At 47.6% G+C, this 285857-nt stretch overlaps 5 protein-coding genes and 2 long non-coding RNA genes across 26 annotated transcripts; 4 read left to right on the top strand and 3 right to left on the bottom strand.

The window, feature by feature from the left end:
• Positions 1-1233: 1233 nt before the first annotated feature.
• On the bottom strand, positions 1234-7087 carry PLAGL2 (PLAG1 like zinc finger 2). Of its 4 annotated transcripts, none has more exons than XM_053394695.1 (4): positions 7045-7087; positions 4197-4297; positions 3416-3781; positions 1234-2781 (listed from the first exon to the last, which is right to left on the bottom strand). In XM_053394695.1, exons 3-4 carry the CDS (start codon positions 3664-3666, stop codon positions 1578-1580), a joined length of 1455 nt encoding a protein of 484 aa, XP_053250670.1. In that variant the 5' UTR covers positions 3667-3781; positions 4197-4297; positions 7045-7087; the 3' UTR covers positions 1234-1577. The 4 variants fall into 4 exon arrangements, with proteins under 4 accessions (XP_053250670.1, XP_053250668.1, XP_053250669.1 ...); XM_053394693.1 differs by lacking the exon at positions 7045-7087 and adding an exon at positions 6447-6543; XM_053394694.1 differs by lacking the exon at positions 7045-7087 and adding an exon at positions 6453-6530.
• Positions 6695-20398, top strand: POFUT1 (protein O-fucosyltransferase 1). 3 transcript variants are annotated; one of them, XM_053394698.1, is made up of 7 exons: positions 6695-7062; positions 9715-9832; positions 10650-10832; positions 11632-11744; positions 14648-14840; positions 15953-16195; positions 16711-20398. In XM_053394698.1, the coding sequence occupies exons 1-7, from the start codon at positions 6707-6709 to the stop codon at positions 16897-16899; spliced, it is 1395 nt and encodes a 464-aa protein (XP_053250673.1). In that variant the 5' UTR covers positions 6695-6706; the 3' UTR covers positions 16900-20398. The 3 variants fall into 3 exon arrangements, with proteins under 3 accessions (XP_053250673.1, XP_053250674.1, XP_053250675.1); XM_053394699.1 differs by having other exon boundaries at positions 6817-7062; positions 9711-9832; XM_053394700.1 differs by lacking the exon at positions 6695-7062 and adding an exon at positions 9175-9341 and having other exon boundaries at positions 9711-9832.
• Positions 20399-32485: 12087 nt separating this feature from the next.
• Positions 32486-61000, top strand: KIF3B (kinesin family member 3B). Its single transcript, XM_053394704.1, has 9 exons — positions 32486-32610; positions 41753-43231; positions 45198-45299; positions 47059-47181; positions 48826-48944; positions 49099-49212; positions 53250-53355; positions 56480-56658; positions 57456-61000. Exons 2-9 carry the CDS (start codon positions 41822-41824, stop codon positions 57544-57546), a joined length of 2244 nt encoding a protein of 747 aa, XP_053250679.1. The 5' UTR covers positions 32486-32610; positions 41753-41821; the 3' UTR covers positions 57547-61000.
• Positions 61001-61616: 616 nt separating this feature from the next.
• LOC128416671 (uncharacterized) lies at positions 61617-66872 on the bottom strand. Of its 4 annotated transcripts, XR_008331266.1 has the most exons (6): positions 66212-66872; positions 64951-65114; positions 64181-64327; positions 62800-63374; positions 62537-62707; positions 61617-61844 (listed from the first exon to the last, which is right to left on the bottom strand). It is a non-coding gene; the product is annotated as an uncharacterized LOC128416671 (long non-coding RNA). The 4 variants fall into 4 exon arrangements; XR_008331264.1 differs by lacking the exon at positions 64951-65114 and having other exon boundaries at positions 66212-66866; XR_008331267.1 differs by lacking the exons at positions 64951-65114; positions 66212-66872 and adding an exon at positions 66039-66147.
• Positions 66873-67292: 420 nt separating this feature from the next.
• ASXL1 (ASXL transcriptional regulator 1) lies at positions 67293-100882 on the top strand. Of its 3 annotated transcripts, none has more exons than XM_053394702.1 (12): positions 67293-67421; positions 80406-80488; positions 83525-83633; positions 84097-84217; positions 88049-88146; positions 89155-89248; positions 91117-91254; positions 92276-92439; positions 92527-92623; positions 94384-94489; positions 95060-95648; positions 96444-100882. In XM_053394702.1, exons 1-12 carry the CDS (start codon positions 67362-67364, stop codon positions 99240-99242), a joined length of 4458 nt encoding a protein of 1485 aa, XP_053250677.1. In that variant the 5' UTR covers positions 67293-67361; the 3' UTR covers positions 99243-100882. The 3 variants fall into 3 exon arrangements, with proteins under 3 accessions (XP_053250677.1, XP_053250676.1, XP_053250678.1); XM_053394701.1 differs by having other exon boundaries at positions 67294-67421; positions 91108-91254; XM_053394703.1 differs by lacking the exons at positions 67293-67421; positions 80406-80488 and adding an exon at positions 82131-82219 and having other exon boundaries at positions 91108-91254.
• Positions 100883-105996: 5114 nt separating this feature from the next.
• Positions 105997-236463, bottom strand: NOL4L (nucleolar protein 4 like). 9 transcript variants are annotated; one of them, XM_053394706.1, is made up of 12 exons: positions 235558-236463; positions 194025-194150; positions 190164-190319; positions 177611-177722; positions 173062-173171; positions 139132-139273; positions 115670-115941; positions 113436-113621; positions 112907-113098; positions 109289-109411; positions 108669-108870; positions 105997-107277 (listed from the first exon to the last, which is right to left on the bottom strand). In XM_053394706.1, exons 1-12 carry the CDS (start codon positions 235924-235926, stop codon positions 107069-107071), a joined length of 2199 nt encoding a protein of 732 aa, XP_053250681.1. In that variant the 5' UTR covers positions 235927-236463; the 3' UTR covers positions 105997-107068. The 9 variants fall into 9 exon arrangements, with proteins under 9 accessions (XP_053250681.1, XP_053250680.1, XP_053250685.1 ...); XM_053394705.1 differs by having other exon boundaries at positions 177602-177722; XM_053394710.1 differs by lacking the exon at positions 235558-236463 and adding an exon at positions 198488-198610 and having other exon boundaries at positions 177602-177722.
• Positions 160199-163159, top strand: LOC128416674 (uncharacterized). 2 transcript variants are annotated; one of them, XR_008331268.1, is made up of 2 exons: positions 160199-160478; positions 162026-163159. It is a non-coding gene; the product is annotated as an uncharacterized LOC128416674 (long non-coding RNA). The 2 variants fall into 2 exon arrangements; XR_008331269.1 differs by lacking the exon at positions 160199-160478 and adding an exon at positions 161055-161276.
• Positions 236464-285857: the final 49394 nt, after the last annotated feature.

Consider the following 285857-nt stretch of genomic DNA (forward strand, 5'->3'; position numbering starts at 1 on the left):
AAGCACGCAAGGACCCTGAACTGTCGCAGAAGAAGCAGACGGCAACCCGGACAGCCACTGCACTCTTTGCATGTCCCCACCCTTTGGTTTACTGTATGGGTGCAAGATTGCAGAAAACACTACAAAGCTGCCCTCATTTTTACTGGGTAACACATTCCTGGAACACAGGGGAAACGCTAGGAACTGGCTGTGCAAGAGAGGGGGCGGGGACAGAAAAGCCCAGGGGGTCTTACAAAGAAATGCAAGGTCCCAAGGAGACAAAAGAGCACAGGAAGTTGTGGGAAGCAGACCCATAGCGCAGGAACAAGGGTACGAAGGCATATTGAGAACACAACACAGCTGGGTCAAAGTTGCCACCCACAAATGCTACCAAACTTCCTTCAAGAGGCAAGTGGCACAAGTCTTGCTGAGCCACTGGGAGAGCAAGACTGTGGCCCTATTCCTTTGGGCAAAGGAACGGCTTGGGCAAGCTCACTCCAATGCCTATGAGGCTGAAATATTAAGCTCTGTGGCTATTGCAAAGCACAGACCAATGGCTTCCCTCCAACAAGCATTGGGGTGAGGTAGAAGGAAGCTTCTTCTCAGGACTTGTTGCTGCTGGGCTGAAGCGTTGGCTTCTCTCAGCAAGCTCCTTTGTGCTTCAAAGCCAAGGACCAAGTGTCAATTGCAAGGCATTGTGGCAGACCTCAGTGCTGAACTTAGGTAAGCCACAGAAGTGGGGAGAAGCCCTCAAGCAACGAGCTTCCATTAACAGGTGAGGCCGTGGTCCACTCCCCTCCATCCCTGCGTATGCTTTGGGAAAGAGTGCTCACAAACACAGAAAAACAAGCCGGGCTGTTTGGGCTGCAGGACCCTTCTGACCCACGCTGAGATTTAAGGGAACATGACCTACAGGGCAGTCAGCTAAATTGGCAAAAGCAATCCATAGTCAGTTTTGCTTTCCCCACAGGGGAAGAAATGGAAGTAGTGAAGTGAAATCAGGGAGACCCGATTCCATTGTGTAAACAGTGTGCGAGCTGCGCCAGAAACAAGGACGGTGTTCCTGGCACTTCCTGATTTGCAATGGTGGGGGGTGAGGGGTGGGTGGGAAGACTTTTTACGGGTGCGTAAACACGATTCGGTTGGAATGAGTCTTAATGACGCGGCTCTGAAGAAAGGAAGTGTTGACTCTGCACGCACTCAGCACTGTGTGGGCGCAACCAGAAGAGGTGCTGTGGGAAGGGCAGCGGGCTGAGGCGCTGAAATGCAGAAGAAATGTTGTGCCCTAACGTGAGGCAGACCCCCGATTCAATCACCTCCTAAAGTGGAATGAGGACGGAAGCCCCAAGGAAGGTCAGTGTGATGCCTGATTTACCAAACAAACAAGGTTGGGGAAATACCTGAATTTCTATTTGCAGCAGCCTACACACTGTCTGGGACTGAGGCGCGCATCAAAGTCCGCGTGGCAGTTCCAGTCCACGCAGGCACTCCTCCCCTCAAGCCTTCCCAGACTACGGTAGGAAGGAGAACAAATCCGGGCACCTTTGCCGTACCCAATCCACACGCCGAAGGGAAGTCCCGTTCTTTCCCCGGCTGCCTCACTGGAACGCTTGGTGAAAACGTGGCAAGGTGGTTGCACCCAAGCCAGGAGAGAACATGGAGGGCAGCGAGTGAAGTGCTCCGAAGCCAAGGGAGGTCGCAGCTCCTGGCGCCTCTTGGGGTGGCAAAGTGCTGAGGAGTGACTGGGTCTCTCCCTGTGAATAGCCCATGACCAGACCCGCCGAGGACACGGGAGGGTTGCATGACGGGAGGTTCAAGGGGAGGAAGCCCAGGAGATGGGAGAAGTCCATGTTAGCAGCACAGAGAGCCTCAGAAAGCAGAGCGGGGCTCTTGGAGAGCAGAGTCTCCTCCAGGGTGATAGGCTGAGGAGAGGACGAGGATGGCTCACCAGGCACCAGGGACAGGCCTCCAGGGAGCTCTGCCAAACAGCTGTCCACCTCTGTTTTGGGGAGCTTGTCAGGCAAGTATGAGGTAGATCCAAGCTGGTACTTTGGGGGAGGTTGTGGTGGGGAGGACGACTCCAGGGGGTAGCTCATTCCCATTGGCAGAGGGTTGGGGACTAAAGAATGGGGCATTCCTGAGCTGGGCATGGTGGGGACATGTGCCCCATACATGCCCATTGGCAGCATCCCAGGGAAGCTCTTACTGTTCATCACATCCCGGGATGCCATGCACAAGACGGGGCTCAGTTCCTCTTTCACTGCAACGGCTGAGCTGCAGCTGAGCAGGCCTAGCATGTCCACTGGCTCCGTCTTGATCTTCAGCAGTTCTTGGGAGTGGCTCTTCTTCATGTGTCTGGTCAGGTGGTCTTTGCGGCCAAATCTCTGGGCGCAGTACTGGCACAGGAAGTCCTTCCGGCCCGTGTGTACGACCAGGTGCCTCCTCACATCTTTGCGAGTGTAGAAGCGGCGGTCGCAGTGGTCGCACGGGTGCTTCTTCTCCTTCACGCTGCCCGAGGGCCTCCGGGAGTGGGCCTTGAGGTGCTCCAGCAGGACTTGGGTGCTCTCAAACATCTGCAAGCACACTTTGCAGCTGAGATCGCCACTGGCGGCAGCATGCATGGCCAGGTGGCGCCGGTAGCCGAGCTTGGTGTTGTAGTTCTTGCCACACTCTGGGCAGTGGAGAGCTTCTTTGTTGGGGTCATGTGTCTGCAGGTGGTTGCGAAGGTGGTCCTTGCGGTGGAACATCTTCTCACAGTACATGCATTGGTGGGGCTTCTGGGCAGAATGGGTGGCCAAGTGCCTTGTGGGGGAAAGAAGCACAGGTTATAAGCAGCTTACTTGTGTCCCTGCCCCCGCCAACAGCACAATCACCACAAAAGCTGGGCAGGTTAGCTTGGGCAAGGAGATTCTCCTCTGCCCGGTTTTAAGAGTTATAGGAGTGAAGGAGAGCAAAGAATTTGACATTTGCCACACCCATCCGCACATCTTACACCATTCAGATCATAAATGGGACCTGGGGGGAGAATGCTATGGAGGCTTGTGTGGCGAGGTTTGTTGCCTTTCACCAGCAGCCCCAAACTTTTCATCTATGGCCACATAGTGTAAGTTATCCTTCCCACGCTTGGGAAACACTGCTCTAAAACAAACCCGTTCCATGGCCAAGCTTGAACCCGAGGCTGCTCCGTCTTAGCCCAACCCTCAAACCCAGGGGTGTCCAAACTTTTTTCAGAAAGGGCTAGATTTGATGAAGTGAACATGCATGAGGGCTGACCAAAGTTTTTGACCTTTTAGGGTTGAAGTTGTTGAGCTTCTTTTTGCAGTTTGCCCAAGGTGATAAACTGCAGCAGGGGCCAGATTAAACTGACCGGCGAGCCAAATTAGGCCCCCGGGCCGGACTTTGAACATGCCTGCTCTAACCCATCCCTCCTACATACCTGTAGAGCTTGTACTTGGAAGCAAAGGCCTTGCCACAGTGCACTTGAGGGCAGCCGTACGGTCTCTGCTCTGGGTTTGCTCTCAGCTTATCCACACTGGGGAAGGAGGCTCCTGACGGTTCGTGCTGGCATTTCCCTTGGCTCTCGCTTTCTCGGCCCTTGGGGCGGGGGACTAGTTTCCAGCCCGTCTCCTCCTCCTCCTGCTTTGCATCTTGAATCCAGTTGGGGACGCTGGTGAAGAATGCGGTCATGGCAGGCCTAGCAGAGGAGGGCCAAATGAAGCAGAAGTCCTGCCCTTGGGCATCTCACTGGTATAGTCACACCCACTGACAATTTTCAAAAGTTTCAGCAAGAAGAGGTTGCTACCTGGAATGATGAATTGCGTGATTAAGGGAAGTGAATGGACAGGTACACAGAGATGGTGGGACAAGACTCCAAATTTTAAATCTACTTTTAGGCACCAGCCCTATTCTGAGTACAGGAAAAGATTTAGATTCCTAGATGTCAACATCAACCTTTAAAGAGCACTTGTGACTTGTTTTCAGTTTCAATGTTTAAAGAAGAGATTATTACCACAATCTTAAATTCTAATGCGAGTGTATAATTATTGCAGCAACAGTGGAAATCTGTCTGCATTAAAAAAAAAAGGCTCAGGACACAGTCCAGTTCATCTTGAGGTTTCATTACTGACACAGTGTGTCTTGGATTCAGTGTATGACACTCCTTTTACTTTTGCAAATGCCTGATAAAGGAGATGGCATTTACCTTACCCAACACTTACCCACTGAACTAGTACACTGCTTTAATCAGGTGAGCTGCATGATGTAAGGGCAGGGGTGGGAACCTTTTCCAGTCTCAGGGACGCCTTGCCTTCTGGGCAACCTTCAGGAGGCAAAAGTGGAGAGAGAAACTCATGTAACTTTTACCTTTGTACATTGGGCTAGTTGCTGCACCCCCCCTCTCACACTTCTTTATATGATCTACCCAGGCCAGCAAGAGGCATAGCTAGCCAGGCAAAGCAGTGAGTGGGGGGGGGAGCAGGACCAGTAAATTCCCACTCTGCTATAAGGCCTGGAATACTCCCACTTGGCCGATGGAAATTACGCCGTTACAACCCAAATTCCAGAAGTGTTGGGGGTGACCTTTCAAAACCTGAGAATAAAGTATCTTGCCTGTTCTACCCCATTCCTTTGTTGATCTTCTAAATACAGGTGCCACTTTTTCAATTGCTATTAGGAAAATGTCTTTTGGGATGAGACGAGTGATCTGGGAGCACCAGCCCCATAGCAATGGAAGCCAAGGAGGTGGGGGGAAATACCTGATAACTGCTCAGCTGGTAAGACCACATGAACACTTTCTACAGCAGCTCTGAGATTTCTGAAGTATGTTAAGAACAAAAAAGTCACAGCACCTTAATGTCCTCATCTTGGCCTACTAGATACATAATTATTGGTTACATTTTACATCTGGGAAACTGAAGCATGCCCTTGTTTCTGTTTTGTCATTTACATTGTTAAATTTCAAATGCCTTTTGGGAAAGACTGGGCTACCGTACACTGTAAAGCACCACAACAGTGATGGTCCTATGTAAACACCACATCATTTTCAGAAGATGGCTGGGTCAGAGTTCTTCATTGTACACGCCCTGATACCTCTCAGCTGCTTTCTCATACTAAAATTACACCCCTCAACCAGCTTCAAAAGGAGGGCCACTGAAATGAAACAGCTTAGAGGCCCCAACCTCCTGACTATAGCCTCATCCCTGCCATTTCACTTAATTCATAAAGCTTACTGTTGATCCTTGTTCAAGTGACGTTCCCTACTCGCGTCACCTGCCGGAGGGATGCCAAGATTTATTTTTAATGTGATTGTTGTACTTGCACATCTGCCTGGGAATTTGGCAAGCCAACAGGGCAGGCTGCCATTCTGCTGGGGCCAAGTGTTTCCATCCAAGTAGGTCAAATCAGGACAAGGCCATGTGACCTTCTCAGGGAAGGTGGGCACAAAGCCAGAGCTCCAGCACTTTTCTCCTCTCATGCCCTTCCCTCTCCAGGCAGAAAAGAAACTGCCCATCAGCACTCTGGACAGTGAGCATGCAGAACCAACGGAAAGCCTTTTGCACATAGCCAAGGGCTCAAGACAGACCTGAGCGGCTAAAATGCTGTTTATGTGGCTGAGGCACATCGCTTCTACTGCATCCAAGACTCAGGGAACCCTCTACGAACAAACAGGTGCAGAAAGTGCTTAACCTAGTTTTATGGAAGAAGTGAGGATTGAAGGGGGAGAACAGGGCAAGCAGAGTTCACAGCCCTAAAATCCTATACACTCCTCTACTACAGGAAACTCCAAGTTTTTCACGTTTATTTTAAGGGGAGAGAAACGGAGTTCTCTATCTATTTTCTCTCTTGGGAACGGAATATGGGAGTCAGCCCCATTCCAAGCCATGATTACTGTCTCAATCAGGCCCAAAAGGGTCTGTTCTGATTGGCAGCAGCAGCAGCTTAGAGGCAGAAAAGGTCTTTCCCAACACCTCCCACCGGATCATTTTCACGCCAGAGGTTGATCCTGGAGCCTCCTGCATGCCAAGTACCCGCAGCGACACCACTGACCCTTCCCTCCAAAAGGCACAGAGGCTGGTGTCTTCCTAGCTACGACCCCCCCACACACACTCTGCCCTTCTTCAGCCCCAGGGCTCCTTCCACCAGTCCCGTCCCTGCTTCCACCTGCAACGAGGCAGAGCTGCACCTGCTCTTCCTGCCCGCCCCTTTCCCACCTTAGGTCTGGAAGCTCCTCGGGGCAGGGGACTGACCTTTGTTGTTGTTGTGGCTCTGTAAACGCGCGCACGGCGATACTGGAATATTATGGCCTATCTGAGGAGAGGGAGGGTGTCCCTAACATTGGAGGGGGGGGTTCTTATGCTGGCGCCCCGAACTCCATTAAACCCCCTCCCACGCATGCGTACTTTCGAGAAACCGTCCCCACCCCCGCCACTAATACACAACCCCTCAAGGCCGCTCGCTCGCTCGCTCACCCCCACCCCGCGAGTCGCTCCCCTCCGCTGGCTCGTCCCGGCTGGAGGAAAAGGCGAGGAAGACGTCGACGAAGGCGGGCCAAGCTCTTGTTGTGGTAACTGAGCGGGCGGCGGAGGCCCCATGACCGGAGGCTGCGGGGAAGAGGAACCGCTCCGTGGGGAGAAGGAGGCGGCGGCGGCTGAGGGGACTGAGGCGGCGGCGGCGGTTCGTTCGCCTTTATTTTCCTCTCGCGGGCTCGCTCGCGCCCCTCAAGGCCTCCATGGCGCCACATCCGGCCCAGACCGGAAGCCGCCTCGGCCCGGCCGCTCTGCCCTCACGAGCGCCGCCGCCGCCGCGGGGCGTGCCGGGAAAAGGGGCCGGTCGCCATGGAGACGGGCGCGGCCTAGCCCGGCCTAGCGAGGCAGCTTCTCTCCCGCTAAACTCTACGAGCCGAAGCCGCTTCTTCCAAGCCGGAGGAAGAGGCGGAGGGAGGCATGGCTGTTCCCGGAAAGGAGGCTGTTGGCTTCGCGGGCCTGCAGGTGCTGCTCGTCCTGTTCCACCTGGGCAGCGGAGGCGAAGGCGGCGGCGGCGGCGCCTGGGACCCGTCGGGATACTTACTCTACTGCCCCTGCATGGGTGAGGCGGCGGGGGGCGCTTCCTTTCCTCCCCTCCCAGGGCGCCACTCGGGTATCACCGTCCCCTCTCCGTCCCCCCTTTTCTCCTTCCTCTCGCAGGCCGGGGCTCTGTAGGCCCCCGGGGGCTTCGAGGAGCCTGAGGGGGCCTTCCCGGTGCCGTTGGACTACAACTCCCGTCATCCCTCACCGCGGACCGCGCTGGCTGCTGGGAGTGGAAGTCCAGCCGTACCTGCTTTTTTCAGAACTTACTCAAAATCAAGCAGATGTTTAAAGTGGAGATGGAGTATTAACCACACTTGCTGTCACTGAGAATCTACGTTAAGGTTCACTTGGGGTTTTGTTTGTTTGTTTTGCTGCATTCAGGGATGTAAAGGGGCAGCTGATGGATAATCATTTTGACAAATTCTGGAGGGTGTTAACTAGAGTTGAACTGAGAACAAAGCACAGCGATAGGGGCACATCTTGGACATATCTCGTGTGGAGAGCGGGAAACCGGTTTTATAACAATAATAATTTATTATTTATACCAGCATCTGGCTGGGTTTCCCCAGCCACTCTGGGCGGCTTTGAACAGAATATTAAAATACAATAGTCTATTAAACATTAAAAGCTTCCCTAAACAGGGCTGCCTTTAGATGTCTTTTAAAGATAAGACAGCTGCTTATTTCCTTCACATCTGAAGGGAGGGCATTCCACAGGGCGGGCGCCACCACCGAGAAGGCCCTCTGCCTGGTTCCCTGTAACTTGGCTTCTCGCAGTGAGGGAACCGCCAGAAGGCCCTCGGCGCTGGACCTCAGTGTCCAGGCAGAACAATGGAGGTGGAGATGCTCCTTCAGGTATACTGGGCCTTTGAGGCCATTTAGGGCTTTAAAGGTCAGCACCAACACCACGAATTGTGCTTGGAAGTGTACTGGGAGCCAGTATAGGTCTTTCAAGACCGGTAATATGTGGTCTCGGCGGCTGCTCCCAGTCACCAGTCTAGCTGCCTCATTCTTGATTAGTTGTAGCTTCCGGGTCACCTTCAAAGGTAGTTCCACGTAGAGCGCATTGCAGTAGTCCAAGCCGGAGATAACTAGAACATGCACCACTCTGGCGAGACAGTCTGCAGGCAGGGAGGGTCTGTATTAAAACTGTATTTAATGGAATTAATTTGGCAATGATTTGTAATACTGTAATTCAGAAAATCAATAAAAATAATTGACAGTGAAGTCCAGTCATACCTGGAGGCAGCAGATTCACATCTTTTTTCTCCTCTGTTCCTTTTACCTTTGTGTAAACAACAACAACAACAACAAAAACTAATAACCAACCTGTTGTTTCTCCTGCTGTGCTTTTTTGTAACTTGGGATGCTGCCTTGCCCTTAAGGTGGGTCGCGGTCCATCTAGCTCAGTGTTGCTTGCGCTGAATGTCAGCGGCTTCCTTGGGTTGCAAACCAAGAGTTCTTCCCAGGCCTCCATGGCCTTTTAAATTGTATGTGTGGAAGGCTGTTGTTGTTTTGTTTATTATATTATGTATTTTTGTGTTTTTAATACTGTAAACTGCCCTGTGGTCCTTGGATGAAGGGTGGTATCTAAAATTAATTCATATTAATGATAATATTGGGGATCAAACCTGGGACCTTGTGCATGCAAAATAGGTGCTGTGCAGTCGAGTTATGGCCTTTTACTAGACACTTTCCCCCTGTCTGTCAGATGATGGGTCAGAGGGACAAGTTCAGTCCTGCTGGGTGCTGCTGCACTAGTGTGTTTTCCACAGGGCAAAGCAGACCTGTGCTGCCAGCAGGCTTGAACCTTCTGCTCATCATTTGGTGAGCAGAAAGTTCCATCCTGCTGGTCGCTGCTTCACCAACATGTTCCTGGTGGGACTGCTGCCCTGTAGGTTATTGTTAGGTTACTGCATGCTACTATTGCATTATAGCTTAGGGAGTGACCTGCTTCTGGTTCGTGATCAACCTGCGGTGTATTGGACTCCTATGTAACGGTTCCCCATCTCTGCAGTGGAGTGCACCAATTAGAAGATAAATGTTAAAAGGCAAGAAAATAATACAATTGACTTAAAGTGTGTGTGAGAGAGAGATTGATTTAAAGACTGCTAAACTATTATAAGCTCCCAGGGCAAGCTTTCAATTAAGGAAACAGCAACTGTGATTTTTATTTCAGCTATGTAAATAGCCACTTGATTATTCGATATGGGTATAATTTGCCTCCAGGTTATCAGACGTCTCATTTCCACCTTCCTTGATACCACTTTCTGAGAGCTTCCCAAATAAATCCACAGAGGTCAGAAGTCTTGCTACCCAAGTATACTTTCTTCTGTTAGTCCTTTGTGCAATAAATTTCTTAAACTTTTGTAAGAGTTTCCTTTCTTGTTATTAGGAAGTAATTATTGGTTGCCATTGATTACTAGGGCTTTTTTATGGGGGGAGAGGACTTCTGCAAGCTTCTGTGGGTTGGGAATAGTTCCAGAGTCCTAACATTTATGCGACTTGCCTTATGCTTAAGCTTTGTGAACAATTCAACATAATGAAGGAAGATCTGCAGCATTTTGAGTTTGGCAGCCATGTAGTTCTTCAGTATGAAGTTTCCCTAGGCTTGTTGCTCTGCCCCAGCCTGGTGACTAAGAAACAGGTCTTTATGTTCTATTTCAAGGGAGATTTGGGAACCAAGCAGACCATTTTCTGGGCTCTTTGGCGTTTGCTAAAATGGTGAATCGGACCTTAGCTGTGCCCCCCTGGATTGAGTACCGGTATCACAGGCCTCCCTACACAAATGTAAGTAGTCCTGAGAACTTCTGAGGTATATTTGGGTTCTGTGCTTTTGGAATGCTAAGTACCATATTTTTCGCCCTATAGGACGCACTTTCCCCCCTCCAAAAATGAAGGGGAAATCTGGGTGCGTCCTATGGGGCGAATGCAGGATTTCGCTGAAGCTTGGAGAGCGAGAGGGGTCAGTGCGCACTGACCCCTCTCGCTCTCCAGGCTTCAGGAAGCTATCAGCAAGCCTGGGGAGCCCATGGGAGTTCCCGCAGGGCTCCCTAGGCTGCGGATAGCAGCCTGCTGCCCGGAGCGCGGGGCGCGCTGAAGCCGCGGCTGGGGGGGATATATTTTTTTTCTTTATTTCCCCCCAAAAAACTAGGTGCGCCCTATGGGCCGGTGCGTCCCATAGGGCGAAAAATACGGTATTTTCCCAAGGCCACACATAAGCAGGCTCAGTGAATAGGTCCTTGGAACAGATGAGTTAATTCTGCTGGTGTTGGGTGCTACCTACATTTTGTATACCTTGTACAAGCAAAAAAAAAAAAGTTTTCAACCATTAAGCTCTGGTCCCCCTCTAGTCTTTAATTAGCCAACTGCGGGTCTTGAAAGCTCTCCTGGCCTCTGCTTCAAGCTGGAGTTTCATGGATAGTGAAGGAGTCAATAGTACATCAAACCTGCAAATCTGACAGACCAGGGTAGACTAGGCTTTGGAAATACTTCAGCCCTTTACGTTATGCTGCTCGCTTTTCCTTCAGACGGTTGTGGATTCACTATTGCTGGAACAGTTATGTGTGTGGACAGGCTCCTAAACTCTGTTCTCTTTGCATTGCAGCAGCACGTTCCCTACAAAGAATACTTCAAGCTGGCGCCTCTCCTGGAGTACCACCGGGTCATCACTTTGGAGGAATTTATGGAAAAGTTGGCACCCATCCACTGGCCTCCTGGCAAGCGAGTGGCATACTGCTTTGAAGCAGCAGCTCAGAGGAGTGCTGACAAAAGGACTTGCCCCATGAAGGTAAGAGTCTTTCTCATCCCTGAGGTGCCTGGGCTGTAGTAAAAGCTCTGCTGCTGCCGTTCTTCTAAATCAAGAAAAAAGCACACCAAGAACTCAGGCCAGTATAAGTTTCAATAGTGGAAGTGGTCCCTACTCGCGAATCAATAGTCAATTGTAACAAAAACTAATCCATTCAAAAGTATGTATTCTGACAAGGATTACAAACTCAAACAGAGATTACAAATTCAAACTCATAAGGATATGTATAACACAATAATTTGTTACAGTATTAGAGATAAGAGTTCATGTTAGTCCATAGTCAGATTTGACGTGAAGATCTTAGTTTCAATCATTGAGCAGAAATCAATTATGGATCAGAAATTATGGATAAGAAACCAGGACAGGGCCCTGTTTCGATGTATCACCTTCATCAGCTGGAAGTATCAAACATTGCATGAAAATACATTTAAATTCTAAATTATCATAAATTATGAAACAGTATTATGCAACAGCTAGCTAGGGACCATGGGAGTTGTAGGCCAAAAACATCTGGAGGGCTGAGTTTGAGGAAGTTTGTTCTAGATAATGTTCTGTGGATCATTTCAGTGTGTTTGTATTTAACTTCATTTCATCCTCTCTATACTTGGAAAGCTTCGGGTAAACTCACACACAGGTTTCAGTGGGGGCGGGACTATGGAATATGGGCTGTGTCAGCTATGGAGCTTGCGGCTCCCGTAGCAACTGCAAAGCTGCCTGTTCCTCTGGCCTGCCTCACCTTTTGTCTGCCGCAGTGAACAAGCAGCTGCCTTTGCTTTTGCAGGATGGAAACCCCTTTGGCCCCTTTTGGGATCAGTTTGCTGTGGATTTCGATAGGTCGGAGCTGTTTGGAGGCCTCTCCTTCAGTGCCTCTTACAAGGACCACTGGATTCGAAGGTAGCAAGTGTCGCTTGGGGGTGCCATTGGGCGAAGGGCATGGTTAGGCACTGGGCACATTCCTCCATTGCTGCTCTGGCTTGTAAAGGGTTCTTGGAAATCATCATCATCATCTTTTATTTGTATCCCGCCCTCCCCAGCTGAAACCGCGCTCAGGGCGGCTAACGTCAGACATATAACTGTTGGGATGCTGCTAAGGAATCAGGGGCAATTGGCAAGCCCCCAGCTGGCTCCAGCCCACCGGCCAACGTGCCAGTCAAACTCCAGTCCTTGGTGCAGCATGAATCTGCAACCCAGAGCTTCAGAAGCTGGGCACGCAACTCAGCAGAGTAAACGCACAACAGAAGTGGCAGGGAGAGGCTGTGTAAAGCATATTTACAGGCAGTTTATTCAGCGTACACCAGGACAAAAGGAAAAACATGTCTTCTCCCTTTCATGTCCAAGCAAGCAGCATAAGCATAAGCAGCACAACGGAAGTTCCCAGCAAGCTGTGCTGGATTGTAAACAGACATGTGACATACAACAATTCCACACGTCTGTTCAGGTGGAACGGAATATCTTAACAATAACATTGGTATAAAATCAAACAATAATTAAATTACCTCCTAAAAAACAAGTCAGTATCAAATTAAAATCTAATTAGATGGCTTTCCGCAGGATTAGGGTTGGGAACATAGCTGTCTACTTTCAGATTTGAAAATAAGGGATCAGCAGCCTCGAAAATAAGGGATCAGCAGCCTCACCTGTCCTGGCGACAGTCTACGGGATATCTAACAATCCGGGATAGCAGCAGAAAGCAGCGGAAAATTGCGCTGGAATAAGAGAATTTCTCGCAAAAAAAAAGGGAAGGTTGACAGCTATGCTTGGGAACAGTAAATGCTCATCAGGCCCAACTGCTTACGCTGTTCTTATATGGGCCTGTGAGAATGCTGGGAGGCCTCTTTCATACTAGTTCTTATACAAAAAGAGAAGGGGATTCAGGCTGAGCCCTGACCAAAGGCATGGCAGAACAACTCTGTCTTGCAGGCCCTGCAAAAAGATGCCAAATCCCGCAGGGCCCTGATCTCTTGTGGCAGAGTGTTCCACCAGGCCGGGGCCAAGGCCAGCCTAATCTGCCTGAGGCCCGGAATCTCCAAGATGTTGTTATTTGCAGACCGTAAAGAAAGATGGACAAGTATCCTGCCTTTCCACACGGGTGGCAACCAAGGTGATTTAACAACAAGAAAACACAAAAACAGACAAAATATAATATCAGACAAAAACTGAGCAAATAAAAATGCCTTGATAATAACATTACATTTTCCATTGAGGATGGGATAAGAAGCAGTGGCATATAGCAAAATAGGGGTCTTTCTGGTTCCTATTTTTGGGAGATGACCATCTGGGTCCATTAGACTTTCCTCTAAATCATTTAGGAAAAAGCTAAACAATGTGGGGGCAAAAATACAGCCCTGTCTCACTCCCCTTGCCATCTCAATACAATCTGAAAGTTGGCCCTGCAACCCACAGCTAACCTGCAATTTGCTATCACTGCACAGAGCTTTAATGAAGAAGAGTCGCATAACGGTCTTTGGGTGGTATGTGTTTTGTAAGAAGAATCCTTGATCTTGGGCAGTAGAACTAGGAAAGACACCTCCAGCTCTGAGACCGTAAGACACTGCTGCCAGTTGGCATGCGTAGGGCAAAGGTCTGTGACAGTATTAGGCAGGTGCATGCATGCATAACTAAAGTCTGCTTGCTTAGTCTGTTGATTTTTCAGAGATTGCTGCCGTAGTTTAAAATACAGGGAGGTGCACTTTTCAACTTCTTTCCCCTAAGGAGGCCCGCCTAAGCTCCAGTATGCAAATATTTGGGAGGTGATGCAAGTGTCTGGGGAATTAGGAAGTTCTTATGAGCTGAAGAGCATGACAACAGAAATGCAAAATACAGATTACCGTATTTTTCGCCCTATAGGACACACTTTTTCCCCTCCAAAAATGAAGGGGAAATCTGGGTGCGTCCTATGGGGCGAATGCAGGCTTTTGCTGAAGCTTGGAGAGCGAGAGGGGTCGGTGCGCACCAACCCCTCTCGCTCTCCAGGCTTCAGGAAGACATCCGCAGCCATCCGCAGCCTGCTTCCCGGAGCGTCGGGCGCCCTGAAAGCAGAGCGCCCGGCGCTTCGGGAACACCTCCACAGCCTAGGCAGCCCTGCGGGAGTTCCCCGCAAGGCTCCCCATGCTGCGGATAGCAGCCTGCCGCCCGGCGGGTGGGGCGCCCTGAAGCAGAGCGCCCCTCGCGCCGGGCATACATCCGCAGCGTGGGGAGCCCTGCAGGAGTTCCCCGCAGGGCTCCCCACACTGCGGATAGCAGCCTGCCGCCCGGCGGGTGGGGCACCCTGAAGCAGAGCACCCCTTGCGCCGGACAGACATCCGCAGCGTGGGGAGCCCTGCAGGAGTTCCCCGCAGGGCTCCCCACGCTACGGATAGCGGGCGGGGCGCCCTGAAGCAGGGCGCCCCTCGCGCCGGGCAGACATTGGCCAGCCCCACAAGCTCAGGGGACAGCAGGGAGGCACAGCGCCGCCATCCCGCTGTTCCTCGACCTGGTTCGGTTTCCCCGACCTGCTTTTGGGGGGGGAAATAAAGGGGGAATTTTTTTCCTTTATTTCCCCCCCAAAAAAACTAGGTGCGTCCTATGGGACGGAGCGTCCTATGGGACGAAAAATACGGTAATTTTATTTGGGTTAGCATATTCTTCATAAATCTTGTTAGTAATTCATCTCTTTGCTGTAGGTGTGTTTAAAAAAATTTAACTAGAAAAAAGCATTTGCATTAAAAGTTCTCAACAGTAAAAACTGAGCAGCACTGGTGCGAGCAAACATGGCAAGTTGTAGCTCCTGTTGATCTTTCCACTGTGTCTTTTACTAGGTTTCCCTCCTCTGAACATCCTGTTGTGGCTCTTCCGGGGGCCCCAGCCCAGTTTCCAGTTCTGGAAGAGTACCGGTCCCTGCATCAGTACATGGTATGGTCTGATGAGATGGTGAAGAAAGGCGAGTCCTATATTAATTCGTTCCTGGTCAGACCCTACGTGGGAATCCATTTGCGTGTCGGTTCAGACTGGGTATGGTTCTTACATATACTTCCATGGGGACTGTAATGTGGGCAGGGCTGTAATAGAGTCTGACTGGCAGCTTCTAGCTCCATATGAATAAAAAAGGGAGAGGGTGGGGCTGTTAAGAGCATATGCTGGTTCAGAACAAAATCCTACGTAGCTCAGCATCCTGTTGCCTACCTAGGGCCATCCTGCCTCTGGGAAGCTCATAAGCAGGAGTTGAGATCAGGTACCCTCTCTCTGTTTTCTTCCCCAGCAGCTGGTGATATTCAGAGGCATGCTTTCTCTGATCCTGAAGGGGTGTACACATTGTGACTTGCAGTTACTGACAGCTTCTTGGATACTTGAACTAGACTGTTTGGGGATGGGAATATAACTGAAACTAACAACAATAATAATAATACATTTTATTTATACCCCACCCTCCCTGGCCAGAGCCGGGCTCAGGGTGGCTAACACCATTAAAAGCACAGTAAAAACATAATAGGGGGGAAAGAGAGAGAGAGAGAGAAAATATTTAAAATACATGTTAAAATGCAACTTAAAATGCAGCCTCATTTTAAAATAGCCGATAAATCAAGACCATAAGGGGAGGGAAACATAAGGGTCAGACCGAGTCCAAACCAAAGCTCAGGCGGAAAAGCTCTGTCTTGCAGGCCCTGCAGAAAGATGTCAAGTCCCGCAGGGCCCTAGTCTCTTGTGACAGAGTGTTCCACAACGTTGGGGGCAGTATTGAAAAGGCCCTGGCCCTAGTTGAGACCAATCTAACCACCTTGCGAACTGGGACCTCCAAAATGTTGTCATTTGTGGACCTTAAGGTCCTCCGCGGGGCATACCAGGAGAGGCGGTCCCGTAGGTACGTGGGTCCTAGGCCGCATAGGGCTTTAAAGGTCAAGAGCTGATCCTGTACTCCACCAGGAGCCAGTGCAGCTGGTAAAGCACTGGATGAATGTGATCCCGTGGCAAGGAGCCTCCATTAGCAATGTGGTTTTTTTGCCTGCTTTGGCTAGCTGTATGGAATTCTCCATTGCTATAAAGTCCTCCTACCTTTGTATGATGCTCTGTTTCTCACCACTTCTACCTGTGTGTGATGTTCTGTTTTTCTCCTCCCCCTGCCTTAGAAAAATGCATGCAATATGTTGAAAGATGGCACTGCTGGGTCTCATTTAATGGCGTCGCCACAGTGTGTGGGCTATGATCGGAACACCGCTGCACCCCTTACCATGGATATGTGTCTGCCAGGCCTGAAAGAGATAAAACGAGCGCTAAGACTCTGGGTGAAGAAGACAGATGCAAAAGCTGTGTACATCGCCAGCGACTCTGAACCTTATACGAAGGAAATACAGCAGCTTTTCAAACAAAAGGTAATGTCCTGCTGGAGCAATGAGTAGTTACTGGTGGTGCAAACTTCACTGCTTTTCTCTCTCTGGGTGTATGCACTGGAAATATTCATATCTTGCCTTTCTTCTCAGACGGAGGAATCAGGGGGGCTTACAGCAGGGATGGGCAGAAGAAAGTTTGGGCTCTACTGGGTCTTTGAGTGATTTGGCAACACAGTTCTTTTGCTCAGAATATACGATGTGGTTGCATTAGATATAGGGTAGCTGAACACTAATTCGGAAATCATTCAGGTGACTTTCCACATGGCAAACCAGAGGTGAGACATCATGGTGGTTCTTGAACCAAGGACTGTAAGACAGAATGGCCCCGTCTGAAAGATACTCTGGGAACCTGAAGGCGCTATAGAAAGGTGGAGCTTGATGAAACAAGTTCAGGTGGAGGGATAGAGTGAGTAGATAGACAGCTTGTGGCAAACCCCACGTCTGCTTGTGTCTGTTCACTTTCAATCACTGGGCTCTGCTTGTTTTCCCCTTTTCAGATAAAAGTGGTGTACCTGCAGCCTGAAGTGCCCCAGGTAGATTTGTACATTCTCAGCAAGTCTGACCATTTCATTGGAAACTGTGTTTCTTCCTTTACTGCCTTTGTGAAAAGAGAACGCGATGTGCATGGGAGACCCTCGTCCTTTTTTGGCATGGACTATCCACCCACGTCGCGGGACGAATTGTAGCCCCTAGAGGAAGAGATGCCTTTCGACCCACTATTTGCATACAGTTCTCATAAATACAAGGTCTCCCTCAAAGCAAGCACTGGATATATCTGGATTCTACAGGTTCATCCTCATGGCAATCCTTGAATATTACTAGAACGTGACCTGAAAGGAGAAGTGGATGACTTCCAGGAAACATTCCCTCCTCCCACAGTTGTGGTTCAAATAAGCAAACCCACTCCCGTTCCTCTCTTCCCCTTTCTGTGCTGTCTTGCTACCTCTTCTGGAATTAATGACTGGTCTGGTGCTTCCTTAATGCACAGTATTCTCAAGACAGCTTGTTCACTGACAAGAAGTGTTCTGACATTAAGAACTGGGAACCAGCAGATACGTTCTCAGTTGTGCAACCGACTGACATTTGCCTTGTGTGCTTTTGTTTTCTGAGCTGCCAAATGGATTCAATTCTCATTCCTCCTTGCTGGGAGTGGGGAGACTATAAGCAAATGATTTTGCTATCAGCTGTGACACGTTATGGGACTTTCACAGGAGTTTTAGTCCTAATAACTCTGGTGCCCTGTGGACCAGTTCTGTTTGAGGCAATTCCCAGGTAGCATAGAGATACTTTTTTTTTTTAATCCTATTAAACAAGAGCCTTTTATAGCAGTTTTGTATTTTACAAACTGGGCAGTCTAAGCACTGTACACAGTATAAAATAGAAGTTAAGAAATAATCTCCTTTTTGAAACACCATAATAATTCGTAAATCAAATATTATGCACCTTTTATTGGGCCCATTTGCAACTTCGCTGAGAGCTCAGTGCATCAGTTGCATTTTAATGGCTTGTGGTGGGTCAGCAATCATGTCTTTCTGAGCTCTCTATTCTGGAAACCCAGCCTGGCTGCCGTCTTGAAACTATTTTGTTGCATTGAGCAAGGGGTTGGACTAGGAGACCTCCAAGATTCCTTCCAACTCTTGTACACTCATTCTTTGAGCATCCTTTTTATGTTTAGAAGCTGTGACCTTTTAAAAGTCTCTGAAAGGAATAACCACTTGGTCCACTTTGAATTTCAGATGTTTACTTTTGAGTCTCTTGAAAAGAGGAGCCAACAGATAATGGATCTTGATTTTTTTGTTTTAAAGTGTTTATGCACTTTTCTCTGCATAATTGCTCTGAAATCATGATTCAGCTTTCTCACTGTACATCTGAACTATGCTCACTAATTTACCTATTGAGTTTTCCCACAGAAAAATCCTCAGGCAGGAGATCTGCAAACTGTCAGGTTAACCTAGTTCATGTTATGTTTCCTCATCATATCAGTAGTAACTTTCTGTGGTGACAGTGCAGCATCTTGCCCTCTGATAATTATCTGCTCCTGTGCATTCTGAACATCAGTTGACAAATTGTCCTGGCTGCTGACTGCAAGCCTGAACTATCCTTCCATCTGCACTCTATATTAAGACTGAATATGTTGTGCTGGGGGAAATAACTTTCTGGAGCTTTCTATTTGCTTTATTGGGCTTAAATTGCACAGACAGCATTTTTAGCCTCTGTATCTTCCTTTTAGGTGTTGATGAAACAATCTTGCAATAGCAGGATTGAATTGCAAATGACCTTTTCCTAGGTTTGGTTGCTTGTGGTAGCAGCATTGCCTCCAGTCTCTTTTCTGTCTTCCTCTGCCATCTTCTGAAAAGACTCTGGTTCATAAATGCTAACAGTTTCAGCTGACCAGTAAACACTTTTATAAGCAGCAACTTTGCAAGTTTATTAATTTAATCACTACCTTGCATCACTTACTTTATTGATAGCGAATTATCACTGGCAAGCTACAAATCTGAAAACCAGCATTGTATTTGCTGGAAAGGTCTTTGCTCATCTTTATGAAGTACTGAAGAAGTTTGTTTAAAAGTTCCGTCTTAAAAGGTATAGAGAAGCACTAGGCTTGGAAGAGAAATGCAGTTCCTGTGTTTTGGTAGATTCTGCAGTGAAACCATGTGTTCCAAAGCTACCTGTAATATGGATGATAATGATGGTGATGATCAAATGAAAAAAAGACTCTCAATAGATTGTCCAGAAATATTTATGAAGAACAACAAAAAAACCCAAAGAAGGCTGAGGCTGTGACAGCACATGGAGATGATCTCTGACTTCATCTGTTAGGTGGGATCCTCCCTTCTGCTTGAGCTTCTGAAAGAATACAGTATTTTGATTCCAAAGATCAGTAAGTGCCACAATATTTCCGTCTGGAGCAGCAAGAACAAACAGTTACTCTTCTGCAATTCGTCAATAAGTATAAGAATATAGCAATTTCCTTGATGGATCAGGCAAAGGTCCACCTTAAACCAACCTTTTCTTCCCAACAGCAGCCATCCAGAAGACAATGGAAGGGCCTGAAGGCAGCAGTTCTCCTCACCAGCTCATCTCCATCTTGTATATCAAGTTATATTTCCATATGCAAGTTCTGATTAGCTGTTATGGCTAATGGCCGTTTGTAGATTTCACCTCCAAGAATCTGAAAAAAAGCTGTTTTACTGCCTGATAAACCCATGGATAGCTCCACATATTATCAAAGGAAGTTCCAGAGATTCAATTATGTCCTGTGGCAAAACTTACCTTTTTTGTCTGCCCGGCAGTAGGTGGTTAGGTCTGTTTTGTTAGACGAACCTGGGTTTCCAGTATTATGAGAGGTAAGGGGAATCTCCCTTTTTGCTCTCCACACTATTCATAGTTTTGTAAACTCTTTATCATGTATGCGAAGTTACTCTGCAGTTCATATATTTATATATAAAGACCATTGTCTCTTAGCCAGCCCTGAAGCATCAACATTCGTATCTGGAGGCTTCCTAATGGGCATGAGAATCCTCTGTGCTATACCTTCAATATATCTTGCCTCTTTGTGGGAGGAAATGCCAATCTCTGGTTTTAAATGCAGCTAATGAAATATTTTTAAGGTGGCAATCCTGTACACCAGGCTTCCTCAACCTCGGCCCTCCAGATGTCTTGAGACTACAATTCCCATCATCCTTGACCACTGGTCCTGATAGCTAGAAACATCTGGAGGACCGAGGTTGAGGAAGCCTGGTGTACACCATTATCTGGAAGTAAGTCCCAGTGAATTCAGTGTAGATACTCATAGGGCTGTGCTATTAATGATGTTGACCATATGGAATTTGCAGGGGTGCAGCTACACCGTGCCATGAGGAGGCAATTCATCCATGGGGTGCAGCCTCACCAGCATTTGTGTACAGTGGTACCTCGGGTTACAGACTCCGCTAACCCGGAAGTAGTACCTCAGGTTAAGAACAGTTTCAGGTTAAGAACGGATCTCCAGAACGAATTAAGTTCGTAACCAGAGGTACCACTGTAAACTCCATTTATGTGGCTGGCTCAGAATGGAGGACATCTGGGGTATTTGTGTGCTATGCACAATATCAGAAGCCATGTTTTACTTTTTAAAAAAATTAACTGATGTACAGAGGATAACTTTGTGATTTTCATTTTCATAATAAAACATTAATCTTTCTCTTGAGTGTTTTTATGACTTGAAACATTCCTTCTAGCTTTGGCTATGGTTAACATCCACCTGGTGAAACCACGTGCTGATGTTTTCTCCTTTTAGAAAAAAGGAAGTTGTTGGCCCAGATGGCTGCCTTTCACTCTTCAATTTAGGGATCTCCAAACATAGAATCTCCCTGCCATGGAGCTGATTAGGCTTATGCCATCGGCAGAAGGACCCAGCTTAGAAGTGAGGTCATGGGCTCTCTCTTTCCACACAAGCTGTGCACACTTCCAAGCATCTGTTTTTAAAAGCAACAGATTCTTATGCAGAGTGGATTAACCAAGAACTTCTTTGCACAGTTGAAGATTTTATCTGACTGCCCAAGAACTGTTTTTCTTCCATTGCATTTAGTAGTAATAATAATAATAATAATTGCCTCGAACAATTTGATTTTTTCCAGACAGATAATCAAATTCTAAATGGAATGAAGTTCTTTTGATTTCTGTTACTTGCAAGTCAGCAGTTTAGGGCAACAGCTTGGGCAGTGTTGACTTAAGATTGGCACATGGGGCAATTCACCTGTTAAATAGTGTCAGTTGACCACCTACTATTTGAGTGTAGTTCTTAGAACGTCATCCTGTAAAGGGCAGCACACCACCTTACTTCATTCAAGTGTAAAGTTGTTACCTTTTTTTTTTTTTTTTTTCAAAATCCTTTATTAGGCATATCACACCTCACATTAACAAACAAACATCATATACAGACTGTATAAAATACGGGCTCAGCGAACACAATTTATCCCAGTCCTATTCTTGACTCCAAAAAATAAATCAATGTACATAAATAATATAATACAACACAGCAACATCACCTACCATTAAAACCACTAAGTCTCTTTATCATGGCCCATTCTTTCTTCATGGACAGCACTTAAAAATTCAGCCGCTATTAAAGTAATTTGATCATCGCTGTCCGCCAGCAGGTCCTGAACAGTTGGTTGTGTAAAAAACTGTCCATTAAATTTTAGGGCCTCAAATAATTGTCTTCTGGCATAGCTGCCAAAATCACAGGAAAAGAATATATGCTCTAGAGTATCGGGTTCCTGTTTTCTGCATTTACAGAGACGCTCTGATTCTGGGATAGCTAAGTATCTTCCTCTCACTACCGCCGAGGGAAACATGTTAAATCTGGCCAACATAAACAGCCTACACGATTCATGTTTCTTCAGATTTGTCATGTATCCCTTTTGGAAATCTCTACACAAAGGGAGATTTAGGTGGATAGGAGAGCAGGTGCTGCGCTTTGCAACCTCAAGCATGGCGAGAACACTTTTTTCTGTGAGGGTCTTCCTGATAATTTCCCATATATCTTTGGGATCAGAGATTTCAAAATCAGTTAAAGTGAGCCCTATCGAATCCAGTTTTCTCCTACAAATCACTGATAGATTGTAGATTGCCCTATCACTTAAAAGATCGTAAAGTATAGTATTAGGGGATAGGGCTCTATAATGGAGGAAGATCCAATATTTCAAGGTCCTCAGCCATGCCCTTACTGATAAAGGCAGTATTCCCAGCTCACAACATATTGTTTCATATTTTACAGAGTTTGCAAGTCCTAATAATGACCTCAAAAGGGATGCGTGAAATTTATCCAACCTCTTGAGGTCACCTGAAATCCACACTGGTGTGCCGTATAGAAGTTGGGCACAGAGTTTCATGTCAATCACTTGCAATACAGCTGGAATAAATCTGTTTCCTACTGGAGAAAAAAAATAGGATTTAATATGGTGGGCTGTCACTTTGGCCTTAGCTATTGCAGCACATATATGTGTATTCCAATTCATATTATTTTTGAATGTGATTCCCAGATAATTGAAGTGCTTGACTTCCTGTATTAGATGTCCATTAATTATACAGCCTTTTGGGTTCCCTCTCTTTCTGAATTGCATAATCTTTGTCTTATCATAATTAATTTTGAGATTATTGAGAGAGCAGTAGTTTGAGAAACTCTTAAATAATTTTTTTAAACCCAAAACAGAGAGTGAAATAATTACAGCATCATCTGCATAAAGTAATAAAAAGAGTGGGCTATTGTTTAAATAAGGAGTATGAGTGGTTGCGTTTTGAAGAAATAATGGTAGGTCAGATAGAAATAAATTAAATAGGGTAGGGGCCAAGATACAGCCTTGCCTAACTCCTCGATTATTCAGAATAGGACCTGCAAGTCTACCATCTTTTGATACTTTAACATATATTTGATTATTAGAATGTAAACTTTGAATCAGTGTAAGTAGATATGGGTCGATACCAAGGTGTTCTAGTTTAGTCCATAGTTTATTGCGGTCGACCGAATCAAAGGCACTTTTTAAATCCACAAATGCCACAAAGAGTTTTCGTTTATTTCTCATGACATATTTATCCACAAGATGACTTAACACTAGACACTGGTCAAGAGTTGACGAGCCTGCCTTAAAACCAGCCTGCTCTTTACCAGGTAGACCTTTTGTCAGCATCCATTCTTCCAATTTAATAAGCAGAGATTTGGCATAGATTTTACTTATGCATGGTAACAAACTTATAGGCCTGTAGTTCTCTTGGCAATTCCTATCACCTTTTTTAAAGATTGGTACCACTATTGAGTTGTTCCACGACTTAGGTACAAGAGCTGAGTGATAGATAGAATTAAAAAGCGGTACAAGTTTATTGGCCCACCATTCTACATCTAATCTCAACAGGTCTATTGGAATGCCATCCATACCAGGTGATTTCCCTTGCTTAAACGAAAAGATTATCCTTTTCATCTCCTCAACAGTAATTTGAAATTGTGTGGTTTTTGCCGGAGAAAATTTAAAATTTTCCTTTTTACAAACTTGGTGATCATAAAAAACGGCAGTAAAATGTGAAATCCAAGCCTCATCGCTTATATTAGGGAAATCAATGATATCTTTTATTGAGAGAAGTGACCAAAAAGTTTTGGTATCTTTAATTTCTAATGCAGTAACAATTTTAGACCATTTGGCTAGTGCGAACTCAGATTTTTTTTCCAGGAGCATGTTCTTAAAAGCTTTTTTCATTTCAAAATAAGTCTTCCAGAGACCTTGAGAGTTGGTAATATAGGCTTCTTTTAGACAAGTTCTAAGTTCTTTCTTATAGTTAATGCAATCTTTATCAAACCAGTTATACTTATTTGAAGGTTTGTTGCTGAACTGAAGGTCTAAAAAAGAAGAAAATAAATCCTGGATAGTCTTATAATAACAATCATTATCCTCTAGGGGCATCAAATTTTGGTTAGCCACAGGTTCAAGAATAACTGGGTTATTTTCAAATACTGCTAATAGATCCTCCCTATTTTTATCACTTATATAAACTCTTTTGGCATAGATAGTCTTATCAATACTAATAAGAGGACTAATATCATTATTTCTAGGATTCATGTACATCTCTAAAACTATTGGGAAGTGGTCACTTTCTGAGCGAGGTACAACTGTAAAAGAGGCAACTTCATTTAACATTTCAACGGAAACTAGAGAATAGTCGATTACGCTCCTACCCCTTTTGGAGCTGAAGGTAAAATTTCCTGGAATATCCGGCCACATTGAGCCATTCAAAAATGAGAGGTTAAATTCTAAAACCAATTGTAAGAGTTTTCCTCCCGCTTTATTAATAATGATGTCCTTTGAATTCCTCCTTATTCTCAATGGAAGAGGGGCGTCTTCAGCTAGATTTGAGACATAGTGTTTATAGAGAGCTGTATTATCTGATCCAATTCGAGCATTGGTGTCTCCCATTACAATCAGGGGGATATTTGGGGATTTACTACGTATTGAATACAACTCTTCAGAGACTATATTCCAACCATAATCTGGTCTAATTTCTAACTCTGAGGGAGGAAAATATATATTTAAAAGAAGAATTTCCCTGTAAACAATGGAAAATGATAATAGTTGTGCATACTGTCCAATATTTCTGATATAATTAATTTTAAGGTTAGAGGACTGTTTGATACCACAGATCAAACCAGCTTTAGGGCGACCTTTTGTTGACATTTTAGTAGCAGGTAAATTATAAGTAATAAAATTAGGAATATTTAAAGGTTTAAGAGACCAGGTTTCCTGCAGAAGTATTATATCATAAGACTCAAGAAAATTTATAAAATCAGAATCAGCTAATTTACATGAGAGTCCAGCTACATTCCAGGACATAATAGAAAGAGTTTGGAGAGATCTTTGATTTAAGGGTGCTAGTGAGGTATGCGTGGTGCATTCCGGATGTCACACCAAGTTCCTCTGATTCTTACTATTAGCCCTTTCATCGGGTTCAGATAGTTCAGATGCTAATTCGATGATGTTTAAAGATGTATTCAGTATGCTCACATTTGAGGAGGGTGGAATGCTAAGATTGCAACCTGGCGCACCCATGCTGGGGACTTTATTTGGGGAGCCCAATTCAGTCTCATTTAATTCTCTCATTTTATCCCATGCTAATGTGGTGACCAGGTTTGCCTCTGAGATGGGTTGCATGCGAGCTGGGTTATAGGAGGGGCGTTTCGATTCCAAGATCTGAGAGGATGGATTCATCTCCGCAACAACCAATTGGCGTGGGGTGACGGAGGGTTTCCCGACCCATAAATCCAGCTCGTGACGATAGAAGCATGAAGCCTGATCGGGGACATAATCAGATATGTTTTGGTTGTGTGGTCCCAGTTGGTCCTTCGTCAGCTTTGTCAGACAAGAATGAAGGTTATTCAGTCTATCGAGTATTTTGTTCTGAGTTTCTTGGGGGACAGCGCAGTAGGAGTTAATTAAGTTATTTTCAAAACTATCGAACCCGTTACCTTGGCTCGCCTCATATAAAGTCCCAGGAGAGTCTGGTCTTAGAAGATCATTAGTAAGTGACTCTGGATGGTGATTAGGCGAGTCCTCATTGGCTTTTATATCAATTAAAGTGTGGTATTCAGCCTTTTGATGAGGTGCTGCAGTCGAGGATTCAGGACTGGGGAATAGTGGGATAGGAGAGGCCTCATTTTTAAAGTATCTTGATATTTTTACACCACTTGTCTTTAGGTGTTCTCTGTGTTTATATATCAGTTTTGCCAATCTCCGATCATGGAATGTAACCACCGCCCTTGCAAGCAAGCCATCAAAATATAGATATTCCACTTTGTCCAACTCCGAGGGATTACTCAAAGTACCTGGCATGTATGCCTTAAGGAAGTTCAGTAAATGGACTTTGCGATCCTCTTGTGATATAAATCCTGGAGGCTTAGGATAGCTTGAAAAAACAAGCTTGTTTTGAAGCAACACCAGCTTCCAGTTCTTATTTGTTGGAATGCTCTCCTTATTGGATTTGGAGTTGTCTATGGTTAAAACGTAGGACCATGGGTCTTGGGGCAATAAATCTTGCTTAGGGCTTGGTGGTGGAGCATGCGCTGAAGGTTTTAGACAATCCAGAGCTTTATCAGCACAGACGTTTGGGGGCAAATCTTGTTTAACTGACTTCTTGGCTAAAGACTTCACCAGGTTCCCTCTAGTCCCAGAGGCTGTTGTACTCTCAAGTAGGTTAAAAAGCTTTTTAAAAACCATTTTTTTATAATGCACTGACTTAAAATTTTTTATGTTTTTACTTTTTTTAACATTCTTTACAACTATGGGTCTTCTTTTACAAGCATTAGCTCTGCAGGCTTTCTTACCCTTCCTTAATGAGCCACTCCTACAGAGGGTGGAGGCGAGGCCATGGTTACTTTCTGAATCTGCAGTCATTCCGACGGGTTTTCTCCAGAAAGTTTTACAGGAGTCAGCCATGATCGTAAGAATTTTTGTGCAAATGTCCAGGTAGGACTTTATGGATTCAATGTCCTCGGTAAGGAGCACCAGCCATTTGATGATTGAGAGACCCTCTTCATTTGTCTCATGGGAATGAGGATAAGAGTCTTTCGAAGGTTCATTGTTTCCCGAGGCCAATTCCGAAATTTGTTTTAACATTAGTTCCTCCATTTTTTGATCTAACGATGGTTCGGGGGGAACTTGGGATTTGGCTTTCAGTTTCGGGGATGCCTCATCGGCTGTATCGAGGATATTTTGTGTTGCTTCCAATATATTCAGGCTTTTATCACTGCTTTTAGTACACTCCTTTCTTTGCATAACCAGTCCTTCACTATGGCTGTAAGAGAGATTGGTAGGAGAGAGTAGAATTTCTCTTCCCTTCTTGTTCTTGTTCTCACTCATTTCAGTCGTTTCCTCATTTGTTCCACATTTTGCTTTGTTCATGCAGAAGCGAGTGATTTTTGTTTGCGCATTCTTTAGAGTGGTTCTTTTAAAGGTGGGTCTTACAGCCTTCAGAGAAAAGCCTGAGGTTTTGCAACCACTTCTGGTCACCACCATTGTTTCTTTAAAGTTGTAAATTATTTCTTTATTGTTGTAATAAACACGCTACAATGCTCAGCTGCATTAAAAGTTCACAGCAGGTTTCCTTCAGCTATTAGCCTTCCTTATCACTTAAAACAATGATAAAACACTCAGTGTATCTTCTTAAAAAGTTACTTTTTAAAAAAAGTTAGTAGGGGGAAAGAAACAATGGCCGCTAGGGCAACTCACTTTCCTTTTTCCGCTCTGCATATAGCTTTGCGTCTGTGCTGATTTCGGCTGTCAGCTGAACTCCACGAAATTTTTCTCTCCGGGTTCTCCTTGTTGCTCCGAGACTTCACTTTATGCTCCAGATTTCTTTAACTTGAGAGCAAGGTGCTTTCTCTGCGAGCTTGGGGCATCGCTATTCGGAGGTAGAAAGTGGCTTCCCTCGACCCACTGCTCCGCCCCGCCGTTCTCCAGTCAAACAATAAAACAATAAAACAATAAACTAAAAACAAAGCGAGGAGGTAATAAAACAGCTAGTAAAACGTTAAAACTAAGAGTTTAAAACCAAGAAGTGGTTAAAAACTACTTAAAAACTACTTAAAAGCTTAGTTAAAAGCAGAGGAGTCTGACTAGCCTGCTGTCTCCGTCGCCATCTTCTAAAGTTGTTACCTGTGGCAGAAAGGCAGCCTGACCCCTTGGCCAGGAAGTGGTGAGTGTAAACCTTGCAGAGAACCAAAGCTTCCCTCCTTGAACACCTCATATGTAGGCATTTCTGTACAGGAACGCAATACTCTGAAGAGATGGAGTCTCTGTTGGGCTTTCTTAACCACCTGGGTTGTATTTATTTTCCAAGTAAGGTCTTCACAGGGACGCGGGTGGCGCTGTGGGTTAAACCACAGAGCCTAGGACTTGCCGATCAGAAGGTCGGCGGTTCGAATCCCCGCGACGGAGTGAACTCCCGTTGCTCGGTCCCTGCTCCTGCCAACTTAGCAGTTTGAAAGCATGTCAAAATGCAAGTAGATAAATAGGTACTGCTCTGGTGGGAAGGTAAATGGCATTTCTGTGCGCTGCTCTAGTTCACCAGAAGCGGCTTAGTCCTGCTGGCCACATGACCCGGAAGCTGTATGCCGGCTCCCTCGGCCAATAAAACGAGATGAGCGCTCCAACCCCAGAGTCGGCCACGACTGGACCTAATGGTCAGGGAAGACCTTTAAGGTCTTCACTGAGATAAACTCCTAGGAATTTAAAGGAAGAGACTCTCCACACAGCCCTCCCCGATGTACAGCGGGCTAGTTCTCCCCTCTTCCTCCGAAAGTCCAACACCATCTCCTTTGTCTTGCTGATATTAAGGTGCAAGTTGTTCCCTAGGCACCATGTAGATATTTTTGGGACCTCCCCTTTGAGCCCTCTACCCACCTGTGATTCCCAGCAGCTAAGCATTCAGAGGCATACTGCACAGAGGCGAAGTTCAAATAGTGTTGTTTCCAAGCCCCAGGCAAGGTGTAAAGTTCTGTGCAGCTCCTGTCTTGAGTTGAGGCCAGCGGCATATGGGGAGAGGTGTGCACCCCTCTTTTAAATGCTGCTCTTTGTTTATACTGTATGGTTTTCTATCCCTTTTTTTAACCATGCTGCAAAGTGAAGGGAAGTATATAAATTGACAACGTTGTGACAGCTTAACCAAAAAGCATCTCTGCTTCTCTTCCTTTTTCAGTTGTCTCCCCTTCCCTAATGGGGCTTCACACACTCTCTTTAATGAATGGGGGACAGAGAAATTGTGCACAGCAAGATAGCAAAGTAATGGATAAATTGCATCCAGCAAGCATAAGGCTTTGGGCAACAGGCCAAGATCTGGAACACTGAAGGCTTTATAGCCTCAGATGCAATTTCCCTGGTCTCTTCCAGAAAGTCCCATAAAACACATTAATCACAATTAATTTTTTTTTATCAATACACTCCTCCAGTGGGCACTTGTGCTTCCATTCACTTGATGTTTTCTCTGCCAGAACTCCCATAAATTATGCTCCTTCCCCCACTTCCATTCTACCAGAATTGCTTCACTGGGCGCCAGTGCCAAATTTGAATTCCTAGAAGTCCTTTTGGCCTTAGGACTGAGATCAGATGGCATTTCTAGCTGTAAAACAAATAACAAAGATCATCTGCTGTGCAGAGAAGATGAATTAGGATCGTAAGGCTTTTAAGATAGTTTTAAGAACAAAAATTATATAGTAGATTTATTTAGGAAGGGGCTTTGATGAGCCTAAACAAAAATTACTTGCATTGGACTTTAATACGGATTGAATTCTGATGGACACAACACATGTAATTTTTCTCTGTGTAGACACAAAGCTAGTAGGGTGTGCTGAGGCGCAGAGGGACCCCATTTTCACCAGCTCACTTCAGATAGTCATTCAAATCACGTAACCTCTCACACTTCTTCAATCCCATGTGAACCAATGGTTTGGAGGTAGCACTAACCATAGTTTCCTGATGTGGAACAGCATGGGAAGCAGACAATCACAATTTAAAAATGGAGTAGGGCATCTGGTAACAAAAGGGGGGGAAAGCAACACCTTCCTGATCCTCCAAACCATGGCTGGATGATTGTACAAATGGATATTACTGGTTTGGACTGGTTTGGTTAACATAATGTACAAACCATCAATAGGTTAACCTGAAGAGACTCAACTTACCGGTATATTTTCAAGAAAAACATTTAAATGCAGTTTACCACACATCAAAACATCAAATCAAACAATCCAGAGCAAAACATTACTGAAAAGTCAAATATAAACTATACGTTCAAAGCAACATAATTAGTATGAAACTAAAATATTAAAAGATTTCAAAAGAAAACATTACAAAAGTGTTGAACTACAGAATAAACATTGAGCGCAGCGAAGTTAACCAAAAAATCCAAACCATTATTTCAATAGAAAACATTACTAAAGGAAGTCAGATATAAAATGATCATTTAAAACATTTAAAACAGCATAATTAACAGGAGAAGTTGGGCTGCTCTTTTCCCATCCATACATCACTACTGGGAAAACCATAGCTTTAACTATATGGACTTTTGTTGGCAAGGTGATGTCTCTGCTTTTTAAGATGCTGTCTAGGCTTGTCATTGCTTTTCTCCCAATAAGCAGGAGTCTTTTAATTTCATGAGTGCTGTAGGAGGGTATATTAATTGCAATTTATCCTTCCAGGCCCTCCCCCCCCCATGTGTGACTGTTAAACAGAGTTTTAAATTCCCATCCTTGGCAGCAAAATTGAAAGCATAGGAATTATGGGAGGCTGCAAAGCCTCTGAGCAAGTCCAACAAACAAAGGAAGCTGACTTCCTTCCCTCTTTGGAAAAAATCAGGCAACAGCTTGTAAAGTAAGTTTAAAAATAAGATTTACTTACTTTATAATCCAGCATTGGTTCACAGTAAAGGCAGCACTAAAAACTATGCACTTTTTAGGCATGCATATTTGTGGTACGACAAGGTTAAAGCGCATAAAGCATTTAAAAACCATATTGTCAGGAAAGCATTGCTCAATGTCTGGATAAGATATAAAGAATTACTTGAAAATAAAACCCCAAGGTGGTTGTCACCGATGGAAGCAAAGGCTCAGAAAAAGCCCAATATGGAGGCCAAGTGGCCGAAATATTGGGAAATTTTGGGGCAAGAAGGAGACAAATTGAAATTGCAGAGTTTTGAGAAATTAAAAGATAAAGTGCGAGACTGGCTTCACTATTATCAATTAAGAGAGGCTTATAATTTGGACAAAAAAATTGGCTTCCAGGTGGAAAAATCAAAGTTGGAAACAGAACTGCTAGATCCCAAAACAAAGATACTTTCAAGAACGTATAACTTGCTGTTAAAATGGAACACTCAGGACGAGACGGTTAAATCTGCTATGATTAAATGGGCACAAGATGTTGGACATAACATTATGTTTGCTGACTGGGAACAGTTGTGGACCACAGGTATGAAATTTACGGCATGCAATGCCCTAAGAGAGAATATTATGAAAATGATTTATAGGTGGTACATGACACCAGTCAAGCTTGCAAAAATCTATCATTTGCCCGATAATAAATGTTGGAAATGTAAAGAAACCGAAGGTACATTTTTTCACCTTTGGTGGACGTGCCCAAGGATAAAGGCTTTCTGGGAGATGATTTATAATGAAATGAAAAAGGTATTTAAATATACCTTCTTGAAGAAACCAGAGGCCTTTCTCCTGGGCATGGTCGGCCAATTGGTGCCAAAGAAGGATAGAACTTTCTTTATGTATGCAACAGCAGCAAGAATACTTATTGCAAAGTATTGGAAGACACAAGATTTACCCACCCTGGAAGAGTGGCAGATGAAGGTGATGGACTATATGGAATTGGCGGAAATGACGAGCAGAATCCGAGACCAGGGAAAAGAGCTGGTGGAAGAAGATTGGAAGAAATTTAAAGACTATTTGCAGAAATATTGTAAAATTAATGAATGTTAAAATGATGTTGGATTGAAAATAAGTGGTATTGGTAACAAGGCTAATAAGAATATGCAAATATGGATTGATAATGGATGAAAATAAATAGTTATAATAGGTTAAGATATAGAGTTAGGATAAATGAAAGAGGGTAAGGATTTGCTGAATTGATTATGTAAATAGGAATACAAAAAAGGGGAGGTGTGAGGAGGTCAAGGAAACAAGCAAATGAGCTTAAAGATATCGAAAAATGGATTTATTTTTTTAATTTTTTCTTAGTCATTTGTTTTTTGTATTCTGTATTCCTTTTTTTTTCTTTCTATGTATTTTTTGGTAATTCTTGTATTTTTCTCTGTATTTTTTTTTCTCTCCTTTTTATTCTCTTTTTATTCTGTATTCCTTTTATTCTGTAAACTTAGGTTTTTTGTAAAATGGTAATAAATATCTTATAAAAAATAAAATAAATACTATGCACTTTTAAAAAAAAATTACACTATAACCAGTCTTAGCACCAGCCAGGGACTAGAGCAAACAGAGCACCAATAAACACTGTTAACGAAGCAGCAACTAAAAGATGCGCTAAACATCCCAATTACAAGGAGAGAGAGGCTATTGGTTTGTTTTTGCTTTATTATGCATTTTTTATATTGCACTTTTATGTAGCGGACAGCCCTGAGATCTATGGATTCATATCAATGTCATATATACATAAGTTTATTTATATAAAAACTCGTATATCAATGATAAAGTAAAAGAAATACAGCAAAAGCCGTATGATTGGCAGCATTAACAAAACCTAAAAAAAGGAAGATCAAGCTGAGCTCATAGAAACGCTGGATCTCCCGCTTTCTCCAGTGGATTAAAACACACCTAAGCCATACAGCTGAAAACGCCGGCAGCATTAAGATAAATTCAGTGGTGTAAATTAGTTTTGATGGCTGTAATAATGGAATACTGAATTGTATGGTTTTTGTAAAATATGCAGGGATTTAGGATATGTAAAATGAACCATGGAAAGAGAAGAAGGGAAGTCATTGATATCTTCAGGCTGTAAAAACTTGTAAATTGTAAAAACAGAAAATTTAATAAAAATTATATTTTAAAAAAACACCCCCCCCCCGTAAGCCGCGCCTGGCGCACGTGGCTGGGGCGCCTCGAGGGCCAGAGGGGCGTGTCGCGTTGCCAGGGGCGTGTCCCGTTGCCGGGGCCGAGGGCGCGGAGGAGGCGGGGCCCGTTGCTAGGGCCGGGGCGTCGCCAAGGAAGTGATGGCTTCGGGGCGGGCGGCCGCGTTGCCAAGGAAGTGAGCGGCGGCCGCGGCGGGGCCGGACTCCCCCTGCCGTATCCGGTGCTGCCGCCGCCGCCGCCGTCCCTGCCGCAGCGGCGGGAGGAGGAGGGGGTCTCCATGGTGACGGCGCAGGTGAGTGAGGGGCCTCGCCCTCGCCTTCTCCTCCCCACCCACCCACCGTGCGCGCGCCCGGGGCGGCGAGGGGGTGCGCGCGCGCGGCGGGAGGAGGAACCGCATCTGTGGGGCGGGGGCCTCGGGCGGCCACACGCCTCTCCCTCTCTCTCCCCCCTTCCTTACGCTCAGGGGCACACGCGTGTCTGGGTGTGGAAACGTGGGAATGCGTGCACGCGCAACGGGGTGCTCCCTCTCCCTCCTCTCCCCATATCCTTCTGCACCTCAAGGCGCACGCGTGTCTTGGTGATGTAACGTGGGAATGCGTGCACGCGCACCGGGGTGCTCCCTCTCCCTCCTCTCCCCATATCCTTCTGCACCTCAAGGCGCACGCGTGTCTGGGTGAGGTAACGTGGGAATGCGTGCACGCGCACCGGGGTGCTCCCTCCCCTCCTCTCGCCGCCTCCTTCTGAGCTCTCGAGGCACACGCGTGTCTGGGCGTGGAACCGTGGGAATGCGTGCACGCGCACCCGGATGCTCCTTCCCTCTCCTCTCTAACCCCCCCCGCGCCTCCTTCTGCACTCTCAAGGCACACGCGTGTCTGGGCGTGGGTGTGGATGGTGGATGCGTGCACGCGCATGGATGCTCCCCTCACCTCTTCCTCTCTCCGGAGGGTGGGGGTCGGCGTCTGCCCCATACACACAAGGCCATGCCCTGCTGCGACCCCTCCAGGTGAACTGACCCCGCAGGAGGAGGCAGGGAGGGCCACCAGCTGGGATGGAGACAGATCTATGGAGGAGGAGGGGGCTATGGGGGGCTCCTAGCCAGGAGGGCCGGGCTCTTGCCCTCCAGAGTCCGAGGCAGCGATGCTTCTGAACCCCACTTTCTGGGAAACCACAGCAGGAAGGGAGAGGGATCTTGCATTCGAGTCCTGCTCCTGGGTTTTCTCTCGGAGCATCTGGTGGGCCACTGTGAGGAGATGACATGGGCCGTGGGCCTGATCCAGCAGCCGGCTCTTCTTATGTTCTTCCGCATGTTATTAAATGCCTGTCCGTCCCCTGCAGTTCTTTGAATTTGGGTGTCTTCAAACACAAGAGGCAGCCACCAGCAGGGATGGCTTTTGCAAGAGGATTAGACAAGACACGGCTGTCCGTGGTCGCTAGCCATGATGGCTGTGGTCTGCCTCCGCCGCCGGAGGCGTTATGCCTCTCAGCACCATAGCATTCTAGAACTGTAGCGTTGGAAGGGACCCCACGGGTCATCTAGTCCAACCCCCTGCAATGCAGGAATGTCAACTAGATCATACGTGACAGGTGGCCATGGAGCCTCTGCAGAAGCCCCCTTGTGCTTCCCATAGCCATATGAGAGCAAGATGCTGGACCAGGGCTCCTCTTATGGACCAGAACTCACCCCTGGCTGTGGCTGAGCTTCCTTTCTGGTGGGAACACCTGCCCTTCTTGCCATGCTTTAGGTGTCTTATATGAGGATGCTCCTACCTGTGTTCAGGAGACAGCTTGCACATCAAGGCTGCTCATCAAAACATTTAGGGAGATGGAAGGAGTGTAACTCAGCAGTGGGGCATATCTTTCACATGCCAAAGTTTAATTACTTAGCATTTATATGTGCATTTTTAAAAATAAAAAAGTCTACAAATTAAATGATAGGAAAGACCCTGGAGAGTTTCTGCCAGTATTAGAAACTCAGATTTATAAGCTAATTGCCAAATAGCACCTTGAATCTACAGAATGTCTAGGTGCCATTTCCCCCCCAGTGATATTTTTTTATCGTTATTAATATTTTTCATTTCTATACCGCTTTATATTTTAAAGAAAAAAATTTGAAGCGGTTTACAACACATTAAAACATAAAATTAAGCAATCTAGAATAAAACAAATTCAAGCTTCAAGGAAAATATTTCAGATCCTTCTCTGAGTGACATTTTGCTTTCCCCGTATTTATTTACCTACTTAATTTATATAGCGGCCCCACAGCAGAAGTGCTGTAGGAAGCCAGTGTGGTGAAGTGGTTCGAGTGTCAGACTAGGACCTGGGAGATCAGGGTTCAAATCCCCGCTCAGTCCTGAAGCTCACCGCGTAATCTTGGAGTCAGTCACAGCCTCTTAACCTACCTTACAGGGTTGTTGCAGGGATTAACTGAGAGGGGGGTGAACCATGTACTCCACTCCTTGGAGAAAAAGGTGAGATATAAATGCAATAAATGAGTTATTCTGCTTGCCTGCTTAAGAAATCTAGAGAGGCCAGCCAGATGGAGATGTCAGTCGCCAGCCTGGCATCCAGGGATCTCCACGTGGTTGCAGTTGCACCCCTGCCAGTAGCAAAATGTGCCCGGCGCCTTGCTGATTTCTAACACTGCTTCCTAGACTCTGCTTTCTGGGTACCAGTTGTGCTGTCTCCATCCTGTGGTTGTTGAATCTCCTTGGCTTGTAGGCTTGCACACATAACCATGCACCTAAGTGTGTAATGCACACAACTTGGAAGCAAGTTCTGTTGCATTCAGTAGGGCTTCTGAGTAAGCACACGTAGGATCAGGCTTCATATAGACAATGAAGACCAGGCACCACCAAAGTAGCCGGACTAGAGGGAGCCATACTATTGCCAGCTAAGACGATCAGGAGGAAAGAACTAGATAAAATAGTGGTCAACTGCAAAGGATATTCAGATATTTAATTTGGCACATTTTACTAGAGAATCTTACGCCATTCTATTTTATGCAACATGATATTGCTGGTGCAATATGAAGGCATCATTATGTTCATTGCTCGACTGTGCAAGGGACAGTTGGCTGTGGTGGTCTTGCTTATGTAGCAGTTCGTTGCTGCAAAAAATGATTTCATCAAAGCAAGAAGGGTGCTTGTTTCCTCTCCTTAGACAGGAGAAGGAACCCAATTCTGCAAATGAATAGTTTATTCCGTCTTTGTTCTCAGGACGGTGTGTTTTAACAGAGCCTGTGGTGTGTTTCTCTAAACTGCCATAGATCTGATTTTGACAGTTGCTCTGTTGCTTGGCTGTATTGGTTGTCACTGAATGCCTAGCAGTGTGGGGTCATATAAGGGCGATTGTCATGCAATTTTCAGTCAATAAGAAACACAGAATAGACTGAATTGATATATTTTATTGGACCATCTTTTAATGAAGGAACATGCGAGATTTTGTGGACCGATAAAATTGTTTACATATGCAATCAACCTTGTCTTGTAAAAAAATACTTTAGATTTAGCTATTTTTGTGTTCCAACTGATGGAGAGCATTGTGCAATTATGCACCTACCCAGCAGATGTTGTCCCTGATCAAAGGCCTTGCTTGACTCTCTTGTATTTCATGGGGTTGAAATAAGAGCGTCAATTAGTATATATGGGGTTTTTTTTTGTACATGACTGTGATGTCTATATGAGAGGGAGACGTCTGGGAAAGGCAGGATGAGGATAGATTTTGAGGTGGCTGATTTTCTCTCACCCTATTAAAGCTGAAAGATAGCAAAGCTTGGCTTTTTCGAGAGAAGCCAAACAGCCATTGATTGGTCTGCTTTTCTGAAGGGTGTTCAATTTCAATTTTCAACTCCTTAAAAATAAAATCACAAAAAGAAATATATCTTACCTGAGACATGTCTGTGTTTCCAGTTTCTCTGAGCCCATAGATCAGGGAACATAAACACTATTTTTTTAATAAAAAAAAATACTATTCTTACTAATACACTAAAAGTACTATTTTTTAGCTGGAGGTTAAGTTTGTGGTGTGTACTCAGTAGAATTAGTTCAGCTGAGAAAAATATCTCATCATAATGCTCCACAGTTCACACCTGGAGAATTCTGTCTGATTTGAGACACCTCTTTACCACAAAGAGGAAAAATTGCTGAAAGAGAGGAAAATCACAAATTGCCCATTTATTAGATGGAATAATGGAAGGAGCCAGATGATGCTAAGAAAGAACATAATTGCAGATACTTGACAGGTTCAAGTAGCAAAAATGGAAAATAATTGTTCTTAGAATCTCTTTAAATCTCAGCCTCCACCTTCCAGGTCTAGTGTGGAATCTTGTATTTACACTACTAAAATAAAATTAAAGGCAACCCTGGAATATATCCAGTATGTAGCAATCTTGTCCTAGCTTGTTGGTTCTCAGGGCGCAGGCTATTTGAATTAACTAGTCTCCTTAATTTCCGATTTCTTCTAAAATTCTCTGATGATTGAACTGCCACACCAATTTAATTTCAAATAGTACCAGGGCTTAATTTTCAGGCATGACTTCATCCTACGCTCCAAGAAAACAGGCTTTGAATTGCTTCCCGTATTCTGTACAATTGGAAATGCAATCTGAAGCGCTGGGTGAGTGTAGTGGATTAGAGTCAATTTGGGATCTGGCCAGATTGCTTTTGGATTTCAGAAGAGTGAGAGGGCTCTTTCCGGAGAGCGCCGCGTCCTAAAGGCTTGTCTAAAATAGGATGTTGGGCCGGGCATTCAGCAGGGATGGAGTGCGTCGCCTCATGAAATGTTTGGTTACAAATAATTGATGTATTTGGGTGCAAGCAATTAAGGCACAGTGGCGCATGGCAGAACCTGCTTGACGGACATTTGCTGTCACATGTGGTGTATTCTGCTTTTGGCAAAATAAACAAGGGCACACTGCTGGGAACCAATGCCTTTCCTCCTATCATGTTCCCAGAACGTCTCCTCGACCCCCAAATTCTTCAGCTGCCATCCGTGCTGGTTTCAAAGAACCTCATTCCATGCTCCAGGATGAATACCACCCCTTTGTCCTCACAATGTCAAAACCAGGCTTGAAATCCCAATTTAGTGGAAGGTAAGGAGCTGCCTTAAAACTCAGACAAACCTCTCCCCCATCTAGTTCAATAGCCTTTGCTGTGGCTGGCAGCGCCTCCCCAGGGCTTAACAGTGAGGTCTCTCAGCCCTCCTGCCAAAGGTCCTTTCACGGGAGCTCCTTGTGGCAAAAACAGAAGCATTCAGCATGCAAATCATGCGCTCTGCCACCGAGCCGCAGCCTCTCCCCTTGACTTCACCCACTTTGTATAAATTGTTAATTGAAAGGGGGAAGAAAATCCACCCTCATTATCTCTCCTTAGCCAGCCATACAGTTAATAAGACGAGGCAATTCATCTGCGCTGAGTATACTTCAGTACGTGCCTTAAACCGAAACAGGGCCCAGCGGATCTTCAACTTCAGCTCTCATCCTAACTTTCTGGTGCTTGTGTGTTCCTTCGGCGTGCAAATAGAGAACCTGCGTCACCAATTTTCAGAAAGTAGCACCTTCTGCGTGATTTGGACTACGTCACATCAGTTGTGCTGCTTGGGGCTGATGGGAGTTGTAGTCTAAAACATCTGCAGAGCACAAATTGTTGTTGTTTTTTGGGGGGGAGGTTGTAATATGGGTTATGGAAGATGCACCAGGTCTCAGTGGCATCCTAATCTCTGACACGGCGCAGTTGCAGCGTTCTGAATCTTGTATCTTGCACCAAGTTGAATGGGCTGCTTTACATCCGACAGCTCTAAAATAAAAAATGTTCAGGTCATGTCAATACAGAATTAGGTCTGCATTCAGGCCATGGCATGTTGTGCTTGAAGGCTGGACGGGCAGGAATCGCTTTCCTGTTGAAGCTGCAGGCAGCCTGACCGAACTTGTTTATTTGATGCTCTTAGATTGTGGCTGCTTGTCAGGCTCTGTCCCTGGCAGGGCTGCTTGAACGTTTATTTCCTCTGGCTTCCTGGCTCTTCCATTGGTTTGGTTATAGCAGGGGTGGGGGTCTCCAGGCCTCTGCATTCGTCCCACAAGGCCCTTTTGGCAAAGCCATGACCAGCTGCCCTGCATGTGAAGCCATATATGACGTTTGTTGTGTGGCAGGTAAGATCCTAGGGGATTGCAGGCACTGCCTGCTAGCTGATTGGTACAAAGCACATTGAAAGGGGCTTTTGAAGACCTGACAACCGGTCAGATCTTCAGAAGCCCCTTTCAAAATGCTATTTTCTGCAGCACTTTAAAAGAGGCTTCGGAAGACCCCTGTGGGCAAAAAAGGTCACCTGTCATCATTGTGACATTAGGTGATTGACAGCTGGGCTGCTCCACTGACCTGTCCTACTTGGCCTGCTAGGGGTGGAAGAGCTAAGGCTCTGGCCCTCTCGCCAGAGCCAGTTCTCAGCCTTGGTTTGCAGTGACTTTCCAAGCACAGAGATGGAAGCAAAATCAGATTAGTCAAAATTACTCTGTTACTGCAGCCATACAGGCAGTATTTGATTTCCAGGAAAGGATGCCGGGTCTGTCTGGAAACCTCTCATAGTCTGCTGTATGGCAGTTCTCTGTCATTGCTCAGTTGTGGGGGAAAAGTGTTCAATACCTGCTCCAATCTTAATGAGATGCTCCAGGGTTAAGCTTTGCATTGAAAAAAGTGCCACATGTAGTCAGACCGAGGCAGAATAGAACTGTACTATGACTTCCCTTGATCAGAATACTGTCCTTCTGTTGATGCAGCCTAGAATAAAGGTAAAGGGACCCCTGACCATTAGGTCCAGTCGTGGCCAACTCTGGGGTTGCGGCGCTCATCTCGCTTTATTGGCCGAGGGAGCCGGCATACAGCTTCCGGGTCATGTGGCCAGCATGACTAAGCCGCTTTTGGCAAACCAGAGCAGCGCATGGAAACGCCGCTTACCTTCCCGCCGGAGCGGTACCTATTTATCTGCTTGCACTTTGACGTGCTTTTGAACTGCTAGGTTGGCAGGAGCAGGGACCGAGCAACGGGAGCTCACCCCGTCGCGGGGATTCGAACTGCCGACCTTCTGATCAGCAAGTCCTAGGCTCTGTGGTTTAACCCACAGCGCCACCCGTGTCACTGCAGCCTAGAATAGCATTAGCCTTTTTTGCTGCTGCATCACACTGTGGACTCATGTTCAGCTTGTGGGCCCACTAAGATCCCTAGATCCTAGACCCCAAGGAAGTGGAAGAGGGAAGTACGAGGATGTTGTGCCGTGCATTTTCTAGCAATCATACATTGCGGGGGCAAGAGGGTGAGAAGGAGGCAAGAAGTCGCTGCTTTCAGTGCCAGCCATGCATTTTCTGGAACATTATCATTCTGGCCGGAACGTGTGGTTTCCTAGCAATGATGAGCCCCTTTGAGTTTTATTACGTTTTTAATTAAGGCTAATGAAGGTGACTTGGAAGCATTTTAAGTAGGAAGAAAGCAAAAGCTTTAGGGCAGTTTTCTAGGATCTAAAATTCCTGGATAGCGTTTGCAATTGCTGCATCGGGGAAATCTTAGAATCGTAGAGTCCAAGCAGGAATCTCAGCTAAACCATCCATGTTTGATGGCTATCCAACCTCTGCTTAAAAACCTCCAAGGAAGGAGAGTCCAGGTGTACAGAGTTATAAAGTGTAGGACTGTAGTTCAGCAGCAGAAGATCCTGGGTTCAGTCCTTGGTATCTCCAGGGAAGACTGGGAGAGGACCATGTCTGGAAGCCTGGAGAACTGTGGCTATTCAGTGTACACAATATTAAACTGGGTGGTCCACCGGCCCGACTCATCAGTGTACGGCCACTTCCTGTGTTCTGCTTTCTTATCAGGAATAGCTTCTCCTTGGGCCAATCCCTGGCAAGAAATCCCAGTTTTGAATAATGGTGTTGTTGGTTTTTTAATCGAGCAGATCATTACCATATAACTCAGCTTGCACTATTACAGCACTTTGAGTTGCTTGGTGAGGTCAGCAGCTGCCGAGGTGGAAAGGAGAGGCGTGCGTTCTAGAACATGTTTGGAGGGCAACAGGGTTGTGACAAAATCTGGGCCCGCGAGGGAAGGAAAGAGGAGCAAAAGGAGTCCTGCAGCATGTGGACAATGTCCCTGAACGTACAGGAGACTCTTAACTTGGAAGCCAGCTGAACATAATAATAATAATAATAATAATAATAATAATAATAATAATAATAATACATTTATTTATTCCCCGCCCTTCCCATTTCAAAAACTGGGCTCAGGGCAGCTAACAACAAATTTTAAACACTTTAAAACACTTAATTGTAAAAGCAGCATAAAATACAGTATAAAAACATGAATGACAATAAAATTCAAAAATCAATTAGATAATCCCCAGGCTAGCTGGCTGAATTGGTCCTACTTGGGCCAGCGAGGAGGCCAGGGGAGAATTAGCTGTGGGGTCTCAGAGCGGATGATCTTCATAAAAGGGGAGGGGAAGGGAAAAGAAGGGAAATGAAAGAGCTAGCACCGCCCTTTTACACATTTCCCTTGAAAGAATGAAAGTTCAGAATTTCAGAACGGCTAGACCTCTCTGAACCTCCTAGTCAGCTATTCAGACTTAAGATTTCGAATGAAGCTGTAGGAGCCACTCCAGATAATCCTCCGAGGCTCTTCCTCATGTGCCCCCTCCGCAAGAGGTCTGGAGGGTGGCAACATGAGACCAGGCCTTTTCTGCAGTGGCTCCCCTTTTGTGGAATGCTCTCCCCAGGAGGACTTGCCTGGCTTCTCCATTACTTATCTTTAGATGCCAGGTGAAAATGTTGCTCTATAACCAGGCTTTGGGCTGATAAACATTCTGTGGCCTTTTAAATGTGTTTGTGGGAAGATTTGTTTGTTGTTTGTTTTATTACATATCATGTGTTTTGATTTTGTATTTTTATGTTGTGAACTGCCCTGTGATCTATGGATGAAGGGTGGTCTACAAATTTAATATATTATTATTATTATTATTATTATTATTATTATTACTGTTATTTCTGTTATTATAGTTATTATTATCATCATCCAAAGTGATATTTCTCATTTTTAACGAAACTTGAGTTAAAAGCCATTTGCTTCAGTCACTAATACTGATCAAATGGGAATTGGAAGCACATATTTCCTGTCATTTAGAAAGGGGGAAAACATTTTACATTGTTATTTCTTCTTGTTGTTCTGCCTCACAGTAACTCCGAGAGGGATGCTTTTTTGCTTTTTTTTTATCTTACAGTTGGGAAATTGAGATTTTGAGATGGTGGCTTGGCCTTTCCGCTCTGGGAATTGATGTTTGGGCTTGGGTTTCAACTTTCATCTCTAGTGCTAAAAGCCAGGTCAAGGGTGGGGGGGCTGGTTTGTACTCACTGCTTTTGTGCCTTACCTCTGTGCTCAATTCTCGCCTTTGATTCTTTCCAGGTTTGGAAAAAACCCTGGCCTTCCTGGTCCTGCCGTCTGCTGAGTTTGCCCTAGCGCCAACCTGTTGTCATGTCGAAGTTAAAGTGCTCAGAGTCGGTCAGAGTGGTGGTGCGATGCCGGCCGATGAACAGCAAAGAGAAAGTAGCCTCCTACGAGCAAGTGGTCCAGGTGGACGTCAAGTTGGGGCAGGTGTCAGTGAAGAACCCCAAGGGGACTTCTCACGAGCTTCCAAAGACTTTCACCTTTGATGCTGTTTACGACTGGAATTCCAAGCAGTTTGAACTCTACGATGAGACCTTCCGGCCCCTGGTGGACTCGGTGCTGCAGGGCTTCAACGGGACCATCTTTGCCTACGGGCAAACCGGCACGGGGAAAACGTACACGATGGAAGGTGTGCGTGGCGACCCCGAGAAAAGGGGCGTCATCCCCAATTCCTTCGACCACATCTTCACGCACATCTCCCGGTCTCAGAACCAGCAGTACCTGGTGAGGGCTTCTTACCTGGAGATCTACCAGGAGGAAATCCGGGACTTGTTGTCAAAGGATCAGTCCAAGAGGCTGGAGCTGAAGGAGCGGCCAGACACGGGAGTCTACGTCAAGGACTTGTCGTCCTTCGTCACAAAGAGCGTCAAGGAAATAGAGCACGTCATGAACGTGGGGAACCAGAACCGCTCCGTCGGGGCCACCAACATGAACGAGCACAGCTCCCGTTCGCACGCCATCTTTGTGATCACTATTGAGTGCAGCGAAGTGGGGCTCGATGGGGAGAACCACATACGCGTCGGGAAGCTCAACCTCGTGGACCTTGCTGGCAGCGAGCGCCAGTCTAAGACCGGAGCCCAGGGGGAGAGGTTGAAAGAAGCGACAAAGATCAACCTCTCTCTCTCTGCCTTGGGCAACGTCATATCTGCCCTGGTGGACGGCAAAAGCACTCACATTCCCTATCGGGATTCCAAGCTCACGAGGCTGCTGCAGGATTCGTTAGGGGGCAATGCCAAGACCGTGATGGTGGCCAACATCGGCCCCGCCTCGTACAACGTCGACGAGACCCTGACGACGCTGCGGTACGCCAACCGGGCCAAGAACATCAAGAACAAGCCGAGAGTGAACGAAGACCCCAAGGATGCGCTGCTGCGGGAATTCCAGGAGGAGATCGCGAGGCTCAAGGCGCAGCTAGAAAAGCGGTCCGTTGTCAAGAGGAAGAAGAAAGACAGGAGAAGAGATGGAAGCTTCAGCGCCGGCGGGGAGGACGAGGACGAGGAGGAAGATGGCGAAGAAGGGGAGGAGGAAGGAGGGGGTAACAAAGGTGACTACTGGAAGGAGCAGCAGGAGAAGCTGGAGATCGAGAAGAGGGCTATCCTAGAGGACCACAGTTTGGTGGCCGAGGACAAGATGAGGCTGCTGAAGGAGAAGGAGAAGAAGATGGAAGACCTCAAGCGAGAGAAGGAGGCAGCTGAAAGGCTGGGCGCCAAAATCAAGGTAGGAGGCTCTTTGCCGAGTTCTGTGGATTCAGAAAAGTGGCCTGGGAGGAACCTCTCTGGGGGAGGTTCAGTGTTGAAGACTAAAAACAGAAGCATAGGGATTGGGAATTGTTCCTGAAACGCTTCTCTGATGTTCAGAGCGGTTCTGAATTCAAAGGTTTTCCTTTCCAAACTATTCACAGCTAGAGAACTGCAGCCAGCAGTTGGAGAGGTGTAGGTGATTTAAGACCTGGTTTGGACAATCACATTCTGGCTTCAGAGGCAAGGACGGATGCATGAGATCTGTGCACTCACAGACTGCCTCTTTGTGCAAGCAGGGAAGCAAGCCAAGACCTTGCAGCTAGCCATAGTTTTCTGTTGTGTGCTAAGCGGGGAGCGATGGACAGTGGCTTCCAGGCATTGGCAGGCCAGCTTTATTTTATTTATTTCATAAAATTTATAAAACACTGTAAAAAAACAAACAAACAACCTTGCAGTTGTTTGATTTATCCTATCTTATCCTGGCCAGTTCAGAAGCTATTGCCCATAGCTTCCTAGTCCAGTTCACATGTAATAGAAAGCTATAGTTTATTGTGACTTCCTGGCTTGTTTCCTTTCATGAAGGGAAGAGTGAAGGGGTGGCATGCATGTGAAGAGCTTGTGCACATTTAATCAAGTGTAGCCCACAGCTGCCAATGAACCATCTTCATCCTTCCTCTGTCAGCTGCTCGTAGAGTCCAGGATGGCCACCTCACCTTAATGACCCAAAGGTGAAACAGCTTCCCATCTTGGTAAGTTTTCACAAGATCTGAAGGCTGGTCAAAAATCAGTGTTTTCTTTTAACTGTGATTAGTAAAAGAAATGCTTGATGGGGAAAAATAGGAGTGGGACTTGAGCAGGTATTCTCAAGCCAACCCAATTCATTTCCTTTCATTATTTATTTGCATTTTTACTAATCTTAATGAACACGTAACAACCAACTGAGACCTGAAAACAATGATAATGTAAAGCAAAGCAAGCCAATGACCAAATTTTCCACTGAGATGTGAGGAAGGTGTGGAAAGAATAAGAAAAACAGAGGCAGGGACATTGGTCACAAGCAGTTGCCATGTGATTCAAACGAAGACCCAGACACACAGCAGGTTTTTATACACCGAGACCTATGCAGATGCCATGAATAATGCCATGCAAAGTCATATTTGGCAGGTTCAGATGGGAACGATTATTCGTATATGTCATGAAATCCCACCAAACAGCTAGAAAGCCACCTTGAGCCCCTGTCAGGGGAAAAGGCGGGATATAAATAAATATGATGATGATGATATAATCGAGTCTGATCCTTCTTAATTTCTCAATGATCTGTTGGTGTGAAAGGACCGTAATAAGTCACTCAGAGAGGAGAACCCCAAATTTATGAGTGTACTAGAAAAAGCCATCTTGTCTTCTGATTTGCATAAGGCAGGCATGGCCAATTTGGCCCGCCAGCTGTTTTGGGACTACAACTCCCATCATCCCTAGCTAACAGGACCAGTGGTCAGGGATGATGGGAATTGTAGTCCCAAAACAGCTGGAGGGCCAAGTTTGGCTATGCCTGGCATAGGGGATGTCCTCCATCTTCACCCAAAGTGTAGAGTCATTATAATGGACTGAGGGTATCGGCTGCCTTGGATGACAAGGCATGCAAGCATGGGAAATGTATGGGGAAAGCACATCTTAAGATTCTAGGCTCACTCCCTGGTATCTCCAGGGTTGGGGCAGTTCTCCTCTGCTGGAGTCCTTTGAGAGATGCTGTGAGGCAGAACAGCTGCTTCTGGGCAACACGAACCAAAAGCCAAACTTAGTTCTAAGGAGGCACGGTTTATGAGACAACTGTGTGAGATCTCCACCCATTTTATTTTATTTTAAAGAAAGCAGTAATTGTGAGGCTCTGCAAGATGCTGATTTTGGTTATTGGAACCCTCCACCCCTCCCATTCTGCTTTTCAGGCAATGGAAAGCAAGCTCCTTGTTGGAGGGAAAAATATTGTGGATCACACAAACGAGCAGCAAAAAATCCTGGAGCAGAAGCGGCAGGAGATTGCTGAGCAGGTGAGAGGGAGAGGGAGAAGTGCATGCGTTGAGATGGGTTGCAGGGGTCCCAGAGTGTGCAGAACGGGGGGGGGGGCTGTGGCTGGACTACAACTCCCATCATTCCTTTCCACTGGCCCTTCTTGCTGGGGCTGATGAAAGTTGGAGGACTGAACATTCTCCACTGCCCTGCCTTGTGGCCCTGGGAAACTCACAGCACGTTTTTCCATTCCACCGTCGATCAAGGATGTCTATAACATTTGGGCAGAACCCACTGGGAACATTTCCTGGGCAAGCATCTTTGGAATCCAACCAGCAGCAATGTGAATTTAATAAGAGCCTTGCTGGATCTCTTATTTATTTATTAGATTTATATACCAGTTTGGATCAGAATAGTAGTTGGTCTAATCCCGCATCTTGTTGACCACAGTGGAAAACTTTGTGCATCTAGAAAGTGCATTTGGAGTTGTAGGCAAATTCCCCCCTCTTCAACTGTTGCTCTGCAACAATAGGTATTCATCTGGATATGGAAGTTCTCAGCTAATGCTGTTGTTTTGAAAGTCCTTTCAGTTTCAGTGATGAGTGTACCAGGGATGTTCTCAGCGGCTTTTGGTCTTGCTGCTTCCTTTTTTAATACGTGAGGTTCATGAACTTAATTGCTTGAAAACTTTGAGAACAGCTGAAAGCTAGTGAAATGCAAACACTGTAAGATCTTCAAGAAGCTGCATGAGAAAAGCTATTTTACTGAACTTTGCTTATGTTCTTCGTTGACTCTTTCCCTTTTCCATCCTTTAAAACCCCTCTGGCCAATTAACGCTTTGCAGAAAGGAAGCCCATCTTTTGAAATCCAAGACTTTTGCTCTTTCCTTTAAGGTGTGAGAACTTAGAACAGGGGTCAGCAACCTTTTTCAGCCGCGGGCCGGTCCACCATCCCTCAGACCATGTGGTGGGCCGGACTATATTTTGGAAAATAATATGAACGAATTCCTATGCCCCACAAATAACCCAGAGATGCATTTTAAATAAAAGCACACATTCTACTCATGTAAAAACACCAGGCAGGCCCCACAAATAACCCAGAGATGCATTTTAAATAAAAGGACACATTCTACTCATGTAAAAACACGCTGATTCCTGGACCGTCCGTGGGCCAGATTTAGAAGGAGATTGGGCCACATCCAGCCCCTGGGCCTTAGGTTGCCTAGCTCTGACTTAGAATGTAGGGGTGGGATTTGACTCAATTGATGCACAAGCAAAACAAAGTCTTCCTATGCAACAGGACGCCCCTCTCTCTGCCCCACATGTCCCCTGAATCTGCTCTGGTGTTTGGTGGAAAACCCAAAACAGGTTTAGGGGGAGGAGAGAAGGGAAATCCTGTTATGCAAGTGGACCTCATTCTGCTCACAGATCCACCTCTTACTGCCACATTGAATTCCACTCTGTGGCTGCAGTCCAGTGCACAGGTAGTTGGAAATGAGCCCATTGAATCTAGTGGTGCATAGTAAACATGGTTTGGGGTCAGTCTGCAAGTCTGTTCCAAGGTCATCAGTAAGCCTTTCAGCAATTTCAGACGAAGTTCAGGCTTCTTGAGCCTCACAATATTTCCCCTTAAAATTATTTGGAACAAAGTGAACTTTCAGAATAAAATCCTTCAGAAATACACAGCATTGATTGGTAATGCCTTGTGTAAATTCTCTCACCCCCTGCAAATGATTGGCATGTACCCTGACAGTGCTGAACTCTAGGCCCCCCAAAAAGTCATCTTTGTTGTCTCCCGCAGAAACGACGAGAGCGAGAAATCCAACAGCAGATGGAGAGTCGGGACGAGGAGACCTTGGAGCTGAAGGAGACCTACAGCTCCCTGCAGCAGGAAGTGGATATCAAGACTAAAAAACTGAAAAAGGTGAGTGGCCTTCCTGGAGGTGGGCTGGCAGGTATGTATGTACAGGTACTGTATGTGAGCTCTGGAAATTAGCATGGATGTGGCCAGGTCCAGAATTGGGCTTCCTGTCTTCAAGGCACTAAGATGTGACAGTTTTCTCTGCGCTTTTAGGGCAGGCAATAGTTAATTGTCTCAAAGGAGTCGGAGTGGATCAAACCCCCTGAATTTCCCCCCACCCAAACCGGGCACAGCTTGCCTCTCCCCATGAAAAATAAGGCCCAGCGGTTCCCTTTGACCTTGGGGGAGATGCAAAGCTTTTTGACAGATACATGTTAAAATTCAGAGTTTTTGGCTGGAAAATTCTCCACTTTCATGACCTGGAAAGCTGTTGTAATTTTACAGGTTCTAACTAGTTCTGTGAGCCATAACTATTATAGGTAATTGGTTGTGATGCTATGTAGTCATATACTCTTTCATTTTTTTAATTCTGCAATAGAATTAATATTTTGCTAGGTTGGTTTCAGACAGGGCTGGGGAACCTCAGGCCTGAAATCCAACTGTGGCCCCCCAGACTTCGTTACCAAGCCCTTGGGACTGTCCCTAGACCACACCCTTCGCTGACCCTGCTTGGATCCTTGAGTGTTTTAGCCAAGCTGAAATGTGTCCTCTGATATTACCTGCTGCTTGTCTGAATGGAGGGCAAGAGGGGTGTTTGAAACTAGCCTACTGTACAAAGGTGACATTTGCATTTGTTGCTCCACCTACTTTACCTCTGGCCCCGCCCTCCACTGGTACGTGGCCCTCGCAAGCTTGCCCTGAAGGGAAGACGGCCCCTTGGGCTGAAAAGTCTTCCCCACCCCCAGTTTCAGAGATTTGTTTCTCACCAATATTTCTGCATGCCTAATTCCTAAGGAAAAACCCTTATCTCCTGGTCTGCCCCGCAGAGGACCTTAAGGTCCATGAATAATCATAGTTTAGAGGTCCCGGGCCCTAAGGAAGCCAAACTATCCTCCACCAGGGCCAGGGCCTTCTCAGTGATGGCTCCAACCTGGTGGAATACTCTGTCGCATGAGACCAGGGCCCTGCAGGATTTAACCTCCTTCCGTCGGGCCTGTAAGACAGAGCTATTCCGCCTGGCCTTTAATTTGAATTCAGCCTCATCTTTTATTTCCCTTCCCTTCTCTTCCCTCCCCCTCCCCTTTTATGAAGATCACCTGCTCTGAGATCTCACAGCTAATTCTCCCCTGGCCTCCTTGCTGGCCCAAGTAGGATCAATTCAGCCAGCTATTCATGTTTTTATACTGTATTTTATGCTGCTTTTATAATTGTTTTAAAGTGTTTTAAATTTGTTGTTAGCTACCCTGAGCCTGGTTTTTGAACCAGGAAGGGCAGGGTATAAATAAAATCTATTATTATTATTATTATTATTATTATTATTATTATTATTATTAATCTAAAGAAGGCAGCTGGACTGAGCAGCCTCTGCCCTTTATTTTTAACCAAAACCTGAGCTTACGGTATACCATTGTGGGCACAATCCACCAAGAGGTTTCCCTGCACAAACCCTTTTGAAGTGACCGGGAGCTGTGCAAGAACTTGCTCGTGAGGCAGAGGTAGTAGGCTTGGCGGTTTGTGCTGTAGCCCATGACTCTGGCTCTCTTTCAGCTCTTTTCCAAGCTTCAAGCCGTGAAGGCTGAAATCCACGACCTTCAAGAGGAGCACATCAAAGAACGCCAGGAGCTGGAGCAAACCCAGAATGAGCTCACACGGGAGCTGAAGCTCAAGTAGGTTTTTCAGCCAGCTGTGCATTGCTCTCGGGGGCTTGGGAATGGCCTGCAGAGCAAGCTGTCTGCTGGCCAGGAATGAAAAGTGAATATTTCACTTTTACTGAGGCTGCTTGGAGCGTGCTTGCAACATTCCCTTTGTTGATCTCCGCAGGCACCTGATTATCGAGAACTTTATTCCCTTGGAAGAGAAAAACAAGATCATGAACAGGTCGTTCTTCGATGAGGAGGAGGACCAGTGGAAACTGCACCCCATCACCCGCTTGGAGTGAGTTGGCCGCCCCCTTGAGCTGGGCTGTAGGGTTTGGGGAAAGGGGGACACACTCTCCATTGTCTCTTTAGATTTTCAGTTCATCCGGCAGTCCCCCAAGTTAGCTCCATTTTTCTCTGTTGGTGGCTCACCCAAGGGCAGCGGACTTCCTGCTCACCTCCTTCTTTTCCAGCCCCAACAATCACAACGCCACCATTTTGCAGCTCAGGTTGATTGAGGCAGGGCTCTGGCTGGCAGCAGCTCTGGTTCTGATCCTGCAAGGTGGTCGCTGCAGCCTTGGATGTTATATGAGAGATGCTGTGATGTAAATACCGCTACTTGAACGCTGCAGATGCAACATGGAGTTGTGTCCCCAGCTGCCTAAAAGCGGGAATTTAGCTCAGAGCTTGCCAATGTATTTTTCTATTTAGACAAATATTTGTGTACTGCTGCGTCAAAGCAGTTTACAAAAATCAAAAAATAAAATAAAAAACATAAAAAGTTAAAAAGCAGACATAAATTAGCCATTGTGGAAGCTCATGTTTTTGCCTACATAAGGCAACAGAACAGAAATGTTTGCAGCGGGCATTTAAAAGTTAGCACAGAAGGTGTCTGCTGAATCTCTAGTGGCAGTGAGTTCCAAAGGACTTGTAGGATGACCACTCTTGAATCTCAGTGACTGAGCAGGGAAAGAAGGGCTCAGGTGATCCCTGAGGCACCCTGGACCTAAGTTGAAAATGAATACAAGGACCTTGATCCTCAGCAGCTAGTTCTGAGAGGCATTTTGCCTCTGAAAGTCTCTTTTACCCTTCATGGATTTCTGTATCGCCAGAATCCTCTGCAAGTGCAACTTGCAAAGGGTCAGGAGAAGGAAACCATTGGACTGCCGAGTGCTGCCTCTTAAGGTGACAAAATACCGTGTGCTGGACCTAGTACAGTAACGGCATTGCATTGCACATTCATGTTCGTCCTCCCAGCTGGGATGTTAATCCACATGCTGCAAGATAAAATCAAGGCAGGGCCCAAGGTATGACAGCTGAGGACAGATGGAAAGGAGCAGGCTGAGAAGTGTGGCTTGTGGGGAGTGAAGAATGAAGTCGCATCTGGCGGCATATCTCACCCTGGAGATTTCCAGATTTCTACACAAAGCTCTTCCGGCATGGTGTTTATAATGAACAAAGAATATATTAATCGAGAGATCTCTTGCTGGGCCCGTTGCTTTCAAGTCTAAAGTGTCTCCAGAATCAGCGTCGGGAAACTGCTGACACAGCTTTGCTATATAAAGCCTCCGTTAGCAAATTTAGATCTGCTGACCGACAAGGAAAGCAAAATCTTCCCTCCCGTCTTTTGCACAGGGTACACCTCATAGGAAAAGCAAGCAGGGTAGATGGCTAGGGGACAGCTCTGCCGTTGCCAGGTTGAGGGAGACACGCGGCAATACCGGTTTGTGTGTTAATGTCCGGCTGGAGGACATGCCCGTGCTTGCACAAACATAGCTGCCAGCGAAAACATAGGCACACTTGGATTCCTGTTCTTTTTTCATGGGGAGAAGCATTCATATAATAAGGGCAGAATGTTGTTATTGTTTAGTCGTTTAGTTGTGTCCGCCTCTTCGTGACCCCCTGGACCAGAGCACGCCAGGCACTCCTATCTTCCACTGCCTCCTGCAGTTTGGTCAAACTCATGCTGGTAGCTTCGAGAACACTGCCCCACCATCTCGTCCTCTGTCCTCCCCTTCTCCTTGTGCCCTCCATCTTTCCCAACATCAGGGTCTTTTCCAGGGAGTCTTTTCTTCTCATGAGGTGGCCAAAGTCTTGGAGCCTCAGCTTCAGGATCTGTCCTTCCAGGGAGCACTCAGGGCTGATTTCCTTCAGAATGGATAAGTTTGATCCTGCAGTCCATGGGACTCTCAAGAGTCTCCTCCAGCATCATAATTCAAAAGCATCAATTCTTCGGCAATCAGCCTTCTTTATGGTCCAGCTCTCACTTCCATACATCTGGACCATAAAGAATAGTTATATTTTAAACAGACTACAGTGGTGCCCCATAAGACAAATGCCTCGCAAGACGAAAAACTCGCTAGACGAAAGGGTTTTTCGTTTTTTGAGGTGCTTCGCAAGACGAATTTCCCTATGGGCTTGCTTCGCAAGACGAAAACGTATTGCGAGTTCTTGCGAGTTTGTTTCCTTTTTCTTAAAGCCGCTAAGCCGTTAATAGCCGCTAAGCCGCTAATAGCCGCTAAGCCGCTAATAGCCGTGCTTCGCAAGACGAAAAACCACAAGACGAAGAGACTCGCGGAACGGATTAATTTCGTCTTGCGAGGCACCACTGTAGTTGTATTTGTGGTGGAGGATTATTTGCAGTAGCTAAACAGCATTGAGGAACATAGGACATGTATATCGAGCTGGACCATTGGTCCATCTGTCTCTGTACTGTCTGCACTGGCTGGCAGCAACCTTGCAGGGGCATTCCCAAACCCACCTGGAGATGTTGCCAGGGACTGAACCTGGAACCTTCTGCATGCCAACCAGGTAATAATAATAATAATAATAATAATAATAATAATAATAATTTATTTATACCCCGCCCATCTGGCTCGGTTTCCCCAGCCACTCTGGGCAGCTTCCAACAAAACACTAAAATACAATAACCTATGAAACACTGCCTGGCGTGCTCTGGTCCATGGGGTCACGAAGAGTCGGACAGGACTAAACGACTAAACAACAACAAATGAAACATTAAAAGCTTCCCTAAACAGGGCTGCCTTCAGATGTTTTCTAAAAGTTTGGTAGTTATTTTTCTCTTTGACATCTGGTGGGAGGGCGTTCCACAGGGCGGGTGCCACTACCAAGAAGGCCCTCTGCCTGGTTCCCTGTAACTTGGCTTCTCACAGGGAGGGAACCACCAGAAGGCCCTCGGCGCTGGACCTCAGTGTCCGGGCTGAACAATGGAGGTGGAGACGCTCCTTCAGATATACTGGACCGAGGCCGTTTAGGGCTTTAAAGGTCAGCACCAACACTTTGAATTGTGCTCGGAAACGTACTGGGAGATAACAACAACAACAACAAGAACAATAATAATACATACCTTGGTTGTCAAACAGTATCTGTTCCGGAAGTCCGACTTCCAAAAACATTCGACAACCAAGGCGCAGCTTCCCATTGGCTGCAGGAGCTTCCTGCACTCAATCGGAAGCCGCGTTGGACGTTCGGGTTCCAAAGAACGTTCACAAACTGGAACACTCACTTCCGAGATTGTAGCGTTTGGGAGCCAAAACGTTTGGGATCCAAGGTATGCCTGTAATAATTTTTATTTATATCCCACCCATCTGGCTGGGTTTCCCCAGCCACTCTGGGTGACTTACAGAATTTATAAAAACAAAATAAAACATCAAATGTTAAAAACCAGGTGCTCTACAGCTGAGCAGATTAGGCCCTTCCCATAATAATCCTTGTGGGAAAAGTTGTTCTGATATTTAAAGTGTGCATTTGAATGAAAGAGAGGCAAGCCCTCCTGACGGAAGCACTTGCATTGTCGTTTTTTCAAACGACTACAGCTCAGGCGTGGTCTCAGAGAGAACTCTGGCTATGGAAGTTTTCAAACCAGTGGCAGCATCCACACATTTGTTCATTCCTACTTCTGAAGTTCCCAGTTAAATTGTGGGATAGGCGCTCCTCTTCTCCCCAGAACATCCCCGTTTCCCTTGTTCTCATGGTAGCTCTTAGCGACCAAGACCAGTCTGAAAGTTTTCTGATGGTGCTGGCCTTGGGCTTGTCAAGCAGCTGCCGTCATGTAGCCTGGCAGCCAGGAGTGGCACAGTAGCAGCTAGGACTCTCCCTCCTTGGAGGTTGGGTGGCCATCTGCCATGGATGCTTTAGCTGAGATTCCTGCATTGCAGGGGGTTGGACTGGATGACCCTCGGGTCCCTTCCAAGATTTTCCTGATGCAGCAATTGCAGGCTGGTTGGAGAGACTCAGTGGGTCCGAAGTTGGGCCGCTTGTGGAGGGGAGGGGGCTGGCTCCTGCAGTGGGCTTGATGTCCTTTTCCCTCGCCAGGAATCAACAGATGATGAAGAGGCCGGTGTCAGCTGTGGGATACAAGAGGCCGCTGAGCCAGCATGCTAAGATGTCCATGATGGTTCGCCCAGAAGCCCGGTACAGGGTAAGCTCACGCTCAGATCTGCATAAAATTATGAATGGTGTGGAGGGTTCCGCGTGGAAGAAGCTCGCCATCTCCCCAAATACAGAAGACCTGAGATCGGACCCCGCTAATTGCAGGCCAATTAGTCTCCTAAGCGTTATCAGTAAACTATATGCTGCCACACACTTATGTGATAAACTTGAGGATTGGATGGAGCGAGAACATGTCCTTACAGAAGGCCAAACTGCTTTCAGGGCAAACTGGTCAACTTTAGACCAAGGCCTATGTGATGGGATGGTGAGCTGCTTGTGCGTAAAATCCTAGTCCCTCAGAGTTTGGCTAAGTCCACAAACCTCTGCCTGTGACGGAGCTCCTTAAGCATGGCTCCATCAGTCGCTCGTTGAATCGGACAGTGGGCGTTTACGGAACTTCTTCCAGCATAAAAGCTCCTTAACGGAAACGCGTCTTCTGGACTCTCGGCGTGACAGTTTCCGGCGAGGAGTAGGTGTCCCTATGGGAGGTCCTGAAACCTCCCCACTGTTCTCGCTGGAAGTGTCTCTGAGCCCTCCCTCCGACTCACTTTCCCTTTGAACTCCACCTCTCCCCCTGCTGGTTCCCTCCTCAGCCGAATAGTCTCTCTCACCCTCTGTGAGCCCTTTCACCTCCTGCTCCTCCGATGGCAGTTCCCTGACAGCCTAGTACTCCAACATCTTGTGGAAAAATATACCTCAAGAAAAGGAGGATCCCTCTATGCAGCTTTCATAGATTTTAAATCTGCCTTTGATTTAGTATCACGAGATAGGCTTTGGGAAAAACTAAGCGCCTCAAACATAGACAGACGTCTACTGTGTCTTATCTACAGTTTATACGAAAACACGTGGGTCCGGTTTAGGTGTGACCGAGAGGGCCATTTATCCAAGGAAATCCAAACCTCCCATGGTGTTAAACAAGGCTGCGTCCTTGCGCCTACTTTATTCAACTTCTACATTAACTCCTTAGCAGGAAACATGGAGAAAGAAAACGCCCACCCCCTTAAATTGGCTGGTACATTTAATAATTTTTTAAACTGGCGCTATATCTGAATTGTCTCTGTTGTGCCCGATTGCAATTCGGTGTATTCCTGTTGTGTTTTGTGATTTTCCTGATGTTGTGGGTGACCCGGAGCTGGTCTGTGACTGTAATAATAAAATTCAAATTCAAAGACCTGAGGTGCTGAAAGGTTTGGGCAGGAGGTTTACACCATGCAAAAAGAAGCACTTCGAAGTATAAGTCACCTTTCGCTCTCTACGCTGCGCAGTGTTGCAATGGCCGGGGGCTGGGAGGGTGGCTGCTTGTGCCACACAGGTGCGTAGCTTTGTCTTCGGGAAGAACGCCATGTCTGCACCCATAACCAGAGGTGCATCTCAGCATGGTTGAAGGCTTCGCTGAGGCACCGATTGCTACTTTTCATCAAAAAAAGTCCACGTTAGTCATGCTGTTTGTTTGGGTTCCTGATGCAGCATGACAATTCACAACAGGCCTCTGTGTCAGGGGTGGGGAAGCCATTATTTCCCTTCCACAGGAAACATTTCTGTCTGTAAATTTTTAACGTATGCAGTATTTGGTTGTCCTCCAGTAGGAGAGCCAGGCTCTCTTTAAAAATTATTATTTATCTTATTTATCACAAAGTATAAGGACAGGTGCCAAATAAAATAAAACTAAATTAGAAGGGGATATCTCAGACTAAACATACAGGAACACATTTCTGCTCCAAAACTCCAAAAACAAATATAAAAAAATAATACCAGAAGATTCCAAGTAACACAAATAGGTTTAAATTATCGTGTACCTTATTACTCCAGTACATTGTGAAAAGACTCCATTTCTCAATACTGTTGTCGACTCTCTCTGGTTCTCACCATATATGCAAGCTTAACCATGCATACTTTGTCCCAGATGTTAGTTAGCCATTCTCTCGTGGATGGCGTTCTCATTTCCCCCACAGTTTTGACAAATATTAATTCTGGCAGCAGTTAAGTGATGTTACATTAATTCCCTGTCCTCTGTTAGTACAGTTTACATAACATATCTAAATAGTAAAATTGGAGGAGCCCATGCGTAAAGTATACAGGCCCGCGGGTGGTGCTGTGGGTTAAACCACAGAGCCTAGGACTTGCCGATCAGAAGGTTGGCGGTTCAAATGCCTGCAATGGGGTAAGCTCCCGTTGCTCGGTCCCTGCTCCTGCCAACCTAGCAGTTTGAAAGCATGTCAAAGTGCAAGTAGATAAATAGGTACCGCTCCGGCGGGAAGGTAAACGGCATTTCCGTGCACTGCTCTGGTTCACCAGAAGCGGCTTAGTCATGCTGGCCACGTGACCCGGAAGCTGTATGCTGGCTCCCTCGGCCAATAAAGCGAAATGAGCGCTGCAACCCCAGAGTCGGCTACGACTGGACCTAATGGTCAGGGGGTCCCTTTACCTTATGGGTAAAGTATAGCCCAAGCTATCGACCAGTGGATCGACACAGCCCCCTGCTAACTGTCTCCGTGTTGTGATGCTGTGGAAGAAATCCCCACCTCAAGTTAACAAAGAGACACTCAGACCCAGCTTCCTGCAATGCTCTGCATAGCAAAACATGTTTCCTAAAGCAAAGCCCTCTGCTTGGCTGAGGACTTAAAACAAAAGGGACCTGGCCTCTTGTTCTCTGCAAGATGCCCAGCATACTGATGGCCTCCTATAAATAAGTAATACAGCCTTACTGAGCAGGAAGAGTATGGGTCGGGGCCAGGGGGACCAGGAAGCCAGAAAAAGGAGGCAAGCTGTCAAATTATCGCTGAAATGAAGGCGCCTATTGGAAAATGCAGGATGCCAAACACGTTTCAGTGTGTCGTCTTTATCAGGAGCAAAGAGATTTCTATTCCACTTACAGTGAGGGGTCATTTTGAAGTCAAAATGCTGTGGACAGCTTGAGCTTTCTAATAAATATCTCCGCAATCTTTTAGAAGTATAATCCACTTGAGTTCCTGTGACTGTCCTTTCGTTACCTACAATTGGGGGAACCTTCACCCGATTTCTGCTGCAAAACAGAGCACCTTTGAGCAATAAAGTTGTCTGCCGGCTTGTGGGCCTAGGTGCCTGTCTGAACTCTCCTGGTTCTGATCCCTCAGGCAGAAAACATTGTATTGCTGGAACTGGATATGCCTAGCCGGACCACCCGGGACTATGAGGGCCCAGCCATTGCCCCCAAAGTACAAGCAGCTCTTGAGGCCGCTTTGCAAGAAGAAGATGAGATACAAGTGGACGCTTCCACATTTGAGAGTACATCCAACAAGAAGTCAAAATCCAGGTGAGTTCTGGTCGTTAGAAGGAGAGCAGGTACACACACACACACAATTCCGGAAGCCCATATCCTGGGTAGTCAAGTTCAGGCTGAATTTGTTAGCACCGAACCACTTAAATTGAGGGGATGGTTTCTGCACAGTAAGCAGTATTTGGCAGAGGTGAAGTGTTATCTAAAATGTTTGAGAAAATGGGAGAGGCTTGGTATGCCGCCGCCCCCTTTTCTAAAAGCATCCATAGAAGGAAAGCTATTTGCAACAACTGCTTGACTGTCAGCTGGAAACCTGGTTGTTTTCTTAAAACAGTGGTTCCCAAAGTGGGCAGTGGGATTACTTGGGAGACGCTAAGAGGCAAGGGGTGGAAGGGGTTGGGGTGGTGTAAATGACAATCAGACTCTGAAAAGTTGGTATGACAATATCATCACTTTCGTTGAATTAATGGAACTAAATGGTTTTAATTTGATTTTGAATAAATGTGCAGCAAATGGTTACTATTTTGAACTTTATTGTGCTGCTATCATCCTTGGTGGGTTGTGAAAACCTCTGTTCTGAATGCTGCTTTTTTGTAGGGTGGGGGGCACAGGGGGCGAGTTTATGTAACTAAGGGGGAGGTGGCCCAATTTTGGGGAGGAGCCACTGTCTTAAACAGAACAGCCTGGCCATCCCAAAGCAACATAGTTGGTAAGGCAGATTGTCCCACGAGAAGCCAATAATTCATCATTCAGCTATATGAAATGACTTTCCCTTTGTTTATGCCTGACAAGTTTTGTTCGTCACACATTCTTCGGGTTCTTCTGTTTTCCAGGCCTAAAACAGGAAGGAAATCGGGTGGCTCTTCATCCAGTCCATCTGGGTCTCAGCTCTACCCTCAGTCTCGTGGGCTGGTCCCCAAGTAAAACCAGTTCCCTGCTAAGGTGTGGCTGTGCAGCAGCTTTGCCTTCCGAGAGCTGAGGCAAGCAAAGGACCTTCGGAGGGGACTCTGTGGCCAGGCTCCAAAGTGATTCCCTTCGAGACGAAGCGATGGCCCCCTCTGCAGCTGAACTATTGTTGTTTTTTGTCCAGCCAGGCGTGTTCCAGGTGGGCTTCCGTCCTCCACGATGGAATTCCATGTCCCTCTGGCATTTGGTCTCCAAGGGGAAAGAGACTTTAGTTAGGAAATCAGAAATGCATGAGAATACATTAGTGTTAGATGCAACAAGAAGCCTGGGGGTTGTCACCTTGCCATCTCCTGCTCCTCTTCCTCTTACAGTCTTCTTGCTGCACTTGGTTTGCCTTCCCTTGGGATGGAGCTCAAAGCCATCTCAGCAGAACCATCACTCTGGGACTTGATGATGCTTAATAATCTAGTGAGGCTGAGAAGCGACCACCCGTGGCAGAAGATCCGTTTCCTTTCTTTCCATCGAAAGACTGGCACCATTGGAAGGGTTTTTGTTTTTTGGGGGGGCGGGAAGGGGTACAGGTGGACGTACCTCCAACCCACGGAGGAGCCGAGAGCGAAATGCACCCCACAGCTACTTAGACGTGTTTCCTTTTTGAAATGCAAGCCGAAGGAGAGCTTTGAAAACCTGCTCTCTCTCTCTCTCCTCTGGAACAGAAGCAATAGAAACTTAACAAATCCTTTGCCTGTTTACAAGGATTGGCAAGAGTTGTCCTAGGCGGAGCTCCTAGAGACTTAAGCCATGACCGGCAAGGTCCACTCTGTGCAACAGTCAGCGCTGTGCGCCAGGTGCCAGCTCCACATTTAACACTCTTCCTCTGCTCACCATCCGATTTCTCCCAGTGCGCTCCACCAGGCACCTCTGCTTTGAGGGAATGCTGCAGCAGTTCCTTCATTGTCTTCCACTGTCCGCATGGCCTTTGTGACTTCTCGAGGCTGGTTGTGCTTTCCGCCGCAGAGGGGTGGAAGCTGAAGCAGTTCCTGGCCACTGCAGAATGTTCCTTTTGTGAGCAGAGGGTGGTTTCAGACCAGAGTCGCTGCTTCTCACCTTGTCCAAAGTGGTAGGATCTTTCAAAGTGTTCTGAGCCCCAAATCTTCTGTCGAATGGGAAAGGGGTTTAAGGTTTGAGTTCAAGGGGAAGGCACCGTTGCCCGTTCCAGTGGCAAGGCTTGTGCTAGAACAGTCCTGCTTCTTCAGAGTCTCTTTCTTTCTCCTCGCCCCAGTTCCAAAGCTGCCCTGTGCAGTGTTTGGGGCGCACGTTGCTGCTGAATTGGGCCAGGTCAAAAAGCTGAAGAAGGTGCCCCCTCCGGGTATCGTTTTACGGTTCAGTTTGTACGTTTAAGATTGATGTATATTGAGAATTCAGTTGTTAATATTTTATTTTGGGGTTGCTGTTGACTGTTGTACTGTGAATATTCCCCACCCCACCAGTTTCCTCTCTGAATGTTTTAACGGCCCTCCTCTCCCTAGACCCTGCTGTGGGTGCGAGTGTGCATGTAGGTATGTATGAGAACTTGCTTGGTTAGAGGAATACTCTCAAATGCGTATGGCCTTTGCCTTGTTGCCCTTATGTCAAACATTCTCTGAGCAGTCCTTTCCAGCTGCACTGACTCTATGGTTTCTCACCCACGCAAGCAAGGACAACCCACACAGGCCATCCTACCAGCCCAGAGCTGTTCCAACAAGCCCCATTGCTTTGGATTCTGGGCAGTGAGTTTCTGGAATGGGGCTGGTTTTTCTGTTTTCAATGTATGACTTCCATGGAGTGGAGCTGTATGGCCCCTGGCTGTTGCATTGGCCAGAGGGAACCTGCATCGCCTCCCTTTCACGGCGAGCTTGGCTGCTCTTGACAAAAAACCTCTTTTCTTGGCTCCTGCGGTATCAAAGTGCTCCCACCCCCATCCGGTTCAGCTCTCTAGTTTTGATCCCCACTGCTTTGTTATTTAAGAAAAGGATTGTACGGCTTAGATACTGAGGTGTGCTGGTTGTGAATCCAAAGAATTGTTCAGGCAAAGGTACAGAGTCTGTGGGCTCTGCCATTGTATTGGGCTTCTGCTGGGAAACGTCCAGGGGGGAGAACCAGAGGGGGAATATCCTAGGGGATGCTTTGCGTGTAAGAATCAGGTAGGCAGGCCAGTGCCTCAAAGATTTCTCCAGGCTAGCTTGGAGAAAGCCCTGGGTTAAGGATACAAGAGAGAGGAATGAGAAGCAGGAGCAGATAGAAGCAGGAGCAGATAGTGCTTTGTTTATAATGTGATTCATAACTCCTCTCCCCTCTTTCCTGACAAGGGGATCTTCTCTTAAAACTGACAGAATTATCCTGATACAGCTGATCTGCCTGTCTGAGGTCCAGCGTGAAAGAGAAACCCATTAAGGCCTAGGAAATGACGAGTGCAACCATGGGAGCTAGCTTGCAATGTCTTTGTCTTTCCTTTGATCTGCATAATTGGATTAGCTTTTTCTCTCCCAAACATAATTCAGCAAAAGTAGCTCTTGAGGTCCACGACCCAAACCTTGAGGTCCACGACCATTGAAGCAGTTTCTTTAAAAGCTTTATGTGAAAATCTTGGGACACTGCTCAGAATTGTGCCAACCTTTCAGCTGGTAGGTGCACCCTATGTGTCGCGGCCATAGCCAACGTGGTGCCCTTGAGGTTTGGACTACAACTCCCACCAGGCCCCAGCCAGCACAGCTGGGAGCTGGAGCTCAGGACTTCTGAGGGGCACCAGGTTGGCAAAGACTTTTCTAGGGTGAGTCTGTTGTTATCTGTAGACCTGGTCACAAGATGTTCAGAAAATCACTTTAAATAAATCTCTCTGCAAATTCGTTTCTGCTGTTTGTGGCATTAGGCAGTGTAACTGAGGTTGAAAAGTAAACCACAAATCTCACGAGTGCTGTTCTCGCACAGCCGACACACTAGGAAAGCTAATGCAAGAGCCATCCATGATCCTATGACTGTGTAACACTGGTCACTGGGTGGGTGCCCACTGGGTGGGTGCTCAGCACCTTTGTACTGTATGTTGGTGGCTCAGCCCTGAAAGGATGGGGTGTTTGTTGATTTAAATCTGTCTTTATTTGACCCCGCAGATCCAATCCACTGGGTAGGACTCCAGTGTGGCTGAAATGAATGAGAGCAGCACAGCGCTGCAAAGCCATTTATTTCAGTGGGTCTCACACAGGGACTGTACCCAGTGGAATGAACGTGAACTGGTGCAACTGTCTTCTGAGAAACTTCCCAGACCTTTGGAAATAGCTCGTACATAGTTCCTTTTCTGTCCATAGATCTTACAGCTTGTATCTGTTATCATCTCTCTTGTCTAGGAATGTAAAAGTGCTCCTAAAGATGTGTAATAAATAAATAAAAATTGGATTTATTGTATGTAAAATAATAATAAAGCCTCTTCCTTCCCCTCCTCATTGTAATGTTACATTTTTTCATATGCTGTTTCACATTCACAGGTTTTCATCCTTTTGGAAAGGTGTTCATACATTGATGGGAAACTTGAGTCTTAGAATTTTATTAGGTTTCTAAACTCATCCCATATTTTAAGCCCTTGATCCCAGTAGAGTTCCTGCTGTTCCCTTTTGCCACCAGACATTTTAACCAGTATGATTATATAATCATGTATATGAATCTTTCCCCACCCACCTATACCTCCTCATTTCCCACCTGTTATTGAGGCCATCATTTCAGAAGGAGCAGGACCTGGTCATTTTCAACCTCACCCTGTCCTTCCTCCAAGCTTGCTGTTTGAGGTAGGTAGGCACAAGGAAAGAGGCAGTGCTCTGCCATTTAATCCCAGTTCCTGAACACGTGTGTGTGTGTGTGTTAGGTGGTCAAAGTGTCAGAAACATTACCTGGTTCCCACAACCTCTTTCGCTGGGCATAATTAAGCAGAGGCTACCTGCCAGTGGTGCCACACCTCTCTGAAGCATTCTGAAATGCAGGTATTAATACTACGCAGCTTGAAGCAATAGGATGAATAAAAGCAGGCTCCTCTCGGAATAAAAATTATCCAGACCAAAAAGTATGGTTCCAGAAAAAGGAACTTTACTAACAGAACTTTCTTCAAAACAGACTTACAACAATAACGAAACATTCAAACAGTTGCATAAAAGCATGTGCTTCTCAAACATGTTGCTTTTCTTTCCCAGTTTTTAACACTCCTTGGGAGTTGTGGTAGTCGTAACGTCCTCTATGTTGTGCGAGGGTGACAGGAGTTCTCCTACTCACCATGGCATTGCTGCTTCCTGGCTCTGGGGTAGGTCAGAGGAAGAGAAGAGGAAAGAGTGAGTGACCTTGCAAGATTACCTTTTCTCCAAACTGAATAGACCCAGAGATTACAACCTTTCTCCATAGGGGAGGTGTTCCATCCCATGGATCATTTCAGTTGCTCTTTCCTGAATCTTTTCCCAACCTGGCAACATCCTTTTTGAGGTGAGGCCACCAGAACTGTGCATGGTATTATTCTAAATGCAATTGCACCATAGATAGGAAAAATTCTCCAAAAACCTCACCTTCAACTCTTTTTTAAAGGAGAGGGTGGGAGGTGCTTCAGAGAGCAATTTACTAACCCATTTCCTGCAGTGCCTTAAATTTCTCTCCACCCAAAACCAAATTGTTGTCATTTTTGCTTGGTAATAGCACAAATTCTATGGCCTACTCACATCTGGGTCTGCGGTGGTCGAACTTGCCTCTGCAATGTGTGTGTGTGGGGGGGTGACACAGTTGCCCTTGACTACTAGCCCCTACTCAGCCCCCCGCCATGCTGGAATCTCAGCTAAAGCTTCTATGACAGACAGCCACCCAATAGGACAAGAATTAGTCTGTCTCATGAGGCTGCTGCACTTAAGTTTTTCTATACAACAAGAACTGAACAGGAACTTCATGAACTTAAGAATAAGTTGCCTACACATCAGCAAAAGACCAGGGCACTTTGCATAGATACCTGATCATCAGCAAACGTAACAAAGGCAAAGCCTCCGAAGGGTTATTTAACAAAGACATCAGTGACTTCTCCAAACCGGCAAATAAGCTCACAGGTATCATTTGCATTCATGTCTTTGGTGCAACCCCAAACACACGGCTTCCTCGGATTTGAAAATTCCTCTGAAGTTGGCTGGTGCCAATGCAGAACAAAAGATTATCATTATTTATTGAATTTTTTATATTTTAATTTTTTTTAAAGCAATTTAAAAGAAGAAGCAGTACCTTCTTGCTGGGCAGCAGCAGTCCTTATGAAGCCTGTCAGGCCCCGCCCTGGGCCAGGTGGAGAGAGGCAGGAGCAGGGCCCTCAGACTCTCAGCAGCGTGGTCCTTGCTGGGAAGCAGCAGCAGCAGTCCTTAGATTTTAATTAATGCAAATGTTTTTGTCTAGCTGTTTTAATAACCAACATACTGCATGCAGAGTTGTGTACACACATATCTGCTCTCTTGCACAGAAGCCCTTCTGCTATGAACACTTCACACATTTCCGTGTGCCTGCGCAGTAAAGCCACCGGGAACAGAACTTATGTCAAGCTTAGAAGACACCCCTTTTTTGAGAAACGGAGAGAAAAAGAACAACCATCTCTGGATTCATCTGTGCTTCTGAGCAAACACCGTGAGAGATTAACATGACACTTCAGCTTAAATCGCAAGGAAACTTCCTTGAGGTTCTATTTCAGAAGCTGGGATCGAATGTGGCGCTCCAAGCCTCTCTACCATGACTTTCATCTGTGCTTCGTAGTCGGCAAATGTCACCAGTCCGATCCGCTTCGACTGGCTGGATCTGCAATCAGTCATCACCTAGGGTCAGGAGCAGAGATGAGATGGCTGTAACAACAATGGCATTGCACTACCAATTACGTACCAATTCTACCCAGCTATTTCATGGGTTGAATTTCAAAATGAAGTAGTGCGAAAAATAATGTTTGATGATTTTCAGCGGAAGGTTTCATCCTGCTTTCATCATCTTCCCTTGCTAACAGCTGCAGCCTAGAGACCAGGTTCCTCTGTCCCTCAACAGCCACTCTGTATGGCTGCAGCAGAGGGAGAATGGAGAGAGGGCCACTCCATGAATTCTGCCGAGAAACCAGCTCAGCCATGTAACTTTCGGGGTTCTCTCTCTCTCGACTCAGATTTAGACAAACAACCCCAGCTACCAGCATGAAAAGGTCAGAACTCTTCCTTTTTTTACCACAATGACTTCAGCTGACCAAACTCAATACCGAAATGGACTAAGACCACACACAAACTGAGCTGAATTCTGAAACAGATGCGGTTGCTCAGTCCCAGTCCCTTGCTTCAGTGGCCCTCAAGGAAAGACTTGTTTCCATTATGAGTTAAGTGAACCACAGCCACTTAGTCCCAGCGCCAAGGAAGACAAAAGTCCGAGGGCAGCAAATGGTTTCTCAACAATCCTGTTCCCAAAAAGAAATTTCTGTTCCTGATACAAGGCTCGGATACCATTTTTTATGGTTATTTATTTTTGGGTAACTTCAACAGTTCTTGGAGAGGGTGAAGCAATATCTCTAAGAAAGCACAACAAACAGCAGTTACATTTTGATGTTTTGGCCAGTCATGGCTCATGGAAGGGTAGTTACGCCAGATACCTGGACTCTTGAGAACTGCTCCAAATCTGCTGAAGAACTCCTCCAGTTCATGCTCGGACGTTTCCCATGCGAGCCCATAAACCACCAGGTCAGCGGTACCAAGACGTTCTTGTTTCACATCCATTTCCTCTATTTTCCAATTCTTGCCTAAAGATAGATGTGTCCGTCAAACACAGCACTTTTAAAAATAGCTAAACAAATATTCCCATTAGTTGCATTGAAAAATTTGAGTGAAGCAGATCATTCTAGAGCTACATGAAGCTCAATCCTAGGTTACTCATTGGGTTTAAGTTTTTCACTCTGAAGTACCACTGTGTTCAAATGGGGCCAATTCCTTATTATTTAGGATTGCAGCCTTGAGGTGTATTTGCTTTTTTTGTTTGTTTGTTTGTTTACCAATTGCTCCCACTTGCATTTTGGGGGAAGTTTTATTTGAATCCTTTTCATCTTTAGAACTGATGTTAGGCGTGTCCCATATATTTAAAAGATGAAAAGAAACCATGTAATTTAGTTGATCGATGAGGGGGTCTGAAAATAAAAGATGCCAAATTGCCTAACCGTTTTAGCAGCTTATAGGGCTTTGGAAATCTAGGACAAACTAAAAGAAAATCGATTATCCGTATATAGGTTTTCATAGTCAAAGAACCCATAATATTTTTTTTTGTTTAAGAGCAATACAGCACATAAAAGCAAGGACTGAGCCATTTCACAGCACACGGGGAAACTAAAGCTTCCCCAGCAGTACACAGCACAGAGAATACTTGCATCACCTTTGGGACGATCACAGAATCAGAGTTGGAAGGGACCTCTGAGGGTCATCTAGTCCAACCCCTGCAATGAAGGAACCTCAAGCAGCCGTGATGGATGGCCATGCAGCCCTCTCCCATAGGAGAGCATAAAGCAGCCAGTTAAATCATCTTCCTTCCATTTACCCCTATTAGGACACAAAAGCAATAGCCTCATGTCTGGGAAAGGGAAGGCAAGGCAGAAAAGTGGTACGCTTTGGCTTTAAGGGCACAGCAATCTGCTCTTTTACTCTTGAGCAAGAATTTCATGTCTGAGAGGCAGCTAGGCAGCATCTTACCCACCTTAACATGCGCAACACATGCACAGAAGTGGGGCAGGGCAAGATTCCCCCCCTCCACTACTCTGAAGTAAATAACCCAGTTGGTGTTTTTTGCAGCGTCTGAGGAGCTTGGTGCTTTGCAGGCTGTTGGGCAATTGGCTGTGGCTGCAGGGGGAGGGGGAGAGAGCTGAGGCAGAGATGGTTTTGCAGAGATTGTAACTGTTTTGCACGGTGACATCTCTGCAAAACCGATCCTTGCCTCGGCTCTCCAGTGGAAAACCATTACAATCTCTGCAAACATTTCATTTTTCCTCCCAATTTTTTTTATCAATTTTCCAAATTTATAACAAACATAAAAGAAAAACATCACAATATAAAAAAGACAAACGAACAAACATATATCCTAACTGTTAAAATTCCAATTTAATTATCATTACTGGATGACTTCCTCGAGTCCCCTAGCTGAGTTTCCATATAACTCATTGTAGCAGTTTTCCAATATCCCTGCAAACTTTTCAAACGATTTCTCGGTACACCCCCAGTCACACCCGTGCCCAACATACACGCATGCACGCTTCCACATGATAAGCTTTGCAGGCTTCACAGACTTCATTTAACAAGCTGATTTACATACAGTGCAAATGCTTCTAAGAACCTGGGGGTGCAGAAAGGCCGCCCCTGGACCGGGAGGCTCCATAAGGACTTAGGAAAAGCTTGGCTACTGGATGAGGCCAAGTGAGGCCCCTTCCTCCTATCCTCGCAGTAAGGAGCCCCCCCCAGAGATGCCCTTACCCGCAAGCAGGATTCGAACGCAGGACCAGCCGCCCTCTCCCTCCTGGTTCCCAGCAAGGGGGAGTCCGACGCGTTGGCTGCCTGCGGTGCTACTTATCTCTCTCCCCCCCCATTTCTTTGTTTATTGCATTTATTACCCCACCTCCCCCCCCAATGATCTCCAGGTGGCGCACCTGGTTCTCTCCCTCCTCCACGTGTCATCCCAGCAACCACCTTGCGAGGTAGGTTAGGTCGAGAGGCAGTGAAGGGCCCACGGCCACCCAGCGAGTCCCACGGCCGAGTGGGGATTCGAACCCAGGTCCTTAGCCCGACACTCTAACCATTATACCACGCTGCCGCCGCCCCTCCGTGACATGTGGGCCGGCCCTCAGAACGGGGTCAGGGCTCTCCCGTCTCTTCCCTCTCTTCCCTCCCGCCTCTCAACGCGGGAGCTGGGAGCGTTAACGGGTTTGCGCGTTCACACGAGGGCTGAACGCGCGAGTACCCGGATGTCTCGGCTTCTTCCCGGCCTCCCCCTCCCCGCTTGGCGCCGCCGCCCATCATGCACCGCGGCAGCCTCCCCGCAGCGTCGCCAGCGCCGGAGCGGAAGCCCCCTCCTCTTCTGGGCGGGAGAGGGCGCCTTCTCCCCGCCGCGGCGCCTTCTGGGATTTGTAGTCCCGACGCCCTTGCCGCGCGTGCCCGCCTCCTCTCCCCGCTCCGCTGGCCAAGACTACATCTCCCGTCGGCCCGCGCGGCTTGTTTTCCTTCAAACCCCCCGAGCGAGCCCTCTCCCTCCCTCGCCTCCTGACAGGGCTCCTGACAGGATTGTCCCTCGCCGGCCACTGTTCGGGCCTCCGTCACCGCCTCGCCTCTCTTGCCGTCCACTTCCTCCTCCTCCTCGTTTCCCCCCTCCCTTTTCCCGCCCACCCTTTCGAAGACCTTTGACCCCCAGCCCCCTCCTCCTCCTCCGTTGTTATGTCGGGCCTCGGCGGCGGCGGCGGCAACACCACCCTCAGCACCCCTTAAGAGCGCGCGCGCGCCGGGCCCCCCTCCCTCTCGCCTGCCTGCCCGCCCGCCCTTTTTCTCCCCCTCAGCCGCCTCGCGCGCGCGCAGCCCAGCGCCCCGCCCCTCCCCCCCGCCGCCAAAACCGCGCCCGAGTAACGGTCGGCCGCGCGCGCTCCCGCCTGCCTGCCCTGCCTCCTCCCGCTCGCTCCCTCCTGCTCGCTCCCGCTCTCTGCCCCCCCCCCGCGGCCGCTCTTGTCCTCCGCCGCCCCCCCCCTCCGACCTCCTCGCGCGCGCGCGCCTGCCGGGAGCGCCCCTCGCTTGTTTTCCCCTCGGAGGAAGATGAAGGAGATGAAGCAGAGGAGGAAGAAGGAGCGCACGTGGGCCGAGGCCGCCCGCCTGGTGAGAAAGTGGGGGGGGGGCAGGAAGGAAGGAAGGAAGAATAAGCCCCTCGCGTGGGGTTTTTATTTCTTTTTGTGTGTGCATTGGGGGGGGGTGTTATGGGGCGGAGGGCTCTTCCTTGCCGCTCCCTTTGTGTGGGGCGGGGTGGGAGGAGCTGCTTCCCCATCGGAGAACTACTCGCCTTTCCCAGGTGGGAGAGCTAAGTGGGCACAACTCCCACTTCCTCTCCCGGGTGACCCCCGTAGGGTGTCAAAGAAGCACCCCCACGAGGATGGGCGTAAGAACAAGGGTAAGGCCATGCAGGAGGGTCAAAACTTGAAATTCCCCCCAGTTTGGTCTTAGGCCCTGCACAGGATAAACAAAGTGGAGGTGCGAAACGTGTGAAGCCCTCCAGGTGATGCTGGACTACAACTCCCATCACCCCCTGACCGTATTGGCAGTGGGAGTTCAACAGAGGGCCGCAAGTTTCCCCATTCCCCTGATACAGAATCTCAGTCGTAAGGATGCCAGAAGAGCCCGGCTGCTGGATCAGGCCAAAGATTTGTCTAGTCCACCATCCTGTTCTCACAGTGGCCAGCCAGACCCCTTGGCAGTAAGTCTGCAAGGAGAACCAGAATGCACCTGTGCTCTCCTGGATGTAATTCTTAACAGCTGGTATTGAGAGGCATCTGACAGCGGAAGAATAACATAACGGTCCTGCATAGTAACTATAGATATCCTTGTGTTCCTTGAATTTTTCTAATCCACCATTAAAGCCACCCAGGCTGCTTTGGTAAGAAGTGTCATAGTTCTGTGAAAAAGAACTTTCTTTTCTCTTGACCTTTCAGCTTCATTGGATTGCCACATGTACTAGTGTTATGAGAGAGGGGTAAAACCTTTTTATAAACTTCTGAAATGCCCCAACTTGACTTTTCTCCAAACTAAAAAGTCCCAAATGATGTAACCTTTTCTCATAGGAAAGCTGCTGCAGACCCCAGTCATTTTTACTGCTTCCTTCTGAAGTGAAATTACTATACACAATATTCCAAATGTGCTCACATGTCCAAGGTGCTAACATCACATTTATGTTTGTGTGTAGGTTCTGTGAAGGCTGTGCTAGTAATACACAAGTTCATCTACAAACAAATGACAGTTGCTTCAGTCTCCCTAGAATAGGGAGAAACAATACAGCGGTACCTTGGTTTTCAAACATCTCTGTTGACAAACATTTCAGTTTTTGAATGCTGTAAACATGGAAGTGAATGCTTTGGTTTTTGAACACGCCTCGGAAGTCGAACATGCCACGCGGCTTCCGTATTGAGTTTTTTGTTTTTGAACACTTCAGAACTCAAACCGTCTTCTGGAACAGATTACGTTCAAAAACCAAGTACCACTGTAATAATATTTAGAGGGGTAGCCATGTTACAACACAATCATAGCCATGTCTACTCAGAATTAAGCCCCATTGAATTCAGTAGGACTTACTCTAATGTAAGTGGGGTTAGGATTGAAATCATTATGATACAGCCGCCTTGTGGGTAACTGATGAAATGGGTCACAAGACTGAGTGATTTTACAATAATATTCTTCACATTTGTATAATGCTTTCAAATGTTCAAAATGATTCATATGCCTATAATGTAAGTTAGTGTTTTCCCCAGATGGACAGGTTTAAGGCTGAGATAGACATGTGTGTCTGAGGCCAACTTTTAAGTTCATTGCACACTTGAGATTCAAACCCAAGGACTTGCATATTTGTAGCTCAACCTCATACCTACTGCAGCACACCAGCTTTGCAATAAGGATCGTATAATGGGAAGAGAGGAGCCCGTCAGGAAATAATGAAGCATTGGACTGGAATTCCATTTTGAGTATTTAGAAATTTTTCAATGCAACAGGGATTTATACTTCATTCATTCTCCATAGAGCACTCCCTCAGGATGCAAGAAATTTGAGAGCTTGTCCTATAATTTATACTTATGTCATGGGGCTTGGAATGAGTTACACAGAAATTGACTGTAGCATAGTATATGGTTGCACAGTTCTTTCCACATTAGAGGCAGTATACAATGTGGTAGAATAAACTTTTTTTGGAAAGATTGCTTCTGGTTCAGGGTATGAAAATGAATTTCCAAGCTCAGAGTTAGTCACCTCTGTTTTCCTGATACATTGGTACCTCACAAGACGAAAACGCACAAGACGAAAGGGTTTTTCGTTTTTTGTGTTGCTTTGCAAGACGATTTTCCCTATGGGCTTGCTTCGCAAGACGAAAACGACTTGCGAGTTTGCTTCCTTTTTCTTAAAGCCGTTAATACCCAGCGAATCCGCGCTCCGCGAGACGAAAAAATCGCTAGATGACACAACTCGCGGAACGAATTAATTTCGTCTTGCGAGGCACCACTGTATATACTTGTCTATGTGTGAGTAAAGAGTCACCTCTGTTTAAGTTCATTCATGTTGGCATAAGCATGTCAGATACAGTGGTACCTCAGGTTACATACGCTTCAGGTTACAGACTCCGCTAACCCAGAAATAGTACCTCGGGTTAAGAACTTTGCTTCAGGATGAGAACAGAAATCATGCAGCGGCAGCAGCGGGAGGCCCCATTAGCTAAAATGGTGCTTCAGGTTAATAACAGTTTCAGGTTAAGAACGGACCTCTGGAATGAATTAAGTATGTATGTAACCAGAGGTACCACTGTATATCTGTGTTGCCTGACTATGATAGGGACTTTTAGTACCATGATAACACTGTTACTGTATTGTATATTGACTTGCCGGGCAGAGCAAACTCAAAGAATGCCAGGTGTCTTTCTAGATGGAGGTTATTTCTCACTTCATTAGACATACCTCTCTACCTGTGACATACATGTGATGGAAAGAGAAGCTAAAATGCTACTCCCATGTTTATCTAGGACTCTAGAGCAGGGGTCAGCAAGGTTTACCGGCCATGGGCCGGATCACTCCCATGGAGATAGTCCGTGGGCCGGATTGGCGCAGCGTGATACCAGAAATTGCATCTGTGCATGTCCGTGGCATCGGAAATCACTTCTGCGCATGCACAGATGCCAAAAATAACGCCTGTGCAAAAGCGATTTTCGGCGTCTGGACATGCGCAGATGTGATTTCCGGTATCTGCACTTGCGCAGATGTGATTTCCAGTGCTGCTCGGAGAGTTGCTACGCTGGTTTAGCGCAGCACGCAGGGGACTCGCCGAGCAGGCGGCTCATGGGTCAGTAAAACGGTCTTCATGGGCTGCACGTTGTCAACCCCTGCTCTAGAGGCAGGGGCACTATCTCCTCCCCACAATATGTGTAAAGAGAAAAGTTTCTCCTATGTAGTAGTAATTGGTACACACATTGCAGAGTTGAGGCAGGACTTGGGAATCTCTTACAGCTGTTTAATACATTTTTAAAAAGAAAACTCAATAAAGCCTGGGAAACTTTGTCTGCCCACTGGTTTTCATCTTCAGAATGACATGGGGACATCTGTTTCCACATTTTAAGCCTTGCAGCAAAGGGAGAAGAATTTTGCCTGCTGTTGTCATTTCCACATAAGATTCCACAGTGACAAGTTGCTACAACCTCTGAGGCAGGAAGGGATCCCATGGAAATTGTTTCTTCTGCTCTGGAGAAGAGGGGCTCTGAGAGGGGGCAATGACAATAAAGATATTATTATGACAATAAAGATATTATTATTATTATTATTATTATTATGTTCTCACATTCGTAGTTTCCCATTGGCTGAAACAAGGAGGTGAAAGTATGGGCCACTATAGAGCATTGGTTCATTTCTGCCTAGTGCTATGTCTGGTAGAAGCTGGGAATCATATTCTCATGTCCAGTTGGGAAGGACTGTTTCTTAAAGCAGGATTGTGTTTCCCCCTTTTATGAGAATAGGTGATTTACCATTTATTCTCACTCTCCTTCCATAAGAACTGTATTGAAATAGACTGCCTGGCTCATACATTATGGTTGGTTGAGGTAATTTTCACTGTCCTTTTTACAAAGGAGAAACCTTCTTTAAAGATAGAGGAAGCCTCCTGTCCTCTTTTGCGCAGGGATAGATTTTTAACAAGGGTTTTAAAGGCCCACAGAATGAGTTATTCTCCAGAAGAAAGTACTTTTTAATTCCATTTTCTTGTTAGCTGTGAGGGGTGTTCATGCAGGTGTGAGGGAGATACAAAGGTTTTCATTAATGGTTGAGAGAGTGAGAAGTGTAGGCTCTTAGAGGCGAATGCATGTGTGTTCCCATTTATGGTAGGAAGTAGGCGTTCTTCCTGAGAAAGCTGCCAGCAGTTAGTAGATGCTGATTAAATTTCTCAATATTACTAAAATATATCGCCTCTAGGTATGGGCAGAATTTCTGGCTTGCTTTGTTAGAGGCTTAAGGAAACAATTTTGTGGTGTCATTAGAAGTAGATAAACTAGCAACCTTTCACCTCTGGAGCGGAGCCATGTTTTTGATCGCTTCAGTATTATACTTACTTACCTAGGACTGACTTTTGACTAGGCATGTGTAGTACAGTCCGTAAGACTGCAGTGGTATAGACCTGGACTTAACCCCAATGGCACACGATGGGAGTTCTTCCAACTAAAAATGCATTGGATTTTGCTCCAAGAATCTGAAGCTTCTCTGCTTTAGTGTTTTCCAGCACTTCCTGGGATCAAACTGATTTGCATTCTGAGGAATGTTACAGGAATTTACTGTGTGGTTACAGTTGCAAAAAAACGCTTCTCCCTGCATGTGAATTGTGAAATCTTAAATGGAGGCATGTCCTTTCTTCTTTTTGGTTTGCACTTTAAAAATAACAAAGCCCATCCATTCTCCACTCCCAGTAATAAAAAAGGAGGTGTGGAGGAGGGGATATGCAGAATTGAAGCATAATTGTATCTATTTAGGGGACAAATTCCTCAGGTGGGCGTGTAAAACCTTCTATCAAAACTCTGATAACACTTCCCTCCTCCACTCCAAACTAGAGATGAGCACTGACACTGCATACATCAGGGGTCGGCAAGGTTTACCTCACCTGGGCCGGTTCACTCCAGCAGAGATCCCTCCGTGGGCCTGGATCACACGCGAGTGTGAGTGCGTCTGCCCGCGATTTCCATCATCATCATCTGCGCAGATGTGTTTTTCGGCATCAGTGCATGCACAGACGCGATTTCCGGCACCGTGGAAGCAAGTCCTGTGCCGCGCTGCACCAGTTTAGTTCAGCGCGCGGGGACTCGCTGAGCGGGTGGCTTGGTTTGGGGGGCAGCTCGTTGGCCAGTTAAATGACCCCCATGGGCCTTAGGTTGCCGACCCCTGTCATACACCATGCTCAGTTATTTGCAGGCTGGATCATGCAGTTATCTGCTTTTACTGTGCTGTTTTCAGAGACTGGGTTCAGGAAGTAATGCTTCCCTTCTACTTAAAAAAAAATTACGTTGAGTAGGGCAAGTTGTATGTGGCTGTAGTCTGGATGATCTGTCTTCTATATTATTGACTGAGGATGAAACTTTTCAATTTTAGTTGGTGGTTTCCTTTCTTGGACAGTATTCATCCCCTGCTCGACTGTCTAGTACAGAAGTGTGTACAGTCGTACCTTGGTTTTCAAACAGCTTAGTTCTCGAACGTTTTGGCTCCTGAATGCCACAAACCCGGAAGTGACTGTTCCGGTTTGCAAACGTATTTTTGGAAGCTGAACATCTGACGGGGCTTCCACAGCTTCTGATTGGCTGCAGGAGCTTCCTGTAACCAATCAGAAGCCATGCTTTGGTTTCGGAACATTTTGGAAGTCGAATGGACTTCTGGAACGGATTCCATTCGACTTCCAAGGTAGTACTGTACTTGTTTAGCTGTGTTCAAGTTTAGTACAGTGGTACCTCAGGTTACAGACGCTTCAGGTTACAGACTCCGCTAACCCAGAAAGAGTACCTCGGGTTAAGAACTTTGCTTCAGGATGAGAACAGAAATTGCGCGGCTGCAGCAGCAGCGGGAGGCCCCATTAGCTAAAGTGGTACCTCAGGTTAATAACAGTTTCATGTTAAGAATGGATCTCCAGAACGAATTAAGCTCTTAATCCGAGGTTCCACTGTATTTAGTGCAAGAGCATTCATACAGTGATACTTATTCTGTCCACAGGGGCCACAAAAATGCCAGTGGCAGCCATGCACTTAATTCTGGAAACTGCTACCTGATGCTTCCATGGATGCCCAGTATAAAGTGAGATCTTGTCTCCTTTTGTATCAAGCACAAGAGATTGTGGTCCCCTTCCAACATCTTATGGCATGTGGAAGAACTTGAGGGGTGGGACAGAGTGCTTTTGCCCCTTACTTCATGCCAGTTTTTGCAGGAAAAGCAGTGGGAGTATTACTGACCTTCCCCCATGCTTGTGAGTACCTCTTGCTTTAGTCCTTGCATTAGGCAATTCCAGGCATTAGCTGGAGACTCTCATGATGCTTTGGACAAATGAGCTGCATCTCACAGAGCGCTTGGAGGGAGGGGGGAGACACACAGTGATGATGGCAACCAAAATTTTTGTCCAGCTCTGAAACTCTGCTAAAGTTTTTAGACTTACGCTTTTCTTATAAGAATATATATGCCTGCCACTGAAGATCTTCAGTGAGTTCTTTTTACTACTACCAACCATGATAACCATCTTGATGTAGTGGAGAGTCCATAGAATTTGCACTGGGGAGGCCTGGGTTCAACTTTCCACTGGGCGCCCAACTCTTATTCTAGAACAGCTACTGTTTCTTAGTTCTGTACTTCACTTCCTAAAATAGTTTAGCATCCACAGCATATAGCTGGTAATTGTTCAGCTTGATGAAGATGTTAACCCAGTGTGTGGTAACTGCAGAAAGGGCAAATTCTATGCTAGGGATCGTTAGAAAAAGAGTTGAAAATTACAGTGGTACCTTGGGTTACAGACACTTCAGGTTACAGACTCCACTAACCCAGAAATAGTACGTCGGGTTAAGAACTTTGCTTCAGGATGAGAACAGAAATCGTGCAGCAGCGGGAGGCCCCATTATCTAAAGTGGTGCTTCAGGTTAAGAACAGTTTCAGGTTAAGAATGGATCTCCGGAACGAATTAAGTTCTTAACCTGAGGTACCACTGTATATCACGATAGCTGAAATAACGAAGGAGCTACGCAGAGGCGAACGCAGCATGTCCTGGCAACTGCTACTACTTAAGGGTCTAAAACTGATAAATGATACTTTGATCAGTTACCTCATGGTGATTGTCAGCAGTAGGCAAGTCAAAATGCATCCAAATGAGACTTTTGCTTTTGGGCTTGGCTACCAAGTGATGGTATATGCCCCCCCCCCCATATACATAAAAATTCTTAGAAGTAAATGAAAATTGCTTGTTGCTGTTGTTTAGTTGTTTAGTCGTGTCCGATTCTTCGTGACCCCCTGGACCAGAGCACGCCAGGCACTCCTGTCTTCCGCTGCCTCCCGCAGTTTGGTCAAACTCATGCTGGTGGTTGTATTTGACTGAGTTATTGATAGGACTAGGAAATTCAGAAACTCTGTCAGGCTTCTAGAGTTCGAGCGGGTAGAGTTCCTTACTGTTTGTCATTCTCTTCAGGTGCAGAGTGATACTGAGCATCAAGGCAGCTTTGCTTAGACGCTTCCATCTGTATTTTATACACTGATTCTCATCTTTGTGGGTCAAACACTTTGCTTGGACACCTGGCATATGTTGCTGCTTAACCACTATCTAATGCCAGCAGCATGCAAATAAAGCTACCAGGTGACACCAAGAGGACAGGGGCAAGGTTGCCGGGAATATAGTCACCCGTCTTGACCTTGAAAATGCTGAGATTGAATGGATGATAAGTCCCTATGTGCACCTCAGCCCCATTGCTCATCTTGCCCATGCCTTGTAGTCATAGAATCATAGAATCATAGAGTTGGAAGAGACCACAAGGGCCATCGAGTCCAACCCCCTGCCAAGCAGGAAACACCATCAGAGCACTCCTGACATATGGTTGTCAAGCCTCTGCTTAAAGACCTCCAAAGAAGGAGACTCCAACACACTCCTTGGCAGCAAATTCCACTGTCAAACAGCTCTTACTGTCAGGAAGTTCTTCCTAATGTTTAGGTGGAATCTTCTTTCCTGCAGTTTGGATCCATTGCTCCGTGTCCGCTTCTCTGGAGCAGCAGAAAACAACCTTTCTCCCTCCTCTATGTGACATCCTTTTATATATTTGAACATGGCTACCATATCACCCCTTAACCTCCTCTTCTCCAGGCTAAACATGCCCAGCTCCCTTAGCCGTTCCTCATAAGGCATCGTTTCCAGGCCTTTGACCATTTTGGTTGCCCTCCTCTGGACACGTTCCAGTTTGTCAGTGTCCTTCTTGAACTGTGGCGCCCAGAACTGGACACAGTACTCCAGGTGAGGTCTGACCAGAGCAGAATACAGTGGCACTATTACTTCCCTTGATCTAGATGCTATATTCCTATTGATGCAGCCCAGAATTGCATTGGCTTTTTTAGCTGCCGCGTCACACTGTTGGCTCATGTCAAGTTTGTGGTCAACCAAGACTCCTAGATCCTTTTCACATGTACTGCTCTCAAGCCAGGTGTCACCCATCTTGTATTTGTGCCTCTCATTTTTTTTGCCCAAGTGCAATACTTTACATTTCTCCCTGTTAAAATTCATCTTGTTTGTTTTGGCCCAGTTCTCCAATCTGTCAAGGTCGTTTTGAAGTGTGATCCTGTCCTCTGGGGTGTTAGCCACCCCTCCCAGTTTGGTGTCATCTGCAAATTTGATCAGGATGCCCTTGAGTCCATCATCCAAGTCGTTGATAAAGATGTTGAATAAGACCGGGCCCAAGACAGAACCCTGTGGCATGACTTATTTTTCAGAAATCCATGCTGACTATTGGTGATCACAGTCCTCTTAATGTCACAGCAGCAATCTTCTTGTGAGAAGACTTTGCTTTCCCTTGCTCTGCGAGTGAACTTGCTTATCAGACCAGTATTGCTTTTGCCCCCTTTTGTCTGGAGTCTTCTTAATATGTATGGAGCATCATTACCTTTCTATTTCTGGTTTGTTGCTGGCTCAACCTCAGGTTAGATTATCTGCTTAAAGGCTTTCTGCCCCACACCTGGTTTGTGGGTTGCTTTCAAGCCGACTGCAAACCCATTCAAAACAGATCTTTGTATAAGACCTATGTTTTGTACATACCTCCTCGTAGTTCTTCGTTTCCCCTGGGTGCCTTATACATTCTGTCCACGCAGCTTCTGAGAAAAGTATTTTAAATACACACAGTTGGAATGATACTCAACACATGCCAAAGTCAAACTGCTAATCTTGGTAGCAAACTATCTGGAGGAGCTGCAGCCCAGGATCCCCTGGTGTTTGGGTCATCATAAACTGAAAATATTTTCAGGCAGTACTTCCGGCTCTGCCCTGTTTTTGAGTTATTTCCCTTGCACAGCGATCAAAGAACTGCTTCAGAATGTTCTTTGTGAAGATAACATGTGGTCTGAAAAGCCAACAGGGGGGCTAGTTTCATATTTATATGCCATTTGTTTATGGGATAAGGGGTGCACGTTTTGTTTTGTTTTTATGCATTTTGTGTTCTCATTTTGTATTTTTATGTTGTGAACTGCCCTGCGATTTTCGGATGAAGGGCAGTGTACGCATTCAATAAATAATAATAAAAAAATCTGATATCAAGAGAAGAAATCTCATAGAAATCTCAGACTCTTGTGATTTGTTAAGCAACTGCTTTCTTCCTTTGTAGTGTTTTACCCTTTCAGATGTGATGTGTGCTATAGTAAACTTTAGAGATCAATCTACCAAGCCCTTTTGCTGAGCATTCATTTTCATTGAGGCATCCACAAGAGAGTTGTGGCTGGTTTCCTGTGATTTTTATGACTTCCAGTAGACTTATTCACATACTCATAGGTATTGTGTGCACTACTTGTAATACTGGTGAAGGTAGCTAGCAGTCATTTCAATTTCTAGCGAAATTGTGCCCCTTAGGAACATCTTTCTATAGCTTGGTGGTTTTGTTCATGCTTTGTTTTTGCCCTGTAGCATGACATGCTTTATATTTAATTTGAATTCTCAAGTTCTACTTAATCTCACATGTAACTGTTAGAGAACGGGTTCATGTGATCCATTGATGTGCAGCTGCAAGCTACATTTCTTTCTGGGTTAATGTTCTATGTGTGATTTGTGTCAAAGGTGTCCAAGTGTCTTACCATGTCAGAGCTTAACCCTTCCACCAGGATCTTACTTCCTTTTTTCACTGATGAAGGCTGCCTCTTTCTTAAAAGTGTCCTGGAGTCACTCTTTATCCTTTAAGGAGGCTGGATCACTTAAGTCTGTGTTAGTAGTTGTCTTTGTTCAGAATTAGAATGGCTTTCCTCAGTGCCTTGTGGCTTAGCACCTTCTTTTAGATCACTTGTTTAGATTCCCTGGGAGCTTCTATTAACTTTAGGTGTGTGTTTCACAGTTTCCATTTCCTGGTCTCCTGCCAAATAACTTTATAATTCGCAGCTCTTGGAGTATCACATACTGAGAAATGCAGGGCTGAGGGCTATGGATATAATTTGCTTTTACCTTTCCTAGGACATGTTGGCAGATTCTCGGTTGCGTGACAGCAGGATGTGTGGTTCAGGTTGATCTTTCTCTTTGTGGAGGTGGAGATTCACTGGTGGTTACTGACCTGCATTCCTTTCCAACAGAGATGCCCCATTGATGCTGTTTCACCTCTTCAAATGGCCTGCAGCTGCTACTCCCTTGGCACAGCTTTGCAGGAACTCCATTCTTTATGTTCTCACATGCACACAACAATTAGTGTTACCAACTTGTCCTTTTAGTGAGACTGTAAGTGAAAATTGTGGGCCTAAAACTCTTTATTTCAGCACTCTCTATTTTTGAGAGTACCAATAGGCCGAAATAAGAGCTTTAGGTTACACAATGGAATTTATTTCAATAACATGTGAAGTAGCCTATGGAACATCCATGAGGTCACCTCTTTTTCCATTACCATGTTTGTATAATTTGACATGATGCTTTTATCAGGAAGAAGAGTGTGTTTGATCAAAAGTAGGGGGTCCTCTTCTCAGCACAGGTTTGTTTCAGCGTCTTTGAAAGGAGATGCTGAGAAATTCCAAATGTGTCTCAAGAAAAGCTTGAGAAGTCGACTTCTAACTTGAACTGAAGAGCTTATATCTTTTAAGCCAGAGCTGGAGGCTTCTTATCATGGCTGCTGTCAAAATATTATCCCGTGTACTTTTGAAAATCTTGCCTTCACAGTATCTTGTAGCTATGATATGCCTTCTTACACTGTATACATTTTTTGAAAAAGGGCACTGAAATAAAAGTGCAACCTTTCATGGTCATGGTCCAGTCTGTGGTTGCCTGTTGGTGAGTCAATTGTTTCACCAGGAGACATTGACAGTTTCATAGTCTGAGAGGTATACTACTAGCAACTCTGTGATTTTTAGGGCCAGAGTTGATTATCTGTCCAGGAGGGCAAATAGTATCTTGAAGGAAAGCAATTTATATTGGGAAAAGAAGCGGGGGGGGGGGTTATAAACAACCCCCTCCAAACACCTTGGCCCTGCTTAAGTTGAAGAACTCCCTCCCCAAAGAGTGCGGGACCTTCAGTATATGGCTTCCAGCAAATGCTGAAGACACGCCTCTTTACTCTGGTTTTGACACTTGAGGTTTATATTTTAAGGATGCACCTTATTTCTGTAATTGCAAGTTGCTTTAAACTGTTTTTAATAATGTGTAACCTGCCCTGGGACACGGGTGGCGCTGTGGGTAAAAGCCTCAGCGCCTAGGGCTTGCCGATCGAAAGGTCGGCGGTTCGAATCCCCGTGGCGGGGTGCGCTCCCATTGCTCGGTCCCAGCGCCTGCCAACCTAGCAGTTCGAAAGCACCTTCGGGTGCAAGTAGATAAATAGGGACCGCTTACTAGTGGGAAGGTAAACGGCGTTTCCGTGTGCTGCGCTGGCTCACCAGATGCAGCTTGTCACACTCGCCACGTGACCCGGAAGTGTCTGCGGACAGCGCTGGTCCCCGGCCTCTTGAGTGAGGTGGGCGCACAACCCCAGAGTCTGGCAGGACTGGCCCATACGGGCAGAGGTACCTTTACCTTTAACCTGCCCTGGGACCTTAAGGTGAACATTGCGTAATGAATTATATATATATTTAATAAGAATAGCTTCCACTGCCTACTGAATACTTTTTTATTCTGGCAGGCATTTAATTGATGTTTTGTTTTATAGTTTGTTTTATAATTTAAAAAAAAATCTATTTTTGTACTGTAAAGACTATTGTAGTTAAGCAGTGTGTAAATTGCTTAAATAAATACCATATTTTTCTGTGTACAAGACGAGGAATTTACATTTAAAAATTATGTTAAAAATTGGGGGTTGTCTTATACACTGATAGTGCAGTATGGGGATGGGCAATTGGTTTCTGCCACGAGCAGCAGATTGCCACCTGCGCTTGGGTGTGTGTCTGATGGTCGTGGCAATGGCTGTTGTTGATTTGCTGCCACTGCAGCAATTGGGCGGGCTATTGGTGGGTGCTGTTGGTGACTGGGCAGATGATTGGTGGCTTCGGCGACACGTGATATTGTCTGTGTTTGTCTTTTGGGGATTTTCGTCAATCCCTCTAAAAAAAAAACCTCAACAACTCTGGGCAATCCTTTCCCCATTTTCTTAATTTGTAGTCCCAAAAAATAGGGGGCGTCTTATACATGGAAAAATATGGTACACCAGTGACTGCTTTTAAAATAGGTCCACAGGTGCAATCCTGTCTCATCGAGCTTGGCCCTTCGGCACTGGATGAAATCTTGCCAAGCGACTCATTTCATTTTGAGTCGGCATGGGCTTGCATTGGGACTGTTATGGCCTGAAAAATCCATGTTCAATAGCTTTGTAGAAAGGCTAGGCCAGATTCTCTAACCCTTTATCTTCAGTTTGAATGCCTTAGGCTTGGGGTTTACATGCTAAGCTTGAACTGTTTATCTTTTCAGGTGCTGGAAAACTACTCTGATGGACCCATGACCCCAAAACAGATTTTGCAGGTCATAGAAACAGAAGGCCTAAAGGAAATGAGGTTGGTAGTGTTCTTCGTGTTTAAGTTAAAAGTATGGTGTAGGATGAAGTTGACTTCTTTATTTCCTCTAGTGCACCTCTTCCTTGCCTTTAAAAACCTGCATTTGGTCTGAAAATGTTCCATGTCATACTTTAGGTTCAATAGGTGGATTTCCTGGATCTGTTCAAGAATTATTTTATTATTATTTTTTCAATTTATACACCGCCCTATACCCAGAAGTCTCAGGGCGGTTCACAAACAAGACCACATATAAACTCAAACCAAAAACAATAACCCAATAGCCCTGCATAATCCAGGCATGTCCAAAGTCTGTTTTGGGAGCCTAATCCGACCCCTAAAAAAACCTCTACAACTTCAGTCCTAAAAAGAAGGCCAACAACTTTGATCGGCCTGGCCCTCTTTGAAAAAAGTTTGGACACCACTGGAATCCCACTCATTGCTGTTTTTCACCATGTGAGTCTTTTTCCAAGGGATTGTGGAACAGCCTCATTACTCTGCTGCTGGAAGAGCTGCACTGGTTGCTGGTTTGATACCAGACCAGGTTCAAGGTACTTGTGTTAATTCACAAAGCCCTAAATAACTTGGGCCTGAAGTATGTTACAGACCGTCTGATTTCTTACGTTCCACCTTGATCACTGAGATCCTCTGATGGGACACTTCTGATGGCTCCCCACATGGCCCCTGGGGTTTGGCTGGCCGTCACTAGAGACCAGGCCCCACCTTGTGGAACTCTCTGCCATTAGAGGTTCGTTAGGAACCACCTCTTCATTCAGACACCTCTTCATTCAGACATCATTTGAAAACTAGATCGTTTGGACAGGCTTTTGTAACATGAGTTTTCTTTGTTAATCAGTATTTATTGATTTTCATCAATAAATGTTGTACTATGCCTTGAAATAGTTCTGTAAAAATATGGATTCTAAATATGTAAATAAATTAATTAATCTCCCCTCCCTCCTGAGTATAAAGTGTGTTACCAAGGCAAGAGCAAACAAGCTTGTTATTATTATTATTACTATTATTAATCATCATCATTATCATTATCATTATCATTATTATTATCATTTATATACTTCCCTTCATCAAAAGATCTCATGGTGGTTCAGGTAGAGATCTGAGCCCCTACATTTATCCATGTGCATTTTATTGTTGAGTTAAAGCTACTTATATACTACAGACAGAGGGAGAAATTCAACACACTGCTATTACAGTTGTTCAGTCAGCACAAGCTTTTCATCTTGTGGGAGGGCAGGGTGGAGAGTCCCATTTCAGTAGCAGAACTTGTTTCACTGGCTTCTGCTAGTGCATCTGATTTATTGAATCTGGCCCGTAGTATGTTTGGTACACTCTGACGCTGTGTTTTGGTCTGAGATTCAGTTATAAGACATTTCAGAAAATGTACAATCTTTCATTTTGCAACACCTTTAACTGAGACAGGAGCCTAAATGCAGGAATGAAAGTGTAGACTTAATTAGATATACCTATAGTCTCCAGCTGCATTTAATAAGGTATAGAGTTATTTGCAGATGGGATAAATAATTTTATTTGCCCTTCAGAAGTAAAGTGCCCCAAGCTGACTATACCCTGTCACTGTTTTTTTGTCTGAAATAGCTTATCTCCCACCTGGAGTTTGAATATTTTGTGTTAATTTCATTCTGTTTTCTTTTGATACGTCATTTCCTCTCCACATGTCACCGGCATTCCTATGGAATCACTGCATGTCTACAGAAGGTAAATTACTTTCTAAATAAGGATGGGGCTTCTGCAAAAAATTGTCCTCAGGAATTTAAAATGTTTCCTCCTGGATTTCATTTCATTTCAATTTATTTGCCACCCTGGTACAGATCACAACTAACTTTGCTGCTAATTCATTAGAAATGATAACAAGTTGTGCTTTTTTATCAGCTTAAATAATCTTACTGGCTCTTTATTTTGTAGGTGTGACATCTTTTCAAATTAGCTGCATCTGACAGAGCACTTTAAGGGAGTGGGGCACAGTGATGATGGTGTAACATCTTTTTTTAAAAAAAAAAATTTTTCACCTAAAGAGCTCTGCTTTCTATGTTTTGTATTTTCTGTGAATGCTTATCTGTAAAAGGGGCCCCAAAGAAGAACATTTCATCCATTGTTACCATGTTCACGAAGCCAAGGCAGTTTTGTGTTGGGATCCAGCATCGCTAAACATCATTATGTCTTATCATTCTTTCCCAACATTTGATATTCCTAAAGAGGCAAACACATATTTGCACCTCCTTCTTGCCTTTGGCATTCTGAAATAAAAGATCATGTTATAACACAGTATGGTTTAATTTAGTTTAGGTAAGTTTAGTTCAGTTATTTATTTATACGCCACCTTTTCCCCTGATGGTACTCAAGGCAGTTTAGATTCTTCTTGTCTCCACATGCAACTGTGTTTGCAGTGATGCGAAAGCATGTGGAATAGAAGGTGTGCCTTGGGCTTTTCAGTTAGGAGCCCAGCATGTAGGCATAGCCAGTGGCTGCTTCAAGGAGAAGCCTAAACCACGCAGTTGCAAAGTTTGGATGCTTCTCCCACTGGAAACTGAAGGATCTCTCTTGTTTCCAACAGCAGCCAGGGAAATATGCTGGGGAGGAGTGAGTCGGAAAAATATTTCTGCCCTTCACCATCTCCTGTTTAAAACAAGATTTTAGAATGCTTATTGTAAAATTGTTCTTGACTGGACAATATAAAATTATTTGGCCAGAATTTAACTTGAGATTGCATTGCACACCTTTATGTTTCACAAAATAAAAAACAGTAACTCTGTGCAAGTACTGATGTGTTTGGTTTGGTAGTGATTATTCTGATCAGGGAGTTTGATGAAAACAATATGTTCTTTATGCCGTGCAGACAGGCTGAAAGTGTCTTTTCAACACTGGGGTGTCTTGCCTTGCTGTGCTGGGTTGGGGTGGCTGAAGTAGCAGAGTTCCCATAATAACTTTCCTGTTAATTATAAACCAATGTGTGTCTGAGCTGCCATATCCAATGATGCATTTTTCCCTCCTTCCTTCCTTCAGTGGCACATCCCCGCTGGCCTGCCTGAATGCCATGCTCCACTCCAATTCAAGGAGCTGTGAGGGGCTTTTCTACAAACTCCCTGGGCGCATCAGCCTTTTCACCCTCAAGGTAAGACCAGATTGCTCTTCCTCCACACCAGAGATTTGGCAAAGGTTTATCTAGCTGGCAAAGATTGAATGAACACCTGACACATGATAGAATATGATATCTAGACTTTCTTGCAAGCTGGGCTCACAGTCAAAGCTAACCTGCTATTCAGCTTACATATTCTAATCTGCTTACATATTCTAACCTGCTATTCAGTTTGCATAGCACTCATAAGATTTTTAAACATTTGAGCATTAGTGCCATAAGACCTACTAACCTGACACACAGCATATTGTTTTTTTTCTAAAGCCAGTGCTTAAAGCAGCACTTTTAATCAAGGTGGATGGATCGAGATTAGTGTGTTTGCTAACCCATCAACCAGGTATTGGACATCAGGGTTCCCTTGGGTTCAGTATTATCCCAGTGATTTTTCCACTTTGATTCGTAAGGGGAAATTCACCAGAGCTTTGATTGGTCTTTCTAGAAAGATGCTGTGCAGTGGTCCCGGAACCTGTCTGCCCCCGAAGGAGAAGAGCTGGATGATGCTGCTGATGCCGAAAGCAGTGGCTCCAACGAAGCCAGCACTGTCAGCGGCGATAATGACAGTAAGCGCCTGCCTGGCCGAGTTTTTATTTAGTTAACAGAATCTGTATAACCCTCTCAACAGCTTACAAAAAAATTACTGATAAAAATCAGAAGCTAAAAACATTTACCCCAAAATGTCAAAATATAAACAATCATCACAAGTTGAAATATAAACTAAAATGATGTGTGCTTCAGATTGAATTGTAGAGTAGGAAGGGACCCTGAGAGTTACCTAGTCTGAGTGAGCTTGCCTAAGTGAAGAGGTTTGGGGCAGGTGCCAAAAACATTATCATTAATGATTTATTTATTAAATAATATTCATATACTGCTGCATCATAAAAGTATATCACAGCAGTTTACAACAATATAAAATCATAAAACCAGACAATAACATCATGAAAGGTTAAAAGCAAAAAGAAATAAAAAACAAACATATCAACACACCATTGTTGGGGGGTGTAAAGAGTAAGGTTACCATAACTTCCGTCATAGACCTTCAATATGTTGATGACATATTGGAAAATGTTGATCACTTTTCCTACCTGGCCAGTTATTTTTCCACAAGGGCCAACATGGATTCTGAAATCCAGCATTGCCTGAGTTCTGTGAATGTGGCTTTCTCCCAATTGAAGTGCAGGGTGTTTGAGGACCGAGACATTCACAGGGAAACCAAAAAGCTTGTTTACAAAGCTATTGTACTACCAACCTTACTGAACATTGTGAAACATGGACTGCTTATAAACACCATCTCCAACTCCCCAAAAGTTTCTATCAACGGTGTTTCCCCAAAATTTTACATATTACTTGGGAAGACAGGCGAACTAATGTCAGTGTACTGGAAGAAGCAAAGATTACCAGTGTCAAAGCAACGATTCTTCAATGTCAGCTTCGTTGGACTGGTCATGTTCAGATGCCTGATTATCGTCTTCCAAAGCAACTATTCTGAACTTAAAAATGGAAACCATAATGCTGGTGGTCAACAAAAGAGGTTAAAAGTCTCTCTCAAGGCAAATCTTTAAAAATGTAGTGTAAACACTGACAATTTGGAAACACTGGCCTGCGAGTGCCCCAATTGGAGAACAGCCTTTACCAAAGGTGTCATGGACTTTGAAGACTCTCAAACTCAGGACGAAAGGGAGAAACATGCTAAGAGGAAGGCACCTTCGGCAAACCCTCACCGTGATCAACTCCTGCCTGGAAACCTATGTCCCCACTGGAAGGATGTGTGGATCCAGAATTGGCCTCCAGAGTCACTTACGGACTCGCTGTTAAGACTGTATTCATGGAAGACAATCTTGCCTAGCTACGCGGGATCGCCAGAGAAGATGACTCTTAATTGGCTGCCTAGGCCTGGCAGAAGAGAAAAGTTTTCAGCAAGCGTTTAAAAGTTGGCAACAGAAGGCAACAACGGGGCCACCAGGTGGCACGTTGGAAGATGGCCGACAATAACATCTCTCTGACCCATCGAGGTGATTAAGGGGCTGCTATGGGAAGTATGCAGCCTTCCCCCGACCCCAGGATAATGGGGACGCCCTGTCTTGCCAGCGGTGTTCACAATGCACCCCCTGATCCGAGAGATGGGGGTGCCGAACACTTGGCACAAGCCCTCGGTGAAGTCAGCTCTTCCTGACGCCGATTCCAATTAGCACGTGCTGGTTGCTTCAGCTCGGATTTATATTTGGAAGATTTATGATTGGAAATAAGGCTGAAGCACATACATCAAGTAAAGCTCGACGATAAGGCTGCTGATTAATGGATCTCTGTGACCGGGAGTGACGGATGGATAAGTAAATCTTCTGATGAATTAACACTAGGAGACTGTATATTTGGAACGAAGGGGGGGGTGGAGGAAAAGACCCTTTTTTCCTTTTTGTATAATGTGATAAAATAACCCCTCACCCCAGAAATAAATAAGATCATCGCGTTTTTATTATCATAAGCAGGACTTTAAGAACTGTGTGGGAATGGATTACAACAGGAGAGAAGAATGGTAACGGTGAGAAAGAGGAAATTTCTATGACGCAGTTAAAAAATGGCGTCTCACCAAGACAGGCTTGCCGGAGAAAGAAGGACAGGGGGAGGAGAATCAGGACTGTTTGAAAGAGAAGGAGTACTGGAATGTAAGTTGGACCTGACAGAGCCCCCTGATCTATCTGATTTATTTGGCAAGCCGGAGAAAAAACAAAGGACAGACCGAAATTTAATTTTGTTTATGGAAGAACTGAACAGAGGCTGTCCCTGGCTTTTGAAGAGTACAAAACCCACACAGAAACGTCAGTTTTCAGTCTGCTTGTGAGAATCATCAGAGATCGCAAAGAAAGGAATATATGATGATAACAACAAGATGAAGAAGAAAGTAATAAAGGACTATTCGGATTGAACTGGATTGAACTGTCTAATTAAAGCAGTAAAATAAGTGATGCCTGGAGTTATCCGGAACTTTGGACTCGTGCCGAGCTTGATGTATGGGTACCCTCAAAAAAAAATTAAAATTTGGCTGTATAATTTGGAACTAATGTGATTTGAACAATGTGATGTGATTGGCCTGTTAATAAAAATTATTTTCAAAAAAACAAACAAACCAGAAGGCAACAACAGAATATAAGCAAAGTGTTCCACAGGACTGGGCCGATGACACTAAAGGCTGTTTTTCCACTGTTGTCAAATAAACCTCACCAACTCAGGGAGCTTGCCTGGTTTCAGTAGGCAGGAAGTTCCAGACTGTAGTTGCTGCCATGTTTGAAATATAATTCCTTTCAAGTGGAGACTGAGTGGCACTTGTAAAAAGTCAGTTCTACAGATCAAGGTGGTTGAGTGGGCATATGTGAGGTAAGGTGAACCTTCAAGTAAACGAGTCCCAAGTTGTTATGGGTTTTATATACCAATAGTAACATCTTGAATTGTTCCACATACAGATTGGCAGCCAGTGCAGATCTTTTAAGCAGAGGTGTAATTGTCATTAATTCTACTTATATTGATCCAGAGCAGAACTCCAGTGTATAGTTAGCAGAGTAAAAACTTAAACACGTTGCAGAATTCACAAAAAAATAGATCAGAGGCAATTAGTATTTAATTCAGCAGAGCTTTACTGCTACTGACGGCAAATGAGCACAATGGTCACAAATAGAATACATTCAGGACTGGCCCTGTCCATAAAGAAATCCAGTTGCAGCAGACTTAACTTAAGTTTACAATAACTTATAAGAAGACTAAAACCTTAACACTATATACAGAACACCACACCAGAAGGAAAAAGAGGTAGAAAAGAGTGAAACCCAGGCTCCTCCTGGCCTTATTATTATAGTCAGAGGTAACAAAACCAGTTTAAGTCAGCTTTACTCAGCTTCTCTGAAGGAAAAACCCAAACATCATGAACCTTCTGCTTGCTTCTTTCACACAGAGAAGCTTCCAGAACCCACTTGGATTAATTAGAATAGGAAAGATCTCTACACATCAGATCAATACTTTCTGTACCAAAAAATGCAAACTGACAGTAATATGCTGACATGGGTTTCACTCCTGTGAGCAATCACACTGCAGCATTCTGCACAAGTTGCACAAGGGGAGCCCCACCTTGCTGTAATCCAGGCCTGGATTCACTAATACCTGGATTACCATGGTCAAGCTGTCTCCGTCCAGGAATGTCCAGTGTTGCTGTACCAGCTTCATCTGGCGAAAGGCACTCCTTGCCACCGAGATTACCTGAGTCTCCAGTGATGAAGCTGGATCCAGAACTGCTTACCTGCTTCTTCAGAGGAAGTGCAGCCCTGTCGAGGGCAGACAATTGGCCGGCCCTGAGCTGCTTGTTTCTTCCACCAGTGTTGATGGGATGATTTTTTTTTCCTTTTCAGTATCTCTAGATGAAACCTCCTCAAGCGCCTCTTGTTCCACTGAGCCTCAGAGCAAGAATGTGCCTGCTGTTCGGGAGAGCCATAGAGCAGCCTCACAGGTAGAATGGGGGCATTTGACTGGGGGCTTGTGGGCAGTGGGGCAAAGCAGACTGCATCAGGAAGGATAGCAATGCATATAAACCTTTTAAGTAAAAGAAGAAGTAAAAACAAAAGAAGGGCTCAACAGAGCTCTGGTGGAGTAGAAGAAGAAACCTGCAGCTGCACAGGTTGACCCGCCGTGGCAGTTCTTCAGCAAAAGTCTCTCCTTCAGTGGCTGCTATCCCCGATGGCTGAGTTCTGCCTCCACAATTGGAGGCAGAGTGCTTCTGAGCACCAGTTGTTGGGATTCACAAGGAGGGAGAGTGCCCTTGCAAGATTGGGCAGGCAGACTAGAATTGCTGCATAGAAGGGCCACAAAAATCACCTACTCCAGGTAGGTACCTGTTCAGATTTTTGCTGAAGGAATCCAATTATGTAGATTTGGCAATTCGTCCAAGTATATCCCTCCCCTCCCACCGCTGACTGACTTGGCCGTAATATTTCAAAAAGGAGTGCCACTTGCCTCTTTAGGAATGAAACACAATAGGAAGTTCACAGTTTGTGTACGGTCTGCACTGTGACTTCTTCTTCAGAATGTTCATCTGTCTGCTTATGTGCTCGAGGACTAACCAATTAACCATGTAGGTGTGTCTTGGATTGAAGCAGAGTCACTGTGATTGGGGAATTCAACTTTGAGTTAGTTTACCCCGGTACACTACCTTAGGGCTTTAATATAAACCTGCCTTTCTAAATACATAAATTTGCCATTTGCCTTGTCCTCAGTGAATATTGCAGATATTTGTGCTATGAATATGCCTTAGAATCTTAAGAGTTGAAGGGAGACATTGCTGGCCACATGGACTGATCGTTTCCCGGCTCAGTGCAGGAACTCTGGAGCTAGAGAAGCCCCAAGAGGTGGGGACCTCCAGTAAGGAAAGGAGAGGTGTCATTGCCAAGCCTGTTGCTTTAGCCTAAATTGATGCTTCCTCACCAGCACTGTGTTTCTTTTGGTCTTTTCTGGAATACAGGCAAGCAAACAGAAGAAAAAGACAGGAGTGATGCTTCCCCGTGTAGTTTTGACTCCTCTGAAAGTAAATGGTGCTCATATGGAAACTTCTTCAGGTGAGCCAACTCCCCACCCCCTTTGACTTTGCACATCTACATGAGCCCTCCAGTAAGGTAAAGGTAAAGGTGCCCCTGCCCGTACGGGCCAGTCTTGACAGACTCTGGGGTTGTGCGCCCATCTCACTCAAGAGGCCGGGGGCCAGCGCTGTCCGGAGACACTTCCGGGTCACGTGGCCAGCGTGACAAAGCTGCATCTGGCGAGCCAGAGCCGCACACGGAAACGCCGTTTACCTTCCCGCCAGTAAGCGGTCCCTATTTATCTACTTGCACTTGGAGGTGCTTTCGAACTGCTAGGTTGGCAGGCGCTGGGACCGAGCAGCGGGAGCGCACCCCGCCACGGGGATTCGAACTGCCGACCTTTCGATCGGCAAGCCCTAGGCGCTGAGGCTTTTACCCACAGCACCACCCGTGTCCCGTACTGCCCTCCAGTACCAAACCCCTATCTGGCACCTCTCACAAGAGCTTCCGAGTGCCATGCACAACAGAGATTCTTTGGCACTTTTTAGGTCTGCTAAGGGCTCTTTGCAGGTGGCGCTGTGGGTAAAACCTCAGTGCCTAGGACTTGCTGATCGCATTGTCGGCGGTTCGAATCCCCACGGCGGGGTGAGCTCCCGTTGTTCGGTCCCAGCTCCTGCCCACCTAGCAGTTCGAAAGCACCCTTAAGTGCAAGTAGATAAATAGGTACCGCTTTCTAGCGGGAAGGTAAACGGCGTTTCTGTGTGCTGCGCTGGTGCTGGCTCGGCAGAGCAGCTTCGTCACGCTGGCCACGTGACCCAGAAGTGTCTTCTGACGGTGCCGGCTCACGGCCTCTTGAGCGAGATGAGCACACAACCCTAGAGTCGGACACGACTGGCCCATACGGTCAGGGGTACCTTTACCTTTAGGGCTCTTTGCTACACATTGTACCTTGTTCCGAATACAGCTCACTGGGAAATTGGTTTAAAGTGTCTCCTAGGCTTTGAGTTCCATCCCTGACTTCATTTAACACTATTATTTTAACAGAAGAGAAGAAAGCAATACCTGCAGCAGCCACCACCCGGCCTCTGCAGTTGTAGATACTTGTAGGGGCTCAGCATGGGTGGCCTTTGTTCAGATCCTTGTTCGTGGAACATTCTTGGGTTGTTGTTTTTTAGTAGATCATTTTTATTAAATTTGCAAGAATATCGAAATACAAAAAATCCACAAAAATGAGATGGCAAAAAAGTTGTTAGCAGATTAAAATCTTGTACCTTCATCCGCCTCATAGCATTGTTGCAAGGATAAATTAGAGACATTTCTACTCTAAAATAATTATATTTTTTATTTATTAAATTTATATACTACCCTTCATCCAAGGATCACTGGAGTGATTTGCAGTGTAAAAACCATCAATATTACCATCATCAAACCATCCTAATCATTTACGTGGTGCTTATATCTAGACACTATATAAAAAGAAAAGAATGAGCAGCTCTCTCAGCAGGCTTAGAGGCTGAAGACAGACAGGAAGGGAAGTAATTGTTGCCAAGCATAATGACAGGAGCAAAGGGGGCTTTGAAACCAGAGGGGACTGGGTGGGGCTGCTCCTTTCCTGTTCAGCTGCCTAGCCCTTTCTGTGCTTATTCTCACTTCCTGCCTCCACCGCCCCAAAAAACCAAGATAATGGGAGCTGGAATAAATTGTGCAAACTGAGTACTGTAATGTCAAGATTTGGATTTCTGTAGCGTGGCATTTGCTCACCTGACCATACCCTTATCTATCTGAGCCACAGCTACATACCTTGGTGGAGGTTGTGTTTAATAATAATAAGGTCCAGTGAGGAATGTGGGGAGTGTTTAACGTTGTCTCGTGGGGTGCTCCTTGCTCACTGGTTTCAGGGTTCACAGGGAGACAAGTTGGTGGCGAGAGCAGCAGCAGCAGCAGCGGTTCCTCTGCCCTGAGTGGCAACACTGCTATACGCAGCAGGACAGAAATCAGCAGGGACCCTCCACAGCTGATCCGAGGATTCCGGAAACCCACAAGTGGTAGGTGCAGTCTGTTGTCTGTATCTAGATTTCTTGCTTCAAACAGAAGGAGTCCGGGGCTTTTATAGGCAAGTCCAGGCATTCAGGTCTGCCTTGGAAGGCCTGATTTTTGTACCATCACCTTAGACCAGCACCTTTATTTCTACAGGCTTTTAATGTGTAGTTTTGCTGGTACATTCAACTGATTTTTGGAATTTGCTGTCTTTAGATGGCAATGTGCTGAATTTATATTTTTGTGATTGATGATAAAGGTGGCTTTTGGTGTTCATTGCATTGCCCTGTGGGCAGAACAATATAGAGCACTGCATAATTTTAACCTTCCTCTATACTCCTGTGAGTAAACAAACTCCATACAAATCCTCAAGGAGCAGGAACGAAGAGAATCAGTTACTGTACTTGTGCAGGACTATATTTAAAGTTTCTGATAGAATCTTAAATGTTCTGACTGGGGATAAAATGATAGGCTGTTCACTTTTCTTTGTCCAGACAATTAAAATCATTCGTAAAGCATGCTTGTTTTGTGTCTCTTCTACCACCACCGCATGAGCTGATGGTGTTTTCCTGTGGTGGTTTTTTAAATGGCTGGGGGTGGATACTCCTGTTGGCTCCTGAAGTCTAGGGCTGGGGAGGTGTTCACTGCCCGAAGCAAGCAGCCCAGGGCCAGTTCTCTCTCCTTTGGGGGCCTGTCACTTTGCTTGGGGGGGGGTAGTTGCTACACTCATTCATCCACACATCTGTCCAGACATGCTCCAGCTGTTTTCCTCCTGGAGCAGAAAGCCTCAGTGGTTTCGAAGTGGCTCCATTGTGCTTGGCATTCAGGTGATGCCAAGGTCTTTTGAAAGACCTAATTGTTCAAGCTGCCTGTATCGGCCTCTGCTGCTTTCTGTGTTGATTTGTGGAAACCTGCCTGGAAGCGCCTTCTGTGTTTTGGAGGGCTACAGCTACCGGGTTGCGGGCAGGGCCTCTTGCGTGTAGACTGTGTAAATATTCCTGGTTTTATGAGACTCTTTGGAAACTGCAGGACAAATGAAGAGGAACCGAGGCGATGATATAGACTTTGAGACGCCTGGCTCCATTCTCGTCAACACAAACCTGCGAGCGCTGATAAATTCCAGGACCTTCAATGTTTTGCCCCTGCACTTCCAGCAGCAGCTGCTTCTCCTTCTCCCTGAAGTGGACAGGCAGGTACGGATCCCCACCAGCCACGTCTTGCCCCTCTGTTCTGCGACACTTGTGCACGCTTCTCATCTGCTGTGGCTTGTTTCCTTTTAGGCCGGGACGGATGGGCTGATGCGGCTTAGTGGGAGCGCTCTGAATAACGAGTTCTTCACCCACGCTGCCCAGAGCTGGAGAGAGAGACTGGCTGATGGTAGGTGCCTGGGGTGGAGTGGCTACTTTGGTAGAGGCGACTTAAGTACAGAATACACTTAAAGTCGAACTCCCCGGATCCTGCTTTGTGGTGGTGCAAGTCACTCTGCCCCTCTGGCCGCCTCTTTTGATTTATGAGGTGGCAGGAGCACAGGCTCCAAACAACCTTAACAGAAACATTGGCGGCTTTTTCCCAGTGTCAGCATCCATCTTCTTCGCTGACCTCCCACCTTGCAGACAGATTCAGTAAAATCTAATTCTGTCTGCTTTAGCAAGAAAGCCTGTTGGAGTGCAAGGCCTCAGGTTCCTCCTGCTCTGCTCAGTTGTGGAAGCTGACTTGGAAAAAAAAATCTGTAGGAAGCGTCTGGTGGATTATGAGGCATCGGTGGTGATACCTCTGTATTTTCAGGGCAGATCATCAATTTGGCTCTTAAGTATTTTGAATGATGTGCATGGCTCAGAAGTACAGGAGTACCTCAGTTTTTGAATGTCTCGGAAGTCAAACGTTTCAGTTTTCGAACACTGAAAACCCGGAAGTATCCATTTTCGAACACGCCTCGGAAGCCAAACGGCTTCTGCTGAAGTTCTCCCCCAATTTTCTCTATTGAATTTGCTGACCGCCCTTTGCGCCTCGGATTTTCAAATGTTTCGGAAGTCGGAATGGTCTTCTGGAAATTACGTTCAGAAACCGGGGTACCGCTGTACTTTAACTTCCTAGGCCAGAAAGCCAGTCTAAAATCAGAGACTCGTGTAATTGTTTTTATGAATTTATTTTTAGCCAACTTGATCACTGTATACTTTTAGTGAAAAGGCAGGGTATATACGATCCTTTCAGCTGTGAGTCTGTATTAAAAGATTAAAGATCCTCATCTTGCTGAATCCCTGGAGGGAGAAATCACTAAAGAGGAAGGCAGCCAAAATACTTTTAGGTTTCCTTTCATCTCCCTTTCAAAGATAACAGCTTTTGGCACCAACTTGGATTCTAAGAAACCTGTGAGTGTCTGCCATGGAGCCACTTTGTTGCAAACGATTCTGGGCTTTGTTCTAACCTAGGGCACCTTCTTTGGCATTGACATTGTCCTCATGCAAACTAAGTAGGTGCTTCGGATCTTGCCCAGGCTGCCCTCTAGCTATACATTGCTGGAGACAATTAGTTGTGTGGTGAGCAAGCTGCGTTTGGGGGGAACCTTGTTCACCATACTTGTTTCCTCATTGAGGAACCCCTGAAACGCTGGGGAAAACTCCAAGGTTCCCCAGATCATGGCTCCCCTATTGCTCTGAAGCATTCAGTTGCATCCAACCGGGCTTATTCCCCTTGCTCTCCTTTTCTCATGCGCCCTCTGGAGCAGATCTTGAAGGTGCATGAGGGACTGCAGGGGAGAGGAAAGGGGAGATCTCTTGCGAAAGCAGAATGGCAGCATTGTGCTTCCACCTTTAAGACAGTTAGTAGAACTCTGTCAGTTAAAGAAAAAGTTGTTCATATGTAATTAACGTAAGATTTCAAAGAACATGTAAAGCGTTCAGCAAAGTTTCCCCACGTTGATCGGTTTTTTAAAATGATTTTGCCCCAATTAATGCTGTCCCTTTGGCACCAAGGCAGTGTCCCTCTGAGATCATTACAGCTCACCTGACAAGAGCACAGAAGTATAGTCTCTTCTGCCCTGGACTTAACCCTGCCATGCACTTTCCTGATGCGACTTTTGTTGAGTTGGGATACTAGCACCTGCTGCTTCCAGCTTCTCATTGTTGGCTTTTTTGCAGGGGAGTTCACTCATGAAATGCAGGTTCGCATAAGACAAGAAATGGAGAAGGAAAAGAAAACAGAGCAGTGGAAGGAGAGGTTTTTTGAGGACTACTATGGGCAAAAGTAAGTGGGTGTTTTTATTGAATACCTTTAAAAAGCAAAACCACAAGCTAACTTCACCTGTTTCTGTGCCATCACTTGTGGTGGTGGTGGGGGGGTGTAGTGTTGCAAGGGGACCTGCAGAGGTTTGACTCTCTCAGTTCACCATCTCTACCTGTGGGAGGCCACAGTTCACCATCTCTACCTCCAACCTTTAATTTTTAAAATGAATTTTTACAGGTGATATCCAGCCAAGTCATACTTGGAATAGACTAATCTAATTTAATTGACCGAAGTTACTAATGCTGGCTATCACCCTAGGTCTTTTAATTTGCAAGGGCAATTAAAGTTCCGGCAAATGTATATGAAGGCAATGGGTTGACCTAGCAAGAATTTGCACTTTTTAAAAATGCTGTAGAAATTTAACGCAGAATTGCTTTATAATGTACAACAACCTAAGTTTATCCTGAGGTGCCCCAGTTGATCTTGGCTACTGGCTCAGGCAAGGTGTCGAAGTTCCAGTAGAATCAGCAGTAATACCATTAACTAATTTGGGGTTCCTTTCACTTCCTGCCTTGTGTCCCTGACCTACAGGCTGGGCTTGACTATTGAGGTGCCTCAGCAAGAAAAAGCAGCTCCAGTCAACAGAGAGACCAGGGCTGCCTCAGCCGCCCAAGAGGAACCTCCAAGGGTGCAGCGTGGCCCTGTCACCCGGCAGCGAGACGGACACTTGAAGAAGCGTGCCCTCCGGTGCAGAACCCGGGAGAGCCTGAGCAAACGCTGCGAGGCAGAGCACGTGGAGGCGGCAGCCAAAGAGGCACCGTCCCCGGAGCCGAAGTCCCCCAGTCAGAGGGACGCCAAGCCGGAAGTGGACTTGTGCGAAAAGAGCCGGGTGTCTCCGAAACCGGAGATTTCACCTGAGGCCACCAGGATCCAGAGCAAGGTAGAAGATGTGATGCCGGCGGCCGCCGCGTTGGGCAGAATTCCCAGCCTGCCCCAGGAGCCCCAAGACCAGGAGTCCAAGGAGCAGAAGAGGAAGTGCTTTGAGCAGGCTGCCTCTGCCTCCTTCCCCGAGAAGAAGCCCCGGCTTGAAGATCGTCAGTCCTTTCGTAACACAATTGAAAGTGTTCACCCAGAAAAGCCACAGCCCACCAAAGAGGAACCCAAAGTCCCACCCATCCGGGTAGGTAACAGCCTCATACCAGGTCGTACAGGCCTTTGGGGACCAGGGCTAGAGCGGCCTGGAGCAGCCTGTGTTCGATACGTCTCCCTCCTTTTCTCTCTCCCTCTGGGCATGGGTGGGGAAGGCAGGCAAGCAAGCAGGTGGATGATCTTGGAAACGCCTTCCCTCCCTCAGAAAGAAAGCTTATTCTCTCTTCTGTTTGCTCGTCTGTAAATGGAGGGGTTCCTCTTGTAGTTACTTCCAAGAAAGCCTTTTGCTTGGTTCAGTATAGCTTAAATGCACCCACGCCATTAACAGCTGTGGGCACTGTCCCCCCTCTTAACTTGGTCCTGCTTGGACAACTTTGGAGAGCCTCTCCCATACCCTCCGCCCCAGTCCCATTTGGGTCAGTTCCTAGAGCTTCACTCTTAGCAGAGCTTCAGCTTGCACCTTCTGGGTGAGAAAAGGTCTGAGTTGGAAGGTTTTTCCTGGGCATACAGATTTTTTATAGAAGTGTTTTATTTGCTGCCTGCCCAGAGCTCAAGGTTCCTGCAAAAACAATGAAAAGCATGAAAAGACAGTACAACAAAAACCCAACTAGCTTATCAGATACTCCTCCTTCCTAGGGCTCTGGTAATGAATGCCTTTACCTGACTGCATTCCCAGAAATCTTTTCAGAATAACAGTTGAAATGATGTGCTTGCAAGTTTTCTGGAGCCCCATTGAGGGTTACTGTGCAGTAATTCTAAAGCACACATAGCCAAGCACCAGCGCATTGTGTAAAACTGTTGTTGTTCTTGTCTGCTTGCTTTACAGATTCAACTTTCCCGCATCAAACCCCCCTGGGTGGTTAAAGGTCAGCCAGCCTACCAGATATGTCCTAGGATTATCCCCAATACAGAACCCTCCAGCCAGGGCAGAAACGGGGACTCAGCCTCTGCTGACTTTAAGGCCTGTGCTGTGCAAGGCAGGATCCAGCGAGAGGCTGCTTCTCCTGCCACCGCCATTGGAGGTGGGGGTGGGCCGGGAGGAGGTCGAAGGAACACGGATGAAGGCGGTGGTGGTGGTGGCGGCGGCGGCAGCAGCGGCTGCAGGATCCGGCAGCCCGGTCACCGCCCCAAATACTGGCGATCGAAGAGAACTCGTGGGAAGTGCAGGTCAGATTTACAGCGAGCACAGCTACTGTCGTTTTCACACCTAGAAGAGGAGACCGGCTTTGAGCTGGCCAAAGCGGACTCTTGCGTGCAAAAGGCCTCTTCCCCGCAGGCTGAGGGAGATTTTGCGTTTGGGCAGGCCTCCAGCCTGACTTCACTTCGGTCTGAAGGTGCTACCCAGCTTGCAGAAGCTTCCGGGGGCAGCTGCTCGGGAGGCGCTGTGGCCGAGCCGTCCCTTGGTCACCTAGCCACGGAGACGCCAGTGGGCAGCTCTGGGCAGCTCCCAAGTGATATAAGTAGTGAAGCGTCTCCAGGCGCTGCTTCCCAAGAGGGACGTGGTAGGAAGGAGGGAAGTGAATTTTCTCCAAGCAGCAAACAAAGCCGTTCTCCAGTGGCTCTCTTCAAAGGTGCAAGTAGAACGGAAGGGCATGAGTATGGCCACTGTTCCCCTCCGAATTGTGCCTCTATTCTGAAAGAAACCACCTCTGGTACTTCTAGCCGTACCATTGGTCTGGAGAGCAAACTAGAAAAGGGGCCAGAAATGACATCTGGCCCAAACGTAGAGGAGCATATCCCCAATCCAGAGACCTCCAGCATTGTCGGGACAGAGGAACTCTCCTCACAGTTCCACATGTCCCCAAGCCAGCTGGCCCCACAGCGGCACGAAAGAGAAACGCCAGGCGGGCTACACAACACCAGCAAGGATGAAGTTTCTCTGTCAAAGCCATTGCTGCTGTCTGAAGGCCTTCCCCCGTGGGAGGTGTTGCTGAGGACAGGAGTGGAGACAGACGGACAGCAGGCGAAGGCCAAGCCAAGCACCAGCCCCTCCAGTGACGAGGAAACCAGGAGCATTCTGAGCGAGACAACGGAGACGGCATCCGACTTGGAAGCTGAGCTGACGGATGAGAGTGCAGAGTTGGGGCAGGACTACAGCAAAGCTACCGAGAAAGGAGCTGATCCTGACAGGGGCCACCAGGAGGAATGTAACAGGATCAAATTAGAAAGTTTGGTTAGAACTGACACTTCCTTGTGCAGGGAGGGCTTGCTGTTAGAAGCAGGGGCCACCAACACCTGTCAACCGCAGGCATCTCGTCTGCAGGAAACTTGTGAATCTTCCCTCCATGTTGATGCAGAAGGCCAGGAAAGACCTCTGGTGGCGGAGACCCCCAAGCCTCTGTCTATAGAAGCAAGCAACCCTCTGGTGGTTCAGTTGCTCAAGGGAAGACTGCCTCTCAAAGCAGTTCTTCCAGGGGCCCATAGCAGCCCTAACATAGTAGCTGCAGCCTCCTCTCTGAACAAAGTTTGTTCTTTCCCAATGGAGAGCAAGTGCAAGAGTTCCCTTTCCCAAAAGCCCTCTAGGGGTGAGGGGTTGGACACAAGTGGTGAAGTTGGCAATGGATACTGTGCACCAAGGTTTCTGAGGGACTTCCCCAAGAGGCAGTGCACTTCTGGCCCAACACCTTTGCCTGTGGAGAGGGTAGAGAAGGAACCAGAGAAAAGCTCAGACTCTCCAGATCGAGCAGTGGGTACTTCCCAGAAACCTGATAAGCTGGGCCTGGGAGGAGCAACGTTTTCTTCCTGCACTTACAACAATCGAAAAGATCCCTCTGCTGCTGTCCCTGCAGAATCTCTTGCCCCTGGGAGCCCAGAAGAGAAGCTGAAAGCAACCGGCACAACCTCTCTGGGTCCGGATCAAGCGAGAGGAGGAGCTCTTGGGAAGAAGGTCTTTGGCTCTGGCTTCCCCTGCAGTGCAGCTGCCAGAGCCCAGCACCCCAGAGTCCTGGAACCCTCTCCCATCCTGGGCATGCTTTCACACAGTAAGCTACTGCCACCCCCCAAGAGTGCCGCGCCTGGACATGGCGTGCAAGTCACAAGGGAAGACTGGCCTCCGAAGCAGCGTGCGCACGTTGGAGGCGGCGGCGGCAGAGGAGTGGAGAACAAGAAGGTCCTGCCGTGCTCTGGCCCAGCCAAGAGGAACGTGGAGAAGAGGAAGGAGGCCCCTCCAAGCCCTGTGGAGCTGATGGAGCACCTGCAAAGCAGTCCTCTTGTTGGGAACTTGCCCTTTTTCAAGTGGCCAAGGGAACTGGGGAAGGGACTTGCCCAACCACTGGAGCCTTCCTCCATCCCTTCCCAGCTCAACATCAAGCAAGCGTTTTACGGGAAGCTTTCAAAGCTGCAGCTGAATTCCGCCGGCTTTAATTACGCCTCCAGCGTGCCAGGCTTCCCCAGGAGCCTTGCAGGAAGCATGATGCAGCTAAGCCACAAAGCGAACTTTGCCGCGTCCCGTGGCATGTCCCTCTCTGCACAGATGTTTGCCGATAGCGGCAGCATGGAAGAGATTTCACTCAAGTGTTCATGCAGCCTTAAAGCCATGATCATGTGCAAAGGCTGTGGGGCGTTTTGTCATGACGACTGCATTGGCCCCTCCAAGCTTTGTGTGTTGTGCCTTGTGGTAAGATGATGAATTACGGCCCTGGAAAAGGGATTTTGGGGGGGTGGGGAGCTGTATATTTCATGTGTCTGTTTTGATAACGAGGATTCTGGAACCTGTACACAAAATATTCTGGTCATAATAGAGGCAATGTTAGCACTGTATATTTGATTTTCCTGCTAGGATTGGACCATCCCATTTCTGAGGGGTTCCCTGCCCCCACCCACAAGAATTGCTGAACATTCTGCTTGCTTAATGCCTTCCTTGGCACTAGTGATTTGTGTTCCTTGAGCCCTTTGAGGAGGGAGGGTTTGCTCCATGGGAACTGGAGCCAGCACCATCCTTTTTTCTTTCTTTTTTAGCGACTGGGTTAAGCAGACCCCTCTTGGCAGGGGGAGCAGAATTCAGTCTTCCATTCTCCCTTCCTGCAATCTCCTTGGCTTGGGTTGGGGGAGAGAGGTGGTTGTTTTTCTAGATCCTTCCACTTAGAGAGAGCAGGAAATAAATGGTTGTGGGCTTCAGGGCTGGACTGCAGGACGAGGGTCACCACCGAGATGGCGAGTGTGGCGTCATCTTCCGTATTGGAGGGGCCTGGCTATGCGCAGCTGTGTCAGGGCAGAGGCTTTGGCTGTCATTGTCTTCTGTCGCAGGCAGCCTCTGCGCCAGAGGAATTGTAACCACCAAGGGGCAGTGGGGCTGGGTGTGACCTTTTTATTTTCTAAGCAGAAATTTTCAAACTTTTTGTTCTTGGGTGTAAAAAGTGAAATGTTTGGCTCCTATATGTACCCTCTATGCATCTGTTGGATCATGTATTTATATGTTGTACACAGTACTGGGCAATTCTGTAAATTGATGTTATGTACATAAAAGGGTTTTTTAAAATTCATTTATTTTTCAGGCTGCAGCAGTATTGCATTAAAGTGGTGTCAGTTACTAATTGCTGTCCATAATCGGAGCTGCTGTGTTCTGTCCTGCCTCAAGCCTGCAAGGGCCTCTCCTGCTCTTTGAGCGAGAGGTGCAGCGTTTGTTTCAGGTCTCGCTCAGCTGCTCTGGCTCCGAAGTTGTGCTTCTCACTGCCCCTCTTGCAACTCTAGAGGGAGCTGGAGGCAAGCGCTCAGGTGGCACGTTTAGCCGGTGGGAGCAGGCAAGCCAGCGCGCCTTGGGGTGCCCTGCGTTGGCTGCAGTGGGCTTCCCTCTTGAGGGGCGAGGGAGGAAGCAAAGACTCCATTTTCATTAGAGCAAATGGATAGCGAAGGTCAGTCATCTTCCTCTTCTCCTTTAGCTCCTACCTACCTCTTCCTTGACCGGACTCCTCATTTTCATTAATTGTAGCCCTCCCCGCTCAAAAGCTATAGAAGTGTAAAACCTGGACCTCGTTTTCCAGAAAGGTTTACTCTTAAATCAATGTAGCAGCTTTTTAGTTGGAAACACGGAGATGAGAGAGGTTAAAAGAATTGCGGTATTAAAGGCAACTAAGCTGATGGTCTAAAACCTGCTTACCAAAGATGGGGGGGGCAGAGTTGGGGCCCCTCACTCTGCACCCCCTCGGGGCCACTGTAGTGTACAGACTGATGCTGGTCTGGTGGGGAGGGGGAGTCCTCTCTGATGACCCCTGGTGTTGTATGTCCCTTGTGGTATTGGAAAAAAAATAAACATTTTGAAAAAGCAAACTTGTGGTTTTAATCTTCCTTCTGATATTTCACCAGTTCCGTGCAGGGGAATTAGCAAGGAGGGATGTTCTTGAGTCTTGCTTCTCATGCAATGCACTAACACAGCTCCCTGCTGGAAAGTATCCCACACTGAAGTTGCCCTGGGTGGGGCTGCACTCCCCTAGGAGATTTGCAGATGGGAGGCGTGCTCCTGTATTCAATGCTGTCGTGAGGTTTGGGTGGTCTTGGTGGCTAGGATTGCCCTTTTCAGCTCTGGCTAGTTCACTGACTCCAACCGCTGCTGAAGGGAGATGACTTGGCCACCATACTCCATGCTCTGGTAACTGCCATATTGGATTGTTGCAGTGCACTGAATGTGGGGCTGCCCTTGAAGACTCCTCGGAAACTTTGGTTGGTGCAAAAATGCAGTGGCTACCTTACTGGCTAGGGGTCTATTTAACGTGTGTTAAAGGATGCGGGTGGCGCTGTGGTCTAAACCACTGAGCCTAGGTAGGGCTTGCCGATCGGAAGGTTGGCGGTTCAAATCCCAGCAATGACGGGGTGAGCTCCCGTTGCTTCGTCCCTGCTCCTGCCAACCTAGCAGTTCGAAAGCATGTCAAAGTGCAAGTAGATAAATAGGTACCACTCCAGTGGGAAGGTCAACGGCGTTTCCATGCGCTGCTCTGGTTTTACCAGAAGCGGCTTAGTCATGCTGGCCACACGACCCGGAAAAACTGCAGACAAACATCGGCTCACTTGGCCAGTAAAGCGAGATGAGCACCGCAACCCCAGAGTCATTCGTGATTGGACTTAAAAGGACCCTTAACAGTTACCTTTAACCTGTGTGTTAAAACAGCTGCACTGGTTGCCAGTTTAGTTTTGGGCCCAATTCAAGGTGCCCACATTGGTGTTTAAAGCCCTCAATGACTCCGGCGCCAAATACACAAAAGACCACCTCAGGTGCTGAGATTGGTAGATGAGGCCTCCTAGTGGTAGTTCCTTTGTCCTTAAGAGGCCTGGAAGGTGGTGGACAGAGAGATGGCCTCTGTGGTGGCCTTTAACCTATGGAACTCCCTCCCCGCACCCAGAGGTGCACCTAGCAACTTTCTTATAAAGCTGACATCAAATGCTGACTACAGGTGCCTGTTTATCCTGGCCTTTGGCATGAGGTGCATATATTTATTTTTTCCTTAAGTTATTTTAAGCTGGTGTCAGCGCTGCCCAAGGTCCCAGCTCACACAAGACCAACGCTGCTTCTTGCTCAAGTTAAAAAGTCTTTATTGAAGTTCAGTCTCATTTCCAGACGCGCAGCGCGCAACGCTACATCTATCCATCAGACCGTAGAAGTCCCATCTGAATCTCCTCCCCCCTGACACCAGTTTAAGATTCTAGCCTTACTCCACCTCTTCCTCTGTTCCTTCTTTCTCTGGGTCCTTCTGCTAGTCGGAGTCTCAGCCCTCCGAGATTCTTCTGACGCTGATTCTCCCGACTCCTCCCCCCCCCTCTTTCGGGCTTTAGGACCTGGCTCCCAATCCGGGTTTTCTGCTGTCCCGCGCTCCTCCACATTTGAACTTGGCGCGCGCGCGCAGCCTCCCACTTTCCTTCTGACCGTTACACTTGTGTCACTGCTCCCCCTTTCGGGGAGGCTAGCTGGACCTGGCCTTCCCTCCGTCTCCCCACTCCCCGATGGAGAAGCTGGTCCTGACTCATGTGACTCTTCCCCCCCACTGTGCTCTGGTGGGGGAACTGGTCCTGATCCTCCGCTGCTCCCTTGGGAGTCCCCTCTGGTCCCTTGTTTATGGAGCGTCCCCCCTGGGACCCCCCTCGCCCTTACCATAGGCGCCCCCTTCTGGGAATCTTCTGATTCGCTGGAGAAGCTCATGGAATCTCTCGGTCCACTGTCATATTCCCCTACGCTCCCCTCTGATTCCTCTCCTCCGCTCTCTATTCGCTCTCTCCCCTGCTCTTCTGCTCCTGAGCCTCTGACATCCAGTTTTAATGTAACTCATCCTGGGACCTTAGGGTGAAGGGAGGACGCTTAATTAATTAAGTAAAATAATAACAGATTGGACCAGAACACTGCTCTGCGTAGGCCTACAGATGGGAGAAGTCTACAGCTGCTTGGGAGCCATACTGGAAACTAGAAGATGCGTTCTGTTTGTTATACAGTGTTTATTAAGTAGATTCAGTCTTATAATATGATATACAGACTCAAAAAAATTCCACATACTTATGAAATCAGTGCATTTAGCAAGTAATACCATGGATGGAAAGAACCGCTCGATTTAAACAGTTCGTTGGTCTTTTTAAGTGAATGGGACAAGGAGGTTGGCCTGTGCTACTCATTTCACAAACAGAACAGAATTAAGTTGCATTACATAGAACAAACACACGTTCTAAGAATTAAAATATTAAGCCACATTTACTGGAAAAAGATCCACTGTATATAACACAAAAAGTATTTCCATAGCACATAGAGGAGGAAGTGCCCATCTGCTTAGAAGAGCCACATGAAGTTGCATAGGTGTCTGTCAGGGAAGGTCTTTTTTTTTTTTTAAGAATTCAAGAGATTTAAGCCATAAAGTGTCACCTTCTCAAGCTGGTTTTAAGTGCCATTTCCTTCCTCTAGGGAAGTAGGGGTGCCGCTTGGGCTTTGTCAATAGCTGCTGGAGGTCTCGTTCCTGGGTCACACGTGCCCCACAGCCCCCGTTTCGTGTGCCTTGGTGCTCAGGGAGCAGAAGACAGAATTAAGTAGTGCCATCCTGTGGACTGACTAGCGAGGGAGATTCTAGCTATTAGCTTTCACCTTAGTCCTACCGCATTAAAGATCCCGATAGCTGAACTGGTCGCTGGAGAACACGGAATGGCTTGTGTACAAACCCTTTGGGTTGCAGCAGCACATCCCAGGAGTGGGGCGGGCATGCGCGCTTCTGCACAGAGATGGGCAGGGTGCCGATGAGAGAGTCTGTGGCTCTGCTAAGCAGATGAACAAGGGTGAGGGGGTGTCTCACCAAGAGCAGGTCTTGCAGAACACGGGATGTGCTGGGAGTTCTGTACATGTAAACAGTACACTTTCACTGAGTCCAAAGTCAGGAGCAAAAAGTACAAAGGTTCACATTGGTCTTAGGTAGATACAGGCGAAGAACTGAGCTGTACAGCTCTGAAACAACAACCAAACCGAACTTTCTCTAAAGCACCACTAAATTATATAAAAATCAGACCATGGACAGATTGTAGTTGGTGAAATCACTAGGCTACCTTGTAAAAAGTTTTACAAAAAATTACAAATCAAAATCTTATTTAACCCTCTGAGTTCAAAGCAGCATTTCTCGTAAATGAACTGGTACTAAACGTTACAGCTGTCTATGAGAGAGGGGAGGGCCTTCCAGTGTTGGGAGAATGTTTGGGGGGGGGGTTTCTACTTGGAGTCCTGCGAATGCCTTTCCCTGGCCCAAAATGCTGCTATGGGGAAGGGACTCGTGGGTGGAGATTTCTCCTCGGTTTTTGTAAAAAGACCTGCCGGCCCATGCAGTTCTGTGGGCTCTCGTCCTGTTTTTAAGAACAGGTGGGCTGGGCCTTCTGCAGGAATCGGGGTCCCTACTCAATAGGGATCATCGGCTGAAGACCACAGAGATGTCCTAAGACAATTAGAGCTATAAACACACACAAAAAAGATGGCTTCCGTGGCCCGAATGTGACCACAGATGCTATACTTACCTGAACTCCACCCAACCCTGATGTTGGTTGTGAGCCCCGGTTGGCTTTCCCGTTGATCTCTTTCCATGAGCCTTATCAGATCAGTCTCAAAACATTCTGACCAGTGGTTTAAAAAACGAAAGCAGCAACATACGCACACGAAGCCAAGTTCCAAAGTGATCTAGTGAAGAGGACTCTAAAAAGTTACACCCGGGGTGGGGTGGGGTTGGGGAGACCTTTACCTAAGCAGCCTGTTCTCTTGGGTAAACAGCCCCCCCCCCGCGCCTCATGGCTATGGCTCCTGGTGGCGCCTCCAGCAATGCGAAGGCCGCACATGACAAAACCAAACACCAGGATTTTATTACGGACAGCGATTGTCTCTGCCACACTTTCAACGCTCAGGGTTGCACAGAAGCGGTGTGGTAAGGGCTGATTCTTTCCTGGGCCTTTCACAATAATAAATATTTACAGAAAATCAAAGTTGAGAGGGAGAAGCAGCAGGTCACGCACACCTGGGTGTTCTCTGCTGAAGAGGAAATCAAGAGAGAAGTGGGGCTGGAAGGAGGGCCTTCCCTGGAACCCCTGGGGTGTCACTCGGCAGACTCAAAATAGAGAAACTCTGGGGATGTGAACTAGGATCAGGAATTCTCATGTGCAACAAAGCCACGCTCACGGAGAAACAATGCAACTGAGCCACGAACAGCCGCCATTGCCAAGGGTCTGCAGTAGTTTGTTCCTGAGAACTTCTTGGGTACAAAATGTGGCTTAAAACTTAAGTCTGATCCCAAGCAAATACACGGGGAAGAAAGTTCCTCTCAAACAAGCAAAAGTCGTTTCCGTACAAACTGGGCGTAGGAATGGAGTGTTGTATTTCTTTCACCTCATGAAACAAGGCAAATAAAAACTGAACAAAAGAAGCTCACTTCCGATAGGAAAATGGCCCAGTATTCCTGGCCTATGGGCCCTAAAGGGGAGAGCTTCCAGTAAGGAACTTAGGAGTGCTGCTGCTGCAAATTTCTCCTAAACTTTGCAAGGGCTGGTACTCTGTAGGTACTTTCCCTAGCAAGCTGTGGCATCATGGGGAAGCTTGGGGGCAGTCAAAGTTACCCAGCTGGGAGCAGAGGGGAGGTGTAGCAAATTCACCCCACCTCCGAGGCCTTGGGCTTTCTGGTGTCTTCTGCTGGCTCTGAGCAGTTCCCACAGCCTGGCTCTGCTGCCTCAGCTCCTCCATTCCTGATTTTAGCAGCAGTGAAAAAATATTGCACTGAGCAAAAAAGCAAGTGCATTTCGTGGGTGGAGAGGCATGGGCGGGGGCTGTGGGAAGGAGAACTGGAGGGGAGAAAGTAGTGGCTCAAGCCCAGTTCCATGCATCAGAAACTGGGCTTCTTGCAAGAGTCCTTTGCCTAGTTGGCTGCAAAAAAGCCTTCATATAAAAAACAAAACCCCTCCAGGAATGACGTGAACAGGAAGCTGCATTTCGTCCCTTCCCTTTCCCCTTCATGTAGCTAATGCAACCTTGCCTTGAGCAAGCCCCTCTCCAAAAAACAAAGTTAGGAAGGGCAGCGAGGAAGAGGCCTGGTCTGCTGGCTCAAATGCCCCTGAGGGTTGACGACTGGACTCTCCCCGAGTCTGGAAAAAACCCACAACGCAGAGTGAGGTAGAGTGTGGAGGAAGAAGGCTGGGCAGCTGCTTCTCTTCTGGGCCCCAGGGGCTTTTCCTTTAAAGTGACCAGAGCAAGTCCTGCTAACTGGAAGTGGCTGGGGGACAGGGCTGGCCTCTGAGCCCCGCGGCTTCTGCCATAGGGCTGCCTGGTGGAAAAGGGGGAGGAGAAGCAGAGGGTCTGCAGCTGGCTGGGCGGCTGGTCTCCTCATCCTCACCCTCCAGCCCCCCGGGAACACGGGACGGAATGTGTGACTGTGCAGGATTAAACCTCCTCCTCATCTGACAGACACAAAAGTGGCAAATCTGTACAAACTCAAAAATTCATTTTCAAAAAAGAAAGAAAAATAAATTAGGGGGTGGGGGGGAGAGAGGGAGAAGGGGAGGAGAAATCCTGGCGAGGAAGGGCCCGTTTCTCAATAAATATGGAATTTCTAAGACATGGAAGAGGCAGGATGGGGGGGGCAGGTGCTGGAAAGGGGGCTCTACAAAAGTAAATTCTGACTGTGCCTGTAGCTCCATCCCCCCCCCAGCTCTCCCCACCCCAACGTCTTCCTCCCCCCCCAAATAGTCCTACGTCTCTCCAGGCTGCAGGCCGGCTCCTTTGGGTCGGTGTTGGAGTGCACTGGCGCAGGCAGGTTCAAAAGGCAGGTCCTCAGGCCCTGGGCTCCTGCTCCAAGAAGAAACAGATCTTTTTGGATCCCACCTTATAAAAAATAGTCAGAACCTGTGCCAGCTTGGAGGTGGTTGGTAGGCAGAGCAATGGCCAGTCCTGAGCAGATTATCAAAGGGAGCCCCTCTGCAAGCAAAGGACAGTGTCTTCTGGCACAGGAGCCAAAGGGAGGCCAGCAGTCAGTTCTGCTGTAAAATGAGGTTTTCCAGTTCATCTGCAGAGCGGAGGAGGAAGGCTGCGGACTCCCGGTAGCCGGCGATCAGCTGCCGCACCGCACTGATCTCCGTGGGGCTGAGCTGGGCGGCTGGCACCCCCCTGTTCGTGCTGTTGGTGGTGGCAGGGGTGGGGGTACTGGGCGCCCCACTTTTCATGCTGAGGTCGGTGGGGCCTGCGGGCAAAGAGCAGGAGAGGGGTGGTCAGGAAGCACAAAGGATGCTGCTAGCAGGCGGGTCACAGGGGAGCCTGTCCTCCTCCCCAAAAGCCCTGCCCCAGAAGAGAGATTTCCCGTCATAGGGATGCGTGCTGCTCATCAGCCTCTGGGAAGAACACAACCCGTGCGATTTGGGTGGCTGTTTTGGCTTTAGTGTGACTGTCGTAAGCCACTATGAGCCAAGGGGCAAAGCGGGGCACACGTTTAAAGAAACGGAGGAGTACCCGCAATACATCAGTGTTAGCAAGCGATGGCTGTTTGGGCTCTGAGACCACATTGCTCCCCAAACACTGTCTGCGGCTGCCTCCAGAAGGATAGCAAGGCAGGGCAGCCCAGGGAGGTGTAGACAGCCAAGGAGGGAGCTTTGGGCAAGCTTGACAGGCCAACCATTTGCCCTAAGCAGGGCGCCGGAGATACCAGGTTTGAGATGGGACAAGGAGCCCTGAACAGAGAGAAAGCAAGCAAGCTGGGAAAGTGCCAAGCAGAAGAAGGCCTGAGGCCCCAGGGCTCTCCAGCAGAGGAAGGGCCAATGCCCCCCGAGGAGAGTGCACTCAAGGACCCGCAATCTTCAGGGAGCAAAACGCATCTCCCTCAAGGGGATTAGGCTTCAGTGGCTGGAGCCCAGGGTGGGATCTTGCTTGAGAGTTAAGAGGCATTAGGAAGGGATGAGAAGCGTTAATCCCAGAGAGGCATCTTTTGCGGCTCCAGAAATCACATCCTTCCAGCGAGGGCAAGCGGTGAGTGAGAGGAGGCCAGAGGCCACTGAGGCACACCTCACGACAGGCACTCAGAGGATCCTCCCCCCGTTCCCAAAAACCAACCGGGCAAGATGGTGGGAGGTTCACACTTCCACGTTTTGTCAAAGGAGCCCCAGAGTCTCCCATTCCTGAGGCCAAAGGCACAACGAATGACAGGTGCACAGGGCGAGGGGCTGCTGTGTTTGCTCATGAGACTCTGGCCTGGACTCACCCTTTGAGGGCAACACCTGAGGGCACAGCAGGGCATTCTCCAGCCTGAGGGCTGCATGCCCTTGTAGGGGACCTTCCACAAGCCACATGCCAGTAGTGAGTGCACACAGACACAAGGGGGGGGGCAGAGTCACCCCACACTTCCTCTTTTTCTCACATGCACATGAAACATTCATTGACTTCATTCTCTTCCTGGCCCCTTTCTCTCTTTTCCCTTCTCGCACCCCTCCCCTCCTCAACTGCCTCGTTTCCCCACAGCAATTAGGCTTTTTAAAAGCTCCCTGTGGCACCAGTGAAAGCTTTCTAAAAGCATAATTCGTGGCGGGGGGGGGTGTTGAGCCAGAGCTTCTCCCCCCAACCCCACCACCACCCTCTGCTTACCATTACTGTGATTCCCTGTCTGGAGTGAGGAGGCAGGTTGCAGGCTGCCTCCAAGGCTTCCGTAGCTCCGGTAACTGTAGTTCAGGCTCCCGTTGATATAGACGGGATCTTGGGAGAAAGAAGAGGCTGGCAGTGTGTAGGACGAATGAGTGATGGCGGCCGAGTCCCGGGAGTGCTGCTTGTCCAGGGCAACCGGCTCATCCTACAGGGGAGGAATCATAGAGTTGCAGAACTCGAAGGGACCACAAGAGTCATCTAGCCCAGCCTCCTGCAATGAAGGAGGTTCTTTCCCAACATGGGTCTTTAAGCAAGGGGTGCACCAGTCGGGGGGAGGAGCGTGCCTCGCCTCAGGCCCCTCCAGCCAGGCAGGGGCTGAGGGAGACGAGGAGCCCTTTGAGCCAAATACCCAGAGGCCTGTTCTTTCCTCTCCCCCCCCCTCACTGCACATAGCGCCACACCCATTGCCTGCTCTCAAAGCCACAAGGGCAACATGCAGTCTGCACAGCTTGTGAACAGGTGGCGATGGGGCGAGCACAGGCACAGCAGCGGAGGCACAGCACCCCCAGGGCACAGAACCCTGCGTCCAGCGCCAAACCAGAGGTCAGCTCCAGGGCCCGTACCTGTGACGTTTGGTAGATCTCCAGCCGCATTCTTTTGGCTGCTTTCCGCGTCTCACTCTCGCAAGCTGCTGCCAGGATGTTCTCGGCCATGGCTGAGGTCAGGTGGGGCGGGGTGGGCCTGGTCTGGGGACACATAGAGCCGGGAATGTCAGCCGTCGGATAAGAGGGTCAGTGGGTGGGCAGGCAGACCAGACAGTCAAAGGAGAAGAACCACCAGCTCAGGGGGAAATGAATGGTTCTGTATTTACATGCTTATATCCCTCCTTTTGGCCTCCAAGGATGCTTAGAACACATCAGTTAAGAACAACCAGTTAAAAACCAACCAATTAAAAACCAAGAAGTAAAATCTAAGGGTGCTCGTTCAAAATGCCAAGCCACGTAACAGGGAAGAAAAACCGAAGCAACTCCAAAGCAGGGCACAACAAAACAAAAGGAATGCTAACAATGTGCTGAAAAGCCCATCAGGCATTGCAAGGGAGGGAGTTCCACAATCTGGGTGCCATGATAAAAAAAGAAGTCCTGTCCTGGAACCCCTCCAAACTCCTGATGACATGCTTGGTCCCAAACCATTTAGGGCTCCCCCCACTTTAAAACAAAAACAAAACCTTTTCTGGCTTTAAGGATACTTTACGTTGTACCCACAAGCAAACCAGAAGCCAACAAAGATCAACAAACACCAGATAAAACAACATGTGCAGTATCCACAGCCACAGCCTTGCCTGCTGTATTTTCAGAAACTGACATTTCTAAGTTTTCAAAGGCAGTGTAAAATGTGCCGTAGCAACCTAACCTTGTTGTGATGTGACCTGGGCACATGAAACAGTGGCAACATCTATGATTTCCAGGAAAAGGTGCTGTGCCAAAGCATTCCTAGCCACAGCTGCTACCGTGTGGCTATCCAGGACCAAAGGCAGATCAATCAAATGTTTACCAACCATTAACAAAGTAGAACATATGAAGAAGTACAAAAATCAAAGCCTCCGTAGAATCAATGAATTATTCCCAGGTGACAAGTTGGAAACAAACCATTGTAGAGGGTCAAGGATACATTAGAATGTTCACATATATATTGTCACCTGTTTGGTTAAACATTTATTAGATCCATCAAGGAAAACGCTCAAAAGATCCCCCGAGGATCTTCCAGGAAGCCGCTTCATAAAAGAGATAAATTATGCTTTCTCTAACCCCTTGATAAAATATACAGCAAAGGTATGTAGGAGAGACTGTTTCAAATTCTAAGTTTGAAAGGACAGCACCTAACATGGTAGGAAACTATGGCAAATCTGCCATCTAGGATCTTAGAGGATAAAATGTTAAAACATGCCAACAAAACCTCTCTTCTGAACTTAGGCAATGCTAGAAAACTTAGATATGAAATACAGTTTGCTAGAAGCAGGAGTGTAGCAAAGCGGGTGCGGTAGGTGCAGCCCACGCCGTGTCTCCTCGCTGAGGGGGGTGACAAAATGGTGGGTGGCACTCACTGTGGGGCGTGCAGCACGCCCAAGCCACGCATCTCTCCTGGGAGTGACGCAGTGGCTGGAGCCCCCTCAGGCTCTGCGCTGCCCCAAACAGTCTGCCCATTCTCTCCCCCTCAGCTGTAGGGAAGCAGGCAGACTCCTCACCCCTGTGGGTGGCTGGTCCCGCCCCCAGGCGCAGGGCACGTGTGCCGCCCCAGGCACCCAATCGGCTTGCTCTGCCACTGGTTAGAGGCAGACCAAGTCACAGCTGATGACTGTCATGTAAGTGACCCAGAAACCAGGTCAAGAGAACTCTCAGTGAATCTGATCCTAACAGCAACTTTGTCTTGACTAGATGGTCTCAGCTTCCTACAAACATCCAATCCATTACTGGACTCAAGCACCAATTCAAGATCTCCAAGCATTCCCAAAATAAGATGCAAAACAGAAGACTGTTGCCAGCATTTGATTGAGACCACACTCTAATTCTCCAGACAAGCTCTCCCAGAAGTTTCACATAGTGGTGGAAATTATCAACTGCTATGGGACCCCATGACCAAAGCCCACAGGACCTAACAGCAGTCTCCCTGCACACACACCCCCGCCCCATCCCACCCAGGTGACTCAGCAAGGTCAGTGGGAAGGGTCAGAGAATGGACGATGCACAGGGGAGAGAGAGAGTTGGACAGGCATCCCTAAGTGGCCAAGTCTTCCTTATCATGGCAAAAGCATGGAGATGCCATCCCACAGGGCAATTACCGTATTTTCCCCTCTATAACACGCAGATTTTTTTCTCCTAAAAAGGAAGGGGAAATGTCTGTGCGTGTTATTGAGCGAATGTGTGGTCCCTGGAGCCAAATGGCACGAGTGGAGGCAAAAAAAATCAGGCAAAAATCAAATCGCACGTCTCGGAGAAGGGAAACCTGAAAAGAGGAAGCGGCTGCTTTCTTGCATTCTGCCTCAGGGTCTTACTGCCCACCCTCCTCTGTTTCCTTGCTGTGTTTGCTCAAACGGAACAAAGAGCAGGGAAAGCCCCTCCCCTCCAGGCAAGCACAGGGGAAAGCAGAGTGTCGTCTCTGTGCTCCGGTGCTGCTGAAAACATGCAGGAGGGAGGGAGAGAGAGAGAGAGAGAGAGAGAGAGAGAGAGAGAGAGAGAGAGAGAGCTGGCTGGCTTGGGTGGGTAGGTGAGGGAAAACTTTTGCCTTCCTTTCCTCCCTCCCGTTATACCCCTCTTCTGCATTCTTAGCCAGCTGCTTCTTTGCACACCCCTCTCGTGCTCCTTGTCCCTTCTGTGTTTTTCCTTCCCTCCCCACTTAAAATGTGGTTAAAAAGCATGGATCCACATGGATCCTCAGGATCTTTGCATTGGGTCACCCCAAATTCACCATCAGAGCACATAGCATGTCCATGGCTATAGCCTGCCCCCCAAAAATCACACACCCACTGTTGCCTGGGGCTGCAATGGTGCAAAAACGTGGTTACAAAGCATGGATCCACATGGATCCTCAGGATCTTTGCATTGGGTCACCCCAAATTCACCATCAGATCACATAGCATGTCCATGGCTATAGCCTGCCCCCCCAAAAATCACGCACCCACTGTTGCCTGGGGCTGCAATGGTGCAAAAACGTGGTTAAAAAGCATGGGTCCACATGGATCCTCAGGATCTTTGCATTGGGTCACCCCAAATTCACCATCAGAGCACATAGCATGTCCATGGCTACAGCCTGCCCCCCAAAAATCACACACCCACTGTTGCCTGGGGCTGCAATGGTGCAAAAACGTGGTTACAAAGCATGGATCCACAGGGATTCTCAGGATTTTTGCATTGGGTCACCCCAAATTCACCATCAGATCACATGTCTGTGGCCACAGCATGAAGCACAAAGATGATACATCCACTGTTTCATTCAGAATGTTTTTTCCCTTGTTTTCCTCCTCTAAAAACGATGTGCGTGTTATGGTCAGGTGCGTGTTATAGAGCGAAAAATACGGTACATAGACTGGGTCCAGTGAGGCTCATATGAATGAGGAATGGAAGCAACAGGGGTTGGGATGGTTCTCAACTATCTTAGGAGAGGAGATGCAGAAGGAATTGGGGATAATAATAATAATAATAATAATAATAATAATAATAATAATAATTTTAAAAAACCCTCACCATCTCCATGCCATTCTTCTTCATGCGGCGGCAGGATTTGAGGTAAGTGCGGATGCGCTTGCGAGCTCGCTCCTGGAACTCAGGAAACTGCCTGCTGCAGGATTCAATGATGGCCTGGATCTTCTCTTTGGGCTGTTTGGAGATGGGAACCATGCGGTCCAGATTCTCATCCACAAAAAGGCGTACAAACATCTGCAGAAACAACAGGGAACATGGGGAGCTGCCTCACACCTGAATGGATCGTTAGCCTGCCTGGTTCACAATTGTCTGCTCCAGTCCGGCGGGCGAGGGCACTAGGTTGGGGGAAGGGTGGTCTACTCTGACTGGCAGCAGCAGAAACTCTCGGGCAGTGTCTTCATCACCAGTTACCAGAGATGGGCTAAAGCAGGGGACAAATCTGTGCGCAAAGCATGGGATTGGCCGTTGAGCTGTAGTCCCTCCCCTCTCACAGGGGAAAGGAAAGGTGCAGCCATGCTACTGAACCCTGTCTCCCCCCCATAGGGCTGATCATACATAGAGCTGCCCATACATTGAAGGCCTTTAGCCGCTCTGGGTCCATTCCTTCCGAATCGTTCATCTTGTCGTTGTCCTCATGGTCATCGTGCTCGTCGTCATCATCGTCAGCGGCTGGAGCTCTGCCCACAGTCAGGTCTTCAGGGCAGCCGCTGACCTCGGTCTTGACGGAATCGTAACTGCCAGAGCTGTACGGAGGCGACTGAGGGAGGAGAGAAAGAATCAGCACTTTGAACCGCCCCCCTGGCTACACTGTCCTGCTTAGCCTTCTGGCGGCTCACAGATCTCTAACTTTGGGAGGGCTCAGCCTTGGTTTCTACACTGTCTAAATTTGTGGGGGTGGAGCGGAGAGAGGAGGCAGAGGGCTAAAATGGGACGGACTGGGGCACAACCACATCACTCCTACAGCGAACGCTTGGGAAGATCCAAGTCCACACCCCCTGTTAGGAAAACATTCTTCAAGAAACAGATAAAACTTCCTTTAAACTTTAAAGAGGGTTCCAGAATTTTTTTTAGTGTGTAGGAGTGGCACTCTTGGCTTGATTGGTGTCAGCTGCAGGTGCAAATAAAGGGAGGAAGTTGCAGGCTGCAATTTCTGCACAAGGAAAGCACACACACACACACACACACACACACACAAAGTTTATACCGTGCTGGATATAGAAAGAATGTACCGGGTTCCTTGGTTCTCAAACGTCTTGGTTCTCAAACAACTTGGAACCCAAAAACTGCAAACCTGGAAGTGTTCCGGTTTGCAAACTTTTTTCGGAAGTCACATGTGCTCTGTTTGGAGTGTTACGCTTCTGTTTGGAGTGCCACACTTCCGTTTGGAGTGTTACGCTGAGGTCTGTCTGCTTTTGCTATTTATTTTGCATTTTTGTGGCTTTTTTTTTTTTTTTTTGGTGTGTGACTGTGTGGGACCCAGTTCAGCTACTGATTGATTGTGTGACTGCAGTACATTGTTTATTCCTTTCATTTTATGGATCAATGGTCTCGTTAGATAGGAAAATTCATGTTAAATTGCTGTTTTGGGGGTTGTTTTTAAAAGTCTGGAACAGATTAGTCCATTTTGCATTACTTTCTATGGAAAAGCGTGCCTTGGTTTTGGAACGGACTTCTGGAACGGATTAAGTTTGAGAACCAAGGTACCACTGTAAATAGTTTGTATATATTAGGAACTGAAACACTTGTGCAACCAGTCAAGAAATAAAGAAGCTCTTGACTGAGGAATTTGACTATGACTACTGTTCTTGTCCTCTGCCTCCGGGGGGGGGGAAACTCTGCTATAAACAGTGAGATGAGGCTTTACTGAGGTGCCACCACACAAGCAGGAAAGTGCAGCAGAAGTTTGTGGGCGGTAACCTCTAATACCCCAAAATATGGGTCAGTCTGAAGTGTCCTCTTCTTTCCACCTTGGGGAGTTGAGGACAGCCGTGCTGGATTAGGCCTAGCATTCTGTTATCAAAGCTAGGAAGCACACAAGGGAAAGCAGGAAATTGAGCCCCCCCCCCAGCTGTTTGTTCCAAGCAGTCACAGAAAGGTTCAGCCACCATGAGGACCAGCCAGCAACTGCGAATCCCCCAGAACCTTGGCGAGAGCTCTTGCCCATGGAAATCCCCTTTCTGTGAGGTCCATAAAGCAGATGGTGCATTCATCTCACCATGCTCTGGTCATCTGGCCATTCTCTACAGACGCCATAGGGCTCCACTGCTGTTTTGGCTCCCAATGGGCAACCATCGTTTATTTCTGCGAAAAGCTCCAACCGCACAAAAGAAGGGCCACTGGGCCAGGACCCCCAAAGGCCGGTGACTCTGCTTCCTTTCTGTCCTAAAAGGAAATGTTTCTGGCCGAGATAGGACTAGGAACAAGGCCCTTGGCTTAGGAAAATTTGCTGGCACTGGTCTGAGTGTAGTTGGTCGGTGGACTACGGTGGCGAAGGAACACAAAACGTGGAGTGCTCTAAATTTAACGCAAGGCTAGGCCACAGGGCCTCCTTATCAGGGTGACTGATCTTCTCCTATTACCTAGATGGGTCATCTGCTCTCGCTTCAGCCTCCACATGGTCTTCTTTTGACTCTGCCACCGTGCCTGTAGCCAGGGGGAAACTCCACTACTGCCATTGGATGTTAGGTGGAGGGACCCTTCCCCTGCCCCCATGTCAGGGGCTTTCCCCATGCCACTGGCTGCTACAGTCACTTTCCACACACACACACACACACACACACCTCTCTCTCCCACACACACACACACCTCGGCTGTGCTTTTGGCTCCATATTTCGCACGGCTCCGCAGGCCATCGGCGCTGCAACTGTCCGACTGGTAGGAGGGGGTGACGTGGGCAGGTGCCAGCTTGTCGCACAGGTTGATGGGCTGGTCCTCAGAGGAGGCACTGAAATCCATGGGAACGGCAGCTCCATTCCCGTTCATCTCTGGGTAAGCGGCATCCCCCTGAGTGCTGCTGGAGGTGGACGGGTTCAGGGTTGAGGAGCCGTTCCCGCTGCAGCTCTCCGAGGAGGAATCGTCTGCAAAGAGAAGCGAAGGGGCCCCGTTACCAGAAAGACCACAGACCCCAAGATGCTGCTACTGTTGCGGCCCCAAACCGGCAGCCCGCAGCGGGGAAGGGGCAGCAACAGCTCCTGCAATATTGTCACCCAAGGCACAATCTCACTCTTCCCTTATCAACATCAGGCCCCCCCCCAACAAAACCCCAACAATGCCACCCTGAGGCCCAGGGCAGGGCTTTCTCAGTGGTAGCTCCCAAACTTTAGAAGGGGAAAGCAAACCTCTTTCGCCCACCTTCTTCTGAGGGTGAGGGTGTGCATGATTTGTTGCTATTTTACCCATTGCTATTTTATGTTACTTCCATTTATGTTGCATTTACTTTGTGCAGATGTTTTCACCAGAGATATGTATATGTATATGTACATATACATATCACCTTGCCAACAAAGGTCCATATAGTTAAAGCTATGGTTTTCCCAGTAGTGATGTATGGAAGTGAGAGCTGGACCATAAAGAAGGCTGATCGCCGAAGAATGGATGCTTTTGAATTCTGGTGCTGGAGGAGACTCTTGAGAGTCCCATGGACTGCAAGAAGATCAAACCTGTCCATTCTTAAGGAAATCAGCCCTGAGTGCTCACTGGAAGGACAGATCCTGAAGCTGAGGCTCCAAGACTTTGGCCACCTCATGAGAAGAGAAGACTCCCTGGAAAAGACCCTGATGTTGGGAAAGATGGAGGGCACAAGGAGAAGGGGACGACAGAGGACAAGATGGTGGGACAGTGTTCTCAAAGCTACCAGCATGAGTTTGACCAAACTGCAGGAGGCAGGAGTGGCTGGCGTGCTCTGGTCCATGGGGTCACGACACGACTAAACGACTAAAGAGTCAGACACGACTAAACGACTAAACAACAACAACATGTATACGTATTTGCATGTTTTAAGATGTTGCAAACTGCCCTATGACTGTATGGTGAAGGGTGGTGCAGAAATATCAAAATGAACAAATGTGGAGATAATACTGGCATTTACCAGGCAAATATTAGTGAGATAGCATGTCCATAGTCCTTTAGAATTACATGCCAGTTAGTTCCCTGCCACTGAGACTCAGTCCCACCCCCCCACACCCCGGTCTTGTACACCTGCCTTCAGGCTCCCAAGGCTCCCTTTTTATACGAAATATCATGAAGTAGCGCAGAGGCAGCCAGCGCGGGGCTCCCTAGATACTTTAGATGACAACTCCCATCAGCCCCAGGCAGCACGGCCAGTGGCCAGGGATGATGGGAGTTGCAGCCCACAGCATCTAGAGGGCATCATCACACCGGCAGCTCACAAAGGAGTCTGGGCAATTCTTTTTCAGGAACTTCCATTTCCCAAAGGACTACTGAGGATGACATGGAAGCCGGCAACATTAACCCCTTGCAAATGACCAGAGTGCCTGGGGACAGCCAGGCTGCATATCCACAGCAGGGACCAGAGGAAGAAGGACCACTGGGAGGAGCACAGAGAGAAGAAACACATAGTGCACCTGTAGCAGCAAAACCAGGCGCCTCCACCTGCAACAAAACATGTCTCTCCTGTATCAGTGTCTACAGCCACAGCAGGCGCTGTAACTCTCCAACAGTTCGACTTCACCCTCAGAGGCACACTCTTCTGTTGTCTTCTGAGAAAGACAGATGCCAACCGACTGAGGGTGAAAGCTCAGGAGGGGGAAAAGGTGAGAGCCAAACGTCAGAGCTCTTCCTGTGGGCAGCTTTGAAAGGATGCCTTTTGTACACACTGGTGAGAAGATACTTAAGCCGAGAGAGAGAGGAAGAAGGATGGCTGCTTGCAGTGTGTACACTCAGCCCTCTTTGGCCTTCAGTAAACCCGTTTGGCAGGTTTATTCTATTGTTTCAAGAACCTGGAAAACCTGCTTGACCAGAGGTGCTGGAGTGAATGTGTGTGTCCTCCTGCCCCCCCCCCCCCGCAGTGGGATAGGAAGCCTCACTCCAGTCGCTTTCAGAACTCTTAAAAAGGATTGTCCCCAGCGCTAGCTATGGGGGCAGAGATTCAGAGGGTGGCCCTTCATTTCTCTGCAAGCCCACCCCGTCCCTTGCCTTCCTCAACACATCTCTGGGCTGAAAATAAAGGGGAATCCAGGCGCCTTGTGTTGAGGGTGCAGAGGCAACGACAATGCCTCTTGCCACTTAGCAAGGACCACAGGATGCCTGAGCATGTGTGTCTGCGCCTGATGCTGGAGGAGCTCCTCTGGTCCAGCAGAGGGGAGCCAATGGACTTGGCTGCCATTGCAACTGTGGTCACAAAGCCAGCCTGCCAACGCGTGGCCCTGGGCAAAGCGCTCTCTCGGCCTCAATCCCCCACCTGCAGAACGAGGGCAAGGCAAACGGCGCCTGCCATCTCCCATCTTTCCCATCCCACCCCATCCCACCCAGCCTGCGGATGTACCACCTCGCGCTCCTCCCCCCCTCCCACCGTTGCCAGGCTCTGCTGCTCCCCTGGTTCCCATGGAGATCGCCTACGTGCCTTGCCTTGCCTTCCCCCCTCAGACACATTTGTTCCAGCCCTGGCATCCATCATAGAGAGAAGGTCTCCCTGCCTGCACAAGCGCAGGGGCCAGGCAGCATTTCGCACGCAGCAGCAGGCTCTGCCTCCTTACACACTTAGGCACCCAGCAGCCCCTCAGCAATGGCACTGTGCTGCCTCTTCCCAAACCACGGCTGTGACTTTGGGCACCAGAGAAGGGCATGGCCTTCACCACCTCCATCCACAGCAGCTTAACTGGGAGATGACATCCCAACCTCTTGCCCTCACGCGCAGCTCTGAAGAAGGTGCAAACACGTCATGCACTCATTCATCCTGTGCTTGCTTTCTCCACGATCCAAATCAGGGGCCAGTGGGCAGTCTCTTTTTACACACGCGCAGCCACCTGCTGTGTTTCAGGGCACAGCCTCTTGTGGGGCACATTGCTACACGCACCCTTCCCCACCAAAGCCTCCTGGCCGGCCCGCCCATGCCGCCTGCCACCACAGCAGATCCTTGGATTCACGAGGTGCTGCAAGGCGGGGAAAGGGCAAAGGCCTCGCAGAAATCTGCTTCCTGCACAGGCCGAGCACTGGGTGCTGAACAAAGGAGCTGCAGATGGCAGCCCCCAACTTCCTCTTGCTGGCTTCCTCACCCAGGTGGCAGGACAATCAGGGTCAGGCGGCTGCTGGTGGAGAAAGCCCCGCATCCTTGTGACAGACGGGGAGCTGCGGGGGGGGGGGGGCAGGAGCAGGGAGGTGTGGCTGCTCTCCTTCTTTCTGCCTGCCCGCCCTCCCCTGCAATCTACAAGGAAGCTGCGGAATGGCTTCCCTCGCCAAGGCCCTTCCGTCCTTCGCAACAAACAACACTCCGTGGCACCACCCTGTGATCAAGATCTCGCTGCAAGCGGCAAACAGGAGCCACTTCTCCCTGCTGCTGCTGGCCCCCCCCCCATGAACACACTTCTCACCCCTGGCATCTCTGCCCAGTTCTCCTGTTCTGCGCAGGTGCTACAACCATAAGCCCTTGTATTCTATCCAGAGTCCTTTCTGACAGGGGAGAGAATTCCTATGCCATCCGTTGGTCACTGAAAGCCCTTGGACCATGAGTTTAAGAGTACTCAAGCTAAACTAGGCTAAGCAATTCTGAGTATGTGCTCTGGGTGATGACTCCACCTCTCACGCCTTCCACCTCTGGCTGCAAGGAGGGGCAGAGGGAGGGCAATCTGATTATGCCCAGGAACACAGGAAGCTGCCTCGCAGGCATATCTACCATTTCGGCATTCGTTGAGGGTACGGAGGCCTGGTCGGAAGAGACACTGCATGCCTGGAGATTGCAGAAGCAGAAAAAGACTGGACCAGTCTTCCCCAGTCTGGCTCCCTCAACATGTTTTGAGTGGCCGTGCTGAGACAGATGGGAGTTGTAGTCCAAAACATCTGGAAGGCACTAGGTTGTGGAAAGCTGAACTAGAGTCCCACACAGCCTGAACTTTTGTTATCAGTTAAGAGCTGCTACTGACCAAGATGGAAGCAATACTGCCACATTAGACCCTGGTCCTTCACTGCTTTCTTTGCAGGGGGAATTTGGGCTTCTCCAACTTTCTCGGTAGAGCAAGTGGCCGCTACCACAGTTTCTGCAGCTGGGTATGCCAGATACTCAAAGTACTGAGTGAGGGCATAAGCATCCGATCAGCACCCTGGCATTGCCAGAGATATTGCCGGAGATCCAGGGGTGCAGTGTTCAGCACCTTCACTGTCCCAAATAACTGCAATGGCCTGCTTGTACCTCTAAGCTGCTCCCGGAGAGAGGCACCTTCTCCCTAGAGCCTCTTAGAAATCCTGAACACAAGAGGACTATTGGCTGTACATTTTTACATTTTCATGTTTTGATTTGCGCATTGTAAGATACAGCTGGTTAGAAAGAGAATCGGTATGAGAAGAGTCCCACTTGCTTATGAAAAATCCAGTGTCAGATCCCTTCTTAGCCAGGAACATCAGTGCACAATGTGCCTTGCAGGCAGGCATACGCGAGTCAGATGGGTGGAATACACCTTGCCAGTTCTCTGCCTAGTCTCTCCACCTCTCTGCCAGTTCTTGCATGGTGTGAATTGCTACCCGCTTTGTCACACGTTTCCATTTTGTGCCTGGTGCCTGCCTAGATCCATTGGGCATGGGGGATCTCCCCGCTCCCGCCAGCATAGTTCCTGTAATGGGGGCAGATCTCTGCCAGTGAATGGAGAGGAGAAGGAGGGCAGGAGGGAGGGGAATAGCCAGCCTAGCAGTTTGAGAGGCTTTCCCTCCCCCTGTTCTCAGCTCCTTCCCGGAGGGAGGCTCCCAGCTTTATCCAATGATGCCTCTCTGAAGGATTAAGGAGAATTATTCCTGGCCATGGAGGCACGAGCTGCGCACCAGGCTGCTGTGCAGTGAGCCCAGGCAGGCATTGCCACAGCAACAGAGCCTCTCCTTCTGTGCCTGGCCAATGGCAGGCCTCCCCAAAGGCCAATGGGAGAAAGTGTGCGCTGCCTCGGGACCATCCTTGCTGCCTGCTCCTTGGCTTCTCCCTGGATTAGCAGCAGCCCCTGAGCTGCCGCTGGAGCGCCAACAGCACATGGCAGTGAAAGGCTGATCTAGTCCCATCCACTCTCTGCAGCACAGGCCGGCAGGAGAGAGAAGTTGCAATGGGCCCCTTTCCCTGCAGAGCTGGCTTTCTCCACTGACAGCAGAGGAAGCAGAGATGGCTTGTTTCTAATGGCAAGGATCACAGAAAAGGATAAAGAAAAAACCCAAGGATTGAACTTGCTGGATTTTTTTTTCCCGCTCAAGGAATGAGCAGGATCTCATCCCCAATTGCCCTTGAAGTCAGACTCAGCCGGTTAAAGCGTGCTGCTGATAACGCCAAGGTTGAAGGTTCGATCCCCATATGGGACAAGTGCACATTCCTGCATTGCAGGGGGCTGGACTAGATGATCCTCAGTGTCCCTTCCAGCTATGGGTCCATGAAAAGGATGCCTTACCTTCCAAGCCTTCCAGGGCATGGCTGGCTGGGGGAGAAGAGCAGAGGAGCTTTTCTAGATTAATGATAATGAACTGAAAGATCCCTGTGCAGGATCCTGCCCCCTGCCCCATACACCAGCCTCTTTACTCCATCCATACACTGCTGTTATTTCTGTATCACTAGTAATGCATATGGATGATTCGTTTATATAGGGTTATATGCAGAGCAACAGGGACGCGGGTGGCGCTGTGGGTAAAACCTCAGCGCCTAGGACTTGCCGATCGCATGGTCGGCGGTTCGAATCCCCGCGGCGGGGTACGCTCCCGTCGTTCGGTCCCAGCGCCTGCCAACCTAGCAGTTCGAAAGCACCCCTGGGTGCAAGTAGATAAATAGGGACCACTTACTAGCGTGAAGGTAAATGGCGTTCCGTGTGCTGCGCTGGCTCGCCAGATGCAGCTTGTCACGCTGGCCACGTGACCCGGAAGTGTCTGCGGACAGCGCTGGCTCCCGGCCTATAGAGTGAGATGAGCGCACAACCCCGGAGTCTGGCAAGACTGGCCCGTACGGGCAGGGGTACCTTTACCTTTTTTTTTTTATGCAGAGCAACAAGCAAAAGACAAGGCCCTGCCTTGGGGAGCGTACAATCTAAACCTATACTTTGAAGTGGGGGTTGAGGGTGAGAGAGACAGAGAGAAAGAGGGGGAAGGAAACAGATACTAAGGGGTAAATGAGATCCACAGTCCTCCCACTAGCCCCCAAAACATTTAATGAAGTTTTCACATTTATTACTGTGGCAGGTGTGAAAAAGGCAAATTGCATGTTGGGGATGATTAGGAAAAGGATTGAAGATGGACCTGTCAGGATTATAGCACTGTTATGCAAATCTGTGGTGAGACCACACTTGGAATATCCCATACAGTAATGGCTGCCTCACCTCAAAAAGGATGTAGCAGAGCTGGAAAAGGGCAAGCGACGGGGTCAAGGGACGGAAGCAGCTCTCTTGGGGGAAATGGTTGCGACATTCGAGGCTTTGTAGTTTAGAAGAAAGGCGAGCAAAGTCTGATAGAAGTGTGTAAGAATATGAATGGTGTAGGTAAAGAGACATTTCTCCCCCCATCCCCAAAAGCACTAGAACCTAAGGGGGGCATCCAAAGAAGGTAAATGTTGAAAGATGCTGGGCGGACAAAACAAAGTGCTTCACGCGGCACACAGCTGAACTATGGAACTCACTCCCACAAGATGTGATGGGGGCCACCAACTTGGATGGCTTTAAAAGGCAGTTAGTCAAATTCACAGAAGATAAGGCTTCCAATGGCTACTGGCCACAACTGGGGTATTTTACCGACACCATCAGAGGCAGCACTCCCCTGAACGCTAGTTGCTGGGAATCACAAGTTGTGGGAGTGCTGCTGCACTAAGGCCTTGCATATGGGCTCTCCATTGGCATCTGGTAAGGACTGGAGTAGATGGGCTAGTGGCCAAATCCAGTGGGACCCCTCTTATGTTCCAAGCCAGAATCTGGGCTTTCTCATCTGAAACTGTGCAGGTTTAAAATGCAACGTTTCAATATGCGCACCCAAGCACACGTCACTCCCGCCCACCAGGTCAAGCGAACCTAAATAACTTACCCCAAATAAGGAATGTTTGCTAATTGGCATAAGTTATTCATCTTCAAGAATTAGGCACTGAGTCCTTCTCCAACCATGGTGAACACAAAGAACTCTAAAGACTGCCTTAATTATTCTGGATTGCTGGGGTCTGAACTGCCCCCATCTCCCTCACATATCCAGCCTCAGAACTGAAAAGGGTCCCATATCCTGTGCAAATCCCATTAACCAATCATACTGGGTCGCTTCCTATGTTCAACTGCAGCAACTACAAAGGGCCGAGATTATAAGGAGGGTCTGTCTGCTGGATCAGGCCAAGGTGTGTCCCACCAAAACCAGCTTCCTGTTCCAAACAGCTGCTAGCCAGATGCCTCTGGAAAGCTCATCAGCAGAGCATGATCAGCCTTCCCATGCTGTATGCCCCCAGTATCCAGCAGTCAAATAGAGGAGGAGTGCCTCAAAATATTGGCTGCCAAGCCTGGGAGCTCTCAATAGAGCGATCCTGAGAGAATCTGACTAATACTTTTTAAGAGCCGCCAATGCTAACAGCCATCGCTTCACCACGTGGCATTTTACTCCATGAATTAAATTTGTGTCGCGTCAGTCTGCTCTGAACTGCAAGAGGTCCCAAGTACTTGTATTAAAGTGGGAGCATCTAGTGGCCTTTTATAAAGAGGAGACATAGCATGGTGGGGGAGGGGCATTTTAAACCAGAGTGGCAGTCCAGATCCCCACCCCCACCACTGTAAAGCCCCTCCTCGTGCAAGCATTTTGGCCCAGCAAGGGGTGGGAGTGGCAACTGGGAGGAGGGAAGGTCAAGGGCAGAATCCTCTCCCCCACCCGCAAGTGGCTTTTTCTTTCATTCAGAAGCAACCACTGGGACTCCCATGACATGCATCCTCTTGGAACATGTGCTCAGGCCAGACTCCTTGTCCTTCCCTTAGGTCTCCTCCAGCATTAATCCCTACCAAGCCCAAATCACAGGGCCCCGTACAACAGCTACGACTCCTCAGAAGCAACAGGGAGGGCAGCCCTAACCTTGTGAAGAATACAGAGAATACAAAGATTAGACGGACTATGAAAGAATTTAAGGAACGGAAGTGACTGAAGAACAGATGTAAAGGTGAATTAGATATTTATATATCGTAATGTTTGAAGTATTAATTTGGAATAATCAATTACAAAAAGTATTTTTTCTCTTCATTCTTTTTCTTGTTTCTTTCTTTTATCTTTCATTTTTCTTCTTTTCTAGTCTGCATTTTGGAAAATTGTGTAGATAAATGTTTTATGTATGGTTATGTATTGTTTTTATTTCTTTATTTCTTTTCATTTTTTTTGGTAACATTTAATAAACTTTAATAAAAATATTAAAATTACAGTGAGGGCAACCCTGATTTTCCACAGACTCAGCGACTGGCATCTCCAGTGGACCTCCCACAGTCTGCATGCAGCCACCTGGCTCAGCTGTTCACCTGCACTGACAAGTGGGGAGGGGAATTAATCCCCCCTCCCTTAGTATTCCACCTCTTTGGCCCCCTTTTCTGGTGCAGTATGAATTCTCCCCATCACTGCTTGCCAGACAAAGACTGGAAACTGGCTTATCAACTGTCTACATGATGGAGTTACCACTGTTCACCCACACCTGCGCAGAGGAAGGGAGGGAGGGCAACAGGTGATGTGATCCTGGGCAAAGAACAGCACAGGAGTGTGGGGAAGAGGAATCGAAGCCAGACTCAGGATGGGCTAAGGAGCACCACAAGCCTACAAGGAAGAAGCAACAAGCCTGTTCCACATGTGGTCAGGAGCGGAATGGCACCATGCTGGCCATCTGCACTGACAACCGTAAGAGCAACCCACAGCTCTGTGGGCTGTACACCCATGTGCAAAAATCCAACTTTGGGGTGCTGCTAAAACCACAGACAGGCCAGGTCTTCCTTTCAGTTTCGCCACAGGCTCCAAGCCCTGACAGGCTGCTGCCACTTGGGGAATGAATGCATCTTCTAAGGGACAGCGATTTGGCGAGTGGGGAAGAGACAGACAGAAGGACAGGAGAAGAGAGACCACCCTTGTGCTGGGAGTGCTGCCTTTAACACCAGAGACACCTGCACAGCCTTAACGCAGGATGAGGGGTCTGGAAACCAAGCCTTATGAGGAACGGTTGAGGGAATTGGGCATTAGCCTGGAAAAGAGGAGACCGAGCGGCGATATGACACTCATCGTCAAATATCTCAAGGGTTGGCACTTGGAGGATGTCACGTAGAGGCTAAGACCTGAACCAATGGCTTCAAGTGTAAAGAAAGGAGATTCAAACTAAGTGTCAGGAAGAGCTGTCCAACAGTGGAACGGACTCCCACTAGAAGTGGTGGACTCTCCTTGCTTGGAGGTTTTTAAGCAGACGTTGGGTGGCCATCTGTCATGTCTGATGTAGTTGAGATTCCTGAATTGCAGGCTGTTAGACTAGATGACCCTTGGGGTCCCTTTGAACTCAACAATTCTATGATTCAAGCCCATGGCTCATGTCAGCTATAAAAATCCAACCTGACTTAATGCGGGGCGGGGGGGGGGAGGCAGCTAGTGCTGCCCCCCCCCACTGCAGTCTTGTTGCCCTGTCTCTGCAAGGCAGAAAATGTCAAGGGGACAGAGCAAAATGGCTCTTGGGGCAGAGGGCAGAAGGACACCAGCCGCTTGTTTTGCAGACTAATTTGGGAGCGGGTTTTGCCTTTGGAGGAGGAGGCAGCTGGCTTATCCTCGTTGCTGCAGTGCAGGATTTGCAGAGATCAGTAGGGATGGATTGGGGTGTGTGTGACATGATCTCCAGCACCTGCTCCCTGACAGCCAGGGCAGTGGGGAAGTGGCCCACTTTAGGGGTCTTGCTTGAATGAAAGGGTGTGGGGTGGGCGGATGAGGAGGGAAGCACACGGCCATCTAAAGCGGAAAGTGGAATTATCTATGTGGGTGTGGGGCAAGTCGTTCCTCCTCCTACCCCATCACCAGCAGGGAGACAAAAACCTCTTTTGACTCTGAGGAACAATGAGCTTATACAAGCGCCAGCAGCCCACAGAAAAATCCTATGGCAGGACAATGGGCCCTCCCTCGGAGGCAGCCCCACCAATCACCACCCAAGGATCTCAAGGGCTCCCAGAATAATCCACCAACCAGCATTCAGGCTTCTGAAGTGGGGGGTTCTTCCTGAATATATCTCCTCCCCCACCCCAGGCACCCCTGGAGGACCCTGGGCTTGGCACTGTCTGGGAAGGCAGGCAGGCAGGCAGGCAACCCTGGTGGCGGAGGAGTCTCCCTTAGCCGCTCAAGAATCCCTGGGAGCTGCTCTGTCAACCTCCTGGAGAAAACAGAAGCCTCGGTTTCCATGGAGAGAAACGTCCTTCCCTCCGCATGGTTTTGAACTTGGGTCTGGCTAGAAACCAGACCGTCAGGAGCTTCCAAAGCATCCCACAGGCATTTCGCTGTAACAACAGCCAGTGAGACGTAAAGGGCCATCAATTATTCACTGACAAGAGGGGGGAGAGCAGGGAGGAGGGCAGGTGGAAACGAAAGCAGGCTGAGGACAGATTTGGGCAGTGGTGTAGCAGCGTTTGCCGGCACCCGGGGCGCATGCAGACACACCAAACAGGAGCAGGGCACAGAGGGTGAATGGAGCCCACCTCGCCAGCCCTTGCCACCAGAGCCAAACAGGGCTGCACTGCACTGCCTGCCCACCTGTGCAGGGGGGAGTCTGGCCGGCCAACACAGCCCTTGGTAGGCAAATCCCCCCCCAATGCCTGCTGGGATGAGAACTGGGCCAGGCCACACTGGGGTTCCCCGTTCTCGCCTCTCTCCCTCTGCGCCCACTCACTGTCTGAGCAAGGAGCAAGTGAGCAGCCATTCCGCAAGGAGTCGGAGACACAGCAGCGAGGCCAGGCTCTGCGGCCCAGAGACCCCCGGCAGCAGGCAGGGCGGGGATCCCTGTGTGGGAGCACTTGGCTCACGCCCCCCAAAACTGTGCGCCCAAGGCCACTGCCCCCCTGCCCCCACCACACTACATCTCTGGATTTGGACCCTGAGCATAGTCAAAGCCAAGTCGGGGGTCACTAGCTTTAAATCAGAAGCACAGAGGGGACACCCGCCCCCTACAAATGCCTGCTCTGACTAAAGCGTTAAACAGCTCAGGACCACAATACCTCAAGGACCAGCTTGTTAAGTCCAGAGTTGCAACATTTGTAGCCAAAACATCAATTTGGCCTTGTAACTTGCCCAAGAGAAGAAACACTCTGTCCAATTTAGCTTGAATTTTTCCTCCTTCAGCCATTCTTGTAATGTCCCAAAATCCCCTCTAGAGGGATTTTGGTTACTTTATCTTCCTTCCAGTTCAAATCCAAAAATCAAGTTAGTTTGTATCAGTTCTTCCTTGTTTTCAACAAAATATAACCAAATTGTAGCAAATATATCCAGCAGAGATAGCAGAAACAAAGTTCTCTTTTTCCTTTTTGACAGCTAATTTGACAGCTGTCAAACTCTTCTATATCTCCTCAACAGGCTCTCTCGCGGATCACTCCCGGGTCCGGGGGGTGGCACTTCAGCTCTCAAAATTAGCTCTTATCCTCCAGTGAAATTACTTGTACTGCCAAATCGTGAAATTAATGTCTTTTACCCAATAAAGAAGAAGAAATTCTCTCGACCTTAGTTAGCTAGTCCTTGCTTTAGATTATTTATAAGACGGGGAGACGGACTTTCTGTTTGCACCTTCCCCGATCGTGCCTAATTAAAAAAAATTTTTTTCTTTACAAATCCAATTTCCGTATTACTCACGGGTTGTTGCTTTTAGAGTCCAATTGTTCACAAGAAGAAGTCAGCGCTCTCCGACCATGGCATGCGGCTTCACTCCGCAGGAGAAGCAGTCGACTCTCAGCACCGCGCCGCTCACCCCGTCCCCCGTTCCGAAGCCTTTAAAAAGGCTCCTTCGCGGGTCGGGGGGGCGCAAATGGTGCCCGCCGAGTCACCAAGTTCACAGGCTTCAGCGCTTGTGATTTCTGAGGGTCCCCGCGTCGCCGCAGCGGCAAGACCCGGATCCTGCGGAGCCAATTCCCTCCGGAGCTCGGAGGGAATCCGCCATTAGCCGATGGCGCTAACCCGGAAGTCCTTATCTTTATGTTGTGAACCATCCTGAGATCTATGGATGGAGGGAAGGAGGAGGAGGAGGAGGAGGAGGAGAAGGAGGAGGAGGAGGAGGAAGAGGAGGAGGCGATCTCAGCTCTTTCTTCCTGTGAATGTCTAAGCCAGTCTCCTGCAACCTGGTGCCCTTGGGACGCTTTGCAGTACCAAAAGCAAAACAGTGAGCTTCTAGCTATTCCCCCAATATGACCGCAGCTGAGTCTGGGTGGGGAGAACGAAAGGACAAAGAAGCACTGTCCTGGGAGCTGCCCTCTGCGTATGAAAAAAGGTGTCTCCTTGTACCGGCCGACTCCCAGCGCTTCCCTTCTTCTCTTGCTGCCCCCGCTGGACCCACCAAGGCTGAGTGGCAGGTGCGGGGACCAGTGGAAGAAGCACTTTCTCATTTGCCTAAGGCACCCAGCGCCCTGATGCAAGAACACCAGTCCCAGTAGGGCTCCTGCATAGCATGGCTCCCCCAAACATATATACAGTCTACCCCGTACTGGAGCTTGAGTATAATAATTCTTTAAGATGGGAGGTACTGAAACCCAACCTAACTTGGAAAGCCCATCCATTTGACCTGGAATCTCATCCCCCTGATTTCAGAGATGCCAATGCATTTCAGTTGTTTCACTATGTGGTGAAGAAGTAAGCTCTGCACATGCCCAAGCACACTCTCACCCATCTTCTTACTTTCCGCATTCCAAGGCTGATACCTGCCCTGGAGGAAGCTTGAGGGTCGAACCGAAGCTCAAGTATCTTCCATGTAGAAACAGAGCAGAGACTCCTGTGGATTGTGACCAACAAACCCTTGTGGGGGGCAGGTGGGGTCTATATTCTGTATGGGACCCTGCACACTATTGCTGCAACTTAATTAGGCTGAAGACAATTCCCCCCCATTGTTGCCCCCCACCCACCCACACACAGCGAGGAAGGTCTTGTAGACTTTCCAAAACAGCTTCACTTGGAGATGGGGAAAGTGGGGTAAAATAAATGACCAGGCACATCACAAACAATTATGGCTCCTTCCTATCACTTTCAGCTCTCATAAGAACTATTACCTGTATCCAACCTATGTTAAGTCAAAGGACTTAAATTATTTTTCATTCAGCGACAGCACTCAGCGTGATCTCTGCGCCATTCATTCCCTCTTCATCCTCATCTGTGACCCCCCCAAAATTGCAATCCATTGTGTAATTTACTTTGCTTCCATCCATCAGGAAACTTTCCGAGTAAATGTGCTCCATTTACATCATTTATGCTGAATTTAGAATCACCTGAGCGCTGAATATGCATGTTGCCTGCTTCTTGTATTAAGAGTAAGTTTCCCACCACAATTATCAGGAGCAGAGGGGAGGTCTTGACTCAGCCCAAGAGGAACAGCAACTGCTGCTTCTCCAGAGATAGCAGGAAGTGGTGCGGGAGGCCCCCTCCCAGCCCCAGCCCCTTCCAGGCCTTGGGAGGTTCAACTTTGCCTTTTCATTTGTTGGGGGGGGGGATTGAACACTCATGCTCTCTGGGGAAAGACAGACCTGCAACTGCAGCATGGAACTGTGCAGATGGTATTTCAGGACCTCAAAGAATTTCAGTCTGGGACTCGCTGGGATGAATCCATGTTTGGATACCCAACACTGGCATCTACAGTAGTTAAAGAACCCGGCCATTTATGTGGCGCTTCCTTCCCCTAGATCAGTCATTGTTCCTGCCCCCTACCCACCACCACAGACCACCTTTGGGGGCAACGGATCGTCCCCACTGTTTGTCCCCAAAGAACCTGCCTTAAGAGGTATTACGCCGTTTCTGTTGCTCTTTTGTGCATTTTTACATTCCCTTAATTTTTCTTCCCCGAAAAAGTTTGTCCTTTTTTACTTTTTAAGTAAAAACCCCTCAAGTGTCATTTGCCACTCTGCACATGCACCAAGTGTTGCATGCAACACTTGACATGAAATGGTCAAAGTTAAGCAGCAGTATGAAATGCCACAGGTTGGGGGGGTGCAGTTTAAGAGGAGGAGGAACGAGACGGTGTGCTGGGCCAGGAAACAGCAAGTCAACTGACAGGAGGCAGGAGGTACTCCAGAGCATCCTTCTTGGAGAGAGATGGCTTTGGCACAATTACCCATGCCCTCGCAACAGTCAGGCTAGATCAACACCAGGGCTTTTTTTCAGCTGGGACTCCCTGGAACTCAGTTCCGGCACTGGAGAGCCAGTGTGGTGTGGTGGTTAAGAGCGGTGGACTTGTAATCTGGTGAACCGGGTTCGCTTCCCTGCTCCTCCACATGCAGCTGCTGGGTGACCTTGGGCCAGTCACACTTCTCTGAAGTCTCTCAGCCCCACTCACCTCACAAAGTGTTTGTTGTGGGGGAGGAAGGGAAAGGAGATTGTGAGCCGCTTTGAGACTCCTTCGGGTAGTGATAAAGCGGGATATCAAATCCAAACGTTTCTCCTTCTTAGGTGGATGCCATTGCCATTATAAGAGAACCAGGGAGGTGTTCATGGTAGTTCCGGCACCTCTCTTTCAAGAAAAAAAATGTGCTGATCAATACTGTATATGGGTGGTGCTCTTCAAAGCATCTGTAAACCACAACTGGTACAAAATACAGCAACTAGGTTGCCAGGCTGGGCTCGACTCTTGCGAATATATCATACCATGCTGAAAGATCTCAACTGGACACCAGCTATTTTGCATGCTCAACTGAAGGCACTAGACTTCAGCTTTCAAGCCCCAAGAGCCATGGGACCAGGATATGTGAATGTCAGCGCTGCCCAAGGTCCCAGCTCACACAAGACCAACGCTGCTTCTTCCTCAAGTAAAAAAGTCTTTATTGAAGTTCAGTTTCATTTCCAGACGCGCAGCGCGCAACGCTACGTCTATACCTTAGACCATCGAAGTTCCATCTGAATCTCCTCCCCCCTGACACCAGTTTAAGATTCTAGCCTTACTCCACCTCTTCCTCTGTTCCTTCCTTCTCTGGGCCCCCCTGCTAGTCGGAGTCTCAGCCCTCCTAGACTCCTCTGACGCTGAGTCCCCTGACTCTTCCCCCTCCCTCCTTCGGGCTTTAGGACCTGGCTCCCAATCCGGGTTTTCTGCTGTCCCGCGCTCCTCCACATTTGAACTTGGCGCGCGCGCGCAGCCTCCCACTTTCCTTCTGACCGTTACACTTGTGTCACTGCTCCCTCTTTCGGGGAGGCTAGCTGGACCTGGCCTTCCCTCCGTTTCCCCACTTCCCGATGGGGGCGTGGTTACCCCTGACTCATCTTCTCTCCCCGCTGGAGGAGAAGCTGGTCCTGACTCATGTGACTCTTCCCCCCCACTGTGCTCTGGTGGGGGAACTGGTCCTGATCCTCCGCTGCTCCCTTGGGAGTCCCCTCTGGTCCCTTGTTTATGGAGCGTCCCCCCTGGGACCCCCCTCGCCCTTACCATAGGCGCCCCCTTCTGGGAATCTTCTGATTCGCTGGAGAAGCTCATGGAATCTCTCGGGTCACTGTCATATTCCCCTACGCTCCCCTCTGATTCCTCTCCTCCGCTCTCTATTTGCTCTCTCCCCTGCTCTTCTGCTCCTGAGCCTCTGACAGTGAAGGACCCTCCAAACGCATTTGCTTGTCAGCTAAGATCTTCAGAAGCTCCTCCATCTTCAGAGATTGCCTAAGGGAGAGGAGCTGTTTCCATGGTGACACCTTTTAGGGGTCAGGTGAAGTCCATTCTGCTCACCTAGGCTTCCAAAAGTCCAACAGGCTTTTATGCTAAGTGGCCTCTCCTTTTTTAATAAGCTGGCTTCTATTTTATGTGTTTTTAATTACTGTCTACAAATAACGAATCTGATAGTTGATTCGTTATTGGCTTGTTGTTTTTTACTGATTTTAACACTTTGTTGCTTTTATTGTTATTGTACTATTTTTGTCAGCTACCTTGAAACTTCTGTAAACAGCAGGATATAAATTCTTTAAAACTAGGGTGCTACCCAGGGCAAAGGGCATCACCCCAAGAACGCACCTGGCAACTGGGCACAAAAAGATCTTCATAAGAATAACCTGCAGGATCAGGCCAATGACCCATTATGTCCTGCATCCTGTGCTCACATACCAAATGCCTATGGGAAGCCTGCAAGCAGCGCATGAGTGCAACAGCACTCTGCCCACTTGTGACTTCCAGCAACTGGTATTCAGAGGCTTAACACCTCCAAAAGCGGAGTTAGGACATAGACATTGTGGCTGGTAGCCACTGATGGCTGGGTCCTCCATGAATTTGGGAGCCAGTTCCACAGCTTAGCTAAATGCTGCTCCTCAGTGCTGGTGTTCCCAAGGCTCTGTTCCTTGGCAGAGGACTTGGTGAGTGCATCATTCTCCCTTGGGAAGCAGAGGCCACAAGGACCACTGCGTGAAGTGACATTGCCTTCCAGAGGTCAGGAGTGCTGGATGCTGATCTACACACATTGTCCCAATCCTTGCATCACCTGACATGAACTCTACCTGCTCTGTTGATGACAAAGTCTTTTTCCCAATGCCTTTTAGCTAACCCTTCTGTGCCAAATCCATTAGCACTAATTGGCTCCCTTCTGCCATTCTGGAGGTTTATAAGTATCTTGCAGCAGGATGACACCCAGCCAAAGACTTCCAGGCAGAAACAGCAAAAGAGGGGTGGGGAGAGGTTTGAGCCACCTTTTGCTTGGTTTGGGTCGTCTATTGTTCTCAAAGGCTGCATAAAAACTGTGTTGTAGCCAACGTTAGCCTTACTCAAGAGTAAGACCCGCTGAAATTAAAAGGCATGACTATCTAAGGCCCATCACTGGGTCAACTCTGAGCATAACTTAGTGGATACAACTCTTATGGCTGTACTGACGGGCTGCCAATACCTGTAGCTCACAGCTTTTTCTTCATTTTCTTCCTCTGGTTTTGCAAGGTACTCTGGCACTTCAAGCATGGGACCTCCACCTCTGCAGGAGCATGCCCCCTCTGGTTTCAAGGGGCCGAGGACAAAGCACAGGGGAGGGCTGTTGCCTTCGTGCCCTGCCACAATTAGAAGGATGCCCTACTAGATCTAATCCACCCTAGATCTAATCATAGAATCATAGAATCATAGAGTTGGAAGAGACCACAAGGGCCATCGAGTCCAACCCCCTGCCAAGCAGGAAACACCATCAGAGCACTCCTGACATATGGTTGTCAAGCCTTTGCTTAAAGACCTCCAAAGAAGGAGACTGCACCACACTCCTTGGCAGCAAATTCCACTGTCAAACAGCTCTTACTGTCAGGAAGTTCTTCCTAATGTTTAGGTGGAATCTTCTTTCTTGTAGTTTGGATCCATTGCTCCGTGTCCGCTTCTCTGGAGCAGCAGAAAACAACCTTTCTCCCTCCTCTATGTGACATCCTTTTATATATTTGAACATGGCTATCATATCACCCCTTAACCTCCTCTTCTCCAGCTAAACATGCCCAGCTCCCTTAGCCGTTCCTCATAAGGCATCGTTTCCAGGCCTTTGACCATTTTGGTTGCCCTCCTCTGGACACGTTCCAGTTTGTCAGTGTCCTTCTTGAACTGTGGTGCCCAGAACTGGACACAGTACTCCAGGTGAGGTCTGACCAGAGCAGAATACAGTGGCACTATTACTTCCCTTGATCTAGACGCTATACTCCTATTGATGCAGCCCAGAATTGCATTGGCTTTTTTAGCTGCCGCTCTCTCTTAGGAGCTAACTCTTTTTTAGCTAACTCTCTCTTAGGAGAAAAACAGGGGTGCTATGTGTTTCAAGGGCAGTGATGGCAACAGCCCTTCAGAACATTTTGAAGCCATTTCCCTGCAATTTGAGTTCCCTGCAATTAACTACTGATGTTTATTTCTCCTAAGACAGGAGTGGAGTGTGTTCTGTTGTGGGCAATCTTGGTCGGGGGTCGCACATATCTGTGGAGCAGGGTCAGAGGCAAAAGTGGGCAGGGCAATGGGAGTGAGTTCGTACACCTATGCAAAAGTCCAATGTTGCTCCCTCTCTCCATCCATCCATGCAGAAAGGGGCCTCAACGCAGTTCAGAGCCACATTCCAACCAGACAAAAGCAATGGAGGATGCAGAGCATCCTGTGGCCTTCGGAGAGTCAAGAGGACAGACACTCGTGGGCCACATTTTGCTCCTGAGACTGAGGTTCTATGCCACTGTTCTAAGATTTTGATCCTGCTTACTAATTCTCATTGGACTTTCAAAGTAGCTCACATTTGGCATTGTCGGCCAAGGGGTGTTAAAGACAGATATAACTTTTTTTATGTATGCTACAACAGCAGCTAGAATACTCATTGCGAAGTACTGGAAGACACAGGATCTACCCACACTGGAAGAATGGCAGATGAAGGTGATGGACTATATGGGCTTGGCAGAAATGACGAGCAGAATCCGAAACCAGGGAAGAGAAGCGGCGGAAGAAGAATGGAAAAAGTTTAAGGACTATTTAAAGAAATACTATAAAATTAATGACAGTTAGAATGATGTTGGACTAAAGTAAATGGTTACTATTAGTAATGGTTAAGACAAGGAGAATAAGGATGATTAGCTTAAATTTACAGTAAAATAAGGGAAGATTTGCTGAGCAATTGATTAGAATTTGGAATACAGAAATGGGAGGCATGAGGAAGTCGAAGAAGAAAGGTTTAAGAAATTAGGACATGAAATGGTACTTGTTTCTTGTTCTGTTTTTGTTTTTTGTTTGTTTATGTATGTTTTGTTTGTATGAATATCAAAATTGTTTAATAAAAATATTATAAAAAAAAAACAAAGTAGCTCACATTAATTCTATATTTCATTATAATTGCCACCAATAAAATCCAAAGCTGTTTTAATTCCCAATACGTTTTACTGTACAAACTTTTCTTGCACTCCTTGACACCTAACCATTGACTTACTTCTAGTAGGTTTACCCACACAACCCCCTGAGAATGAGAGATGTTGCTACTGTGCCCCTCTGGCAGATAGAGAACTGAGGCAGATCCTTGAGCTCATACAATCCCACATGATAGCGGAAGTGAGGCTCAAGCTCTACTCCCCCAGTACCAACACCAATTCTCCATCTACCAGCCCAGCCAACAAGCACCAAGAATGGATTGTGGTTGCAAACCAAGGTAACACTGTATTTGTTTCTGCTGGGCCTGCCAAATCTTTTACCCACTTGCTTTTTTGCCACTGCAAAGTGAGGTTCTCCTGATACATCTCAGTTAAGAGAGCAAGCCTAACTGCAGCTGGGGAGTGCATGCTAGCAAGGATGGAAAGTATGTGTGGGGTGGTGGAAAGTCTCAACTAGTTACTGCTGCAGCTCTAGGCTGGTGCAGAAAGGCCCAGATCCAGCAGAGAAAGCTTCCAAAGAACTGAGTGGGAAGGGTGGCACTAAGCAGCAGGGACACTCTGAGTGTCATTCAACCAAAGAGCACCAAAAAAGGAAAGCACTAGCCTTCCTCTCCAGCTCCCATCAGCTGTACTGTGCAGTCTGAAGCCCAGCCCAGCTGTGGAGGATGGTTCCTGCATCCTCCTCACCTCCAGGCTGGAGAGGAGAGACACCTTCACCAAAGGGCAATGGGATGCTTGCCATGGTGGCAGGCAGATTTCTGACTCACTGGATCAATTATCTTTGTTCTGAGCCAGGACCCACTGAGCCCAGTAAGCCTCCAGATTTTGTTGCTACTTGTGGCTACACAAACGGGAGAGGCTGTCAAGCACCCTACTGTTGGGTAGGGTTGTTCACAAACTGTGCAGGCTTATCCTGACAGCGCCCAGCGGCTTGTTAGTTAGTTAGTTTGATCAGTTTCCAAACAACAGCAATTCTCTGGATGACGCCCCCAAAAGAAGCAAATTCTCCTCGAAAGTTTCCCAAGGTATTATGAGACCTTAAGGACCCCTACCAGCCTTTCGTCAAAGGTGGAGACTTTGCAACAAGCTCTCCGTGTGCATAGAGGCAGAAAGGAACAAGGCCCCAATGCCCTGCTCCCATGGGCCCTGCTAGGGAGTGTGCTAGGACAATGGCCCTTTCTTGCTTTAAACATAGGGAGGTTTTTCTTCCTACCCCACCCCTGTCTCAGAGCAGCACAAGGCAGCTCTGGGTGCTCTCTGGGACCAGGCAATTCCTGTCGGGCTCCTCCAGCTGCCTCTGTGCAGAGGCCTCTGGGGACAATGAAGGATTCAAGCTCTCCAAGAAACCAGAACAAGAGTCAATCCAAATGCCATGGAGATGAACTTTGACCCAAACTCCTCGACTTCCACCCCCTTATTTACTCTCAAAAGCTAACAAGTTCTGCAGAGTTAACACAACACCTCCCCTTCCCAGATAGCCTCCTCCCATGCATCCCACACAGCTCAACGTTGACCCTTCTTAATTACCTGCGCTCCCCTCCCCAGGGAGATTATCCTCCACTTCCACTCACACGCTTTCCTCCCATTCAAGCCACAACCAGCTGCAAGCCCTGCATGGCACGAGATCTCTCTACACGGCCCTCGACTTCAGCACCTATTCAAGTTAGAGGAACGTTCTGCAGCAGAGCTAGTCATGTTCAAGATCCTGCAAGTACAGTCATACCTCGGGTTACAGACGCTCCAGGTTGTGTTTTTTCGGGTTGCAGACTGCCGAAACCCGAAAGTACTGGAACGGGCTACTTCTGGGTTTCAGCGGTCATGCACGCGCAGAAGTGCTAAATCACGCTTTGGGCATGCGCAGACGCACCGAATTGCAACCTGCACATGTGCAGATGCGCCACTGCAGGTTGTAGATGCTGCGGGTTGCAAATGTGAATCCCGCACAGATCACGTTCACAACCCGAGTGTCCACTGTATTGTTCAGCCCTGACTGTTGCCAGGATGGCTGGGAAGTTACAAAGGTGGGAAAGGCAGAAGCACCCACAAGATTCCACCTGCGGGGAAAATGCCAGACATGCCTCCCACCTGGGCTTACAACAAGTTGAAGATGGAGAGGACCTCGCAGGATGGTTTCTTCTAAGACGTTTTCTTATTTAGCCAAGCAACTGAACTGACAACAGGGCAGGGGAGCAGTAGTTTTTAAGACCTTGCAACAATGAAAGAAACATCATTGTAGAATATGTTCTCTATGCTCTGAACAGAAATTTTTAAAATTCTCATATATGTTTTTTAGATCTTAAGGCTTGTTACTTATTAACCCAATCCCTACAATATGTTGAACACCATCAGATTTTTCTAGTCCTCTGCCAGGCCACTATTCTATCTAGAAGAGTTTTGCAATTTGGAACCAGATGATATTTTTTCCATGCAGCTGTCTGTTAGAAACAGCAGTCATGGGGAACTAAGGATTGAGAGGTCACTGGGATGGATGAGCCCCTTCACCTGTGTGGGTGTGTGCCTATTTGACCCAGAAAGTGTCATTGCAGTAAGTGGGACCTTTGGGAGTAGGACATTTTTGTTGGTAAAACGGTGTAGCAGAAGGATTGAATCCCCTTTCCTGCAAGCCACTCTCCCAATCTAGCTTCTACGTCTCCCTCCCTCTCTCTCTAAATCTGGCAAATATACCGCCCGTCACAAGGTGTTTCCTGTCATCCACACACTATGCACTGCACCATGGCACACAACAGACTGTTGTCTAACACCACCCTTAAAGGGAGAACTCCTTGCAGGGAGAACACCTTCTCAGTAGATCCTTAAGAGGCTTTCCAAAGGCTCGATTGCAGCATCATTCTCCCACAGGCTCATTAACCAAAAGGAACTGCTTTATACCGAGTCAGGCCATTAGTCCACCAAGCCTTTTTCTGCCAACCCTGATGGGAAGTAGCTCTCCAGGATCTTTCCTAGCTATGCTATGTGAGGTTCTGTAACTAGAGATGACAGGGACTTTGCATGCAAGTCATGTGCTCTACCCTTGAGCTATGGGTACCACTTAAATGTGGAATCACTGCATTCCACTTTCTCTCAAGAAGTGCCGGTTCCAGTCACCAGGCATAACAATCCCAGAACTGTCCACAACCACAACAGGGATGGCCATTGTGTGGGCTGGTTCTATTCTCCAGGCAAATTTGGAGGTATGGACAATCGGGGGGCGGGACACCTCTCCCACCCCCCGCTCCCCACCCCACAGTCAGCTGGATCCTGTAAGATGGCATCACTTTGGAGTAAAGGAATATGCACTTGGACAGCATGAAGTCACCAAACAGAGGAGGAGCCAAGGGTCAAATGTGCTTCCTGAATGATTCCCTGACCAGTCAAAGTCAGCAGTAATCTTTTGCTGGAGACAGCACAATGCAACAAATCCACACGTTGGTTCGTAATTTTGCTTTCTTAACAAATGAAAGAAGTTATGAACACTTTCAGGGCCTCACCTAGCTGCTATTCCAGGTTTACGCAATGACTTTAGACTATGTACATGAGGAGAAAAACAAAGTAGCCCTGAGGTGGCGGGTTAGGGTACCATTTCAGGCTGCAGGTGGGAGAAATCTTGTTTCTAATGCTCTCCCGCATATAATGTTATTTCTGCTGCATGTTGGTTTTCTACTTGCAGAGGGATTTTTAAATGTGGGGAAAGCATTAAGAAATGGCGCGCACAAACACACCCACCCCATGTTTGAATCCTGAGCTCGCACAGTCCACTCTCATCGCCACCTCATTCTATTGCACATGTGGACCAAGTTTTAATTCAGAAAGAAACAGTGGGGAGGGCACATATCACTGGGATGCCTGCCTCTCTCTCAAGGCACCGCAAGACAAGAGTTGCTGAGCTGCCACCAGAGAGAGACTGCAAGCATGGCCTCCATCACTGGCCTGGAGTTCTTTACAACCGGCACATGGCAAAGAGCATTAATTACATCAAGAGATGCATAATTAGTACTTTTGACAGGAGGATACCAAAGGGCCAAAGAGCATAATAAATTATATGCACTGTGTGTGGGGTACATTATAAAAAAAGTTTTGAAAAATACCCCTCACCCCAGATGGCATTAATGGGCACTCACCATCCTCCTGGCTGTGGATGTTCTGCGGGCTGCGCATCCCTTCCTCCTGGCTAGGACTCAAACTGGAGTTAAGATGCTGGTCAGCTGACATCCATGTGGAGTCACTCATATCAAAGTCCTCACTGCTCACCGATGTCTCATCCTAGAGAGGAGCAAGAAAGGGTTAAAAGATAAACCAAAGGGAGGGGTGAGGGTGATTCCGCCTTTCTACCAGCCCTCACCCACCCACCCTTCTCTCCCCACCCCTAAATCCTGCCCCCCCCCGACTTTCCCAGCACAGCCCATTTCCCACTGAGGCTTCCTGTTTGAAGATGTGAAGATGACGAATGACAGAGAGCCTAATTAAGGGCAATTAGGCAAGGCCTGCTTCCAGGGACAGATTGCTTTTGCCCTGCCTGACATCCAGCCTCCCCGTGGCAGAGAGCTGCCTGCACCAGCCTGGCTATACGAGCCATGCAGATGGGGCAAAGCTTGCGCATACTGGCAGGTTAGCTGCTAGAAGCAGGTAGCAGACAATGGAACGCTTGTAGGAACTTGGCATGGAAAAACAAGCTGCTGTGGTTGGAGCCTATTATACATACCAGAACCAGGAGATCCTGTATCCTGGATATTATTCATAGTCCCCTCGGCAGCATCTCCCTGCCATCGCCCCCGTCAGGGGACACAACATTCATGTCTAAGTCTTATCTTGTTTATCCTTCCAACAATCCCAGGAGGTAGATTAAGAAAGTGTGACCCTCACAAGGTCATCTGGGGAGCTTCTTGGCTATGTGAGGATTTGACCCTGGGATCTCCCACATCTGAATGCAACTATGCAACCAATACGATGCTGCTCTTTTACATTTTTCTAGTGCCATCCGGGTGCCAGGTGTTGCACAGACTATGGATGTGATGCGGTCTCTGCCTAGGTGTTTTTGAAAATATACAAGAGATGGACGTAGCTGTTTGGGACAGAACAGCAGCAAAAACAAAGAAGCTGAAGAATAAAATAGAATAAATGAAGCAAAGATGGGCAAGATGATCAAGGACCGATAGGTGAAGGAGATGCTTTTTAAGGGGAAAATTCAAAAAAGTCCTAGCCAAAGAATCAGCAGTAGTGGCATTTCAAATTTGTGCCGGGGGGAGGGGGCTTAAGGAAGACCCTCAGTAAGCAAGAAAAAACTACTTGAAGATCACAAAATCCAGTACATATTAAGAGCTTTTGCAGTATTTTTTTTGGTAAAACACACCTCAGTAATTGTAGCAAAGGCTATCAAAAGAATCATGTGACACCTTAAACACTGACAAATTTATTTTGGCAAAAACTTTCACAGACACAAGCCCACTTAGTCAGATACAAGGCTGTGAATCCACAAAAGCTTGTATCATCATATATTTACTAGTCCTTAAGTGGCCACATCATATATTTACTAGTCCTTAAGCGGCCTGGCGTGCTCTGGTCCATGGGGTCACGAAGAGTCGGACACGACTAAATGACTAAACAACAACAAGCGGCCACAAAAATCTGAATGCTTGCTACAAGAGACTAACATGAATTGCCCTCTGGAACTAACTATACCAGTGCTTAAAAACACAATACAGATACCTGACCCACCATAGCCAAATTCTAGAAGAACTTTAAATTTTTTATTTTGGATTACTGGTAGCAAAGGGTTTGGGGAGTGCCTTTATTATAAAACCTCACCTGCAAAATGAGAATACATAAGCAGCTCAAGAAAGTGAGATCCGTTTGTGGGATAAAGTACTCCTTTACTGAATATGTAAATGCATAAGGTGGCAACAGCTTGGTTCTAATCCAATACAAATCTGTTTGGCACTTTTAGGCCTGATACCGGTACATGTTTGCACTGACTCCCTCTGCCTTTCCTATCTCTGATCCTGCAGTAAGCAAGTACTATGAATATGCTTTGGTTGTGCTGAGGACATTAAGCTCTCTGGGGAAGGGAGGGTCAGTGGATGCTAGCAAGGGGAAACTGAATTTTTTTAGTTCTGAATACGGTATGCTTTTATTCTGCATGTTTTTTGTGTTCAAGTTTTTTCTATCAAAATATAAAAGCAATACAACCTACCTGCATTCTCCCACTCCCCACTCCTGGACCACTTTTTCTTAATTAGCAAAGAGATGTGTGCCTTTGGCATGCCTGCCTGATAGGGTTGCCATATTTCGAAGATCAAAAAAGAGGATGCGTTTGCCAACTTCTGCTTTTAACTACGGATCACTATGACAGCTCTACCCAGGAAAAAGAGGACATGTCCTGGAAAAAGAGGACATATGGCAACCCCTGTTTTTTATTGTTTGTGACAATAGTTACTCAAGAGTGTAGAGCCAACATGTTGGCTGGCAATGAAGATCTTCCCGTGGGGAGAAAATCACATATGGCCTGAAACCGGGTGGAGAGTAATTTCCATCTGCTCACCTTAAACAGTGGTCTAGAGAAGTGAGTCTCTCAGGCAAACGACCACAGAGAGAAAAGTAGCCTGACCACAGGCCCAGAGACAGGTGTGGTAGAAGATGGGGCCATAAAGAAATAATAGGCAATTGTGCCACAAGCCCCACCTGAAAGCTGCATGCTCACATAGCCAATTATTGTGGAAGTTGAAGCCCGATAACATTTAGAGGGCCAGAGGTTCGCCAGCCTTGGCCGAGAGGAGCCCAACACAGAAATGATATTAACAGGAAATGTGGAGAGAAGAGCAGCAAAGTAAAATTAGAAAATGCATATAAAATGCCCCCATTAAAATGCTATTAAAGTCCTATTTAACAAATTATTTTTACTGATGGTTATACTAATATTTAATGCTATTTCCAACTGCTCCAAGCACTTCACATACATTATCACAATGATCTTACAACAGCTCCATAAGACAGGCTGGCATTATTACCCCAATGCTGGTGGGAAGGGGGGGGGGGGAGAGAGAGAAGACAGTTCGCCTAAGGAGCCTCCCTAATTCATTCTCCCACTCCAGGCACTTGATCATGTGGGCTCTAGTCCATGAGAGTTTCTGCTGCAATAAATAAATATTTATATTCATTTGTTATATTTATCAATTCGTCGTGCAATGAGCCTCTAGGCAAGTGCCATACTAAGGCGCCACAGGAACTTGCTGTTTGAACAAACACAGTTTATTTCTATCCAGAAGCTTGCTTCTTCAGAAGCAGCAAACTTCCAAGAATCAGATGTTGGTGCTGAATACTGGAAAGTGATCCTCACCATAACGGCCCAGTAGCAAAAGTGGTCCACACTTTGGAAAGTTAAGTTGGTTGCCACAGCATGAAAAGCATCAAACAAACTTAACAAAAATGCACCTCTCTCTATGCGTAATGGTGAGCATCTGTGAGGCTCCCAGGTGCCTATACATGAGTATTTAAGGATGCACACTTGTCATTCACACTGCACTGCTCCCACAAATCCAGAGACTTGTTCAACTCTGGAGTTGAACAAAAGCAAAGGCAGCAGTTCATCCCACCCAAAAGTTGAGAGATGGTTTGTCTTGCCAAGTACAAACTGATATGGCGGGGAATCCCACTGCAGAGACTCCTCTGAAGTGAACAGGAGGTACATCCTTGCTTGCTTCCTGCATAGGCCAACAGACTTTGTGCAGGGGGTGTTTCTGGCAAATCGTGCCTTTTATCCTCTTATCTCCTGGTGCCACAGGTGGCAGGTGGCCGTTTGAGGGTGCTCCTGCTGGCCTGCCAGCTGAATAATACTACTCTGTCTAAGGGTTCTTATTTGCTGGAAGGGGAACAAACACACCCTCTCAAAGGTCGCAAAAAACTTTGCCTGGCATCTCCACGGCACTTCCTATGGAATTGATTGCATTCCTGTCTCCCACTCCCGCGGTCAAGAGGACATTCTCATGTGTGCACCCTCTTTCTCTCCTCTCCTCTCCCTCCCTCCTTCCTAACCTTCACTGTGCTTTAAGGCACAGGCCTTGGATGGCTTCCAGAGCCGGAAAGGTCAGCCACAAGATTTCAAAATCATCAGCGTCACCATAAAGGCAGTTAAGAGCCTGCATGAACGGAAAAGCAGAGGGACCCCTCCCTGAAAGACCCCTGCGGCAAGGGCTGACAGAGCAGGACTCGATGCGAGCCCCTGTTCCAAGGCATTTGCTTTAATGGGTTTTCTGTCTGCCTTTTTCCTCCTGAAATGATAGGCAGACCACATCCCTAGTAATGGGCTAGAGCCACTGGGCATATGAACACAGAGCTGTTGTTTTTTGCTCTGCTTAGCCTTGTTCTTTGAACAGCTTTTCAAAGGCAGCTCAGACCATCGCTGGGCCGCCTACCTCTGCAAATGAGCCTCAGACCAGATAATCCAGTGAGGATTTTGGGGAGGGCGTGGGAGCGGAACCCCCTTATCTCTTTTCAGCTTTTAGCATCTGGCAGCCAGGGGTATACAGCCTCTGCAGAGAAAGGCTGCGCTTCTGACAAACAAATCTATACTTCACTCATATATCTAACCTGTTTTTAAAAGCAGTTACTGGCTCTCTCAACATCCTGTGGCAATGAGTTCTATAGGCAAGGCAGAAAAAGATGTTGCTTGGACACCTTTTTTTAAAAAAAGGTTGGTCTTAGAACTTCTCAAACATTTTTTTTCAGACTACTGGAAAGCTAATGCCTAAGTATCTGCTGCTGCCTCCCTTAGAAAGCTGACTCCTCTCTTGTTGACATAAGTCATTCATATACGGGGAAAAGATGCTCTCTCCTGCTTGGCATCCACCTGCTGCTTATCAATTTCTGAAGAGCACCCAAAGGAACTGCAACTCGTAGGGAAGCATTTTCTCCCTACTTATGACTTTATAAACGTGGCTAACATAACACATTCATTGTTTCATTCATCTTTTATCCTGCAAAGACTGAATGGTGTCAAACTGTTCTTCATAAGGAAAAGTGCAACCCACCCATTCCGACCTGGACATTTTAGTTGCCCTTTTCCAACTCTATGATTCTATTCTATTCTATTCTATTCTATTCTATTCTATTCTATTCTATTCTATTCTATTCTATTTTTTATGAGTCTTCTTGTCTGCTTGGGAGCAACAACAAACTACACATACCATTTTAAAATGGAGATGCACCCTAGCAGGCTTATTCCTCATTTCCATCCATTCCCCAGCAATCCCTTCATTTTCAGTGTACCAGCCTGAAGCCAAAAAGTTATGAGGGTCTGGACCCTGGCCTCCCTTCCTCCCACAGGCCCCTGGAAAGCTGCTCTACCCCCTCCCTCCTTTCCCTCCCTCCTTATTTTTCTTGAGGACAAACATCTTCAGAACAGGCCTGAGTGCTCCCTCTTCCTCTTCCTGTCCTGCTGGCTGCAGACAGATCTGCTCACACAAGGCAGGAAGTGTGGCTTCATCCTGCCTCCTCCCCCAACCCCCCAAATCCCCACTGAGATGCGCCTTGCAGGGAGTTTCCTGGAATTTATGGCTTCTGCACAGCCTCAAGCCTGCCTGGCTTATAAAACGGGTTGCAGGACAAAACGGCCTAGAGAACCCCCTTGAAATTCAGATTTGCACAAGCCACAGGATGATCCACACGCTGAGATGTACCACGTGGGGTCTGTCACAAAGAACAGGAAGCACCCAGCAGACCCTGCTCGTCTTAAGTGTGCACCCCATTCTCCTTTGGCAAATGTACAAAAGGGGACGTACAACAATATGGAGACATGCAAGGGGAGATGTCAGCAGCCTGCCTTAGTACTGTGTGGCCAGGAGGTCCCGGTTCAAATCCCTGCTCAAAAGAAAAAGTGCCACAGCCTCAGTTGCTTGCCTGTAAAAAAACTGGGGAAGGTCAGGGCTATGTTTACGCAGCAGTTCAATGCAAGCACAAAATTCAGCTTCCAGAGAATCTCAGTTTAAAATTCAAGTTTCTACCCCTTATGGATGTGAAAATAGGTTTGGAACTGTGTGGCTAGTGCATGATGGAAACTCAAGGGGTCAGGTTTGGGAGCTGGACAAGATTTCCTGTGGTCAGGGATGGAGTTTCCATGCCTTGCAGGGCTCCTTCCCCCATGAGTCACAGAAGCAGAATAAATTAGGCAGAACAGGAGAATTTATACCAACAGGTCCAATTTACATAAGTTTATACAGGCTGCAGAATTCCACCTTTCTTTTTTAAGTGGAACGCACACCGTTCTGATAATAGTGATGCGTGTATTGCGGGCATGAAAAGATTTAAGGATGGCAGAGGATTCTCCATGTTGAATATGCAACAGAAATCCAAAATAAGGAAGAAAACAAGGCTTCTGCACCCTACTTGCTACCTATTCTAGTCTCTATAAAATAATCACATTTAAAATGCACACAGGGGGCAGACCAGCATATTTTCTCCACCTCTTTCACTACCAACACCACAAACCTCAGGAGCTTGAATTACTGTAACCATTTACACTGTGCCCATCGCTGCAGTATCTGGGACTTGCCCAGGTAGCTCTATTTACAGAACTGCCAAACTAGACGTGAGGGTGGCAAGCCCATGTGTCAGAAACCAGTTACCACTGAATTCCTAGTGGGAAACGAGTCAGCTAGAAAAGCAAGAGGGTGGGAGAGATGTGCAGAATATTTCTCCCACATCTCTCACTCCACACCCACCATGTTTCTCCTGGTAGGTCTCTGAGGCATCAGGCAATTCTCACCAAGGCAAAAATATCAGGGGGAATGTGACTTTGGTAGTTAAGTGTGGGGGGTGGGGAGGCATTTGACACACACAACCACCCCACCTGTGCCACACTTTAGAGTGCCTCACTGATTCACTACTGTTCTCTAAGAATTCAGCACAATCCGCATTCTGACATATAGTACATGCAGCTGTTAATGTGTAGTGTGGTCCTAAGTGAGCAGCTCTTACAGCAATCCCAAAATCAACACTCTCAAAATCCTCAGAGTGACACCCTGGCCAATCATAATCTTTCTGCCTAACCTACCTCATAGGATTGTCACAAGCACAACAATTTTAATTTTGGATAGCCTTTTGGCCAAAGATGGCCCCCCAAAGCAGCTCACAGTAGATCAATTCATGGAGGCAAGTGGGAAGCATATAAGCTACCCATAGCTCCCAAGAGGAAGGTTGGAATAAACATGCAGCATACAGCCACAAATAAAAATAACGTCAGTCAGCATAGATCCCTACAGCACCTTCCACCATGGGGCACAAACAGTTGACTTTCCGCACTCACTCTTATGTGTCCAGGTTGGGAGAGAAGAGGGAACTCATTTTCCATGGGATTCTTCTTACACATAGATTAGAAATGTCTAAAGTAACACAGAGCTCTCACTTCTAGTTCCCTTTTCAAAGCTGAATTTGTGTGGTGTGGGCAGAACCATGAGACAGATGGAGACACCCTCTGTATCCTTGGAACGAGGAACCTGTGGCCCTCCGGGACTTGTTGGACAACATCACCAGCATGCCACACATCAGCACTGGGGACCACACACTTGAGATGGGAGAGTTTTGACCATCTGGGTTCTACCATGACCAGCAACCTCTCCATCTGTGCTGAGCTGCACAAGTGTATTGGCAAGGCAGCAATGGCTCACCTCTCCAGAAGGGTATTGGAAAATGGGATGCTAATGACCAATACAAAGATTAAGGTCTACCAGGTATGCGTGTTAAGTGTGCTGCTTTATGGAAGTGAGTCGTGGGCAACCTACAGCCACAAGGAGCAATGCCTCAATGCCTTCCACTTGTGCTGCCTCAGGAAGATTTTGGGCATTGCATGGCGGGACAGAGTCTCAAACAAAGACATGCTCTCCCATGACCACAATCCAAGTATGTTCACACTCCTGTTTCAGCGATGTCTACACTGGTTTGATCACGGCCACAGAACGGAAGATTGAAGGATACCCAAGGACATGCTCTATGGGGAGCCGGCTTCAGGCACCAGGCCTGTTGGCAGACAAACTCTGTGTTACAAAGATGTCTGCAAATGAGTTGTGGAGGCTGGCAACACCAACCTCGCTGTGTGAGAATTCCTTGCAGACAACTGGAGTGCCTGGAGACAGATACTCAGGTCATGTATCCACAGCAGTGACCAGAGGAAGAATGACCACTGGGAGGGACGCAGAGAAGCAGCACCATGGTGCATCTACAGCAACACAACCAGACTCCTTCATCTACCCCAGCTGCAACCAAACATGTCTATCTCCTATTGGTCTCTACCACAGAAGGCCCTGCAACCTTCCAACAGTTTGACTTCATCCCCAAAGGTGCAGTTCTCCATTGTCTCCCGAGACAAATGGATGCCAGCCAGAATAATCATTCTCTGGCTACAGTGGCTGTGGGAGGCCACAGGTTCCCCACTGCTGATGTACCTCAGGTGGGGAGCTAAAGGCCATTAGCAAAAGGCCACGCACCCCGAGGTCATGGGGTGCCCTTAGCTGTTCTTATCTACCAAGTCACTCCAGATTGTCCAAGTTAGGGAGTGTGTGGAAAGCAGATTCATCCAAAAGTTTCTCCTATGGCTCTGACTGCACAGGAGTTCCTACTGATCACAGTCAATCATAAAGCATTTGGACAGCACTTCTGTGTTTGAAGAAATTTACACACACACACACACACAGAGAGAGAGAGAGAGAGAGAGAGAGAGAGAGAGAGAGAGAGAGAGAGAGAGAGATTTTCCTGCAGGAAAATGTTACAGTGTATCTTGGGGGGAGGGGGAGTGTTACCTGGGCCTTAGCATCAAAGAAAAGCATCTCCACTCTGACAGATCTAGCTTCACAAACAACTTTTAGGTAATTATTTTTTCAAATTTTAACATTTAAGAAGTGCAGACTGCATGCAAGTAAATGGCTTCTCCAAGCAATTCAGTATTTGCTCTGGCCTGGGAGGAAGCAGTTCAAGCAGTCCTCCTTTACCCTGCAATATTAACAATATTGCTCTTGTAAGCTACTCTCCCTCCCTGCCTCTCTGCACAGCCTTCCAAGCTGCAATAGGGGTATAACAGTGAACTTTACGGCACTAATTGCTCTTCCATTCAAGGTGTTTTGTCTGGGTTTCTTTCCTTTCACATTTTAAGGACTCTTCCCACCTCCCTGGAAAGTATATATATTAGAGTTGTTATACATGACTCTCTCAGCCCATAATACGGGGATAAAAACAACAAACTGCACAGCAGGGTTTTTGTATGCTACTCTCTGCTTCAGTCTAACCTCAACCTGCAACAGGGGTGAAATACAGTGGTACCTCGGGTTAAGTACTTAATTCGTTCCGGAGGTCCGTTCTTAACCTGAAACTGTTCTTAACCTGAAACTGTTCTTAACCTGAAGCACCACTTTAGCTAATGGGGCCTCCTGCTGCTGCTGCCGCCGCGCCACCGAAGCACGATTTTTGTTCTTATCCTGAAGCAAAGTTCTTAACCAGAAGCACTATTTCTGGATTAGCGGAGTCTGTAACCTGAAGCGTATGTAACCCGAGGTACCACTGTACCTCTAGACAACATTGCAGGCTTGCCTGTTCTGAGGGAGGTTCAGAAGGTAGTGATGAGGGAAGGGGCCTTTTCAGTTGTGGCTCTCTGCTTGCGGAATGCTCCCCCAGCAAGGTCCACCTTGCTGGGGGAGTCATTATTAACAACTTTTCAACACCAAGTAAAAATCTCTCTTCCCCAGGCATTTGTCAGATTATGATAAATGTTCTCTGCTAACTGTTTTCTATAATTCATTCTTGTTGTTTTGACACAATGTCTGCTGATACCTCTCTCTCTTGTGCATGGGGCTGTAGCTCCACAAGCACGGGAACGCTCAAATCACTACATGACATTTATATAGCACTTTTGAGTGCTCTGCACACTTCAAATATACTGCCTTGTTTTAATCCTTATAGTGATTCTAAATGGGACGTCAGTTCTTATCCCCATACTGAATATGCAGAGGGCTCAGGCTGAGAAAAAGAATCTTTCAAGTATGTTTGAACAGGAGACGTCGCAATTCCCCAACTTGGTCCCTGTATCAGTCTCCCCAAAAAGGAAGAGTAGTATCTTACAAGACATCCCCGGGCAATTACTCCACCAGGAAGAGTGTACAGTCTGCACTTGTGGACAAGCAGATGGGCAGAGACTAGCCTGGGCTCAAGTTGTGTAGTTTGTCCAGAGTGTGGACCACAGGCTCATAAGATGTGCCTCATAAGTGCAAATAAAGATTGGGTGCAGGTGTGTCCTGGGAATTCCAGGTCTTCTCAACTATGCAAAGACATGCTAAAATTCCAGGTGGAGGGTTAAACTTCACCAACTGGAAGAATCCCAGGGGCCTGTGCACTGCCTCTCAGTCTGTCGAGGAACATATGTCACAGCTTGGTCACCCTGTCTCCTCAATAACATCACAGAAACAGAGCCCTGTCCCAGGGACTTGAACTTATGCAACCTGCTCTTAGAGGCCTCCAAGTGAGAGAGACACACCACTGTGCCTCAAGGCAACCACCAATCTGGCAGCTACAGAGTTTTCCTAACATACAGATTAAATATTTTCCCTTGCAGTTTCTGCCAAAGAGTTCTCATCTTATCCACAGGAGAAAAGGAGAACAATCACATGTTTATCCTCAGTGACATCCCCTCCGCACACTGGACCCTATTCTCACAACCCTTTCTGCACACGGCAACTGCATCCTTTGGCTACGTTGAGCCCCTTCAGCCTTGCTACCATGCACACAAATCTTGTCATATAAAATTCTGAGGCCATGAACTTAACCCAGGTGGCAATGGGATCCTAACAACTTTTGCCCACTTCAAGTTGTATTTTTGGCATCCATAGGAATAGCTCAGTATGTGGCGGCGCAGCTAAAGGCCTGCATATCCCATGCAGAAAGTATTATGGGAACAGGCTGCAGTCATTTCCAAGCTAAGTGAACCCATTACCACCTGCTGCATGTGTGTTCGCCCCACCCCCAATCTAGTCTCAGTGCTTCCAATGGTTTCTCTTGCTCTGCTTTGGATTATTGCCTGCCCCTCCCTTGCCCTTCTTGATAAGTGGAGTGATCCAGGTTCAGCACAGTAAGGCTGCACGCATGCTGACTAGGCTAGAGAACACGCACTTCCTCCCGTGCCTGCTTCCTTTCTTATTTCTTAAAGTAACTCAGTTCAGAGGTGGCTTCCTTGCCAGCAGCATCACTGTGCTGACTCACTAACTTTTCATCAACCGTTTCTGTGGCCCTTCCTGACATACAGACAACCTAGTTTGCACAAATCAGGTAGCCTAGCCTGCAGTAAAGTACTTTCCCTCTCGCTTAAGTTTACGAGACACCAGAGTTGTCCTGCTCCTTCCTCTGTTCAGCCCGCATTTGCAATTTGCTGAGACTTGCCTTCTCTCTAGATTTGGTGCCCTCTGTTGCAAATACTTAATGCTGGAACCTGGGAGTCAAAACATTTCAGAAGGGGCCATAGCTCAACGGCAGGGCTCACTTTACATGGAGGTCCAATCCCCACACAACTCTAGCTAGAAGGCTCAGGTGGCAGGTGATGGGAGCGGACCCTACTGGTGACTCTGGCGAGGAGCTACCACTCAGAGTAAGCAGCACAGGGCTAGATGCAGCAGTAGCCTGCTTCAATATAAGACATTTCAAATATTCATTTCCGCCCATTCAACTTTGGTATATCTGCAAACACTTATTTTTTATTCATTCATGCCACATTTTTAGTCTACCCAAACTGAGGGCTTGTACTGGGTAAAGGCATAACTCAAGCGGGAAAAGTGTAATGGAATACAAGTCTAATATGCATCCTTGGCTAGACCCACCCCACAATTCATTTTAGCCAAACTACTGACAGCCAGCCCAAGCAGCGAAGGCATCCAAAGCTCCCAGGAAATGTTGCACAGCTGAGAAACGAGCCACCAGAACCAACTCTTCTTGGTGGTTTTTGCAAGCAGCCTGTCATTACCAGCTAAGCTCTGCATTTGCCAAGAATCTCACCAGGGTGCCTTGTCATAACCAGTAAGAGCCCACACTGGGAGGATTCCTTGCAAAGCCCTTTCTGTGCCAGCCACAATTGCCATCTCTGTCCTCTTTATGCCACATGGATTCCTGTGATAAGAGGTCCTGCCAGACAGGTCCCAATGTCAGCAGCATCTCCTGGCAGCTTTTTGTTAATGATGGCACAGCCAAACAGCAACTCCCTGCATTGCTGACTTGCTACTAAACCAAGCACAAGGTGAGCAATGCATGTCCCCCCTTTTCAAGGCTTGTAATTCTGCTCCCACCATGCATATAATGTGGCCTGCGCTGGACTCAAAATCACAGAAGCCTGTGTGGTATGAACAGGGAGACCCATGTGAGATAAAGCCAGGAGCGCATGCAGATTTCGGGGTTGAAAGAACATCAGCTATATACATCCGCGGCCCTTTGAATCTCCCACATAGAGAAGTATAGCTTTACCTTGCCTGTACAGAGAAACATACAAACAGCATCCTCTGTACCGAAGCATTAAGCTGAAAAAATCAGAAAATATATAAGTGTAGGAAGCAGTATACTTAGAAGGAGCTCGGCAGATTATCCAGAACAGTCCTCTCACCCCCCAAATCCCAAGAAAGGACATCCTTCATTTAACCTTCCTTGGCAGATCCAGGGACCAACATTCTATTGATATTTCCCAGCCTCTCAGATGCACATTCCAATGGAATGGCTCTTGCAGTTTAGAAGGTGCTTCCTAATAGGTTGCCAGATTCAACCTCCCTGCAGGCTTTTATTTAAAGACTTGGAATTAAGCCCACAAAAGTTTCCAGCTCGCATTATTTTTATTTACTAGCCACTTGCCCAAACATGCCTGCATTAGACATTTGTAGCATGTCATCGTCTTCAAATAAATAAAAAAGACCAGATCTCTTGCCACAAACAGAATTTTCCCTTCCTGATTGTCTAGAGCCACTCTTGCTCATCCCGGGTAGCCAGACATAAAGCTTTTCACTACCTTGTTTAAAACCTTTGCTCCTTCTCTCATCCACAGCAGATAAGTGAACATGAGCCACATTCTCTTCTCCACCCCAATCAGAAATCTTATAGCCTTCTGAATAACTGAAAATTCCCTGCAAATGCCCACCACCACCCCAAAAACAAATGAGCAGCTGGATTTCCCTTTCGGTTCTGAGAATTCCACCTTCATCAGTTCACAAGACCAACCTTCCCAGTGCACCACGTTCCACTCTTCTTTTGCGCAGTCACTGTGGCCCTTGAAACTACAGGGTGACCCAAGAATCCAATGTTTTGGGCTCCTTCACAAGAACAAATTCCATCTGGTTTTCCACAACATGAGGCCAGGAGAGGCGTTTTGGGGGGTGTTTTGGAGGGCAGTTGCTTTCTGTCATGTGCACCAGTCCATTCTACCTAGCTGCCCAGTCACAAATTCCACTCAATCCAACCGGCACCCCCTCCACTTCCTTTCAGCCTGAGAGCTCTTTTCCTTTCCTCCCTGAGTTCTCAGGAGCTTTCTCTCTGCTAATCTCTTCTTTCTTGTAAACAAACTACAAATGAAACTTTCATTATGAAAAAGAGCACAAATCCATTACCACGGTCCCTCTCCGGGCTGGGCTCCTCAGCAGCCAACCATGCCATGCCAGGGGTGACACCGGTGAAAGCGACAGCAGCTGCCCTAATCAGCCAGCACAATCTTTGCCTGGCCTCTCCTGGCCTAACCTTCCTCACCCTCCCCTCTCCTCTGGCTCCCTCCCCACCCCATTCCCCCGCCCAACACTTCCAGCTCACAGGAGCACCCTGCAGTAAAGTTCCACCGATTAGGGTCACGGAATATTGACTCAGCTCCTTTACCGAAAGAGCAACCAAACCCCTGCCAGGTACGTTCATAAGGCAACACCCAGAGAAAGGAGTGGAGTCCAAAGACAGGCGCACGCACATACCTTCCACCTGCTCCACTATTCACACTAGACTGATATCCCCATCATGTCCCACCTGGATAAAAGAAAAAAGGCACCGGTCTGCAATACATTGCATTTCTGTTGACACCCGGCCACCAACCTGGCCCCTCAGCATGGAAAAGAGCTTTGTAAACATCTGTTAAGTCTTCCAGCTTCCCTGATGGCACAAAAAAACAGGGAGGGGAGGGGATACTGGCAGTGAGAAGGAGCACATTCTTCCATTCTACTTTTTCTTTCTTTCTAGCCTCCAACTGGAACCTCTTCCATTTTTCTCTGGAATACAGACACCCCACAGAAACCACCTTCAGTGACACAATTTTGTTCCAGAGCTCACCATGTAACCCTGCCTGGTAAACATAAGAAGCGAGTGCTATCAATAACCTGGTTCTTTTACAGCCAGGGTCAATTTTCCTGGGCTGGGCTTATGTTATGCGTGATCCCAAACTCAGGAACACCCGGTCCACCTCCTCCTTCACACCCCAATATTCCTCACAACACTCTACTCTCTTTTTGGATGCAAACAACCCATTTATTGCCCATTTTGCCATCAACGCAATAGTCCTCCCAAACTATAGAGACTGCCAGGCGAAAGAGGTGTGCCACACTAAGAGCTTCCCATTAGTAGAGCCTTGCCAGAGTCCTCTACACCCACACAGGTCAGCAGGACTGGCGAGGGTGGCAGCACCAGTGAAGCTGGGCTCAGACTTTCTCCGCACTGCTGCACCTCCACTCGAAAAGTATTCGCGCAAAGATCCAAAGAGCTGCTTTAGGTACAGCCAAGAGCTTTGACACGCTCTGTGGGATTTCGAGTTTTTTGCTCTGAACAAGATCAGAGATGCAAAATGCTTCCTTTGAGTGGGAAAGGAGGGAGGGGTCTGCGGGGAGAGATGCTTTTCAAGGGAAGCGTGGTCCTGTTTTTAAATACGTACCCCTTTGCTTTGCAGGATATATATTGTCCTTTATGTACAGAGAGCCCGAGTGTCACCCCCCCCCCCACTGGAACAGTTTGCTGTGGTTGTAGCCAGCAAAAGGCCCACCAAGTGTGTCAGGCTGTGTCCATGCATTCGAGATGGAAAGGACACTGGCATGCGCAGAGGGAAGCAGAGTGCCGGGACTTGTTCTTCAAGACCTGCTCCTGCTGCCCCCACTCTCCTTCAAACATGGCCTCTGAGCCCAGAGGAGCAGGAGAGGAATCCTCACACCCCAGGGACGGTGATCCCTCTCCCACTTCTTGCCGCTGACCCCTGGGGCTTGGTGGGTGAACCAAGCAGAAAACTTCCCCTTCCTCACAACATGCCTTCAGAAAAAAAAAAAAAAAGGAGAGATGTCTGCTCCCTCTCCAAGGCTCCCTGTTGTCAAAAGCAGGTGTGGGGAGAATCTGGCCCCACTACAGCAGAGAGGCTGTGCTTTTATTTCCCCCCACAGGAATGAACAGCAGCCATTCCTCTATCCAGAGTTTAACTAGCAAAACGAGTGCATCAGTGTTACCTGTGACCTATGTGGTTGTGCTCCACCTTGATATCATCCATGGTGAAGGGCAGGATGATATAAAATTTATAAATAAGGAGTGTACTTGAGAAGGGGACTAAGCCTGCACCCCAGCCATTGGGAAGCAATCCTGCCCTTTCACTGGACAGCCTCACCTCTTCAACCAGGGGTGGAGAACGGCCTCCATACCCCATGAGCCAACACTGACAGGTGGGTGGGGCTACCCACCTGTCAATCATCTGACATCATGACATCAGGTGACTGGCAGGTAAGCAGTCCCAACCGCCTGTCAAGGTTGACCCCACAGGGTGGGTGAAGCAGCTACCAGCAGGATTAAAGTCTCCACTCACTAGCTGATGAGAGGAAGGTTCAATCCTGCTGGGTCTACTTCACTAGCATTTCCCACAAGAAAAGAGCTGGTGAAGTAAGACCCAGCAGGACTGCACCCTACTGAAGCAACCCAGTGTTGGTCAGGTGGATGTGGTTTGGGGGAAATGGCCTTGTGGCCAAACAGGACCTCTGAGTACCCCTGAGTTCTGTTTCTTGGTCACCCTGGAATGTTGGGTAGTGGATTTTATTTATATGATGATGATACTGAGCATTTATATGGTGTTTTCCAGTTTCCAAAGCTGCTCACATGCATTATCCAGCAATGTTTACTTCATCTCTGAGGTGAGCAGGTATCATTAGTGTTTTACATATAGTGGGTTGACACTGCGAGGTCCAAATTGGATGCGAAACTAAGGCTGTAATCCTGTACCCACCTTCACTTGGGAATGAGCCCCACGGTATCTAATGGGAATTAATTCTGAGTGTACATGCATAGGTTTGTGCTGTAACTGTGTCACTTACTGGTTTTTAAAATTAATAATAATAATAATAATAATAGCAGATGTGATGAGATTTTCATGTGGAAGGAAGATTTAACCCTCCCCTCCATTGCACTGGTCCAGGTGAGGAAAGGGGTGCTAGGTCTTAGGAAGTTTGTGTCAGAGGCAATATTTGAACCAGGAATGTCCTGGTCCACAGCTGAGTCTCTTAACCATTACGCTACTCAGCTCTCTTGTGTATCCATTTCATTTATAAAACGTATTAGTCACTTTCCCTAAAAATAGGCCAAAGCAACACATAGTGTTGAAAACTTTAAAACTAAGTTACTCGTGCCCCTGACAGCGGTCCAATTTTTTAAGAAAAAGGGATGGGGAAACTGTGAAAATTGGTGACTCAGCAGCCATGCGTAAGATCTGATTATTTAGAAAACTATTCTAAAACCACATGAGAGATGAGGGGTGGGATGTGAGTCCAATAATGTTGTGATAATATATTCCAACCTCTTCTGTAAGGTACTCATTTTATTGTTGTTGTTGTTTTAAAACACAAATTAACAAGGACAGAACAGCACAAAGTAGCACTAAACAGAGGGACAGTGAGCAGACAGAAGGAATATTTCATCTAAGCAGTAACAACCACCTCTTCTCCAAGTTATCAAGCATTAAACACAGTCTTGTGAGCATGTCTAGAAGATACTGAGCCACATTTAACCATGGCATAACTACTTCAGTCCACAGAAAAGTGCATTCGATAGAAAGGGAAATTCTTTTGACTCCAAGCACTGGGGGCTGTTACACCAGCCAGCCGATATTGCACCTGGAAGCCTAGAAGCCTGATGGCATCACCAATGAAGCCCAGTGGCCATACCCAAAGACCACACAAAAGGACAAAGAATGCTACCTGCTTTTACACTATACAAATCACATGCAGCAAAAGCCTTTCTGACAGGTTGGCTAATGTGTGCTGCTCTTCACAGCAAGCCCTACTCTCATCATTATCCATTGCATGAAACTGTACCCCTCTTGGGTGTAACAGAGGAGAATCTGCTCAGGAACACTGTACCAGCTAAGACATTAAAATATAAGAAATGGAGCTGGAAGCATTACTTGATTAATCAATTATAATACATTAGCTGCAGATGTATTTTAATCAGAGCTGTCAGCCCTGAAAGAATGTTCAGTGCTGATAGTCTCTTTTGGGGGGAGCATACAAGCCATGCATTAAAAGGATTTTGAAAACAATACATGATATGCCTTTTATTTATTGTAAAGGAATAATCACTTTCATTGAACAATATGCTCAAAATACCACCTACATTGAGACAGAGGTAATTGTTGTAATCAGCTTAACATTAACGGTTGATTAATTACTTAAAAACATTATAAGGAAATTTGACTAACACCTCTTGATCCTGAACACTTTTACTTGAGAAAAAGACATATTCATTGCAATTCAACTTATTTCCAAATTGTACTTACAGGGCAATGCTATACATGTCTACTCAGGAGTAATTCCCATTAAGTTCAATGAGACTTACTCCCGGGTAAGTATATACAGGAATCCAAATATATAGATTTCATATGGGCATACTTGATATTTGCTAGATTCCCTATCATCCTCAATTCCTGTCCTTTTCCAGATCAGAAAGAGACAGATATTTAAACATGAAAAGTATTCCATATGTCACTGCTCGAAGCAAAAAAGGAGCAAACTCTACAGAAAAAAGGTTTCCAAATTTCTGCCTCCAGGCATATTTAAAACACTGTTGGGGGGGGGGAGGGAACAGGGCTGCAAGCCACGCCAGGGGAAACTGCTGTCAGACAGGCTTTCAAAACTGCCCTTCCTGAAGCTCGAAGGCTTTGCTTAGCCTTCAGCAGAACTGGCACCCAGTTCCAAAGTCCATTAGAGCCAAGAAATATGGATTCATTTTATTTGAATTGCTAACCTGTTCACACCCCTCAAGCTCAGGACAGATTGAAACATTTAAAAATGGTTGAAAAGCAGGCAAATTATCCACACTCTTCAGTATTAAACGAAAAGATGGCACAATACAACCCAAAGTGGCTCATGTTTTGACATGCCACATGGGGAAGGAAATCCCACAGATAGCAGGAAGCGACTCAAAATACCTCTTTATACGTCTTCCTGCACAAACTTGGTTCCCGAGAGGAAATAATCAAGTGAGTATTTGGGGGAGGTCTAAAAAATTGTGAGGTTATCAATAAAATCCTCGGAGTTACACACCCAGGTGCCATGAAAATCCATCTAGGTCTAGGACTAGCCAAGGCTCAAGTTCCTGCTCTGCCATGGGCTCAACAGTATCAATCTCAACAGAAAAATGGGAGCACAATGAGAGTTGTAGCTTTGGGGGTGGGGCTCACTTTTTTTTTTTGCCCCAGGTGAACCCCATAAGGGGCGCCATTGAGGCGGTGGGGGGTGCCAAACGGCATCTTTGACCCAGGTAAAATAACGCTTAGTTTCGGCCCTGGCAAAGAATATGAAATCTCAATGTGGGCACTAAAAAAAAGTCTTCTAACTTGAAATGACATGTTCTGGAGTAAACAAGTGAATAAGAAAACTTTGCACACTTTGCTAGGGAAAACTTTGCACACTTTGCTGGTGAATATCTGAGCGATAAAACATGAACAGTATTTGGCACTGTAGATGAGGGACTTGTTGAACTCAAACAGGCACTGGATTCAATATTACAGAGGAAAGGATACCAAGATTCATTTAAAGCAGAAGAGGAAAATAGGCATTTGACAGTTACCACCTACCCTACCTTAATGGAAATGTTCCCTACCATCCCATCCAAACTCTCCCCTTTGCCCAACCTATACCCTGCCAACACTTCACTGTCTGTTCCACCAAATATTAAGGGAAGTGACATTACTGCCAAGAAACTATTAGCATGTGACGCCTGTTCCATTGTTCCTCCACCCAGCTGGGGAGAAAAAACACAGGAAGTAAATAGCAGACCTGAGAAAGGGTTTGCAAAAACAGAGCCAGAAATATTTCCCATTAAGAAAAGTACTCTTCCCAACTCAGCATCAAGGCTTGCTTTTGAAAAGCCTTCACCTTACCCACAGATACACTCATTCCTGGGGACTTTTCGCCTTCCTTTTCTGCACCAACCCTTCTCTCCCACCCACCCCCCACCCCAAGCTCAGGCAGGCAAATCTTGACGGAGTGTTTGCAACGAGCTGGTGCCCGGAGGTTGCTGCCTGAAGCAGGGATTGACCCATAAAGCCCAGCTTTACCTCCGGGGAGAAATCTATTTCCAGTCCAATCCACCCACCCCCACCCAAAAGGGGAGGAAGAGCTGGAGGAGGAGGAGCGCCATGGCAGAGAGAGAGAGAGAGAGAGAGAGAGAGAGAGAGAGAGAGAGAGAGAGAGAGAGACCCCCGCCCCTCCTACTCTCCAGGTGGAAAGGAGATGATGGAGGGAAGGCTAGGGAAGGGAAGGGGGGTGTCTCTCCCTGCGCCTAGGGTGGGAAAGGGAAAATCGATGCTGGAGAGAAGGAGAAGCAGCTCCCTGGGCGAATTGATGGGTCTGGAGCTCCCCATTGATCTGCCTTCGCCGCCGCCTCTCCCCACTTTCTTCTTTCTGCGCTTTTGTGCTCTTCCGGGGAGGGGAAGATGCTGGCGAGGGAAGGGAAAGGAGGAGAAGGGAAGGACGCGCTAACCTTAACCTTTCTCCAGGCATCGGGCTCATTAGAGACGCTAATGAGAGGCCGCTCGGAGGGCGGCGGCGGGGGGGGGGAGTTGTCTCTAGGTGCTGAAGAGGGGAAGACGAGGCCGAGGCGGTTCGGTTCGGGTAGCTGTCTGGGAAGGAGGGTCGGTAGGTAGAGGAGTCGTGGGGGCCAGTCTGGAATCAGAACGCACGAGGGAGTTTTCAAAAACGGCGAGATTCCGCCCCTCCTCCCTCGAGCCAACGGGACCCCGGCTCGCCGGCCCCGATCCACGCATTACCAGCCTCCCAACTCCGGGCGCCGCGTCTGACTCCCCGGCTGGCTGCGCGCAGATTCCGCGCGAGGCCACCCACCCACCCGCTCCCCTCACCCCGGCCAAAACGCCAGCAAACTGTCAGGCGATCCCTGCCCGACACGCAGCACTTTGTAACTACTTTTCACACGCGCGCGCACAAACCCAGCGCCCTGCTCTTGCGCGCACAAGAAGGAGAAATGCGGCGTTACTACAAACTCATTCACTTCGCAGCTGCCCACGTTCCAGTGGGACAGGTCACAGGAGTGCGTCTGCAAAAGGAACTCTCCAGCAACTGTTGTAACACTCGTCGGATAAGTTCCCGGGTGTGCATCCACACATGCACACACCCCTCACTCCCACCCTGTAAAGTCCTCGCAACTTCCTTCCTGGAGACGGGCCCCAGGCCGTCCTCCATTGTATCTACCCGTAGTACACGGAGCAGCCGCCCACCACCAGGTCCTCCTCCCCTGCCCTCCTCCGTGTACACACAGAGCCCGAGCAACCTGTCAACAATCGCAGGGCGCGCGGCTGCTCCTTCACGAGTTCAGTCCGGCATTCACACGCCCCCTGTCCCCTTCCGCCTCCACGCGCCTCCCATCCCTCCCCCCCGCCCTGCCAGGCATCGCTGAACACTCTTCTTCCACCTCTTGCCGTTGACCCCCCCCCCACGGATTCTCCCCCCCCCCGTGCATTCCAAGCGCAGAGTGTATGCGGCCCGTTGGCTAACTCCAAACGGACACCCCCCCTCCCCGTTCCTTGAGCGCGCTCCTCTCTCCGCGTCCCCACCCCGCAGCCGCGGCTCTTCCTCCTCCACTCCCCCATCCGAGGATCCCGAGGAATTCCTATAGTGGCAAGCAAACAAAAGCGCACCCCCTCCGATCAAGGACGCGCCCCTCCAGTCGCAGGCTGCTCGGCGCTCCCTTCCAATAAACTTGCCTCCGCCCCTTCCGTGCCCACACGCCCCCTCCCCACCCCCACGCGTGGCCGCCCCCTGAAAAAGGCGCCCGGGAGTGTAAAGCGCTTTGGCTGCCGGAAAGTGAAACAAGAGAGCGAGCGCGGCGAGGGCAGCCCCGTCGCCGCCGCCCCCCATCCCTCCCCAAGCGGCCACCTCTCGGGGGTCTCCCACCCGCACGCCCAATTCGCCGGCGCACACCCCGGGGTCGCCAGGGCTTTCCGGACGCTCCTCCTTGGGTACGCACACCTTCCTCTCTCTGCGCGCCCCCAGTGCCAGGCTAGCCCGGGTTCAACTCGACCACCACCCCCTCCCGGGGTGGGGGAATGGTTGGCTGGCCCCAAGACCCACAAGTTGCCCCCCCCCCGCCCCGCCAAGACCCGCTGCTTTTGCTGGTAGCAGGGCGCACGGAGCGCGGCGCGTCCGGGGACGCACGGCCCTCTCTCTCTCTCCTCCCGTCCCCTGTGGCCGGGGCGGCCCGTCTCCTGCCCGGCCCCAGCCATCGCCTACCTGCTGCGGGGCCGCTGCGGCGCCTGGGGCCCGCCGCCGGCCTGCGCCAGCCCTGGCCGAGAGAGAAGGGGGCGCTCCGGGGAAGGCTGACAGCCAGCTGCTGCCCGAGGAGGAGCGCCCCGCCGGGAGGGGAGCGGAGAGGAGAGAGGAGGGCTGGCACTGCGGAGCGCGTCACTCCCGGATCGGGGGGAGGGGGGAGCGAGAGAGAGAGAGACGGGGAAGAGAGGGCTGGGGGAGGGGGGACACAGGCAGCCTGAGCCTCCTACATGCATCCCGGGGGGGGGGGAGACCAGGAGGCGGAGGAGGCGGCGCACGCCCTGTCGGAGACACATAGGCGCACACACCGTGCGCGCAAGGAGGCGAAAGCCAGAGGGAGACGCTGTGTTGTGTCGCCGGAGGGTGGAGAGAAAGAAACGGGGGGAAACGCACGAGGAGAGGAGGAGGCAGAGAGGGAGGGAGGGAGAGGAGCCCGTCCATTTTCTAAAGAGCGGCCTGGACTCCTTGCCGGGAAGGATGATGGAAGGCAGGTACGAGGCATCCTGCGGGAAGGGCAGGGCTGGATGTGCCCTGCAAGGTAGAGGGGCGCTCCCGGCAGGTTATTCACAAGGGGCGCTCGATCAGACACACACAAGTCCGTGGCACTTTTCGGGGGACTACCCACCTTCAAGTTCTTACTTACAGTGGTATCTCGGGTTAAGAACTTAATTCGTTCTGGAGGTCAGTTCTTAACCTGAAACTTAACCTGAGGTACCGCTTTTGCTAATGGGGCCTCCCGCTGCCGCCAGAGCACAATTTCTGTTCTCATCCTGAAGCAAAGTTCTTAACCCGAGGTACTATTTGCGGGTTAGCGGAGTCTGTAACCTGAAGAATCTGTAACCCGAGGTACCACTCTACTTGGGAGCAAGTCTCACTGGTTTTCATAGGCCACAACAAGATGGTTTGGTGCCGGCGGCAGGAAATCCAAATGGCTTTACTCAACAAGGGGACACAATCCACCATGCAAAGCAGAGAATGACAGCTCTCATTATTTCAGCGAGAGCTTCCAATGAATTGTGTTCCATGGGACCAAACCTTTTGCCACATGTGTGTTGAAGGTGTTTCTCTGATATGACATGTTAGGATGTGTGGTAGTTGTTTGCTTAAGGCTGCCGATAACTGCATAGATATTTAAATACCTAAGCTAGGGGAAGCCACTGAAGGGCATGACCCCTGGCCTCTCCTGGCTTAAACTCAACGCTATTTGTTTCAAATAAATTACTTTAATATTATTCAATAGGACTTGCAGCTTGCCTCCAATCAGAGGGATGAAGCCCCTTCTTTGTAAAGAAATTTGAAACTGGAGCAGTTTGAATTCAAAATCTACATTAAACTGTAAAGTTGTTGTTTGGTTTCCATGCCTCCCAACAACTTTTTGTTTGGGGGGGGGGTCTAGAAGAAAATGTTTGGGCTCTGCTTCTCCCGCCAATTTCCCCTGGGAAAATCCACTTTTTACTGCTGAATCAAATTTTACTGCTGAATGTCAATTGGGTGGAAAGCAACAAGGCAAACTGAAAACCTCTTGGACCCCTGCTTTCTAGGCAGGGGACACGCAAAGCACGGACGAGCCCTTTGAACCAGCAGGAAAACCAGTTTGGTTGCTGAATGTATCCAGATGCCACAGACATGAGGAAAGATGCAAACCTGTTTCGGATTGTACTGGAAGCAAATGTTAATGGAGGTGAACTCTTAACATGCAGTTCCATGTTAAGTTCATGCTTGGTGCCCCTCCGGAACTGACCAGAGGGGCACCAAGCATGAACTTAAGTGGCATCCAGTACCTAAGGTGGGATACAACTGTTGTTGAACAGATTTGGAACTGTGAGCACGGTGCTATCCAATTCAACATATATGCAAACCAACATATAACTGGACAATTGCCAAGAAAGTCCAAAGAGGAAATTTCCCCAAAATGAAGGAGCTGGTTAAAAAGATGTTGAAGGGGAAAGTGTATAGGGTTAAATCTCCCCAGAATGCTTGGGAATGCTTAAAACCACAGATAGTAAGATTACAACAGGACTATATTACATAAATAAGGAACGGTACCACTTAGAGCCAAGAGCTTTTTCTCTAATGGTACTGGTGTTTTGGACAAACTTTTTCATTGGTGGCGCAGAAATTCAAAAGGTCCCATCCATAATGGCATTCTATCAGCTGTTGAAGATACTCCACCTGAGGCAAGCATTCCCCTGAACCTGAACTTCCTGAACAAATTGTTTTAATTGTTGTTCAGCTGCATTCTTTTTAACTGGCTTATTTAATGTATATCTTAATTATGGGTGTTTTTAATGCTTTGAGGGAATTGTTTTATTGTGTGTCTTAATGATGTATGGGTTTATAATTGATTTTATACTTGTAAACTACTTAGAAGCCATTTTTGTATGTAAGCAGCGTACAAGCAAAAAAAAATAACAGGATGCTGATCAGAGTCAAGGAAGCAATTGGAGGATATTAATAGGGCTACTAGACACAATGGCTATGTTTTCCCTCTACTATCAGTGACAGTAGCCTCTAAATACCAGTTGTTGGGAATCACAAATGAGAAGAGTGCTGTTGTGCTTAGGTCTTGTTTTTGGGCTTCCCATTGAAATCTGGTTGGCCACTGTGAGAACAGGATGCTAGACTAGATTGGGCCTGATCCATTGGGCCTGATCCAACAGGCTCTTCTAATGTTCTTCCATTCTTATGAAGTTCACTTCAGAAAATGGAAGTCTTGTTCCAATGAGAACGAGCAGGAACACAAGCTTTGATTAAATAAATTCAAGAGATGAAAATAAAAGTAGTCAAGGAGCACATTGCTAAAAACATGAAGACCAACTACCGTACCAAAAAAATCTTTAAATATATTCAAACAGAACATTAGCTAGAGAGGCCATTGGAGCTTTAGATGGCAAAGGTGTGCTAAAGGAGGAAAAGGAGATTGCAGCTGAATGAATTATTTGCATCTGTTCTCATAGCAGTAGATATAAGAACTAAGGCAAACAGCAGTAACAAGAGACAAAGTTTTAGACCTTATCAACAACTTAAAAATGAGCAATTGACTTGGGGGAATGAGTTCTCTGCAAGGCCATACATGCATGGAAGAAGGGGAGACAGACAATTACAAGCTGCAAGCTTAGCTGAAGTAGAAGGAACCAGGCTTCAGTTGTCCACAATGTTGCTTTGGGAATATGAAGCAGAGGCAGCACTTTTGCCACCTGCTGCAGTGGTCACTAAGCCCATACTGTGTTCTGCAAATACATTTGTAAATAAAATGCATTACAGTGATTCATACATATGTGGCGTTCTCTCATCCCAAGAAAGTTAAACATTGCCTGCCACACTGCCCCTAAACCTCTCAAGGTGTGTATGACCTTGTTTCCACATTAGGACCCAAAAGGATCATAGCGAGTTGTGCTGGACTGAAAGAGAAAGGGTTCGGGGGGGTGAGGGTTGAGAGCGTGGGTCTTAGAGGACATGTGTCGAGAAAAGACTGGAGAAGCTGCCTCTGGGTGGCGGCGCTGGGATTAGGGAGAGTCTAGTTGCAGTGGATAAGTGGGTCAAATGAGGCTAAGGTGGTTCAAGAAAATAATAGCCATGGGTGGGAGGAGGACCATGAGAACTAGCAACCACATACATTCGAAGGAAGGAGGACAAACAGTCAAGGGAGACAAAGCATTATTTATCAAAACAAAAAAAAATAATTCTTTCCAGGAGCACCTTAAAGACCAACTAAGTTAGTTCTTGGTATGAGCTTTCCTGTGCATGCACACTTCTTCAGATACACTGAAACAGAAGTTGCCAGATCCCTCTATATAGTGAGAAGGTGGGGAGGGGTATTACTCAGAAGGGTGGTGGGAATGGGTGATTGGCACATAGCTGTGATGAGCCTGTAGACCACTCTTAACGACTGCAATAGGTCTTACAGGAAAAAGCAAAGGGTGAGAAGGTGAAAAATGGCTTTGTCATGTATAATGAGATAAGAATCCAATGTCTTTGTTCAGACCAGGTCTCTCCATGATTTTAAGTTTGGTTAAATATATAGAGGGATCACTATATAGAGGGATATAGAGGGATCACCATATAGAGGGATCTGGCAACTTCTGTTTCAGTGTATCTGAAGAAGTGTGCATGCACACGAAAGCTCATACCAAGAACTAACTTAGTTGGTCTTTAAGGTGCTACTGGAAAGAAAAAAAAATTTTTGTTTTGACTATGGCAGACCAACACGGCTAGCTTTCTGTAACTGGAATTATTTATCAAGTAATCCTTCATAAAATACTGGCAGAGCAGGGGTACTGGCACGTCTCCCAAAAGTGGGGGAACACATTTCAGCTGCCACTGCAGAAGCGGTAAGTCATTCCATCAACTGTCCTATTGACACTTTTTAAAAAAAAATTAACCAACCTTTCTCTGTGGCCACTTGTCTTTGTGGTTCCTGTGCTGACCCCCCAGCAAAGTGACCCCCTACACTGTCACTCAGAGACATAAAAACTACTGCCGAGGCAAGAATTCAAAGTCCAATCCACCAAATTACTCATCTGCAAAACAACAGAGCCCTGCTTGGTGTGACCTAAGAGGAAATTCCTCCCCAAAAAACCTGGGTCTTAAAGGAGAAAGTGAGTAAAGGTAAAGCAGCCTGATGAACAGACAGCAAGAGTGCCAATGTTGGGGAAAGACAGAGAGATAGGAAAAAGAATTGGAGGCAAGGCGGCTGATGGGAAGTGAGCTCTTGAGAAAGGACATGGGGAGGAGGTGGCATGAGCAAAGCAGTGGGGAGGGGGAGATGGGTTTATTTGAGGAATTGGATACACATCTCCCTGCCATGCATTCACTGACCTGTCATTTCCTGACAAATCTCAGCACAGGTTTTTACAAGCACCCTGCTGCCGTCTTGCATGGATGCTTACCCCCATCTACGCAAGGAAGGCCAGGCAGTTGCCAGTACCCACAATTATACCCCTTATTTGATCCGTGCAGTTTATGGGACCAAAAGCCTTACTCTTTTGAGACTCATTGCCCTGTGGTAATGGGATCCTGGAGGACTTTTTTGTTTGTTGCTCAGTTGCATGAACTGATGCCAGGCATAAAAAGTCCAACACAGTTACATTTAAATTTGGAAGAGGAGATTTCTAAAAAAAATATGAGAGGATTAGTTAAAAGTAACTTGAAAAGAAAAATCAGACCTGTTCTATCCTTTCAGGAAGCTTGGAGGTTAAATGAACCTAGTTGAATAAATAAAATATATAACACAGGTTAGAAAGGCTACAAACAAGCCAACAAGGATGCCAGTGTGGTTATATAGCACAGACAAGGAAGCTGTAAAATCCAAGAAGGCTTCCTTTAAAAAGCAGAAGTCTTGCCCAAATGAGGAAAACAAAATGAATAATGGCTGAGCTTCCTTCACCTAACAGTAAGCCAAGCGCAAAAAGAAGCAGAAGGCCAAATTTCTAAAATATATTATATGTATTACATAGATCTATAAAAAACAGTATAACAATTTGAATATATCTGTAGCAGGAAACCATTCAATGACAAAGGAGTGGAAGTGGGTGGGGAGATTTTAAAGATCATCAAATGAATTCTTCAGTCAGCCTATTTATGCCATTTTAAAAAATAATTCTCTGTTTTACATCCTAATTTTTCTGGTGCTTTCACATTGATTTTGGTTGTTTATGGTATTGGGAGAGGGGCTGTTTTATGCAGCTGTTTTAACTGTACAGTGTTTTCGTAGAACACTGCTAAAAAGTGGCACATAAATTCCATGTCAGTCTTCCCTATAGAAGTTGTTGCAGAACTCACACTTGAACTACTGTTTTAAGGGAGGACATAACTATGACCATGATTGAGTTGATCTGCTAAGTAGACCTAATGTCTACCCCCCTGCCAGGCTCTCCCATTGCAACTTTTCCATTGTCAATGCAAGCAAGCAGAAGGTCTCCAGTGATCAACCTAGAACAAGAACCTTGCAGTTACACATAATACTTCTACTCAATGCAAAGAGTCACAACACGCCATCACAGGTGCTGACACCGTATCTTCCCCCTTGATGGTGAACTGCTACAAAGCTCCTACTCTCAGTTCCACTAACTGTGTACGGTATGTGTATATATCTGTGCCTATCCAGATGCAGATCTAGATAGAATATGTTTTGTAATAACATTTGTTCAGCCCGATTTTTCCAATTTCTGCAGTGCCAAGGTTCTGCAAAAGTTAATCAAGAGCAAAGGGCAGTGGAGAAAAAAACAAAAATACAAACAATTATATATTAGCTTCCTTTTGCAAACATGATTAAGGGAGGCCCTGGTGGTCATTACAAGAGATCTTGGGTTCCCAAGAGAGCGACTGACTCACAAAATGAGTCTGTGCTAGTCACTTGATGTCCTTGTGCCTCTGGAAAAAAGTTAATAGATACATAGCGGAATATGTTAGGCTTCACATTGTCAACCAGCTGTCCTAAGTAACGAACTTTAGAAATATAAAAGGTAAAGGTAAAGGTACCCCTGCCCGTACGGGCCAGTCTTGTCAGACTCTAGGGTTGTGCGCTCATCTCATTCTAGAGGCCGGGAGCCGGCGCCGTCCGCAGACACTTCCGGGTCACGTGGCCAGTGTGACATCGCTGCTCTGGCGAGCCTGCACCAGCACAGCACACGGAACGCCGTTTACCTTCCCGCTATAAAGCGGTACCTATTTATCTACTTGCACTTTAAGGGTGCTTTCGAACTGCTAGGTGGGCAGGAGCTGGGACCGAAAGACGGGAGCTCACCCCGCCGTGGGGATTCGAACCGCCGACCATGCGATCGGCAAGCCCTAGGCACTGTGGTTTTACCCACAGCGCCACCCATGCCCCTTTTTTAGAAATATAAGCCTTGCATAAGACCAGTTAGGAGGGGAAAACATATCCCATATTTTAGGGCAGGGGTGTCAAACTCAAATTCATCGGGGGCCGCATCAGCAGTTTGGTCACCCTCAAAGGGCCGGTTGTATCTATAGGACTCAATATGCGCTCAATATAAAAGCAAGTGGAGGTTTCCTGAATGCATGTAAAGTGGAGGTTTCCTGTGTAGAACGGCCGGCGCCGCTAGAGGGCAGATGTTCTCTGGCTTGTAGGCTGCCGCGCATGCGCTGAAGAGGCGGCTTTCTTGTGTCAAAAAAAAAAAAAAGAAGTGAGAATAAAAGGTGAAGGCTGGTGGCCGGCGGCGGCTACATGGGCCACATGACGAGGTCTGGCGGGCCGGATTCGGCCCGCGGGCCTTGTGTTTGACACCCGTGTTTTAGGGAATGCCTTTTCACATGCAAACTTCCTCCTACATTTTTGTCTTCAAAAGTGGCCCTGCTTAAAGAAAAAGGTTCTGCTTCAGATACCTTGGACTACTAACTGAGGTTTAAAAAGCGGCTAAGAGAAGCAAGGCCTTCCCAATGCCCCCCCCCCTTGTGAAATTTGCTACCTAGGGAAGCCCACCCAGACTCCTACAAAAGACTGATAAAAACTGCAACGCCTAGTCAACTAGTTAGCTATACTGATTAAAATATTCTGATAGACTAAGAAGTGTCCCCCATTAACTGGGCGACAAATGTTAACTTTTAAAAAACCATTTTAATGCAATGATCTGGATGACAGTTTCCATTGCAGAAGAGTTATGTTCTCCTATGCGAGAAAAGGGGGAGTCCCTCTTCTAAAAAGATACTGCTGAGTACTAGAGTACCATCTACACTCTTGAAGATGGTTCAGAGATTGCAGCTAGTGCATAACACAGCAGACACCGTGTCTTGGTGGACACGATGGACCTGAAATTACATAACATCTATTCTCAGACATTTGGATTGGCTGCCTACTTGCTACTGAGCACAATTTAAGGTTTTGGTTCTGACATACAAAGCCCTGGATGGTTTCGAGTCATTACCGCAAGGATTGCCATTCCCAATGTTGTCCATTCGCACAACCTGAGGTCTCATTTGCATATTCATGGAGATTTAGGCTGCAATCCTATACTCATTTACTTGGGGCTTACTTCTGAGTAGGCATGTATAGGACTGCACTACCAAACAGTCAACTAAGACATAACATGCTTATTTTCCTCAAGCCTCTGGGTGGAAAACTGGATGCTGATTCATTGTTCTGGAATTTAGGTAAAGGTAAAGGTACCCCTGCCCGTACGGGCCAGTCTTGACAGACTCTAGGGTTGTGCACTCATCTCACTCTAGGGGCCGGGAGCCAGCGCTGTCCGCAGACACTTCCGGGTCACGTGGCCAGCGTGACGAAGCTGCTCCGGCGAACTGGCACCAGAGCAGCACACGGAACGCCGTTTACCTTCCCGCTATAAAGCGGTCCCTATTTATCTACTTGCAATCGGAGGTGCTTTCGAACTGCTAGGTTGGCAGGCGCTGGGACCGAGCAACGGGAGCGCACCCCGCCGCGGGGATTCGAACCGCCGACCATGCGATCGGCAAGTCCTAGGCGCTGAGGTTTTACCCACAGCGCCACCCGCGTCCCGTTCTGGAATTTAGCTGTCGCTAAATGGCCTTATTGTTGTTTACTTTTGTTATTTAAATTAATAGTTTAATTTTTAATGTGTCTTCAGGTGTCTTGAAGGGGGCTTCCATATGTGAAAGGCAGGATGTGAATCAAATAAACAGTACTTTTAAAAAAATCCCTTATTGTAGGAAGATCATGATAGGGGGAATGGGAGTTCATGTTTTATGTCCCAGCAATGACGACTGTTTTCATCTGTGTTCTCTGCAGCCCCAACACACAGAAGGGACCAGGAAATGTTTAGCACGAATAGCAGATTCAAGACCTGCAGGCCACCCAACTACCTTTAGCCTTTCAGGAATGGGAAGAGGAGAGATGAGCACAGGGCACGAATCCTCCCCAGCACAAAGCAATGTTCAGCTCCCACTCACTTCACTAGCTTTCTATAATATCCAGTCTTGCTACTCCCACCACCCTGCCCTCATGCCTTGGTCTAAAGAAAAATGCCTCTTGAATATATTCTCTAAATTTGGCGCCTGCACCAGGTGTGGCCGCCTGCTCCATTCCTAACACACCTCAAATTCCAAGGGAAGTCAGGGGAGAGTTTGGGATATGCAAGAGAGGAAGGGCTGGGTCCTGCCATGGCAACTCTGTCTCTTAAAATAGCTCTAATGGGTCTTGCAAATCCATAGCAACCAGCACGAAGACTAACAGGGACATGTGGTATCTGAGTTCCAATGGCAGCTACCGCCGTGTTCTACGCTGACAAAATGACCTCCTCTTGGGCTGCTGCCCAGGAAGGTTTAAAAAATGTTCCAGTACTCCCTTTAACTTTGGTTGCCGGACCCCACACCAAAACAAGGCTGGGGGCTTTATATCACAAACAGGTAGTTCAGATCTGATTTTGCTGTGTCCACAACTGTCCACGCATTCCCTTTTTTTGGACCTGGATATGTTGTTTAATAATCTTGTTGTATATAGTATTGAAATATGGGTTTTGTATATTATTGTATTTTTGTTTTGCTATGTTATAATGAAATAGTTTTTGTAGTGTTTGCTTGAAATGCATCCCTGTCTCTTTGTTGAGAGCTACTTTGGGCATGCACAAAGCTATTTTGATACCTGTGCACGTGAATTTTCCCCCAAGGTAGTATGCAAAAGCATAATGAAAATATGTGCCCTTTGCAAGACAGGTAGGTATCAATTTCAACCTGATTTTGTTTTGCTTTGTTCTTAGCATGGATGTCCTGCACAAGAGTAATATTCAGCTATAGCAAACTACTCTTTGCAAGATCAGGGGTGGTGGCAATATCCCAAATATTTAGGAATGCTCCACAGGCCACCATAAGAGTTAAAACTTCAACCATGCATTCCACACCACCACCTAAAAAAATTCAGCAGCAAGGTCTTGCACAAGACATCTGTACTAAAAATTAAAAGAGAAAAGTCCAACATATGCACCACAATTACAGTCTCCAGCAAAATCGCCCCCAACTGAGTGTATGGGGATCTTCAGAGAACTGTTCCAAACTAGGCATGCATTCAGCATGCAGTGATAAATGAAAATGGGTATTTGGGGGCTAACACAAAGAAAGCAGCTAGGTGGTGCTCAGGTATGGAGCAAACAGAAACAGAGGTGTTGCAATAGAGACCACCCAGTGAAACATCACCACACCATGTGACAAACTTCCCACCACACCCCATCAGTGACTGAAGATGTATAATGGGGTATTTTTATGTGTTGGATTTTCTGGGGTAAAGGGAAATTAAGATTAAATGTCTCAGGCAAAGAAACCAAGGTGCGTATCGCAAGAGACTGGCTTGGCAGGACAATACCTTCAACACCACAGGTGCAATATTTCAGTCGGACACTGAGCATGAACCTAATAAATATTATTCTTTGTTTATGCTTGTGCAGTTGTAGGAATATATGACTCTTCAGGTCCCTCTAGTACTGTATTCGTTTTTCAACAGTGGCAGTCAGCTATCTCTGGGAAGCCCACATCAGAGTAGGAAGGTCATGGTACCCTCCCCATTTTTTGTCCCACTCTGTCTTGAGCACAACAGTCATTAGGAGACGGGAAGGTTTGCCCCACTTCGCTCCTGGGGGAAGGAAAAAGACGCTGCAAAGAGGATCTGATGATCAGGACACAGCTGCAGAATTGGAATCTTTAGAAAATGTCTCAGGCACAGCAGCCCCTCAGGCAGAAGCCACAAGTTTCAGAGACACAACACCACTTGGACAGGTTACCAATTGCAGATTACGAGAAACGAAAACACTACAAACATTTGGTTGAATCTCAGGTCAAAGCGATTGCGAGGGATTAGTCCATTTTAACAGATTACCCCCCTGACACTTCCTGCTCTCTTCATCCTAAACAAAATGATCCTTTCTTTGCCTGGCTTGGCTTGCTCTGTGTTTCAAAAATAAGGTGAATGTCCTCTCTCTTCCTACAAGCAAATATGAAGCCTCATGGAAAGTGAAGAACCAGATTCCTTCAAAAACCTACACTTAACATCCTTGCCAGTCCCGATCAGGCAAAAAACCAAAGGCTTGCCCATATCCTGTTTGCTTTCAGTCACTGCGGTCAGATCCATCAAATTAAAAAACTGGGACATGCAAGTCCTCTCCTGTTCTACAGCATGTTTTCAGATACAACAAATTCTACTTAAAGGAAACAACCCCTTTCTCATCCCCTTCAAACACACACACACATACATATAATCCAACACACCCAAATCATAAATTTGTTAGTCTTTAAGGCACTGCAAGATTCTGCAGATCCCTTGCAATGAACAGAACTATTTTCTCTCTATGGGGAGAAGAGCAGCTGGGTAGACAAATCACAGAAAAAGAAAAGGTTTGGAGCTCTTCCCCTCCATTGGTCCTCTGCTCCAAATCAGAGAACCGCTCATCACTTGGCAGTTTTGGCCCTGGCCTGCTTCAAACTTGACTAAATTACACTTCAGTTTAAAACCTTCCCTTCCCTTTCTTCTTCTCAGGTAACATAGCTAAAATTTGTTCTGTTCCTCAGCCAAAGCTGCACCCCTCACTTTAGCACTTTAGCACTTTCATACTTAGCTTTAGACTAGGTCTAAACACTTAGCAGCTATAGCAGAGCTGAGAAAATAGACAAAATAGTCAAGACACGTATGTTATCCAGACTTTCTACTCCACAGAGAGATGGGACTAACAGTACGATCCTATAAATGACAACTCGGAGGCTATTGTGCTCAATAGGGCTTTCTTCCAGGCAAGTGGGTTGCAGTATTGGTCCGCAGAAGAACAACATTCAGCCCTCCAACTGCCAACTAATTCAGCTTCAGTCTGCTAACCTAAAACATTTTCTAAAATTATTTTTCAGCTTTGTTGGACCACCATACGTCTTTCCTTATTTCTGTGCTCAGCCTTACATGCATGAATTCCACTAGAGAGAGATTCAGATTCCTGCTCACTTTCCTGTTGCCAAAGTAAAAAACAACAACCTCCGTTTGCTTCTCTTCTTGGTGGAGCCCAAGATCTTTTGCACAAAGCACAGTTCTGACCTGTTTAGCTGGCAAGAGTGTCCTCCATTTACCAATTTAAGGCTAGGCTTAAAACAGAATGCCTTCACCCAGACCCCTCACCAGTCTCCTCCCTGGTTTTATTTATTCACTATATCCAGCCTGAAAGAGAGTTTTGTGTCATTCAAAAAGATGATGCACTGCTTTGTGAAACAGAGTTTGGTCCTGACAAAGGCAGCATTTAAAAACCACTGTACGCTTTGCGCTGTACGCCTGCTAGATTAAGACTGATTTGATAAATTATGAAGAAAGACGCTCACCTGCTCCTGGGAATTCATGACACGCAGCTTCATCTGCTTCAGGTAGGTGGAGGTGAGAGGCATGTTGTAGTCAATGATGCCAGAGACCAGAGAGGAAGGAGGTTCATTTTCTGTAAATAAATAGAAAGGAGGAGGGGAGTCATTTGGAAGTTAGAAGGCCAAACAACACCTGTCCACCTTTTCCCCAAACTAAGGCCCAAACAAGACCCAGTGAGTGCACGCATTTCCTGCTCCTATATAAAAAGAATGGGAGTGGGGTGATTAGGTCTATTTGTTGCAATGAAAGGTGCACAAGGGGAGCTGAATGCTTCCAAGCCTAATGAGTAACTGTAGAGAGTATATGCTCAGGAATCAAGAGTGGACTTTGGGAGCAGAAGTGGGCTCAGCTGTGCAATACCAGCATCTCTGACTGGTAGGCAGTATGAAGCTTCTGGATTGGCCAGGCTCATTATAGACAACAGGAGTCTGATCCTCCTCCCTTGTACTATGCCTTCTGGGTCTGATGGGAGTTGTAGTTCAGCAACACCTGGAGGGCCAAAGGCTACCCATTCCCAACGGAGAGGGTTAAGTTTTGCGTCTACCTGCAATTCCATGGGGGTTTTTTTCAATAGATTCATGTAACTAGAGTTGGCCCGTGTCCTTTGTGAAAGTTGATCAAGTATAATCTAATCCATCTCTCCTTCATAGGTGACGAGGCTGCCTCCATCACCACCCTCTCCCTGCACAGAGAGAATGAAGCTTTGGAACAAAAGGGCCATTTGTTTTCCCTGCCCCTCCTGGCAAAGTGGCAAAAGGCTTGCATATGAAGGATTAAAGAAAAAAGAAAAAAGTTTGGCTTGTGTAGATTATTTTTAAGGGCACCTATTGTGAAGGGACAACAGAAGAGTCTTCTGGCACCTAGGCTCTTCGATGTTTTTGCTGCAACAGGCTAACATGGTTACCCTTCTGGATATTGTGGAACAGGCGCTATTGACAAGGACCTTCATTCATACTGTGCAGGATACAATCCATGTAGCCCCCATCTGGCCGTAACCTCTGCAGCCAAATTCTCAGTGCAAAGCAGGGAGGAAGCAGAGCAAGGACGCAATGCTTGCTCAGAGCCAAGGAGCACATTGGAAAAAATATATCACAAGGCAGAAGGCCATTGTTATTTAGCAGATTAACAAGGGACACGTTTCAAAATCAACTGCAAATTGTTTTCATGAACCTGGCAAATGCCAGACTGCTGTTGGCAGGTGAGCATTCAGCACAAGTATTCTTCTTCAGAATTTGCAGCCTTCAAAATCTTAGCATCTGAGCCAGCCCTTCCAATAGGCGTTAATACTTGGGCCAACTTGGGAATGAAAAAAGATGCAGAGGAAAAACTAAGAGAGCTTGTTGTCAAGGCCACTTTTGCTTTCACAATGGCTCTTAAGGAAAATTGGCTACTGACCAGGGCCTCAGAAAATCCTGATATCTAAGACTTCAATATTATTAGCCATGAACACTTTCTATAGCACTTTCAGTTTCCAAAAGCCTTTACAAGATTTATTTGCTTTTGTTTTGCAGCACCCCTGTGCCATGTAGTTTTTATGGCTCTCCTGGTGGCTTTAGAGATCCATGTCCACAGGATCCTTCTGGATCAGCTCTGTAGGCTGGGAGTCAGAGGCATGGTATTATGAGGATTCCTTCCACTCCTAGTGTCAGGTCTGTTAGCAGTAGGCAACTTTTGCTAAGCCCCTTGGGTTTTAAGGCACAAAGTGCCACAGGATTCCCTCCTGAAGATGCTGCTGGAAGCATTTCACCTAGGGATCTGAGGCATGGTATCATCAGTATGCTGGATATTTAATTGCCACTGGACCCAATTAAATAAATTGACTCTGGCATTCATAAACACCCTACGCCCCAAATACTTGGAGTAGTATTGCCTCCATATCTGACAGCCTGAGCCTTATGATCTGCGCAGAAGGCCCCTTTCATTGTTCCAACAATTACTATGCTTCATTACATGATGATCCACAGAGGACCCCAATATGGAACTCTCTCCCTGTGGCAAAACGGCTGTCCTCTTTATCGATTACATTTGCCAACAGCTGAAGACACACAACTTTAGGCAGGCACTTTGGGGAGCATATGCATAGCTAAGGAGCAGCGGCTGATTGGTTTTATCATTTTACTTATTGGTTTACATGTACTTATGACACATTTTAAGGGACGCGGGTGGCGCTGTGGGTTAAACCACAGAGCCTAGGACTTGCCGATCAGAAGGTCGGCGGTTCAAATCCCCATGACGGGGTGAGCTCCCATTGCTTGGTCCCTGCTCCTGCCAACCTAGCAGTTCGAAAGCACGTCAAAGTGCAAGTAGATAAATAGGTACCGCTCTGGCGGGAAGGTAAACGGTGTTTCCGCGCGTTGCTCTGGTTCGCCAGAAGCGGCTTAGTCATGCTGGCCACATGACCCGGAAGCTGTACACCAGCTCCCTCGGCCAATAAAGCGAGATGAGTGCCACAACCCCAGAGTCAGCCACGACTGGACCTAGTAGTCAAGGGTCCCTTTATCTATGACACATTTTATGTGGTGCTGAAAACCATCCTGTGATCCTATGGAACCAAGGATGAGTTTAAAATATAACAAACAAACAAAAATAACTACTCCTATTTCACAGGTAGGAAACTGAGGTTGAGAAGTTGTAACGTGCCCAAGATGACTGTGTGAACCCATGCTAACGTTGAACCTGAGCTTTCTAACTCTTGAAAATTAAAATTAAAATAAATAATGCATTTAGGTGTGTTTTCAACTGACCTTCTGATTATTATGGGTTTTATGGGAGGGAGAATCAAATGTTCAAACTTGCCTCTAGATTATAGTTTTAATTGTGCCTGGCTAGGAAGCAGAGATTACCAATATTTCCGATAGCAGCCTCCACAAAAGTAGCTCTGATCAACCCTCATGCTACACATTTTTTATGGGTAGGCCTTTGTATACTCTGTGCTAAAAAAGTTTTAAGTTCTATGCCTAGGATACCCAAACAGGATATTGCAACTTGTGTACAAATTATGCAAACTGAGTTTCTGCACGCTTTTATTCTGCAGCTTTTACTATCTTCATATTTTCCATTCTGGTTTAGCTAGCCTCAGGGAGAGGCCACCGGGAGTTCTGTAAGGTACCTGTGCCCCTCCCCCCACCTCTCCCCCCCCCATGGCCCTGGCTTCTGAGGTTTCAGCCCACACAATTCCAAGCATCTGTTCACAGGCACCACGGCTCAGAGCCTCCTCCTTTCCCCCTACCCTGAGAGTCGAAGTTCTCTGCTAGCTGAATTCTGTGCCTAATACTGTACAGGACGTTTTCCCTGCCCTCCTGCGGAATTGCAGCAGACACGTGCCACCACCTGGGTATAGGACTGCAAGATCGTTGCTAAGCTAAGAAGAGAGTGAGGCTCACAGTGCAATCTAAACCCAAGACCCACCAGGGATGAGCGAGTTTGGATCTGGTGGATCTTGGGCTTTCCGATCTGAGCCAAAGCTCAGTCCCTCACCCTGGTTCAAGCAGGGGCACAGCCAAAGAAACTTACACCTGCGTAAGTTCCTGAGTTTGGGGTATTGTGGGGGGAAGGCAAGGAGAGTCACCTGCTCCAGTCATGTGACCAAGTGCCCGATCCTCAAAACTCAAGCCCCACCCCTTCCAGATTAGATGACAGTAGCCCCTCCCAGTGGCTCCTCAACAGAGTGTAGAATAGGGGGTCACTTACGCTGGTGTAAGCTATACCAGCTTCCCATGTTTAGGATTGCTCTGTAAGAAATATTCAGCCACCTTCATGAAGACAATGGGCAGTGAACAGAAGGCCACTTAGTCTTCCTTGGCCAGTGTTGCCCAATTAAGCTGCTATGGGTAAGGTCTCTGGGTGATTACAAACACAGAAGCATGCAGAAAAGGTCTTAGGAGATATATTCCACACTAAAGGATTGGAAAAGTGAAACCAACAGATGGTATACCCCAATGCATAGAGCAGGGATTCCCAGGCTGTGGCCCATGCACTTCCAGTGGTCTGCAAGCTTCATTTAGGTGGTCCGTGGCATTAAATACTCATACTGATTTTTTAATTGTATTTTTATTGCTTCTTTTCTTTCTTATATTGCATTTTATTGTAGAACAATTTGAATTCTATGGAACGCAAATCGTAATACAATAAAACACAATGTAAGAAAGAAAAGAAGCAATAAGAATACAATAAAAAATAACACATAATCTAGAACAGTGCATTACTACTGCTTCAAGAGGCAAACAAATCATGAAGTGATCCACCAAGACCATCAGCGATTTTCAAATGGTCCATCGACTAAGAAGTTTGGAAATCACTGGTATGCAGCCTGTAGCTGTTTTGGATCAAGTCAGACTATTGATGAACCAGTGGTTCATCTAACCCAGTACTGTCAATAATAATAATGATAATTTTTTTTCTTTATATGGCACCCATCTGGCTGGGTTGCCCCAGCTACTCTGGGTGGCTTCCAGCAATACTGACTAGCAGCAGCTCTACAGGGTTTCAAGGAGGGAACCTTACCAGTCCTACCTTTGGGCTCCACCCCATTGGAATTGAAATGCATCCTTTTCTGGCACTCAGTGCAGCTCATCAGGAACCTGGTCACAGCTTCTCTTGGAAGGAAGGCGTAAGTTTCAGCAATCTGGGGAAGAAACAAGAAGATGACATCGGTCCACATCCTGGATGAGTAAGTCAGCCCCACATGAGCATATTTTGCTTTGCTGTTTTAGTGCAGGTTCAATGTACAGAAAATGTCGATTTATTTGTTATTTACCGTATTTTTCGCTCTATAGGACGCACCTTTTCCCCTCCAAAAATTAAGGGGAAATGTGTGTGCGTCCTATGGAGCGAATACAGGTTCCTTGGCTTCAGCGATAGCAACGCGAAGCCTCCAAAGCGTAGAAGGAGCGCTCCCTCCGCGCTCCAGAGGCTACGCGTTGCTTTCGCTGAAGCCTAGAGAGCGAGAGGGGTGGGTGCACACCGACCCCTTTCGCTCTCCAGGCTTCAGGGATGGCCGCCTGAAGCCTCTGGAGCGCAGCGGGACCTCGCGCTGCACTCCAAAGGCTTCGGGTTCCTTTTGCTGAAGCTGGGAGAGCAAGACTCTCCCGGTTTCAGCAGAGAGGGAGAGCTGCGCGGCGCCCCTTCAGTGAAGCGGGAGGAGAAATGGAAGGGGCTCCGTTTCTCCTGCCGCTTCGCTGAAGGGGCGCTGAGCAGAGAGGGGGAGTCGTTTTTTTTCTTGTTCTCCCCCTCTAAAACAAGGTGTGTCCTATGGTCGGGCGCGTCCTATAGAGCGAAAAATACGATATTTAAGAAATGTATATTCTGCTTTTCACTATATGTCTCAGAGCGACTTGCAGGGAGGAGTAAAACATGTAGAAACTAGCCAACTGTACAAAGGTAAAAATTACACTTGTCCCCCCCCCTTTTTTGCATCTGGCCCCACCCACCTCTGGGAGGTGGCCTCCAGAAGGTTACCTGGAAGGGAAAGTGGAAGGGAAAGTGGCCCTTGAGCTGGAAAGGGTTCCCCATCCCTGGTTAGATAGTTCCCCTTAAAGTTTACCAAATTCTGCTTCCCTGACATTGCTTTCTGTTAGTTCTACTCCTGCCCCCCGAGAGCAACAGAGAACAAGTCTGCTCCTTCTTCTGCATGACAGCCCTTCAAATATTTGAAGACAGCTATCATGTCACCCCCTCAATCCTCTCTTCTCCAGGCTAAAGAGAAGAAGCAGTCACTGATCTATTTCCTAAGGCTGTTCCCAGGGAGGTCTGTCACTGGGGAGGAAAATGAACATTCCCAGCTTTACCTAACAAAGACATTTTAGGTAGGTGCAGGAAATAGGCTTGATGATGCTGAGTGTCCTTCCAGAACTAATATTATTTCATTCCTGGTCCCTCCCAGGCCCATGAGATGAGGTGAGACAGTCGCCTTAGGCAGTAGATCTGGACCTGGAGAGGACACCACTTATCCCTGCCATGTCCCTGCCTCCGTGAGCAAGCCACGGCACTGTCGCAGGCACGCACTCACCGCTGCCTCCTTTGCCATGGGCAGCCCCACTGCTGCTACGGGTGTCCCCCACTGCAACTGTGGGTTTCTCTGGTCCCTCCAGCAAAACCCAGCCATATTCCAGAGCCTGGCCTTCACTGATGGAGAAAACAGAAATCTCCTTCGCTTCAGTGCCCAGCTGTACAGCACCATGCACACTGCTGGTGTGATATAAAAGCAAGATGCTGGCTTCAGCCTTTAAAGCGCCGAATGGCCTTAGATCAAGGTATCTGCAGAACCGCCTCCCCCAGTATGATCCTGCCTGAGAACCCCATTCCACTCCAAAGGCCCTCTTCCATGGCTACTTTCCCTCTGGGGTGTGGTGAGGACCTTCTCAGCTGCAGCCCCCAGACTTTGGAACAGCCTCTGGCAGGACGGGGCAGTGTCACTGCCCACAAATTTCCAGCGTGCTTTTAGACAAACTCTATTTACATTTTCATTGTTACTGTTTGAATAATATACTGCTTTATTTGTAATTCTGTCATTAGCTGCCTTGAGTACAGTTTCTGTAGAAATGCACAATATAATATAATCTGTACTTATGTTTTGGAAAGTTGCTTGTTCACTGTACATTTGACCACCTCTTAACATGATCAAATTTCGCATGATGATTCCTGAGATCAAGGACCAGGTTTTCATCTATGTTTGGTTACAGTTGGTTATCATTTTGAATCAAGATGCAAAACGGCACTTACTTTAACCAACTGGTTTCAAATCTGCTCTTATTGTGGGAGGTTCTTAGAATTCTCAAGCAACACCAGGTACAACACTGCCTGTAAATGGTAAGTGTGGAAGTCACAGCAGCTGTGACAGCAAGAGGTTGTACCGAGACCCAGTGGCTCTCTGTTCTTTAGCCACTTTTGCAAACAATGCTTTTGTAAGATCCCCTTCAGGGTACAGGTCTCCAATTGTCACTTCCCAAATACCCAGCACTTCTTCAGGCACAATTTCTGCAACTGCTTAGAAAGCCTCAGAACAGGGGAACCAGTTCAAATTTATTTATTTCTCTCATCATTTCAACCTACTCACCCTTCCAAGAACAATCCATTATTCTCCCTACCAAGGTTATGGCTAACAATGACAGCATGGTTTCTGCAGGGAACTGATAACACTTTAACAAATATTAACAACAGGCAGGGTTGTTTGCACTCCACCCCCCCCCCAAAAAAGCCACCACAAACAAACCTCAATAAGGAAATCCTAATTTTGTGAGAAAGAAGCAAAAAAGTCCATGCTCAAAATAAAATTGACATATTTTCAATTGCCCCTCTGCCAACGTGATAGTTAGAATATGAAATTCTGAAAAATCTGGCTGGCTTCCATTATTTCTGTGATGGCATCTGAAGAATGTTAACGCTTTATTTTGTATTTTTGTAAACCACTTAGAGGGCTTTTTAAAAAATCAAGATGTAAATAAACTTGATAGATAGATGATAGATAGATGAGATAGATGATAGATAGATGATAGATAGATAGATGATAGACAGATAGATAGATAGATAGATAGATGATAGATAGATAGAGATAGAGATAGATGATTGATAGATAGATATAGATAGACAGATAAGATAGATAGACAGATGATAGATAGATAGATAGATAAGGCTGACATTTCCAGGGCCCAAATCTATTCTAGGTTTTGTGCAGTTAAATGTCTGAAGAACTATACAAGAACAAGCATCACATCAGCAACAGTTTGAACATGCTGATTTTAAAAATGGCAGCACCAGTCATTCCCAGGACCTACACCCAACTACTTTGTGATACTCTTACCATGCTCAAAGTCTTGACTGCACAGAGTAGCCTCGCGGAAGCTGCTCGATTGGCCAGAGGCTGTTCTGTGTCATTCCTGTTCTTTCTGCATTTGGTCCCTTGTAATATTTCCAAAACTGATTAACTATGGTTGTGGCAAGAGTGCCAGGCTTAGTCTAACCTCCAGTGCCAGCACAAAGCCCTGAAAACAGACATCTTCTACTTCTGTTGCTATTGTTATAGAATATATTTATCATCAGTAAGTAATTCACAACTCTTCCAGTGCTCACAGGAATCATGTAAGATTCCTGATGCTTCCATCTATCCCCTTTTTACAGGTAAAGAAGAGTGACCAAATGGGCAGCAACTTGCACCCAAGGCCATTAAGCAAAGTCATGACTGAACTGAACCGGGGCCATGGAGGAAGCTGTCTTATACCGCCTCTGTGGAGCCCAATATTGTCTCCTCTGACTCACCGGCAGCAGTTCTCCAGTGCTTCAAACAAGGTGGCATTTCCCAATCCCACTACCTGAGCTCTTTTCAACCTACAGAGTCTGAACTTGGGACCCTGGATGCTCAAGGCATATGCTCTACAAGACTGAGCTCCGGCCCTTCCCAGGCACACTCATTGTGGGGTTAGAAAAGCCTTTTCAGTTTCCCCCTCCTGATTCCCTGCCAAAGTGGCCTCATTGTGCTGCTGCGAATGCCAGCGAGTCCCATGACAGAAGCGTGGGGCATTTCGTGTCTCAGCAGCAAACCAAGGTTTTAGCACATTTGAAAACACAGAACCGCATGAACTGTCTGAGATCACGTTCTGGAAAAGAGATCAGCAATGTCAAGAACAAAGCCTTGGAAGAAGTGTCTCTTTGTCTGATTTCACAAACAAAAGCGTAAGAGATCAGGCCGAGGATCCCTTTAGTCCAGGACTAGCTCCAGAAATGGAATAGACCACCAGATGCCCCATGAAACATAAGGGCAGAGCAAAACAGAAATAGTCACCCCCTTCTTGCCTGCCCTCGGCATCTGATAGTCAGGTATACACTGCCTCTGATCATGGAGGCTTCATTTAGCCCTCACAACTAATGGTAATTTACCACCCTTGCCACTCCACCAATTTGTCTTAGAAGCCACCTCAGACAGAGGCCACTTCCACCTCTGAGTGTAATCAATTCCACATCTGTGGTGTGCCAGTCCTGAACTTACTGCCAATCAATTTCCATCCATTGTTGCTTAAAAGAGGCTTAAGTCCAGGAGTGGAATTCAACATCACACTCTTCCAGTCGTTTCATCTGCGCAAGCACTGCAGCCTGCCAGGCAGAACGGCCCCTCCTCTCTTCCCCCTGTAAACTGTTCTGTGGGTTCTCATGACTGCCGCCCCCCAAGCCAATTTCAAGGGGCACATGGGGGGGAGGAGCCCTGTTGCACAAGTCGCTGAGCTTCCATTTCCACTGACAGGGCTGGTTAAGCGAATCCTGCCCTATGCCAGTACTCCCTGTTTCTGCACAACAACATCATGCATTAGGCATGTTGACATAATTTATTTATTGCACTTATATACCTTTCTGACAAGGCACCCAAGGTGGTTTGCAATTTTAAAATATCAACACAAATAATGATGTAAAATGTAAAGTTGGCCCGAACATTGTCGTACTCTCACCCCCTGGTTCTAACTATATTACTCGGCTTGCTGATTGTTGTTATGTTTGTTTTTTACGTTTACCGTTTGCCGCCCAGGAGACATTGCTAATTGTACAGCATACAAACAATGTAAATAAATAAGTATGCTTCACATAGAATCATAGAATCATAGAGTTGGAAGAGACCACAAGGGCCATTGAGTCCAACCCCCTGCCAAGCAGGAAACACCATCAGAGCACTCCTGACATATGGTTGTCAAGCCTCTGCTTAAAGACCTCCAAAGAAGGAGACTCCACCACACTCCTTGGCAGCAAATTCCACTGTCAAACAGCTCTTACTGTCAGGAAGTTCTTCCTAATGTTTAGGTGGAATCTTCTTTCCTGCAGTTTGGATCCATTGCTCCATGTCCGCTTCTCTGGAGCAGCAGAAAACAACCTTTCTCCCTCCTCTATGTGACATCCTTTTATATATTTGAACATGGCTATCATATCACCCCTTAACCTCCTCTTCTCCAGGCTAAACATGCCCAGCTCCCTTAGCCGTTTCTCATAAGGCATCGTTTCCAGGCCTTTGACCATTTTGGTTGCCCTCCTCTGGACACGTTCCAGTTTGTCAGTGTCCTTCTTGAACTGTGGCGCCCAGAACTGGACACAGTACTCCAGGTGAGGTCTGACCAGAGCAGAATACAGTGGCACTATTACTTCCCTTGATCTAGATGATATACTCCTATTGTTTTAGCCCAGAATTGCATTGGCTTTTTTAGCTGCCGCGTCACACTGTTGGCTCATGTCAAGTTTGTGGTCAACCAAGACTCCTAGATCCTTTTCACATGTACTGCTCTCAAGCCAGGTGTCACCCATCTTGTATTTGTGCCTCTCATTTTTTTTTGCCCAAGTGCAATACTTTACATTTCTCCCTGTTAAAATTCATCTTGTATGTTTTGGCCCAGTTCTCCAATCTGTCAAGGCAGCTTCAAAAATCATATTCAAGTATGCTTCTATTTTTCAAGCCATGTAATAGGGAAGAAAGACAGATTTTACTTTAGGAAGGGGCTACAGGTTCTGGCACCTTCAGCGAAAAGGTTCTTAGGTATAAAGGAAAACCTGAAGAGCTGCTGTCAGGCAAATGAGAGAGCACTGGTCTCACTCTTTGTCTCACTGTAAAGCAGATTTATATGATCTGAACTGCAGCCTTACAAAATCACACACAACGGGCCTCATTTTTTCATAGTAGGAGAACCATGCCTCCGGCAGGAGAGCTCAAATAATGGCCTGTTTCTCTGTGGCAAAAATGGGCAAGAGCACATGATAATGTGTATCTTTAAGTTTGTGTCTCTTCTTAGGATCCAAAAAAATATGAAGGTCCTCTGCCAGATCATTCAGATTAAATAGCTACATTATAGGAAGGGATGTTATTCAAATTAATAAATAGCTGTGGCATTAACCATATTGCTAAGTTAAAAAGAAAAGGTGGGATGGAGAGGAGGAGTAGGGAGAAAGTCATATTAGAGACTAAACATTATTAGCAACACTTCAGAAAACACCCTTTGTTTCCTGTTCCAATTAACCCTTTTCAGTTTGTGCGCTTAGAAAAACATATATGTGTACGGTGGTACCTCGGGTTAAGTACTTAATTCGTTCCGGAGGTCTGTTCTTAACCTGAAACTGTTCTTAACCTGAAGCACCACTTCAGCTAATGGGGCCTCCTACTGCTGCTGCGCCGCCGGAGCACAATTTCTGTTCCCATCCTGAAGCAAAGTTCTTAACCCGAGGTACTATTTATGGGTTAGCGGAGTCTGTAACCTGAAGCGTATGTAACCCGAGGTACCACTGTATGTTTTTTTAAAAAAAAAATATGAAAAGAACTTTAGGACACATATCACATGAGATCACTCTTAAAAATCAAAACAGAGAAGGAAAGGAGACCTGAACCTTTCTAGAAAAGAGAGAAGAACTAAAAAAAAACCACCCAGTGATTTTAAAAGAGTGATTTTTTTCAAAGAAACAGGGCACCCTGTTTTTTTCTTTAAAAAATAATAATAAAGATACCTATCTCCACTAAGTGGCAGCACAACCCAATTTTTGCTGGCAGGCTAGGAAGCAGCAGGGCAAAGAGCAGGGGGGGGGCGACCTGGTCGCACACTGCTTTGGAGATGCCAAGAGGGTTGTTCCCTAAGCACTTGCCAAGGCCTCCTAGAGCCCCTTTTGGCTGAGTGGCCACCCTGCCTCACCTTCTTCTCTCAAGGACCCCACGAGTCATTTGCCAGCAATTCCCCTTTCAGGAGCTGCCCCAAGAAGGGATGCTGCTTGGCTAATCGGAGAATGAGCTGAAAACTGCATCCCAGCTGTGCCTCATCTTGCTCCTTCCATTTTTTTAGTTGAAAGTGTGGCAAAAGCAGCAGTGAGTTTCATGAGCCGTTGGGGAAGCCATCCTGATCTGGAGGAGGAGAAAAACAACAACCCCGAACTCTTCTGATCCCAAATGTGGAGATCTGAGCAAATTCACACGCTGCTTTCTGCCACTTGCATCTTCGCTTTCCCCCCTTGCAGGAGCAACCTGCTCTTGAGAGCGATGTGGTAGCAGCTGGGATTTGGCTTACTTGGGCGGTAGCCTGTAGCAGCTTCCATTATCAGAAAAAATAATAACGACAACAGACCACAATAGTTGCTTTGGCTGAAACTCTCCAATTTCCAGCTCATTAGCACACTTTTCTTGCTGGGAGTCAGCCACTCACGTGCTAGGAAAAGAGAGCAAGTAGAGTTGGTGTATGAATGACCCTTACACCCTTGGCATGAAGCTCAACCTACCGAATCTGCTATTAATTACTTCAGCATGTTTATATACCCCCTTCTTCCAAGCGGCCTGGGTTAGTAGATAAGGATACACCCTATTCTTAGCCTCCCGACAACCCTGTGATGTAGGTTTGGCTGAGAGAAAGTGCAGTCCAGATTCATTCACACTGAGCCTCATGCCTGGAGGGGGGTGAGATTTGAAACCAGAACCCTCAGGTTCAAGTCCACCGCTTCACACACCTCATGCCCCTGGCCTGATGAAATCCCACAGGGTTTCCACAGGAACCTCAACCACCTGAAGCAGGGAATGACAGCAATGGTCTTTCTTTAATGTGTCCCAACTCAGTCTTGGTAAACTCAGTGAACTGGTGAAGAGGCAACTGATAACTGCTAGCTCCTCTAGCTGCCATATTAATAACTCTTCCTCCGCTGCTACCTGTCCACAACATGGCCATATCTGGAAAGCAGGTGGGAAGTTACCCCTGGTGGTTCTGAAGGAGTACTACAAACTCTGCCACTTCCATGTTGTGATCTCATTTAGGAAGTTAGTTCCTTAGTGTGGACTAAGAGCTGTTTATGGTGAGAATGCCGCTGTCCTGAAATACCTGCTCAGGTATGGGGACAGACAGATCTAAAAATGGCTTAGGCCCCAAACGATTTTCAGCTCCAGGGCTGAGTCCTAGAAACAGGTGCAGAACTACTTGCTGCTTTTGAGCATGTGCAGAATGCTTGCTGGAATTAAGGGAAGGGGCTTCCAGACTGGAGAGCATGGCTCTAGGTGGTCTTCTGAGTCCTAGGATGGCCATGTATACTACCTTACAGTGGGCAGTCTGTTTCAAGGAGTCCTCTGCTTGAAAGGCTGTCTAGTCCAAGGCAGTTTAAAGATAAACAACCATAAGAATGGGAGGCTTGAAATTGCTGGTCATCAGTTAATACCTGGACAGCCGACTAAGCAGGATTGCAGGTCATGTTTTCCCCACTGCAGTGAGATGCACTGTATTTCTAGCCATCAGCTATTATTCCACAAGTTGGTATCCAACTAAGGTGTTCTGTCAGTGCAAGGATTTCCATTTGTACAACCCCCCACCCCACCCCCACCATGTGTGCAAATCTGCACTAATTTGAGATTTCTGCCAGGCCTTAAGATTCCTTGCATGGATTAGAAGGCAGAGAGTCCCCTGCACTGTGAATATTTTGAAAACTCGGGAACAGACTGAACCCCTCGAACAAATTTGAGGGTGGGGAGGGGAGGAGAGTAGGAAAGCCCCAACATTGCACAAGCAGAAATCATTTCCCGATGGGATGCATTACTCAGCACTACTTTGGATAGAACCCAAGCAGTACATAATGCACCTTTACGTATAAATTAGCAAATACGTTAGTAAACTGCTATATATGCTAATTTATGCAAATCTGTGATGGGGCATAAGTGGCCACTCTGTTGAGTCCCAGGACCCTTTCAGAAACTAAGAACAGAGTTAAGTGTCATCATATGCAGGAGGCAGCGCGAATGCCTGATGAGGGGTTAAGTTCACTGTGTTTATGTAGTTTATCACAAAGCCCACTCCTGAGGCAGGTAGCTATGTAGTACAATGATTTCTCTGCCACCTCTTTAATTTCTTTTGAAGAAGTACCTTTCTTGCACTTCCCCATATTAGGGACACCAGACTGCAGCACTCTGTCAGTCCCCATGGGGCCCTTTCTTGCAAACAGTCAGCTAATTTATTTCTGATAGCCTACCTAAGCAAGCAGAGAATTACCTCCAGCTCCAAATTATCAACCTGATTGGCTGCTCTCTGGAAGTGGAAGACAAAGACGAACTCTCTGCTGAATCTGGCCTAGTTCTCACAGAGGTAGTAAACCTGCGTCTTGGGGTGTGCCACTTCAGACTGCAGGTAGGAACTCACACCAAACGCTCCCTCTGCCAAGAAAATCCCTACATGCACAAATGCAGCCTATTGCATAGAAGGCTAGGCCTTTTTTTAAATCTTCCCTAGCTTTTTTATGTTCAGGGTACTTTTGAATTTAATTTTACCATTTTGGTATGGGGGCTCATTTTATCACGCAGACCCCTCACCTGCATTCTGAAGTGGTTCAACCCAGAGACACAGTGCTGGGGCGGGCAAGCACCACCGAGACAGGGTTCACCCCTGAATCTGGCATCTCAATATTAATTCTGGTCCAGTGCGGCATCCCCGATGGGGGCACCAGAAAGGGAAGATGGCTCAGAGCCCTCCCAGGTCAGGAGGGGATACAGGCCTGCTAATGTGATGAGATCAGCTCAAGCAGAGGGGTGGAGCACAGCAGAGCTGCGGCTTTGCTGGCCTGAGAAAAGCAGGCAGATCCAGCCTGCTCCCCTGAGGCTCTGAAAGGCATAGATTAGCACTCCCCGGAGCCAAATTGAAGGAATTGGGGGAGGGCCAGAGCTGTCTACTGTCGAAACAAGCAGAAAGTTTCCTGAATTGTAGTTGTACTGGTGGCCTTGCCCTCTTCCATTATGGAGAGGTCATCCGCCGATAGGCAGAGAAAATCGGCACAGACAATAGCTTTGCTAGCTGCGTGCAGAGGCAACGGCAGGGGCAGCCTCCAGGTTGCCCAACCTGCAGCCGCTGTTAGGGGACAGGGAATATGAACAGGAGCTCTTTGCTCCCTGGGAAATATGCCAGAGGCAAACAGAGCCCAGCTGGAGAAGGGAGGGACAGGCCTGCATTGCAGGAAGTCAGGCAGCCATGTGCCCCGTGGAGGATGGGCTCTAGTGAAGAGGTTACAGAGAGAGAGAGAGAGAGAGAGAGAGAGAGAGAGAGAGGGAGGGAGGGAGGGAGGGAGGAGCTGAGTCTTCAGCTGCACATTTAGCCCCCTGGATCTCCAGCAGCAACCAAATTGCTGGCAGAGGTAGGGGGGCCATGGCCGCCTTGCAATTTTTCAAGCAGAAATCCAAATGTCACAGGAAACCACAGTGCAAAAGCTGCAAGCTGTGCAGCCCTCGGAACGCCTCGCTTGCTGCATTCAGTTGCTCGGTGCCCCAGGAATAAACAGAGCAGCAAAGAATTAGGCAAGAGATTGTAGGCCCCAAGTAAAGAAAGAGAAGGGAAAGGCAGAAGCTGCCCCGATGTTCTCCTACTAGCAAGACCCTGGGGGCCAATTCATCTCCAGTCTAGCTAATGTGACTGAAATAGGGATATATGGAAAGAGATTGAGCATGTTACATGGGAAGGGACAGGGAAGCATGTGTTGTTACTAATGATAACAACTGAATAAATAACATTCATTCAATTGCATAACAGTCACTCAATTTGATAAATACTTCAATGAATAACATAAATGTATAGCCCACCATACAGGAGCATTTAGCAATGAAAGCTGAGAAGCAAGCATAAAATGTTACATCAAAATTTAAATGAAACATTCATTTCAGGAGTACGGGCATGACAACTGCTGGATTCTCCCAATCTGTTGTCCAAATTTGCTTGGCGTATAATTTTAATGTGCACAACGGGGCCACCTGTCCCTCTAGTCGGCATCCTACTGGAACCTCTGGGAGATTCTGCAAGCAGTAGGAGATAGCAATACGGAGGACTGTATGTCCTAGGAAAACTAACAGTCTGGGCCAAGGAAAACTGAATTCTGCATCTTGAATAAAAATGTCAATTAAGCCAATCTATTCCCATGTTAGTGGTGTTTTTAGTTCTATAGACTTGTTATTATTTCCATTATACCAAAAGTCTGGAATATATTACTGATGTCTTTGGCCCCCTTTTTGTCTCTGTTTCAATATTTCTAACCTGAGGTGATTCTGTTTATGCTTAATTTTGCATTTAATAAAAATAACTTTTAAAACCTCAAGCCAATCTATATGCATTTGCTTATTCTGGGGATGCTATCATCTTCTGCTTATGAAGGGGAAGGACAAAAAGTTAGCTAAGAGTTTTTGACGTCCTGCCTTCTGATTTCTGTCTTAAGAAGACTGGAACCTTCTGCGTTCCAGATGTGTGCTCAACTTCTGAGCTTCTGAGAAGATACCATGATCACACAATCAGATTGAAGCTAGGTCTGCAGCACTGAGGACTAGACACCTGCTTTTTAAAAAACAAACAAACCAGCAACCGGCATGCTGAGTTCTACAGCCAACACCAAATGTGAGGCAGAAAAAACATACTTGGCCTGTCTCAAAATACCCTCCCTGTTTCAGAATATGAAGTTTGCATGTACGGTTATCACAGTAGCCCAAGAGCTACTAGGCCTCTTTAGCATTTGTCCTAATTCTTTTTAAAGCCGTTTATGCTAATAACCTATCACAAAATCCATTACAGCAGAGCCAGAGCAGTGTATGAGCTGCAAAAGACCACCATAAATGCATGAGGCGGTCTTAGGCAATCTACCATCTTTCCAGCTTTGGCCTCCTACCCAATTCCATTCGCTGTATTGCTTTAATACTACTGGTGATGATGATCTACATCATAGGGCTGTTGTAAGGACACAAGACAATGCCTGTGAAACACCTTTGAGCGCTCAGGAAACATTATATATATCTTAAGTATTGCTAAGCTGTGGCAAGACGTTCCATAGGCTGAGTGGCGGAGTCCTTCCTTTGTTTAAGGAGCATTTCCTTTTCATCCTGCATGGCTGGTCACTGCCTTCCTTGGTGCTCCTGCCTGGCCCCTCCCTTCTCTAAGCACATCTGCCATGGCCATCTCCTCTCCCCCCCACCCTTCTTCCACTGATGCCCACTCTGATCCCTCTTAGCCAGTCCTTCTCACATGCGGGAGCCTGTTCCCTAGTCAGCCCCCCTCTGGGTGTGTGAAAAGGGGGGCATAGTGGGATGTGGCCTCTGTCAGTAGTACAAAGACAGGAATCTCACCGCCCGGTAGGTCTTCTTCTGCCCGGCATGTTTGGGTGCTTTGCCTGGCTCCGCCGAGCTCTCCACATGCATCGAGTAGATGATGTCAAAGAAATCTTCCACCACAGCGACGCGCTTGAGAGCGATGCCCTCGGGCTCCGACAGACCATCTGCCCCCTACAACAGCACAGGCAAGTCAAGTTAGTCTCAGGAATGGGTGACAGAGGTGAAGAAAAGGGCTGCAGGATAATATGAGCAGAGGGAGGGAAAGGGAGAAGCACAGAAACCCACTCCTGCCAAGGTCTGAACGTGTAAGGAGAAGGGGTGTCTGAGGAGGTTCCTATCAGGGCAAGGAGAGTGTGATATTTGCTGCTGCTGCTGCTGCCGCCACCAGAGACCAAAGCCAAAATGGGAGAGGTGAAAGCAGGAGAACCCATGAAGAAATCCCCCTCTTCTTATTTATAGCAATCTCATCAACAGACTGGGGTTGTTGTTTTTTGTCTGGGCCACCTCCATCGACCCCCTGCTGGCTACACAATGCTGGCTATCAATCAGTGAAAGAACTGCTAGTTGTTAAACACCTGCCTTTTAATCGAGCAATTTCAACAAAGTTGCACATTATCAAGAGAAGCAACTTCCTGATATATTGAAAGAAACGTAAAATTATGTAGGATTTATTACGTAAGCATCTACCACTCGAGCTTAGAAGATAGGTGACATATTTATTAAGGTTTTTTTCATTCTTTAATACGGTAGCATACCAGAGCCTCTCCACCAGCACGCACACACACCCCATACTCACAAAACTTGACAGATGCCCTTAAAACAAGAGCTCCTGGAGGGATCCTATTCCTGAAGGAAACAGCAGGATTTGTACTTGGTGCTGATTTTACATAGCGCCAAATGCAAGGACCTTTGCAAGGGACCATTGGCTTAAAGAGTTCACTCCCAATTGTTCCCTTGCAAAGGGAGCTTGCGTCCCACCCTGCTTAAATGCAGTGCCAAATGCAAGTCCCGCTGCTTCCTAGCAGGGACGCATCCACCTGATCTCCAATAATGTTATGTGATTGTCCACAGTGGTTCCCCAACCCTGTCTTAAAAAAAATAGTTGCACAATTAACATTTTGCCCTTACAAATTCATATTGGATTCAGTTCACGAAATCAATGAAAACTTTTGGTGATTAACCTATCAACTCTAAATCTATTTGCTAAGTGTTTTGAACTCTCAACCCCCTCCTTTAACAATGTGCCACCAGCATGAACCCTGCCCAGCGAGAAATTCTGTAGTGCCTGGGAAGGAGAGAAATAAAGGGCCTCGTAAATCAATACAAAAAAAGTATACATGTAAGCCAACTGTCCACAACTTTGTTCTGAAGTCTTAGCACTCATTGGACAAATCTTGAAAGCTGGTTGATGGGGCAGAACATTCTCCACATGTTGTTCCTTGTAAACATAAGGGCTAGAAACTTGTTTTATGGCAAAAAAAGAAAAGAAAGCTGCAATTTCGAGAAAGGTACCTGGGTGTCCTTCTCATTACTACACTACTGACCTGACTCCTTGCCTGGCCTGCCATTTAGAGTGCTAAGTGTCACACATTCCCCATTGTACTGCAAATGTCCAGTGTGCTGAATGAGCATGCCAAGCATTGCTCTAGTATAGAAGGATGTTTCAGCTTGCAGAAGGAGAGCTAGGGCAGGGAGCAGGCTAGACAGGTGCGTCCATCAACACACATGTGCACACACACATGCCGTCTAGACCAATAAGCAGGGCACCTTTTTCACCTTGAGGCCAGGATCCCTGGAGGAACAGGACTGAGTCACCCTCCTCCCCGCCTCTGACCTTTCCCAGATTTCACATTCATTTTCTTTCTCTCTCTGACATACAGCCAAACAGTAGCAGTGCAGCTAAGCTTGGAGTGCAAGTATAGGATGCTCTAAACCCGCCACGTGGCAGCAGGACAGAAGAGGCGAATGCCACTGAGCATCTTATCTGTCTGACATAAAGGGCGCTGGTTCATCCTGGCAAGACTTGCCAAGGGAAAGGAGGCATACCTTGTTCCCTAGCTAGTTATTTGTGCCACACCCACAGCTCGTGAGCCACGAAAGCTGGTGGAAAACGAGATCTTGAAGGAATGAGGCAAGCATACTTTGTCTAAAGATTGGAAATCATGCTGTTACAGTGTGGATTTTTCAACACGCCAGATAAGGGTGCTGAGGAGCTCATAGAAAATATGCAATTAAGGTGTCACTGGCTGTCAACTACAGCTGGCTCAGAGTTTGTGCACACATGTGAGTGTGCTGTTGTCTGCATTCACAGAAACCACTCATTCACAAAAATTACACAGAATTCACTGCTGAGATGTGGTGATGGCGACTGGCTTACAATGGCTTTAAAAACAAAGGTTGAACTAATTGATGGAGGGTGTCAATCAATAACTATTAGTCATGATATCTAAATAGAACCTCCATATTCAGAGTCAGTATACCTCCGAATACCAGACACTGGAGACCACAGCAAGGGTAGGCTGCTGCATTTATACCGTTTTTGCACTTCTCAAAGGCTTGTATTTAGCCTAATCCACAAGGGCTCTCATGCAGTCATGCAACTGCATACACAACTACATATTTAATTACCCTTCTAACAAGCCTTTGTACTTTCATAGGGAAAGAGCCCGATCTGAAACTCTAAAGAACCACTGTCAATCAACGTAGACAATACTGCATGAAGGATGTCATCGGCCCAACACACTAAAAAGGAGCTTCTACGTTCCTCCTTATGTACTTAACAAACCCCTGCTGTAACCAGACCCTTGAGAGATTTCTTTTTAAGATCAGTGCTTAATGCAAGAAATCTTTCATTTCAGTATAATGTGAAGCAAATTGTGTCATAGATGAGGGCAAAACTAATCCCACCTCATGTTTTCAAATGGGAGCTTCTGGACATTCTCTTTCTCAGCACTCTAAGGAAGATTTGCAGGCTAGTCTTATGCAGAGTGACCTCAAATCCGGTGACCTCAACAGACTTCAGCACACCTAACCCTTAACAGCATTGACTACTTAGCTGTATTTACATTCTCTGTGCAACCGAGAAACTTGCACAAAAGATATATGAATACTTCTAAAAGAAGTAGGACTAGTAAAAATGCTGCCAATTTTAAATTTATTATACTGTTTTAAATATTATTTTATTAATTTGTTGTTGAATAGAGGTACAGAGTGGGATGCGGGTGGCGCTGTGGGTTAAACCACAGAGCCTAGGACTTGCCGATCAGAAGGTCGGCGGTTCGAATCCCCGCAATGACGGGGTGAGCTCCCGTTGCTCAGTCCCTGCTCCCCGCAATGACGGGGTGAGCTCCCGTTGCTCAGTCCCTGCTCCTGCCAACCTAGCAGTTCGAAAGCACAGCAAAGTGCAAGTAGATAAATAGGTACCACTCCGGCGGGAAGGTAAACGGCGTTTCTGTGCGCTGCTCTGGTTCGCCAGAAGCGGCTTAGTCATGCTGGCCACATGACCCAGAAGCTGTACGCCGGCTCCCTCGGCCAGTAAAGTAACCCCAGAGTCGGTCACGACTGGACCTAATGGTCAGGGGTCCCTTTACCTTTAAAGGTACAGAGAATCCTAAGCTCCCTGCCATTTCACTAGGTTATCTCTCAGGCAAGCCCATACCATGCACTAAGAGGATGGGGGAATGATGACGATGACGATAGCGTCTTGCTAGTAATATTATCAAGCCCTTTGTGCAGGTGTGGGCAGAGAAGAGGTCTGAACAGGGAACTTTCTGGGTTCTTAGATACTATTCAGTACTACTTCTGGTTGGTGAGGCAGGGTTAGGGGGACAGACAAATATGCTGACAGTTTTACAGGCCGCTGCTTGAACCTGTTACCTTTTCTGAATCCTTGGAGGTGGCAATAGAGCTTCCAGCATCTGCACCTCCTCTATCTGCCTGCCTCTTCAACGTCTGCTTCTTCATTCTTGGGCTTATTTTCTGCCCCTCATTAGCAATTTCAGTCTAAGAGGAATGACAAAGTGTCACAAAATGAAAACAGATGGACACACGCTCTCTTAGTGTTTCCTCCCTGAAAACGTAACTGACTTTTAAGATCTTGGGGGCAGGAACCCAACTTCTTCTTTTTTGCCCAAGTCCCTCTGTAAATTATCAGATCAGATGCTGTTCACTTGTCAGGATCCTTCCCCTCCCACAAGTGACCACTCCTGCTTAGAAAATTGGTGGGTAAGAATAGCGGTCACTCAGGCTTCACTCTTGCCTCGGACCTTAAAGACATTTCTCTAGCCCAACCTCCCCGAGGCTTCTGGACACCCTACACATAAATCGTACCTTGCAAGAGATATTTATTGTCTCTCCTTAAAGGACTCCAGAAGATTCCACAACTAGCTAAGCCTGTTCCATGGAAGCCCAGCTATGTGTCCCTATTTCCAACTTAGGCTGCAATCCTCAGCTGGGAGTAAGACCCATTGATCTCAATGCAACTTACTTCTGAGTGTAGGAGGCTGTTAATTTGCTACAGTCAGGGTTAAATGCAGTCTCCCTGGCCCTGCTTCTCTGCCTTTAACAGAGCCTGACATCCAGAAATTTAACAAGCTCAATTTTCCCTGGCTTGGAAAGAAGTGGTAAGAACACTTGTTCAATTTCTATGTCAGGCTACCGTCAAAGGCTCAGGGGCAGTTTTGGGGTGGTTTCTATTTGGTAAGGTATCTCCCCTGGCTACTATTGGAACCCATTAAACTTTCCTTCAACAGACCCTTGCAATCTGTCGTTCTCTCTCTTCTTCACCGCTGCCTTTCACATTCTAAAAAAAAACCCCTAACATGTCTCTCTTTTGGCTGTAAGCTGAACACACACTCTACTTTGGTTTTCTAGCAAAAATCAACAGATATCTCCGCTGAGGCCTCCCACATACCAAACAGTGGAGAACTGCCAACCCTTGCCCAGACACTTTCTAAAATGTAATCTATAAAGGAACTGCCCAGCACCAAAATTAGTCCAGCCTCCTCTTGCCCCACCCTCTCCAGCTCCCAACATTGCCAGATGCATCTGCAGCTCAATGTGCAAGTGTGAGACCTTTTGCATTATACGAAAATACATAAGAATTCAGACATCCCCATGACTGGCATTAACACTGGTAGTTTTGGGCAGCACATCACCACAGCTGATCCTGGGATGGCCAGCAAGCCTCAAGCAAAAGCCTGTGTGCTGGGTGGCTGTAGGAAGGGTGTTCTCAGGAATAGCACTGTCATTTCCCTGATGGGGGGCGGAGTGGATTTGAGTCCCCCTCCCCATGTAGCAGCAGTATCAATAGGCTCCATACCAACAGCATCTATCCATTTTGTTTATTTATGGATGAAACGTATGGACATATTTTTCACTTGCATTCCCGAAATGGGAATATATTGGAGGGGGAGGCTGGGGGGCTTCCTTCCCTCTCAGCTCATGTGGGCAAATTGTGGGCTGCTTGGTTCTTGTAGAACCCTATGGGGAGTGAAAACACTAAGAGAGTGGAAATGGGGGAACTCTGTCACAGATTATTAGGGCTGAGCTGCCCAAAGCCAAACAGGCTTAAGGACTGCTACTCCGAAAGGGGGTGCAAGAGCATGCGATGCTTGGAACCCATTTCCCCATCACTTCCCTTACAGCAAAAAATCCAATAAGCACAAGACCTCCCAACCAACTATAATTGTGCAACCTCAATTTGCCGGTTTATGATGGAATCCCACCCGAAAACAGCAGCTGCCTAGAAGCGCCTGCCTCCAGCTCTCGTATTCTTTCCCTTTCATCTACACTGCCTTTCGCATCTTTCCATCTGGCTGTTTCTTTCTGTTGCAGCCCCTCCACTGCCAACACAGAACACGCTTCTTCTTTCCACCACCCACAGGCTCCACACACACACAAATGTACATATTATATATAATCGCCAAACCTAAACTAGCATTCAACCACTTTCACATCCGTGGCTTCCCTCTGGGCAGGCATGTTCAAGAGGTAGATCATGATCTAGTGGTCTACATCGTTGGGTGTTCCTGTTGATCTCTGGTCCCCCAGTTATCTCCATCTCCCTCCCCCCCCCTCCAAAAAAGGGAAAAAAACCCAACTGTGGCTTCCTGGATACCCCTGCCTCTGGGGAACAATGGGCACTCGCTATATATATGTTGTTGTTGTTGCTGCTGTTTAGTTGTTTAGTCATGTCCGCCTCTTTGTGACCCCCTGGACCAGAGCACGCCAGGCCCTCCTGTCTTCCACTGCCTCCCGCAGTTTGGTCAAACTCATGCTGGTAGCTTCAAGAACACTGTCCCACCATCTCGTCCTCTGTCGTCCCCTTCTCCTTGTGCCCTCCATCTTTCCCAACATCAGGGTCTTTTCCAGGGAGTCTTCTCTTCTCATGAGGGGGCCAAAGTCTTGGAGCCTCAGCTTCAGGATCTGTCCTTCCAGTGAGCGCTCAGGGCTGATTTCCTTCAGAATGGATTGGTTTGATCTTCTTGCAGTCCATGGGACTCTCAAGAGTCTCCTCCAGTTCTACGATAATTCAAAAGCATCAATTCTTTGGCGATCAGCCTTCTTTATGGTCCAGCTCTCACTTCCATACATCACTACTGGGAAAACCATAGCTTGAACCATACGGACCTTTGTTGGCAAGGTGATGTCTCTGCTTTTTAAGATGCTGTCTAGGTTTGCCATTGCTTTTTTCCCAAGAAGCAGGCGTCTCTTAATTTCGTGGCTGCTTGTCACCACCTGCAGTGCCGCCATATATATATATATATATATATATGGTGAGGGAATGGCATTTCAGTTATAAATGTGACCCCGCCACCCACCCAAGCGTGTCTACTCATAAGTAAATCCCCAAGTTCAAGGGAATAGGAAATGCACTTAGGACATACACACTCCCCTGAGAGTCTGCCCCACCGGGCTCACTTCTGAATAAACAAGCCTAGCCTCCCTCACTTGCTATTCTAAGTCTTTAGGCTCCAGGACATATCTGGTAGCTGAAATGGCTGGAGTTTCCTGCACCTCTACATGCCCTGGAGGGATTCCCCAGTCACCTCCGTCCCTCTCTTTGCTTCAACACCCTACGTCTCCCCACATTTCCCCTCCAATCAGAGAATCTTAAGAGTGGGAAAGGGACCCCAGGGGTCATGCAGTCCAACCCCCTGCAATGCAGGAATCTCAGCTAAATCTAGGCTGACAGCCATTTGTACCCAGACTCCATTTCGTTGTGAAGGAACCAGCATGGCTTGGGCCGCAGACGGTGCACATTGAATGGAGGAATCTGGCAAACCCACATCCCAGTCCCTGCCTAGGCAGGAAACCCAAGGGATGGAGTTGGTGCGAGGAAGAAAATAGGCTGAAATGCATGCAGGCTCCCAATAAAGATAAAGATAAATTAAAATACGACAGAAAAGGAGAGGCATCTTGAATGGCGACAGTGGTTTCACTGCTACATGCAGACTGTGGCAGCCATTGTGGGTGGGGTTTTTCTTTGGGGGGCGGCGCACCGTTCAATTTTGGACTTCTTATTATATATTTATTTATACCCTGCCTTTTTCCCTGACAGGGAGTCACTCAGGCAGCGTGTGAGAACAAGTTGCTGGGCTAGGTTTATTTTATAATCTTGTAAGATTTATGCAATGCTCGATTGTCAAAAACAAACTAACTAACAAGGAAAAAAGCCCAATCATCTCAAAACAGTTTGCAAAGACAGGCCCCACATGTATTTCATGATTTCATAGAATTTATACACTACTTGATTGTTTAAAACAACAACTCAAAGTGGTTTACAAAGATGGGCTGATCTAGCAGCCTGGCATTATAATTATAATTATAATTAGTATTATTCTCAGTCACCACTGAGGCGCAAAACTGGTATCAGGCCTGTACCACTTCAGTGACTGAGTGCTGTACCACATGGAAAAATCCAGAACCTGTAGGAAACCTTGTCAGTTTAAAAGTACTTCATTGGGTTTTTTCACTTTTTAAACACTGTATTTTATTGTTTTAATTTTTGTGCGCTCCATAAGTAACGTACGCTATTACGCTACAGTCATAAATTAACTAAAATAAACTTGACGCTGAGGTAGAATGCAACAGAAAATGCTAGCGTCTCTTGGCGTTTCTGGAAATGTCTGCCTCTTCTGCGACACCTTGCAAAACTCAGGCTGCTTTCTATTGCAGGCCCAGGAGAGGGGAGGCAAATGGCTGCGCATCGGAGATAGGGACCCGGCAGCCATGTTCTTCAAAAGGGGCTCTTCTTTTTTTAAATAAAAAATGGCAGCAATGGTGGTGAGACCACGCTTCCCAGAAAGTCATCTGGGAAAATGAGAAGCTGCCTTTACCTCACGCCCCGCCATTCTTGAGGAAGAATGAGCGGTGCGCACTCTGAGGAAGCAGCCAAAAAAACTACCATGGTGGGCCTCCTTCAAGGCCTAGCCAAACTGTGGCGCAAGAGCGGCCATTTTCCTGACACACGCAACCAGCCCCCTTGCCAGACGATGGGCAATGCCCCATTTTGTTCCCCCTTCCGAAGCTGAAAATTGGAGGGGGCAATATTCACCTCGGATTATAACATGCCATTGTGGGGGGTGCATTCCCAAAACAATTCACTTTAGTGAATTTAGTTCAATTTTTTAAAGATAACAGGCTTAATAAATAATTTTAAAATTATTATTATTATTATTATTATTATTATTATTATTATTATTATTAAACTGCTCCATTGCACGAACTGCTACGGTAACTGAAAAAGCAATTAATTGACTGATATTTTTCCTTATATTTATGGGCCAAGGAGGGGCTCGCTCAGCCTTTGCTGAGCACAAAAACGTGAGGGAACGACAGTTGCTCCGCAGGACCAACGTAAAACAAAATATTATTCATGACCCGTTTATTACGTTTTAATGAATTTTTACTTATTTAGTGTTTCATGTTGTCCACAGCCACTTTTCTTGTTTTAAGCACTTGCTTGTTTAAAGCAGCATGCAATGCAACAAGCAGGTACCATCTTGCGAGTGCAGCACTGCAGCATTACGGCACCGCGGCCTTTTCCGTCCTCTTCCCGCAACCTCCAGCCATCTCCCCTGCTCAGGCCCCAAAGTCTCTTCTTCCCCTTATCCTTTCCTCCCAGGCAGCCTTCTCTCTCCCTCTTATCTTGTATCATACCATTTCACCATTTCACGTTTCCCCAAGAGTCTCGCTTTCCCCCTCCCATTCCCTTCCTCCTAATGCCGCTCTCATGCATTGGGGAGGCAGGATGTAATGGAGTATTGTCCCGGAGGAAGGCACAGCTGGCTGGCTGGCTGGCAGGATCGCTTCACGCTGCAACATTTTGTTGCAGGTCCTGTTTGCCATGGCCTTTAACAGACCCCAGACTGATGCTCAGCTCTGCATCCCTCAAAACAAATGCTCCTCTGAATTGGACTCCTTGGCAGGTTTTGAATAAACATACACAAACTTTTTATTGGTAATATATAGATAAATTAAGGATCTTTACAACATGCAGAGAATAACATGTGTTGAAAAACCAGAGAGAGGAGCTGAGGGAAGTCTGGGGGTGGGTGGGAGGGAGGACTTTTCTCTTTTTGTGGAGGGAAAAATGGGGGGGGGGGAAATGGGGATGATGTATTTTTGATAGTTATTTCGAAATTCCTAATAAAATTTTTTTAAAAACAAAACAAATGCTCTTCTTTCAACTTCTTTCAACTTCCCTTGCCTAAACTGGCTGCTTTTCTCCGACTGACTGCCCCCCCCATGCCACCTTTCTGCAACTTGACACCATATCACGAGTTAGCCACTGTTCTCTCCCTTGTAGGGAGCTGCCACCTGGCCCCAATGTTACAGATGCAACCGTACATTTGCCTTCTTGTCTCTTCACCATAAGTGTGGGAGGATTAAACCCCAAAAAGTGTTCACCCCACTTGTTGTCCTAGTGTATATGTGTTATCTCAAGAGTCTCCTCCAGCACCATAATTCAAAAGCATCAATTCTTCGGCCATCAGCCTTCTTTATGGTCCAGCTCTCACTTCCATACATCACTACTGGGAAAATCATAGCTTTAACTATACTTTCACTTTCCCATGTTTATGCTCAGAGCCACCTTGTGAGATAAGTTAAACTGGTAAAAAATGTCCCCCAGTAAATTTCATGGGTGAATGGGGAACTGAATCCAGGTTTCCCCCGCCCAAGGGCTCGTCCACACTCGTCCCACCACTTCCCCCAGGGAAACCCAATCTTTACTGCTGAATTTCCCCAGGAAAATCAGCGAGGCAAACAGAAAACCTCTCGGACCCATGTTCTTTAGGCAAAGGACAAGCCGAGTCTGAAACAGTCTACTGTTTCTTTGCCCTGATGGGTTCCCCACCACCACCGTTCTCCTTGGTATGTGAGGGGAGAGAACTCTGCACGCGCTCAGACGACAACAGCCTTCCCTGACTTGGTTTTCTCTGGATATTTTGGGCTACAAATACCATCAGCCCCAAACCAGTACAACCTAGAGGGCGCAACACTGAGAAGGCCGGCCTAGGGTCAGATAATGTCTGCAGACAAATGTGACAATCTTACACACATGTGGTACCAGTTCCCCATTCTCCTGCATTACCAGTTATTCCAGTGCCTTGTTTTTCCCTTCCTCTTGAGTCACCAGGGCCTCCAACAAAAAAGCACTCTCCTCCCCTCAGTGTCCTATTTCCTGTTCCAAAGTGGGTGGTACTCACAAACCCTTCTCCTTTTCCCTATCCCAGCACACACATTGCTAATTCCCCACCCATCATCCAGGGTATATGCTCCCCCTGGCCCGCCCTCCAGAGCAACAACAGTGCCCTCCATTGTTGGTTTCCCCCCTTATAGCAGGAAAATCCCATTTCTTCCCTTCCAGGTGTTAAACTAGCATGCTGCAGCTAGAAAGGCAGTATTATCACCAATGGCTGCTGCTGTGAACAGACCGCTCTGTTCCTGTCTGTGTACATTTCGGCTCTGCATTAAAAAAAGAAGACTTGCAGATCATGGCTTTGGGCCCCGGTGTCTAGCAGGCGGAACATGTTCTCTGTACCCATCTGCCGACTGAGAATAACGCTTTGGGCATCTGACGAAGCAGGCTCTGGTCCATGAAGGCTTGTGCCAAAATACTTTAAGGTGCAACGAGAGCAACAGATTAAGAAGCCTGCTGTCCCTCTGGAGAGAAGAGGGTGTGCGGTGCAGGATGGGGGGGGGAGATGGGGGTCAAGCATACTTCCTCTTTCCCATTGGACCACATGCTTCACTTGGAGCTAACCCCACAGGTCTAAAGAGGGCTACTACCTGGGCTTAACCTGAACAAGGATTCAGTCACAGAACACTCACTGTAGTAACAGAGAAGACCAGGAGCCTCCAGCCCCAAATATGGCTGGTGCAGAACTTAAACCCCTCTCCATCTCTTTGGGTTTCCTGCCCCAAAGCCCCACCAACCCTGCTTCAAAATTTTCCACTGTATGCTAGAGGCTTTGGGGGAAACCTATGGGCAGGAAAGTCATGGCTGCTCCTCTGGAGTCCTAGACCTGCCAAGGCAGCCTTTGCCACCGTGGTGATCTCCAGATGTTCTGGACTACAACTCTCATCAGCTCCCGCCAGTGTGGCTGCACTAGCTGGGGCTGATGGGAGTTGCAGTCCAAAACCTCTGGAGAGCACCAGGTTGGGGAAAGCTGAATGAAGGTTGCAGTTATCTGCAGCCCTTGGGCCTAAGATATATCAGAGTTAGTAGTGATACTTTTATATGCCTGTTGCCTTTGTCCATGGAGTTGAATTATGGTGCTGGAGGAGACTCTTGAGAGTCCCATGGACTGCAAGAAGATCAAACCTCTCCATTCTGAAGGAAATCAGCCCTGAGTGCTCACTGGAAGGACAGATCCTGAAGCTGAGGCTCCAAGACTTTGGTCACCTCATGAGAAGAGAAGACTCCCTGGAAAAGACCCTGATGTTGGGAAAGATGGAGGGCACAAGGAGAAGGGGACGACAGAGGACGAGATGGTGGGACAGTGTTCTCGAAGCTACCAGCATGAGTTTGACCAAACTGCAGGCGGCAGTGGAAGACAGGAGGGCCTGGCATGCTCTGGTTCATGGGGTCACGAAGAGTTGGACATGACTAAACGCGACTAAACGACTAAACAACAACAACAAGTGATACTTTCGTTCTCCTAAAAATCAGGATCAAGCTACAAATAGAACAGAGAACAGGGGCAGATAGGAATACTGCTGCTGACACACATAACTCAACATCTTCCCTTCCTTTAATGCAAGGGCTCCCAAACATTTTCCCCAATGGTCCAATTGCAAAGGGTCCTTCCTGGCAGACCACTTAATGATTTTTTTCTGCTTCTTGTGGCAATTGGAAAATGTAGTGCTAGACGCTGTGTGATTTTAAATTGTATTTTTATTGCTTTCCACCTTTCTTATATTGCAACATAATTCGCATTCCACAGAATTCAACTTGCAATACAATACTTAAAGTACAATATAATAAAGGACAAAAGCAGTAAAACTACAATTAAAGAGCAAAATGAATATCTAATGTGGACGTGCTGTAGGCAAGCTGAATGAAACTCGTGCACCACCAATGGTCCGCGAACCACCATTTGGGAAGCGCTGCTCTAATGTTCCTGGGTCTAGGCACTTGCAGAATGGCGGAGATTCCTGCATTGGGGGGTGGACTAGATGACTCTTGGGGACCCTTCCAACCCTACGATTCTATGGGGCTTGCCACTGAGTGAACACAACCAGCCCCTAAGCCTCGGGGTTCAGGGTCAGTGTTCCTGTGCAGCTACGCTCGCCATGCACATCTGGCCAGATGCACATTCGCCATCTCAAGAGATGCCCTGGTTCTTCGAGCCCCCTGCAACGCTCCCCGCCCCAGCTCCGCGGGGTGGGGGCACAGGCCCTCTGCCTGGAGGGCTGCTCAGGGCACCCTTCCTTCTAGCCAGCTCCCGAAGCGCAAGGCCGAGCGGCGCCGGAGCGTCCCAAACAGGGCTCAGGTGCAAGCGCAGCGCCCTGCAGCTGGGCAGGCCAGGCGCGGCGCCCGAGCCTGGCCGGGGAGGGAAAGCGAGCCGCCGCTGCCGGCCCCATTGGCTGCAAGGCGAGGCGAGCTTCCCGCTGCCAACCCCCCGCGCAAAAGCCCCGCGGGACCGCTTGGGCAGCGCCACCCCAAGGCCTTTGCCAAGCAGGTACTGAAGGTAACCATGGGAACCGGGGGGGGGGAGAGTGGGAAGGAGAGAGGAGAAGGGATCTGGCACAGCGATCCCTCCCCGGGCTGCCCTCGCCTGGGGCAGGCAGGCAGGCAGGCAAGCCGGCGGCCGTCCTGGGCTGCCCCTCCTTTGCGCGCAGGAAGGAGGCACTCGCCAGCTGGCAGCGCCAGGGCAGGGCAGGGCAGAGCAAGGCAGGCCAGGGCGTGGGGAGGGGAGGGCAGGCAGCTGCGGAGAGGCCTCTCGCGGCGGGATAGAGCCCCTCCGCTCCTCCCCCGCCCCGCGTGACTGGGAGCGAGGTGGGCCCCCTCCGTGGCGTCTCCAATTACGCACCCGCCTGCCCAGGCGCACCTGCCGCGCCAGCCACCTGCCCTTTGTTGTGCTCTGCTCTCGAACGCACGCAGCCTCGGCTCGGGTGGCGCTTCCCCCTCCTCCTTAATGGGGCTCCTGTGGGTGCGTTTCATCAGAGCCAACAAGTCCCCTCCACCTGCATCAACGCGCCATACCCCCCCTTACCAATTATCCTCCAAGCGGCCCAAGTGGGATTGGGAATATTGTTGTGCAGGAACAAAAGAAAGGGGCGCTTCACACGTTACCAGGCAACAAACTCGGGTTTGGCTGGCAGGGGACCTTCAAGGAGTTGCCGCCAATGATCCTCGATCTCTAGAGGAGGCAGGTTTTCAAATGCCTGGTTTGCCACGCTCGCATGCAAACAGGGGGGCAGCTTGGGCCAGACCAGAAGCCAGAGACCTGCATGCTACCGTCACCACCAAATGAGCACCCAGGGATTGGGTGGACTACTGTAATGCGCTCTATGTGGGGCTTCCTTTGAAGGTGACCCGGAAACTACAACTAATCCAGAATGCGGCAGCTAGACTGGTGACTGGGAGCAGCCGCCAGGACCACATAACACCGGTCTTGAAAGACCTACATTGGCTCCCAGTACGTTTCCGAGCACCATTCAAAGTGTTGGTGCTGACCTTGAAAGCCCTAAACGGCCTCAAAGGCCCAGTATACCTGAAGGAGCATCTCCACGTCCATCGTTCTACCTGGACACTGAGGTCCAGCGCCGAGGGCCTTCTGGCGGTTCCCTCCCTGCAAGAAGCGAGGTTACAGGGAACCAGGCAGAGGGCCTTTACAGTGGTGGCACCCGCCCTGTGGAACACCCTCCCATCGTATGTCAAGGAAATAAACAACTATCTGATGTTTAGAAGACATCTGAAGGCAGCCCTGTTTAGGGAAGTTTTTAATGTTTGATGTTTTACTGTATTTTCATATTTTGTTGGAAGCCACCCAAAGTGGCTGGGGAATAAATAATAAATTATTATTATTATTATTATTATTATTATTATTATTATTAGGTGGTGGGGGCAGCAGCAAACAGGCACAACCTCAGCACCTGAACCATAAAAACATAGGTCCATCTAGTCCAGCATCCTGTTCTCACAGGGACCAGCCGGAGCAGCCTGTGAGAAGCCAGCAAGCAGGATACGAGCACAAGAGCAGCCCTCTCCCTTCCTGCAGTTTCCCACAACTGGCATTCAGAAGCACTGCTGCCTCTGTCCTGGGAATGCCTTCACCCAGTGGGACAGATGTAGCCCCCTTTCTCTCTCCTTAATCAAACCAAAACAAAAACATGTCCTAGTTCAGCCACATACCCCCTGGCATGTACATGGTTACAAATGCCCATTCTATTATTTTTATCTTAAAATTTTATTGTATTTTTTAACACACACACACACCCAAATGATGCCTAAGAATAGATCCTTCCATGATGGTTTATTGATGTTTTTTAAAAAACTTTTAATAGCTTTATCGTATGGTTTTTTGTTTCCACTTTCTGTAAACCTACAGAGAGAGCGGTATACAAATATTTTTATAAGTAAATAAATAATTTCAGAGCAAATGCGATTTAGGATCAGGCAGCAGAAACAAACCACATTTCAGTCCTGTCGCCATGATGGCGCTATGATTTAAAGTGAGCTTTCGAATGGCAAAACTGCACATGCTCAGAGTATTTCTTTTTTATTGTTATTTTTCCTGCCAAACTATTTTTTTGTTCTTTGTTTCTGTAACAAAGCACAAAAATAGACACAGATGGAAAGCATGTAATGCAAGGCAGTAGGAAAGTAATGTCGGTTGTGTGCTTCACAACTTAAAAGAATGCGCAGAGACGCAACCATACTTCCTTGTTGGCCCTTGTAGAAAACACATTCTGTAGGAGGCCCTCCCCATTTAATTTGATAGTATCCAATTACACACCTTCCGATCAGAGAGGAAACATTATAGAGAATAACTTTAGGTAAATACGAAGTGCATAAACTCAGAATGCGCACCAATTACAGAAGCATCTTTATGTGTCATATTAATTGGCCTGACAAAGCTACATTAGAATATTACAACAACTTAATTTATGGCAAGTTAATAAGATTTCTGGGTTTGGAGGGGGCCTTAGAGCCTGTAGGCTCTTGTGCACGGCCCACCTTAAATTGCGGTCATTAAATGCACATGTCTGGGGAGTGCAGGTGTTGCTCTGCAAGACTATTACGTCCAGAGTCTAAAATTACCTAGCTGCGGTGCTGTTGACAAAAACTCCCCTCACGTGTTGGGAGAGCGCATAGCACCTATGTGCGCCGCCAGCACCCCTGTCAGGTACACTGGCCTCCTTCCCCACCAGCTGTGCGTTTGGTCTGCCTGGGAAAGGTCCCTGTGCAGATTTCCTCCCTGAAGTATATTCACTGTGCTCTTTATGGGTGTGCACCAAGCCCAATAAGGGGTGAGATATTAAGCTTTTAAAGTGTGAGGATGAGATTTCTCTGAAGGTCCCTATATATTTTGTGGCCTTTAGGTAAAGGTAAAGGGAGCCCTGACCATTAGGTCCAGTCGTGGCCAACTCTGGGGTTGCGGCGCTCATCTCACTTTACTGGCCGAGGGAGTCGGCATACAGCTTCCGCGTCATGTGGCCAGCATGACTAAGCCGCTTCTGGTGAACCAGAGCAGCGCACGGAAATGCCGTTTACCTTCCCGCCGGAGTGGTACCTATTTATCTACTTGCACTTTGACGTGCTTTCGAACTGCTAGGTTGGCAGGAGCAGGGACCGAGCAACAGGAGCTCACCCCGTCACGGAGATTCGAACCGCCAACCTTCTGATCGGCAAGCCCTAGGCTCTGTGGTTTAACCCACAGCGCCACCCGTGTCCCTTTAGGAATACACCTACAAATATAATGTATGAAATGGCCCACGGCCTCGTAATGAATCTGTGGGAAATGTATGCGCAGCTCTGTAATCCACCCCTGCGCATCACCTTCAGATCCATGACAGAACAAAAGCATGATACGAATGTACTAAATGAATGAACATGTGGTGGTTATCTGAGGATGTGTAGGGTGCCTTTCCCCTCACCACTGATTTCTAAGGCTGCCAGTGTTTCTTCTGACAAGGCTCCTGTGCCTTTTTGCATGAGGGGCAGAAATTTTAAAAGAGATCTGCACCAGCTGTCAATCTGGTACCAGGCCAAGTTCAAGGTGTTAATCCGAATCACTGCTCCGCTTTTAAAACTATCTCGGCAACAGCAATATACTTCTGCCCTTTTAATGTTCCTTTAGTCACTCCCACTTTGCAAACATGAGTGCATTGATGAAAATACGCATTTTGCAGACTTCCACTGGGAACCACAAAGTGATGTGCCTTTGGAAATGGGCACGAGCTACCCAGAGCCCAACAGAGTCGGGAGGAGCAGAAGACTCTCCCAACTCAGGTTCCCATTGGTGACTGTCATCTGCACAGAATCCTGACCTCTTCCTTTAACTGCATTGGGGAGAGGTTCTTTTTTCAGCATCCTTCCCTCACAGAAGCTGCAAAATAAGAAAGGGTTCTGGATATCCCCTGAGAGGGGCGTAACAAAATTACAGGTTCCTCTTTCAAAGAGCAAAGCAGCCTGGGCTCCTGAACTGCTTGTATATAGGACCATCTCCTCTTCCTGAGATCTCCCTGGCCACCACAGGGAGAAGAACCAGCTACTGTCTGGAAAGCAAAAGCCCTGAAGAACAACTGCCTGTGTTTTGTCGAACATGCTCCTCCTTGTGGGAATTTTATGTAATAAGAGCACAACACAGCAGCCAGGCACACACCACCTCCTGAACCAGCTCTTGCAGGAGCAACTGGTGCTTTTGTTTATGTGAACATGGCCTTAGATGCTGGGAAATGAGAGCATGCTTTCCTCCAAAATGTGCCGGCAACTGCCATCTGATCTGCACAGTGCTGGTCTGCCAGTAACCTCTACCCTGACCCTACACAGATTACAGCCCCGCACCTCATCCTCATTTTCAGGCATAACAAGACACCCCCCCTTTCAATTCCCCAAGCCCAGAGCATCTCCCGAAAGCGAGAAATGTGGTGTGCAGAGGCAACCTTTGCGTCACCGAGTAACCTATGGGCCAAAGACCCCACCTTTCCACACCAGATGCCAATCAATCAAATCTGCATTATTTGCATTCTTTTTTGGAGGGACAACAAGCAGTAGAACTGGAGCCACAAGCACGCACCATGTCTTGGAGGGGCTCCTGCCCCACTGCCCAGGGCGGGCAGGCACACTGCAAACGGTGTTTCTTGGGGCACAGATGGCAACTCTCCCTAGGGAGCGAGGAGGGGAGCCCTCAGCCAGCTCCAGCCCACTTAGAGAGGGCTGGGAAGAGAAGAGGTCTGCCCTAAGAGGCTTAGCAGGGCCAGGGCACGGGTTAAGGCACAGGGGGGGAAGGGGCTTGCAGCTCTCCCAATCCTGGCCTCCGCTCTGCAGGACTCCAGATAGAGCGCTTTCTGGCCCTCGGGCGAGGAGGGGCTGATGCCAGCTGGATTCCACTTCCTGCCGGTGCAAAAAGGCTTCCTGGCAGTGAACGGGCGCCCTTGTTTTCTGACCACATTTCAAACGCCCATCATTCTGCCGGGGAGGGAGCAGCTCGGCAGACCCAGCCGGCTGCCCTAGAAGCATGCCTGGCTGTTCCACATAACTGGCCTCTCCCCCTCTGCAAAGGCTCCCATCACAGGAGCAGGGGGCAAAGGCGTTCGCTCCTCCTCAGTCTCACAGCTGTGGGTCTTCGCAACAAAAGGTGAAGATGCTCAAACATGCCTGGAAGAAGCCGCAGAGGCTGTGTGCACCCATGAGGAGCTTAAAATGCAGCAAAGTTGCTCCCCTTCTCAATGCACACCAAAGCTGGTTTGCAGGGAAATGCATCAAAACGCAGCATTTCTTCAGAAACAAGAAGACAGGTAGGGGTTGTGGCTAACATCACATGTGCTCCAGAGGTTACAGCCTCTACTTTGCCTGCAGTCTCAGGCTGAGACCCTCCCTGCCCGCAGACTGTCTTGCCAGAGTAGTGCATGCTCTAGTTATCTCTCACTTGGACTACTGCAACGCGCTCTACGTGGGGCTACCTTTGAAGGTGACTCGGAAACTACAACTAATCCAGAATGCAGCAGCTAGACTGGTGACTGGGAGCAGCCGCCGAGACCATATAACACCAGTCTTGAAAGACCTACACTGGCTCCCAGTACATTTCCGAGCACAATTCAAAGTGTTGGGGCTGACCTTTAAAGCCCTAAACGGCCTTGGTCCAGTATATCTAAAGGAGCGTCTCCACCCCCATCATTCTGCCCGGACACTGAGGTCCAGCGCCGAGGGCCTTCTGGTGGTTCCCTCACTGCGAGAAGCCAGGTTACATGGAACCAGGCAGAGGGCCTTCTCAGTAGTGGCGCCCACCCTGTGGAACGCCCTCCCACCAGATGTCAAAGAGAAAAACAACTACCAGACTTTTAGAAGACATCGAAGGCAGCCCTGTTCAGGGAAGCTTTTAATGTTTAATAGGTTATTGTATTTTAATATTCTGTTGGAAGCCACCCAGAGTGGCTGGAGAAACCCAGCCAGATGTGCGGGGTATAAATAATACATTATTATTATTATTATTATTATTATTATTATTAAATCACTGGCATCTCCAGGTAACGCTGGGGCAGAGCTGTTGCCAGTCAGTGCAGACAACACTGAACTAGATGGAGCAATGGTCTGACTCAGTACATGGCAGCTCCTGACATTCCTATGTTCCGCTAGGTGCAGAGTAAGCAGGGGACATTGCACAGCCAATCTCTGACCCACAAAACCTCAATTTCCAATCTACCTTTCTGGTGCATGGATTTCTCTGGGGTAAGGGGAAGCCACTCTCTGCGCATCCTCAGAGGCACTCCTTATGATCTCTACGCAGCTTCCGGCGTTTGACGGGGGGGCTTGAACACGGCCTGCACGTTCTGCGTTCGAAACACAGCAGTGATCAAGCAGATCTGGTGACCTGCCTGTTTCCGAGCCATTCTTAAATGCTGACAAAATCCACGCTACACAACAGCACAGAGAACACATTTTCACATTTATGGGCTGTCAGTGCCTACAAGGAAAGTGGCCAGAAGCCCTTCAGATAGCACCGTCCCACAACAGAATCAAGGGGTGGCAGTGTCCGGGGCAAGGAGCAAATGCAGCAGACACCAGCAGCCTAGCACAGATCAAGAAACAATGGCCTACACAGCTGGATACTTTGGTCATCACCATAATACAAAAACAAAAAATTTCCTTCCAGTAGCACCTTAAAGACCAACTAAGTTAGTTCTTGGTATGAGCTTTCGTGTGCATGCACACTTCTTCAGATACAGAAGGTATCTGAAGAAGTGTGCATGCACACGAAAGCTCATACCAAGAACTAACTTAGTTGGTCTTTAAGGTGCTACTGGAAGGCAAAAAATTTTTTTTGTTTTGACTATGGCAGACCAACACGGCTACCTTTCTGTAACCGAAATAATACAAAAAAATTCTGAATCTCAGAAACCCATGGTGGTATTATCACTGAGGACCGAAATCTTATGTGTTTGTGTCTACCTGAGGTTCCTGCTGAGGCCATAAGGTAGGACATAAATTTTAACTGTTACTGGTATTTATAATTAGGCTCATAGAGCTGTGGCACTGGAAGTAACCCAAAGACTGCCTTATTTTCTCTTCTGCTTTTGGCCTGCCTAGAAAACTTTGTGCTTCATTTAAGGCCTGGGGAAGATGTGGGTTGCAAGCCAGACTTCACCTTATCAGAAATGGGGGGCTCAACCACTGCTGCACCCTCCAAGAATCCCAGGTGTGAATTTGATGCCTGTAGCAATGAATTTTAAATCATTGTAACCTGCCCTGGACCATAAAGAAGGCTGATAGCCAAAGAATGGATGCTTTTGAATTCTGGTGCTGGAGGAGACTCTTGAGAGTCCCATGGACTGCAAGAAGATCCAACCTCTCCATTCTGAGGGCCTGGCGTGCTCTGGTCCAGGGGGTCACGAAGAGTCGGACACGACTAAACGACTAAACAACAACAACAACCTGCCCTGGGACCTGTTGGTGAAGAGCAGGTAAACAACAACAACAACAACTTATTTGCCCTGCAGTCTCCATCTTGGAGCCAAATTTCCATTCTGACCTTATGACTACAACATCCGGCCTCATTTTTTATCAACCAGCACTATGAGAAAGCTACCCCTGCTGTTTCTTACTATCCTTTTTAATATAATGGTTACAGCCATTTGGAATGCCCAATTTTTGAAGCACCAGAGCTCTTGCCTATGTGCTCTTGTGAACACACCAAATTCACACCTCATTACTCCGCCACTTAACTGCCACCCAGGAGTATAGGGTTTTGCAAGAGATGATCAGTGTCTATCAGCACCATTCAGGCATTTGAGGGCTGCCAAATTTGTAGTAAGCACTAATACCTGTTTATCAAGGTATATGAGGACCAGAGCTTTCCCCCACTGAGCAGTTGTCATCCCGAACAATTTACTATGTAAAAAAAAGGTCTGATTTATCATATATATCTCACGTGTGGCAGTCACTTTTAAAAGCAATCAGTGCATTGACCTAGCAAATTTCAGACCCCCTTTATCAATAAACGAAAGAATGGTAACACACACAGCAAAAACGATGCCAACTGACCCCTCAAGAAGTGTGTGTATGTGGGTGTAAACACCTTCAATTGCTTCACAAAATCCACATTTTGGGTTTTCCGCCATAATATTTAATCTGGTTGCTGGTGCATTTTAGGGCTGGCGGGGAAGATGTGTGAAAATTCCCTTCAGCAACTGGAATGGAGAAAGGGTAACAAAGACACATTCATAAGCCCGGCTCTGAGGAACAGATGGCTCAATCAAATGGCACAGAATCACGTCCCAAGAAACCTGCCCTTAAAGGAACGGCCTGGTTTGTGCTTGCCGTCCCATCCCATGACACCAAGCTTGCCCTAGAAGAAAATAAATATTGAACTCTCTGCTAAAATAGCTGAACTTTCCCCATACCTGATGGAGGTACAGTTAACTCTGCAGGGGAGCCAGATAGGCGGGGTATAATAATAATAATAATAATAATTATTATTATTATTATTATTATTATTATTATTATTATTATACTGTCCTCTCAGCACTTACTTGAGTGTAAGTCCCATGGAAAGTCAGTGGGTCTTACTTTTGAGTAAACACGTGCACATATCTACTCCACCAACCCAGTATTGCGAGGCAGAAATATTTGTGTCAAATGCCGAACGAATTTAGGGCCAAAAAATTCATTGTGCTCATTTCCTTTAAGCGTGTTTCATTAATTGCTATTTTAGGACGTCTTCAGTTTAATCTTATTGCTTTAGGCAATGGAGAAAACACACCATTTTTTTTAAAAAAAAGAAAAAATATAAAAGCATCGATAAAATAATTTAAATGCTGTTAGATATTGGGGGGTGCTGTCAGTTGTGCTGGATTGCTGGAATCCACTTGTGATTTATCAAAGGACCAGTGAAAATGAAGCAGCTCTATTTGTAAGCCAGCATTAAAAAGTTTAAGGCCAGTTTTCCGAAGGACAGAGCAGTTATCACAATTCCTCCTGATGCCCGCAAGGTCGTCCTTCTTACCACCCACATTAGAGCCATGCCAGTCTATCCTATAATGAAAACATTTTCTCCTAGCAGAATTCGGGACTGCATCCCGTGTCAAGGTGAAAAGAGGGCCACTTCTGGTGAGATCTTTTGAGCAAAAACAGTTCTCAATTCTTCCATATCCTCAGGAAGCTGGACTGCCTTTTGCATGGAGATTCACTGCTGCTTGTGTTGAGCTATAGGGTGAAAGCAGCTTTTGCAACAGAATCTGCTGAACCCAGGGGTCAGCAAACTAAGGCCCATGGGCTTGAAGTGGCCTGCGGAGGTCGTTTGACCAGCCCACGAGCCCCCCCTGAATAATAATAATAATAATAATAATAATAATAATAATAATAATAATTTATTATTTATACCCCGCCCATCTGGCTAGGCTACCCCAGCCACTCTGGGCGGCTTCCTGAAAAATATTAAAATACCATAATACATCAAACGTTAAAAGCTTCCCTAAAGAGGGCTGCCTTCAGTTGTCTTTTAAAAGTAAAACAGTTGTTTATTGCTTTGACATCTGCTGGGAGGGTGTTCCACAGGGCAGGCGCCACTACCGAGAAGGCCCTCTGCCCAGTTCCCTGTAACTTGGCTTCTTGCAGCGAGGGAACCGCCAGAAGGACCTCGGCGCTGGACCTCAGTGTCCAGGCTGAGCGATGGGGGTGGAGACACTCCTTCAGATATACTGGACCGAGGCCATCCAGTATACTGAGCTCATGTGCTGCACTAAACCATGCACTGATGCTGAAAACCGTGGAGGGATCTCCACGGGACTGATCCGGCCCAGGCAAGATAAACCTTGCTGGCCCCTGTGCTAAACCTCACAACGCCCCATCTTTCTAACAGGACAAGGAAAGGAATAAACCCCAGGAGGGGAGAGGGGTCCTGTGTTCGAATCCTGATTGCTGGTTTCCCACAGACAACTGTTCAGGATGCTGAATTAGGTGGGCCATTGGCTTTTCATGTGCTTTTCTCCAGCTGAAATTAAAACTACCAGACGCTTCACTGCCTTGTCTTGCCTCCCCCTTCCATCCCTTTTGACCCTTGCGGAGTCTCCCCATGTCTGTCGTCTCTTCCATCTGTCCCCCGCCAAAAAAACCCCCACCCTATATCGTGCACTCCTTGGGACTGTTGGATCAATAACCACGGCAGCCCATCACAGTTAGATGAAGGCAGTGGCAGGTCAGAAACAATTCAGCAGAGAAGGACAGCAATGGGCTTTAATGCAAATGAGCAGCGGCTGTTCCTACTGCAAAAGGTGTGATCCCAAACCAACAAATGGAAACAGAACGGGTATATATAATTATTAGTTCAAAGGCAGAGGAGAAGTTGCTGGATGCAGAACTAACTTAATTTAAGGTGTGTTTTAGGACCTGTAAGACAGAGTTGTTCTGCCTGGCCTTTGGCTTGGAATCAACTTGATCCTCTTTCCTTTTTCCTTTCTCCTTCTGTGATGGAACTCCTATTTGGGGACTTCCCTGGCTTTTTTCTGGCCCACGCAGGACCAGTCTGGATAGTTGGTCTTGGTGAAGATCTGACGTTTTCATCCCCAAAAAGTTTTTGATTTGAGTTTCAACTGAAATGAGGCTGCATTTTAATGTTGTATTTTAATCTTGTTTTTAAGTTGTATTTTAATCAATTGTTTTTATACCTGTTGTTAGTTGCCCTGAGCCCGGTCTTGGCTGGGGAGGGTGGGGTATAAATAAAAAATTTATTATTATTATTATTATTATTATTATTATTATTATTATTAAATCTGGGAGCCAGCTGAAGAGAAACAATAACCAGATTAAGTGCAGTTTTTAATTCAGTGAAGGCGTACGCATCACATTGGGTTTTGCAAATGGTTCTGGCCCTTTCAGAGCTCACTTTCACACATTTAAGCCCTGCTGTCTTAAAACTTACGTAGTGCAAAGCATTTTCAAAGTACTGTGAGAAAGTCCGCTAAAAACTGACCTGAGTGAGCAGGGCTGAGCTCAAGGTATTATCTGATTAATCAACACTGCACCCACCAGGAGGCAGCTAGCTATTATTAAACCTCAGGGATATGGAAGATCTGCCATCCCAAAAGCACTTACCCTTGATTAGTCCCATGGAGATAAATGAAGCTTTTGTCTGGGGTTGCCACGTTTTTCTTTTCTCCCTGCCTTTAACATGTGCAAGGCAGGAAGAAAGTCAACAGGTATAGATTCTCCTCCCAGAAGGGCCCCAACGGAGAAAGCCACGCCGGTTGTATTTCTGCTTGCCGTGCAGCTGCGAAAATCACACACCAAGGAAAAAGGCCACGCCAAGTCCCCAAGAATCAACATTTGTCAGCAAAACACCAGGAACCGACCTACTGTGAATCTTAAAAGAGCAAAAATCCTTCCTCAACCTTCACCGCTATTTTCCAGTGCATACATTTTAAATTCATCGATTAATCATTTGAAGGCCAGCGACTTAGTTGATGAAAAATCTTTAATTGGCTCACAGCTCTATTAGCAGAAGCCAATGAAAGCCACTTTCTAGGATGAGCCGAGCCAGCCCATAAATTCTGCTACCTAAACCTACCAGGTCTGTTCCTCAGTAGTTCTCTTTCAACTCCGACCTCACCTGCGCTATACTTAAAAGCAGTATCATACCTCTTTTAAACAGCCATGGCTTCCCCAGCCCAAAGAATCCTGGGAACTGTAGTTTGTCAAGGGCGCTGAGAGCTGTTGGGAGACCCCAGCGCCCTCACAGAGCTACAGTTCCCAGAGATCCCTGGAAGAGCAATTGAAACACTCTGGAAATATAAGCTCCGAGAGAGGTATAGGTATAGGTAAAGGTAAAGGTAAAGGTAAAGGTAAAGGTAAAGGGACCCCTGACTATTAGGTCCAGTCGTGACCGACGCTGGGGCTGCGGCGCTCATCTCGCTTTATTGGCCAAGGGAGCCGGCGTACAGCTTCCGGGTCAAGTGGCCAGCAGGACTAAGCCGCTTCTGGTGAACCAGAGCAGCGCACGGAAACGCCGTTTACCTTCCCGCTGAAGTGGTACCTATTTATCTACTTGCACTTTGACGTGCTTTCGAACTGCTAGGTTGGCAGGAGCAGGGACTGACCAACGGGAGCTCACCCCGTCGCGGGGATTCAAACCGCCGACCTTCTGATTGGCAAGTCCTAGGCTCTGTGGTTTAACCCACAGCACCACCCGCGTCCCCTGAGAGAGGTATAGGGGTCTCCTAACAGCACTCAGGACCCTGAACCGGTATTCCTGGGTGCGACTAATTATCCAGATCCACATCAATCTGAGTTCAGACTCAGTTTCAGAACCAAGTCACTCTTAAGTCGCCCTGACGAGAAAAGAGAAGGAAAAGTGCCCGTTACTTCTGCTTGATCTCTCAGATTTTTGTGCTGTTGAGTCCTCCGGAACCGACTCAGTTGGACTGGCATCAGAACCACAATATTGTGTTTGTTCTGTTCTTTCCATCAGGTCCGTGTTCAGACAGAAGCACTGGGTAAATGCTCCTTGAGCCCCTGGTAATTGCACTGCAGGGTACAGCAGGATACTAACCCCTCCCCAGTGCCATTTAACATCTTTATGAAGCGGTCATGGTTATAACGCCTGCACTGACTGCCCACTTCCGGCCAAGCCAGGTTCAAGGTCCTTGTATTCATCTACAAACCTCTGAACCAATTCGGTCCAGCTCCAGCCTGAACCTTTGTATCTCTGCTCGATCTCTGAGCTCATCTGCAGAAGCACCATTAGTCATCCCCTGAGTTGGTGAGGCTCATCTGACATCAACAAGAAACCCAGCCCTGTGGAATATGCTTCGCCGGTAGAAATTCAGCAGGCGCCTTCTGCTTTGACCTTTAGATGTCTGCTGAAAACTTATTTTCAAGCAGTGTTAGAAATTAGCCAGGTGCCAGGCGCGTTTTGCAACTGGCGCAGGTCCAATGGCAACCACTGGAGATCTCTGGGTGCCAAGTTGGTGACTGACATCTCCATCTGGCTGGCCTCTCCAACCTTCTTAAGCAGGTAAGCAGAATAACTTATTTATTGCTGTGGGATTTGAACCCTGATCTTGCAGGTCCTAGTCCGACACTCGAGCCACTTCACCACCCTGGCTCCCTAGAGTACGTCTGCTGTGCGACAGACATTTAAATTAAGTAGGTAAATATGTCACTTAAAGAAGGATCTGAAATATTTTCCATGAAGCCTGGATTTATTTTATTCTGGATTGTTTTATTTGATGTTTTAATGTGTCATACGCCAATCTGAGATTTTTTTCTTTAAAATATAAATCAGCATACAAATAAAATTATTATTAATAATAAAGCCGCCCAGAGTGGCTGGGTAAACTCAGCCAGATGGGCAGGGTATAAATAAATTATTATTATTATTATTATTATTATTATTATTATTATTATTATTAATCGCACTGCAAAAAATGGTGCCTAGGCATTCTGAGTTTCTACCACTGCCACCAAACTTACACAGGCAATTAAGAAAAGACCTGCCTGTATAAGTTGATCTCCGATTTTAAAATTTTACATGGTTTTAATTGCACAAATATATATTATAAGCGGGACGCGGGTAGCGCTGTGGTCTAAACCACTGAGTCAGAAGGTCGGCGGTTTGAATCCCTGCGACGGGGTGAGCTCCCGCTGCTCGGTCCCTGCTCCTGCCAACATAGCAGTTCGATAGCACATCAAAGTGCAAGTAGATAAATAGGTACTGCTCTGGCAGGAAGGTAAACGGCATTTCCTTGCACTGCTCTGGTTCGCCAGAAGCGGCTTAGTCATGCTGGCCACATGACCCAGAAGCTGTACGCCGACTCCCTCGGCCAATAAAGCGAGACGAGCGCCACAACCCCAGAGTTGGCCGCGACTGGACTTAACGGTCAGGGGTCCCTTTACCTATGTTATAAGCAGCACTGAATTGAATAGCAGTGGGGAAATGTTTTTTCATAAACAAACTACAGCTCCCGGGATTCTTTGGGGAAAGCCATGGCCGTTTAAAAGTGGTACGACATAGCTTCAAATGCATGGTGCAGAGAATAACCTCGGTCAATGGCTACTGGTCAGGTTGGCTACATGCTGCTACAACCCGGGATCAGAAGGCGCTTACCTTTGAATCCCAGTGGCTGGGGAATCACGAGTGGGATATGGCGGAACTGTGCCCATGCCCTGGCTTCCTGGCACCCTGAAAGAGGCACCTGGTTGGCCATGCAGTGGGAACAGGACGCTGAGCTAGATGGTCCAATAGGATCAGAGCCGTAGCTGGGGGGGGGGGTGCTAGCCAGGGGTAAAGCCTCCAGGGGGGCACCATTGAGGTTCCCAGCCTGTGTGAACGCAACTGTGCATGGGGAGGGTGCCAAACTGGGATTTAGATTAGGGTAAAATAAGACCTAGTTTCATCCCTGAATAGGATGTCCCTATTTTCATCGGAGAAAGATTGGAGGGTATGCAATTCAGCAGGAAGGTTCTAACAGCACTTTGGAGGTCCCAAGCCTCAAGGATGTTAGATTGGTCTCAACTAGGGCCAGGGCCTTTTCAGCACTGGCCCCAATCTGGTGGAACGCTCTGTCACAAGAGCCTAGGGCCCTGCGGGACTTGGCATCTTTCCGCAGGGCCTGCAAGACAGAGCTGTTCCGCCTGGCCTTTGGTTTGGACTCCGTCTGACCCTTATGTTTCCCTCCCCTTATGGTCTTGATTTATCAGCTACTTTAAAATTAGGCTGCATTTTAAATTGCATTTTAACCTGTGTTATAAATTGGGGTTTTTTCCTTTTCTCCCCACCCCCCTCTTTCCCCCCTATTATGTTTTTACTGTGATTTTATTGGTGTTAGCCGCCCTGAGCCCTGCTCTGGCAAGGTATAAATAATTATTATTATTATTATTATTATTATTATTATTATTATTATTATTTTATGTTCTTCTCTACATTAAATGTTTTCAAACGGAGACAGAATGATCATGGTAACCTGACAAAGTCTGCAGTTCAAGCTGCCATTAAAAAGCTCTTCAACTACCAGGTCCTGGCACTCAGGACGTTGCTAGAGTCCATGCTGTTCAATATTGTCTTCAACACAAACCGGCAGCAGCAGCTATCCAGTGTTACGGATCAGAGTCCCTCGCAACTCCACCTGGAAAGGTTGCCAAAGACTGACCCTGGGAACTTGCAAAAGAGATGCTCTACCAGTGAACCACGACCTGCCTCTACTTGTGGTCTTGCAGCAGGTAGACAATTTAACTGAACCAATGTTTCTGAGCAGCAAAACTTTGCTGGAAGAAAGCGAGACGCGCAGTTTGGAGGAAGAGGCCGGTGTGAAAAGGTAGAGGAGACGTTCAGCCATCTGCCCTGCTCCCTCCCACCCACAATTCGGGGGCGAGGAGGGGGAAGTCGGCAACCAACAGGTTCCACTTTGACGCAAACACAAGCCGAGGCTCCTGTGGGACCAATTGCAGAGTTATTAATTAGAGGAACAAAGTGAGGGATTGGGCAGGGAGAGGAATTGGAGGTGTCCAAGGTTTCAGAATGAAGACCTTGTTTGCTGGAGTCAAACCCTTGCTCCCCAAGCAGAGGAGACAGCTTTCGGGCTTGCAAAGAGGCAGAAAGGGGCAGCTGCATGTGTGTGCATGCAAGGGAGTGGGAGAGGAGGACTCCAAAAGAAGCGCTTTCCGGGAAGATGCAAGCAGCACCCCTTGCCTGCTAGGACCAGAGGAGAATCAATAATGCAGCGTTGCTCCTCTCCAGGTATCTGGAACAAGGCCTCCTGCTGCCGCCAGCCAATGGCCTATCTGTTTACCTTGGAAGAGGCAGCCCAGGCAGGAGAGAGAAGCAATTAAGGGGCAGCTTTGATTAGGACGGCTCTGAGCTTTCTTAAGTGCCTGAAAAGCAGGAGGGGGAGAGATCCTGGCCTGATCCTTCCACCCGCCTCCTCTGCACATCACTGTGGTTTTTTTTCCTGGTGCAGCAGCAGCAGTGTTTAAAGGATGCACCTCCTCAGTGTCCAGCTCGGAGGAAGGACCCGGTTGCTAAGAGACAGGGCTGTGCATCCCAGCCCACACTGACCTTTAATACCCGCCGCAAGCTCCAGGGCTTCTGCCAGAGCAGAGAAATACTCGTGCAGGTAAAGAGCCAGGAGACCAAAGGATGGTTCATCTAGGCGGCTGGCGAAAATCCCCGATGCAAAGCTGTGCACTTCCGGCAAGGGAAGCTGTCCCATGGGTCTTGGGAGAAGAGGAGGTGGAAAGAATAAAAGGGCCTTAAAAGCATTTCTGCACAAAGGGAAAGCTTGGGGGGGGGAAGGCAGCCTCGCCGCAGAGCATCGGGGTGGGGGGTGCAGAATGGCACTGCTGCCCATCCCTGGCATCTAAGCAACAAAGGGAGCGATGCTCACAGCATCCGAGGAGGAGGTGGAGGAGAGAGGGAGGCCGCAGGGAAGCAAGACAAAGGAAGCAGTGAGCAGGCAGGCTTGGTTTTAGGGCAGAATCGTGGCTTCTTTGCTGCGGTTTGCATAGCAGTGGTCCAATCTGGGGCAGGTGGGCTGGATGGAGGAGAAGGAGAGAGCTTGTTTGCTGCTGCTCCGGAGGGCAGGACCCAAACAGCTGGGTTCAGTAAAGGCGATTCAGACTGAACGTCAGGAAGAACTTTCACTGAAAAGGAAGGCAAGGGACCCTCCTTTGTTGGAGGTTTCTGAACAGAGATTGTGTGGCCATTCTGTTTGGGGTTCTCTAGCTGCGACTCCTCCATCGCGGGGATCGATTGATTTAATTCAATTTATTAGACTGGTTTGAAAACCACAGGATGGTTCGCAGCAAGATTCCTCCGCCGCCTTAGAACAAGGAAGCTGGTGCCAACCCAAAAACACAAGTGCCTGCTGAATCAGGATAGCGGCCCATCGCGTCCAGTATCCTGTTCTCACAGTGGCTGACCATAAACTCCTGTGGGGAGCCCACACACAGGAGATGAGTGTAGCAGCTGCAGCAATTCTCCTGCCTTCTGATTCCCAGCCACTGGCCTTGAGAGAAACTCTGCCTGCCACCATGAAAGCAGAAGACAGTAGCCACCGCTTACTGCCTTAGCCCCCCCAAGTCCTCTTTTAGAGCCACCCCAGACATTTTGCTGCCTGAAGCAACCGACCAAGCCAGTTCTTTTTCAAGCAGAAGGAAAAAGGAGAAGGGAAGGACGAGACGCTGGGGTGGGGTCTCCTCTTATGATCTCTCCGCTCCCGGATTCACGCAGAGACCTGAGCTGTGCTCCGGCTGAAATCATCATTAGGATGTCAAGACAGAAGTCTATTGTGCATCAGCCTCTAGAATCTGGTATGCGCTGCTTTCCTAGTCAACACACATCAAAAAGAGTCACAACAGACAGCAAGCGCAAGGGTAATGTGGGGAAAGGAGCCTTTTCCTGCAAAGGATGGCTGCGCAATTGGCACTCTTGGCTCTTGGGGAGAAAGATGACGAGAGGTTTTAATAAACCGTGATGGGCGAGAGGAAACAAATGGAAAAGAGATTTCACTTTACAGATGCAAAGACCTGGGCGCGTCGGCTCAAAGCGACAGGCAGGTTCTTAGTTTACGGCAACAGCCAGGAAGCACATCTTCATACTCCCCAACCAGGTACCCCTCCAGACTATAAATGCTGGCTGCTGCTGATGCTCCAAAACATCTGGAAGGGCAACTGGTTGGGGAGAAGGCTGGTGCAAATAATTTGGAGTTTTTATTATGCATTTTGTGTTTTTATCTTGTACTTCTGTGTTACAAACTGCCCTGAGGTCTATGGATGAAGGGCGGTATACAGATATAATGGAATGATTTTTTTTTGCTTTGTTTTTTTACTATGGTTTTATGTTTATCAATCTCAAATGGCTTGGTGACTCTTAGGTTTATACAACTAATCCAGAATGCAGCAGCTTGACTGGTGACTGGGAGCAGCCGCTGGAACCATATAACACCAGTCCTGAAGGATCTTCACTGGCTCCCAGTACATTTCCAAGCACAATTCAAAGTGTTGGTGCTGACCTTTAAAGCCCTAAATGGCCTTGGCCAGGATACCTGAAGGAGCATCTCCACCCCTGTTGTTCAGCCCGGACACTGAGGTCCAGCTCAGAGGGCATTTCTGGAGGTTCCCTCACTGTGAGAAGTGAGGTTACAGGGAACCAGGCAGAGGGCCTTCTTGGTAGCGGCACCCTCCCAGTGGAACGCCCTCCCACCAGATGTCAAGGAGATAAACAACTACACAACTTTTAGAAGACATCTAAAGGCAGCCCTGTTTAGGGAAGCTTTTAATGCTTGACATTTTGCTGTGTTTTTATATGTGCTGTAGCCACTCAGAGTGGCTGGGGAAACCCAGCCAGATGGGTGGCGTATAAATAATAAAATTAGTAGCAGTAGTAATTGGGCTTGCTGCTGTGGTGTAACGATTGGAGTGTTGGATTGTGTGGCCTGGGAGACCAGAGTTCAAATCCCCGCTCAGCCAAGAAGCTCATTGGGTGACCTTCGACCAGTGACCGCCTTTCAGTCTAACCTACATTACAGGATTTGGAAACACGACCTCAAAGTGAATACCTATTAAGGAAATATTCAGTAAGGAGGTGGGAAAACCCCAAGAGCTAAAAACTCATCACCTAATAATGTTCATTCGCTTGGATCAGGAACAACGGATGCATCTCAGTTTCCACCTTCATGTGAACCTTGCATGTAAACCTCCCCCTACTGCAGATTTGGACTGGCGGTTAAGTCTGACCATGCATGAGGAATCCTTATGTTCCGATAATCAGGGAAAGGGCATTTCATATCCTTAACACCAGCCATCTCCCCGCAACAACACAACACTTTCACCGGGGGCAGACTTTGGTAATCTTTTGCAATATGGAGAACCCAAAATTTGGCATCCCCAAATGGATCGTATCAATGCGCTGCGCGAAAAAGTAGTGTATTTTTCGCTCTATAAGACGCACCAGACCACAAGACACAGTGTATTTTTCGCTCTATAAGACGCACCAGACCACAAGACACAGTGTATTTTTCGCTCTATAAGACGCACCAGACCACAAGACACACCTAGTTTTTGGAGGAGGAAAACAAGAAAAAAAATATTCTGAATCTCAGAAGCCAGAACAGCAAGAGGGATCGCTATGCAGTGAAAGCAGCAATCCCTCTTGCTGTTCTGGCTTCTGGGATAGCTGCGCAGCCTACATTCGCTCCATAAGACGCACACACATTTCCCCTTACCTTTTAGGAGGGAAAAAGTGAGTCTTATAGAGCAAAAAATACGGTATATCACCTGTCCTGTATCTTCCAACGTTCAGTTTTCCTGGACGTCCACAAGTTCTCATGCTATCCCCACGTCATGCATAATTTCACAGGCTTCTGTCATGTCAGCTCTTAGGTGCAAATAATCGAGGAAAGGCCATTTTATCTCCTTCATTCCACCCACCCTGCCAGTGTGGCTTCTACCGAGCTAATTGCAAAAATAGCACAGCAAAGATCTCTCTCTATCTCTCTCCGACACACGTGGGAGTTCGCCTTCCACGCGGGGCTCTTGTCTCAAGAGAAGGACGGGGCAGACACAGGAACCACGAGAGAAGGCTGAAGAAACACTCGACAGAACTCTGAAATGCTCAGACCGCTTCGTGCACATTATCTAGGCCAGGGGTCGGCCGTGGGCCGGATCGCTTCTGCGCAGACGCGATTTCCGGTGCCACGGAAGCGAGTCCCCGCTCTGCGCTGCACCTGTTTAGCGCAGCGCACGGGGACTCGCTGAGTGGGTGGCTCGGGGGCCGCTTAAACGACCCCCTTGGGCCACTTGTGGCCCATGGACCGAAGGTTGCCGAACCCTGTTCTAGGCAATGCTTGCAAGAACCTTTTTTTAAAAAAAATTCATTTTTCATTTTCATTCATTACATACATCTCAAATTCTTAACGTTTACGATATATTCCTCCCTCCCTCCCCTCCAAGACTTCCCCCAACTTAAGTTTCTGCTTTGTTTCTATTTTCACCTGCTTTCTCAACAGAAAAGGTTATTAATAGCATAACATCAAACCTAAAAATAAAATTAAATACTGATTTTACTTCTTCATCTTTGGTCTCCCATTCCAAAAGGAACCTTGTAAGGTAAGCCAAAGTTTATCATCCTCACTTTGCAGACGGGAGCCAAATGACGCCCAGAGTTATTCCAACTGGGATGGCTCAGCCAATACAGCACAAGACTCTTGATAGCGTGAGCTCAAGCCCCAAGATGGGCAAAAGATCCCTGCATTGAGGGGGCTGAACTAGATGACCCTTGGGGTCCCCCTTCCAATTCTATGGAAGGCGAGATCCATTTCTCGCCAGAGTGGTGCATGCTCTGGTTATCTCCCGCTTGGACAACTGCAATGTGCTCTATGTGGGGCTACCTTTGAAGGTGACCCGGAAACTGCAATTAATCCAGAATGCGGCACCTAGACTGGTGACTGGGAGTGGCCGCCGAGACCATATAACGCCGGTCTTGAGAGATCTGCATTGGCTCCCAGTACGTTTCCGAGCACAATTCAAAGTGTTGGTGCTGACCTTTAAAGCCCTAAACGGCCTCGGTCCAGTATATCTGAAGGAGCGTCTCCACCCCCATCGTTCTGCCCGGACACTGAGGTCCAGCTCCGAGGGCCTTCTGGCGGTTCCCTCACTGCGAGAGGCCAAGTTACAGGGAACCAGGCAGAGGGCCTTTTCGGTGGTGGCACCCGCCCTGTGGAATGCCCTCCCATCAGATGTCAAAGCGATAAACATCTACCTGACATTCAGAAGACATCTGAAGGCAGCCCTGTTCAGGGAAGTTTTTAATATGTGACATTTTAGTGTATCTTTCATCTTTGTTGGAAGCCGCCCAGAGTGGCTGGGGAAACCCAGCCAGATGGGCGGGGTACAAATAATAAATAATAATAATAATAATTATTATTATTATTATTATTATTATTATTTCTTGCCCCTTACACCAGGGAAGACTTCACCAACCCTGTGGCTTCCAGGCGCTTTGAGCCACTCGCTATTTATTTTATTTCCTGTATTCTGTTTAAACCTCCCCAACAAAGGAGCTCGGAATGGCAAGCAAGGGATAATTTAAATTAAAATTGGAATTAAAAACTTCTCAAAAATAATTCCAATGCAGATGCAGTCCTGGAAATGCCTCAACTTTAACGGCTTGTTGAAAGAGGAAAGTCTTCTAAAGTAAAAAACTTCTGGGAAATGATGTATAATGAGTTGAAAAAGATGTTGAAATATACATTTCTTTAAAAACCAGAAGCATTTTTACGTACTTGGCATTATAGGTGAGGATATTAATAGACAGGATGTAAAATTGTTTTTGTATGCAACAACAGTGGCAAGAGTATTGTTGGCTCAGAAATGGAAGCAAGAAGAAATTCTGACGAAAGAAGAATGGCAGACAAAATTAATGGACTGTGCAGAATTGGATAAAATGACAGGAAGGATTCGAAACCTGCGGGACCAGAGACTTACAAAAGATTGGAAGAAATATACGAATTATTTGAAGAGCAACTGTAATCAACTATGCTAGTAGGACTACAAATACCATCTTTGTCAGGAGATCCCTTCTACAGGTACGGGGTCTTTAGAGTGATGGCCCCTACTTTTGGGAATCCCCTCCTTTTGAATATTAGAAAGGTGCCGTCTCTGCGGCGGAAGAATTTCCTCTTTCTTTCTTTTTTTAATAATTTTTTATTAGTTTTTCAACAATAATTAAACATACTTTTACATCTTACGCAAATTTTTTTTACTTCCATCAATCACATCTGCAAATTTCCCCATCTATTTACTTAATTTACATTTCTTGTTTTCACTATTACATTTAAATCTCATAACTAATATCTCTCTTCTTTGCAATATTTCATATATTTCTCCTTACAAAACTTCTTGCAAAATACCCTTTCCTGCAGACTGCAATGATCAGCTGGGTATATAAGGTGTGAGGTGATATTGCAGATGAGACTACAACTCCCATCAGCCGCAGCCAGCATAAATACATACAAACGTAAGAAAACCCTGCTGGATCTAATGCTCTTTTAAAGCCATCGAGGTTGGTGGCCATTACTGTGGCAGGGAGTTCCACAGTTTAACAAAGCACTGCGTGGAGAACTTTCTTTTATCTGTCCCCAATCTTCCAACATTCAAAGGCGTCTCTCCGTTCAGCCTTCCTGCAACCTGGTACCCTCCTGAGTTCCCAATTCTTATCAGTCCTAGCCAGTGTGGCCATTGAGCAATCTGGAGAGCACTTGGTTGGGAAAGGCTGGCTTCCATGAGGACTAAGAACTTGATATCTCTCAAAAACGTGGAAAGTTCTTAGGACGCCAAACCCTACAGGACAACTACGAGAACGCAGAAGACAGAGAGTCAGTCTAGGAAGGTCACAAGATGAAAAGAAATCTTGGTCAATTAATATTATCTTAACAAATTGGATTGATTGGATCTACATATATTTGCATATGAATAATACACTGGCTCCGGAAGAAACAAGCATTCTTTCCTTTGTTCCTTAGCAGATGCACGCACATGTCAGGGGAGGAACTATTGCTCAATGGGAGAACATCTGCCTGGCATGTAGAAGGTCTCAGGTTTAACCTTGGCATCCTCCATCTGTGCTGGCTGGAGCTGCTGGCAGTTGTAGCGCAAAATGTGGAGGGCACCAGGTTGGCAAAGGCTGGGCGAGATGGACAAAGCTCATCTGGCATCTCTCAGGCAGCTTCCAAGGCTTCGTAGCAGAAAAGGTATTCTCCTGGGTGAGAGAACCAGGGTGGTTGCCGCCCATGGATTTCAAGTACTCGCATTGTAAGCAATTATAATTGCTTCTAAGAAGCCTGTTCCATTGATTTTTGGAGCAATTAATCCACGAAATCCGCCTTTGCCAACCTGGTGTTGCCCCCAGGTGCTCTGAAGTGCATCTCCCATCCGCTCCAGACAGCACAGCCTTTTGTGACCTCGTTGCAGAAATTGCAGGGGGTTGGACTACAGGACCTTTGGGGGGCCCTTACGACTCTACGATTCCATGAAAAGGGTAATACAGTTGTGGTGCTTTTTGATGGGGGCGGCAAGGACAGTGGAAGTAGAGGCATGGCTTCGGAAAACAGCAGCACAGCCACAAGACTCAATGGAAATGTAAAAAAGAAGGAACCTTTTACCACATGTGGTAAAAGACTTCTAGGAAAGGATTTATAATGAATTGAAAAAAGTGTTGAAAAAAGTGTTGAAAAACACATTTATTAAAAAACCAGGGGCCTTTTTACTTGGTACAGTGGGGGGTGAAATCCCCAAAAAGGATGATACTTTTTTTCTGTATGCCACAACAGCTGCGAGAATAGTGTTAGTAAAGAATTGGAAGAAACAAGATATACCAACTATCAAAGAATGGCAGATGAAGATGATGGACTATATGGAACTTGCCGAACTGACCGGGAGACTCCGAGACCAGAGAGAAGAGACGGTGGAAGAAGATTGGAAGAAGTTAAGGAATATTTGAAAAAATATGTTAATATTTAAATCTTTGAATAGCTTTGGAAGTGGATATAGGTGGTAGAGTTAGAAGACAGTGTATTTTATAAGTGATAAAATGTGAAGTTTTTTATGGTTAAAGTAAGTGTGAAGAAAGAAAATATGGTTAGAAATATATGTAAACTGCTAAAGATGAAGTAAAATGAAAATCAGATAGGTGGGACTTGGGGAAGCCCACTTAACAATGTTTAGAAAAATAAGGCTATGACAAGAATTTGTTTGTATTGTTTGTCTTTTCTGTTTGTGCTTTTTATTTGGGTTATAAAATGAATTAAAAAATTTTTTTGGAAAAAAAAGACTCAAAATAACATCCTCCTCCACCGCCTGAACCTCAATCTGCGCTTTGCCTTAATGTGGACTGGAATATGGTATTCCACCCCAGCAGATCCTTGTCAATGGGCTGGATTTGTCCTTGGGCCTTCAGCTGCTAATGCTGTTGCTGAAAAGAGGCATGCGGCTCATCTTTTTTAAAGTCCAATTTGTAGGGCAGGTGGGAGAGGATTCCAGCTCCCTGAGCACCGCACTTTGTATCCTTTCCCCAGTGAACACCCCACTGCAAAGTAACCACTGATACGGTTCAGCATGGCAATAGGAGCCTGAGAACCTTCAAGGCATGGTAGACTGCCTCTGACGCTGGAGGCTCTCTTAAGGATGTAGGTAAAGGTAAAGGGACCCTTGACCATTAGGTCCAGTCGTGGCCAACTCTGGGGTTGCGGCGCTCATCTCGCTTTATTGGCCGAGGGAGCCGGCGTACAGCTTCCGGGTCATGTGGCCAGCAGGACTAAGCCGCTTCTGGCAAACCAGAGCAGCGCACGGAAACGCCGTTTACCCTCCCGCCAGAGCGGTACCTATTTATCTACTTGCACTTTGACGTGCTTTTGAACTGCTAGGTTGGCAGGAGCAGGGACCGAGCGACGAGAGCTCACCCCGTCGCAGAGATTCGAACCGCCGACCTTCTGATCAGCAAGTCCTAGGCTCTGTGGTTTAACCCACAGGGCCAGGGATGTAACCTGAGCCTAAGAACCGGCAAAGGGAGGTAGACTGCCTCTGGCGCTGGAGGTTCCGCTAGGACACCATATGACCCTGCTGGACCAGGCCACTACCCTGTCCTCCCGGCATCCACCATGGGAAAGCAGCAAGCAGCGCTTAAGCCCCCAGAAGAACAGAAGGAGGGCCTCCTAGATTTTGCTAGATAGACTGCCTCTGTGCCTGGAGGCACAGACTGTGCGTAATTTAGGGATTCTTGCAGCTCCCCACTGACTTATAGTCTCTCTTTCTCCAGCCCCCAAAATGGATCTTTAGAATCATTGAGCTGGAAGGGACCTTGAGGGTCATCTAGTCCAACCCCCTGCGATGCAGGAATCTCAACTAAAGCATCCATGGCAGGTGAGCATCCGTCAGCTGTCACTGAACACAAGAAGAGCCCTCCGGATCAGGCCGGCGGCCCATCCAGCCCAGCATCTCTGTTCTCTTTCTCTCTCTCTCTCTCTATATATATATATAATTGATTTTTATTGAGTTTTCCATAATTGTCACGATCACATTTGTTACATACAACAATAACCTTAAATATTGCACCGACTTCCCTCCCTCCCTCTTTCTGACTTCCAAACATCTTTACTAAATTCTTAGCGTCTACGGAATCGACGGGACGAACTGTGTCGAAAGGACTGGAGCAAATTTATATTTTATATGAAAGAAAATTGTAAACATTTGAAAACGTTTGTAGGTTTGAGCTGAAGTGTTTTGCCTAGGAGCCTCGTACCTACGGGACTGCCTCTCCCAGTATGCCCCGCGGAGGACCTTAAGGCCCATAAATGGCAACACCCTAGAGGTCCCTAAGGAAGTTAGATTAGCCTCAACCAGAGCCAGGGCCTTTTCAACACTGGCCCCGGCCTGGTGAAACACTCTGTCTCATGAGACCAGGGCCCTGCAGGATCTGATTTCTTTCCGCAGAGCCTGTAAGACAGAGTTGTTCCGCCTGGCCTTTGGCTTGGAATCAACTTGATTCCCTCCCCCTTTCTTTTTTCCTTTCTCCTCCTGTGATGAGGCTGTGTTTTAATGTTGCATTTTAATCGTTTTTAAAGTTTTATTTCAATCAACTTGTTTTTATTCTTGGTTGCTAGCCGCCCTGAGCCTGGTCTTGGCTGGGGAGGGCGGGGTATAAATAAAATTTATTATTATTAAAGTGAATATAAGGACTTGATTTACACATAAAGAGGGGAAATGTTAATGGGAAGTCGGAAACCAGCATCCCTGTTCTCGCAGTGTCCAACCTGACGCCTATTGTGGGAAACTCCCAAGCAGGATTCGAACACAAGACCCCTTTCTCCCTCCCTCTTCTTTTCCAGCAACGGGCATGCAGAGGCATTGCTGACTCCATCTGTGACGAAAGGGCATAGCCACCCCGGCGAGTATCCATCAATAGCCCTGAGCCTCCGTGGCGTCCACAGAGAGCTCTGGAGGCAGGAAAACCAGAGCCAGCAACAAACAACAGGAACTCGCAAGCCCTGAAGTCCACGACGCCCGTCGTAAATCAAGGCCCATCTCGCAGCGCAGCTTTGACTCACCCCGAGAGTCTGTGCCGCAGCCGGCCAGAGATGCGAATCTCTCCCGCTGGGCTGGCCTGTGTTCTGTAACCATGACAAGACGAAGACGAGACCCGACTGGCTGAAATACAGCATTGATCCAGCCAAACAGCACGGAGAACCCCATTAACAAAAAAAAACCTAGGTGTGGCACAGTGTCAAGACTACGACCCAAGAGACCAGGGTTCAAGCTTATCATGTGAGCTCGGCTGCTGGTCACTGCCTGCTAGCCCAGCCAACCTCTCAGGGATGTTGTGGGGGCTGAATGAGAACCACCTCCATTGCCTGGGAGGAAAAGGCGCTAGATAGATGCAGTAATAATAATAATAATAATAATAATAATAATAATAATTTATTTATATCCCGCTCCCCAGCCGAAGCCAGACTCAGAGCAGCTAAGAACACTAAATCAGGCATAGGCAAACTCCGGCCCTCCAGATGTTTGGGACTACAATTCCCATCATCCCTAGCTAACAGGACCAGCGGTCACGGATGATGGGTATTATAGTCCCCAAACATCTGGAGGGCCGGAGTTTGCCTATGCCTGCAATAAATCATAGACTCAAAGAACTCTCAAGTGGGCAGGCACCCCAAGGGTCATGTAGTCCAACCCGCCTGCAATGCAGGAACCCCAACGGAAGATTAAATGGAAGGACAGGGGGCCGAAAGGGAAGGCGGCCTTTTGCCACACAGCCAACACCAAGCCCTGGCTGGGAGGGGCTGGTGCGTTTGCAGGACGGCCCAGAGGCTTCCCGTGGACCTCTCTGCACCAGTTACCAAGCCCACACCCTCCCTGGGGGGCTGGGGGGAGAGCGAAGCCTCCAGCAGCCCAGGCCAGGCCTTTTGTCTGGTGCACGAGAGAGACCTTCGCCTGGAAAACTGACGTGCAGGGAGTTTTCCAGTGCCAGACGCAGGCCTGGCCGCCTGTCCCACCCCGGCTCTCCAAAAGCACGGCACCATCTGGTGCCTCCGTCCCTCTGCCAGGAGGGGGGGGGGCGGGAACAGCAGACAGCCTGCAGCAGCGTCCCAATCCACCTGAAGCCGATTAGGGCCGGGCTTGGAGAGGAGGGCAGGGGGAAAGTTAGGCCCAGGGAGCAAGAGCCCAGGACAGTCTCCTCTGCCCAGCCGAGAGGGAGGCTTGGCAGGAACCGAGGACCCACAGACGCTCTCTCTGCCCGCAAGCAAGGCCAGAGCTGTCATGAGGAGGCGAGATCTTATCCCTGCCGCCGGGATCCCTTGCACATTCTTCCGCTGCTCTGCTATCTCTTTGGACTTCAGATTTCCCCAGACAACCTGCAGACACTGAGCAGGACCTTGCAGAGGGTCTCCTCCCTGCTCAGCCGACCCGCCTGGATTCCCAAACCCTTTGTCTGCAAAAGCCAAGGACGTTTTGTTTTGGGAAATAGAGTGCCTCTCCTCCACACACACACATGCACACACACAACCTGCAGTGGCAACAGTGGGGATGTGCCCCCCCCACTTCCAAAAAGCCCCTGGGGTGGAGCAGGGGGTGGGAAGGAGAGGAACTGGCTGGGAAGCATTTGCCCTACTAATTGGCAGAGCTAATTGCCCCAGTTAGCAGCATCTCGGCAGCAGCGGGTTTTTTGCCCTGGCTAGCTGGCGGGGCCTCCTCTCCTCTCCCCTCCGCCCCTCACTCCCTGCCCCCCCCCCAGTGAGCAAAAGGCAAATGCAACCGCTGGAGCAACAGGTCAGCGAGCGGGGCGCCCCACGGCAACCACCCAGCAAGGTCACTGCACATTTTTGGCAGAGGAGGATGGGACAGGATGTAAGGAGACGCTGCTGACCGAGGAATGCTGCCTCCGCGCCGCCGCCCCCCTCCCCAGCCAGGGAGAAAGAGGCAGACGTCTTAGTCAGAAACCCAAGCCTATATTGAATATACTGCAAAGGAAAGGCGTTTGCCTGCCTGCATTTCCCCCCCAGTTCCAGCCCCAGGTGGAAAAGCGGAGGCGAGCAGCGTTGCAAAAACAGCAGCACCCACAAGACACGGGGAGGGTGGCCCTTTTAAGGGGGGGGGGGAAAAGGAAGGAAGGAATAGTAACGGAATTACGTAAGATCATAAGAGGAGCATGCAATATCAGGCCAAAGGGGTCCTGTCTGGCCCTGTCTCCGGTTCCCACTGTAGCCAACCAGACACCCCAAAGGAAAATAATCCACAAGAAGGTTCGGGGACAAAAGCAACTCTGCCTTCCTGCAGTTTCCACCGACTGGTATTCAGAGGGCAGGGCAGCGCCGTCGGTGGCCCTCTGCTCCACGCATTTCTCTAACGTTGGCTTTGTCGATCTACAGTACCTCCTCTCAAAATACACACATGCAAAGGGTGTTATCATAAAGGATAAACACACTTCCTCCCAGGACTGTCCCATGAAGTCCACGCAGGGAAATGGCCATAGGGTTGGGAGGGCAGAAAACAGCCTCTGGAACGCTTCATGCTTTGGGCGACGGGACCCAGAGGTGGGGGGCAGTTTAGGGGGCATTAAAGGTGCTGGAGTTGGAGGGGGGCAGATCCAGCCCTTAGGCCACAACCCACTGGGATATCCTCCTATGCAAGCCTCTTCTGGAAGGAGAATGCAGGAACTATGCGAATGGTGTTAGAAACTCAGACATATAAGCTAATCGCCAAATGGCACCTTTAAACCTAGGCTACGGTGGCCACAACGGAATAACTAGGCAACGAACATCATCATCATCATCATCATCATCATCATTATTATTATTATTATTATTATGCATTTCAGTTCTACACCACTTTACAGCTTAAAGAATAAAAATCTCAAAGCGGTTCACAACACATTGGCACATAAAATAAAACAACCCAGAATAAAATAAATTCAAGCTTCAAGGAGAATATTTCCGTTCCTTCTCTAAGTGACAGTTTGCTTTCCCCAAATTTATTTACCTACTTAATTCACAGAGCTGCCCTATAGCAGAAGTACTCTAGAAAGTCAGTGGGGTGTAGTGTGAGGCCTGTGGGCACAGGGTGATATACAAATTTAATAAAATAAAATAAAGAAGTGGTTCAAGTGTTGGACTAGGACCTGGGAGATCAGAGTTCAAGTCCCCATTTAAGCTATGAAGCTCACTGGGTGACCTTGGGTCGTAGCTTCTTAACCTACCTCGCAAGGTTGTTGTAGGGGTTAAGTGAGGGGGGTGAACCATGTACATCTTGGAGAAAAAGGTGGACTGTAATTGCAATGCATAACCTCTTCTGTTTACCTGCTGCAGAAAGCTGTAGGGCCCAGGTAAATGGAGAGTTCATCTGCCAACCACCCAGAGACTTCCCCATGGTTGCAACTGGACCCGTGCCAGTTGCCAAAAGTGCCTGGCTAATTTCTAACACTGGGGAGGAAGATGGGGGGGGGCGCTCCTTGACTTTCCCTACTCATGCCCTGGTCTGTCCCAGGACAGTCCCACCAGGCAAGAGATGGCACTTCCTCTGCGCATGCAAACTAATTTATAATTGTATGCAAAAAAATAGCTACAGGTCCACTGAGTAAGGTAAAGGCTAAGCCAAAAGCAAACAAAAAGAGACACACAAATATTGGGAGAGGGGGAGTTGGGAGCCATGTGGCCAGCAGAAAAACTGGTCAGGTGGGTTTGAGGCAGATGGCAGAGGGGCTGGAGCCATTTTGGGCTTGCTTTTTCCTTAGCAGCCATCAGTTCCGCTGCCGGCAGGTGCTGCGATCTCTGGGGACTGAACTGGGGCTCGTTGGGTCCCTCCTCTGAACCTCACGAGGCCAAGGTGTGGCTTGTTGATTTGGAGAAGCCATGGGGTGTGCAGTGGGTCCCGCAGGAAAGGGAAGCAAGTGTTGGGCCCAGAGGTTCACCACACACACACACACACACACACAGAGGATTTCCCTGGCTTCTTCTAGTCACTGTACAAGGCAGACTCTGGGGGGCCCAGGGTGTCCCAAACCACACAGCGACTGGTTAAGGGTGTGTGTGTGAGAGAGAGAGAACTCACATGCGTGCGCAACACAAAAGCTCTGGGGAGGGAGGCAGCCCAGGCCCCGTGGGGCGCCCCCAAACAAGCACATCATTTGAGAAAAGCAGGATGCACAAAGCAGAAAAGAAAAGCAGGGTTTCTGGTACTTTCAGTGGGTGTTTGCAACATTCAAGTCAGAATACCTCTCCGAATTTAGCTCCAGCACTAAAATCCACTAAAAATTGCTCTCTGCGTAAAGGGGGGCAAGGGGAAAGAGAATGGCCGCCCTTCTCCCCCCATAACCAGGGAGGCCAGATGGGAGGCAAGCCTTGCCCCATTTCACACAGATGGGCTGCCCTCATGGCATCCTCCCCCCCCCCCCCCGCCTGGAAAAGAAAAACCCCTCCTGTGCCCTCCTGATGGCAGCAGCAAGCCTGCGAGGAGCAGCAGCGCTGGAGAAGGAAGGAGGGGAAAATATTAAATAAATAAGTAATCCCTCCTCCTCCTCCGCTAGACACTTTTCTTCCCCGTGGAGAATATTCTCCCTGCCAACCCTTGAGCTCAGCAGCAGCAGAGCTAAGCTGGTGCCTCCTTGCTTGGGGAGGGGAGGGGGGCAGGCGCGCACACAGAAGTGCACTTTTCCAGCAAGGCCACCTCCGAGCAATTGTCTGCCAGGCGCCCAATCTCCTGGGCAGATGGTGCAAGGGACGGGCTGGCTCGCCGGGGCGGGGCGGGGGGAGAGACGCGAGCTGGGGAGAGAGAGCTGGGGGGGGGGAGCGAGAAAGAGAGCGCGCCCCCCTCTATTTCCCAGCGTGCCCAAGCCCACCCTGGCACAGCCAGCTGAGCAGAGGGAGGGAGGATGGAGGGATGGATGGATGGATGCGGACGGGCCGGGGGCGGCCCAGGGAGGGGACGGGCGCCCATGTCCAAACGCACGAGGCGGCTCCAAGCTGCCCCGCCCCGCCCGCGCACCCCGGCGGAAAGTTTAAATTGGGGGGTGCGCTTTGGAGGGGGGGGGTGGAGAAAGCGCCCCGGCCTTCGCCAAGGGAACAATGCGGGCTCTGGGCGGGAGCGGCAGGGGTCCGGCTCGGCTGGCTGGCTGCGCCTTCCCGGGCCAGCAGCCTGCTGGGACGGAGGCGAGGCCGAGGGGGTGTGCGGAGGCCGGGCGGGCCCGCCGGACAGGCGCGGAACAATGAGGGCGCCTCGGCGGGACAGGCGGCAAGCGGCGGAGACCCCCGAGCGCAGCCGGCGCCGCGCAACGCAACCTGCCCGGCGCAGCCCCGGCCGCCCCCTCCCCTGGGGGGGGCAAAGGGGGAGGGGAGGGGAAGGCTGGCTCCCCCCTCGCCCTCTCCTCCTCCCCGGGACAAGGCAGTCGAGGGGGAGCAGGTGGAGGGGCGCCCGGCCGGGAGGGGAAGGCGTTGGGTGGGGGTCCCTTCTCCATCGCGCTTCTCCATCGCGCTCGCGCGCTCGCCTGCCCGGGGGAGGGGCGATTTGGCCCCCAATCCGTTGGCACGAGGAAGGCGGTGGGGGGGGGGGTTGAAGCTGCAGCTGGCTGGGCCGGGAGGGGCGCGGGGAGAGAGGCTGCCCCGCGCAAAGGCGACCCCGCTCCCCGCCCCGCTCCGGCGCCTGCTGAGCTCGAGGAAGTGGGACATTTGGAGGAGGCGGGGGGGGTGGAAGGAGGAGGCGGGGCACCTCCCCCTCCCCAGCGTCTCCGCTCTCCCCCCCAAAAAAAAATGACCTCCCGGGGCGGGGAGGGAGGGAGAGAGAGAGGGGGAGGTCTTGGCAGCAGGGACTGTCCCGACCCCGTGGAGGAGAGCGCTGGAGACGCGAGAGCGCAGCCATGCCGCCGCCCCCACTTTGCTCCCACCCCCAAATGACCTCCTGCTGTGCCAAGGGAGAGGGGAGGGCAGCGGGAGGGGGCGCGGCTGGAGGCGCGGGCATCTGTCGGCCTCCGGCGCGCCCTCCTGGCCATGCGGCACGGGACAGGGTGCGACGGGACGGGACGGGACAGGGCGGGGGGGGGTGGCGGGATAGGCTGGGCCGGGGCACCAACACACCCTCTTTCCCACACACCCTCCGGGGCATTGCGGTGCCGACCCCCCCACACACCATGGCACCCACCCGGGGAAACACAGACACAGCACATGGACGGACGCACAGACAGGCTTGGGGCGCACTAACCGTTCCCGTCTTCACCGGCACATAGACCACCACTTGACCCATCTTCGCCGCCGCGGCCGGCGGCTCCCGAGCGCCGTTGCCCAGGCGGAAGCCCTTGGAGCGCACCCAGAACTGGAACTTGCCTTTCTCTCCTCCGCCGCCGCCTCCGCCGCCCGCGCCGGCTCCCCCCTGCAGCACCTCGGCGATGCGCTGGTACTTGCTCCGGGTCACCGTCTTGGTCTTGGCCGAGTCGCCGTAGGTGCGCAGGCACCAGTCCCGGAACTGCCGGCCCAGCTCGCTGTCCCCGGGGCGGCTGCCGCCGCCGCCGCCGCCGCTGGCCGAGCGCAGCAGGAGGGGCGGCGGCGGCGGCGGCTGGGTCGGCTTCGGCATCGCGGCGGCGGCGGCGGAGCAGCCCCTGTCCCGGGCGGAGAGCGCGAGCGAGCGCCGAGCGCGGCGCCCTGCCTGGCGTGGCGTGGCCAAGGCGAGCGCGCAAGGAGGAGCCCCGAGGGCGGGCGGGCGAGGCCGGCGCCGCGGCGGGCGGGCAGGCGGGACGGACGGGGGCGGCCGGGACAGCGGCGCTGGAAAGGCACCGGAGAGCTGGGGAGGCAGCAGGCGCTGGCGTGGCGCGGGCACCAGCTCGCTTGGCAGGCGGCGGCGTCGGTGTCGGCGGCTGGGGCTGGGTCTGGCCGCTCCTTCCTCCTTTGCCCCCGCCCGCTGGCTCCTCCGCCCCCTCGCCGCGGGATCCCACCTGTTAGAGCCGCCGCCTCGGCTCGTCCTCGCCCGGGGCGCCGCGCGCAACGACGGGCTGCCGCCGCCGCCGGCGCTGCTGCTGCTGCTGCTTCTTCTGCTGGCCGGCGAGGGACGGGGCGGGGCGCGCCGGCGGGCCAAGGACGCGATGCGGAGCCGGGGCAAGGACGGCGCGGCTGCCCGGCGACGAGGCGGCCGGGGAAGGAGGCAGGCGGCGAGGGAGGGAGGGAGGGGCGCCCCGGGGGCAGCCAGGCGGCCACAGGGGGCGCTCCGGGCCTGGCGAGCCGGGAGAGAGCCGGACACGCTGCCAAGCGGGCCCGCCCGGGCGCGGGGAGGCGGACCCGGACGAGGCCGGCAGACGCCGCCCCGAGGGCGCTGCTGGGTCGCAGGCAGGTGCGCCGCTTTCCCGGCCGAGCTTAGAGACCTGCAGCGGCTTCGCGCTGACCTCATTTGAGACCGGCGAAACGCAGCCGGTGCCGACGAGCATGTGCAGAATGCCCTCGCCGCTGACTAGCGGGCCGGGGGCGTGGCGTCGCCCCAGCACGTGGGAAGGGAGAAAAGAGGGGTGTCTGAGCATGTGCAGAGTGTTCCCGGGACGAGAGGGAAAGGGTTAGGGGCCCGCTTCTCAATGCGCCACGGATTAAAAGACACAGTGCCCTTGAATTTGTGCAGAAAGCCGCTCAAGATTGATTTTGGGATACGGTACTTTGGATGCGGTGCGATCCTGGTCATAATTACCAGGGAGCAAGCCCGGTTGAAAAGCATGTGGTTTTTTTCATCATCACCTTGCCGGTGGCTCTCTGATTTGATTTCTTGAATTTCCACACCACTTTTCATTCAAATGGCTCTCAAAGCGGCTTACAAACAATAAATAGCAGTAACATAACAGAACATACATGATTTTTTTTATTCTGAATACAGCATAAATAATAAAAAGTAACTAACAAATCAATAAAACAATTACAATATATATAAAAAAGTTAACAAAACAGCAATGAAAAATAAGCTAAATGTCACAATTACAGCAAAACTCATATGATTAACAAATCAATGCAGCATTTATAATTATAAAACAACATTAATAACGCTAACAAAATAATTACTTAAAAGAATAAAGCTAAGTGTTGTTAAGTTCATACACACACTCTGTGCATGTGCAGAGTGCATTTTCCTCACTAGTGAGTTTGGAATTGGAGAGTTGGGGAAACAGAGCAAGGACATAAAGGGTTGTGAGGTGCTTTACTGCTCACTTCTATTATTATTATTGTTATTATTATTATTAATTAATAAAATGTGTATAACCCCAACAGCCAGTGTGGTGTGGTGGTTAAGAGGTTGGCGACCGTGAGAACAGCCTGCTGGACTAGACGGGCCATTGGCTGGATCCAGCAAAGTTCTTCTGTCCTTACATCACATTTGCACAAGATATGCATGGATCAGCCTTTGGCCAACTTGCTGTCTCCCTCCAAATGTTCCTGTAGTCCAAAACAGCAAGGCAAAGGCTGACATAGCCTAGACAAGACCTACATTGGCTCCCAGTACGTTTCCGAGCACAATTCAAAGTGCTGCTGTTGACCTTTAAAGACCTAAGAGCCAGTGTGGTGTAGTGGTTAAGAGCGGTAGACTCATAATCTGGTGAGCCAGGTTCGCGTCTCCGCTCCTCCGCATGCAGCTGCTGGGTGACCTTGGGCCAGTCACACTTCTCTGAAGTCTCTCAGCCCCACTCACCTCACAGAGTGTTTGTTGGGGGGGAGGAAGGGAAAGGAGAATGTTAGCCGCTTTGAGACTCCTTCGGGTAGTGATAAAGCGGGATATCAAATCCAAACTCTTCTTATTCTTCCTATACCTGCAGATCTGAAGGCTGTTCTCAATACCTCTGGAACTAAACAGCTATGACCCACTGGAGGAGCTACGGCCTTCGGTCTGCATCCCCTCCCTTCCTCCCAGATAATAATGGCCACTGCTAAATGGTTTAGTAAACTGGCCAAAGGCCTTTCCTCCGCCCACCTCTTCTCCATTTAACTTCCCTTTCCAAGCAGACAGACAGATACATCACAGCCCTGTGGCCAGCCCTGCAGTAGGAAATTGCCTGGAGGCCAGGCGAGGCTCCGAGAGAGTATTCTGGGCCCCAAGGCAAACCAGGCCCCCCCATACCCAGCCCCACAAGGCAAAGTGGGACTACATTGGACTACTGCAATGCACTCTACGTGGGGCTACCTTTGAAGGTGACCCAGAAACTACAACTAATCCAGAATGCGGCAGCTAGACTGGTGACTGGGAGCGGCCGCCAAGACCACATAACACCAGTCTTGAAAGACCTACATTGGCTCCCAGTACGTTTCCGAGCACAATTCAAAGTGTTGGTGCTGACCTTTAAAGCCCTAAACGGCCTCAGCCCAGTACACCTGAAGGAGCGTCTCCACCCCCATCATTCAGCCCGGACACTGAGGCCCAGCTCCGAGGGCCTTCTGGCGGTTCCCTCACTGCGAGAAGCGAGGTTACAGGGAACCGGGCAGAGGGCCTTCTCGGTAGTGGCACCCGCCCTGTGGAACACCCTCCCACCAGATGTCAAAGAGATAAACAACTACCTGACATTCAGAAGACATCTTAAGGCAGCCCTGTTCAGGGAAGTTTTTAATGTGTGACATCTTAGTGTATTTTTGGTCTTTGTGGAAGCCGCCCAGAGTGGCTGGGGAACAAATAATAAATTATTATTATTATTATTATTATTATTATTATTATTATTATTATTATTATGAAATGATGGAGATATGGACTGCCCTTCAAAAAGCACCACTCCCTATGCTCTACGATTCCCATCCAGCGGGTTTCCCCACTTCTCCTACACCTCCCTTTCAACTTCCCCTGGCTGTTGCGGGCTCATTTCAAAGTTTGCAATCCTCTACACACGCCTGAAAACAATAAGGAAGGCATGTACAGGATTGCACTGCTCAAGTGCAAATCCTCTCCCCCCAGGTCTGAAGCTGCTCTAGAAATTTAAAGAGGACCCCACCCCCTCTTAAAATCAGTCCTCTTAAAATTAGTTTCATTTTCCCCTTAAAAATCCAACAGATGTGTAAGCGATGGAAGTCAATCAATGAAATTTTATTATTTTTTCATATTGAGATATTTGTAGAATAAATTTAGAAGAAATTCTTCCAGCTTTTCTTCTTTTCTCTTTATTTCTTCTTTTCTCTTTTCTTCTTTTTTCCTCTTTTGTTCCTTTTTTCATGTATATGTGCTTATTTGAAGTGTATATGTGTGTATGTATTCACAGTGTTTTGCTTATATTTTGTAACAATTATGTTAAATAATAAACAAAAAATCCAACGGATGTGTTCTTATCATGGGCAAACTGTCGTGAGCACCAGGGAATGTGGAGCATTGCAAATGGCAAGACCTGAGCTGGACCTTCCCAGTTTATTATGTATTTATGTATTGCATTTATATATAAATTAATAAACAATAATAACAATAATACCACCTTAAGTTCCAGGGAGGTCAAGGCAGCAGGCATGGTTCTTCCGCTCCTCATTTAATCCCTACAACACTTAAGCAGGAAGAACCAGATGGGCGACACGTGGCTTTGCCAGTAGTACATGTGAAAAGGATCTAGAGGGCTTAGTAGACCACAAGCTTAACATGAGTCAGCAGTGTGATGCAGCAGCAAAAAATGCTAATGCTATTCTAGGTTGTATCAGCAGAAATATAGTGTCCCAACCAAGGGAAGTCCTATAGTCCCACTATGTTCTGCCTTGCCTTCTATCACTGTGCCATTGAGAGCGTGCTCACTTATGGCTTATGTGTGTGGTACGGAAGCTGTACTACCCAGGACAGGATGGGGTTGTGCAGAGTTGTTAAGGCAGCAGAGAGCATAGTTGGCTGCCCACTTTCCACCTTAGAGCAGATTTATGCCACAAGGTGCCATAGGAAGGCACTGGACATAGTAAAAGATCCATCGCATCCTGGTCACTGTCTCTTCGAGCTCCTGCCGTCGGGACGGAGATACAGGACGATGAAGACAAGAACGAGCCGTCTTAAGAACAGCTTCTTCTCCAGAGCGATCTCAGCCCTGAATGGGAAGCCTGGACTTTGAAAGTCATCTAATCTTCCTTGCTGTACTATACTGTATTGTTTTAATTAGTGTTTTTATGGAGCAGTCAAGTAATTTCGTTGTCCCTGAGAGGGGGCAATGACAATAAAGATATTTCTATTCTATTTTCTATTCTATTGATCAGACCACACAATGAATAATGTGTCCAGTTCTGGGCACCACAATTTAAGAAGGATGTTGACAACCTGGACCCCTTCAATGCAGGAATCCCAGCTAAAGCATCCATGACTGATGACTATCCAACCTCTGCTTAAAAACCTCCAAGGAAGGAGTATGTTCATTTAGTATGTTTCCCTATGTTAGGTGCTTTACAATTATTATCCCACTTTATTACCATAATATGCTTCTCTGTGTCTTACATACCTAATGTACTACAACCACAGTATAGCAGACGCTGTAACTCTCCAGAGCAGGGGTCAGCAAACTTTTTCAGCAGGGGGATGGTCCACTGTCCCTCAGGCCATGTGGTAGGTAAAGGTACCCCTGCCCGACAGGGCCAGTCGTGACCGACTCTAGGGTTGCGTGCTCATCTCGCTCAAGAGGCCGGGAGCTGGCGCTGTCCGAAGACACTTCTGGGTGACGTGGCCAGCGTGATGAAGCTGCATCTGGCGAGCCAGCACCAGCGCCGCACACGGAAACGCCGTTTACATTCCCACTATAAAGCGGTCCCTATTTACTGGTATCTACTTGCACTTAGGGGTGCTTTCGAACTGCTAGGTTGGCAGGAGCTGGGACCGAACGGCGGGAGCTCACCCCGCCACGGGGATTCGAACTGCCGACCTTACGATCAGCAAGTCCTAGACACTGAGGTTTTACCCACAGCGCCACCCGCGTCCCAGGCCATGTGGTAGGCCGGACTATATTTTTTTGCGGGGGGGGGGGATGAATGAATTCCTATGCCTCACAAATAACCCAGAGATACATTTGAAATAAAAGCACACATTCTACTCATGTAAAAACACCAGGCAGGCCCCACAAATAACCCAGAGATGCATTTTAAATAAAAGCACACATGTAAAAACATGCTGATTCCTGGACTGTCTGTGGGCCAGATTTAGAAGGCGATTGGGCCGGATCCGGCCCATGGGCCTTAGGTTGTCTACCCATGCTCCAGAGGTTTGCCTTCAGCCCCAAAGGCCCCCTCTTCCATGGTCTCCTGCCATGGTCTCCTACCAACCCAGTGAAAGATTAGACCTACTGTATCACTCATGCGGTCTCTGTGTGTTTGCTGAGACATTTAAACAATAAGTATTTTTAATTCCATTCTTAGTTCAAAACCACTTGGAATTACAGTGGTACCTCGGGTTACATACGCTTCAGGTTACACACTCCACTAAGCCAGAAATAGTGCTTCAGGTTAAGAACTTTGCTTCAGGATAAGAACAGAAATCTTGCTCCGGCGGCACGGCAGCAGCAGGAGGCCCCATTAGCTAAAGTGGTGCTTCAGGTTAAGAACAGTTTCAGGTTAAGAACGGACCTCCGGAACGAATTAAGTACTTAACCCGAGGTACCACTGTATATAACCCAAGAAGAAAAAGAATTTGGATTTGATATCCCGCTTTATCACTACCTGAAGGAGTCTCTAACAATCTCCTTTCCTTTCCTCCCCCACAAGAAACACTGTGAGGTGAGTGGGGCTGAGAGACTTCAGAGAAGTGTGACTGGCCCAAGGTCACCCAGCAGCTCCATGGGGAGGAGCAGGGAATCGAACCTGGCTCACCAGATTATGAGTCCACTGCTCTTAACCACTACACCACACTGGCTCCCTTGAAGTTTATCACACCTCATTTTTGCTTTCCTTATGGGGAATTTCATCCAGAATTCTGCAAAGTGGCCTTAACTGCCTTCCATGGAGGCATTCCTGCATTGTAGGGGGTTGGACTAGATGACTCTTGGGGTCCCTTCCAGCTCTACAATTCTATCATTCTATGACTTAGAAACAAACGTGATCATTTAATAGGAGCTGTGATGCTGCGTGGAAGCCTCAGTGGGGACCAAGAAGGGGTTGTGCATTTCTGCCGTGAAGCTGAACTCTTAATGGGGCGAGGCTCTCATTTCGGGATCTAATCGCCACCTGGGTTTTTAAAAATGCTACAGATTTTGTCACAGGAAGGAGCTTTGCTTTGCTTCCCCTGGTAAAGCTAAGGCTGCTTATTTCCACAGTGATGTCAGCAGGAGGCGTCATACAGTTCCTTTTAGTGACAAATATCTTAATTGTGACAGATTGCTTTCTTTTGAGACTAGCAGCCTTGATGTTCACCAAGAACCCTTGTCCCTTGTTTCCTTTCCATTCTTAACTATTTGCATGTGTAAATGTCTCTTGGAAGAATCTTCCCAGGCTAAGCAGTCGTCCTCTTGAGTAGCTCAAGGAGTCAGATTTGTGGCTCAGTATGAACCAGTCTTGCCTTTCTTAAATGCACATGCACTCCAACATTTGTCTGATAAAAATAGGGACGTCCCATTCCATAATGATAATTTTACTATTTATACCCCACACATCTTGCTGGGTTGCCCCAGCCCCTCTGGGCAACTTCCAACATATATAAAAACATAATAAAACATTAAACATTTTTAAAAACATCTCCCCTATACAGTGGATGCTCGGATTGGGAACATGATTCATGTGGGAGGCACGTTCGCAACCTGCAGCATTCGCAACCCACAGCGCTGCGCATGTGCGGTTTGCGATTTGGTGCTTCTGTGCACGTGCAAAGCGCAATTTAGTGCTTATGCACATGCGCAAGCGCCGAAACCCGGAAGTAACCCATTCCGGTACTTTCGGGTTCAGCGTGGTGTGCAACCCAAAAACATGCAACCTGAAGCGTCTGTAACCCGAGGTATGACTGTACAGGATTGCCTTCAGACAGCTCGGGGGTCAGATAGCTCCATACCCTCCAACGTTTCTCCAGTGAAAACAGGGACATTCTAAGGAAAAGTGAGACATTCTGGGATCAGATCAGAAACCAGGATGGCTTCTCTAAATCAGGGATGTCCCTGGAAAATAGGGACACTTTGAGGGTCTGCATACACATGAATACAACGAAGAAAAAGAAGAAGAGTTTGGATTTGATATCCCGCTTTATCATTACCCAAAGGAGTCTCAAAGCGGCTAACATTCTCCTTTCCCTTCCTCCCCCACAACAAACACTCTGTGAGGTGAGTGGGGCTGAGAGACTTCAGAGAAGTGTGACTGGCCCAAGGTCACCCAGCAGCTGCATGTAGAGGAGCAGGGAAGCGAACCTGGCTCACCAGATTATGAGTCCACTGCTCTTAACCACTACACCACACTGGCTCCCCAAGGAATTGCGTCATGCTTGGCCTAAAATTTCACCCAGTAGCAATGGCTGAATACAGATCACAGGGCAAAACACCCTCTTGGCTTTCAAAACTGCAGGCCAGGTATTTGCAAAGTCAGTGAGTAGAGATCTGTTTGACAGTGGAATCATCTCCCTCAGGAAGTGGTGGGCTCTCTCCTTCATTTGAGATTTTCAAGCAGAGGTTGGGTGGCCACGTGCTTAAGCTGAGATTCCTGCATTGCAGAGGGTTGGACTAGATGACCCTTGGGGTCCCTTCCGACTTGTATGATTCTGTCTTCTCCAATGTTCAGTGGGGTGCAAAGACTGGGGCTCAGACATGCATCCTTGGAAAATTAGGTGTGTTATAAGTTAGGTATGTTATAAGTTAGTCCCCATTTTCATCACTTGAAAATTAATTTTTAAAATTAAAATTTGAAAACTTACCATAATTCAAATACCCACAATGGAGTGAAGTGCAAACAAATTGCCCAAGCAAACAGAGAAATGCAAATCCTCATGATGCAACCATCGAGTTCTGTCTCAGGCAGGCGAAAGGGTCATGCTGTGTTACTGTTAATTGATAGGAAAAATCCAAGTTTGGCTTGCTGGCTCTTAAATGCTGCTATTCAGGTTTTGACCTCGGATGAGAAAGATTCTGGAAAGCAGCTGTGTTGGTTTGCTGAAGCAAAAAATAAACAGCCGAATTTGTGAGGCGCCTCGAAAACAAACACAGCGTAGTTCAGAAATTGTGTACTCTTTCATCAGAATGCCCACCTGCGTGAGATTGTCGTGTAGGCCAGCCTTCACCAATTTAGTGCTCTCCAGATGTTGAGGACTACAATTCCCAGAAGCCCCTGTTAGCACGTCCTCTGAAGTTTTCACCCCAACAAATCAATTGTACAAATCAGATATCTTGAGGCAAAAAGGAGCGAGGCCCAATGTATTGGCCCTCGGATCACAGAGATGGAAACTGATGTTGGGTTCAGTCCACCAGTTAGAAATCGTGGACCACCGGGAGCCAATGGATATGAAGATGGTCCCGTTTGCAGCAGCAAACTCTTTAAAATGATGCCACGTGGAATGATGAAACATGGACCGAACAAAACTTTACGGAATACTGTAAAAGTCTTAAAATAGCTATTCACGAACTGGTCGCTGGGCACCCTTCTCTTCTGGTGCTTCCCAGAACTACTTCGCTCCCTGCATGCATTTGCAAGGCACTTGGGTTCCTACTGTCAGTGTGGTGTAGTGGTTAAGAGTGGTGGACTTGTAATCTGGGGAACCGGGTTCGCATCTCCGCTCCTCCACATGCAGCTGCTGGGTGACCTTGGGCCAGTCACACTTCTGTGAAGTCTCTCAGCCCCACTCACCTCACAGAGTGTTTGTTGTGGGGGAGGAAGGGAAAGGAGAATGTTAGCCGCTTGGAGACTCCTTCAGGTAGTGATAAAGCGGGATATCAAATCCAAACTCTTCTTCTTCTTCTTCATTAGTGGAAAGCAAAGAAAGGAAAATGTAGTTATCCAAAACTAAGGTTGCCAACTTTTTTTTTACCCGTTACGTTTCCTGCTGAAAGCAGCTTGGTCAGCAGACATTAGCAGGTGAAATAAATGTTGCCATGTCATGAAAAGCTTTGCCTGCTGATTTCCGTAGCTCAGATTGCTACTTAAGATCCAGCCTTTAAAACAACAAGAAGCGATAGTGGTCATTTTTTAAGGCCTGCATTTCTACCCCACACCAGCAATGGCGGTTCCCCATTCCTGGAAAACAGTTGCTGCTGCTGCTGCTGTTAAATTTTGTATACTGCCCGCAGGTCTCAGGGCGGTTCACAACATAAAATCACAATACAGAAACACAAAATACATAATAAAAACAAAAACAGGAACAACCCAATAATAATGGGTGTTTGAACAGTGTAGCTAGACTTTTTTTCAAGTGTTAAGCCCTAGTTGGGGAGAGAGGTATCTGGGCTCCACCTCAGGCTACAAAACGTCTTGTTTCATAAAAAATATTTGTATATCGCTTATATTTGTATAAGTGTAGTATATCGCTATATCGTAAAAAGATATCAACGCAGTTTACAGCACTGAAAATATAAAACCATACTATAAGACCATAAAAAGTTTTAAACAGATAACCTGTTAACCATTGTGGATACATTATTCTTAATTGCCTGCAAGGGCCTGGCAGAATAGAACTTTTTTCAGCAGTTGTTTGTAGGGGTTTTTTTTATTCTCTGCATGTTATAAAATTGTATAAATCCTTAATTTATCTGACTAGGTAAAGGTAAAGGGACCCCTGACCATGAGGTCCAGTCATGGCCGACTCTGGGGTTGTGGCGCTCATCTTGCTTTCTTGGCCGAGGGAGCCAGCGTACAGCTTCCGGGTCATGTGGCCAGCATGACTAAGCCGCTTCTGGCAAACCAGAGCAGCGCACGGAAACGCCGTTTACCTTCCCGCCAGAGCGGTACCTATTTATCTACTCGCACTTTGACGTGCTTTCGAACTGCTAGGTGGGCAGGAGCTGGGAAGGAGGAACGGGAGCTCACCCCATCGAGGGGATTCGAACCGCCAGCCTTCTGATCTGCAAGTCCTAGGCTCTGTGGTTTAACCCACAGCGCCACCTGCGTCCCTTTATGAACCATCCTAGTAGGGCAGTAATTGTTCCTTGATAATTTGTCACCCCCCTCCATGATGGAACCTGGGGTGACCCCCCCACACACACCCCTGGTTGCTGCTGCTTTCTTTGGGTGCCAGGATGGGCAGGCAACGGCTTGGCGGATCCTCCTTGGCCTTTGAATCCACCCTTGAACCGGGAGGAGAGGAGGCAGCTGTAACATCGTCTACCTACTCCTTTATTGCTGGTCCTTTTCTTCCACTGCCTGCTGCTTCAGCCAGCAAGGCTCCAGGTGTGTTTGGAGTTTGGCTGTGGGAAGGCAGCCAAAGGAATGGGGAAGGAATGGGAGGAAGAAACAGCGCCCAGTTCGCCTCCCACTTCAAAAGGGGATTTAAAGGAACCATCTAAGGCTAAGCATTCCTCTCGGGAAACAGAAGTTGCCCTGCTCGTCTGATTTGCCTAGCTGGACTGTCATTATCTGAGAAGAACTGGAAGTCAAGACGGATACCAGATTTTGGGTTGAGATAAATTGCCCTGGCTTTTGCCCTAAGCCAACGCAGCACCATGATGATTATGGAAGCTGAGAACGCAGCTGGATGCGGCCAATGGCCCATCTCGGCAGCATCCTGGTCTCACAGTGGCCAACCAAATGCCAGTGGGAAACCCACAAGCAGGATCCGAGCACAAGACCAACTCTCCCCTGCTGTGGTTTCCAGTAACTGGGATCCAGAAGCATCACTGCCCCCCAACTGTGGCAGCAGAGCAGAGCCATCCTGGCTAGTAGTAGTAGTAGTAATAATAATAATAATAATAATAATAATAATATAAAAATAAAATAAAATTTTATTTATATCCTGCTCTCCCCAGCCAAAGTTGGCTCAGAGCGGCTAACAACAATAAAAGTAACACAACATTCTAAAATCAATTCATTCTAAAATCAATTCAGAATCAAATTAATGGCAACCATTGGGCTAGAGTTCTATGAGGATTACCAAAGGAGGGAGTCAGGCTGTGCCCTGGCCAAAGGCCTGGTGGAACAGCTCTGTCTTGCAGGCCCTGCGGAAAGATGTCAAGTTCCGCAGGGCCCTAGTCTCTTGTGACAGTGTTCCACCAGATCGGGGCCACAGCCGAAAAAGCCCTGGCTCTGGTTGAGGCCAGCCTAACCTCCCTGTGGCCTGGGACCTCCAAGATGTTTTTGTTTGAAGACCGTAGGTTTCTCTGTGGGACATACCAGGAGAGGCGGTCCCGTAGGTACGAGGGTCCTAGGCCGTATAGGGCTTTAAAGGTTAAAACCAGCACCTTAAACCTGATCCTGTACTCCACCGGGAGCCAGTGCAGCTGGTATAGTAGCCATCAATTCTCCTCTCCTCCTCCATGAGTTTGTCCAATCCTCTTTTAAATTCATCCAGGTTGGAGGCCATCCCTGCCTCCTGTGGCAGTGAGTTCCACCGTTTGTGCTGCATGAAGAAAGACTTCCTATTTTCTGTCCTGAATCTTCCAAGAGATGGGCCTCTCTCTCTATGAGATGAGCGGATCTCCCTGTTGCCATATCCCAACACGATGCTCTGCTACAGATGCCCTACTGGATGTGCCTGCAACCAGGGGCGGGGCCTTCTTTGCGGTGGCCCCTCCAATGGAATCTAAGAAACTCAGCACTGGTTAGAAACATACTTGTGCCTCCCCCATCACACAAACAAACAAACCAACCAAACTGCAACCAACTGAACACAATCAAGCAAGCTTGTACCTTCTAATCTCTTGCCAATAAAAATAAATATTTTAATAAAGGACGTACCCACATGATGCTGATATAAAAACACAGCACAAACACTATGCAATAGGTCGAAAGATCATTATACTCCCCACGGAGCAATGGATCCAAACTGCAGGAAAGAAGATTCCACCTAAACATTAGGAAGAACTTCCTGACAGTAAGAGCTGTTTGACAGTGGAATTTGCTGCCAAGGAGTGTGGTGGAGTCTCCTTCTTTGGAGGTCTTTAAGCAGAGGCTTGACAACCATATGTCAGGAGTGCTCTGATGGGGTTTCCTGCTTGGCAGGGGGTTGGACTCGATGGCCCTTGTGGTCTCTTCCAACTCTATGATTCTATGATTCTATGATCTCCTTCCCTCCCTCCCTCTCTTTTCCCCCAATGTCTATGACAAATATGTCTCGTACGGAATATAAACAAACTGTGAAAAAGAATCTACAAATTGAAAATGGAGGTGCTACATGTACTTTTCTTTGTTCATTTCTTTTATAACGTAAATAAATCATTAATTAAAAAAATATTTTTTAAAAAACCCGTACTTGTGCACACAAACCTTTTCTGGTGCTCAGGAGTTAATAAATGGTCCCTTGGGCTGATCTGTTATGCTTTACATTAGTACATTGCCATTTTCCTGCTTTTTTCGGAACCTTTTAAACTTGCATACCAGCTTGTGACGCTTTATAACGGCCTTTATAAATAAAATAAAAGAACGCAGTTACCTGCCATGTATGCTTTGGCTACAATTCTATGATTCTATGAGTCCGTGGTACTTCACTTCTGATCTGCTGGGATGCTTGAGGGCAAGCAAGAAGTTCAGGTCAGTCTGAGAGAGATTTGTATATACATCTCACAGGTGGCTTGAAAGGTGGCAGGTGCCAACAGAGGCACTGAAGTCTTTAAATTTTCTGCGCTGGGGGGAGTGAAATCCTCAAAAAGGATGTTACTTTTTTCTGTATGCCACAAGAGCTGCGAGAATATTGTTAGCGAAGAATTGGAAGAAGCAAGATTTACCAGCTATGGAAGAATGGCAGATGAAGATGATGGACTATATGGAACTGACTGGGAGACTCTGAGACCAGAGAGAAGAGACGGTGGAAGAAGATTGGAAGAAGTTTAAGGAATATTTGAAAAAAATATGTTAATATTTAAACCTTAGAATAGCTTTGGAAGTGGATATAGGCTGTAGGGTAAGAAGTAGAAGATAGTGCGTTTTAAAATAGTATTATTTGTAAGTGATAAAATGTGAAGTTATTTTAAGTGTGACTAAAAAAAAAGATGATGAGAAATTATGATATATGTAAACTGCTAAAGATGAAGTAAAATGAAAATCAGATAGGTGGGACTTGGGGAAGCCCACTTAACAATGTTTAGAAAAATAAGGATATGACAAGAATTTGTTTGTATTGTTTGTCTTTTCTGTTTGTGTTTTTTTATTTGTGTTATAAAATGAATAAAAAAATGGAAATAATAAATTTTCTGCGCTGGAAAAAGCTATGACTCGGGGGGGTGCCTTTGGGCACAGGACTCATAGAATCATAGAGTTGGAATAGACCACAAGGGCCATCGAGTCCAACCCCCTGCCAAGCAGGAAACACCATCAGAGCACTCCTGACATATGGTTGTCAAGCCTCTGCTTAAAGACCTCCAAAGAAGGAGACTCCACCACACTCCTTGGCAGCAAATTCCACTGTCAAACAGCTCTTACTGTCAGGAAGTTCTTCTACTGTTTAGGTGGAATCTTCTTTCCTGCAGTTTGGATCCATTGCTCCGTGTCCGCTTCTCTGGAGCAGCAGAAAACAACCTTTCTCCCTCCTCTATGTGACATCCTTCTATATATTTGAACATGGCTATCATATCACCCCTTAACCTCCTCTTCTCCAGGGGAAGCCCACTTAACAATGTTTAGAAAAATAAGGATATGACAAGAATTTGTTTGTATTGTTTGTCTTTTCTGTTTGTGTTTTTTATTTGTGTTATAAAATGAATTAAAAAAATGGAAATAATAAATAAATTTAAATTAAATAAATAAATAAATAAATAAATTTTCTGCGCTGGAAAAAGCTATGACTCGGGGTGGGGCGCTTTGGGCACAGGCCTCAATCCCCCACCCCCAAATTTTTGGAGGTAGGATTGTCAGCCTACCAGAAGACAAACGGTCTGGCTTGTTCTTGCACCTCCGATTCACAGAAAGGAGCTGGTGAAACTTTCCGCAGCACGGAAGAAATTCGCATTGTCACATGCTAATGTCTGCTGGTCAGACTGCCATACCAGGGGAGAGATCTTCCTGCCTCACCTTCCTCAGGTGGCAACTTCACCTGCCTCGTGGAGACGCTGCCAAACCCTCGCAGAAAATCCATCGGCCAAAATCCTCTCTCCTAAAAAAGACTCTGGGAAGTACCAAGGTCGCAAGGTGGTTAGATTGGTCTCAAGTAGGGCCAGGGCCTTTTCAGTACTGGCCCCGACTTGGTGGAACACTGTGTCCCAAGAGACCAGGGCCCTGCGGGACTTGACATCTTTCCGCAGGGCCTGCAAGACAGAGGTATTCCGCCTGGCCTTTGGTTTGGACTCAGTCTGACCCTTATGCTTCCCTCCCCTTATGGTTTTGATCTATGGGCTACTTTTAAAATGAGGCTGCATTTTAAACTGCATTTTAACCTGTATTTTAAATTGTCCCCCCCCCCATTATGTTTTTACTGCAATTTTACTGGTGTTAACCGCCCTGAGCCCGGCTCTGGCTGGGGAGGGCAGGGTATAAATAAAATCTATTTATTTTATTTCAGAGTCGAGCTATCCTCTGCATCAGCTTGGGAGCAACATATGGAGCTGTCTTGTGCTGAGGCTCCATACTGTAGACAGTGGCTGGCAGCATCTCTCCGGGATCGCAGGCAGGGGTCATTCTAAGCCCAGTCTGGAGATGCCCTTGTCAAATGAGCCAGTGTCTTTCTGCCACAAAGCTATGGCCCTTCCCATCTCTCTGGGTTAAGGATTGGTGTAGCCAAGCGACAATTCATGCTTGTGATACGTGATTCAGATATCCACCTTTTCGCATCCACAGTGCGTTGCAATTCGGGCTTAGAATAATAAACAAGAAACAGACAGACAGCAGGATGTTGGTTCACCCTCAGCCATAAGATTGCTGTTGTCTGTGTCTGTGCCAGCATGAGAACCAGTGTAATGGTGGTGTAATGGTTAGAGCATGGGTAGGCAAACTAAGGCCTGGGGGCAGGATCCGGCCCAATCGCCTTCTCAGTCCAACCCACAGATGGTCTGGGAATCAGCGTGTTTTTACATGAGTAGAATGTGTCCTTTTATTTAAAATGCATCTCTGGGTTATTTGTGGGACTTGCCTGGTGTTCTTACATGAGTCAGCGGTTCTCAACCTGTGGGTCCCCAGATGTTGTTGGACTACAACTCCCATCATCCCTGAGCTCTGGTCTTGCTAGCTAGGAGTGATGGGAGTTGTAGTTCAACAACATCTGGGGACCCACAGGTTGAGAAAGACTGAATGTGTGCTCTTATTTAAAATGCATCTCTGGGTTATTTGTGGGGCATAGGAATTTGTTCATCCCCCCAAAAAAATAATATAGTCCGGCCCCCCACAAGGTCTGAGGGATAGTGGACCGGCCCCCTGCTGAAAAAAATTGTTGACCCCTGGGTTAGAGTGTTGGACCATGACCTGGGAGAGCAGGGTTCGGATCCTCACTCAGCCGTGAAGCTCACAGGGTGACCTTGGGCCAGTCCCTTCCTCCTAGCCTCACCTACCTCGCAGGGTTGAGGTGAGAATAATATGGGAAGGAGGAGAACCATCTGTGCCACCTTGAGCTGCCTGATCACCTCATCTGTCTCCTGAGAAATCTCTGTGTGGGACAAAAAGCTACATTTAGAACTGGATATGGAACAACTGATTGGTTCAAAACTGGGAAAGGAGTACGACAAGGTTGTATAATGTCTCCCTGCTTATTTAACTTATATGCAGAATTCATCATGCAAAAGGCTGGGCTGGATGAATCCCAAGCCGGAATTAAGATTGCTGGAAGAAATATCAACAACCTCAGATATGCAGATGACACAACCTTGAGGGCAGGAAGTGAGGAGGAATTAAAGAACCTTTTATTGAGGGTGAAAGAGGAGAGCGCAAAATATGGTCTGAAGCTCAACATCAAAAAAACGAAGATCATGGCCACTGGTCCCATCACCTCCTGGCAAATAGAAGGGGAAGAAATGGAGGCAGTGAGAGATTTTACTTTCTTGGGCTCCATGATCACTGCAGACGGTGACAGCAGTCATGAAATTAAAAGACGCCTGCTTCTTGGGAGAAAAGCAATGACAGACCTAGACAGCATCTTAAAAAGCAGAGACATCACCTTGCCGACAAAGGTCCGTATAGTTAAAGCCATGGTTTTCCCAGTAGTGATGTATGGAAGTGAGAGCTGGACCATCAAGAAGGCTGATCACCGAAGAATTGATGCTTTTGAATTATGGTGCTGGAGGAGACTCTTGAGAGTCCCATGAACTGCAAGAAGATCAAACCTCTCCATTCTGAAGGAAATCAGCCCTGAGTGCTCACCGGAAGGACAGATCCTGAAGCTGAGGCTCCAAGACTTTGGCCACCTCATGAGAAGAGAAGACTCCCTGGAAAAGACCCTGATGGTGGGAAAGATGGAGGGCACAAGGAGAAGGGGACAGAGGACAAGATGGTTGGACAGTGTTCTTGAAGCTACCAGCATGAGTTTGACCAAACTGCGGGAGGCAGTGGAAGACAGGAGGGCCTGGCGTGCTCTGGTCTAGGGGGCCATGAAGAGTCGGACACAACTAAACGACTAAACAACAACAACAGAACAAAAAGGAATGTGTTTGGTTGTAAGTCTCTTTGGGCAAGATAAAGAGGCAAACGATTTAAACGAATGAATGAAAATGTGCCTTTTGCTTGCTCTTTTGGCCTTTGCAGCAGTTCCCATGCAGAATGCATGACTGGAAAAGATGCTAACTGGACGATTGCTCTGGGACATGAAGCAAATATCATAATAATGCAGGGCCCCCCCGCATTTCCCTGCCTGCAGTTTCCTTTGCTAAACATCAGTTTGAAAATTGGCTGCCTTTGGAAGATTCTGCTTGCTTTGTGATTTTATTTGCTTAGATTTTATTTGCTTAGATTTCTGAATGCCAATTGCTAGAAGGCACAGGAGGAGAAAGTGATCTTGTGCAGGCTGAGGCATACCTAGGGTGGTGGGAGGAGCTTGTTGATGCAAATACAACTGGAAGCTCCCCCATGACATCACTGGGGGTCGTACCATGGCCCTAGCCACCAGCAGGGCATCGGACAGGATCCACGGCTGCCGGAGTCCTTTAACGGAATATCCAAAAGAGGAGGGGTAGATGATGGCGCATACCCAATCCTCCAACACAGCACACATATTCCAATGCCTAACCGCCAATACCAGAAAGTTGTGATGAAGTTTGATCTTCTTGCAGTCCATGGGACTCTCAAGAGTCTCCTCCAGCACCAGAATTCAAAAGCATCCATTCTTCGGCGATCAGCCTTCTTTATGGTCCAGCTCTCACTTCCATACATCACTACTGGGAAAACCATGGCTTTAACTATATGGACCTTTGTCGGCAAGGTGATGTCTCTGCTTTTTAAGGTGCTATCTAGGTTTGTCATTGCTTTTCTCCCAAGAAGCAGGCGTCTTTTAATTTCATGACTGCTGTCACCATCTGCAGTGATCATGGAGCCCAAGAAAGTAAAATCTCTCACTGCCTCCATTTCCTAGAGTGGGGCACAAAATATACTTGGGTCATGTAAAATGCAGGGTGTTGGACTAGATGACCCTTGGGGTCCCTTCTAACTCTACATTTCTGTGATTCTGTGAGTCTATGATATAAACCCTTGCAATGCAGGAATCTCAGCTAAATAATCCTCAAGAAACATACGAGACGTAACCGGCTGCGTTCCTAGATAAACAAGGTATATTATTCATCGAATCAAATTGTAAATTTCAACAGAAGTAACTCATAAAGTTCAACAAATGGAAAAAGCAGAAGACCCAGTGGATCGGATCATTCTCTAGTCAGTTCATGCATAAGGTCCATATGTGACCAGAGGTTTGTTTGTTGTTGTTTTGTCAGTGGAATCTCAACTAAAGCATCCAAGACAGATGGTTATTCAACCTCTGCTTTAAAACCTCCAAGGAAGGAAAGTCCACGACCTCCTGGGGGAGACTCTCTCACTGTCAAACAGCTCTTACTGTCAGAAAATTATTCCTGATGTTGAGTCGGAATCTCCCTTCTTGCAACTTGAAGCCATTGGTTTGAGTTCTACTCTCCAGAGCAGGAGAAAACAAGCTTGTTCCCTCTAACGTGTGACAGGCCTTCAGATATTTGAAGGTGGCTATCCTATCTCTTCTCAGTGTCCTCTTATTCATACCCAGATCCTTCAACCGTTCCTCATCAGGCTTGGCTTCTAGACCCTTGACCATCTTGGTTGCCCTCCTCTCCACACCTTCCAGCTTGTCAACATCCTTACTAAATTGGGGCACCCAGAATTGGACACAGTATTCCAGGTACTGTCTGAAGTTCCTCATCTGTGACTAAACTGTGCCATACATCCAATGTGGTGGGGCCCTCCCACCAGATGTCAAAGAGAAGAACAACTATCAGACTTTAAGAAGACATTTGAAGGCAGCCCTGTTTAGGGAAGCTTTTAATGTTTAATAGGTTATTGTATTTTGATATTTTGTTGGAAGCTGCCCAGAGAGGCTGGGGAAACCCAGCCAGATGGGCGGGGTATAAATTATTATTATTATTATTATTATTATTATTATTATTATTATTATCCTGGTATGCAATGCTCAGGCCTGCCCCTCATCAATGGATAGGAATATTAATTTGTTGTTGTTGTTGTTGTTTAGTCGTTTAGTCAGACTCTTCGTGACCCCCTGGACCAGAGCACGCCAGGCCCTCCTGTCTTCCACTGCCTCCCGCAGTTTGGTCAAACGCATGCTGGTAGCTTCGAGAACACTGTCCCACCATCTCGTCCTCTGTCGTCCCCTTCTCATTGCGCCCTCCATCTTTCCCAACATCAGGGTCTTTTCCAGGGAGTCTTCTCTTCTCATGAGGTGGCCAAAGTCTTGCAGCCTCAGCTTCAGGATCTGTCCTTCCAGTGACCACTCAGGGCTGATTTCCTTCAGAATGGAGAGGTTTGATCTTCTTGCAGTCCATGGGACTCTCAAGAGTTTCCTCCAGCACCATAACTCAAAAACATCCATTCTTTGGCAATCATCCTTCTTTATGGTCCAGCTCTCACTTCCATACATCACTACTGGGAAAACCATAGTTTTAACTATGTGGACCTTTGTTGGCAAGGTGATATCTCTTCTTTTTAGGATGCTGTCTAGGTTTGTCATTGCTTTCCTCCCAAGGAGCAGGCATCTTTTAATTTCGTGACTGCTGTCACCATCTGCAATGATGAATATTAATTTATTTCATTATAATTGTATCCCACCTTTCCTCCAAAGAGCTCAAGGGGGCGTATATGATTTTTATTTATTTATTTTTTTGCTCTCCCCATTTTCCCCTTCACAGGTTAGGTTAGGCTAAGCGGTGGCAGTCGGCCCAAGGTCACCCCAGCGAGCTTCATGGCCAAGTGAGGAACAGAACCCAGGTCTCCCTGGTCCAACACTCTAACCACTGCACCACACTGCCTCTCAGTCTTGAAGGAGAGGAAGAGATGGGTTTACAGTCAGAGCACAACCACCCACCCACGAGTGAAGTGGGCCACCAATCCTGGTTCTCGGTTAGCCACACATAACCTGATACCTTAGCAGGCTGGCTGGACCCCTGAGATCCACCCGCCGGCAAAGTTTCACTTCTCAAACTATAGAACTATTTTTGACACGCTCAGCTTCCTTCTTTTTTTTCATGGGAGGGGTGAAAACAGCAAACAAACCCGACTTGAAGATGGGCATCTCTGAAGCATTGTAACGGGAGGCTTTTACCTCGCCAGGAAACCCGCCCCCCCATTAACCCACAAAACATGCCCCAAATGTTCCAGGACTTCCTCGGGCTTTCAGGTTCCTCCTTTTTCTGAAAACTGCATCTTTGAAAAATGGAGGACAGCTGCAGACTGTATAGGCCAGGTGTGAGGCAGGAGGGCGCCCATCAAGTCATCGTCGTCCCCCCCCCCCGAGCCCTGGCAACGAGGCACACGGCTCTACATCTTGGCTGTCACTAAACTCAGCGCCCACACAGCTCTGGGCACAAGGAAGCAGAAATCCACATCCAGAAATTTCAGAGCTGCCAGGCTGAAGATGTTTGCTGCGTTCTGCTCAGAGGGTTGTGCTCTAATCTATGTATGTGCCCATTAATTAACACACACATAGGAGCAGAAGTGAGGATGCTCTGCCCACACTCACCCTGAAAACCTCAGAAAGAACAAACATACACACTAATAATAATAATAATAATAATAATAATAATAATAATAATAATTTATTTATACCCCGCCCATCTGGCTGGGCTTCCCCAGCCACTCTGGGCTGCTTCCAACAAAATATTAAAATACTGTAATGCATCAAACATTAAAAGCTTCCCTGAACAGGGCTGCCTTCAGATGTCTTCTAAAAGTCTGATTGTTGTTCTTCTTTACGACATCTGGTGGGAGGGCGTTCCACAGGGCGGGCGCCACCACCAAGAAGACCCTGTGCCTGGTTCCCTGTAGCTTTGCTTCTCGCAGCGAGGGAACCGCCAGAAGACCCTCGGAGCTGGACCTCAGCATCCAGGCAGAACGATGGGGGTGGAGACGCTCCTTCAGGTCTACTGGACCGAGGCCATTTAGGTCTTTAAAGGTCAACACCAACACTTTGAATTGTGCTCGGAAACGTACTGGGAGCCAGTATAGGTCTTGTCTAGGCTATGTCAGCCTTTGCCATGCTGTTTTGGACTACAGGAACATTTGGAGTGAGGCAGCGAGTTGGCCAAAGGCTGATCCATGCATATCTTGTGCAAATGTGATGTAAGGACAGAAGAAGAACTTTGCTGGATCCGGCCAATGGCCCGTCTAGTCCAGCAACCTGTTCTTAAAGTCGCCAACCAGATAGGAATCTGAGCACAAGAGCAACTCTCCACTGCTGTGGTTTCTAGCAGTTGGCATTCAGAAGCTTTTCTGTCTCCTGGCACAGAGCCCAGCCACCCTGGCTAGTGGCCATCGATACCGCTCCCTACCATGAATCTGCCCTCCTGCAGGAGGGAGTTCCACAGTTTATCCATGCGCCGCATGAAGAAGGACTTCCTTCCATTGGCCCTGAATCTTCAGACATTGCGGTGGCTTTGCAGGCTGCAATATATCACCCAACATTTCTCCAATTAATTTAATAATAATAATAATAATAATAATTTATTTATACCCCGCCCTCCCCAGGCAAGACTGGGCTCAGGGCAGCTAACACCAGGTATAAAAACAATTGATTAAAATACAACTTAAAAACAAGATTAAGTACAACATTAAAATGCAGCCTCATTTCGGTAGAAACTCAAATTGAGAACTTTTTGGGAATGAAAACGTCAAATCTTCACCAAGGCTAACTATCCAAACTGGTCCTACGTGGGCCAGAAAAAAGCCAGGGAAGTCCCCAAATAGGAGTTCCATCACAGAAGGAGAAAGGAAAGAGGGGATCAAGTTGAGTCCAAGCCAAAGGCCAGGCGGAACAACTCTGTCTTACAGGCCCTGCGGAAAGAAATCAGATCCCGCAGGGACCTGGTCTCATGAGACAGAGCGTTCCACCAGGCTGGGGCCAGAGTTGAAAAGGCCTTGCCTCTGGTTGAGGCTAGTCTGACTTCCTTAGGGCCCGGGACCTCTAAGGTGTTGCTATTTATGGACGTTAAGGTCCTCCGCAGGGCATACCAGGAGAGGCGGTCCCATATTAAATTAAAATAGGGGCATCCTATTATTATATTGGTATTGGCATTATTTCACTATTTATACCCCACCCACGGTCAAAATGGCGTCACGCGCATGCACGGAAGTGGTGAAACACGACCCGCGCACGCGCAGATGCGCGGTCGCGTCTTACGTTCTATTCAGGATGTGAACGGGGCTCCGGAACGGATCCCGTTCGTATCCCGAGGTACCACTGTATTTTAATATTGTTTTTAAGTTGTATTTCAGTCAATTGTTTTATATTTGGTGTTAGCCGACCTGAGCTTGGTCTTGGCTGGGGAGGGCGGGGTATAAATAAATAAATAAATAAATATAATAATAATAATTATCATCATTATTATCTGACTGGGTTGCCCCAGCCGCTCTGGGCAGCTCCCAACATATAGAAAAACATTTTTAAAAAGAACCTTCCCTATACAGCGCAGCCTTCAGACGGCTCAGGGGTCAGATAACTCCCAACCCTCTAAAATTTATCCTACGAAAACAAGGACGTCCTAAGCAAAAGCGAGACATTTGGGGATCAAATCAGAAACCCGGACGGCTTCTGTAAATCCGGGACTGTCCCTGGAAAATAGGGACACTCAGAGGGAACTTTGCCTTTCAGCTTGCACCAGAGCCGGGCGGGGGGGGGGGGACACGGAAGCACTTCTCCCTGGCGGGGTCCAGAAAAAAGGGTGCTTTGGCTCTCTGTAGCCTGGAAGAGGTTAATTTTTGTGCGCCTCTCCCTGGCTGGGACGGAACATGTGTCTGTTGCTATGGTTGCGCTATACTTGAAGGGGCTGCTTGGATAATTATTGCAAGCATCCATTCTGCTACTTCCTGCCCCCCCCTCTTTCTCTCTCTCTCCCAAACAAGAAGTGAGGGACAGAAGGGCCTGGAGAGAGAGAAACCCCTTCAGAGGGCGGAGAAGGTGCCCAGGACCGCTGGGTCCTGCTCTGCGCCTTTCGCCCCGCAGGATTACGGAGGCCCTGGGCAGCCCTTATCCGGGGAAACCGAGCCAGCAGCGCTGAATGCTAAGATGGCTTGGAGAGCGACAGTCTCTCCTCTGTGCAGCAAAATGATGGGGGAGGAAGGGGAAAACCTGTGCCAACTCCATCCAGCCCAACACAATTTCTAGTGCTCTGGTGCCAGGGCAAGGTTAGAGAGGCAGAACTGGGATGCTTTCAGATAGAATCATAGAATTGTAGAGCATCATCTAGTCCAGGGGTCAGCAACCTTTTTCAGTCGTGGGCCGGTCCACCATCCCTCAGACCATGTGGGGGACGGGACTATATTTTGAAGGAAAAAAATTAATAATAATAATTATTTATTTATACCCCGCCCGTCTGGCTGGGCTTCCCCAGCCACTCTGGGCAGCTACCAACAAAATATTAAACAGCAGTCATGAAATTAAAGGGCGCCTGCTTCTTGGGAGAAAAGCAATGACAAACCTAGACAGCATCTTAAAAAACAGAGACATCACCTTGCCGACAAAGGTCCGTATAGTTAAAGCCATGGTTTTCCCAGTAGTGATGTATGGAAGTGAGAGCTGGACCATAAAAAGGCTGATCGCCAAAGAATGGATGTTTTTGAATTCTGGTGCTGGAGGAGACTCTTGAGAGTCCCATGGACTGCAAGAAGATCAAACCTTGCCATCCTGAAGGAAATCAGCCCTGAGTGCTCACTGGAAGGACAGATACTGAAGCTGAGGCTCCAAGACTTTGGCCGCCTCATGAGAAGAGAAGACTCCCTGGAAAAGACCCTGAAGCTGGGAAAGATGGAGGGCACAAGGAGAAGGGGACGACAGAGGACAAGATGGTGGGACAGTGTTCTCGAAGAGACCAACATGAGTTTGACCAAAGTGCGGGAGGCAGTGGAAGACAGGAGTGCCTGGCGTGCTCTGGTCCAGGAGGTCACGAAGAGTCGGACACGACTAAACGACTAAACGATAATAATAATAATAATAATAATAATAATAATAATAATTTATTTATACCCTGCCCATCTGGCTGGGCTTCCCCAGCCACTCCGGGCAGCTTCCAACAAAATATTAAAATACCGTAATACATAAAACATTAAAAGCTTCCCTAAACACTTGCGCATGTGTACAAGCTATTTCCGTTGCTCCTCCGACCCGGAAGTTCACATCATTAGTATTCACATCATTAGTATTAGAAAATGTGCAGAAGATAGAGAAATAATATGGTGTACTTATTTTCATCTTTATGTTTTTAGGTTAGATGTTATTGTATAAGTATACGATTAGTATTTTTTCTTTTAGGAGGTAGCAAGGTGGGTGAGAGGAGAAACAAACCAGAAGCGGAAGTTGGGGGAAGACCAGGAGGGGAGGGAGGAAGGAATGCATAGTAGATGTTATGGATATGAGATGTATGTAATGAATGAAAAAGAAATTAAAAATCTGAAATCTTAGGCGCAGTACTGAAATTGCTTGCTCTAATGCTCAGAAATTCTGAGCTAAGGCTCAGAAATTGCTTGCTCTAATGAAACTGCCTGTCACAAAACGCTCCTAAAACAAAGGGAGTTTTGAACGCTGCTCCTAAAGGTCATTGAGTCCAACCCCCAATGATGCAGGAATCACTGCTAAAGGATCCCTGAGAGATGATAATCCAACCTCTGTTTAAAAACCGCCAGTGAATTCTTTGTGGTGTGAGTGGGCATTATTGTCTTGGAAGATGTTTGGTAAGGTCAATTCTGGGATGTTTTCTAATACTTGCTTGGTTATTTTACTTATTTGGTTGTTGTCCAGAATAGTTGGATTTTGGGGCACTCCCACCACATGTGGAGGTATGTGCCTGTGGAGGTGCACCCTCTCCAGCATTTTGGTGAGGTTCCTGGGCGTATTAGTGCTAGTTTTCTTGGTGTTAGGTACCACCTATAGGTGAGTTTTAGAGTGAGTTCTTTTCTTTTCATAAAAATTTGTAAAAATGTTACATGGGGGGGAGGAATACAAGAGACAGACATTGCAAACACTTTTGTAAATCAAGAAAATCTTTAATAAAATAAAAAAGAGAAGGGGGAAACCGCCAGTGAAGGACAGTTCACTGCCTTCTGCCATCTGCAACTAGATACCAGAAAGACAGGTCAGGCAACCATAAAACAGAAGGCGCTTGAAGAACAAGGAACTAAAATATGCAAAATGACACCAGCTAATCCTCCAATTTTTCCAGACAAAAAAAGGCCTGGGAAAGAGAGAGCCCAGAGAAAGCATTGTTTGGACATTGCTCAGCTCAAGGTCAGGGAGAAAGGCTGGAGAAGGACAAGGACTCCTTCCAGTTTCTGTCCATCTGCCCCAAGGCTGTCTGGAATTATCTGTAGGAGGTCTTCCCAAGCCCTTCCTATCAGGTCCTTTGAACTCAAACCCTGGTGCTCTCCTGCAAGGAAAGCTACTGCACCAATACTGAGTGCTGGCTCTTCAAAGGGGCTTAAATAATGAGTCTGATGTATGGAAGTGAGAGCTGGACCATAAAGAAGGCTGATCGCCAAAGAATGGATGCTTTTGAATTCTGGTGCTGGAGGAGACTCTTGAGAGTCCCATGGACTGCTAGAAGATCAAACCTCTCCATTCTGAAGGAAATCAGCCCTGAGTGCTCACTGGAAGGCCAGATCCTGAAGCTGAGGCTCCAAGACTTTGGCCACCTCATGAGAAGAGAAGATTCCCTGGGAAAGACCCTGATGTTGGGAAAGATGGAGGGCACAAAAGGGGACGACAGAGGACGAGATGGTGGGGCAGTGTTCTCAAAGCTACGAGCATGAGTTTGACCAAACTGCGGGAGGCAGTGGAAGACAGGAGGGCCTGGCGTGCTCTGGTCCAGGGGGTCACGAAGAGTCGGGCACGACTAAACGACTAAACAACAACAAAGCATGCTTTGAATGTGCTTGAATACGGCTAGCGTCACTGCAGACCTTTGGATGGCAAAAGGTTGTAGTTTGAGCAAAGAGAAGAGGAGTTAATACATATCCCACTTTCCCCTCTGCTAAACAGGTTCTGGTAGTTTCAGAGGCCTGGAAAAACCTGTTTGAGTAATAATAACAGCATGGCAAAGAGAAATAAAGCTTCAAAAAAGTCACTTTCAGTCCATATATATATATATATATATAGAGAGAGAGAGAGAGAGAGAGAGAGAGAGAGAGAGAGAGACTCTGGAGAAAGGAGCAGTTCTGACGTTAGGGTGGCTTTTGCCTTGGTCTGGAAGAGCAGCTATAAGCCACCAAAGTTTCAGGAATCCACGGGTACCAGAATGCTTTCGAGGGAGTTGTGGGCTGTTCTTAACTCTTTGAAAAGAGAAGGGCCTCCGGTGGGGGAAATTGGGCCCTGCACAGATGCTCCTTGTGTAAGGAAAGGCACTCTTTACATAAGCAGAGGTACTTTCCTCTCTCATGTAACACTATTTGGTTTTCCCATGGATGGGAGGGAGCAGGACTTTGAGAAAAGAAGGAGCAATACTTGCAAGAGAATTCTCCTTCTCGTATCATAGGATCATAGAATTGCAAATTTGGAAGAGATCCCAAGGGGTCATCTAGTCCAACCCCCTGCAATCCAGGAATCTCAGCTACAGCATCCATGACAGCTGGCCATCCAACCTCTGCTTAAAAACCTCCAAGGAAGGAGAGTTCACAACCTCCCCAGGGAGACTTCCACTGTCAAACAGCTCCTTCCTGATGTTTACGTTTCTTCCTTGAAGCCATGGGTTCGAGTCCTGCCCTCCAGAGCAGGAGAAAACAAGCATGCTCCCTCTTCCATGTGACAGCCCTTAAGATATTTGATGATGGCTCTCATATCTCTTCTCAGTCTCCTCTTTTCCAGGCTAAATATGCCCAGCTCCTTCAACCGTTCTTCATAAGGCTTGGTTTCCAAACCTCTGATCATCTTGGTCATCCTTCCAGCTTGTCAACACCCTTCCTAAATTGTGGTGCCCAGAACTGGACAGAGTATTCCAGATGTGGTCTGACTAAGGCAGAATAGAGCAGGAATATGACTTTTCTTATCTGGACACTATACTTCTATTTATGCAGCCTAGAATAGCATTAGCTTTTTTTGCTGCTGCATCGCACTGTTGACTCATATTAAGCTTCTGGTCCACCAAGATCCCTATCTCCTTTTCACACGTACTGCTAGTAAGCCAGGTGTCCGCCATCCTATATTTGTGCATCTGCCTAAGTACAGAACCTGACACTTGTCCCTACTGAAATTCATTTTGTTACCCTGGGCCCAGTTCTCCAAGGTCATTTTGAATTCTGATTCTGTCTTTTGCAACATTAGCTACCCCTCCCAGTTTGGTGCCATCTGCAAGTTTGATGAGCATCCCCTCAATTCCTTCATCCAGGTCGTTTATAAAGACGTTGAACAACAACGAGCCCAGGACAGAACCTTGCGGCACCCCACTTGTTAGTTCCCCCCCCCGGGATGATGAGGAACTGTTAGTGAGTAGTCTTTGGGTTCGGTCCGTCAGCCAGCTACAAATCCACCTCACAGTTACCTCGTCCAGTGCACATGATACCAACTTCGCAGCAAGACTTTCATGGGGGACTTTGTCAAAAGCCTTCCTGAAATCAAGATACACTATGTCCACAGCATTCCCCTGATTGTAATTCCATCAAAAAAGAAAGAAAGAAAGAAAGAAAGAAAGAAAGAAAGAAAGAAAGAAAGAATTCAGATTTGTCTTGCATGGCTTATTTTTGAGAAACCCATGTTGGGCCTTAGTCATCACAGCATCCTTTTCTAAGTGCTCACAGACCAACTGTTTACTTATCTGTTCAAGCACCTTTCCTCATACAGTGGTAGCTCGGGTTAAGAACTTAATTTGTTCTGGAGGTCTGTTCTTAACCTGAAACTGTTCTTAACCTGAGGTACCACTTTAGCTAACGTGGCCTCCTGCTGCCACCGCGCCACTGGAGCACGATTTCTGTTCTCATCCTGAAGCAAAGTCCTTAACCCGAGGTACTATTTCTGGGTTAGTGGAGTCTGTAACCTGAAGCGTCTGTAACCCGAGGTACCACTGTATTGACGTCAAGCTCACTGGTTGGTAGTTACCTGGGTGTTCCTTCCCCCCCTTTTTGGAGATGGAGACATTTCCCCTCCAGTTTGTAGGGACTTCACCTCCAAGAATTCTCAAATATCACAGAGAAAGGCTCTGCATTTATATCCGCAAGGTCTTTTAGCACCCTCGGGTGCAGCTCATCAGGCCCTGGAGCTTTGAATTCATTCAAAGCACTTCGATGGTCCCTTACTACCTCTTTTCCTATCTTGGGCTGCAGCTCCCTCCTTGCTTCGTTTATTCTGTAATCACCAGGCTGGACATCACTTTCCTTTTGGGTGAAGACAAAGGCAAAGCAGGTGTTAAGGAGTTCCGCCTTCTCTCTGTCAGCCAACATCATTTCTCTGTCTTCTCCACGCAGAGGACCTGCCACTTGCTTGTTCTTCCTCTTGCTTCTGACATGGCTGAAGAAACCTTTAAAAATTATTTTCCCTCTCTCTTGCATTCTGAGCTCATTCTGAGCTTTGGCCTGCTTGGCCTTCGCCCTGCAACTGTTGGCTACTCGTGTCTTCTTCTCCTTTGTGATTTCCCCTTTTTTCCATTTCTTATGCATGCCCTTCTTAGCTCATCTGCAAGCTCCTTATGCAGCCACACCAGTTTCCTTAGATGCCTCCCATTTTTCTTTCTTGTTGGATTTGTCTGCATTTGGGCCTTCAATATTTCACCTTTAAGAAACTCCCATCCATCTTGTACTCCCTTCCATCTCCCTTGGGCACACTCATCTCACTAGTTAGTAAACAGGTTTAGCAGTGTGTTGTTGTTTTATTTTGCACGGCCTGAAAAACCAACTTCTTCCATTTGACCAAAGGCACCAGAGGGACGCATCACGTTTGCTTGAATATGATGGAGAAGCAAAACCTCTATATTACGTTTTCAGACTGACAACAGCCTCTTAAGGTAGTCCAGTGCAAAGGATGGAAGATGGAGTGACTTGCCGAGTAAATGCGTGAGAGAAGCAAAATTTGAACCCTGGGCTTTGCGGCTCACTCTCTTAGCTCTCCACGCTCTTAAACCTGCTGAGGGTTTGTTCTTCCAATTCCCAACCTGTCTCTCCCCTCGTGTATAATTTAGTCGCATGGAAGTCAGCGAGAGGAAGCCGAGGAAACTTGCAAAGTCAGCCCTGGCTAGGATCAAATGTGTGTCAGGAAGCATTTACAAAAAGTGTGTGTGTGTTGCGAGGGAAGGGGGGGTGAAGCTTGGCGCTGCAGGAATTGCCAGTTGCTCTTTGTCTGTGCCAGTGCCAGCAGCGCCACCCCCCTTGCCCAGCGCGCTGAGCGATGCAAGGCAAGCCTGCCTTTTCCCTCTTGTCTGTCCCACACTCCTTTTACTGCGCTGCAGACTCTGGCTGGGACAACCCATCGCGGTTGCTATGACTGCAATCTGCTGGAAGGGTTTGGCTGGAGAATAATTGCAAGCATCTCCCTCCCTCTCCCTTCCTCCCTCCCTCCTCCTGCCTTGTGCTCTCCAGTGTTCTCCCTGCAAAAATAAAATAAAATGCCACCCCACTCCTCCCATTTCCCCCCTCTGTTGCGCAAAACAACACATGCACGTTTCTTATATATATTTATATATATATTTATATGCATGCATATCTATGCACATGTTAAGATTAGAGAGGAGAAGCTTGCAGATGTGTGGCAGCTGGAGTCTCGCTCGCCAGCCAAGCAAGGCTTTGTAGCAGCAGAGAATGAAAGCTGGGCAGAGCTGGGGGGTGAAGTTGGAGAGCAGGAGGCAGCTGGATCCAGGCAGGGCACAGATCACAGCCTCCCGCTGCACCCAGTTAAGGCTGTTTTTTCCCTATCTCTCTCTCCATCCCTGGTTCTGAATCGATTGGAGGACGGAGCCTCTATCCCCCCAGCTCAGCTCCCGAACTGGGAGAAATGCCACCATTCCCTTTCTCTCTCTCTTAACCTTCCCTTCACTTCCTCCCCTGAACCCAGCAACTTTGCTGGTTGCCAGCGTGACTGTTCAGCCCCAAGTGCCACCTTAGTCCCTTAACAGCACAAAGGCCTCCTGAGATCTGAAATCCCAAATATCGCACTGTTTGGGAGCCAGGCTGGCATGGCACAGAGCAATTTGCAGCTTGCCAGAAGCTAAAGGGAAAAGAAGAAAAGAGGTTTCTTATTTTTATTTTTCTCAAAAATGGTTGCTGCCGTCCCCTCCCTAAGTAGGTGGCAAAGAGAGGCGCCCGTTGTTATTCTTTTAGCGTGAAAGTTGTGGGGGCTGTGTACCAGCCACCGGAGGAAGGCTTACTCACGTTGTTTATTTGCTCCTGCGTCTCCCCAAATCTGAGGAGCTGGCGTCATGCGAGACAGGCATGCCCGCTCTCGGCTGCCAAATGTGACCCCGCACTGTGTCGCTTCGATACACATCATCCTGGGCATGACTCACAGATGCATGGGCACTGCCAGCTCTGCCGGGTTTAAGATGGGAGGTCAGGGCCACCCAGACTTTTCCCACTGGGACTGGGGCACAGGAGGGACTCGCTCAAAGCCCAGAGTCCAGCTGATTCAGGGCTCCGCAGAGCAGCTGATCTTATGGCTGGCTGGCTGGCAGGCAATCAGGCAGGCCGGCCTTCATTCCTGCCAGCCAGCTGCAGCAGTGCCCACAGTTGGGGGCTGACTCAGAGAGAGAGAAGGGGCTCTGCTGCCATCCCCTATGGCTTCTCAGCAGGGCTGGCAGAGCTGGACGCCCTTCCTTCCACCTCCCTCGGGTCCGTAAGATGGCAGTGTCATCAGGATTCTACACACTATTCGAGCAAACAAAGCCACACACCCAGTTCTGTGCCAGTTCAGAGCACTGGTTCTGAAACAAAGAATAAATTGTGGACATAATATGCAAACCACTACAGTGGTACCTTGGGTTGCATACGCTTCAGGTTACATACGCTTCAGGTTACAGACTCCACTAACCCAGAAGTAGTACCTCAGGTTAAGAACTTTGCTTCAGGATGAGAGCAAAAATCGTGCTCCGGTGGCGCAGCGGCAGCTGGAGACCCCAGTGGTGCTTCAGGTTAAGAACAGTTTCAGGTTAAGAACGGACCTCCAGAACGAATTAAGTATGTAACCAGAGGTACCACTGTACTTATTTTGCATGCTATATATAATTCTGGACCATAAAGAAGGCTGATTGCCGAAGAATGGATGCTTTTGAATTATGGTGTTGGAGAAGACTCTTGAGAGTCCCATGGACTGCAAGAAGATCAAACCTCTCATTCTGAAGGAAATCAGCCCTGAGTGCTCACTGGAAGGACAGATCCTGAAGCTGAGGCTCCAAGACTTTGGCCGCCTCATGAGAAGAGAAGACTCCCTGGAGAAGACCCTGAAGTTGGGAAAGATGGAGGGCACAAGGAGAAGGGGACGCCAGAGGACGAGATGGTTGGACAGTGTTCTCGAAGGTACCAGCATGAGTTTGACCAAACTGCGGGAGGCAGTGGAAGACAGGAGTGCCTGGCGTGCTCTGGTCCAGGGGGTCATGAAGAGGCAGACACGACTAAATGGCTCAACAACAACAATATATAATTCTGCTCCTCAAAGTTAGAATTTTTTGGGGGGCAAGGCCTTGAGGTGTGAACCTTGGGGGTCAGTGGGCTATAGGAGCAATCTCATACCCTCCATTTTCATCAGATGAAAATAGGGACATTTCTCCCTCCCCCACAATTGACCCTTCTTGAACCCCCATTTTTGTGTCCCCCACCCAGAGCATTTTCTATCAGAAGAACGGTGGGTGCCACAGCCACTTCACCAACGAAGAACAGCCTTCTGCTGTCCTGAGAAAATCCCTCAATGCTGATTTATTTCATTTTATTCTTTGGTAGATTTATAGTATATAATTATAATTTATTATTTGTATGCCACTCTGGGCAGCTTCCAACCAATACAAAACTCCAAACTTTGCAAGAAAAACAAACAGAGATACATAAACGTTAGGAAGGGGCAAGATAAGACACAGATGCACAAAGAATTTTTTAAAAAATAAATAAATCAAGACACCTTGTGCTCTGTTCCGCTCCGCCTTTCTTCCCACTCAGGGCGGTTGTGCCCTCTGCCTTGCCCCTCAAGGCTGGCGCCTCACATGGAACTGGGCCTTGGGCATGGCAGCCTCTCCACCTCCTTTCCCACTCTCCAGCAGCTGCTATGAGCTGCCCAAGGCTGGCAGTGATGGGCATGGAGAGGCGATGGAGAGTTCACAGGGTGTTTTCTTGCAGCTGCAGCCACTGCTTGGGAAAAGCAGCCCTGCAGAGGACCTTAAGGTCCATGAATAACCATAGTTTAGAGGTCCCGGGCCCTAAGGAAGTCAGATTATCCTCCACCAGGGCCAGGGCCTTCTCAGTGATGGCTCCAACCTGGTGGAATGCTCTGTCCCATGAGATCAGGGCCCTGCAGGATTTAACCTCCTTCCGCAGGGCCTGTAAGACAGAGCTATTCCGCGTGGCCTTTAATTTGAATTCAGCCTGATCTTTTATTCCCCTTCCTTCCCTCCCCCTCCCCTTTTATGAAGATCACCCGCTCTGAGACCCCACAGCTAATTCTCCCCTGGTCTCCTCGCTGGCCCAAATAGGCCTAATTTAGCCAGCTAGCCCTGGTGATCATCTAATGTTTATTGGATGGATTTCCCCCCTAAATTGATTTTTGAATTCTGAATTTATGGTTATTCACGTTTTATACTGTATTTTATGCTGTTTTGTGTTGCATCAATTAAGTGTTTTAAATTTGTTGTTAGTCACCCTGAGCCTGGTTTTCTGAACTGAGAAGGGTGGGGTATAAATTAAAAAAATATACATTATTATTTATTATTATCCTTCTCCCTGGGCTCGGCAGCAGCAGCACTGGCAGGAGGAAAATAGGGACATTCCAGGAAGAATCAGAATCCAGGATGGCTTTTGTAAATCCAGGACTGTCCCTGCAAAATGGGGGCACTTGGAGGCATGTAATCTCGAGGAAAGCCAGCAGTCCTGCAAATGGCAAGGCCCTCCGGCCTCAATTTCTGGGTGCTGCCCGGCGAGTCTGCCCAGTCCTCCAGAGGTTTTGCAAAGGAGTTGTGAGAATGAAGGAGGAAAGGGGAAGAAGGAAGACTTAAGGATGCTAAAAGCATGATAGATGCCAAGCTCAGAACCGGGCTGCGCAACCGATGGGAGTCATAGCATCCTAGGATGACAGCAACTTCCTGCTTTGCTCTCTCCTGACGGGAGATGAGAGGATAGATGTTGGGCGACAAAGGACCCCCCATCACTGATTTCTCACAGCTGGCCTTACCACCAGGCTTCTGGGTGGAATGGGGAGGTTAAAAGGTAAAGGGATCCCTGACCATTAGGTCCAGTCGTGGCCGACTCTGGGGTTGCAGCGCTCATCTCGCTTTACTGGCTGAGGGAGCCGGCATACAGCTTCCGGGTCATGTGGCCAGCATGACTAAGCCGCTTCTGGCGAGCAGCGCACGGGAACGCTGTTTACCTTCCCACCAGAGCGGTACCTATTTATCTACTTGTGCTGGTGTGCTTTCGAACCGCTAGATTGGCAGGAGCAGGGACCGAGCAACGGGAGCTCACCCCGCCGCGGGGATTCGAACCGCCGACCTTCTGATCGGCAAGCCCTAGGCACTATGGTTTAACCCACAGCGCCACCCGTGTCCCAATGGGGAGGTTAAACGGGGGAAATTGTTGCTTCAATGTGAACGATTTTGGGGCTAGCGGGAGGCTGAGGTTTTGTTTATTTGATAATTAGTGGGTTAGAGGATTGCTTTGTTTATTATTTGAGTATTGCTAATGTTGTTTGCTATCTATACAGCTGGTATGTACCCCCCCCCCGAATGTTATGTTATATGAAATATTAATGTATTACAGTATATGATCCCCCCGTGTTATTATGTATTTGTCAGTGCCGCCCGAGGTCTCAGCTCACCAAGGACCAACGCTGCTTCGTTGTTTAGTATAAAAGTCTTTATTGAAGTTCAGTTTCACTTCCACAGCCGCAGCGTGCAGCACTACGTCTCAAACTCTAGACCGCTGAAGCTCCGTCTGAATCTTCTCCCCCCTGACACCAGTTTAAGACTCTAGCCTTGCTCCACCTCTTCCTTTGTTCCTTCCTCCTCTGGGTCCGCCTGCCCGTCGGGGTCTCGCCCTTCCTAGACTCTTCTGACGCTGAGTCCCCTGACTCTTCCCCCTCCCTCCGTCGGGCTTTAGGACCTGGCTCCCAATCCGGGTTTCCTGCTGTCCCGCGCGCCTGTACATTTGAACTTGGCGCGCTCGCCCAGCCTCCCACTTTCCTTCTGACCGTTACACTGCTGTCACTACTCCCTCCTTCGGGGAGGCTAGCTGGAACTGACCTCCCCTCCGTTTCCCCACTTTCCGATGGGGGCGTGGTCAGCCCTGACTCATCTTCTCTCCCTGCTGGAGGAGAGGCTGGCCCTGACACATGTGACTCTTCCCCCCCACTGCGCTCTGGTGGGGGAGCTGGTCCTGATCCCCCGCTGCTGCCTTGGAAGTCCCCGCTGGCCCCCTGCTTCTGGTGCGTCCCCCCTGGGACCCCCCTTGCCCTCACCATCGGCGCCCCCTTCTGGGAATCTTCTGATTCGCTGGAGAAGCTCATGGAATCTCTCGTGTCACTGTCATACTCCCCTACGCTGCCCTCGGATTCCTCCCCTTCGCTCTCCATTTCCTCTCTCCCCTGTGCTTCTGCTCCTGAGCCCCTGACAGTATTGTATATTTTTCTTTGCTTTAAGTCGCTTGGAGACCTTTGAGTGACAAGTGACGAAGAACTTTAATAAATAAATAAATTCGGAAGAGCTTTCTGACTGTAAGAGCTGTTTGATGGCGGAACAGATTCCCTTGGGCAGTGGCGGACTCTCACGGGGCGATTTTAAAGCAGAGGTTGGATGGGCATCTGTCAGGGGTCCTTTAGCTGAGATTCCTGTGTTGCCGGGGGGGGCGGGTTGGACTAGATGACCCGATGACCCCTTCCCACGCTGCAGTTGTAAGATTTCATGATTTGTATAGTTGAAAGGGACACACAAGGCCATCGAGTCAAACTGCCTGCACTGCAGTCACTGCAGCCAGATGGGACCATCAGACGAGCATCTGCATGTGGATCAGGCCAAAGGGAACTCATCTATGTAAGGATCCAACCTGCTGTCATCGCCTGGGCCACTTCAATGCCTATGGGCACATCACATGCCACAACCCTCTCCCCGCTTCCTTTGGTGGGGAAGACGAGGCTCTCTATGGCTTTAGCCACCACACACCGCAGGCAGAAACTTCAACAGGTAAAGCTTTCTCCCTGCTGGAAAAGCTTCCCCTGTTGTGTTTTCAGCCTGTTCTTTATTTCCTTCACTTATTAAATTTGTACGTCGCCCTTCATCCAAAGATCACTGGGCGGTTCACAACATGGAAATAGACTTTTGTTGTTTGTTGTTGCTTTTGCAGCTGCAGAGCTGTGTCTGGGAGAGGGAGGGGTAAGCCTGACTGGGAAATCCCACCCCCCCACCCCGTTCTGTGGGCAGCATGCACCGGTAGATAACCTCGGCGTAAAAACAAAATTGCATGTTGCTATTTCTGTTTCGGTGCCGCTTAGCTTTTAATCCCATCCTCTGGGTATTTCCTTTCCCTTTCTTTAGCACCCAGTTATTTGTTTATTGTAAATTATTATGCCTCGCTCGTCCTTCCCCAAACGCATTTGTAACAAGGGATTCTGCTTGCCCAGAACCAGAGACACCATCCTCTGAAAACCTGCTTCTATTAACTAAGCAGACTTGGGCTCTGGCTGTTTGCTTTCCCCGCCAATAAGTCGCTCCAGGGGCCCTTCTGTGCATCTCCAGGACTAGCCAAATTCTTGGAGGATTCAGCTGGCGAATTGAACCTCCATGGCCAAGAGCAGTGTACCTCTGAATGCCAGTTGGGGGCCAGGAAGAGCTGTTGTTGTCATGCTTTGCCTCTGGGCTCCTTTATGGTCCAGCTCTCACTTCCATACATCACTACAGTGGTACCTCTGGTTACGTACTTAATTCGTTCCAGAGGTCTGTTCTTAACCTGAAACTGTTCTTAACCTGAAGCACCACTTTAGCTAATGGGGCCTCCCGCTGCTGCTGGGAAAACCATAGCTTGAACTATAGGGATCTTTGTTGGGAAGGTGATATCTCTGCTTTTAAAGATGTTGTCTAAGATTGCTTTTTTCCCAAGAAGCAGGCATCTTTTATTTTCTTGACAGCTGTCACCATCTGCAGTGATCCTGGAGCCCAAGAAAGTAAAATCTCCCACTGCCTCCATTTCTTCCCCTTCTATTTGCCAGGAGGTGATGGGACCAGTGGCCATGATCTTAACGTTTTTGATGTTGAGCTTCAGACCATATTTGGTGCTCTCCTCTTTCACCCTCATCAAAAGGTTCTATAATTCCTCCTCATTTTCTGACATCAAGGTTGTGTCATCTGCATATCTGAGGTTGTTCTGGCAATCTTAATTCCGGTTTGGGATTCATCCAGCCCAGCCTTTCGCATGATGAATTCTGCATATAAGTTAAGTAAACAGGGAGACAATATACAGCCTTGTCGTATCCGCTGAAATTGGAGACCCCAAAGTCCACCACTGGGTGAACTCTCCTTCCTTGGGGGTTTTAAGCAGAGGCTGAATAGGCCTCTGTCAGGGATGCTTTAGCTTTAGAATTGCAGCGGGTTGGACTAGATGAACCTGGGTGCCCCTTCTAACCCTACAGTTCTATGTGTCTATAACTGAGGAGGCTTTAAGGTTGGATCTGTTAGGTGTGGCATCTTTCCTGAGCTTTGGTGGCTGTTATTGTGGTTTCTGCCCGGTCCCTGTTCAAAGCAAGGGCAGCCAAACAGCTAATGGGGCAGCTTGGGGCAGATTACTGGGGTGTAGAGATATCAACCAGGCTGGTTCGGGGGGCACACAATGCCTCGCAAGGCTGGAACGTTTTATATCAAGGCCCGCTGCTCCCTTCTGCTTTGGCCCCCTTCTGTGGCCTTGCTCCATAGCAACTGCATTCCATTTGGCACAGAGATTTCCCTTTGCGTGGGGTTCTGGGTGATATCCTGCAGCTGCCAGATTGAGTCGGATCAAGGGAGGCCACCGCTTACAGCGGTCGGGATCAGGTACGTCCAAGGTGGGGAGAAGTTAGGGAGCCCAAGACACACACCACCGGGAGGAGCTTCAGGGGAAGCGAGGAGAGGCAGTGCGGCACAGTGGTTAGAGTACCGGACCGGGACTCGCTTGGTCATGATGCTTGCTGAGTGACCCTCGTCCAGCAAGTCACTCTCAACCTAACCTACCTCACAGCCTAGCTGTCAACTTTTTCCTTTTTTAAGGGGAATTCCCTTATTCCGAATAGGATTCCTCACAAGAAAAGGGAAAAGTTGACAGCTATGACCTCATAGGGTTGTTGTGGGGATTAAATGAGGAGAAAGGAAGAACCATATACTTCAGGGGGTTGGACTAGAGTCCAAGGGGTCAGCAAACTTTTTCAGCAGAGGGCCGGTCCACTGTCCCTCAGACCTTGTGGGGGGCCGGACTATATTTTGAAAAAAATATATATGAATGAATTCCTATGCCCCACAAATAACCCAGAGATGCATTTTAAATAAAAGGACACATTCTACTCATGTAAAAACATGCTGATTCCCGAACTGTCTGTGGGTCAGATTTAGAAGGTGATTGGGCCGGATCGGGCCCCCGGACCTTAGTTTGCCTACCCATGGACTAGCCAGCAGTTCTCAACCTGTGGGTCCCCAGATGTTGTTGGACTACAACTCCCATCATCCCTGAGCTCTGGCCTTGCTGGCTAGGGGTGATGGGAGTTGTAGTTCAACAACATCTGGGGACCCACAGGTTGAGAAAGGCTGAACTAGCCTCATGATCCCTTCCAACTTTAAAATTCTATGTACGCGGCCTTGAACCCCTTGGAGGAAAAGGAGGAACATAGATGCAATAAAATAAATGAGTGAAATAAGGAGAGGGCCCCATCCGCTGATCAGCGAAGGAGTAGCTGCACCTGCATTGCTTTCCTCTTCCCTCCTCATTCTTTTTCCTCTTTTGTGTCAGGTCTATCAGGTGGCAAGCCTGCAGGCAAGGGATGGGCTTATATTTTAATAGGTGCAGAGTGCTTGGAAATGTGTCGGCACCTTATGCAAGTTGAATTACAACAGCATGCACACTGACACACAGAGTTCTTGGTATCAGATGATCCCAGAGAGCTATACATAGCTCCATTCTCTGGCCTAGTTCTCAGTGAGGTGGTAGACCTGTATGTAGGTGATGTCATTTCAGAACTGCAGACAGAAAGGCGGTGGGAGGCAGGGAGGATTAAACGCTCACTAGCAACAACAACAACAAAAAATTGCCCCCAAGAAAATGAGTGCAGGGAGAAGCAAGAAGAGGGTTATTCTACTCTAGCCTTCTTCCTGATATGCTAGTTTTCTGTGTGCAGGGATTTTTTTTGTCTAGAGAAGTGTTCAAGCATGTCACACTTCCCCCTGCAGCCTGTGGTACAGCCCAGACACAGGCTGCCCACCCCTATGAGGACTAGGCGCATGATAAGTCTCAGTAAGGACAAAGTAAGAGCTGTTTGGCAGGCTCTGTCGGAAGATGGGCTGTCCTTCACGGAAGGTTTTTAAGCAGAGGCCGGATGGGTCTGGGATTCCTTAGCTGCGATTCACGCATTGCAGAGGGTTGGACTAGATGACCCCACGGGGTCCCAACTCTACCCGTTCTATAATTCTGTAACTCTATGAAAGGTCGACTTTATCATCCAGGAACCTGGCTTTTCTTCCAAAACTCTGGAGTCGCTTTTCCTTGTCGGCTTATAGGCATAAAAAAGCCACATAGTTAAAAAGTCAAAAACAGCTACCAGAAAAAGAGAAATCACCCAGTGCGTGAAACGGACGCAAACACAAAGCCAGCCAGAGCAACCCCAGTCTCCAAAAGACCCAGGAGAATCTCCCATGTCATTTTGAAAGTGAGCATCAGGACAGCTTGGCTGGAAATATATTGCAGAGCCAAGAACTAGGCAAAAGGATGAAAGGGGAGGCAGATTTGCATAAAATTTGCTTGTGCTAATCCATATGTATAGAAGCAAATTTAGAATCAGTTTCTAAACAGAAGTACAATACATTTCACTCATCGTTTAGTTAGGTGAGGGCTGCCTGTTGATTGCGGGTCTCCCTTCTCGCTGTTCTTTACAGAATCATAGAACTGTAGAGTTGGAAGGGACCCAGAGGTCATCCAAACCAGCCCGCTGCAACCTCCTCAGCTCTGCCTGTTGAGACCCTGCCCCCAGCAGCCATTCTCCTCTGTTTCCAGTCTGTACAGGACACAGCAAAGACGGCCTGGGCTCTGCATATCTTAGAGACGGTGTCTCCCCACATAAGCCCCCCCCCCCTTGAGATTGTCAAGAAATGCTCTGGTCAGAATCGCTCCCTCTCATAGTGGAAATGGGAATTTAAGGGGCTGGGAGCAGGGCTTTTCCGAAGTGGCACCCTCTTCCTGGAACACCCCATTTTTTATTTTTTATATATATAATTTTTTATTGGTTTTTTTAACATATCATTTCCAACAGTAATTAAACATACTTTTACATCTTATTCAAATTTTTGACTTCCATCAATCCTGTCTGAAAATTTTCCAGTCTAATTTCTCAGTATGCATTTCTTATCTTCCCTATTACTTTTCAAACTCATAACCAATATCTCTATCTTTTTCTACTTTGTAACACTTTGTATATTTCTCCTTAGAAAACTTCTTGTAGTCCTACTAGCGTAATTTGTTGATTACAGTTGCTCTCCAAATAATTCATATACTTCTTCCAATCTTCTGTAAATCTCTGGTCCCGCAGGTTTCAAATCCTTCCTGTCATTTTGTCCAATTCTGCATAGACCATTAATTTCGTCTGCCATTCTTCTTTCGTCAGAATTTCTTCTTGCTTCCATTTCTGGGCTAACAATACTCTTGCCGCAGTTGTTGCATATAAAAACAATTTAACATCTTGCCTATTAATGTCCTGACCTATAATACCAAGTAAAAATGCTTTTGGTTTTTTAAAAAATGTATATTTCAACATCTTTTTCATCTCATTATATATCATTTCCCAGAAGTTATTTACCTTTTTACATTCCCACCACATATGATAAAATGTTCCTTCTTTTTCTTTCCTGGAACACCCCATCGAGGGAGCCAGCTGAGCTCGTTTCCTCCTCGCCATCAGAAGTCTAGCAAATGGAACTTGCCAAACTGAGTGGGAGACTCCGAGACCAGAGAGAAGAGACGGTGGAAGAAGACCGGAAGAAGCTTAAAGAATATCTGAAAAAAATATGTTAATATTTAAATGTTAGAATAGCTTTGGAAATGGATATAGGCTGTAGGGTTAGAAGTAGAAGATAGCGTATTTTAAAATAGTATTATTTGTAAGTGATAAAATGTGAAGATTTTTATGGTAAAAGTAAGCGTGATAAAAAAAATGGTTAGAAATTATGATATATGAAACTGCTAAAGATAAGGTAAAATGAAAATCAGATGGGGGGACTTGGGGAAGCCCATCTAACAATGTTTAGAAAAAATAAGGATAAGACAAGAATTTGTATTGTTTGTATTTCTGTTTCTATTGTTTATTTGTGTTATAAAATGAATAATTTTGGGGGGGGCGCGGGGGAAGAAGTCTAGCAAAGGCCTTCAAAGATTCGAGTTGTAAAACCGAGACCCTGTTCTGCTGAGTTTTAAGTCATGGCATGGATGTTTCCTGGCATAATTTCTCCCCTCCTTTCTCCACAGAGGCTCAAGGAGCCTTACTCCCCAATTCTTATTTTTTTATTTCCAAAACCGAAAAAAAGAAAATTACAAACATTAAAATTCAAAATCCATATTCGTTTTCTAACATAAGCATAACATAGTTAACTAAATTAAAATATACCTAATTGCTCTAGGCTTCTCTTTGCTGTATAAAAATACAACACAATTAGAAAATTTATATTAAAATTTTTATATTAGAAATAATATTATAAATTCCACTATGCCCCCCACTCCCCTTCACCCATGTGTGACCTCAATTAAATTTTTTTAACTTCTTCCGCCTTGTTGTGTTGTTTTCCTCCCCAATTCTATAGTCACAACAACCTGCAAAGTTAGACTGAGAGATAGCAACTGGCCCAAGGTCACCCAGAGAGTTTCCTGGCCGGATTTGATCCTAGTTTTCAGTGAATACTCTTGCTGGCTCATTCTGATGTTAGATGGTTTTGCTATACCATAAACCGCTTCAAGAGCTCGTTCCTTGCCAGTTAACGTGGAATTTGTTTATTTTTTTAGAAATGAAAACATTCCATATATTTCAGATACAGAAATAGGTGTCCATGTGGACTCACAAATCACATATTTTTAAAACAACAGTGACATTTACATTATTATTATTATTATTATTATATTTGACATTTACACTTATGAAACCACATTTTGCAGGGAGCACAGCTGCCAGAGCTTCGACCACTTTTAATTTATTTTTTGTTTATACATTGCATTTGTATCCCGCCTTTTCCTCTAAAGAGCTCAAGGTTCTCACCGTCCTTATTTCATCTCCCTGTGAGGTAGGTCAGGCTGAGAGGGGATTCGAACCCTGGTCTCTCAGGTCCTAGTCCGACGCTCTGAGCACAACGCCACCTTGGGGAAACATTCAGAAGGTGTTCCTTTGTATCGTCTTCCCTTCATTTCCCTGCAAACTCCCCTTCCTTAAACAGCTCTAGCCCCTTATGTGGCGACCCAGCTTGCTTTGGGAAACACACAGAGACATAATTGCTGTAATTTAAGTAGGAATGCCACACATCACTTCATTGTGGGGGAAACTGTGACCAGGGCACTGGTCTCCTAGCTATTGATGGACAGCTGCAAAGCCGGCCCACCTGCCCCCCACTCTTGCTCCTAATCCCCCCTCACTCCCCCTTATGGTCCTTGATCAACTTAAGCACTTGGAGAGAGAAAAAAGTGGAATAAAATGTAAGGATAAATAAAATCCCAGCTCTACCTCTCTTTCAAATCAGAACCAGTGAAAGCGGTGAAGGTCCTGTGTGAGTGTCTGGAGGCGGTTGGAGGATGGATGGCGGCTAACAGATTGAGGTTGAATCCTGACAAGACTGAAGTACTCTTTTTTGGGGGGACAGGGGGCGGGTGGGTGTGGGGGACTCCCTAGTCCTGAATGGGGTAACTGTGTCCCTGAAGGAACAGGAGCACAGCCTGCCAGTCAGTTTGGACTCACAGCTGTCCATGGAGGTGCAGGTCAATTATGTGTCCAGGGCAGCTGTTTACCAGCTCCATCTGGTACGCAGGCTGAGACCCTCCCTGCCCACAGACTGTCTCACCAGAGTGGTGCATGCTCTAGTTATCTCTCGCTTGGATTAGACCTGATGCTTTTGAATTCTGGTGCTGGAGGAGACTACTGCGAGTCCCATGGACTGCAAGAAGATCAAACCTCTCCATTCTGAAGGAAATCAGCCCTGAGTGCTCACTGGAAGGACAGATCCTGAAGCTGAGGCTCCAAGACTTTGGCCACCTCAGGAAAAGAGAAGACTCCCTGGAAAAGACCCTGATATTGGGAAAGATGGAGGGCACATGGAGAAGGGGACAACAGAGGACGAGATGGTGGGACAGTGTTCTCGAAGCGACCAGCATGAGTTTGACCAAACTGCAGGAGGCAGTGGAAGACAGGAGGGCCTGGCGTGCTCTGGTCCAGGGGGTCACAAAGAGTCGGACACAACTAAACGACTAAACAACAGCAACCTTGTGTGATGCCAAAATTGGGCATCCCTCTGCTTCTCACGCTCTGCTCTGAATAATAGTTGCAGCGTCCCCTGCAACGCCCCCAAGGCTCTGCGTCCAGCGTGGCTGAACCAGTCACGCTCCCCGAAATCTGCCTCTGGTCCACCATCTGGAAGGTGTGCAGAGGAAGGTGTCCAAAGTGATCAAGAGTCTGGAAACCAAGCCTGATGAGGAGTGGTTGAAGGAGCTGGGTATGTTTAGCCTGGAAAGGAGGAGAATGAGAGGAGGCATGGTAGCCATCTTCAGAGATCTGAAGGGCTGTCCCATGGAAGAAGGAGCTAGCTTGTTTTCTCCTGCTCTGGAGGGTAAGACCAGAACCAATGGATCCAATTTACAAGAAATGAGATTCCAACTCAACATCAGGAAGAACTTTCTGGTGGCAAGAGACTACTTTGGAAGCTGGTGGACGCTCCTTCTTTGGAGGTTTTTAAGCAGAAGTTGGGTGGCCACGTGTCAAGGATTCTTTAGCTGTGATTCCTGCGTCCTCAGCGGGTTGGACTAGATGACCCTGGGTGTCCCTTCTGACTCTACAGTTCCCTGCATGGCCAGGGAAAAAACAATTCTGTCCAGGGTTGTAAAGACTGCGGAGAGAATAATTGGGTGCCCTCTTCCCACCTTGGATCAAATCTACACTTCCAGGTGCCATAAGAAAGCTGCAGAGATAGCGCAGGATAGTGCGCACCCCGGAAATGATCTCTTTCAGCTTCTGCCTTCTGGAAGAAGGTACAGGGTTATAAAGACCAGGACAAGCCGCCTGAGAAACCGTTTCTACGCAAATGCAATTCTGGTTCTAAACGCAGCATAAGGAGTTTCTATAGTATATTGTATTTTAAAATGGGGTTTCAGAGTTTTTAGGGGTTTTTGAATGTTGTATGTAGATTTTCAGGTCCATTGTTCTGTATGGGACAATGACAATAAAAATATTGTACTGTATTGTGAGTGGCGCTGCGGGTTAAACCACAGAGCCTAGGACTTGCCGATCAGAAGGTCGGCAGTTCGAATCCCCACAACGGGGTGAGCTCCCATTGCTCGGTCCCTGCTCCTGCCCACCTAGCAGTTCGAAAGCACAAAATAGATAAATAGGTACTGCTCCGGTGGGAAGGTAAACGGCGTTTCCGTGCGCTGCTCTGGTTCGCCAGAAGCGGCTTAGTCATGCTGGCCACATGACCCGGAAGCTGTACGCCAGCTCCCTCGGCCTATAGAGCGAGATGAGCGCCACAACCCCAGAGTCGGCCACGACTGGACCCAATGGTCAGGGGTCCCTTTACCTTTATTGTATTGTGTTGTGCTGTGTTGTATTGTATCATATTGTATCGTATCGTATCATGCTATGATTCTAGGCTGAGGGAGGCTCGGCCATGTGCTCTTTTGCATTCCTCCCCATCTGCCTTTTACTTCCTCACCGTTAATGACAGCCAGAGTCCAGCACCAGGGATGTCTCCGTCGCCTAGCAAACACACTTCTGTTTTGCAGATTCAGGTTGCAAAAATGCTATGCAATCAAGGTGCAATCAAACCTTCCTCAAATATCAGATAGAATCATAGAATCATAGAATCATAGAGTTGGAAGAGACCACAAGGGCCATGGAGTCCAACCCCCTGCCAAGCAGGAAACACCATCAGAGCACTCCTGACATATGGTTGTCAAGCCTCTGCTTAAAGACCTCCAAAGAAGGAGACTCCACCACACTCCTTGGCAGCAAATTCCACTGTCAAACAGCTCTTACTGTCAGGAAGTTCTTCCTAATGTTTAGGTGGAATCTTCTTTCCTGCAGTTTGGATCCATTGCTCCGTGTCCGCTTCTCTGGAGCAGCAGAAAACAACCTTTCTCCCTCCTCTATGTGACATCCTTTTATATATTTGAACATGGCTATCATATCACCCCTTAACCTCCTCTTCTCCAGGCTAAACATGTCCAGCTCCCTCAGCCGTTCCTCATAAGGCATCGTTTCCAGGCCTTTGACCTGAGATATTTCTTTTATTTTCTCTCTAGAATCAGACTTCCACTTGGCATCAAGATGATCTGTTGGGTCGGATTTCATTTCCGATTCCCAAATAAACTCTCTCTCTCTCTCTCTCTCTCTCTCTCTCTCTCTCTCTCAGGAGCTCATCATCTGGTCGTGCATTGCAAATAATTCCGTCATTCGCTGCTGCCCCAGCTGCTGTCCTGCCCTGCTGTTTCCCCGGAATTGCATCTCAGCCTCCAGTAAACACTGTAATTCTAGGAACCACAGAGGACTCGTGAAAAATGACAGGAAGGGGGCCATCGGAGGGAAGGTGGCCCCGTTACGTTTAAAGAGACTTTACTGGCAACTGGTCCAGTTGGTCGCTCGAGTGCAGCGTGATGAGATCTGCCCAGAATGATTTCACGTGGTCCTGCATTCGTGGGCCTGCTAATCATTGCTGCCACCCACTTTTCTTGTTAATGAACTGCCTGAACTGCAGCTACATTACTTCTCCTGGTGGAGATCTGTTGCAAAAAACCGTGGTCCTTGCACGCCTTCTGCAGTCTGTCTGGTCACACTGCATGTCTAAGAAGCACTTTGGTGGGAAGTTTCAAAAAGAGAGAGGCCTTGTGGGTGTGCCCCCTCTCTATCTCTCTGTGTCAACTTCGTAGTAGCAAAATTATCTGCAAGCCCCCAAATTTGGGGTCCTCTCCAAACCTGCGCCAAAGTTTTGCAGATTTTTTTGGCAGCATTTTGCAGCGAAAACCCTGCATCACCCCACAAACTGAGCATTTGATACCCTCCAGACGGGTGCCAAATTGTCGCAGTACATAAGGGGGTGCAAGCAGGTAGAGAATATAATTGCAGCGGGTTTGGACTAGATTGCCTTTCGGGTCCCTTCCAACTCTACAATTCTAGGATTCTGTGATCAGCAAATGGTTTAAAGGTAAATGGACCCCTGACCATTAGGTCCAATCGTGGCTGACTCTGGGGTTGCGGCGCTCATCTTGCTTTATTGGCCGAGGGAGCCGGCGTACAGCTTCCTGGTCATGTGGCCAGCATGACTAAGCCGCTTCTGGCGAACCAGAGCAGCGCATGGAAACAGCGTTTACCTTCCCGCCGGAGTGGTACCTATTTATCTACTTGCACTTTGACGTGCTTTTGAACTGCTAGGTTGGCAGGAGCAGGGACCGAGCAACGGGAGCTCACCCCGTCGCAGGGATTCAAACCACCGACCTTCTGATCGGCAAGTCCTAGGCTCTGTGGTTTAACCCACAGCGCCACCCACTGTGGTTTAATGGGGGCTTATAGGAGCACAATGTCATAAACATTGATGGGAAGAGCTGTTCACCTGTAGACGGACCAGATTTATGTATAAACTAAACAAGCTATAGCTTAGGGGCCAACTCTCTCTCTCTTTTTTTGTTTATTGAATTTGTTTCCCCCCCTTTTTATTATTATTATTATTATTATTATTATTATTATTATTATTATTATTATTTCCAAAACCGAAAAATTACAAACGTCAAATTCAACATCCATATTCATTTTCTAACATAAACCTATTACATAATTAACTAAATTAAAATATACCTAATTACTTTAAACTTCTCTTTGCTGTATACAAATACAACACAGAAATTTTATATTAAAGCTTTTATATTATAAATAATATTTCAAATTCCCCTATACCCACCCATTCCCCTTCACCCTTGTGTGATCTCATTTTTATTTTTATTTTTACTTCTTCCATCTTGTTGTGTTGTTATAATTTAATCATTGTTCAAAAAAAAATTTAAAGGGAAAAAACCTGGATGTACATTTCCAAAATATTGGGCTTGTAGACCAAAGCATTGAGAGAGCAAAAGTTTGAAAAAGGCTGGCTCAGTAGTAGAACACAGAAAGGGCATTTCGGGATGGGAGTTTAAATTGCAAACGAGTTAGTACGATGTTGCAAACAGGTAAGTGGCAATACTTAAAACAAAATCACCATTTCCCCCTGGAAATATTACATCTCAATTGAGGATATAGGCTGCCATTTGTGTAGATGTTGCAAGGACCATGTGTGCACCAGGAGGACCAATCTAAACACCCATATCTGACGGCACTCAAGGCCCCGGATTTATCCCCTGGCACTTGCACTTAAAATTATCACACGATCTTAGGGTTGTGTCCCAGCGTTCCACACCACTTTGCAAAGGATTCTGTGATGCAACTTTTAAACTGCGCAGCTCAGGTGCATAAAGCATCACCCTGACTCGAGCCAGCCCTGGTTACAAAGGAATGAAGGCTGACCCTCCAAGTCTGAATTTAAAATCTACAAGGAGCAAAAAGTATTGCCACCCATTCATTCTGTGGTGCAGAGCAACATCTTTGGTTATGTAAATCATGGTACTTAACTAGTCAGCCAAAATAATAATAATAATAATTTATTTATACCCCGCCCATCTGGCTGGGTTTCCCCAGCAACTCTGGGCAGCTCCTAATCAAGTGTTAAAAACGATAAAGCATTAAATATTAAAAACTTCCCTAAACAGGGCTGCCTTCAGATGTCTTTTAAAGAGAAGATAGCTGTTTATTTCCTTCACATCTGAAGGTAGGGCGTTCCACAGGGTGGGTGCCACTACCGAGAAGGCCCTCTGTCTGGTTCCCTGTAACCTCACTTCTCGCAATGAGGGAACCACCAGAAGGCCCTCAGCGCTGGATCTCAGTGTCCGGGCTGAATGATGGGGGTTGAGATGCTCCTTCAGGTATACTGGACCGAGACCGTTTAGGGCTTTAAAGGTCAGCACCAACACTTTGAATGGTGCTCGGAAACGTACTGGGAGCCAATGCAGATCTCTCAGGACTGGTGTTATGTGGTCTCGGCGGCTGCTCCCAGTCACCAGTCTAGCAGCCACATTCTGGATTAGTTGTAGTTTCCAGGTCACCTTCAAAGGTAGCCCCACATAGAGCGCAATGCAGGAGATAACCAGAGCATGCACCACTCTGGCAAGACAGTCCATGGGCAGGGAGGGTCTCATCCTGCGTACCAGATGGAGCTGGTAGACAGCTGCCCTGGACACAGAATTAACCTGTGCCTCCATGGACAGCTGTGAGTCCAAAATGACTCCCAGGCTGCGCACCTGGTCCTTCAGGGGCACAGTTACCCCATTCAGGACCAGGGAGTCCCCCCCACCCGCCCGCCCCCTGTCCCCCCAAAACAGCACTTCTGTCTTGTCCAAACCATTACCTAGGCAAAGGGACTGGCTTGGCAAGCTTGCTCTTGAACCTTCTACCCCCACAGATACGGGATCCCAAGAGCTGGAAGGGGCACAGGGCACCATCCAGACTCACCCCCTGAACCCACAACACTTTCATTACACTACTTTAACATCTCACTTGCAAGGGAGAAAACTGAAATCATCTTTGACAGTGCCACCTTCTTGGCTGGTATAGGTGCATGCAAGCTGTGTGTGTGTGTATGTGTGTGTGTGTGTGTGTGTATGCGCGCATAATATGCTCTCAGACATGGCTATAAGTTTCCATAGTGACTCGATTGCAACTGGCAGAATCAGAGCTCACAGCGACTGTCGCAGGTGGCAGGGTCTCCGCATCGCTGTGCCTCTGCTGAATCAGTGCACACCTAGAAACCAGGTCAGGCCGGCCCTGAGAGACAGCTGGGCTGTGTGGTTTGCTAATCAGGGCTTTTCATTTTCTCGTTTCCCCGTGGCAAGAAGTGGGTGATCTGACGCTCCGTTGGGCGGCGACTGGTGAGATAATACTCTTCTCCTCAGTCCTATGCAGTTTCTGTCACAGAAGGATCTCAGCTTGGAAGGGCAGAGCTCTGAGGAAGGCTTGTTTCTGCGAGAAATGGAGGTCGCTGATTGTTCAGCTTCCCCACACAATGTATGAGTGAATCTGGCACAACTCCAGACTCCTAATCCTTTACCGAAATGATGCCAGAGAACATAAACTGGGCAGTTCTTCTTCACCCCTTTACCCAGCTCTCCATCTTCTTCCTCTCCTCACTTTTATCCCCACATCTTTGAATCGTGCATTGCAAGCACCTTGGGGCGGAGACCCTGTATCCATCAGTTATTCTGGCATATTAATAACCAAGGAATATTCATAGCTGCCAGTTGCTTCTTCTGCCAGATATGGAGGCAAGCGTCTTGGCTATTTGGCCAGCTGTGACTGCTCAAACCCTTAGGATTCCTCACGAGAAAAGGGAACAGTTGACAGCTGTGTCTTCGTGACCCCATGGACCAGAGCACGCCAGGCACTCCTGTCTTCCACTGCCTCCAGCAGTTTGGTCAAACTCATGTTCGTAGCTTCGAGAACACTGTCCCACCATCTCGTCTTCTGTCGTCCCCTTCTCCTTGTGCCCTCCATCTTTCCCAACATCAGGGTCTTTTCCAGGGAGTCTTCTCTTCTCATGAGGTGGCCAAAGTATTGGAGCCTCAGCTTCAGGATCCGTCCTTCCAGTGAGCACTCAGGGCTGATTTCCTTCAGAATGGAGAGGTTTGATCTTCTTGCAGTCCATGGGACTCTCAAGAGTCTCCTCCAGCACCAGAATTCAAAAGCACCAATTCTTCGGCAATCAGCCTTCTTTATGGTCCAGCTCTCACTGCCCTTATATAGACATTTTGAATTGCCCGCCCTGTAGCTCGACCACCCCCCAGATACATCATACCTACATCACAGAAGGGGCGGTCCACAGCAGAAAACCTGCCAGGTTACCTGAGAATGATAACTGATTGCATTATTTGGGCAGTCTGGCAATTCCTTTGTAATGGTAAATACTCAGTTCCTGAGTTCAGGTCATGGGCTCACCCTATGCTTATCTTAAATGTGCCCTATGCTTATCTTAAATGTGCCCTTAAGACAGGATTTGGGAAAGAGACAATGGGGAGATTTCCCATTTCCTTCTACCTTGCAGAGAAATATTTGAGGTCATTTTGGGAGAGAGAAAATGGTTTCAGGACTTTTCTGTGGGTTTCAGCCCTGTGGTTTACATATTTGTATGTGTTTGCTTGGTACCTTTATGAACATCTATTTTATATATAAAAAGGTAAAGGGACCCCTGACCA

Source organism: Podarcis raffonei, chromosome 6 (genome assembly GCF_027172205.1).
Source record: "Podarcis raffonei isolate rPodRaf1 chromosome 6, rPodRaf1.pri, whole genome shotgun sequence".
Taxonomy (NCBI): domain Eukaryota; kingdom Metazoa; phylum Chordata; class Lepidosauria; order Squamata; family Lacertidae; genus Podarcis; species Podarcis raffonei.

Bases quoted from the DNA above. Each gene is read 5' to 3' on its own strand.
- PLAGL2 (XM_053394695.1), bottom strand. From the start codon at position 3,666: ATGACCGCATTCTTCACCAGCGTCCCCAACTGGATTCAAGATGCAAAG. The intron at 2,782-3,415 runs GTATGTAGGAGG...TTCCCCCACAAG, and splicing joins TCCAAGTACAAGCTCTACAG to GCACTTGGCCACCCATTCTG.
- POFUT1 (XM_053394698.1), top strand. From the start codon at position 6,707: ATGGCGCCACATCCGGCCCAGACCGGAAGCCGCCTCGGCCCGGCCGCT. The intron at 10,833-11,631 runs GTAAGAGTCTTT...TTGCTTTTGCAG, and splicing joins AAAGGACTTGCCCCATGAAG to GATGGAAACCCCTTTGGCCC. The intron at 14,841-15,952 runs GTATGGTTCTTA...CCCCTGCCTTAG, and splicing joins TGCGTGTCGGTTCAGACTGG to AAAAATGCATGCAATATGTT.
- KIF3B (XM_053394704.1), top strand. From the start codon at position 41,822: ATGTCGAAGTTAAAGTGCTCAGAGTCGGTCAGAGTGGTGGTGCGATGC. The intron at 43,232-45,197 runs GTAGGAGGCTCT...TCTGCTTTTCAG, and splicing joins GGCTGGGCGCCAAAATCAAG to GCAATGGAAAGCAAGCTCCT. The intron at 49,213-53,249 runs GTGAGTTGGCCG...TTCCCTCGCCAG, and splicing joins CACCCCATCACCCGCTTGGA to GAATCAACAGATGATGAAGA.
- ASXL1 (XM_053394701.1), top strand. From the start codon at position 67,362: ATGAAGGAGATGAAGCAGAGGAGGAAGAAGGAGCGCACGTGGGCCGAG. The intron at 83,634-84,096 runs GTAAGACCAGAT...TGGTCTTTCTAG, and splicing joins TCAGCCTTTTCACCCTCAAG to AAAGATGCTGTGCAGTGGTC. The intron at 95,649-96,443 runs GTAGGTAACAGC...CTTGCTTTACAG, and splicing joins CCAAAGTCCCACCCATCCGG to ATTCAACTTTCCCGCATCAA.
- NOL4L (XM_053394705.1), bottom strand. From the start codon at position 235,926: ATGCCGAAGCCGACCCAGCCGCCGCCGCCGCCGCCCCTCCTGCTGCGC. The intron at 109,412-112,906 runs GTGAGGGTTTTT...ATGTGTCCCCAG, and splicing joins AGAAGAATGGCATGGAGATG to ACCAGGCCCACCCCGCCCCA. The intron at 108,871-109,288 runs GTACGGGCCCTG...CCTCCCCTGTAG, and splicing joins AGATCTACCAAACGTCACAG to GATGAGCCGGTTGCCCTGGA.